Genomic DNA, 288,358 nt, shown 5'->3' with positions numbered 1-288,358 from the left:
AGAACTGAAGGTCAAGCCTTAAAGCTGAATTTAAGAAAGTTAATTTCAGCTTGGTTTCTGCTTCCTTAGAAAGCTGCCTTAGCTGATTTTTCCTCCCAAGTAAAGTTGTAAAGTTCGTATTTTTGGTTTGTTTGTTTCTGCTTCCCTTTCTGACACTGAAGGAAATTTGAGAAGAAATCATGGCAAGTTCAAGAAGAGAGGAAAATATTTCTGTCTGGACTGGAAAACCATGGATTCTTTGAAATTGCTAGCAACAAGTCAGCAAATCCAGAAGCCTGGGAAAGAGCAGCAGTTTTACAATTTCTGAGCAGCTCTGACTATCCCTGGCAGTCAGCACTGCTCTCAAACCAGCTGAGGATGGAGAATAGAGTGACAGTCCAAGAACCTTTGGCCATGCCATTCCTCTCAAGATGGTTATGACCCACCAGCAAAGTGAAGATGAAGTATTCCAAAATGTCATGAACAAACAGCACACAGAGCTCTCTAAAGTGCTGGTATCATCACCTCAGAGCCCAGGTGAAAAAAAGAAAGGGAACAAACCAGCTGTATAAAACCTTCCTTGGCAATCCTACACAATGCACTGCTAACTGTGATGTGAAGTGACTCCTGAAATGTGCACTGGTAAAAACTGAATCTTCAAAATATGCTGTATTATTCACTGTTAAAAGTAAGACCTACCTGGAGAAAAACTAATTTCATTGGTGCCAGAACTCAGCAATGGAAATTAAATGGATGTCCCTGCATTGATCAGGATCATGTTCTTTTGTGTCTTTTCTAATGCTTTGTTTATCTTCATTTGAACAAAGTGAATTTCCACATTACACTCATTTCCATGCACCTCAGAATTGGTGGTTTTACACTGAAATTGATGGTTTTACATTTAAAACCATCTTCCAATGACAGAAAGAAAAAAAACCTGTAAGTTTGATAGAAAATTTTTTTAGTGTCTAGAATATTTAAATAAAATGGCTGCATTAGAGAAGTTGGTAAGGGGGTGCTTTCCTGGGCTCCTTGCAATGGAAAGTATCTTTTTTGGAAGAAAAGAAGGAGAAAGCAAAAAAAAAGGCATAGACAGAGATAAAGAAGACAAATAGTCATAAAGCCCAAAAAAATCTATAACTGAGCTGGCAAAACTACATGCCAAGTTTCAGCTAAAGACATCGAATTTCAGCTGACTGGTTCATCTAATTTACTGCTTTGTTTTGGACATCAGGTTAAAATGCTTCAAAGGAAAGCTGGACCAACACAGCTGTGTCCTGAATTTTCCAAGTGTGATGAGCTCAGTTTGGAGAAGGAGCTGAGTGTTTGATCTTACTGTGCACAACTTGGGTTCTCCATTTTTTTCTTCCTTATTATTTTTAAAAGGGTTAATTAACATGTACCTTATCAAGAGAATATCTTTTCAGGGCAAAGGTTTAAAAGCTCAAGGAGGACTTCAGAAAACACTGAAATGAGGATTTGTGCTTAAGGGTGAAATTCAGACCGTGACCAGGTGCTGTGTGAGTCTGGCCTTGGAGAGCAACCAGATTGCCTGGTTGCCCAGAGGAATCTGAACACCACCTCCAGATGTGGCTGCAGAAATCTCCCCATTGATGTTTAGGCACCCACATGTGTTTGTGAGGGTCACAGCACTGAGCTGAGGGAGCTCCCCTCCTCCTGGGGCAGCAGCACTGGCCCAGCAGCCCAGCCCTGCTCGAGGAGAGGGCCCCACTTGGGTACCACTGGAGTGTGTGGAGATTTGGGAAGCAGGAGCCCAGGCTCTTGCCTCTCTGCTGCTCATTCCTTTGTCACAGCAGCCAAGATTTTCAGCCTCCAGTGTCACACCCAAGCCATTTTCAGCCTCCAGTGACTCCTGTCTGTGACTCCAGCACAGGTTGGGCATTGCATCCTCAGTCCACCCCCAAGAGCAGAGCACAAAGGCAAATGAAGTTGCTCATCCAATGATGCTCTCTGTGGGCATATGTCCTTGTGATAAACAGAAAAACCCAGCTGAAATAATTTGGAATGCTGCAGCATGACTGGAGTGCTCAGCCCCGAGGATTTCTAGTAACCAAAGAGCAAATGATGCTGCAGATGATGACTTGGATGAGCTGGCAGAGCAGTCTGTACACACTGTTGCCTAGCCACGTTTTTAAATCATTCCAGTTACCAAAATAGCCTAGAAAGTCTGCTCTGTCTTTCACCTTCCCAACATAAATAAAGGAATGAAAATGTTGGCTGGATTTAATTTGTGTCTCTCTGCTTTCTGCACATTCTTTCTGGTTCTGAATAGAGAGGGACAGTCCTCTCATCCACAGAACAGCCCCAGTTGTGAGAGCAGCTATTCAAGATTAACCAAATCTGCAGATGAAATATATTGCAGAAAGATGTCTGTTATTGTCTTTCCAGCACTATATTTTAAATCAGTTCTGGAAAGACCTGCTGGAAGGCACTTCCCTTCCCAATTTCCTCAGTATTTCTTCTTTCTGCACCCAGCCAAATGCCAGGCAGCTTTGATGCCATATTTCAGAGACCTGGCTGCATGACCACTGAGAACAGACTGGCACTACCTATAAAGGGTATTATATAGCTATGGAATGGACAATTCCTCTTTGCTCCCTCTTGGAAACCTTCTGGTCAACAAATTTCTGGTTTCTGAACAAGCAGAGTTTTGGTAGATGTAAACTGAGTGAGAATGTTATCTCTATGAATGAAACTCACTATATTATCCCTTCCAACATGAATTATTCTAATATTCTGTGTGTTTCAGTCCTCCCAAATGCCACACACACTCTCAGAAGTTTTGGTTTTACTGTTCATGGATATTGCTGAATGCCTGCTGCAAACTTTCCTTGTAGTCTTTCACTCAAAAATTGCAAATGTGGTGATTTAATCAATTCCTGAATGTCATATCCAATATATATTTTCCCACAGCTCAAATAATTCTTTCACAGCTGGATTGTTTATTTGCTTTTTTTGTCTGCTGTGTAATTTTATTGGTGCCACTTGTTGAAGAAGAGAAGCAGCAAAGGTCAAGCTTTAGCTGGAAAGCAATACAGTTTTTGAGGCACTTGTCATCATTAGGGGAAGTAATATCCAAAGAGAGAGTGAAGTGAAAATAATATTTGTATTCCAAGGTGTCTAGAATTCACAAATGCATTCAGGTGACTCTGTTTCTGTTATTCCTGCCCCTTGGGGCTGTGGTTTTCTAGTTGACAGCAGACATGAAGTAATCTGATTTACTGTGGCCTTTGCTCAGATAACCCTGCTGCTGACACAGGCAGCAAAATGTCCAACTAATCTTTTAAAGTCACTGTAACTTGACTTGGGCATAACAATTTTTGATTTTTTCCTTCCCAGATGCTGCCCTGATATGCTGAGGGCTCCAGTTAAAGCTTGATCCCTGTGCTGCTGATTCAGAGATGCTCTCAATGCTCACCACAGCTGCCACTGTCACATTAGCACTTTGGTGAGGGGCAGGGTGACACCAAACCCTCACTGTGGGGGTGATTTCCAGCAGCCCCTGGAGTTTGCTGCTCACTGGGAGACATTTCATCTCTGCCAGTGCTCTTTAGTAGGAATTTGAGCTCTTCAAAGATCCCCCACAAAGTGCTGACCTGTGAATGTGAAAAACAACAGCCACATCCATTCTGGAAACTATTGTCCTGGCTGTAGAAGGAGATTTAAGAAAATCACTGACAATAAATCCTCAGTATTTCCTTTGCCTGTTTGGTGGTATCTCCATTTCCCATTTTCCCTCATACATTTTATTCTGTGATTTATATCCCATGCAGAAGCAAAGCTTTTTAAAATATAGACCTGACAATTCCCAGCTCTTCTAAAGGGTTTGCAGTGAAATTGTTGCCTCAGTTTCTAGATAGCAGAAGATGAACAGCCATCCTTTGTAAATTAGCTCCTTTGGGGAAACATTAAGCTGGGAACCCAGAATTGAGTGCTTAAGTGCTTAAGCCACTTAAAAATATTTAGAACAGAGAGCTCACCTGACAATCTGGGAGCAGTAAAGTGCTCACAGGATTTGCATGGATGAAAGACTTTATGGTAGACTAGCACTGCATTGCCAGATTCCTGCTTGATACATAATTTAATTTGGAACTTAAAGCTGCTTAGCTTATTTGATTTTTTTTTTCATTGTGTTTATTGAGGATTGGCTCTGTGAAAATGTTCAAATGTTTTAAAATCAAAGGAAAAGAAGAATTCCAGGAGATTGAAGATGAGAGCCTGTTAACCCCTGAGATTTAGGATGACAGAGCATTGTACAGCAGACAATATCTTGCTTACAGGGTGGAGGATGTGCACTACCAAGCTGGCATGCATAAAAAATCTGACAATCAGCATGAACCACCTGGCCACACCACTGAAAGAATCTGTTTTAAGAAGTTGTGTAAATAAACTTTGATAGTTTGCATAACAACATATTCTTATCATCTCTGAAGCTGATGAGTTCAAACAGCAGGACCCAGAGATTAGCAGCAGGGGCCTTTCTTTGGAAGTGAGAATCAAATTCATCTCTTCTTTGAGCAGACTAGGACTTTTTTGCCACAATGAGAAGCTCTTGTAGACACATTACAGATCCCCGGCCCCCATTTTTTCCATGTTTATTTTTTTAGGATAAGTGGTACCTACACACTTAATTCAGGGCTTTTAATTCCTTTTTCACACTGCAGAAAGTTTCCATTAACAACACAGAAAATGTAGTGCAACCTCTTAAATATCAGCCTAAGGAAAAAAAAATCTAGAAAATGCTTTTTATGACAGAGCTATTTAAATATAATCACATATCTGTCATCATTCAAGCCTGCTTATAACAGGCTGTCAGCTCTCTTGGAGAGGGGGGGATCTCCAGTCAAAGGTTTTAAATAAGGCAGTGCAGAATTTTTTAAACTTCTATAATGGGCACCTGGGAAAGAATATAAATATTCTGGGGCAGGGCAAAGACAAGTATACTAGAAAGGAGTGTATTAGTAAGCCAGTACCAACAAGGAGAGTGCTTATTTATGGTTGAGAGGGGAGTAAACTGATATGTAATCACTGAGAACTGAGTACTCTCTTCTCCCACTGCCATAAAGGACAAGACCTGACTTGGGCTCTGTTGTGCTTTATGACAGCCTTGGTTATGCAGCCTTACATTCTTGACTAGAATATTAGTTGCATTAACTATAGGTTGTTTATTTTTTTTTAATCTTGAAAGACGTATATGTGCATGGTATATTAATTCTCTTCAGACTGTAAAAGAAATAAACCAAAGTTAGGGAATCAGGAGAAGAAATTAAGATCCTAAGATAATATCTTAAATTTTGTTGCTGAATTTCATGGGTCTTAGATGCCTCTTTCCCAAATTAATGTCATGCATTAGGTGCTTTACACTTCAAGCCCTCCATTTTACAGGAAAAGAAAAAGAGCACATAGTTTGTTCCAATGTTTTCCTTAGATACTCTATTTCCTTAATAGAAAAATCAACTGGGGGAAGGTGTGAAAGAGTTAAAAAGGCAGATTTTGTTGAAGAGCTGAGCTCAGGATTCCACACATACTGGAAATAGGCTTTGCAAGTTAGTTCTAATAAAACATCAGAAAAGAAGGTTAGCATATCAGACAGGAATTCTTCAGGATTAAAGGTAAAAATGAACCAGACCAGGCCATAAGATTTATGTATCATTGCAGAACTTCCCCAGAAAAAGGGCTTTTGACCATCCATCTGCCAGGGTGGTTCCACTGGTGCTGCAGCTGGAATGCTCCATGATTCCTCTCTGGCAGGGAGGGATCACACATCTCCATCTCAGGGCAGGGCTTTCCACCTCCTCTCACTGACCAGGAGACACAAACCTGGCAGATTGCTGCTCTCAGATATGAATGCCTTTGTTTCCTGCTGCCTGGGCTGCAGCTCTGCAGCACTGAAGGTGAAACCATCCCTTGTTCCATGAACTGCAGCAAGGTCCTGGCAGTGACAGCAGCAAGTGAGAGGTCAGCACATCTTCCTTCTCTGCTGGGAGAGGCCTCCCAGGGAAGAGTGCCCTCTCCCTGGGGCTACCAGGGCTTTGACTACTGCCTTTTCTCAGAACAAACAACCTGTGCTCCAGGCTGCCAAGAGCTTCTCCCTGCCAGAGGGAGCTGAGAGCCTGAGCCACTCTGCAGGAGCAGTGGGAGCATAGCAGCAAAGTGATGGGAATGATGGGAAGCAGCTCCTGATGCTGAGTGTGGAGAAGTGTGGAAAGAACAGCTCATACAGAAGGGAAGGTCTGTGCCTGAAGAGGCTGAATCCCTCTGCCCCAATCTTAGTCCTTCAAATGAAACCCAGGAAATTGTTTGTGACCTTCCAGATGTTCTGTGCCAAAAAGTCAGGGAGGTGTTAAGAGCAAACCTTGGTCAGTCACTCAGATCCCCACATCAGGGTAACCACCAGCAGGGCAGGGGACAGCCTGCTGGCTTTTCCAAAGCCTTGGGCTGTAGTTCTCTGGGAGTTGAACACAGCCACAAAGCTTCCCTCCCAAAGACTCTGCAAAAGTGCCCTTTGCAGCAGCCACAGTGGGAAGGCTCATCCCTTCCCTCATGTGTGGGATCTGCTGTGTTTTGGAGGAGGGCAGAGGTCACATCACTGATCAAACCCCACGTGTGATGCTCCTGTGGTTTTTATCTGTTTCAATCAATTGTCTCCTCATCCACTAGAGGAGAAAAAAAGCCAACAAATATCATGAAGGCAGATGCATCTCTAGCCAACTTCAACATTTTTTTCAGTGTGTGATTAAATATCCCTATAAAAAGCATGATAAAATCTTTGGATCCTTTAGGATTTGAACAAGGACAGACATCCAGCTCAGCTGAACTCCATGTGCCCTTCTGGAATTCCTGGACTAAGGACAAAATTCCCACAGTTCAGGAAGGTTTTTTATTTTCCTATACATTGCTTAAGCTTCAGTGGGACAAGCAATGTGAGATTTATCTACAAACAAGTAGGCAAAATCAAAACATTGGAATGATGGAAGCAGAAATTAAAATTTTGTACAAGTAACCTATTTTATTCTTCTGGCTCCCAGATCAATTTTAAAAGCTGTTTTGCTATGATTAAGCACTGCCAGAGAAATAAACCTGTCACACCAACTGCTATTACCCTTTATAATAGCACAATTCTCAGGAAAAACTCCATGGCACTGAGTGCTGTCTAAACACATGAGGAGAAGAAAGTCCCATGTCCACAGAGAGCTTACACTGAGATTTTACAACTGATGGACAAGAGCAGGCACCAAATGGCACAGCACAGCCAAGAGCCAGAGTCTGACAGCAAACAATGAGATATTATTGGTGTAGGAGTGAGTGATCTTAGTCCAGGAGAGCCTAAAAGTTGATGACATTTCAGTGTTGTAAGGAAGGCTTTGCCAGTGTTGATGAGGAAATCCTTTTGAAAAATTAAGGGAAGCCTCAGAGCTTAGCTGTGCAATATTTGCAATAATAATAATGGTGGATAATGGTGCAGAAAGATTAAAAAAACCCCAGAGAGTGGAGCTGGCATCTTGAAAACCAGTAGAATCTCACAAATAGGAAATGACCAGGCTGAGAGGCACAGTGAAATGTGTGAGGGGTCAGCATGTGACCAATACCAGCAGGGAGAGCTGGCATTCTAGAAAGTCATGTTTCAGTCACCAGCCTCTGGAGTGGGAAATCAACACCTGACAGAGGCACATTTGGGATAGGCAGGAGCAGGCCAATAGTCTGTAGCTAACAAAGTACATTGTGGAAACTGAGACTTGAGGTAGAAAAACTCAAACAAGTGTTCAGATTAGAGAGCAGAGGAAAGGTGGGAAAAAATTCTGCAAACATTCAGATGCTGTCCAAATGCAAGGATGCAGTGAGCTGTTTAAACTAAATGAACACTGAACTTCTAAGGCTTGTCTGCAATCAGAATAATAAATAATCTATAAGCAGATTAATTGTAATATTGCAAAAGATTGCCTGCAAAAGGAAAGGAGCAACATGAAGGAGTATTGAACAGATGATTAGGAGTTTTGGGTATATGACATTTTATAAAGTCAAAGGAGGATAAGATGGTGAGACACCTTTAGTAGAAAGAGACCATTCTGGAAGAGAGAGGGAGGACTCTGACTCCTCAGCTTGGGTGGTTGAGGAACTTTCTACCATCCAGAGACCAAATGTGCAAAGGCAGCAGAGAAAGAAGGGTAGCAAGCCACAGGAATTCCCACCAAAAGCTGGAGATGAGAAAGAGGTCTATCAACCAAGGACATGAAGAAGAAGCAGATGCAGGTTTGGAATAAAGAGAAGTACAGAGGCAAACAAAAATTTCAAAACTAAAAACTTTTTTGTGAACATTGAAGGCAACTGGCAGGTCAAGGAGACTGAAGATGGTTAGCAATGGATAATTAGAAACCTTGCTGGGAACAATGTCAGCATGGAGACAGCCACCTTAGTGAGATGTGGCATAGAGGTGAAGTAGAGGAAGCAGAACCTCTTGCAAATAACACATCTCATGAGAGTAAAAAGAAAAGGGAAAGGCATGTACAGGGTAGTAGCAATTGTTTTCCAATACAGGAGAAATTAAATTGCTTTTATTTTGAGAGGAAGGAGCTACAAGTAGAGAGTTACTGGGCTGCAAGCCTTGGGAGAACTAATTACAGAGATGAATGGAGAGTGAAAAGGGTCACATGACAAAAACTCAGCAGAGATTAACAAGAGGAGCACAGCAATGCAGGGATGAATGCATCTATTTGCTGCCTGAGAGTAATGTATTAACTCCACTGTCCAGTTAGAAGCAGGAAAATTTATTCCCCCTGAGGGTTCAGCCTTCATGAGGTTTACATCAGAGTCAAACTTACCAGTGAATTGAGTCCCTTCCCAAACTGAGGAGAACTCAGTGGTCTTTAATGCTGAGATGTGTTACTGAAGTGCTGTGCTGGAAGGTAATTCTAGTGGATTCTCCTCACTAATTTCCTTAGCTGACAAAACCAAAAAAAACCCAAACAAAGCCCCAACAGCAACAAAAATCAGAAAGTATGGGATTATGGAATCATAGAATGACTTGGGTAGGAAGAGACTTTCAAGATTGTCTCATTCCAGCCCCCTGCTATGGGCAGGGACACCTTCCACCAGGATGTGTCATTGCTTTCTGTGTCCTCCCAAGGTTAAAGTAGCAAGTCAGAATTGCTTTGGGATAACTTGATTTCTCCTTCTGAAAATTTCTTTGCTTGACTGCAAACATTTCTGAGTTTAAAACATACAAGTTTTCTAGGTCAGCTTGTAGGGGTTTTTTGCAAACAGCAAATTATTTCTTACCCAGAAGCACTTTAATTGTAAATACAGCTTTCCTGTGAGACTGTGAGAAGCTGAGCATGAATTAAATCCTGGTGATTTTTTTGCTTGTCACTGTACAAGGTAGTCCATAATCTTTCTGCATGTTAGGATAAGGTGGAAAACTGTCACTCTGACAGGTTCACCTGAGCAAGGCTGTTCTTGGAAAACAGATGCATGCCTGCTCTCAGCTGCCTGTAGCAAGACAGTCCCTCTTATAAAAAGCTGTGAAATTCAGGGTCCCAGAGGGTGTCAGGGTGATCAGGCCACCCCTGCATGTGAAAGACCCTGCACCAAGTGTGTAAGAAAAACATACAATCTTGTGATTACAGGTGATGCACTCACATAGACCAGAAATGGGTCTCAAAGCTGCTGACACCTCCATCCACTAACATTTGAAGAAAGGTATTATTTAAAAATCAGCAAGCTGGCTATATATTGGAAAAAGACACATTTCTATATAAAATATGCCATCCATCCTGTTTCACTTCTCTTGGCTAAGTTCTGTATTTTTTCTCTATTTCATGTACTTCCATATAATCTAAGACTCCTGCAAAGAGAATTGTTCTGTTCAGCAGCCTCAAGTAAATAAGAATTTTAATCCCCTGATGGTTTAAATTCATAACTAATCCAGTTATGATTCAGTAAATGTTTCATTTTACACTTAGCAGTGAATTTGTGAGGCAAATTTTTGTCACTGTCTGCTAGAGACTCTATTACACCCTCTGCATCTTCCTCATAAGCTCTCAGAAGTTCTGCCACATGCACGTCTGATTTGAGTCTATGATAACAACAGCACTTTATAGCACTTCCACTGCTAAGAGCATGGCAAAAATGCAAATTAAATCCATCTTCTTCACTCAACTGCATAAAGGAAAGAAAAATTTAAATGATGGGTTTCTCAGTAGCCCCCAGCAAGTTTCCTTTGGATTGAACTGCCACTTAGGCATTGATGCACCTACACATTGCTTGGTGCATTTCAATGTTGTATTTTATCCTGTGCTTCCACTTGCTGAATGTATTAAGGTTTTGAAAAAAGCTGTTCTATCTCTCACTCTTGGTGATCTCTGTGTCTCAGTATCAACCCCAGATAACTTGGGAAACATCACAGCTTTAGTCAAGTGTGTCAGTGTGCACAAGGAGGAGGAGGGAGGGCACACAGACCTTGATGAAATGACTGCTTGCGCTTGCTGCTGACACACATCAATGCTCTCATCGATGATAAATCACTGTATCAATAAAAACACCATTCAACTGCTGAGTCTGCTTTGCTCTGATTAAAACATGTCCCACTTTATGTGCTGTCATCTCAGACACAGGGTTCACTTCACTCCAGAAGCAATGTGCTGGCCCAAGCCTGCAGTCTAAAGTGGATATTAAACCTGATGTGCTGCCTTCTTGTTGGAAAATAAAGATGGTGTTAGAACAACTATTTAGTTCTCTAGGACAGTAATTGCAATGATAGCTTCAGAAATAACCCTGCAGTTCCATGGTGAATGGATTTCAAAAGTTATGCAGCACAAGGCTAAGTTTCACTAAGTATTTGGTTGTAGTGAAACAAAATTTTCATTAATATCCTTAATATTACAGCTTTGTTCAGTGTTTGGAAAATATACCCAGAATTTACAGCCTGAGCTAAGAGCTCTGAGCACTGGCATTCCCACATACTTTGCTTAAGGGAATGTCTGAGATAGTAAAATTATGGAGAGGTTTAACTAAGGGTTATGACTTGCTAATGCTTTTCCAAAAAAAGAAACAGTATGTGCTGCTCTAGCAACACTTTAGAAAGCTGCTCCTTTACACACAAAGGCTGAAATCCTCACCTCTGCTTTGACTTCTGTGCTTAAAGCAGGGGGTAGAGGAGCACAAACCCGCTCTACAAAGCTCAGTCACAGCAAGGGTGGAACTTTGCTACCCTCACTGGCATGTAAAATAGCCATCAGGTATTGTTTGAAGTTCCTGGAGGGACTGTGTGCACAAAATACCAGGGTGACAGGCAGAAAAGATAAAACAGATGGGGCAGCAGAGTCCTGAGCTTGAGCAGCCACAGGAAACCACTTCAGATGGGAAGGACAGGGCAGGGAGAGGAGCCCTGTTTAAAGCCCCATTTACTCAATCTCCAGATAAATTGCTCTTGGCAGGAGATGGCAGAGTCCCTTGCAATAACAAGAAACTATCTTGGCCCTGTCAGTGATTTTTAACATGAAAAGCTCCTTTCCCTTGCCTTTACAAACAAGCTAATTAATGGTTTCCTAGAGCAGTGGCTTTGTGACCACAGAAATCTACACCAGGCAGTGCCTCTGGGGCTCTGGCAAAATGCAGCAGCCCAGCTCAGTCCCACAAGTGCCATTAGCCATGAAAACAGCATAGATGGTTTGCATGTAGAATGTGCAGGTCTGTGCTCACACAGGATTTCTGTTCCAAGAACACTCAGAACTTGGGGGTAAAGGTGTCATTTCAGAGGTGACAACTGAAAGCCAGTCAAGGCTTAGCTTTGTGAGCTGCTCGCTAAGATGCTGAGAGATTGTGTGACCTGCCCTAAACTTGCTGAGTTTAGCTTGGCAGAAGCTTCTGATGAACTTTTTAGTAAAACAGGGAAATTACAACCGAATTTGAGTGTCTGTCAAATCTAGACTTGCTGCATCACACTTAGCTGAATATGTTGCATCTGCATGGAAATCAAAGGAAGTTAACTGAGTATTATAAGTAGTATGTATAAATATTTTAAATATTTGAATAGATGAATAAACACAAGGAATAATCTTCAGTGGGGTGGTGGGAATGACACAAATTCAACATAGTTACACTACAGTTTAGGAGACTGACCTACAGCAGACATTCCAGAATTTTTGTCACACAATGCTTTCATTAATGAGGAATCACTGTATCAATAAAAACATGATGAGCAGCACAAATAATAGATCACCTCTGCAGCCATGTTGGTGTCCATCTCCAGTTCTACTGGAGCCCATGAGAGCCTGCAATATTGCCCTGTACCCACAGGTTCTGGGTCAAAGCTGCAGAACTGTTACCTGAGTAAAACAATTATGCTTTTTAGATGCTGCTGCTAAAACACAGTTCAGCCATAATTATAATGAAACAGGCACCCACATGCTGCAAAGTGTGGCACAGTCTAACCACAGTAACAAACACTGAGTCAAGCGGAGCTCCATGCAGAAGGATCTCATCCTGTAGCTAAATTTGCTCTGGGATCTCTGCAATGAAGTGAAGGACACAATCAGGCAGCCTGTGACTCATGCAGTGCACCATTTCTAATGTCTCTTATGTGCAGAAATGAAAATAAAAGCAGATCTCTTGTTCCCAGAGCCCTGGAGGAGGGAGGCCTCACGACTCACACTGTTTTGCAGACCCCTGGTCACTGAAGGGCCGACTGACACCCACGGCTGCAGAGCCTGTGGCAAAGGGAGTGGGAAACAAACAGAACTTAATTAAAGCCTTTTATTCAAGCTGCAACCCCTCACAGCAGACACATTTCATAACTTCTAGAACTATGTTCACACAAAGATTGACAGAAAAACCCAGCCATGAAAGAAAACATAAAATTTTTTAATGTTTATTTTTCCATGAAAAAGCTTTACAAGGAGAAAGAGGCTGCACAGGAGAAAGCATACATTCTTTAATCACTGTTTATCTGTTGGTTTGATAGCCAAGGCTGACATTTCTTCTACAGTGTATTTATTTGTTCTCATAATATTACAGGACATTTACCCATTAATTAAAAAGGATCATCGTCTATGAATATTGTTAAGAACAGTTAGGCAACACTCAGTGAAGAGCTTACACAACCTGGATCAGTTGTATTTGAAGTGCTTTCATTTTAGATCTTGTCATATTTAGTAACAAAAAATGTAAACCACATTTCTAAAATATTCAGATATGTGAAAGGCTTTGCATCAAATGTAATGGAGAAACAAAGGTTTAGGATCTCAAAGAACAGGCAAAATTTTCCAATGCCTACAAAGCGACATTGAAATTCTCAAGGAAAAAAATAAGATTGCTGCCTTTCCCCTGGAGACATTAAGGTGTTAAGTGCTCAAATGTGACTTCCCTCACTAGCATTATACTGCTGGGATTCTTAGCTATCCCAGCAGCAGAACCTAAATGAAGTTACACATTTTCACAGTGACATAACCTGAGCCTTCTTCACTGCCCCTAGACACAACCCTCTGCTGTGTAAAGCTGATCTTTGCTGATCTGTAGAACAAATGAAAACAACTCCAAAACAAAGACCAACTCTCCATCCCTCAAATACCAAGAAGTGTCACCTTTGCCCCTTTAGATCAGTGCATGTTTTGCTTTCCATCTCACTTAAACCACAATTTCAGCAAGCTGTTTGAAGTCTCCCTGCCACGTTTGATCTGGAGTGTACAAAGGAGGCAACAATAACTTCAGAACTAAGCTCACAAGATGGAGAAACAACCTCATTTTGAAGTATTTTGTAAGGAGATTGACAAATGAGCACCTCAATTTCAAATAAATTCAGTAACATGATGGAGAAGGAAAATTCTTCACAGTTTCAGAATTAGCAGAATTAAATCCCTCTGAAGCTTGCAAACCATGAAGGTCAAATAGCTTATTTCAATCAGTACTCCAGTGTTTCTGTAAAGAAACACTTTCAAGTATTGTTATAAAAGGCACTGATTTTTTCCTTCAGCCATCAAGATGTAATAAACCCACAGAATTTCTATCCCATTGGGCCAAACTCCTGGCCCTAAAGGTATTTGCCACTGACCTTAGAGCACCTGGATTTCACCCAGTCACTGTTTAACAACCATCATCTTTTTCTTTATTGATTTTCTAACAAAATCACATAGATCCATCACAGTTTTAATGATACAATGATTAATGGTACATTAATGGTAATGACCAAGAGGAGAACATTTTAGTTGCTCTAATTCTATTTTAAAAGTGAAATTGGAGACTCCTGAAGTTAAGTATTCAATGGATAAAACATTTAGCAATTTGTTTCTCTGCTTTACTATCAATTAATTCTTAAAATCTGGAAACCAGATTTGGAAATATGATTCAAGCAACTCTCAGGACAGATTCCTTGAACATATGGCTCAAACCCAGTATTTCAGTTTAATCAAACCTTAGAAAATAGGATCTTTTTTTTTTAATAAATGGATGAAAAATCAAATTGGGAATTGCTGTCTTGCTTTCTATGAAGTCTGACAATGGCCAGATGGGTTGAATTTCTCAATCCTTAGTCAAAATGGGAAAGATTACAGTGTGGAATATCTCTTCTGAGGCATGTTGAGTACAGAGCATTAAGTTAAGGCAGATGTATGAACAGGTTTTCTTCAAATGGGATTTCTTTAGCTCAAAATTGTCAATGTTTCAAAGGAACTAGGCAAGACTTAAAATACTTGCAATTCTTTTGCTTAGCCCTAGAGCCTGCAATTGGACAGAGTTCCCTGGTATGCTTGAAAGCAAAGGACCACCAAAGAGGTAAACTAAGCAATATTTAATTATAGCTACACAAACATTCCTCAACTCACACCCAAGCTTCCAGCTTCTCATCTGCAGCAGGAGTGCATTACCTCACAATAATTAAATAACCTACAACATGACAGCAAATTACTTAAGAGCTAAAATGTTTAACCTAAAGTATTTAATCTCTGGCATCAAAGTTTCCTGAAAGCAAGAGCCATCAGAATCCCTGCACAGGCTACTCAAGTTTGATGGGATGTTCTGGGACAGCTGCAAAGAACTGCAGGACCTCAGTGGACAGGGCCAGAGGTAAAAGGAAAACTTCTGACAGCAGCTGCATCAGTGCAAAGCTTGATGAAGCTGACCTGAGGACATCATCTTATTCTATCTAGAATTACTTGCTGTTTACATGCCCATTCCTGAAGCAGAGGAGGGGCAAGGAGCTGGTGGAAGGAATTATCCTTCCTACTTAGATCCCTCCACAGTAACATGATATGGGCTGCATTTCACTGTGGAAACTACAGGAGGAAAGGACAGACCCAAAACCCGAACCAAAATCCCCCAAAATGGTATGACAAAGAAACTAAGATAAACTTGGGAACTCAGTCATAGGTGTGATGAGTCCTGAACAGGAATGAAACCTAATCCTAAGTGAGAGCAGTGACTTTATAAGAGTAAAAAACTATAAAATATAGATCTGCTGCTTCTAATGGAAGACAGTAATCAAATTTGGTTACATGAACATAATGGAATGTAAAACAGTAGAATGTTGTAGAATATTAGAGTATTGTTTCTAAATTAATGATCTCTTGCCGAATGCAAAAACAGACTTTGCGATTTAATTAAAAAATAACCAGGTCTCACATTTTCAAAAATTATCTCCAATTACTTGTCACCATTCCTACACTTTGTGTGCTTGGGACAGAGAAGCACCTTTAATCCCTGACAAATCAACTCCAATGAAAATTGTAATGATAAATTCTGAATGCTAAATGCTTGCTAACCTAAATCAGTAACATTAATTGATTACATGAGCAAGTGAGCTGGCAGATTTCAGTGGAGAATGACTGGGGGTGACTGATGAGCTGCTCTATGTGGAAAATTCTCCTTAGGTAGCACAAGTGCAGCCTGGAGAACACATTGTGTCACAGCACATCTCACACATTCTACAACAAAGAAACTTAATTTTGAGTTCACACTTTTGTGAGAGTGTAGCCTCAGTGTGTCTTTGAGGTAAGTCAATTAATACCAGTGATTTTAAAAAATTACAAATCTTAAGAATGTACATAAATCTCTGCTATTTTCTGCTAAACTAAACCCATTTAAAACAGGATCCATCACTCATAACTCTACAAAGTCAGACATTAAAGCTTCCATGTACATAGAAAACCTTGATAGGAATAAAATTCAAGACAATTAATGGTCAATAATGCCTCTAGCTTTGCTAAAATAAATAATCAACAATTAAAGGAACAAAAGGACATGGCCCTACATTAGAAGGAAAGTCTCTTCATTTTCATCATCCCCCTCCTCTGAGCAAGAGGTAGGGAATATATTTTTCTTGATGTTCTCTCAACAAAATACTTTTACCCACGGTTTCAGCTACAATATTTTCCTACTGAAATAAAATCAGTGCATTAAGAATATATACAATATACTGGAAGCCATATGCACTTTTTCTCAGGCTAAGCAGATAAGGCATTTACCTGATGCTATAAAACTACTTTCTCTTGCTTGGTACCACACTACCACAGCATATACAAACATTATAATGCTCTACAGGTGGAAGATATGACAGGCCAAACACAAACTGTGAAGAACTGCATCCAATAGAAAAGCTAAAAATGATGTAAGAATCTAACACAAAAAGAAATCAACTAAAAATATATGCATAAAATATGTGCCCATCAATAGATTTACATAGTCATCATCCCTACCCTTCCTTCAACAGAAGGGAGCAAACTACAGAAAGATATTACTGAATTCAAACAACATGAAAGAGCTATTAAAACAAATTATCCTCCCTCTTTGAAACCACTTTATCTTTATTTTCTAGTCTAATAAAAAATAGTATACTGCAATTGAATAAAATTACTAAAAACATCTCATGGAACTATTAATACACCCATTCAAAACCAAAAGCTGTCCCAGAAATGCAAACACTGCAACTAAAAACTTAAAATGCCACTGAACTTGTTTCCACTATACAAGTCAACTATGAGCAATACTCTTTAAAGACTTGCTATAGTCTTTTAGTGTTTTCTTAAGGTCTGCTGCAAAACCTGTAAAAGCCAGTAGAAAGTCATGTTTGGAAAAGGCCTTGATTTACAAACTTTTACTGTGAGACACAAATCTGGAAGTGCTGAGCCATTCCAATCTGCTTAGAATTTTTATATCAGAAAACATCAAAATTCTTAGTTCCCATACAAAGAGGTAGCATCAATACATCTGATTCTTTTTTTTTACAGAATAGTAACAATTCCTATTGTTCTGCATCATATTTGGAAGATACTTTCAGGTACTTAAATAAATTTCTTATAGCTTGTATATGCTATTCAGTTTGCCTGTCTGGTGAAATTTATGGCACTTGTTATTAACTGTAAGAGCAGCTTATAAACCCTGGAGGAAGAAATGGAATTAGTATACCTAAATATCATAAGCTGTAAAAAAATGTGTGCTTTTCTAATCACAAAATATTTGAATATCTGTACACTACAAGTGAAACAGAAGTAGTGACTCAGGGAATGTGCATCCTTATCCCTTGGACAAGCAAAACTTCATGTTAAACTGTAGGATTAAAGGCCAATCACAGTGAACACAGAGACTGAGCAAGGAGAGAACATTTAGATATTAAATATAACAACAATATTGCAAATAAAAATTATACACTATAGTTAAATAAAGTGAGGAATACAGTCTTTCCCCTAGAGCATTGATTGAAAGTGTCAACAACAAAACAAATTTCAAATTTTTTTTTTTAATACTGGAGTACAGGCAGAATTTGATGATATGATCCAATTGAAATAGTAAAATATGATGACACTTTAGCTGAAAATTTGAGCTGGGTTTGTTCAGCCTGGAGAAGACTGGAGAGACCTTCTAGCACCTTCCAGCACCTGAAGGAGCTTCAAGAGTTGGACAGAGACTTTAGACAAGGGCATGTAGGGATAGGACTTGGGGAATGACTTCAAACTGAAAAAGGCAGATTTGGACTGAATATTGGGAAGGAATTCTTTACTGTGAGGGTGGTCAGATGCTGGCACAGGCTGCTCAGAGAAGCTGGGATGCCAGATCCCTGAAAGTGTTCACAATCAGGCTGGGTGCAGCTCTGAGGAACCTGCTCTAGTGGAAGGTGCCCCTGTCCATGGCAGGGGGCTGGAACAAGATGATCTCTCATTCCCCTTCCAACCCAAACCATTCTATGATGGGACAAAATGAGACAAAAGATCCATCTGATGAATTCCATGTTCAAGCTAACTCTGACAGTTTGGTTCATTATTCTGAACTTCTGAACCTAATGCTCATTTTTTTCAGAGAGCAAGAGAAAATCTGCAGGCTACCTAGAAGCTGATTGAAGGTTTCCTGGCTACTATCCAAAGCTAAACAGACAAACAAGGAATTGTGAAAGACTGAGTTCTACTAAAGTGTAAAAAATAATAAATGCCCAAATCAGTTTCTTTATCTTCATCCTTCCAACAGCCTTTGCCATCTGAGAACAAAGTAGCAAAGCTTTTTCACTCTTCAAAATGGCATGTGAGAATGGAGAGGCTTACCCAAAGGAGCTGAAACAGTGAATTAGGAAAGTTGCTTAAAACCCCAACATAAGAGTAATAACATTTCAGCCCTTGCTTTGCTGACAGGCGAGATAACAACCATTTCTGGTGCCACAAAGAACTCTCAGCTAGACTGGCATTTCAATGGAAGGAAGAACCACACCACTCCCTTAAAACAAAAGCCTCTTGGGTTCATGACCAACATTTCAGTCAGCCTTTAAGTAAGAAAAAGCAATAATAACTGATAGTGGGGATTTACTGACAGGTGTCAGGAGTAATTGTTTTAGAAAAGACTATATAAAAAATTCTTTCCCTACTGCACTTTATATTATGTGTGACAGAACTATCTTTCAACTTTAAATCATCCTCTCAGAACTAATTATTATGAACAGAGCACAGGGCCTAAGCCAATTACCACTTAAGCATGATGGAAACTCTTCCAGTTCAAATAATAAACTTGCACCAACACTATTACCCTGCCCCTTCTTATCATGGCAAATTGAGGGAATTTTATTTGCAAAACATTTAACCACCAAGGGCAGAGTTTTGCAATAGAGTTTTAAAGCATCTTACTCAAAGATTAGGTTACCAATGTTCTAGCAAAAGATCAGAAGCTCTAAACATGAATGTAAATAATCCATTATCAAGTATATAATTCTGGTTCAGTGGCCACTATAACAAATCCAAGGACTAACAGTGCCTTCAAAAGACTCTGAATCAGACTTCAAGAGTGCGATATTCTTCATAATCTTACATCTCTGCAACACAGAAGTCTTCAGAATAGACTTTGCAGAGAAATAAATTCACTCCCATAAAAATGGGAGTGAATCACTGTGCTTGAAATGGATGACATTTAATTTCTGAGGTGTAGATATTCAACCATTACCTTCCACTTTCTATAAAATGTAAATTGGTATGTATCAGAAAAGCTCCAGCATGGCTTTGTGGTGGTTATTTTATATACATATGCACATTGCAGAGAGGCACATTCTTTGTTAAAAATCAGCATGAAATTCTTCTGCAGGAGTTTGAACATTTCCTTGCACAGAAAATTTCCCATGAACCTTTGTTCTTCGTGTAAGGCGGTGATGTTGAGTTAAAGCAAAATGCTCAGTTTGCATAAAACTAGAGCTGCACCTAATTTAAGGTGTATTTTCAAAATACACATGTCATAAGTGTCATTACAGAAGAATAAGCAAGATACTTTTTTGATAGACTAGAGAAAGAAACTTCCTTTTAACATTCTATTAAAATGCAGTAAGGGCATAAAAAGAATTTTTAAGTGTTAGTCCAAAATTATCTACTCTAACACTATTTACAGTGCAAAGATCTTACAGTAACATCACAAAGTAACACCAGCTCTTTCAAATGGACTCTAAAAATTGTTGCTCACTTAAGACTGGCAGACATCCAGTGTGTTCACAATTGGCAACAGAGTCTACAGTATTACAAAATTATTGCTGCTACTGTAATGTAAAGAAATGAGGTTGTGATGATAAATTTTCCTGTTAAGCTGTAGGAAAAACTACTTCATTTTACCAAGCAAATTATTTCTTATCTTTGTCATAAGCTCCAGGGAAAAACAGAGCCAAGTTATCTATCTGTACTTTCTCCCACAGAAATGTGGATAGCAAAATAAAGTGTGAAATCAGCTGGCTTTGTGTTAGTTGGTCGCAAAGGTGTGTATCAGTTCCACTTGGGCTGAGCTGCCTTGGTCAGTGCCAGTGAGCTGCAAGGGCTGGCTGAAGGAGACTCCTGCCATCATACAGGCACTGCTACCTTTGCTGCAGTAGTAGAGGCACGCTTTGATGGCCAGGGTGGCTTCAGCTGACACACAGCTCCCAGGCAACTGAAAGGGAATGACAGTTTGACAGGAAATATCCTTTATTTCTCCTGTCAGACACTGTCCTTGCAGCAACCAGGTGTTATCTGCAAAGGAAGAACAGATTTTATCATTAGGGTATTTAACACCACGTCTGAAAGCTACAGAAAACACTGATTCTACCTATAGGACAACAAGGACTTTCCACATGCAACATTAAAGGAAATTTCCTTCCTGATTATTCCAGTTGTGAACAGAAAAAAAAAAAGGAAAGTAATTTACAAATGACTTATCAGTCATTTAAAGATTGAGAGATCCACGGCTCTGCATCAGCACTATAGCTATATACAGTGTATCTTATTTAAATGCAATGGAACTGCAGTTTCTCCTATACAATCTTTAAAGGATATTAAAATTTATTCTGATATGCACAAGCAAAACTTCTTAAATTAATGGCTGGCTACCATACATTTGCATCTAATACACCAGGTAAGACACCTGCCACAAATGCATTAAACTGTAAGTAAAATGATGGCATTTCCAAACAGCAGTGCTGGTCTTACAGCCGGGTTGGTGCAATTTAGCAATGCTCAGGTTGATTGTTAGGATGAAACCTGAGTTTCATTTTGTTTAAATTTTTGGGTGTATGTGAACTAAAAACCAGTGGACACTACATACACCTAACTCATAGCATTGAGCCATAAAATAATGCAGCATGCATTAATTCAAGCAAAAAGCACTCTAGCAGTTGTTTGGCTCTTTTCAATCTTTGCACTCCAGCTGTTAAATGCTTCAACTCTAAATATTAATTATTGTGTCACAAGGTCAAACAGGAACACAGGATGGGGAGGGACGTCTTGATTCATCAGACTGAGCTCCCCTGCACTGCAGGATGTGCTGATACTTCCCATCCTAACCCATCCCACTTCCCATCCTAACCAGGGACTTTACCTTCTGCTGTGATAAACCAGGCACTGGGAGCTTCCTCATTCAGTTTTGAATCCAGAGGAAGAGTCAACTTTAATAAAAACTGAATTGTCTGGCCAGGAGCTACAGTCAGTGAAGGAAGTTCAACATTTGGTGCAGATTTAGGCAGTCTTGGCAGGTTTGCTATTTTTTCCTTTTGCACAGGCAGGTTATCTGGAACATCACATGCTTCTGGCTTCAGGATAGGCAACTATCAGCAGAAATCAAACAAAATATTTGTTTTTATTTTTATTACAAATGGGCTTTCACAACACAGTCACAGTTTCAAAGTGACATCATGGCTATTGACCTAAAACTTTCAGCGTGCAACAATACTATGACAAAATAGAAAAAGGACAAAATGTTTTCTTAAAATGAAAAAACCCTTATTAATCCAACTAAAAGCAATATTTACTATTAAAGCCATAAAAAACACAAGTACTTTATAGTAACCCTTAATTTAAAATTTTTTCAGTTGGATTACATTTGCTTTAGAAAAACTGTAAATGTATTTCCTCCTAATTCTGATATTAAACTGCATGCTTCAGTCATAAAATCCAGGATTTTAACAAATGGACATTGCACAGTAAAATAGAGGAGAATTTCCCAGAAAAGCCACCAACATGTTACATGACACGAAAATTTAAACACATATTGGAGACTGTGTATTATGAAGTGCAAGAAACATAAGAAAACATTAGGATCATTATGTCATAAATATATGTATATATGCATTTCAAAAAATCATTAAGATACAGTGGCCTAGAAGGTGGATGTGAACACGGATTTGTTTACAACCAAATAAAGCTGTATTCAATTTTGACAGTGGTTTTGATTTGACAATTTGAAAGCCCTTTATACATCTTGCTTTAAGTCACTGACCACCCAAAATCATCTCTTACAGAGTAATTAGATGGCTTGGTAATTGATTTCACTTCCTTTTTTTACAAAATGCTCATGAAATGACTTTCATGCTGAAAAACTGGGTGGTACGTTTTAATGGCTGATGTTTCTGTATTAACCTTTTCCAGAGGGTTGTCACTTTCTGTTTTCATGCAAAAGTTGTCTTTCTGAAGACTGAGGCTTTCAACAACTGTGCTAACAGGCACTGCTCATTTCCCTGACAGAACATCCTGTAGATACAACTACTGTACCCAAAGTTAGCTGTCTCATTTTTATCACACTTGCTGAAGTCTGAAATAGTAATTTAAAACACGAAACACCAATATCAGCCTGTTTAATAAGTATTACTTGCCATGGAAAGAATTTTTGTTTCCAAATCCAGCACTTTAATCTGATGATTATTTGTGTCTGCAACATACATGAGGCGGCCGTTCTCTTCAACACACAAACCTCCAGGTTCATTGAAAGCTGACTGGGTAAAGCTGGAACCAACAACATTGCCTGCTTCTCCTGTGCCTGCCAGGGTGGCACAGTTCTTCATCTTGGGATCCACAACCTTAATCTAAGATCAACAAAGACACAAAAAGCTTCTCTGAGAAAACCCAGCAGGATTCAGATGTTCTGGATTATCTCATGTCCCACATTTCCAGTAGCCAGCACTGCTTTTTGAGTACCTCAGCTACCAAGTGTCCATCCTTGATGCTGTGCTATCACTCTTTACCAAGTGACATGTCCCATCTTTCCCTCTCCCCACTCCCTCATGGACTTCACTTCTTCCTTTGGTCTTCATTCAGGGTTCCCTTCCATGATTTTGCAGGTACCTAACCCTCAGCTATAAAAGTATTCTGGAAGACTTGCTTTTGTAATGTTTGCTGCCGTTCTAGAAACATTTGCAAAACAGTGAGAGCATAACAAAATTAGCAGGCTAACTTCTAGATTATTTTCTTTTACAAATAGATGGGGTTTTTGTAAATAGCAAAAAGTTTATAATGTTTTATACAAGATCTGAAACAAAATATCATTTGCCTTAAAATTCCAACAAGGATATGGTGTTATACACCTTACTCTTCAAATCAAACAGGTTACTTCTCTTGTAATAAATGTAGTCAGTGTACAGTTAAAAACCTTCTAGACATGGATGCTTATATAACATCACATAAGAACAATCAGGCAAAACAATGTCTCTGAACCCAGAGTTCCAAGGAGGTAACCCACAATACTTCTCAAAACCTAGGTGGCTTTTCTAAGGGAAAAACAAGTCCTCTTGTCCTCTCAGTTTTATCAAACCTCAAGTATTCCTGAAAAATCCCTTCTAGCTCTTTTATTGTAATTCAGCATCTTTGGGAAGGCACACAGAAAGTCTTTAGTCTGAATTGTAAACTTGGCACTTGAATTTCACCTTCCCCAAGAGACCATCACATCAGCACAGAAGAATGTGACAGCAAAACAATGCTAAAAAGAAGGACCCAGAAGGGAAGGAAGGAAGGAAGGAAAGAAAAAGAACCTACAAAGGAACTCCTGTAATTCATTTCCTCAGCTTAACAGGACCAAGCAAAATCTGTCTATGTTACTAAAATAATTCTTTGTAGTAAAGGACCAAGCAAAATCTGTCTATGTTACTAAAATAATTCTTTGTAGTAATAAAAATTTCCAAGTCTGTATATAACAAGTTACTGTATACTTACCTTATGATTATAGGAATCTGCCACATAAAGCAGCTGTCTTTTCTTGTCCCATGTTACTCCCAAGGGATGCTGCAGCTTTGCATTTATGCCTGCTCCATCCACATCACCAAAAGCAAACAAATTCTGAAAAAAAATTTTATTTAATTAATAAATAATTAAATTGAATTTGGTTATTCAATGTGGACATGAATTTAAATGATTGTAATTAAATGGAAATTCACTGACTTTAAAAAAAATGAAGACAATTTCAAAACAAAGATACTGAAACCTGGAAGTGTGGATACTGAAACCCACACAGAAATGGAAACCACAGAAATGGAAACTCTCACATCTAAGTTATAAATATGAATCCAGCTGATTTAATGACCACACAATGCTGAATCAAATTAGTTGTTTCAAGGATAAGTGGAATAATTTGTTATCTAAGGAGCAACAGTCTGCACTACAACCTGAACATCACAACTGCCACACATTTGCATTCCAAGCAGTGAAGTTAAGAAATTGATGGCCACGGAAACTGATTTACCCTCTCACCCCAAAAGTGGTTCCTCCAGGTCAGGCTTGAGGAATATTAGTAGGGCAGTGTGGGGAAGTTTGAGGTGATTACCAATGGGTCTCTCTCTCCTCCTACAAGGTGCTTCACCGCCCCGTCCTTGAGCGAGATGGTTCTCACGGTGCTGCTCTCGCTGTCGGCCACGAACAGGCAGCTCCAGGGCTCCTCTGGGGCCAGGGAGAGCCCCGAGGGCTGGGCAAACCCTGCCTTGTGGGGGTAAGCATTGTTCCTGTTCTCCTCGTTCCCACTGCCAGCAAAGCGAAGGCAGACTCCTTTCTTTAAGTCACTAAAGGCAAAGAGGACCCAATTTCAATCATGAGTTTGAAACAGCTCAGACAAGATGCATAAACAGAAGCTACAGAACAGGCACTTGTGAGTTATTAAACCAAATGTAATGCAGCTGTGAGGAATTATTCAATTCCCTTGTGCTTTTTTATCACCTCAGCACATCATTCATTACCAGGTAACTCAGCAAATGCAAGGAAAAATAACATTCAATTATATGAATGGACCCTACCAAGCCATAGCTGTATAGCTGAAGTAGCATCTTTCATTTCATTTCACAGATGTGGGAAAAGGAGGCAGACTTTTAAGCACATTAGCCTTTAAACTAAATTATTTTCAGTTTAATTTGATTATCTCTCTCTCTGGGATTTGAAAGCTGTTTATCAAGACAAGCAGCAATTTCACATTTCTCTTAGTACAGTTGCTTACCTTCCCTTTGGTAGTTTTCCCCCTTCCAACATCAGTGCCCATATCTGGTGAATGCCTGCCATTGCTATCCATAACACATCATCTTCCTGCGTCCCTGAAACTTTCAGAAAGGGACAGAGAAAACCAGATTAAAAAAAAACCCACTTTGGAAATGTTTTATAACACTAAGAAATCATCAAACCAACTCCACTGTCTCCTCAGCCCCCTACTCATCTTCCCCATAGGGAAAAAAAAAAAAAACCACAAAAAAAAAAAAGCAGAGCAAGAGAGAGAGAGAGAATGATTTTCATCTACCAAAACTTGCTATTTTTCTTCTTTTCTTCTTGCTATTTTTTTCTCAGGGGTTTAAAAATCATGGTTTTAATATCCCTACCTGATAAAGGCAATGTTTCAAGTGAGATTTGCTGTTTGTAACATTCTACTACTGTGTCTGTTTCACATGCTATTTTTGATTCATATCAGCCAAACAAGTACCTATCTTTGCTAAGCATGGTTTTGGGGGATGAAATCTCGATTTTTTTTTTACTACACTAGTGACAAAATAAGATACTCCAAAAAAACTACAGGGAGTTGTCAACAAGTTTTAAAAGAAATAACTGTGGCAGTACCAATGTACATGTGTATAATGTAAAATTATACACAAAGGACATCATGTTTCAGGCTAAGGGTAACTGATGCTTGCCCTGGAGAGCATCAACTGCAGTTTATTCAAACGGTAAATGTGACCTGGGCATTTCCTAATTTTCCCCTGAAGTAACCACCCAATTTCCAAGTTGCTCTCCCTCAGCACCTGCAAATGTGATATCGCAAATGCAAGACTCAGACCTGTGGAACAGTGACCTTCTGATCAAGAAGTGTTCAAGCATGTGCCAAGCATCTACTTTTTTTCAACTTGAAGTATAAAACTGCTATTCAACAATCCAAATCTATAAATAACTACACAAGTCTTGCCCAGATGGTACTTCACAAAGAAAATTCTACAAGTGGAAATTGAAGAATATATTTGCACTCTGTAGCTTTAAATGTAATGCAGTAAAAAATGCATGAAGAATTGTTGTGGAAGACAATGAAAAAACTCCCAACGACCCAAAACCAAAAGAAATTTACTTATTTTAGTCTTTCCTGAAATCTTAAGGAAAAAAAGTTGACATTTAAAAACCGCATTAAAATGAGGACAGTATTATCTTTTTAGCACTGTCCCATGTAGTAATAGAGAACATCAATACATTTTTTCTAAATAAATATATTAGGTATTGGAATAACCATCAGTCACTCAATAGAAAAATACCTTTAAATTGCTTTGTATTCACATGAACTTGTAAAGCCTTGTGCATCTCATAGCTGTTCCTGAAAACAATCTGATGGATAATTCCCACCCCCCAACCAAAATAGTTTGAAGTTTCAAAATAAAAGCAAGGTTATGCAAAATGCCTGCAATAATTTCAAATCTGACAAGTTAGTCCAAAAAATGAAATAACCACCATTTCCCCAACTGACATTCTGCCATTCTTCTTCTAATTCTAAATCTTTTCTACACTACAAACCACAAGAAGGGAAAAATAGCATTCTTCTTTCTCCAGAATTCATTTCCTTAAACTGTGAGGTCTCTTCAGAACAGTACTGGTATGATTTTAACAGAGTTTTTCTTCATCATTTTCTGTTTCTTGGAAAATATACAAGTTCCCAAGACTGCTATCAAAGTAACTCTGGTGACTCTTTTCTGCACCTCCCTGTGGGCTCCATGTTTTTACATAAACTAGAGCTCTAAAACTGAAAGTCAAACTTGCAAAGTGCCTAAAGGCTTTTTCTGGATCAAAAAAGGCTTGCAAATTGAGTTGCAAAACACACATTTTATAAATTACCAGAAATGCTACCAAAGTTCCAACAATGCCAAAAACACTCTGGTATAAAAAACAAAAACAACACTTCCCTGTCCCAATCACTTTTGGATTAGAGCTCTTAGAAATGAGATTTAAATTGAGAAAAGAGATTATGAAATCATTTCACTCCTTCCTATACAGTAACTGCCCAGATTCAGGATTTTCTATTTCCATTATGCATATCTTGCACATTCAGATGTTACTATTCTAAGTACCAGAGAATGAAAACTGTTAAAATCACTGGTCTATTCAGAAAGTGAATTTTTTTATCTTGCTATGTTATGCAATTCATTCTGAGTTATCTCAGAAAGCTCTGTTAATTATTTAATATTCACTTTATCCACCAATTAAATGAAGGAGTAAGACTTGAACTGAGTACTGTTGAAAAATCTGTTCCATTCATCTATCCAGTTCTCCAATACCACAGACTAAAAATTCTCCTGTGACAGTCAGACATTGAAAAATTGAAAAGGCTTCTTACTCTAATTCTGCACCCAGCAAAATGTATGAAATATGAGAAAAAAGCATCAATATTAAATTCAAATTTTACTGGATATGTAAGATTGATAGAGAGAAGATCTCTTCTTCAACTAGAGAATAAGGCAGTAAAAATAAGTAAGAGCTCCATAACTGTCATAAATTTTAACAGAAATAGTTTCTACTGAATGGCCTTTAGAAAAAAGAGAATGGATGCAAGCATGGAAACAGCACAGGCTCTTTGTGAAATTGTGAAAAATGTGCAGAGCTTTAATAAAAAAACTACACAAACCTAGAAAATTTAAACTAATGCTACACAGCTAAGGTGTTTTATCACACAATAGTCCTCTCATAACACTTCATGTTCTGACACAAAAGGCAGAAAAACTTTTTCTTTCACAACAGAACAGTTTGAGGACATCACCACTGTTATTCTGGTACAGTTCTCAGAGGAGAATGGGGCCAGGGAGAGCCAGAATGCTAAAATTATGATAATGCAATCATTTTCATAATTCCTTATCATCCATGAATGGAAAGTATTTATTTCTAAAGAATTTATTATAAAACAACATAAGAGAAAAAGCCAATTCTGTTACATTTATTCAATTAAGCACCACATTCCAACCCATCTTGAGCTGTTTTAAAAATGCAGAGTAGTTTCTCCTTATTAGGGTATGTGCTTTCTTATCTGTGCTGTGCCTGCATCCAAGTGAGGTATGGCTTGCAAATGGGATATCCTTGTGTTATAAACATTCACTAATAGTGACCTACAGCTCTGAGTGCACAAACATTCCCCATCAGATGATGCCTCAGTTACTGTACAATGCTGCAGCTCCTGAATCTGCCCCTGCTGTGCCTCTGTGTTAAGAAGTCACAGTCCTGTCTGAACACAGGCACATCTTCAAGCAGTCAGAACACTGCTGACCATTACTGGAGAGTCAATCTGAATGCACAGAAATTACTTTGTTAGGCACCAGTCATGAGCAGTATCTGTTTGAAGGGATTCCATTCCCAGGACTACCCACACTTTCAGCCTCTCTATCTGGGACTGCATGCTTACTTCCAGTCTGGGAAATAAAAGCCTGGGAATCAAAGTTACATTTTGTGGCTGGCACCACTGACATTTTCTAAATAGACCAAAGTCTGAAAATATTATTCCTGTCTACTAATTTTATATTTGAAGAAATAAAAAGAACCAAGGAAGAAGTCTGTTGGTAAACTCATCCTCTGCAAATTCTCAAGAAGCAAAAGGGGCTATACAACACACCCTGCAGTTCACAGATAGGCACATGGACAGTGAATGCACATCTCACCTGCTCTTCAGTCAGTGGAAGTTCAGCAAATTAAATTCAAATGTGACACAAAAATAGAGAATCAGTGTTTGCCAGCGAGACACAAACAGAGAAGCTCCAAAGGAATCCTTTATCAGTGAAGCCTGGACTTTTACAAGTACACATAACCCTTTTTGGATGACTAAAAATCAATTTTCTTCTTTTTTTTTTTTTTTGCTACCTGGCACTCTTTCACATAGTGTTGCATCACCCAAATGGCACAACCCTTTATGAAACACAATGCTTCTGGAATTTTCCTCCTTAGTTAACATACCTTCCCTCTCATTAAGGGAAATCCTTGGATTTAGATACCAAGGGGGTTTCATACAGTGGAGATAATAGGGAGCTAAAAATTATGACTGTAATGAAGTACTTTTTGATTTCTTTCCCAAGTTTTCTAACTCAGGTCTTCTAACTGTAATGGCAGTAAATATTTAAAAAAAAAAAACCCAAGCAGAAGAGACAGTATTTGCAAACATGAAGAAACTAATTTGGATTATTTAGTGTTGGAATACATCACTGTAACTACAGAAGAAGCTAAGCCTGTGTGTTTTACTCATTCTTAATTAAGCACAGCAATTACACACACACACTTGAGGGTACTTCAGCACCACAGTCTCCCTTGACTTCCAATACCTGCATTCCATATTCAAAAGCACTTCCAGCCTCAAATGGTAAGAGCTAAAAAATGTGTCTCCTCCTGACCCCAGCATGCCCGGCAAAGCCTCTCTAAGACTTGCTAAGATGTGTATTTTCAGCAGTTCTGCATCTGAAATTAAGAACTGATATGCCAAGTATTCTTTAGAAATCTGATTTGTAGTTTAAGCTTCTGTATTGTGAACACAGATTTAATTAATAGAATCAGACTATAGACTGTGGAACAAAGAGAATGAGATCCATCACTCCATGTACAAATATAATACTTTTTTTATAGAAGGCAGTTTCAAGCCATGGACTTCAAAACAATTCTAAGTTTGACACCAGTTAGGATGGCAACTCTGCTAATGCAACTACTTCTTTTTTACTGCAGAAAGTAATCACTATCATTATGCATTTTGTCAAGACATAGAGAAGTACAGTTTGGAAAAGTAGTCTGTCAAACTAAATTGAGTAAGATTACTGTTGACTATTCAGTCACTACTCCCATTATATCTTTATATCAAGACTTCAGACCTTGTTATGTCACAGGCATGTTTATACAAAATATTGACATAAGTACCTCATTTCTTAAATTGTTTCTATAATGAACATGCAAAATACTAATCAATTTTGTTACTATTACTACTCAGCAATACTCATAAACCCAAAATAAGACTGGGTAAGGTCCGGCTTCACTGCAATCCTTCCCTGTAACTTCCTATTTTCTTATTTCCCTAAAGACTTTTTCACCTAAAACAATTCTTACACAGGAATAAAACCTTCACTTTACTTCACCTCTCTCTTTAATGAAGTTACTTCTTCTTTGAAATCCCAAGAATCTAAAATAAAAAAATAATGGCTATTTACAAGTAATTTAGGATCCAGTTTGAAATTCCTGGAATCTAAAATGAAAAATGATGGCTATTTACAAGTAATTTAGGATCTAATTCAACAAGAAAATAAAGACAATGCAGCTTTGTGTCACTGATGTCTCTTACCATGATTTTCTGTGGAACTGAACTTGTATAATGGCAAAGCCAAATGAGAAATCTTTGAGCTTGTAGTTTGCACAGGAAACTGCTAAAGAGATGAGCAGGCCTTTTGCATTCAAAGTAAATCCACATTGCTACATCATGAAGTCATATCATACACACAACATATCTTTGGAAGAATTCTAGCTTTGCTTTGTCCAGGAAAATGATTCCAAATTAAAGCCTGATGATAGCAAATGCAGCTCTTTTATTTTCAGCTATTACCCAGGAAAATTCCTTCCACAGGACAATGACAGCCACAGCCTCAATGACAGAATGAGACCAGATTAGAAGGAAAATGGTGACATGTAGAGGAAATCATCCCTTCAAGATACAGACAGTTCAGACATAAACACTTCATGTATGATCAGAGCTCAAGCAGGAAATGCTAATTGCTTACTGCTTAAGTGATTTTTAATTTTTTTTTTACATTATGAAAGAATCACCATGAGTAATACAGGAAAAAAAACCACATGTTTGCTCTGGAATGCAGTGGTACCAAACAACCCTCTAGCAGAAACAAAGAGAAGGATGAAAAATGTCTTAGATACTTTTGCCTTTTAAGGGCTATAAAAATTGCACCAGTATGATAAGGTACTGTACTTTCATTTAAATCCTATTTACATAATACTTAAATTGATGCAAAAAATTCCAACAAATTTACTGAAAGCATGGTCAATAGTGTACTTGGGGAGTTTCTATAAATAGATTCCAATCATGCAGTTTAAGACCAGATTTTGGAATGTGAAACACATGGTTATGTCACCAAGCTCAGGTCATTGTCCTGCTCCTTCCAGCAAGAATGCAGCTATCAAGAACATTTCATGCTCAAATCAACTGTGCATTAAAGTATCGCTTGCTTTCAACACCCACTAAATAAAAATAGAAGGGCACAACAGAGAAAGCTAAAAAAGCACACACTAAATTTGTAATGTATTTTTAAGCTGCTGTCCCTCCCCTTCTACTTCCCACACAATCTATATCAATGCAAATTTCAGCACCAACTTCAGCAAAGCCAGAATTTAATCCATGGAGTTCATTCAAGAATTTTAACTGGAGGGTAAAACACAAGCTCAGTGGCCACAACTAAAGAAATAAAAAAGATGACAAGGAAGAATACACTGTCAGAATCCTACCATCTGTTTTGTCTCTATTAACTCCCCTGCCTCAAATGGAGACATTTGTGCCAAATTTGGTTTAAATGGTGTTTCACACTCACTTCATCTCTGTCTCAGATTTCAGCATTTGTATAGAACAGGGCAACAAAAGCCTACTTAGGAAAATACTATGTGGATACTTAAAAGAATGCTACATAGCATCAGTTCTGAATATTAACTTATTCATGTCCTCAAAGTTTTTCTCAGTATTTTCCATTTCTCAACCACCTACCTATAAAGGTTTTAAAGAAAAAATATTTTTTTCAGTTGGTCAATACATACTCTAAACCATATATAGGAGTAAACTCAAGAAATGTCAGTGATAGAGGAAAAACCTTTCTCTTAAAAGATTGCCATCTTTCCCCTTTGAGACTTTGAAAAAGGTCAGCATAAGCTGTTTAATACTATCTAGTTCAGTACATAACTTGCTCAAACATTTCAACTTCCTTTTTCTCCTTTTCATGTTGTGGATAGCACAGCTTTGGACACTGAAAGGAAGCTCCCAGAAGTATCACTTGTTTAAAAACTATACAATCCATATTTAAATAAACAACTACAAATCTATCTTCTGAAACTGCAGTTTAAGATGCATAGAACTACGGAAAATGGGAACGTATGGTATAATTTCCCACATGCCACACCAGTTAACACAAAAATCAAACATTTAAAATTTTTAATAATGAACCTACATTTGTTGAAATGCATGTTAACTCCTACAACTTGCATAGAAAGATGTAAGCATATATAAAAAAAAGGACACTGCTGTGTGGGTGCCAACAATTTTCGAAACTCTCATAATTACTTCACCCATCCAAGTGCCTAAACAAACACTGGCAGATCAGTTTTCACATTCTGATAGCAGGGTATAAGCTTGTAGGACAGCACTCTGAGAGGCACAAAGGCACTCTATGCTATACTGCAGAGCAGCAGAAGATCCCACTATGCTCAACCAAGTTGCAACTCAACATTGCAATTTGCAACTCGACAACTCAACCTTGGCAAACCCTGCTGCATTTCTGACAAATTATTTTGATGTCTGGTAAGAAACTTAAAGAAGTCACTGCAGCTTATGACAGTAAAAAAAGCTTGCTAGACATGCACTGCAGCCCTGGTTCCTCATGCTCAGAGACAGATTCCTGTTAACATTCCATTCAATGTAACTCTCCATTTTTACAACTCTCTCCAGTTGCAGTTTTCTAAAGAATTTTAGAATCTACTGCTATTACAGTAATGTATATTTTCCCCCATTTTATCTATTAGGCTCATTACCCTCTCAAAAAAAAAGAGAAGAATTTCAATTGATTTAATCTCTGCTTAACTGACAGCTTATATTATATCTTGCAGCAATCCAAATAGCAAACTGACTAGTAGGTTCTAATTGAATATGAAAAAAACTGCATAGGTCTGAATAAAGTGCATTCAGAAGATCTGATTTCTATGCAAATGCTTATTAAAATTCAGCAGTGTTGAACAGTACAGATGACTAATCCTCTACAGGTGACTAACTCAGTAAATACTATGTTCATGTTGATAACAATTATCATATCAATTAACATTTAACAAGCAGAGCTCTCAAAACTAAAAAAAAAAAAATCATATATTTAACTACTGACAGAAGCAGAAGAAAGCATCATGAAAAATTAAAAGTAAAATTAGAGGATACTTTGAATAGTTCTGTTAGCCAGCTCAAGTTTCTGAAGCACTGATCAGTTATTAGTTCCCTCTGTTGATCTGTGAAACAGCTCTGCAATAGCATCCCACAGGGATCAGCTTTCTGGTTCAAGATCTCGTGAAAATGACACCATCCAGCCACACAAGTCTCCTGGCTCACAGAAGGAAAATCAGATTGTACAAAATTCAGTAAAACTCGTGCCTGCATTAGCAGCAGCCCACATGTAGTGAGGTTCTCTTTCAGGTGCTTCTCCTTGCCCTTCCAAGTAGGATTCCTTATGCTTAACACTGTATGGGTTAGCCTGTAAGGGTCTATGCTTAGACTGTAAGGGTTGCTGACCAGACCTTTGAAAAAAGGTGCATTTTGCTGTACAAGATATGTTAATAGAAGTGTTAAATCTGGAAACACATCCCAATCCTCACTCAGGTAGCCAAGGCTGCAGGTTGTACTCTGTCTATACTGACAATGTATCTGTACCAGAAGACTCTACACTATGAGCATTTCTGAAGCAGTTTCATGAACCTGTTGGACCAAGGCCAGAGGAGGCCACTAGGATGATTTGAGAGCTGGAGCAACACCTCTTCTATGGAGACAGGCTGAGAGAGTTGAGTTGTTCAGCCTGGAGAAGACTGTGAGGAGACCTTAGAGCACCTTCCAGTACATAAAGGGGCTGAACAAGAACTGAAGAGGGACTTTTGATAAGGGCATGCAGTGACAGGACAAGGGGAAATGGCTTCAAACTGACAGAGGGCAGATTTACATTAGAAATTAGGAAGCAATTCTTGACTGTAAGGATGGTGAGGAATTGGCACTGGTTGCCTAGGAAAGCTGTGCATGCCCCATCCCTAGAATTGTTCATGACCAGGCTGGATGATTCTTTGAGCAACCTGGTCTAGTGGAAGATGTCCCCGTCCATGGCAGGAAAAATGGTCTTTAAAGTCCCCTCTAACCCAAACCATTCTGTGATTCTAAGTTCCCTCACACTTCAGTGTATTTTTCTCCCTCATAACTGACACAAGATTTTAACAAATGCTTCCACATCACCAAAGTGTTACTAAACTTGCAAAGCACCTCTAATATCAAGATATTAGAGATAAATCATGCTCCTTCCCCATCACATTCTTCTGCCAATAAAAGAAACTCCAATACTGGAAATCAATATTTCATGTCTGAAATACCAACCTAAGGGTTTGATGCCACATCAAAGCATTGTTCTGGCATTGCTCATAAACTGGCATCTGCAACTTCTATATTAGACTAAAATGGAAACATGAGAAAGCCGTGCTTCAACTCCCAGTCAGTAATAGCTGAAAGCATGGCAGCTATGAGATACCAGGCTCAGGTGTGTGTTAAGTGAACTGGAAAAGAAAACTACTTAAGTCCTCAGAAGGTGATTCTTGCATCCTATTATGCAAAGATTTATTTTACCTTCTGATACTTGCATGGTTTGTGCTCAGGTATTCCTCTCCTGTCTGACTGACTCTGATCTTGAGCCTAATGATTTTATGTTACCTAAACAGGAATAAACAGAGGTCCCCAATAAAATTATTTTTATTTCCTAAACTCAAATATTTACAAGTGTTCGAGCATGTCTGTATAGTCAAGGAAAGGAACTTTTGGACAATACTTACTTCCTGTAAAATCAATGATCACTTCTTAATGATCCTGGCTTAAGGCACTGGCCTAAAACCAGCAATCATTATTTCCTTCTGTGTTTGGATCCAGTAACTACATAACTCAATACAAAAGAATTTTTCTTCCATCAAGTAATATTTCAGGATCCAAAGCACAGCTGCAGTTACCATTTGCAATAGAAACTATTGTGTTTGACAGCAAATCTTTACTTCTTCTGAGTAAAGATTAATAACAAAACAGGAAAACATTTAGCAAACAGTCACACACGTAAATATGAGTGTTAAAGCTCAACTGATACAGTACTTGAACTTCCAAAGACCACATCCCACGGAGAGCTGATGGGCTGCTCTTCTCCCTTTGCTCCACCTTCCTTATCAACACCTTGTACCCCAATGCCTGCTACAGTGGTCACCACCTGCAACTCCAGGTCAATCTGTGTGAAGCAAAATGACACATTAAATGAACATATGAAATTAACTTGACCAAAGTTACAGATAATTTGAGATAGATATAAAAATCAGAGAAATCCTAACAAATATCAGGCATGTGGGGTTTTTTTAGGGAAATAATTAATTTTACCACAATGCTTGCTGATGGACAGGGAATATGGGGGTGGGAAAGCAGCAGGCAGTATGAAAAACACATACTTGGAACTCTATTCCATGTGCAACAAAAATTAACACTGCTCTGTCAGCATTTGCTCAACAGCTGTAGAAGAAATCATCACCAATTTCTGGGTAAATAGATAAACAATGGATGTGGTTTTTAAATTCAAAATTCCTATAGGAATATGACATAATTCACATACTGTAACAGTATTTCCCATCTCCATATAAAATAATCTGTACAAAGGCACCTCAGATACATTAAGAGTGCACCTCCTCTGATCACAAATGGGATATTGGTGAGGACCCGAGTCCAAGATCTTCTGAGATGCACACAATACTTCCAATAATAAGACAGTATATTGCATCACCAAACTTTCCTTCTGATTATACTAAAGTTGACCTAATCTAATGTAAGATCCAATTCCTACATGCTAAAACTTTGCAAGTGTTTCATCAAAAAGAATATACTTGCAGCCAATTCCGGGTACTTACCTGCATTTGAGAGACCCAAACAGCCAAGGGAAGTTTGGATATTCACTGCACCATAGCACTACAATAACTGTAGATAAGAATCTGATACTACTGGAAGTGAAACAAAACCAGTTTTTGCTTCCAGTACTAAAAATAGATGTTTCTCAAAACAGGAAAGTAAGAGAGACTAAGGGAAAAAAAAACAAACTAAAACAAAAACTGTTATGCTATAAAGGTGGAGACCACCTCATCTGCATTTGAAAGGAAGCACAAAAGTGTATGTAGCCCTTAAAAAACCCCTGCACAACAGTGTTTCTTTATTAGATAGTGGACCACATTTCTTTTCTGATCTTATTGGAAGAGTAATTCATGTGGCGTAAATTTTCACCTGTGTAAGTAGAATACGGTATAAGAGATTAAACTTTGAATTTCCTTATGGAAAATTTACCTTTCTAATTAGGTGATTTTCTGTGTCAGCTACATAAATAACATTATCTTTTATAGCGATTCCTTGTGGTGAGTTGAAAGCTGCTTCTGAAAATCCTCCATCTCTCCTTCCACTGTTTGGACCTATAAATAAAACACAGCAAACTCAAAAGTAATTTTTGAAAAAAGTCACCTTAAAAATAAAGTGCATACATACCAGGAGAAGTACATATTCCAGGAGCTGCTTTCACAGCACCTTGTACATTTTATATCATTAGTATTTGGTGTAGTTTCATTTTAGTGCTATGTAATCAAAATAGCCTGGTGCTATTAAGCTCTGAACTCATTCTGTACAAGTTCTCTGCTTTTTTTAAGCTCATATTTTAAAGAGAGGTCTTATTAGGGTTCTAAATTGTTCTAGAGGACTCCTAATAGGGCTCTAAATTGCACTAAAGGACAACAGCAACAATGGAAGACAAAAATAAAAAACAACAGGGTTTTTTTTTATTCTTGACTACATCAAAGCAAGTCAGCAGGAAAAAAAAATTCCAAAGCTCAACTCCATATCATTGGTTTAGATTCTGATGTAATCACAAATTAAACTAATATCTGATTAGCAACATTTTCTCATTAAGAAAACTAATTAGGGAAAAGATGACATGGAACTAATTACACAGAAGAACACTAAGAATGATGGAGTGGCATTCTTCTGCATACAACAGTCAGGAAATAGAAAGGAACATAACAGTCTGAAGGTAAGCACTGTACTTCAGAGGAGGTAGCATTTAAAGTGCATTAGCAGGATGTGTCAGCAGAAGACATTTAGGTATGAGTTACGTGTGTACCATGATTTATGATGCAAATAACAATTCCAACCTTTGTGCATGCCCACATTTATTACTGCATTATCAACTTCATTACATTCTTTTCTGCCCACTGAATCATTTAACTGAGTCACTGAAACACACAAACTTTTACAACCTCCTGTCAGAAATCAATTTAGACCCTATCAGACACACAGGACTGAAGTACTGGTGTGTCAGATTCCAGCAGCTCCCCTTGGAAGTGTGAGGGTGGTGAACATTCCCAGGGAAGGGAATAGCACACAATGCCACAGGAAGGAAGGTACCAGTCTGGAGCTTAGGACACTCCTGAATTCCTGTTTAATGACTGTCCCAGAGCACTAAAGGGTAGCTTGTAGGCAGAGACTTCTTTTCACATATCAAGCAGAAACCAAATTCTCTCATATTTGTTGTAAGAAATTCTGTTTGCATATCCTACAGGAGAAAGGTATTTAGGCTAATGCCTTAATGATAAATCAGGTTAACTTGGACAAATAGCCTGTCTAGACAATGCAGTGTTACTTCAAATAGCAAGAGAATTTTTCTTCCTTTCTTTAAACAGAAGAGTATTTTTATGAGATTTGTAGGATCCTGCCCTGGGGTAGGCATTAGTCAATTCCAGACTAATATAGGACACATCAGCACAAAGGTCCTGATTCTGAGACACAAACAAACCACTGTTTTCAATAATCCGAGGATTCAACCGCTTCCTAAATCTATTTTGGTCGCCCTAACAGTTACATCCTTGCTGCACTAAGATGTAACTGACCATTTTAATAGGTTTAAAAAAAGAGCAATTTCATTTGTGAAACAGAAAAGCATACAAAGTGTGCGCAAATTGTCTTCATTTGCTTGTAAAGCACATTGTTATTCACAAAAGCAGCTATGGATGTCAGTTTTTTAAAGCTGAAATGTAACTTATATAAACTTTTTAACAAGTGTAACTAAATTTAAAATATTTTCACTATTTTCACAACTTGTTTATACATTATCATCTCAGATTTGATGAGAAGGTCTTTTTATATGTACTAAGGCAACTGCATTCTCAGGTGCCTGTGTACCAACTGGAATGCCACTGTTCTTAGTAATTCTCCTCTGCTTTTGAAACCAGAGGAGATCCTAAACAGGAATGTTCTGCCATTGAAAAAACTCAATAACCAAACAAAAAACATGAAAAACCTCTTCTCTCAACACCACCACAACTCAAAATTCACTTCTATTGGAAAGGGAGGCATTACAGTCTCTGGTCTTTTCCCTACCTTGCTGCTTGATGCAGATGTATATCCTTTACACCTAAAACCATTTGCAATTCCTTCACAGGAATACAAAATGAATTTTGTAATTCATATTAGACATCACATGAAAACATGAACTTTAGTCAATGAAGCAATGAAAAAGTTAGGCATCTCTGACAATTGCATTAACAGTCTCCCACTGGTGGTCTTACACCACATCTCCCCAAATCGAGTAAAAGTGATTTTAGTACAAAACAAAATTCTGGCAAAGCTTACGAACTGCCAGGTCCTGTAGGAAAAGAATCAGCCCAGGAGGCACAGCAAACATCCTCTACTCCTCCTACTGCATCATTTACTACTGTAATTGCTATAATAAACTTACATATATGTCCTTACCTCCAATAGTGTGTAGAATTTGTCCATTTTTACGAGTAACCAAAATCCTGTGATGCCCAGTGTCTGCTATGACCAACCTTCCTCCTGAATCATCTACAGTCACTTTGCCAGGAAACAGCAGAGGAGAAGGGGGGAGGGAGTCTCTGTACAGCTTTATTCCAATGTTGTTGTCTTTGATTTGTCCTCTTTCCTTGTAGAACTTCAGTGTTATAGAAGTAAATAAAAACAATTTCTCTCTGTGTCCCTCTCCAACAAGAGAAAACAGCATATTTCCACGAGGCCCAAGAATGACCAGAGTTGGCCAGCAGGACACTTCCAGCTCGTGCCACAGTGTTGCATCTGCATCATTTACTACAGGGTGAACAATATTGTATCTCAGAACAGCACTTTTAATGTTATCCAGAACTTTTTCATTTGGGAATTTCGCTGAATGGACACCAACAATAACAAGACCATCTGCAAAGAAAAATGAAGTTGCGCCACTGAAATGCATTTGAATAATAATAAAAAAAAAGAAAAAATGAATGACAGTTCTCTCAATCTGACTGACTGCTTCCCAGAAAGAGAGAAGATTTGAACTAAGAAAAAGCAATTACATCTCAGTAGGAATATAGATAGTTATGTATTGAAAATACTGAAATTTAGAAATAACTATTAGATAAAATTACCAAATTTTGGACCATTACTTCCCTGGCTGGCTGACATGAATTGTTCTCAGTTCGTGAACCTCTATATACTAAACTAGAAAATACTTTCAAAATAATTGTGGGTAAATTGTAGCTGTTCAACTGATACTTTGGGGTTTTTTAAAGATACTTAGGACACCTCTTTGTCTTCTGATTCCTGTACACAACCATAATGTTTCAGAAAATTCTTTTTCACAGTTAACTGGATGCCACAAAAATAACACCAAATCTCGGAATTACAGAATTACCTGGACATAACTACTTCTAGATAAACATTTAAAGATATAATGAATAGGCCTCCAAAATCAATACAGAATTCTCTATGTTGAATGAAAATGGCAGCACTGACAACTATGACAAAACAACAAACAACACTCATTACAAACAAGGCAGGCTTCATATAACAATTTCACAATTAAAAATTTAAAAATTCACTATAACTGATACAGTCTTATCAACTCCATTGGAACAAAATGTTGCAGTATCAGACAGCTGAAGTTGTGCAATCATTAACTGCTGAAATCCAAAAAGCAGGTCAAAGATTTTAATTGTGAAGGGATCGGCACCTGAACTTGTATCTGTCCTTCAAAAGCATCATTAAAGCTAGAAATACAATTCTATAGTCAACACCTGAACAGCACAAGTAAGGTACAACATTCCCTCATGAGGAAAACTCCTGTGGAAATGATGGATGCAATGCTCAGAAATAACAATATACACTCAATTTAAAACACTTTCTTTGAAGGATTATAGCAGAGCACAACACTGGATTTATGCCAAGCTATTTCTGAATATTAAAAAGTACTTCCTCTTATAGAAGTAATTTCTGGACTGCTGATAACATGAACTGAATATGCACTGGGGTTTAAAATAACTTTCTGAATGCCACTTGAAACACAGAAATAGCACCAGTGAAGATAGCAGTGAGAGCATATCAGATAAAGATGCTGGGAGACATTCAATCCGATGGAAAGCAGTCTTCACTTTGAAACAGATATCCTGAACTTCCAGACAATAGAGCTATGGCACATGTGCTATAACATTTACAATGATTTAGGATCACCCTAACATTATAGCCTCCTCTGCTAAACTTCTCCTCTCTGGTGATCACACAGCTGAAGACTCAACATGCTCCATATAAGGGCATTTGAACCACATTAAAACAAATCATCAGAGTATGTATGTACGGAGTATGTATGTACAAAACGTACATCAACTAGATCAAGGTTTGTTCTTATAACTAAGAAAAAATAGGTAATACACCTTCAAGTATCCAAACAAGAGATTGACTATCCAAATGCATTACGAGACAGATGCTTTGCTTTGTTCTTCCAATTTTTATCTTTCTCAACCTTCTGAAGTCAACAACTCTCCTGTCTCCTTTCTCCTAGTAATTAGTAAATCTCATTTGCCTTGAATGAAAAGATGCACACTGATATAAGACCATGTACTGAAAAATTCTTCCATGGTTAAAAAACACACCACCCTTACTGCCTTGTATGTTTATACATATTACTGTAATGTTAAAATTTAGATACGTAGCACAGCAAAGAGATTAAGTAATCCTGAAAGGGTTGACAATCATGACATTAAAACAGCAGAAAAGAACCAAAAGGGAGATCTACAGTGAAAAAAACCCAATGTTTTTTTTTTTTTTTTTTTTTTTTGTTTGAACTATCAAGCACCTTAATCTCTTCCTGAATCCAACTACTAACCTCCGTTTCCTAATGCCTTTAATTTAAGATTAATGTTCCACACACTTGTTCTTCTTTCCTTTCACCTCCACTTTCACCCTAAGCATCTCTTTTCTCACTCCAGTTTCTAGAGGAACAGGATAGCTGAAATCCAGAGAAAACTTACAGGGCTAGTTCAAATACAAAAACCCTTTATCAAGGGGTTATGACAGAAGTTTAATACAAGTCAAAGGAAAAAATATGTCACCAAGTGGACCTTTAGCTCAGAGTGCTGCAGCCTCTTCTACACCAGTATAAAGATATTCAAGCACTTTTGGGAGAAAGCTTGTGGGGAAAGGTTGTTAAAATGAGTATTTTGTTATCACCTGATTTAACACATAGGCGTTAAAAACCAGATTAAGGATATGACAGCTACATTACTACACTCACAGTATACTATAAAATAGTTATCATTTAAAGGTATTATTCATTTTATGCCAATATAAACTTCCAAAATCTGTATCTAGACCTTCCCTACATGTCTGATCCACAACAGTCCACTTATCATCTGCCATTCACCTTCCACTTAAACGGACGCCCTCCAAAAAATGCCATGAAGGTTTTTTCTTATAAGACAAAGTTCCTATTGCTTGAAACAGTACACTGCATCTCAAATTTCTCCAAAACAAACATCTAAGCTATCTAAGGTAGAAAAATTAGTTAGAATCTTCTGCAAAGTACTGAGTAACCTATCTAAAGCACTAAGTAAATTTAAAATATACTGCAATTTCTTTCTCTAGGGAAAAAGGTAACACATGAAAATAAATACTGCCAAAATTAAAACCAATCTAAAACAGGAATGGAGAATCAAATATTATAATGTTATTTACTACATATATATTGTATTTAATACCATATATCAGAACTGAAAGTAACACTGTTCTTCATCTCCATGTTCAGCCAATTAAAATGTCCAGATAAGTGAGTAGCTGACACACTGTGCAGGACTACAGCTTATCTCTGACAAGCCATCATGACAAGACACTGCATTCTAAACAGAAATTACCCTTCATTTTTATTCAGTCAGAGTGAGAGACTGATCTCATTTCAGATGTGACTTTAAAGACCATAATTCCCTCTCTAGAATAAAGGGCTATTAATGGTATACAACATGATGCCAATACCAAAAAAATCTACATCAACCTTACATATTTTGTTATTTCAGTTCCAATGGAAAAAAAAAATAATCTACATCCTATTCTACCACCTGTCTATATCCACTCTATCACCTTTACTATATTCTTCTCAGAACTGGTTCCTCATTGAAGGAAAGAAAGTTACCTACTTGTATTAATTTTGAGCCTGTATCTCACATTCTTAAGTAGCTTTTTGAAAGTCACCTTATTTATAGAGATATCAGATTTGGGCTTTAAGCACATATCCTGTTTGCCTAACTACACAGACACAACAGACACTTTATTTAACCCATTTAAAAATGTGATGGAAGTACACACTGTCACCTTTTTTAGGCTACTTAAAAGATTAGAAGACATTTTTAGACACCCCTGAAATACTGCCAGCAGTTTAGTAACCAGCAACAAAGTGACTCAGCTCCTCAGCCTGCAACAGTGCCAGGAAATTCTATTCTGAGGCAGCCAAAGCACTTTTACCTTTATCAGAGTACTGGTGCTCTAAGGCATGGAGGTCAGGCAGCAGGTGCAAGCAATTGATGCAGCAGTAAGTGAAGAAATCCAACACCACAACTTTTCCACAAAGGTCTTTGTGAAGAGAAATAGGACCTTCAGTGTTTAACCATTGCAGATCTGGAATTCAGAGAACAGCAACAGCCAGTTAGGGGAAGGGCAGGGAAAGGCACCAACACTACACAATGTTCATGGTACTTTTAACCTAAAAACCAAAATAAAAAAATTTAAAAAAAAAGAAAGAAAGAAAAAAATGATGTAGAAAAGCAAACAAAAATCTTTTATTTATACAACTCATCCTTATGTTCTGCAATTCTTCATAATTAATAAATGAAAATATTATCAATAAGATTCACTGTAATATAAAAGTGTAGTTTGTATTTTTATATAGGCACTTTTTAATTGAAAGAACATGTAAGCCTCAGATCAAATTTCATACATTTTAAAACATGATCTACATGATTCAATTCCCAACAATGCCATTTAGGTAACAATCAATTATTTAAAACTCACATAAAGGTGACTAAAAGTTTAAAAGTGTTAAACTTTAATGATTTTTTCCAACAGTTTTGTAAAGAACTGATTTTAGAGATCACTGGGATATTCTTGTGCTTATAACTTTGATCTTGATTTTCAAAGGTATCAATTAATTCTGTCACATGGGAAGAATGACAACTTTTTCAGACACACACAAGAGTACTCCTGTCATTTATTTTAAACACTTGACATGAGACATGAAAACATCATTTTCTCCTCTGACCCCATTAGAGGTATCAAGATAAGGAATAAATATCCTAGAATGTGGCCTGACAGTGTTACCTCTTAGTATTTCTGAAAATTATCGAGGGAAATGACAGTTATAATAAAATGCAAAGCTAACTAGTTTTTGAACTTTCACTTTGACAGTTTCAGAAAATAAGTTCTTACAGCTGCAGAAGCTATTCCTACTCAAGTCAGCAGGAGGCTTGTTTTGTGTTTCATTAAAAGGAGGACTGTTCTCTATCTCCATATATTTACAAACATAAATGGATGCACATACATTTAGCTTTGGTGAGAATAATGAGAATAATTCAAGTATATGCATTATTCCCACAGGATAGGCACTTTGCTGTTCACTTTTCAAAAGAAAATGGTAATTTATGTATTTTACAGAATTTCTCCCTTTTCATTAGAATTAAAATACCTTTCATATATATTGGCCATTTCTTTGAGCTGTTTTTAGAGGAGAAAATAAGCCTTGACAGAACACTGAAACAATACTAATGGCAAAACTTAAAATTCAGTTCAGGGCCCCAAATCTAGAGAGAGAGAGCATTCCTTTTGCTCCACAGGTTAAAATCTGTAATTCATTCCCATGATATGTGTGATTTTAACCGTGCAGTTCACCTCCTGAGCTCTGTCTTGCAGCGTGATGTGAGCTCCCACAGCCGCAGGGAGCCTCTCAAAGGTTAAAAAGACCCTGAGCAGGACTTGCAAGATCTTACAAGGCTTAACCTTTGATTTCCCCCTTGCCACAAGCAGAGACAGGAATTTGTGAGAGGGGCAAACCACCGCAGCAGGATGAGTGACATCTCCAACACAGTTTGTATTACCCGGGGCACGAAAACTGACAAGCGCTGGGGCTCAGTTATGGAGCAGAGCTGGGGAACATCCTCAGGGATGTTCCGGGAAACCAGAGAGCTCAGAGAACGCAGGGAAAGTTAGTAAGCTTCTCACTATGACCACAGGCGACAGATATAAATACACAGTACAGATGGGAACAGATTTAGAAGAGAGGCTTTACAGAACGTGTTTTTCCAGCCAGTGCCACATAGAAGATGTTTAAAGGGGTTCTTTTGCCTTGCCCTCCGCTCCTGGCGCTACCAGGAGTGAAATTTCCTGTAGTTCAAGTGCCATTTAAACAGCGGCTCAGGGGCCGGCCCTGCCCGGTCTCGCAGGCAGCGGCACCTCCAGGTAAACCCCACACGGGGAGGGCCGGGGCTCCGCCGCCTCTGCCGGGGAGACCCCCCGGCCCCGCCCGGGCCGCGCCACCCACCTCCGCCGAGCTCGGGCACCGTCAGGTCCCGCTCGCGGCTGTCCATTTTCTTCAGGTACTGGTAGACCAGGTTCTCCTTCTCCTGGGCAGTGTCGGCGTCGAGCAGCGCATACTCGAGCTGTGTCTGGGCGGGCAGCAGCCCCGCCAGCCCGCCCGCCGCCATCGCCTCACCCGGGCGCTGTTTACCGGCCTGGCGCTTCACCGCCGCACATTCGGCACCGCCCGCGGCGCCAGCGCGGAAAACCGCGACTGAAGTAGAAAATAAAGCACAAAGTACAGACACGCAATAACTCGTCTGTCTTAAAACCGGAACTCCTCACTTATTCCGTGTTTTTACGTATCCTTGGTATCCACAGCAGCACATTCCCAGAGGGAGCCCACGGTGGAGATTCCCGCCCAGCAGATTCAACACAGCCCGTGTTTCCCGCCCTGCTGCTTCACCGTTTTTAACATGCAAAAATTGAGCAGCACCGGAAAAAGTCGAAACCAGGCTCCGTTACTTTAAACGGGGGGATTTGGGGCTTTTTGGGGAGCATACTATGGGAGAAGCGGAGAAGTTGAGCGACGGCCGCTGTGACGAACCTGCGGAAGCGAATGCGCGGCCACGGCGGGAAACGGCCGAGGAGGCGCCACCCGCGGGACCGGCGGGAGCCGGGACATCCCAGGGAACATCCCGGGACATTCGGGAGCACCGGGACATCCCAGGGAACATCTCGGGACATTCGGGAGCGTCGGGACATACCACAGAGCAACCCGGACACTCCGGGGCACCGAGACATCCCAGAGAGCACCCCGGGCGCTCGGAGGTACTGGGACGCACCGTGGAGCAGCACAGGGACCCTCTGGAGGAGCATGACAGGGCACTCCGGGGGGACACGCCGGAGGAGCATCCCGGGACAGCCCGATGATGATCCCGTAGCTGAATTCTTCCTCGTTTTGTTTTAAAATTCCTGCCCCCACCGAGGCCGGGTGGAGCTGACGATGCTGGGGGCGAGCTGAAGGCAATGGCTCACCCTGGAAGGCCTTGCAGAGTCGGGCCCTGTGTGACAGAAGAAATTGCAAATCTAGTAGGAGAGGCTCATTGAATTATTTTTGGGATAGGATCCACCATGCTCCTGTCCCATCAGGGACTCCTGCTTGGTTTGTGGGCCAGTGTTGCTTTTTTAACATGGGCTTCTGGAGCTTTTCCTCAGATAGTGAAGAGTGGAGAGAAGAGAAAATATATTAGTGGGAGGAAAGGCAGGTTTGTGAACTGTTGCTTAAAAGAAAGGGGAATATTTAATGTGTTGACATGTCTGAAGATGCTTTATTGGAAGAGGACATTTGGGAGTACAAATCCATTAGGAAGCGAAAACATCAGAGTAACTCACAGAGCATCTCCACTCCTGTGCAGGAAGTAAGTGTTGGCAAAGGCAGGCCAAAAAGAAAGAGAAATAGGAAAAATAAATCTACAGAAAAAACTGGTACACCTCAGAAATCCAAGCAGAGCTCACAGGCAGGTCAGGAGGTGGATGAATGTAAAGAAGACAGTAGTGTGCACTCCCAGGACAGTGTGGGTAGCCTGGCAGAACAGAGCTCACAAAATGCAAAGCCTGTTCACGATGGATTCTGTCCCAGCTGCCAGATGCCCTTCTCTTTGCTATTGGTCCAGACACCTCAGTGGCACGTCTATGAATGTTTGGAAACTCCAGGACCCATCGAGAAAGGTATGAATAGAGTAAGAGAAAAGCCTTCAGAGAAAACTTACAAACTTCTCACGAAATGTTGTTGTAAACCTCGTTTTTATATTCAGCTCAAAATCTGAAATGGTAGTTGGTATGATTTTTATCATGTTTTATTGTGTTGTTACTGATCAGTCCTATTTTGCTTCTTTGTGAAAAACGTGGAAATCTGACATGAAAATCTCATTTCCGAATCTAATCTCAAAACTCTGAGAAAGTTTCATGGCTGTTTATAAAGTTTTAGTGTTTCATTCAACAAACTGAAGGTGCATATTTAAAATAATGAAACCTGTTACAGTGACAGTGTCAGAAAACTTTCAGGCACAAGGGTGCTACTTTTCACATGAAGCTTCTGTCTCCTTAGGTATAGATTTTATTATCTTGTATTCATGTTGATACATGATTTGTTCAGTTGTCTGTAGATATTTGGAAGCTGAAATAAGCTAATTTACTTGAAATGTTCGCTTGTGGTTTAGAAATTTTAAATAGAAATAGAGACTAACATTCCTGTATCGTAAGACAACTGTTTTCTTTTGAGCTCTGTACAAGAAGAATATAACTGACACATTCCAAATTCTAGTTTCATGGGGAAATACCACAGCTAAACAGATTTAGGTATCCAATTTATATTCTTAATACACCTCATAACTTTTGTAAAACAGAAAGCATACAGTCTGGAAACCTAAGTAAAGGCTGTTTTAGGTAATGCAACCAACTTTTTCTATTTTGACAACCTTCCTTGAGTTTCTTCTTCAGAACACTGACATGTAAGTCCTTTCATGCTGATTTTGGCAGTGCTTTTAATTTAAGGCAGGTGTTTTAACACCTCATTTCTCTCTTACTCCCATAATTAACAGGTGAAAAGTCCTTCTGGTGGGTTTATGCATTCGCTTTAAAAGCCTGAGAAGTTAGGTTGGCAAATTGTCAGTGGGAAAGGCCTAGGAAAGAGCTGTTTATTCTTCCCCTAGCATTTCAACACTGAATGTTTTCTTCATATAGGTAAATGCACAATGATTTTTCTTTTTTTTCTTAGTGTGTAATATCAGACAATTTAAAATGTAATTTCAGGTTAATTCAGAATTCATATTTGGGTTATTTGTTTATTTCTTATATTTGAAGTGCACTGGCTGTTTCTCTGAGCTTGTTGTTTGAATGAGAGACAGTTCTAAACCAGAAGCCATGTGATTACTGGATCATTGAAACAGGGTCAAGTATTCTTGTTAATGGGCTGTATAATTCAGACATAGTGCTGTATGAGCAGCAGCTGTTTGGTTTTAGGCTGGAAGCTTCTCATTGCTCAGAGCAAGAGGCCTTTGTGGCTTGAAAATTACTTTTTATTTGTGCCTTCTGTCCTTCAGCATCTGTGTTTTTAAGAAAAAGCTACAAAATGTTGTGTCATGTGAGATTTTTATTTTAACTGTGCCAACTGTACTTGCAAAGGTGTCAACATTGCTCCTTTGTTTGACTCTTTCCATAGAGTGTCCTGATGGTCTGCAGTGCACCTCCACCATTCCATCCCATTACAAGCGTTACAGCCATTTTCTGCTTGCAGCAAACAGGGCAGGGGAGTACCTTGTACACCCTTTGGGAACCCCTGTGGAGATGAAGATGACACGTTCTACTGCTGCAAAGCCCAGCTGTTCCCCAAGTTATGCAGAGGAAACCTCAGGGAATGAGAAACCCTCTACTGAAATAAAGCACCACCCAGACGATGACTGTGCATCAATGGTACGGAATTCACCACAAATGAACTCTCCAAATAGAATCAGTGGAAGCACTTCCTTTTTTGCAGGTGTTGAAAAACCTCAGCAGACACTTCAGCTTCCACAGACGGCAGATAATCATTGTAAATTTGAATTTTTTGATTTTGCATCCTCTCAAGAAAGTGAAACAGGAAAACATCTGTGTGTGGAGAAAGATGCAAGTCAGCCAAGTCTGCTACAGTCAGGAGTGGATTTCAATGACTATGGAATTTCTTACTCACCACTAAGTACATTTGAGGAAAGTGAAGAAGAAGAGGAGGAAAAAGTAAAAGTATCACAGAATAAATTATTCGAAGTGCAGAACTCAGAAGAAGACTCCAATTCTGGGGCATTTAAAACATTTGATGGACTTCTCTTACAGAGGAGGCCTCAGTATGAGCATGCAAAAATGGAAAATTTCATAACTAAAAAAACCCTCTGTGGGGAAGAAAATACACTGAAGCATCTAGATCCTCAGCAAAGAGTGGTAGCCAGTGGATCCTGTTCTTCTTGTAGTTACAGGGAGGCTGAACAGCCAGAATTCATTTCCTCTGCTGCCAAAGCAGGAGCCACAGAGTCAGAAGATGCTGGTGCTTGTGCTCTGGATTCTACACACGTGAGTTTTACTGGGACATCATCACTGCTAGACAGAGAAGATGCTGGCTGTCTTCTGGCACAGAAGAGTAATGTTTTGAAGGAGCCAAGTAACATTTTAACTGGTACAGATAAAATGACTGCCAGTGCAATTGGAAAAACAGCTCACCAGGAGAGTTTGCAGACAGCAGTGGAGAAAAAAGGAAGTCTTAGTACAGCCGCTGTGTGCTTTCCCAGCCCCATCTCTTCTAAATCAGTGCCATCTCTTTCATTAGCAACTGTGAACACCAAATCCAGTCCTGCCAAAGAACTTAAACAAATGGACATTGGTGTTTTCTTTGGGTTAAAACCCAAAGCAAAGGAGGAACACAAAGGAGAGGCGTGTTTGAAGGAGAAAAAGCAGATACCAGGTGCAGTGTCTCCTAATGGAAAGAGGCCCAGACAGCAAAAAAGGAAGGCTGAGGGGTCTGTGGAAGATGTGGAAGCAGTTACAGAAAGTTCAAGTAAAAATGAAGCCATTGCAGATGTACCTTCTGCTGGCCAACGAAGGTGGAGAAAAAAATTTAAAGAATTACCTACTACAGGTGAAGAACCAAGAAAAAAACACTGCCCCTTCTACAAGAAAATACCAGGTGAGAGGTAACTTGGTTTTTCATAGAGGTTAATTTATTTTTGCTGGAGTGTTATGTTTTTTGTGCTAATTTTAGACTTCAGTATTTTACTCTTGATAACTACTTTCTTAAATTGTTTTTAAAATATATCTGGTTGATACATGCTCCTAATTCCTAAAATTAATTTTTTGCATTGCTTCAGTCGTGCCTGAAAATAGCGTTGTCAATAGCAATCATTCCTTAATACTAAGGTAAAAGAATTGAGTATGATTTTGCATTTGGGCTTCAATGATATTAAAATAAGATTTATTTAACTATAAAAACAAAGAAAGAAAACAGAGCAGAGGAGTTTAGTTAAGACAACCAAGAATTTCTCAGGGTCTCCACAAGCAATAAGGTAAAATTAAAGGATGATGGTTCAGCACCTTAAAAAGCTTTACATGGTAACACCACTAAAGTTAGTTTTGACTCTGGTACCTCTCAAACACTTGAGGGATTTTTGGTTAGGGAATTTTACTTAGATCAGACTGCTCTGGTTTTTTGACCAGAAGTTCTAGCCTCAATTAAGTGGAACTTTTTCTAGTTCTAGAAGATCTGGGAAATTTGTGTAATATTAAATGAAAAATATGAGTGCCACCAGCTGAATTAGTTCTGTGCATTGTTTGGTGGTTTTAAGAAAGTATAACCCAATGGAAAAGGACTGTTTCTCAGTATGTTTGTAATTAAAAGAAGGATTTGCAGAGAGAATGTTGTGTTCTATACATCTGTCTTTATGCAACATCTTTATACAAACACTGAAAGCATACAATGGCAAGTCAGGCACATTTCATCTCAGCAGAGAGATTTGAAAACCCCAGGTTGCTTGCTTAATAATTATGTTATCGCATGCTTTAAGAGAAATACTAAATTTAGAATAATTGAAGAATTGCAGTTTGATTGCAAAATGCATTTCTGTTAAGCTGCAGTTACCTGTTTAGTATTAAAGTATTAGTATTAGATTTCAATCTATGTGAACTTCCAAAATGCAAACTGCATACCTGTTGAATGCAGATAAATGTGTCTTGTTTGCTTAACCAGTTGCCATCTGTATAAGAGGGCAGCTGAACAACATATTTGGGAGACCTTGGAAAGTATTTGTTTGTGAGCCATTTGTGAAAATTTTATTTTGGTAAGTGAAAATCTCTTTCTGCAACTGTTGACTGATACACAAAACATGTTAATCTTTAAATGGCTCCTTCAGTTGTATGCAGAGTAACTATTACCTTTTAATTGGGAAAAAACAAGAGCTACCAAAACAAGAGCTACATCTGATTAGAAATTGGTTCTGAACTTTGCATGTTTACTGGCTGGCTTCTCTTCCCTCTTTGCTGTAGGAACTGGTTTTACAGTTGATGCCTTCCAGTATGGAGAAATTGAAGACTGCACAGCTTATTTCCTTACTCATTTTCACTCTGACCACTACAGTGGACTAACAAAAAACTTCAGGTTTCCAATCTACTGTAATAAGGTAAGGCTTTTCAAGATTACTAGATACCACCATGTCCATATGCAGCTGTACTCACTTTTGTACTGATGGAAGTAAATAGAAGATCAGCGGTTGGGGTCCTTTATTGGGTCCATGTAGTGGATATGTACAGGAGAAAGGATTTCTCACAAAAAAAAAAAAAAATGCACTTACTTTGATTTGACTGATCAAGAGGATTAGTGAAACTTCCCTCCTTAGATACCATGAAAAAAAATCAGGATTAAAAAGGATCTATAAGAGGTCACATGGACCAATCTCCTGCACAGTGTGGGTCTACCTTTAAAGTTAGATCAGACTGCAGGGAGTCTTTTGTCAGTCAAATTCTGAACACTGGCCAGATTTTACTATATCTCCTTGCAACCTGTTGCAGTGCTTACCTTTTCTGTTTGTTTTTTTTTTCCCCTAATAATACAGTTGAAATTTCTGGTTTTGCACCTTGACATTATAGCTTTGTTTGTGTGTGTGTGCATCATGAAGAATCTGGCTCCATTTTCTCTGAACTATTTCAGTGATGAAAGACTGAAATAGATTCTGCATGACCCATCTCTTTTCCACATTAAGCAAGTGGAATTATTTTAGACTGATGCTTTGTGTCCTGTACTTTGGGCTGCTGAATAGCCGCGACTACCATTAGCTGTTGTATGTCCAACCAGCTCTTCTTTACTTGTAATGTGGTAGGGCACCTTGCCTAATCAGCACATCGAGCTTGCATCATAAAAACTGCTTATGGTTCATTCTGGATATTTCCTGGAGCGCTCTGGATATTTTCTGGATGCTTCCTGGAGTGCTTTCCTGGAGCATGTCCTGTGTTGCCCTTGCAGTTGGAGTGACTGCAGTCCTCCATGATAAAGTCCAGTGAAACTTATTCACTTCTTTAAACGAAATTTTTTCCCATCTCTTCCTCTTGACTTGATAGTTTGCAACAGATCTTCTTCCTCCTTGTTTACATCCTCTCTGATTCCAATCCATAGCCTGTAGACAGGCTTTTAAAACTTTACTACCTGAAGACAGCTTTTCTCAGTTTGCTTTTTGAGACTTGAAATGCTGCAGAAAGGCTTGGTTATACCCAGGGCCTTACAGTTTCTCTCGAAGCCAGTCTGGCTTTGAGAGCTTTTGTTTCTATAATGAGCAGTGCTTCTTTCAGACTTTGTTCCTGTTTTAAATCCTGTCTGTGTTGCAGGTAACTGGCAATCTGGTGAAGAGCAAGCTCCGAGTCCAGGAGCAGTATGTCCACGTGCTGCCCATGGACACACAGTGTGTGGTCAATGGGATCAAAGTGCTGTTGCTCGATGCAAATCAGTAGGTATCACTGCATTTCTTGTGGAAAATTTCTTACAGGTAGTTAGCTTTTGAAATAGGTGAGTTATCTTCAAAAATGAAACAGGTTTTTTTGAATTTAACTTTTTTTGTGTACATTGTGTTAACCACATGTAGCTCCATAATTTCTGTTTGAGAGGTTGAATGATTTCCTAGTGGTCTGAACACTTCTTGGTTTTTGGTGTCTAGTTGGGAGCCTAGTAGATTTGATTATCAGATACATTAGGTTTCTGTAGCTTGAACAGATGATAGGGAAATCCTGAGCTTAAGAAATTTGTGGTACTTTGGATCCTGTGAGAGACATAACCTAGGTAATATTTTGAAAATTGGACTTTGAAGAAAAGGCTGTAGAAACCTGGACAAAATTTCTACTGAATTTGGTGAGAAAGGATGAGATTTTCTGTTAGATAGGCACTATGTGGTAATGCTGGATTTAAAATTCAGTAGCACCTGACTTCCAATCCTGTGCTCTTGTTCTGCCTCTTGGTACTTTTTTTTGGCCATGGGCTAGAGGAAGACTCCCTTCCCTGCAGTACATATATTGAAATGCAGGACTGTCTCACAGCTGGTTTAACATTGCTTAGAGAAGGATTTGTTTATACTTGGAGAGATAGAACTCCAAGTTAAGTTCTCTGAGAACCATCTCTAGGAATGAAGGAAGCCTTGTTGCTTATGTAATTTGTATACTTCTCATTTTTTCTGTTTGTCTCTGATTCCCTGCTCCAATTTAAAAGCTGTACATACCTTAGCTACAAAGTTCAGCTTCTCAAAGAGTTCACCGATTCTGTCCTTTTCACTTTGTTTCATGCCAGCTTTTCTTTTTTTTGAGATTTCATTTACCCTTTGCAGGTGACTGATATCTAAAATAGTCCCACTCAGGTTTTCCAGTCTTGCCCTTCAGAAAGCTTTGGCAAGCAGCTGCAGAAGGCACAATGGAGTCACTGTCACCAGTAAGGGAGTTGTATTTATAACAGGGAATTCTGGATCTGGAATAGCATTTAAAATCTGCAAATAGAATTTAAAAGAAAATGCTCCAGTAAGTCCTGCAGGAAGGAAGATGAATCTTCAGCAATACATTTCGGTTTCTCCTGAGCAAGAATGCTGCTTCTCTTTGGGTGCTGTTTCCCCTTTGAATCAAATAATAGAATGATTGCAGCTGAGACAGGATCTGTGCCATGCCTAGAAGGTGGGGCATCCCAAAAAGGCAGTTAATGTTTGATTGCTTTATTGTTGATATGGGTTTTTTGTTTCTTCTTTCCATCTCAGGTGAGAACTCGAGCTTGTGAGTGGCCATAGGATTAGCTGCAGAATTCCTTTAGAAATCAGGAATTTCTAGCTAAATTAGTCTCTGTAGCAGCTATGATCTAAAATGCTGTTCTGCACATGTTTCTACTGCTGAAGAGTGATCTCTCTCTTAAAGTAGTTTATCAGTATAGAGAGCTGACATAGTTTGTGTGGGGCTTTTTTGTTTGTTTCAGTTGTCCAGGTGCAGCAATGATCCTTTTCTACCTGCCAAGTGGGGCTGTTATTCTGCACACTGGGGACTTCAGAGCAGACCCTTCCATGGAGCGCTACCCTGCTCTGATGGGCCAGAAAGTCCAGACCCTTTACCTTGATACCACGTGAGTTGGCTGGAAATTGGTTTTTTTTCTTAATTTATTCTTTGTCTTTTCAGTTTAGTAAGGCTTTATAGGAACCAAATAGATGTAAGTATAAATGGCATTGCTGTGGTAACACTTTTTACTTCTAGTGTTGAATAAAGGAAAGATTTAATAAAAGTACATGTATGTGTAGCTTGTTCATTGGCTATGCTGTTACATTAGAGAATGAAAGTGGGTGGTGGAAAAATGCTGAAGTATTTGCTCAGGTCACCTATTATTTAGAAGTGGTATTAAATTTAGGGTGTCAAAACTCATACATTAAGGGTTCAGCTTTAAAACAGGAGGTTTATGGAGCACTAGCTTGCAGTGGATTCAACTCTATTATTAAAAGAGGTGTGAAGGAATTCAAAGGTGAAAGAATGCCAAAAGGCTGAATCAGTTTTGGGAGTTTTCATTAGACCTTCCTCTGATTCATTTATATAAAATTGGTTTTGTGTGAATGATGACTAATGCCCAGCTGCAGACTTTCATTTCTGTCCCATATGTTTCTGTGAATGAGTAATGACTTATATTATGGTTTGTGTGTATGACAAAAAATAGATATAATGATCAGGACGTGATAGAAATATCTAGCTTGCAAGAGCACTTGGTATTTATGAAGAAGAAAATGTAGAATTCAGTACCAGAAAGTGAGTAGTTGTAGAGAAAACACTGATATGCTCAGTGTGATTTTTGTTGCAACAATTTCATCTGGACACCTCAGTGTTTCTAATAGACTGCTATTATATAGAAGAGTAATGTCTTTTTCACTCCCTGAGTACATGGAGTTTTGAGGACCTTAGTGGCAATTTCAGATGTCTTTTTTCTTTTGTAGCAAAGTGATATATTTTGTTTCCCTGCCCCAGATACTGTAGCCCTGAGTACACTTTTCCTGCCCAGCAAGAAGTTATCCAGTTTGCTGTCAACATTGCCTTTGAGACTGTGACTTTAAACCCACGAACTCTAGTTGTCTGTGGCACTTACTCCATTGGAAAAGAAAAAGTTTTCTTAGGTATGTAAAAGAAAAGTAGTGGATCAAATAACTAATCTAATGTCTAATTTAGTGGCTAAGATGGCTTTCTTGAAAATATAAAGATTGTTTAGTCTGAATGTTCAGATATAGTGTAAAGAAATCAAATGTATTTAATAATCTTCCTGCTATTTATTTAAGTTTTTTAATCAATAAGTTTTAACTTTCTGAAAGAAATAGTATTCTACCATGTTTACAACCTTCCCCCCACACTGAATATACATGTGGCCAGTTTATATACTAACTGTATGAACCTCTTTAATTGATTGTGGTGAGAAAATTGCTAAGAGCAATTAAAAATAAATAAATGAGGTCTTTATGACATTTTTGCTGTTAATAATTTCAAGAAACAGCAAAGGGATGTTATTCTTAGACTAGACTTCTATTTTGAGCTTTTCCTTCCAGTTTATATAATATCTCTTTTCTGACTAAGTGAAGATCTTGTGTGCTGTGCTTCACTCAGTTACAGCACCAGGAACCAACATGATTGCCCAAATGTCTGCTTCAGAGCAATCAGATGTGAACCATTTGTGCATATTTAAAATCATCAATACAAAACTCTCACTGAAATTTAGTCTGTCTTCAATGTGGGCTGTTTGTCACATATTCCAAAACCTGCATGTTTCTGGCATCTTTGGGGTAAATACTAGTTCACTTCAGTAACATTCTACCAAACAAATGTGACTTAGAATTTATTAGGGTACTTTTCCTTGTTTTTCCAATTGTCATACAAAATTCTGCTGCTAAAATGTAGGGGACAAAGGTTTATAACACCCATTATAGGATTCTCTTCTTAATGTTAGGATACAAAGCACTGTATCCTGTTGAATATGGATTTCTTTTCTAATAGTAAAAATTGTCTTGTACAATAATCAGGACTGTCCAAAACAAGCCAAGAAAGAATTCTTACAATTTTCTTTATCTGATTTCTTCCTAATGAATCCTAAAGCAATTGCTGAAGTTCTGGGCTCAAAAGCAAGTATGTCCCGTGACAAATACAAAACCCTGCAGTGCTTGGAGTCAGCAGCTGTCAATTCCCTCATCAGTGTGGACTGGAAGGGTACCTTGCTTCATGTTCTTCCCATGATGCAAATAAATTTTAAGGTAAGTTCAGAAAATGGACTGCTGGTGAACATGCTAGTAAAATTCTCTTGGCTCTTCCCAACTTGTTTGGTGCTTTTTAACCTCTTGTCAGATCATATTTATTTAGTGGGGCTTTGACATGTAGCAATACATTGGGAATGAAATGCAATTAAACATTAATAACTTCTCCAAACACGATGTGGTACTTGTACAAGATAAGGTGAGGCTTGTTCAAAGACCAGCTCTTTGCAGGTCTTTTTGAAGTAGATTTATGTAATGACTGCCTGATCTGTCCTTTTAGCAATTAATATATTGTCACATGGAGTTCCTGTTTTCAGCCTGTCTTTTACCTGGTCCAGTGGAGGAAAAGTCTAAAAGGATTTTCTGCCTGTGAGCATCTGTTTTGAGGCAGCCTATGAAAATGGCCAACTACCAGTTCTCTAATATTTGTCACAAAAGTAAACCAGATAATTTTAAAGCATGATTTCATTTAAGTTGAGATTTGAGACACTGAGTTTTTGTTGTTCAGCATTTTTTCTCGGAATTTCTGTGTTTGGAATAGTGACTAATTCCTAGATTATTCTAGATAGACAAAATACTGAAGGGCAGTAAGGTAAAGCAGCAGGCTCTAGATTAAAGTAACCTGGAAGAAAGAAAAGAACCAGTGGCTGTTTATGCCTTACAGGCTTGGATTAATTTTCCTGTTTTGCTTCAGGCCTGCTGTGCCATCTCAAGCAAATCCTTCAGACCAAGATGGTATGTAGCTGCAGGACAAGTCGAGGTCAGAGTTGACCTAAAAAGGAGTAAAAAAGGCTATATGTTTTGGATGGAGCTGCAGGAGATGGAACTTAGTATCTTAATGCTTTAACTATTCCATGATGTTTTCCCTGGTGGAGCAGAAAATGAGTAATGGAAATATGTATGGATTTATTTTTAGTGTGTTGTGCTGTCTTAAACAGGAATTGATTTTAGTTTCTTCTGCAGATTTCTGGGTTGCTAAGTCACCTGTCCCAGCATGCATGGATACTGACACAGCTGGACTTTCAGGGGTGGAGGAACCCTCAAGGGCAGCTTTACTTCCCTGAGGGAGGCAGTTGTGTCAGGCAGGGTCTCACCTCTGAAATCAGGAGGCTCTTGACAAATCTCCAGTGTGACAAAGGCCATGCCTGGAGCCTGAAAGGGGCCAGGAAAGATGAAAGGCACAATGATCCAGTGGGTCAGAGTCCTGGTCTGACAGCAGGTGCCCTCAGGTGTGGAGCTGAGTGCTGATGTGTCCATGGGAGCTGGGCATGCTGGGGACACTTCAGAGTACCAATGAGGCTGCACTAGAGGAGTGCTTGGGTGGGATGTACTGTCAGTAAAATGTGGAGAATTTTAAATGCTGTTTATCTTACTTTTGGATTTGAGATATATTAAGAAAATATTAAAAAAAAAAAACCAAAAAAAACAAATCCAGAGTTGTGGTACTTCACTGCAGTATTTGGTTTTACCCTTGTAAAATGCAGGGATTGCTGTATGTACTGACAAATGGCTGTTCTTGAATAAGCCAGATGAGTTTAAATGGTGTTCGGGCTGGTGGTAAATAAAATATTTAATCATGTTTGAGTCTTTTCCTATCTTATGGAATCTGTTTGTGTACACTGCTGACTTTAGTGACACTCTGAATATCAGGCTGTCATGGTGATTGAAGGAGGTTGGTGTAGCAGTGAAATACATTTTCCATTCAAAAGGGTGAAGGTTTAGAAGAGTGTTGGATAAAGCAATAAATGAAGAAATTGGAGTGTGTTTAAAATGGACTTGTTATGAGCAAACACAGCAGCCATTTGTTTTGGGGAAAGAGGCCATCTTTTCCGAAATGCATGCATGGTTCTTTTGCAACAAACAATTTTTTTGCAACTCAAAAATTGAGGCTTCTGCCTAACTTGACTATGTGGTGGAAACTTTCCTTGGAACTGAGTTCTGTGGGTCTGTGAATCTTTCATGTTGTTTAACTCAGCAAAGTCTTGTTCTGGCATTGAGGTGAGACTTTCAGAAGTGAAAGTGATTGAAATGCACAGATAATTTTTTTATAAGCTTGAAATTACATTCCTAATGTGACTGTTGCACACTTGATTTATAACAAAACTCAAAAGCAGATTGGCATTGTTAATATAATAATCATTGCATTTGAAGTACTATATTTAGATTTCATTAGAACAAGGGGAGAAAATATGTGAATAATTACCTTAATCTATGTTAATGCTCCCAAAATGAAGTGTGAAGGAGAATTAGACTGCTACAGTTATACCTTTAATCAAGTGAGAACTGAACATTCACAGTGTATTCAAACTCACAGCAGTGAGCCATAATTCCTGTTGCTGAATTAAATGTCTTCTGTGGTAGAGTTTTTAAAAGTGCTTTTATGTACCTGCTTTGATGGATTCTGTATGTTGCTACTGGTCATTATACTGAAGGTGTTGCTAAATGTGGCAACTTTCTGCTGCCCTGTTTTAGAGTTCTCAAGTGTCTGACAGGTTAGATAATTTTCTATCACAGACCATCTATCTCCTTCTACCCTCCTTTTTAATCAGCCTTTATTTTGTATTCCTCTCTCTCCTGCTAATATAAAGTTTGATTTTGAGTTCTGTAACCTTGTAGGGCTTTCAGATTAGGAATTTGCCTGTAAGAATTTATACAGGGCACATGAAATTGATTTTCTCTTTTTAACTTGAAGCAATACTGACTTTGCTTTATGCAGGCATGGGATTGTACATACTTAGAAATTTTTCAAGGTAATTTCCTTTTTAGAGTGAGAAGATGGGAGGTGGTTTCCTTCTGGTCTTGGAGAGGTGGTAAAACATGGTTTAGTGCTCAGAGCAATACTTAGCTCGTGCACTGGCTTGCTGTAAGTTTTTTGGGTAGATTAATTAAATCTGGTTACTTGTGGGCATAAGCAGGTGTCAAAACCTCTGTTATAATTTTGCACTGAAGCAGCATTTCTCCATCTTCTATCTCCACTCAGCTGCTGACCTCTAGTTTAGAGGAGGAAATGAATGATTTGTGGAGCAAGATTTATAAGAAGGTGTGATTATTCCTTATATGTTCTAATCTGTAATGCATAGCTGTTCATATGTGCCTAATTCAGATGAAGAAATTGAGATCCTAAGGGACAAAATGTCAATATTTGTCATTAATCATTTCAGGGTAGATACTCATTAAAATAAAAAAACACCAGCACATGAAAATAAAATGTAGTCTGAATCCTCTCCATCATGAAATGGCCAACCTTTAGTCTAATTAGCTCTTTAATGGGATTAAGTATATGTTCTTTTTTTTTTTTTCCACAGTGCTTGCAAGATCACTTGAATAAGTTTTCTGAGAATTTTGATCAAATTCTGGCTTTCAAACCTACGGGGTGGACCTACTCTGATTCATGCCTTTCTCTGGAGGATATCAAGCCCCAGACAAGAGGAAAAATCACTATATATGGTATAAGAGTGGCAAAGATTCAGTGCATTTGGCTTTATGTGGATGCTTTTCCTATTTTTATTCTGGAAACTTCCACTGATTTTGTAACTGCTGCTTTTTCTGGTGCTTTCATTGAGAAACTGAACAGGTCTCTTCAGGAGGGGTCTGTGAAATGAGTAATTGAGAACACCATAAATGCAGATTTTTACATACATCTTGCACCTGTCATTGTCATGCAAATAAAGACGTTCACCTGATACAGGTAGAGACTTCAGGGATGGAGTCTTGGCCTGACTGATGCTGGTGGCAGTGTAGTTCCAGAGCCAAGATTCCATTCTGTCTTACTTGTTTCTGAGAGAATGTGTCCTCTTCGCAGTTCTTATTGGTGGGTTGAGCTAAAACCCTTAACATTCCTTTAACCAGGTCACTGATGTTGCTTAGCTTGTGCTGATGAATGACTTGGTGACTTAATGCAAGGTAATTTTTCTAGAAGGGAAAATTGGAGGTAGGGAGGTAGTTTTACCTTAGCTATAAACTTTAGATCCCAAATAGGAATTAAAAAAAACCTTTTATCTAAAGTATTTCTTAGCTGGAAGGCTTGGAGGAAGCTCAGTGGCCTGACAGATGGCTGTGATTTGTTTTCATTTCAGGGATTCCTTACAGTGAACACAGCAGTTACCTGGAAATGAAGCGTTTTGTTCAGTGGTTGAAGCCACAGAAAATCATCCCCACTGTCAATGTTGGTGACTGGAGAGACAGAAGCTTGATGGAAATGCATTTTAGAGACTGGATGACCGAGGGCAATAGGCATAAATAAATATAAAGAAGAATGTATATTTCAAAGGAATTGGACTGGAATGGGGATTGGGTTCCTGTGAGTTTTATTTATCTCCCTTTTCCATGAAGCTTTCTTTAGGGAGGACTAAACTGCCATTCTTTGAAGAAAGATAAATTTGGGAAAAGAAAAAAAAGGCACTTTGCTTTCTTGTGTATCTACTACTTTTTGTTTCCCCATAACATACCATTTTTGCAAGTTCATATTTTAGGTTATTTTTATCTTACTCATTTTCCCCTGTTCTTAATTTTCCTCAGGTTGTGGAGATGCTCAGATGTGTAATGCTGGGGATTCAACAGTCTCCAGGATAATTTCTGAAAATAAGTTATTGTAATAAATGAGACGATACTAAGCCTATGTCACATGCTGTCAACTCAGGCTTCGGAGAAGCTCATTTCATGAGGCAGAACTGACTATGGTGATTTAAATATTGTTTAAAAAACTTAACTTGTGAGAGAGTATTGACTTAGGCTCCTGCAGCATATGTATGTACTTTAGACAATTGTTTACGAAGACACTTCTACATTCTGCTCAAGATTTGCCTTTTTTTTAAGTGATCTTTTTTAAAATAAAGAGTATGTCTTATACCTATGTGTTCTTTGTGAGCAAAATGCACTTTATTTCAGTGCCAGAGTTGCTAACCTGAACAATCTGTCTGCACTGTCTTTGGTCAATGTGCTGTGTATGTTTGTAGGGCCAGTTGTCAGCAGGTGTTCAAAGCACAGAAGTGGTTCCTCGCCATGCAATCTCCATTGGGGTTTGCAGGGTTGTTTATATACAGGTTTGTCACCTGAATTCTGGAAAAGCAAGAAAGGTAAATTTCACTTTGCATTTTTTGCCCTGATTCCTACCAGATCATCCAGTGCTGCTTTTTTTTTTTTTTGCATCTGCCTGGTGTTTATGTACTGAAGTATGTGGGTGCATGCAGGCACAGTAGTAAAATTTTAATCACTAAAATAAAAACTGTTCCAAAGTTCCAGGGTAGAATCACATGTAAGAAGTCATTCCCCAGCCCCTCAGAGTGGCTTGTCTGGAATCCTCAATGCTATTTTATGTTGTAAAAATATTTTTTTAATGATCAGTGCAAGTATAAACAGATCCTTGTCTTTGAGTGATGAGCTCTGTAATGTGAAGTCGCTTGTTTTATTTGTTTTGTGAGAGAAATAACTGAGGAACTGATGGCAAAAAGATGCTTTGTACTAAGAGAATTGTGACTGAGTATTTCACTGACATAAGGCATTGTTAAATGCTTCAGTTTAATTTAAGCATTTAAAGGAATCTGAAGTTTGTTTTACATCATGCATCATGCTAGCTGGCTGTCACAAGAACTGGTAACTGTCTTGGACTGGAGTGCTCATTCCTAGGATTCCACTCCTTTTTGAGGTGTGTGAAGTATCTTTTATGGCTTTTGCAAGTACAAAACCTGAATGAATGCATTGTACAAATCAGAGCAAATTTGGGGATTCTATTTGGCAGGCAATTGTTTTTACCAGTTGAATTGTTAAGGAATTATGCATGGGGTTTTTTTGCCTTCAGGGCCTTTTTGCTAATTTTTGCATGGAGTGTGAGAAGCTGGACTCTGCACCCCAGAGTCAAATCTTGGTCACAACTCGGACGTCTTCTTGCTTTCATAGTTGCATTTTCAAGAATGACTGTTCCTACAGAGAATGAGTGTGTGTGGTGGGGGGGCTCCCACTGGGCTGATGCTGTTTCTGCTTTTGCAGATCCCTCAGTTTGTGCCACTGGTAACTCTGAACCCAAACAATTCAACTTTCAGTGCAGCCTGATGTGTGTGAGGCACCTGTTACCTCTGTGTGGCTCTTCACCTCCTGCTATCAGTTTCTAGCTTGTTACTCAGAATTAATGGTTAGGTCTTTTTCTTTTAAAAGCAAACTGATTTCTGAAACTAACCCCAGGAATGGTGTATCTTGGAAGAAACTGGCACTGGCATCTGCTGGACTGACCCAGTGAATCCTGCCCTGATGGGGAGCAGGTGGTCACAGGCTCATTTCAGTCAGCGTAGCAGAAGGTCTTTAGTGCTGGAGGCTTTTTCCAGTTCCCTGTTCGGCTGTAGGTATTCCTGCATTGGCCCACTGGTTTGTATTTGCACTTCCACCAGCTGGTTTTTGTGTGTAGATGAATTCTGCAGCACTTCATCCACCTTCATGGTAGGAGATCTCCATCTTACCTACTTACTTAGCCTCCATTTTATGGAAAAAATGTTTTTCCAGTATCCAATCTCAGGAATAAATTATTTTTGTTCTCTTTATTATAAAGAAGATTAATAACAGGATTAGGTTGAGTGGGAGGACGTACAAACAGATGTGGAAAACTAAATATAACTAAGAAGAATTTTGTGGGAAGAAGTGTGACAAGACTTTTCCTCTTGTCTTGGTGGTTCCAAGGGACATCTCTCTGATCTCAGCAGTTTAAGTCCTTTGGGGAGTGCAGCCCTGGCATAAACCAAGTTTCAGTGTTATTGTACAGATGTCATTAATTAGGACTTTGATTCTAGCTCTGCTTTTCCTAATGAAGAATTGGATTTTTTTTCAGTCTTTGGGTAGTGCTGGCATTAGAGATGGATGAATTAAAGTATTTATTTGGTTGAGTGAGGGGATTCTGACTACAGCAAAGGGCCACCTTTTCACAGTCAGTGCAGGGGACTTAGACCTCTGTGGTGCCATAGAAACATTAGACCAAGCCCCCTGGACAGGGGCATGGAGGAGTCAGCCTGTACTGACACAAACACCACCAGATTTCACTAAAGCAAGATGGGCTGTGAACATCCCAGAGGTTCTTCCTGTTGGTCTGGGGCTGACAGGCTCAGGGCAGGAGGCACAGCCACTGACAAGGGCAGCTGTAGCACTTGCTTGATTGGCTTCCAAAGCCAGCCCCTCTGAAGGATCACTTTGTATTTCCCATCAGGACTCCTGCTCTGATTACATATCACCCCTATAGGCAGATAAATGAGCTAAAAGCAACTGTTAGAGAAGGGTAGCAGGAGGAGAGAGGGGAGATGAGGAGAGCAGCTCCTGGCTGTGCTGGCTCTGGCACTGGGTTTCATGCTGGCTGTGATAAATGAAAGCACCCACGGCCTGTGGCCACCACTGGGGAGGCTGCTGGGAAGGCACATGTGAAATATTGCAGAATAAAAGCATTGGGGCAGCTAAAGGGAATTTCAAGGTGCTGGTATTTCTCTAAACCTTGATGTGAAATAACAATTGATAGCAGCTTGGAGTGGAGAAAGAACTGGGATGCCATTGGCATGGTTAAAGGATATTGCTCTTATTTGTTCAAACCTGTCTGCTCTTATGAGCTTTGTAAAGGTTGTGAGGATAAATTGTCATTTAAGTTTGTTTTCTTTTTTAAGGAAGTGTGACTTCAGATACATCCTTCATGCAATTAGGGATCGATTTTGACTGAACATGAATTTTCAATTTCAATGCTTTGGGGGGATTGTGGGAGAGTTTTTCCATGTCAGGGTAAAGATGCAGTTATTGCTTTGATGTGTTTTCTCTGTCTGAATAACTTTTGTTGACTTTTCTTTGGTAGAGAAAAAAAAAAAAGCAGTAGGTGAGTTTGGAGAACAAGAGAATGCTGCCCAAACATTTCCATCCTCCCTTGGCTACAGAAAACCAGCTGCTTCTTATTTTAGAACCAAAACAAATAAGATCATTACTTTTAAGGGTGGGTTACATAAATCCTTTTGTGTTAAGAATTTATAGGGAAATGATGCAATTTGAAATTTTATTCAATAGCTACTATTCCAAACCAAGTGTATTTGCAAAAATTCAGTATTAATGTTTGTGAACCACACAGTATTAGTGGGAATTCTGACTGGCATGAATGAAGTTCACAGGAAATACTGAAAGCTTGTCAGTACCAATATTAAAAATTGAAGGTCTTGTACTTAAGTTTCACATTGTGGTACAGATTATAAAAGTGCATTTAGAGTGCTGAATTTAATGTTCTCTCCAGCAGTGCAGAGAAAAGCTAGGATATCTCAGCCTCTGACAGAAATGAAGGGATAAAACAGTCTGTCACTGTTTGCAGAGGAGGAAAACAGCACAGGAGAGCTGACTGCTGCCTGCCCACTGCATCCAACCAGCTCTACCTGCTGTCTGCAGGCAGGAGGGTTGGTGGAGGAGCTGCAGCCCACAAGGATAGAGCCCTGCACTGCCTGGCCACCTCTTCTCTTTCTCCTTTCTACTCTGGACCTTTACCCACTGTTGTACAATGGCACCTTGTTATCAAATCTCCAGCAAATACTCTGGCAGAGAAAAGGCTTTTCCACTCTGTCACATCTGGTCTGGTATCTCAGAGCAGATAGACACTTGTTTGTGCCAGTTTCCAATATGTCCTTATATAAACCAAGCAGTTTTTAAAACCTCTAAGCTTTCCCATTTGGGCATTTCAGTTCAACTTTGCTCACCTTTCCTTCTGTACGTTGTCTTGCTTAGAGATGGAGGAAGAAGAAAGTTCACCACCTCAGGGAAAAAGAGATAGAAGCAGTGTCCTGGAGGAGAAGGTGACACGAGGACACAAATGCCAGCAGCAGTGACTTTGGAGCCCAGTTCAGCAAGACCAGGGCTGGCTGGTGCTGCCTCCCACCCCTCCTACTTGTCCACCACAATCTTCCTTCCTGCAGAAGCCATGATTTCAGTGATCTCTGTTGTAAGAAGCAAAGTTGATTTTTTTTTTCTTCTGGCTCCAGTCGTTTGTCAGCTCCTGGCAGAGACCTCCCCAAATACAGCACTGCCAGCAGCAGGGTCTGACCCACTTCTCAGCTCCTGCTTCAGAGAAGAGATGGATTGGAGCATTTATCTCAGCAGGGCTTCTTCAATCAGAGAAAGGCAGGCTAGATTTCTCTTGTTACTGAGACCTTGTTATTTACTTGGCTCTCAGCCCTGCTCTTGGTCACATCTATTGCCTGAACAAGGGAGGTAAAGCTGAAATTTTGTTATTTGTGCTGCTACCCAGCGACCAGCTGAGGAACTGAGCTCTGCAGCACAGCAGGCGCCTGGTTTTCCACTAACACCTTCATGGTCCCAGCCCAGCCCATTCCTTGGAGCTCATCTGTGGGGCCAGCAGCCAGGCAGGGGCCATTGGCACCCACAGAATGGCTGGGGCATGGACTGACAGCCTGGGGGGCAGTGGGTCATGGCAGGGCTCTTATGGACTATGAATGCCTTCCAGGGCATGACAAACATTTCAGTAGTGGGTGAAGGTTCCTGATTTTCTGCCATATAAGCCCAAAGTATTCAGTATTTGACCAAGGAGTGGCAGGGAGAGGGGTGATTGCAGCAGGACAGTGGTGCAGTTAGTGACAGCTCATTAGGAAATGATTAACTCCCCAAGTGCCCTAGCAGATCAGTGGGGTGGGGGGCAGCAGGGGTGTCCCCTGGGCTCATTGGGCAAAGGATGACTCAGAACATGGGAAAAGTCAGGCTGAGGACAGCAGGGTGGGAGGCAAGCAGGGAATGGCTCTGGAGCTGCTGTCAGGGGGAGCTGGGGCTCTGCATCCTCCCTGCCCACAGCAGCACCACCAGCAAAACCCCACCACTCCAGCTAGAGCGACTCAGGGCAATGTTGTCATTCTGAACATTTCTAAACCTCCCTGCTGGGCACCATTCCCTGACAGTGTTGTGGCTTTGACCCTCCTGGAGGAGCAGGGCAGGAACCTGCCATGAACTCCTGCTCCTGAAAGCTTCAGTTCGAGCTGCTCTGTGAGGGCTCTGAAAGGGGCAGTGCAGGAACTCCAATGGGCCTCATTCCCCCTTTTTTCACACCAAACACAGCCAGAGGGACAGCTAACATCACCTGGTGCTGCCACAGCCCACTGACACCTGTGGGTCACTGGTGTGGGTCCCCTTCAGGGATGACAGCAGTGGCCACCCCCCTGCAGGCACAGACACCCTCCTGTCCCCTGGCTGCAGTGCCAAAACACCCCTGCACTGTTCCCAGCCTTGTGATCATCAGCATGTGTGCCACTGGCAGAGCTTAAAAAGACAAATGGATGGAGAGGTCCCAGGGTGACCAGAGCACTGTGCAGGGGATGTTTCATCCAGGTGCCAGAGAGACTGGACACATATTTACTCTGGGTTATTTCAATGTTTTAGCTGACCTTGAGGGAAGGTGCTACTTACAGCCACTTGTCTGATGCTGGGAAATAACCTGAAGCAGACTTTAAAAAAAAAAAAAAAAAACACAAAAAACCAAGTATAACAAAAATGTACTTACAGCAGAGAACTCCTCTTTTCCCATCTTTGATATATTTTTTTCCCCATCCACAGTCCCACTTGCTGTTTATAGTTGTTCCTCATGACTGAGTTTTCCTTCCTCTTTGTTCACCCCCCTCCCCAGCTACTTTTCCACTACTGGGGATTCCTCAGAAATGTTAGGCTGCCAGAATTCATATTTATTCTTAGAAACTGGAGCACAAGGGCAATTGCTTGGAAGTAAAGTGACATCTGTGAAGAATGACTTTGGACATTGAATAAAATAGAAGAGGGGCAAATTGGAGGACAGAAGGCCAGAATTCCTGTAGGGCATGTACTTTCAGGACATTTAGCATACAAAAGAGGTTATTTTGGCAAAAAGTTTATTGGTGTAGAATATGTGACTGATCAGTAGATGCTGCTGAGGACCAACTACTCAGATACATTGGCTTCTCCTGGTTAAAAAAATTGGGCAACCCTCCTCACTGAAGGAGGTAGTATCCTTCCAACAGCCTTATAAACCATGGCTTTATGCTGTGTTTTATAGGCACAGACAGAAACAGAAACAGATTTCTTGGGAAAACTTACAGAGGCAGGAAATAAAAAAAGGATGTTGCTCAGTGATGTCCCTACTGATGAACATCACAAACATCCAACATTTTAAAAGGAGATTATCACCACTGATAGCCATGATCTTAATGCTCCCACCAATGCTTGATTTCATCCTCCACTGCTGGGTTATAAACAAAACAAATTCCCAGGCACAGATCAACTCAGGATGAAGAACTGAACATGGCCAGACACTTGCTGTGGCAAGACCAGCCCTGCTGCCACCAGAGCAGCTTGGTGCCCCCCAAAGGGCTGGTCCTGCTGTAAGATGGAGCCACCAAGGAGCTGTCAGCAGCAAGCACAGGGCTCCTGCCCACTGAGGGTCCTCACAGTGAAGGAATGGCTTCATTTAAAGTGATTTTCCTGAATGAAAGATTTGCATCAACCTTGTCTGGCTTCTCCACTTCTTTAAATGATGCAATAAATTAGAAGGGGGTAAGGGGCCAAAAGGAACATTCAAAATTCCAGTGGCATTTCTAGGAACTGCCTGGCATGCCCCAAGTTCTTCGCAATGACTTGTTGGCCAGCCTGCAGGAGGGAAGTGGCTGGCTATGGAAGAAGTGCTCATCCCTGGGAAACAAACCAAAAAAGCCCTTGGAGCACCTTAGATTTCCCTGTCATCTCCAGAGACCCAAGGCAGACAGTCAGTCTATGCACTTTCCAGCCCCTGCTCTGACCAAGGGAGCACCAGCAGGGAAACACCTTTGTAAATATCAGTGTGTCCCCTAAAGGACCTGAAATGCTGGAGGAATCCACGTGGCTGAGAAGATTTCCACAGTCCCTGCTGTGCAGCTTTCCATGAGCAGCACAGGTGATGTGAGCCAGTTCCTTGCAGGGCAGTGGGAACATCACCCTACCTTTCCTCAGGACAGAGTGCCTGGAGGGACTCAGGTGGGCCAGTTCCTGCAGGACATCAAGGATGGCTTCTCCCCTGGCATGGAACCAGCACATCAGCATCTCCCCAGGGAGCACAGGGCATTGATGAGCCCACCTCATCCCTGTGACATACAGGTCTGATGGAGGCTTTTCCAGGAATTTTCTGGGAGCTAAAGCAACTCCTGGTATAGAATGTGGTGCTGGAGATTCCATTCATGGTAAGAGACAGCACAATACAAATGTATCTGAAACCACTCCTTAAATTTTACTGAGTGTGTGTGAGGAAATGGCTCTCCTGAGGCCACCAGAAAATCTGGGGCAAAACACAGATTAAGCACCTGGTGTCCCCAGCTCACCACAGATCCACTCTCTGCAGTGTGCAGGGTATCATCACTGTCCTTTACTGCAGCTGCTCCTCTTTGCATCCCTCTGCAGAAATTCCAGCCCCCACTGAAGTATGCCTGGTTGTTATTTAGACATCCCTGTTAAACATGTAGGTATTTATTTAGATATCCCTATCACATATACAGACATCCCTCCAATCCCCCAGGCTGGAGGGACTCTTAAAAAGAGAATTAAGCATTACACAGAGCTTGTCTCTGTCTCACTTCAGGGTGGACACTGCACAAATACCCTTCCCTGGCTGGACTCATTCTCCTGCAGGACCTGTGCTCTCTTGGTCACCTGATGACTCCAAGTTCTCAGGAGTGCTGCCCTTGGCAGGAAGAGTGGAGGTTGTGTGCTCTGGTTTGTGCTTTCTGTTCAAAGGGCTTTTTATTTTCCTTGGCTTCAATGTCCTCACATCAATATAGAGACTTCCCTTACCACGACTTTATCTCTCTTCCAGGACTTGCTTTTCTCCTGGGCAATTGCCATCTTCCTAGCTAGGTGCTGGAGTAGAAAGAGCATGATTCAAGTTTGGGAATCCACGGGGAAATAATAGCAGCCACTAATGAGTGAGAGCAGCATAGGAACCTGCCACAAATTAACAGCCAGGGAAACAACCCAAATTTTTATTTAAGTGTAGTTTTTTTTTATAATGGGCTGTTAAGTGACTCAGCTGCCGATTACTGGGAAGTTACAGGTAATCTTTGCAGGACAAGGAGGGGCCATGACGGAGAAAATGAGGTTTTTTGCAGCACACAATGTGTTGTAAAGTGCTAGGACATTTATTAATCATATGTGGGCAGACAACTTCACACATCCTACCAGAATTTACTGTACCAATGTAATTTCCACATTGAATCTCTGTAAGTGTTATGAATCAGCCAATATGTGACATTAATTATCTGCATTTAGCATTGTGCAAACTGACATAATGATCAATAATGGAGTATCACATTATGGAGTAACTGTTTACTGAAGCACAGAAGTAATCCCCCAGTTCTCTAAAATATTCTGGAATCATTCTGTACATGCTATATCTAACCAAATCCTGGTTTTGTCCAAAAGTGACATTCTTCCATGGCTGAGAGGTGCAGCAGGCAGTGCTCAACATCTGCTGCAGCAGCAAGTTCCACGGAGGTGGCTCTTCTCCCACCACCAAGGGGGATCTTCTTCACTAATTCACCTCTTTGGAGAAATGTTTCCTAAAGTTCTAGGAAATCGCTTCATGGCTTTTTGAATTTCATCAAAAAGAAATCCAAAGAATTTGAATTCTTTGAATTCAATTTGATTTTAATTTCGATTTCTCACCTCCTCTGTTCATCCATAACTGGAAACACAAAGTATTTACCATTTTCAGGAACTGTTTCAAACAATGATGGAAGAATGAAGTATGTTTGGTCTAAGAAAAAGAGAAGGGAGAATAGGTAGAAAAAATATCTTCCATAATGAAGATTTCTGTGCAGACAGTGACAATCCAAATGTTCCCTATGCCCACTGAAAATAGGGCAAGAAAAAATCCTGTTAATTTTCTGAAAAAAAAAATGTCTAGGATAAATATTAGAAAATAATTTTCTGATTTTACAGAGAGATGAGTCTTGGAACAACACAGAAAATTTGGGCTTTCCTTTTCCAAAGTTCAGAAGAGCTGAGGCAAACTTTGGCCAGGAAAGACTGAGGACAACATCCTCAGTAGATGCTCTTGAAGTAGGTGATCTCTGATTTTAGGATTCAGGCCATGAGGACTGTCCTAGCAGACTGGCAGAGTTCCAGGGCTGGAAGAAGCCCTGGACAGTGATAGCCAGCCATCCCATCCCTCAGGGGCTCCTTTGGCAGAAATGGATCTGCTGTGCTCAAAGCAGCAGAGCAAAGGACTCCCATAGCAGCTTTGGAGCAGAGCTCCCAAGGAATGTGTTTTCCATTTTCAGCCTCTGTAGTTCCAGAACTGGGAGTTCCCTCTGTATTTATGCAGAATTCAGCACAAAGAGGCCTTTGAACACCACTGAAACAGAAAAATCAAAATGTGATCCTTTCCACCTTGAGAAACAAGCAAGTCCCAAACACTCTTATCTCAAAGGCAGAAGTGACAGGCTGTGGAAACATTCAGTCTGGAAATTAATCTTTTTAACAGGAGCTGAGTCTGAATAGATTATATACATATTTGTGTTTGCCTGTTTTGAGTTACATGATGCTGTTTTCATCTTCAGCTGAATAAAATTTTATAACAATTTTTTTTAAAACTCCAGCAAATTTTTCATATTTCCTGCTGAAGTAAGTTGCACCAATGCTGATTTTTAGTGATTGTAGTTCTTAACCTCAGTAGCCAGCTTGGTCTTATTCTGTTGGAGGCTGGATAAATACCTCCTTTGAGCTAAATTCACCTTAATCAAAGCTTATATAGATCTCTTAATATCAGTGATCCTGTGCCTGCTAAACCCAGTAGTTATTTTGGTCGTGTCTGGCAAGATAAAATGATCAGTCCTCAAACCCAGTGATTCTGTCTGTTGCCACACCACTGTATATTGCCACTATCTATTTTACAGCAGTATGGGTGTGTAAAAATTCCCACACAAAGTGTCCATGCTCATGCAGGGCACAGGAATGTGTTCTGCCATGTCACACCACGGTGCTGTAAGCAACAGAGGTCACTCTAGGACAGGACAAAACTCCCTTCTGGCATCCACTGGAGCTCTCCTGATGGCAGTTCCTTATCAATTTCCTTCTGGTATGCTATCAGCTGAAAATTGGTCATGTTTCTATGGTAGCAATGCGAGGAAGGCATATCCACAAATAAATATTTACAGGAAACATCCTTGCTTGTGAAACAAATGAGCACTTGCTCTGGAAATCCTGCTGCACCAGTGACATCCCTGTGGTACTGCTTGGTAGCACCAAAACATTCTCTGTGAGAAACAGTGAGCTCTGTTTGCATTGGGGTGAGAGCAATGCCTTCGGATACATCATTCCTCTCTGGGGTTTTCCAGCTGTCTTTACTTTTCACAGAGCAGGCCAGCCCTTCCCTCTCCCAAATCCATTCATTCCTTTTTCACTTAGGGCTTATCTTGGCTGTCAATGAACCCAAAGGGGCTCCAGACACATTCCTTCTCCAACCAGCTCTTCTTCCTGTCATGCCTTGGATGTATTTTTGTGGCACTAAAGGAACCTGAATCACTGCACAACATTTTATACTCCAGCCTTTCCTCCAACACTGCAGCTCTTGGCTCACTTGACCCTTTTGTATCTAAGGAGAATCCAGGGAAAACACAGCTTTAGTCCAAATGCTGGTTCTTTGCCCACCTCTAAGTGATTAGGAGTTCACTACTCAATCATTGTAGCAAAGAGGTGAGCAGAGGCACAAATCAGTATTTTCTGCTGAAATGAAAAGTAGACACAGCGTAAAGGTCACCTAAATTATCTGACCCTCAGTTTCTTCCATGTAACAGAAATACATGGCAGCATGAAATATAAGCCAAATACATGCCATTCCTGCCACAAAATAAGTTATTAGGACATAAATCAAAATCCACATTCTCCATTTTTTGTACTTCAGCAACAAAAGATGTCTGGCAGCTCAGGAAGATGATTATCTCTACATACATCACCTTCTCCTCCCTGATCTTTTCCCTTCAGTTTTGGCACTTACTTAATCACTGAGGTCTTTTTTTTTATTCAGGAACATGAGCAGCCTTTAGCATGGAAGGTATCTGAATGTGGAATCCTACATACAGTAAGTTTCACCTTTAAAAAGAACAAAAAAAGGGACATTTTTATAGCTTGTTATATCTGCTAATATTTGTGCAACTATCTAACTTGTGTTTGAACTAGCTAAATAAAAATTCTCCATTAAGAGAGATGAGTATTTTTTTTTCCTTGCTGATACTGGATTTGCTTTCTTCAGATGGCAATAGCATCTCATGACCTCAACCTTCTCAGCAGAATTCAAATATGAATGTGTTTGGAAATGGGTCATGAACCTGAATACTGAAATATGAGTTCAGAAACATGTTGTGGATCACAGTTGGGCTAAAGAACATCTTAGAAACGTCCCATGTTCTTCAAAAAAAACAGTCTCACACAAGGAGATGTGTAGTGCTTGATAAGCAATAGGACACAGGAGTCCAGGGCTCTGCCCTCAATACCCAAACCACTATAACCACACATCCACTGGTTTATTTATTTGGGAAATAAACCATCCAATGGTTTATTTCCCAAAACCTGCAATTTATATGCATTAGGCAAAAAATCCCAAGTAACTCCAGTTTATGGCTGCCCAGTAACATCTCATGGTGTTGCTCAAACTCTTCCTCAAACTCTGCAGTGCTGGCTGGCCTTGTGTTCCCCACACAGCTCAGGAATACAAGACACCACATCAGAATGATGCTGAGGAGATGCTCCGTTCTGGAGTTGTTCATGCCAAACTTAGACCAGAGTAAACTGGTTTGAATTGAGCCTCTTGAAATGAAAAAGAGGGAACTGCTTTCTCATTTGGCTCATACCTCTGAGTCAAGGTTAGCCAAGCTTACCTCCTTTCTCGTGGACCTGCTGATGAAGAAGTAAGCCTCCTCCACACCCTGGGGCTGCAGATCATTCACAGCCACCACGTGGTCTCCGTGGTTAAACAAACAGCCCAGCCTGAGAGGACCAGCCCACTGTGAGATGCTGTGGAGGGCAGAGAACAAAGGAAACACAGAGGATGTCCTGTATCACTGCACTTTCTGGACAGGACTGCATTCATGGGGCTGCCCTCTGGAAATGACACACTCATTCAATGACTTTGTACATTTTTGATCTGGTTCTGGTTGAAACCATCACTAATTATTCCACAGCATGCTGGATTCTTCTTTACAACAGCATTTGAAATACAAACTCAAGTACAAAGAGAATTGGAGGGAGCAGAAGGAGTCACTGAAGTGCCAGCAAGCACTGCCCCTGCCCTGATCTGCCCTGCCAAAACTGCACATGGGTGTCTGCTGCTGAACACTTCTGTGCCTGACACTTATTCCCATCTCACAGGCACTGCCACAAGACATCCAGACTTACCATATTCGTCCTGCTGCTTCAGTAAGTTTGAGGTAATTGTTAATATCAACCAGGGGTACGAAAATATCCAGTTTCTGCAGCTGCATCTCATCTGTAACTTGACTGTGAGAGAAAAACATCAGAGACCACAGAATCATAGAACAGCTCAAATTGGAAGGGACCCATAAGGATTATTGAGTCCAACTCCCTGCTCCTTGCAGACTCCCTAAAACTAACTGCTGTGACTGAAAGCATGACTAAAGTGCCTCTGGAATGCTGACAGGCTTGGCAAGATGAAACCCATGAACATGTCTGTCTCCTCTGCTACCAGCTGGAGAAGACACTTACCTGAGCAGTATGGACAAGTGAACCACTGAGAGGGGTAATGAGTTTTGCCTTCTCTGGAGGGCTGGCTGCAGGCTGGTGCTGCTTTCTGGGAATTTTGTGCCTTTGTCTGCTTCCAAGTCTCTTGGACATGCACTGTTGCTCTGGCATTTGGGAGGGGATGGGAGCCCATCACGTCTGCATGTGAGCTGGCATGTCTCATCCAGCAGCTTACTAAAGAGGAATGATGATAAAAAATGAAGGGGTTTGACATTTCCAGGCACTCTTGCTGTGTTTGAAGCTGGATCAAGCAGCCCTCAATAAAGCAAAGGATAACAAGTTCTTGTAGAATATCCAGTGGACAAAATAAAATCCAAATAAAATAAACAGCCCTTCTAAAAATGGACCATAAATCTCAAAATAAAGGTTTTCAGTATGCAAAAACTATTAAGCCTGGAAACATTTCAGCTACAGCATGCCTTGACAAAGAAACTGAGTACAGATTGTTGGCCTTGGCAGTACTGGGTTCTGCAGGGATGTAAAGCTGTCCCTTGGGAGATGTGACAACTCAGAACTACTTGAAATCATTTTGGTTTTATTTGATAAGCCTTATATTGCCTGGAGCTGACTCCCCATTGTGCCCCAAACAAGACTGGGGTTAGTAGCAAAAGCTGCTCTTGGTAGATTTTAACTCAGATGGCATAACCTTGTGAGGTTTTTTATAGTTATTCCCTCTGGGGGGGTTCCAAAGACACAGACAAGCTTGATTTAATCTATTGGGATTGTCTGGTCAGTGGGTCTGCATTTCCAGTTGCCTCAACCATGTAGCCTAAGATCTGACTGTCTGTAGGTGTCAGGCCACAGCTAACAGCTACTGACCCCTCCTCTGGCTCAGGAGGAGCTTTACCCTGCAGACACAATTCTCTTCAGTATTCAGTGCTGTATTGTGGACGTTGTAAATTTTCCTTGTGGCCCTAGAACTGTGACACAAAAGTTCAGGTCATTCTTTGTGACACTGTACCTTCAAAACACACAGCATCAGAGCTGCTCTTTGGATGGCAAAATGAAAGTGAGGATGTGTCCTAACCCACACAATTTGTTCATGAAAAGTTGGGAGCTGATGCCCAAACCTTTCTCTTTGAACCTCTAGATAACTCTGCCTGCTTTGGAGAGCACCTGTCTGAAAGGCTGTTGGAGTTTGGCTGCAGTGACTCAGCAAAGTGGTGAGCTGTTGTCATGAAAACCCAGGAAAAGTGTGAGTCAACAAAAGGTGCTGCATTGCATAGTCAGAGCTTGTGTAAGTGCAGGAGTCTGCAGTGTGAGCTTAAATTTCATGTGGATGAGTGTGAATTTGACTTCAGTGTTCCCATGAATGTTCCCATGAACTTTGTGAACTCAGACCCAACAAGGACTCATTCAAACAAGATCTTGTTATGCAAATACCAGAGATGTCAGCTCTATCTCTATTGCTGTGCCACACCTCATTTCCAAAACCCTGATGAAGTTGTTACTTACAGTGATTTCATTGACATATAAATGTTCTCCTTTACTGGGCTGTTCTGCACTGGCTTCTCTTGCACAGGGACATCAGTCTCAGCTGTAGGGTCAGGCTTTGATACTTCAGCAGTGCACTGGCAGAAACACACAGCAATATGAGACATTAATGTCATTGCCCTGCCTACAGAAGTAACCCCCATTCATCTCCTTATTTTGTTCAGTGCTCGTGCTGTTTCAACATATTGGCTAATATGGCCTGGGTTTCCTCAAATAAGTCAATTCCCAGAAACTGGGAGCCAGAAAGGTGCTTGAAACTTAATAGTTAATGCTGGGATTATTGGCACTGCCAGACTGGGATATGACCAGCTATATTCTGAAGTACTACCACCAAAAAAAACCCATAAAAATTGTTGCCTTTTAAATTAAGCAGGCTGAAAAAGGAGACTTGTACTTTGAGTATGCTTGACTTAGAGCACTTAGATTATATGGCCACATCACCATTGCTGATGTCCTTCAGTCAAATGTACAGTCTGTGACTTCTGCAGAAAACTGACCACTTCTCCTGACCACTTATCTTCTCCTGAAATTAGCCTCCCAAACTGGGTGTCAAAATTTGTATAAAATTAACATCATGACTTCTCCTGCTGCCTTGTTTCACACTGAAATGCTGGTACCAAAGTGTACTGCAGTGTTTTAAAAGTGCTGCTTTTATGCAGCTTACTGGTTTTTCAACAAAATTACATTTCAAAATACATAAAACTAATGTACTGTTACATTCTCTAAATGAAGCTTCCAATTTCAGAAAAAAACCAACCCTACCCCATTATACAATAGGCAAAAGCCATTAACAAAGAAACAGTCAGTTTGGGGAATTTCAACAAAATCAGCAATGTTTTTGTCAAAATGCCACTTTGCACCAGGAAGATCCTTTGAATGAGTCTAGTGTATTTTTTTTCTTGTTTAAATGAAAGCTCTATTACCTAGTGCTTTATCTATGTATTCCTTTTGCAAGGTACAAGTGGTTCCTCCTACCAGTTCCTCTTTGGCTCATTAAATGTCTCCTGTGTCCTTGGAGCTGTTAGCAGGGCAGCAGAACTCACAGCTGATAAACTACCTTAGCTAAAACATTGCTGGGAGTTTGGTAATAATCTTCTTCTTCATCCTTTTTGATGTTTTCCTCTGGATCTGACAATGGCAGGTTTTCCTCACTTCTTCCCAGAATTTTATCCTGCTGAAAGAATGGGTTTGTACTTAACAGGCTCAGTTATACAGAATAACATGCATTTTCCCTTTTTGTGCAGAAGTAACAGAATCAGCAAATATTCACAGAAAACATGGCAAGATACATCCTGTTTGCATGAGTGACAATTGCTTAACAAAGAGTTTTCAAGAGCTGGGCCTGGATGAGGGAACCACTAATAAAAAGCAAAACACATCAGATGCTTGAAATGGGGATTCACACTGCTAAAAGGAAGTAAATACAAGGGATTAATTAGGAAGTCAGTGGTCTGCATGTCACTGAGCAGAGAATATGTCCAGAGATGTTAGCAGATGTTAAACTTATGAGGCAAGAGAAATATTTTTATCCAATGAACAAACGCTGTTGTTTCTTGATCTCTATACAGCAAGGTTATTTATTTTTCACACATGCCAAAACAGAAACATGAGCTTTGTGCTATTCCCTCTGCTTCAGGCTAAAAAGCCAAAATCCAAATTCCTTATCTTCTAACCCTCATGGTCAGCCTGTCCCAGCCTGAACAGCTGCATATAATACCTGCTCTCTGAGGCATTGGAAGTATGAGAGGAATTAATGAATAAGACAGAAAAGGTATGCACAAGGAAGAGACACAAAGAAATTCTTGACATACACCCAGAGCAGGACTGGTTAAAATCAGACCAAGGGTTTCAACTCAGTGCATTTCAGAGCTCAGACTCACAACTGAATTACTGCAACTTTATAAAGTACTGTGCATCAGCTGAGCTATGCTGACTGCCCATGGCATTGCCATTGCAATATTCACTTCTTTCCTCTAAATGTAGCTGTATTATCTCATACTTGCTGTCAGCCTACATACAGGGATGGTGATGGCAGCATGTGATTTAGCACCCTGTTAGCTGTGATAGCAGAACAGACTCTTTGCCCTGTATCTCAGCCACTCCAGGTCAGAGTTCAATGCATAAGCTGCCAATAAAGATGGGTTTGAGCTGCAGAGGGGAGTGCAGGAGCCTTGGTTGTGCCTTCTGTCCTCTTGACTCTGCTGCAAAGGCAGCAATCCATGGCAGAGGAAAACTGCTGCAGGCACTGGTTCAGGGAACACAGGTCAGAACACTTAGCCACTAATACAAGATAACATTCATCTCTTTATCTTCCCAAATCCCTCCTGCTAGATATGGAAGTGAAATTACTTGAAGACATATTAATGCTGACAGAAGGTCAGTTCTGAGACGTGCCTCAATTTAACAAGTTCTTGTTCTGTAATTTAGTGACACTGACTCGATTGCTACTGGCAAAGGCTGAAGAAATAAACCATTTAGGAACAACTGTGGCACAGCTGAGAAATGGGCAGGGAGGGACAAATCCTGAACCAGTGCAAATGCAGAGCTTTCTTTATCAAGTTTACAAGAGCTGCCACAAGTTGCAGTTGCTGCACAGAAGCTCTGGGGCTCTGATTCCAAAACCCCTGAACACAGGTATTTCAAGCAAGTTTTAGGAGATCATTTTCAGTGGTAAACAAGAAAACAGACTAAATATTTAGGAAACTTTCATAGTGGAAATCAACTCAATGTGCTAGGAAAGAAGGTGGATTATTGTAGTCACAGACACCCAGGTGAGATAAAAGCCAATTCACTTCTTCAGATGGAACAAGACAAGAGCTGTTTGATCTGTTCTGCTCACCAGGCTTGGGAAAACTCCTCTTGGTGAGTCACACTGAGCCTGATGGGGGCCAGGATCTGAATAAGGCCTGTTCTTGTCTTCTGTAGAACCATTCTCCTGTATAAAAAGGAAAAAAGTTGACTCCTCATAAAGATACACTGGAGGTGCCTGACCCACATTCAGCTTCCTCACAGAGCTTTGTGACTGCAGAAACTCAGCAATTCCTTGGCTGCTATTTCACCCTGACACTGGACTGCAATTGCTGTAGGACAGCAGCAATGCTTTCCCTCCCTTCTATTTAAATATTGAGGGGAAAGTCAGTAAGGCAGAGAGCAATTGGATCTGAACTCTCCTCTAAGCTTTACAGCCTAAAAAGAGAGACAGAAATAAAAGCACAATCCCAAATCAGGAGGAATGTGGCTAGCAGCTGCCAAAACAATCATCACATGCCTGTGCCAAGGCATGTCAAAGCAAATCTTCAGGAGTTTACTTAATGTTTGCTAAAATTTGCCAGTCAGTTGAGACAACCAGTGAGGATTGTCTCTCATTGCCTTCACTTACATGCAGACTTGCCTCTAAAGCATTTCCCTTGTGGGGACTCTGGTGTTCCACCCAGGTCCTACTCAGGAACCCCACCAGAAGAGTCCACCCAGACACCCACTGCAGAAACTCGGAACAACTTTTGATGGAGAAAAACCAGCTGTGCAAAAGAAATGTCGCAGTCATGCCTAGGCACAGACTCATTATGAAGGACAGTTAATTTGTTTACCTTCTGGTAGCTCTGCCTGTCTGGAAAGCTGGCCATATCTACAGAACTCAAGAGCAGTGGCAAAGAGGAGGTCCGGCTTCTGACTTCTGGGTTTGGAAGATCTTGGTTCTAGAAACAAGGGAAAAGCAGTAGAAGAAAACAGGCACCTGTTGGGTGTGGGCTAAAATGTACTGACACATCTCACCAAAGCAAATTTTATTTCTAATGGCTCAGAGGCATTGTCTGCATGGCATTTTTCAGGCAGACATAAATTTGCCCTGCTTGCATTTTGAGCTGTGTGGGAGCTGCAGGGATGTGAGGACTTAGTGCTGAGTCTAAACTGAGGGGCCTGGCTGGCTGACAAGGTGCAGAAACTTGGGCCTGAGCTTGAACTACCAGGGCTTCCAGCTGATTCATAACATTGCCAGACTGATGCAAAACAACATGTAAATATACCTGAAATGCACCCCCTAAGTATAACACACAAGTTTTCACTCTGATGCATCACAGGTGTGGTTCACTGCAGCATAATATAAATCTTCCCTCATTTCCATATAGCTTACTCTCCAAAGAGATTTCTTCAATGTGAAATCAATCCCAGTGCAGACGGACTGTGCAAAGCCTGCTTGATGCATAAAGCCAGGCTACAGGATTTAGATGAAAATGAATTTCTGAATAACCAAGGTCAGAGGCAACTTGCAAGGCAAAGATCAGGAAAATTCCTTTGCACAGGTTTGTAATGAAAAAGAGAAAGACCTTTTCTTTTTTTCCTGAAATAAAGTACAGTAACATGTCACCTGAGGGCAGCATCCCCTTCTTTTGTCCTCCCTGCAGACTGAAGATATCAGAGTGACCCAGTCGTCTATTTCCTGCCTGAAGTTGGAACAAGAGGAGTGAAAATTTACTCACAGGTAACACACAAGGGCAATTCTTTTGCCCACCTACTTCTTCCTATGGGGCCCAAATTAAAAAATTCCTGAGATCAAGGGGAAAAGCCCTGCACATTTTCAGGAATGAGCGCTTGTGTGGTCATAACCAGATGGGAAAGTCTGACTCAGAGAGCTAACAAGGCTTGGGAGTGCATTTGGGCCACCAGGATGAGAAACAAGCCATGAAAGGGCTGTTGAAGCTGTTTCTCATGTTTGCAGTGGATTTAGTTGGATTAATTCTGGAATGCTTCCCAGGGAGCGTGGGCTGTGAGAGCCGCGCCCCAGGGGGAGGCATTGGGTGCCACGCTCAAGCAGCACCCAGGTATGTGTTTTTCTTCTTATCAGTATTTCACACATCAGCTGCTCTTCTGCAAAAAGGCCAAAATTCCCCCTGATGTGCTCGTGACTGGGACACTGAAGAGGAGATGCTGGGAACCAGCAGTACAGGAGCACTGTGACAAACGTCCTGCTCCCTCACCCAACTGAGCTTTGGCTGGTCACCTCCACAGAAACAGCTCCTGCCCCTCTTCAGGACTCAATTCCAGCCTGAAAAAGCACAGACTGCACCCCCCTGCTGCAGCAAAAGCCCCAGCCAGAACTTTGGGGATCTGTTTTCCTTCAGGAGAAGTTTTGCCTTCACTCTGCATCCCTTGATTAATAACCTAGATTTCAGGCAATATCGTGGTTTATCCATGAGGAGCAGAACCTTCTCTACCTCCCAGGAGCTGCTGGGTGAGAAGGCAAAGGTCTCTGCTCTTTCTTGTCCCCTGACAGCACAGTTTGAAATGGCACTGCCACCCCCCTGCCATCCCTGTGCTCCCTCTGCTGTGACTGGGTGGCTGCAGGGAAGGAGAGCTCACCTGCCTGGACCTGCCAAAAATTAACCCAGTTATGAGCAAGGGGAGGCAATGCCACAGAAAAAAGCTGTTTTCCACTGGACCAGGCAGCTGAATCACCTCATCCCAGAGCTGGGCCATCAGCAGCTGAGACACAGAAGGGAAGGGAGTGGCTGTGAAGGAGCAGGGCCCTTCCTTGGGGCACAGCTTCATGCTTCACTGTGTTAACAGCACTGCTCACTGCCTTTGCACATCCTGCTACGCCCACCTGCTGTCCCCAACGAGGTAGTAACGCCTGCTTCCAGTGCTGATGGACATCACCTGCTCAGGAAGGCATTTAAACATCTTCCTCACCGTTTCCATGACTTCAGCATCACTTATGCCAACTTGAATACTTATGATTCTGTGAAGATAACCATAGGAAACATGCTATATAACTCTACACAGTTACATACAAATACACACACACACATATCTGTGCATGTCCATATTTTAATCTGAGCACAGCTTAATATGAAGAGATCTGCAAGGGGAAAGTTCAATATTTTTCCACAGAAAAAAATTGCTCAAAAAATAAATGCACACATTCAAAAGAGGTGGTCTTTCAACAAAGTCTCCAGGCAAAATATATGAAATTAACTTTTCCAAAGTGCCCAGACTATGGATCCTCATTTCTGGAAAAGGGGCTTTTGGTTTAATTCAGAATCTTGAAAAGAAACAACAGTGAGAAAAATTTCTTGTGGAAGTTTTTTAACCACTATAAAACAACAGATTTGATTTAAAACTAATTGTATATTAATAGTGTTTTAATGGAGGGGAAGAAGAACAGAAGTACTCTTAATGGATTCTTGAAGCACTACTTCCATTAACTTCCAAGAAGCCAAATTAATAAAAGTAATAACAACAATAATTATGGTAATAATGTAACCACAGACCACTGAGCAAGCTGCAATATTTTTGAAAGCTTCACAATGTAAATCCTTTTAATGGAAGAAGCAACAACAGCCATGTGGTGAGTGACCTCCTTGCCTAACAACTCCAGGAGCCTGGAGTATTGCCCTCTAGATCTGACAGGAAATATTTACCTTTCCCATTACATTTTCAGTTTCCCTTGCACATATTTCATACCACCCATGGCATGGTAAAGGGTGCCAGCCCAAAGGCAGTGACACTCAGTCCTGCTGCAGTAGGCATGTGCTGGCAGAAGGGAAACAACCAACCCAAATTTCTTGGCAGAATAGGAGGCAGTGAGCAACCATAATCAGCCCAAAGGGTTATGAGAAAGTCAGGAGACCTTTGCACAAACCTGCAAAGCACTTTGTGAGGCTGCAAGCTGGCAAAGGGTGTGTGCCACAGCTGAGAGTGGCACAGCCTGTCCTGACTGACATGTGAGTGACAGCAGGGCACTGTCCTGCCAGGTGAAATGTGTCCTACTGCAGGAACACAGCCTGTGGCATCGTGGAGCCAAGCCAGGTATCCCCCTGGCAGAGACAGCACAATCACTCACACACTAGTAAATCACAATAAAGCAATTCAGGATTTTCACTTTTACATATATCATAGCTGCAGCAAAGCCTAAAACCCATGGGACTCTTTTGTGGAGTTCACTGGGTTTGAATCAAGAGCCCAATCCTGAATTGTTCAGTCAGGAACAAGTGCCTGTGCAATCAGTGGCCACTGAAGAGGGCTGACACATGACTCAAAATCAAAAATATGATGCATTTGAGCCACATACTGATCAACAGCTATGGAGCCTTTCACGTGTTGGCCTTTTAGGTACTTCAGGATGTAATTCCCTGTGCTGGACTTGGACAGGACAAACAGACGCCTCTTCCAGGAATTCTGCCAAAGAAAAAGCAATTTGTGCCTCATTAAAATTCAGGAGAGCAGATAAGAGGGATTGCTGAAAAATGACTAATCTGTGCTAGTATACCTGTGAGCTGAAAAGTTGAAGAGGTGGTGATTTGATGAGGAATCCGTGCTTGCAGACTCCACCTTCAGGGCAAAATGTATTTTGAATTCTCACTAATCAAAGAGAAATGAACAGCACCATTACTTAACTTGCTGTCAATTAATCTCTTTAAAAAGACCTGTTTGAACTGGAAATTGTTGCTCAGCACTGGGTTTCTGTGCTTAAATGGCCATAAAACAAACACAAATCAAGGCTAAAATATAAAAAATATAGAGCCAGGCCCTGCTTCCCTGATGTTAATGCTGACAACTGGCCCAAACTGCAAACTAATGGCAGTGAAAATGTAGGGGCTCAGAAGATATCACAAGCTGCTGCCTTAGTTAATTGATCTTATTTAACTTTTGGGGTCTGGTCTCATTTAGCTTTATAATTAGAGATCTGAAATGCACCCCTCAAGAAATTCATAGATGGCATTCAGGCAAGGATAGATCATCTCACAGCTTTACCACTGACAAAGTTTAGTACAAGAAATTTTGTACCTGCAGAATTTCTTTTACTTGTAGAAGCCATCCTGATTGTTTCTTCCACCCAGATAACAAAAAGAGCAAAAATGTTGAAGCTAATTCCTTTCAGTTTCCTTGCTGCAGAGCAGCATTTCACTGCACACACAACTGCTGTTGAGAAAGTAACAAAAATTTTACAAGGGTTAATTTTCATACTGATGATCAAAATGAATAAAATAGCCATAATAACTATTTATTTAAATATATTCATAAATAATTTATATAATATTAAATCATACACTATATGCTACATTTGTTATTTTATAATACAATCACAAAATTACAAATAACAAATATTACCCACTTTTATAGGCAAAAAGATGATTTGCCTAGAAGTGATGAGGGCTGCCAAGAGAACTTCATTTGGCCCTTTCTTTTGCACCAGTCACAACACCTGTAACCTAGGAATGCTGCCTCCATGTGTGGTTCTGACACTGCTTTGCCAGGATGATCAGTCCTGCACAAAACCGGCATAACTTGGCCTAAAGAGTTTAAAATATATGTAGAAAATACATTTGTAATACTATAGCAATTTTAATAATTTGCAAGTTTGTCGTATTAATACCTTTAATTAATGCCTTTTCAAAAGATTCCTTTTGCCTTACCTCAAAACTCTCCTTCCCTGTAAAATCAGATCTGGGCTGGAAGTTGTTGTACCTCCCAGGAGGTTACACAGACCCCCTTGTGCCACCTGAAGCCACAGAGCCTCTCCTGGGAAAATCAGAAGGATTTCAAGTGCTGTTCTCTGGCTCTTTACTGAGAGCCCTGGCTGCACTGAGAGATTTAGGGGTTTTCCTCTGTTTCTCTTTCTTCAGTGATTTACACCAGTAAGCAAACATGGTCCAGTCAGGAGTAGGGTGGTCAGGAATAGGGTGGGTTTCGCATGGAATTTTACCCTGAGACACAACTAAACCTATAGACTTGAATTCCTCCCGTTCCAGGATGTAAAAGGGATCGACCCACTGCAAGCTTAGGTCCATCAGAGGTTTCTGCACATTTCTGTCTGTATTTTTTCCAGTTTTTTTTTTTTCAGGGAAACCTTTGCAATTTTTGCCTTTTGGGAAGAAAGATTTGTTGTACAAACGCCTTGATAAACTGTTATGAAATTTTCTTCTAGGGTTTTCATCTGTTGCCTACCAGAAAAATAAAAGGACAAAAAAGCAATTTCCAAAACTAAAAATGACTGTACACCAAGTCAATAGCAGGGGCACACCTGGGGTTGCAATGAAAGGCAATGTATTGTTCTGTTCAGTGTGACTGACAGTCACCTCTACTGGCAAACGATGCAATTACTACAAAACAATGTTCCAAGAGTCTCTGACAGGATCAAAGTCTCTTCTGGATGTCAGTAAAAGTCAAGATTTGCATGTAGGAAGACAAGCAGCCGTGAGATTTGTTGTGCCATCTCACTCTGCCTTTTGGGAAAAAGTTTTTAATTGTTACATCTAATTGTCTTCTCAGCTGAAAGCAACATGTAAACAGGTTATGTCTAATTCAAAACAGAAAATGCCAATTCCATGATAATACCCCCTCAGATTTTTGTATGCCAGGCATTAAGGGATTTGATTGCTTCAAACCTTTTGAAATGCAATGAGACATTTCAGTCAAAACGCAAAGAAAACGCCTCAAATCATGATGATGAAAGCTGTTCTAAAACTTCAAAAATATCCAAGATAAGGAAAACAAACTGAGTTAATACTTACAAGCAAAATGTCTTCATGGTGAAGAAGGTTATGAGAGAAATACACCTTCAGGTAAATCCAGACCCCCTGTACTGCCTCCTGCAGCAGAACACGACGTGTTCTTGCCCTGCATTGGGACTGCCCTCTTATAGTCCTGGTATAAACACCTGAAACATGACCCACAAGGAAATTCCTGTTCCTGCATGGGAAGTAACTAAAGACTGCTCTGGAAAGGGGAAATCCACAAGATTAATATTCACTTAGAAGCAATGAAAAATATGCACATTTGACGCAGTGGTAAATGTCTCCCACACAGAAGAAAAGCCTGGAGACAGCCTGGTTTTGTTGGTTCAGCTTTCTCAACAGTCCCTTCATTTCCCAGGCTGTTTCTAAAGCACAATATCCACCCATGGCTGCAATACAAAGCAGCAGTAAGAACCCTAAAAGATCATAAAAGTACCCTAAGTTGAAGCCAATTTCAGATTTAAACAGCATTTAGTTGAACATACAATGGTGGAGCAGGATTTCCTATGCTGCCTATGTCATGACAAAGTAATTTCAGTGTTAATCTTGGCTGAAAGTGAATTTTTGGGATTCTCTCCAGAAACATTCAGTGTATCAATAATGGAAGTGGATTTACACACTAAACCAACTGGCTAATCCTGCAGATGGCAAGGGAATTGCTTTCCAATAGAAAATAGTTGTAAATTTGATCAGAGAAAAAAGCTAAAACACCCTGCAGCTTTTAAATCACTACTCAGCAATCTGGTTCTGCTGGAGTGAAAGGGTCAAGGTCATCTTGCAGAGATCCTGGTCCTGACTCAAGGACTTCTGTCTTTCACTTCTTCTCTAAGATAATCTTTCCATGTTCCTTTCCTCTCTGGCAGTGTATTCAGGTATTTTATGCTGATCTTTCTGTATCTCACATATTGGAACTGGCCTGAAGTTCTGGAGACAGGACAGTATTGTTCACAGAAATTAAAAAACAGGCTAGATAAATAAACACTAATGAACTAAAATAAATAAACTAGCAAATAAACACTAATGAACTACAAAGACATGAAAGAGCCTCTAGAGAACTAACAAATACTGAAATGTTGGCTGGCCATGGTTCCAGAAAATAGGTTAAGATGGAGCTTTTTTTGGCAGAAGCAGCAGGGAGAACACTGCTACAGCACTGCACAATTTACTGTACAAAGGGCAAGATGAAGCAGTGGTGGAACATGGGATTTCCAATAAAATCCTTCCAGTAACTTTGGGTTACTCCAAAAGAGGATGTGGCCTGTCCAATCCAAGTCACCCAATGCCAAATTGCTTTTCTAATCTGCCTTTCCCCTGACACTGTAAACCTCCTCCTGAAAAGATGACAGAGACCACCTGCACTCTTCAAAGAGAAAGGGACTGGGATATATCTTGGTTGGTTTTTACCAGATGGAGTGACAAACATCAGATATGCAAAAGAAATTTAAGAAAAAAGGTCTTTATTGATGTAATGCTCAATATTTCCATAAATCATCATTTATTTAATTCAAACAACTGTAAATTTGACTTATGAAAAAAATAGATGTCTCACTATGTCACAGTATTTGTAAGAAAATAAACTTAACAATTTGCTAACTTGGTTTTATTTTCTCAGAAGATTGCAAAGAGCATAGAGTACATTAACTGGGAAAAGGGTAAACAACTAATTCTTCATCAGTTTAACCAAATCATTAAACTTACTTTTTTTGACCTAGCTACCAACTAAAGGAAATATAAAAAGTAGAAATATAAAGATCACCAACAAAACTCTAAAACACAAAATCAAGATCGTACAGTAACTAAGAAGGCACTTCTGGTTTTGATTCAAGTAACCATTTCCAGTTTTGGCAAAACTCCTCACAACTAGAAGTTAAATCTAAACATACATTTGTCATTGGAACATACAATTCTACCTTTTCAACATTAATTTTTAATGTTTTAAAGCCTTGTCATTAACTTTTGAATCAACAAGCAGACATTTTTATTTCTGCAAGCAGAAGAACTGCAATATCACTGTTTCAGGTTGTTCTCTCAGTCAATTGTCATTTGCAAGGCAAAATATCTTTACAAAGGCACTTTAATGTGGTTCCATCCAAGTAAAATTTGCCAATCTTTTACAGAGATTTTAATTTTGATTGTTCTATTTGTTACATTTCTATACTGTTCAGGCAAATAAAAAATATTGATTTTTTTATACATTCATCTTATTCTAGAATGATGACTAAGTAAACTGACTTCCAGATTGAGCACAGAGCAACCATTAGCCTTCATGAATAATGCTCATTAAAGGAAAATTAATATATTAGACTAAGAAAGACCCTTTTAAATAGCTATAAACTGTTTTATTACTAGACATACCCATAATATGATGGTCTTTGGAAATTTCCAAGGAGGTTATGGTTCCATGAGCCAGCAGTAAACGAGAAGGAGTATCAAGATTTTTTTTTGTTTTTATTCTTAATGTACAATCTGCTTTCTGGGAAAAAGCTTTATGGGTCAGGTAGCTCACTCATAACATCTTCAGGAGCCATAAATCATGACAGCTACACCAAGAGAAACCAAGACACAATAATTAGTGGTAGCTGTCAGGCTGGCCCACAGCTGCTTTAAAATGTTGCATACTGTCCATCCATCAGACACCCCATCCTGTACAACATAAAAAAATCTCGTGTTCCCACATTCCTGCTATTAAAAATGTGTTACTCCTGTCCACACCCACATCTCCACCCCAAAGCACAGCCTGGGCTTTCAGCAGGTGCTGCAGCAAGGTGCCCTGTCAGAAGTAGAGCTCCTTGGTGAGCATGGAGACCACGCAGGGGATCTGCTTCTTCTCGCTGAAGCGCGGATCGTCCGACTGCGACTCGAAGTTGGTGGCCACCACGTAGTTGACCCGAGTGAGGATCTGCATGATCTCCAGCTGCTTCCCATGCTCGTTCAGCACAGAGCACAAAGACTGCACAAACCAGGAGCCTCTGCCAGGATTCCTCCAGGAGTAATAACCTGACAGGAAAGACGAGGGAGAAAATACAGGGAGTTGGTTTTGCTCTTTTGTGTGGAAGATTCTGGGCAAAGATTGGCAATGCTCACGCTGAAACCTGAACTCTTAACTGCTGTGTTACACATCCTGCTTCATTAAAGCTGAGAATAATGCACATTAACTCTCCAAACCTCACACTGCTTAAGTGCCATTCTACATTTTGGCATTAGGGAATCTGCAGGAAGTAAAATTAGAGGTTTCCTTTCTGAGAATAAGTATTGTGCTGTAACTATTCCTCCTCCTGCCTTCATCACACCAGGACATGGAAGGGCAGGATTCCCAGAACACAGGGAATCCTTTGGCCTTTGCTATCTGTAATTTCCCTTTTCCTCTGCAGCCAGTGTAGAAGGGGTGGATACCCAATGTACACCGAGACTTTGTGTTTTATCCATCAGTGCACAATGCATCATCGGGGGGGGTCCAGCTCCAATCCAGTCAGTATGGATGGTGAGTTTTCAGGCTTCCAACCCCATCTTGACCTTCTTTTCCTTACCTGGCACAGTGGAATAAGCAAACAGAAAATCTGCTTCTACTGGGATTTTGTATCTTGGGTTGGCATCTGTCTCCAGGGTGTCATTGGCAGGTCCAGAGTCAGTTTGTATGCCTTCATCAAATTCAGAGCCTCTGCAGGCCTGAAAGCAGAGAATATAAATAGCATGTTTCCAGTAAGCAGAAACAATTAGTATTCATCAAAGTTTTTTATTGGATTCAGTTCAAGCAGCACTTTGAATATATTAAAAGCAGAGATGCAATTTGGGGGATATCTAATTGTTCAGTGACAAAGTTACAGCTTACCCTTTGAAAAATATACATCCTGTAAGTAGAGGGAGGCAAAGGTGTTGAGGCTGTGCATCTCAGCTGTCTGTCAACAAGTGCCACATAAGCACTGGCTTATTCTAACCATGATTAATTTTACCAGTCTAGAGTCATTCTCAGCACCCAGTTATTATAAAATGCTGTGTGCAGTGTGACTTCTGGACAATTTCTTGACAGTGGACTCTGCAGGTGGAGACTCTACATTGTGGACAATGTGGTCTAGTGTTTGACCACCCACTACAAGTATATTGTGTTTTTAATACTTTTCCATTTATCTCTTTGATTCTTAATTTTCTCTAAATCATGGGTTTAGCTAAAGGGCACACTGGGACAATGGTCCTGGTGGGTAATTTTCAGCACTTGATCAGCAGCTCTGACTGACAGCTCTTGCAAAAGAACAAGTCTGACTGGCTTATATAAGATGGCTGATTGCCTTTATTAAGATAATTTTAAAGTCTATAAAGTAAACATTTCAAAAGTGTAATTAGAAGAAACATCATTTTAGTAGTATGAAGAGTCTAAAAAAGCTTTCACTTGGAGGATGAGGATTAATTGATGGGATAGCCTAGGGAAAACCATATCTGCTGCAACTCTTGTATGTAAATAATACTATGTACTATGTAAAAAAAAAGAGAATTCAGACCCATGATATGTCAGTTAATGCTGTTTGAAACAGCTGTCTTTAAAAGTTTAACTAATGCAATTAATACATTAACTAATAATTGTCTTAACTAGTACAATTAATTACATGTTCACTTTAAAATCCAATATAAACTTTTAGGCTACTGAGGGAAAGAAAAGTGCTTCTTTAAGCAGTAATTTGTAGAGGCAGCCTTAATTCAGAGACCTGGACAGTATTATTCCCATTGAAAATCATGCACTGTCCTTAGATCTGCACAAAAGTGAGTTTGTCTTTCTGCTTTGAAGCCCACATATTACCAAGAAAAACCATGTAGAAAATTACAATGATAACATTTTTTACACCTGCGAGTCTCATATATAAATTATCTTTTAAAAACAAACAATAATTTGACCCATAGACAGCTTCTCTCAACACATTTTTTTCACAAACCTCCAGCAACATCCAGTAAGTCAAGGTACAGGGTTTTTCTAGGGCAGATAACCAACAGAGCATGTTTTCCCTGCTGCAGCAGTAGGACACTGTATTTACCTTAGGGCTATTACCTGAATGAAAAACAGTTTGGGTTTGCCTATAAGGCTTTTGCACTTGTCTCCTCTGAACAGTGCAGTCAGACTCTTGATAGCCATGGGTCCATCTGTGCCATAGATGAGCCCCTCTTCCCCATGGCTGAGGAGGATACAGGCAAAGCAGGCAGCATCACTGTGGTTCTCCTCAGCAGCTGCAAGGCAAACACTTCTGAGTCAAAAGGAAGACACATTTTAAATGTGAATTATATTTAGCAAGCACATTTTTCTGAGGCTAAATCAACACTGGGCATGAGAAGGAGTGGATCACCTTTTACAATGTGGTGAGTACCTGGAGTACAGGGATGCATCCTTCACTGGACTCTGAGTTTAGCCCCCTGGAATCAACACCTGAACTCCTTATCTAACAGGAAGGCTCTTCACCTAGTACACAGGACAAGTGCTTCACAAGAACAGCATGCATTTCTGCTGGGGGATGAGGTGGGAAATTAAGCCCAGTCCATTCAGAAAAAAAATCCTTTAATACATAAAACTGTATGTGTGGGGCCTAAGCAATCTGCTCTACTTTAACCTGCAGTGAGCAGGAAGTAGAATCAGTGACTTCCAAGGGTCTGTTCCCCCCCAAATTATTCTGTGATTCTGAATTTCTACCTTTCTTCAGTAATTTTTCCATATCATCACGGCTTCGGTCATGGTGGATATCAACCTCAAAGCCCAAGTTCTTAAAGCTCTTTGCAAGATCTCCAGCATCTTTGTCGGTGCCATTGCGTGTGCCCATTCCTGCCAGAAAACAAGGAACATGGTTGAATGCACATTACACAACTCAAAGTGATTCACGTGTTCAAAGGCAAATGTTTAAGTTTATCATTGATAAAATTAAACAATGTCTCAGTGACATGTTTTTAAAACAATCCTCTAGCAGCATTGAGAACAAATAGTGAGATTTTAAAAATAAGGCAATGTTCAGTGTTAACCCATATCTTATCCTGAAAAATGCTGGCTTGCCCCCAGCACCTTGCAACACAGGAGCTCTAAGGATGATCCAGCTCCTTTTGGTTATGCAGTACAACACAAAGCACCCCACTGAAAACCTGCTGAAAAGTGTCCCTATTATACCCAGTAAAAGGAACTGATACAGAATCTTTGGGGAAAACAACTTACTGTGTTTGCCAAGTGTACAGGAAAAATCCTACAAACCTGATTATTGTCTACCTTGAAGCCTCATGTGCTCTGGAAAGGTAAATGCAGGAGTGTGAACAGAGCACACCTACAGCTATTAGCTTTTGTAGCTCATGGCTGCAGCTCAGGGACAGCGAATTTATAACATGGGTTGCAGATGCCAAAGTTCAAATTTTAACAACATAGTTTTAAACTCTGGAACAAAGGTTTAGTTTGAAAGTGGTACAGCAAGGAGACATGGTGTTGGAGACATACACTGAAAAGATGTTGAAAAGAGCCACTGTAGCATAAGTGTTAGATAATAGAAAAAGTTTCAGGAACAACTATTTATGAAAAAAGATAAAAACATTCATTACAATTCCATGTCCTAAAAAGAGAACATTTATTGATTAAAGAATGTATAAAAATTCTATGGTCTGTAATGAGTATCATCAAAGAAAGAACATTACCTGTTTTGTCTTCAAAATTTTTGTTGTTTATAATAATACATTTGCCAACTTTCTTGTAATCCATACTATACTGGAATGTGGGTGTAACAATTCGGTATTGATTACTGAGAGAGGGCTTTGGCTGCTCTTCTTCTCCATTCTTCCTTTTTCTAGGGGAACCAAATGAAATTATTGTTAGTGACCAGTCACATGCATGGCCTATTTACCGTAATCCAAACCACTCGTGCAGCCCTGCCCAACGTTTCTCCTTCTCCAATATTTGTTTTCTTCATTTACATTTTGGACTGAGGCATAAAGACCTCGTGATTTCCTGAAGTGATTATTGTGTGGATGGGTTCTGATGAGGTGAAACAACTCTGGAGTGAACTGCAGCCAACAGCAGGACACAGATCCTGACCCAGAGATAAAACAAATGGCCTGCACGACGTGAGGCTGGCAGCAACCTTTTGCAAACTGTTTCTGGACATATTTTACTTTTACTGTAAGTAATTAATATAAAAACAGACACATCTCCCTCAGCAGCCATTCCAGGAACATGAAGATATGCAGTTTACCCAACTGTGTGATTTGTCTACTGTACCACCATCATCCCCAAATTTTGTGCAGATTAAGACTAAGAAGTAGGTAGTTTCTACTGAAAAAGGTTATAGATGTGAATAAGTCATGTGTTAATTTGGTCTGCCAAACAGCAGTCTGAACCTATGCAAAGACCCAAGCACATTTCAATGTAATCACTGATACCTGAACTTACTCAAATAAAACCTAAGAAAAAACAAATCAAACTATTATAATAATGATATTAATGGGTTATATTAATAAATCTTGTCTGGTTTTATGACTGTGTACTGGTATTTTTGCCATGTACAGGAGTCTTACACTGGATTAGGGAGAGATGCCAAGGGATAGCACAGACATTACTCACAGATTTAATCTAAATAAAGTATGAATCCCACATCAGTTACAGCCAGCATGCACACCTGATGTACAAGCATGAGGAACTCAGCAGTACTTGCTTTTACAGGTGGACTTTTAGGTCCAAGCAGGTGGCTTCAGGTATGGTTAAGATTTCCTCAAGCAAAACTGAAGCCAGTAAGAGCCTATAAGGAGTCTGATTCAATCCCAGAATTATAAACAGCTTTGGAGCCCACTTAAAAACAGTGCTCAGGAAAGGGCAGAAGAAGTTATTGGCACCTCTCTTATTTGCTCCAGCATGCAGCTTCCAATAGTATTTAGTGCTGATGTCTGAGAGGAAAACATAAACTACTTTCACAGCACAAAGAACTGTACAATAAGCTTGGTTATAACATTAAATTTTTCCTATAAACTCAATTAATTTAAGTACTTTCACTATTCTCATCCTGACATCTTCCTAAAGAAATATTAATTTATTTGCTTCAATAATAACCTGTAGACATGAGATTGCTATGAATTGATTAAATGTTGTTTAGGTTTACCTGCCTGATTTAACAATGGTTGTCTTTTAGCTTAAAGTGTCCTCTATTTTATTACTAAAGGACAAGACCAATTGGAATCTATAATAAACCTTCTTTAAATGATTCATCATGTATAAATGCTACTGCAATTCAATTTCAAAACAGCTTCTTATCTTTGAGTGCTGCCACATTCTATTATAAAGGGCCAAATTAAATAGCTGCACCTGGCAGGCTTCCATTACACTCTTTTCACATGTGACCATCTTAATATCATGTCCTCTTTTAGACTTCCCTTAGAGACTGAAAAACAAGATACTGAACCGTATCTACTCGAGGATTATGTCTGGAAATACAGGGAGTTTTTCTGACAAATTGCAAGTATGGATATTATCCCTGCATATGCTTCTTGAGGGCTCTGGAAGCAATAATTAAATATGCCTTGCCTCAAGAAAAAGTCTTAACCAATTCTTCACTAATTCTTTTAAAGTGAAAAGCTGTATGATGCTGATATTACATTTGATTTTCGAAGCAAGTTTGGATTCTTGTTTTAACCTAAAATTCCTCCATCACCAGACAGTTCTTTGTGAAAGAGAGAAAAAGAAATTTCAGAACAACAAATAAACCACTCAGGTCCATGAAGAGGCATCTCCTCAGCCCACAGGTTCCATTTCTACAGATTTATCTGGCTTCAGTGATTTCCTGAAAAAGTCATTCAAACAACAGTGGCTGTTACAGACAACAGGATCTTTCCAAGGGGATTTCAGAAATGCACACATTTCTGTTTATGTCCAACCTATGAACACTCAGGGATGGACCCATTTGAGCAGTTACAAGTTTGCACTGTCTGCTCTTCTCAAATGCTGGAAGTGACCTAATCCAGCCCAGAAATGAGGCAGCCCCATCACCCCCCAAAAAGCCCCCCCGAGAACAGCAGCAAGGGTTACGTGGCACAGCAATGCAGCCACACAACTTCCCTGAAACCACCTCACTCCCAAGTGCAATAGCTTGCACTCATTCATGCAGAAATGCTCGTGAGCTTAAGGGATGTAATTCCTGCTGCTGGAATTCTCAGGAGCAGCCAGAAGTTCTGTGCCAGCCAATGGCAAAGGCCACAGACAAGCCCTGGCAGCTCAACTCCCCATTCCCTTCCACTGTGGTTTTACTCTCATGATTCCTCCCAAGCTGAACAGGTTAATGAGATCCCCAAAAACCCACAGCATGGTCACACCTATCACTTCCTTACTGGCAGACAATAAAATGTTCCAGAAATCTTTTGGCATCGGTCCCAGCTGAATAAATAAGGGAGCAAAGGCTGTGGGTTCCACTGAGCCTGGACCTGACAAGATTCAGGTTCCTGTGCCAACACAGCTCAGTATGGGAACTGGACTACACTGACAGTACAATGTCCAACATTTCAGACCTAACAAGCTAAATCAGACCTTGCAATGATAACTAATGAAGTTATCAATAAGTAATAATCAGGCCTTAAGGGAAATCTCCTCCTGTTCTTACAAAGATTTCTAATTACTGTATTCTCCAAAAGGGTTTCCACAAATTAGCTATATGCTGTTATAAAATGTTTTAAACTATGTGACCTCTGCTTTCTTTTTGCTTCTCTGACATCTAGTGTCTTTAATTTCCCTCTTTTGGGATTCAAACTTGCCTGGACTAAACAGAAAGTTGAATTTCATGACTGTTCACTCCTTCTTCAGGTCTTAATTACAGCTGTGCCATTATTCCTCACACCAATAACAGTCACTGATCCTTCCCTTTTACAAAAATATTCACCCCATTATTGCCATTCGTGTATTTCATGTTTTCTTCCTTTGGTCAAAAGTTCAGAAAAACTGAAACTGCACTCTGGCACTCTCACATAGCTTGCACATTTTCACCCTCACTGTGTCTCCAAATCCAGGCCTCAGCCTTGCCAACTGCATATTTGGGAATGTGATTTCATCAAGTCTAGACTCAGTCAGTATCAACCCTGAGAAAATCATTATTATCAACTTCTCACTTTTCAAATATAAAACTAAAGTTATCTATTCTATTTATCATTTTGTTACTGAACTTTGAAATAGTAGTTAAGTGTTTTATCAGCATGAGAGGCCAAAGTTCTGCCAAAATCAATGGAGATACCTCTCTTGCACAAACAGTGGACAAGATCATAGAAAGGATGCCACTTATCACAACAAACCTTCTTTTCTCTTATTCTTGGAATAAAATATTGTTTCAATATGGTTCAAGATTTAAGCATAAAAATATCACCAACAACATTTAACTATACCTGAAGATTATTTAGAAAAAATAAAGCAGTGTCTCTTAGCAGCTGTGATTGTGTCTCCTTTGACTTCCTTTCTACTGGCACCTTCCTCAGCCCCTGCTGCTGCCATATATCAGTGTGACACACCAACATATTGAGAATCCATGTGCAGGACAAAGGCTTCCTTGAGCATTGTCTTTATTCACCTAATATTCATCAACTCCTCTGCCTGGCTATTTAAGCGACCTTTTCCAGGGAGAGTTGTTCAAAATAAACTCTAAAAATGGTATTACAGAGGAATATCTGGGTTTTTAAAAAAGATACAGTCTCCTTCTCTCCCAGCAAAATCAGGGCCTTTTGTTGTACTGAAAAAGTAAGCAGATAAAAAAATTCTACAATTCTATACTATTTAATTTAAGGGAGCTGACATTCAGAGTTGGGTGGAAAAGGCCACACTAATTCCATTCACTTCTATTTGAAGTAAACCCACAAAAAGAAAGAACTGTGTCTTACTCTGCTCTATGCAGTTCAGTAAACTTTGCCTTTCCTTGATAAGGAATATCTCAAAACATTGAGAGTTTTACTCTGGATTCCTTCTTTTATACAATGTGCAATATAATTTTTGAATAACTGATAACGTGTTTCCAATAAAAAGAAAATCTGCCCTTGAAAACATGGTGTCTTTGCAAAACACATCACTTCAGGACACCTTCTGGAGTCCAAATGCTTTTCTGGCACTGGTGAATAGTTTTATTCTAGTTCCTGTCACATTCTCACATTCTGTTGAGTCTGGGCAGGATTAGAGCAGTGGACAGTACAAACATTCTCAGGTAATCCACTGACACCCACCAAATCTTTCATACACCTGAGTGTTGTGGGATGCAAGGTGTCTTAAGTTGCAATGCTTTTTAATCTATTACAAACCAGAGATGTTTCCCTTAGGACTTTTGACATTTGGGGACTCTATAGAGGCTTCATTGGAATAAGTTTCCCATTAAGTGCATGGGAAAATGCATTAGTTCTGAGGCCTCTAAAGAAACTTACCAGCCTATATTGCTGATTTATTTTTATGCACTTTGTGTAGCTGTGTTGCCCTCTCTGCCTAAAAACTCCCACTCTCCTTCCACTGCTGCATGCACAATATAAATTATGTTTGTGACTGCTGCTCATCACAAATGCTGTTTGCTCTCCTGGGGAAAAATCCTGGACTGGACTTATTTATTTAAAAAGGCAGTGAAAGGATAGGAGAAAACAATGAAAATGCAAATATAATTGTGTTTGAATTCACAAGGCATCACTAAGCTATGTGCAGTAAAACTGAGCGTGCTGGAGATCAATTTAGATTTATTCATTAGAAAAAACTGATCAGGAAACAGAATTTATAAACTACCCAAAGCAATGTTCAATATTTTGTTCTATGTTTCCTTAGCCTCAATGATTAGTGGTCTAAGGTGGGGTCCATAATTCATACTTTTGATGCTTTCTGATGATCATGCATTAGGATCTCCTAGTCCTACATAAACTTCTCTTCAAACTACCAGCTTTAATACTTTTATTCAGCTTTAATACCTTTATCCAGTCTAATTTCATGTATTTAATATACCTCTAATTACTGTACACTCTCCCCACTTTGAATTTTTTTTTATCTTGAACCCTGTGGGCAATATCAAGCAAAAACCACTTGTTAAACCTGACTAGAGCTTTTTAGATCTTGAGCTCTCTAAGCCACACTCCTTGATCTTTGTCAGATCTGCTTTGGTAGTGTCACAGAGATTTAGAACTGCATGCAAATAACATATTATCCTGTTGCCTTTTCCCATTAATACTGCATCAGGTTGGCAGAACAGCAGCATTTCTGGACAAGAACAATGTGTCACTACTTGAATTGTCTTTCATAAAAATGAATATTCCTTTACTGTTAAAAATCAGAAAGCATAAATTACATGGGATATACACTAAACCAAATACTAAAACTGTATTACAGTGAATTTGAAAGTGCAAACTCAGGCTTGCAAATTATTTGGATTGAGAGAACTGAAAGAAAAAGCTTAATAGCTGAAACAGAAGTCTGCTGAGGAAAAAGGGGCAGTGCTAAGTGTATAGGTGGAAGTTCAAGTAAGCATTGCATACTTTCAATTTCCCTATCAGCAAACATTGTCAAAGAACTGCTGACTTTCACAGATGAGCACCAACAAAATCATCAGTCTTTAGAAGGTTATTTTAAAATATATTCCGGATAGATGTCAAAAGAAAACTGAAAAAAAATTTGTAATATTAAACTCAGGATATTTTCCACACAATAGCAAATCTTCATTTAGCACAGAGAAAAAATGATCCTACAAAACTGCACACAGAAGTTTCCCAAAAAGCATTTAAACATTATTTCACCTACATTGCTTACCATGGCACACAGATGTCTTACACAAAAGGCATGAAAACTGACAGCTGCAATTTAGAATAGCAAACATAAACACAATACCACACACAAAAAAACAGTGTTCCTAGATTTCTGCTCCCTGTCAGGATCTTGTTTCATCTGTTAAAGAAAGTAAAAATTTCAGTGAAACATGCTAAGCTGATAATACTGGAGTCTGAAGTTCATATTTATTGATGATATAGGAAGTCTGTGCTGCCCTTGCCTATTTATATATTGCTTTGCTGAAATGTCTGAACTTTGAAAGTTTGGGAATGGGTGGAATAAAGGGGAATGGCCAGTGTGGCTCATGGAACACCACAGCCCCAAGGACTGCTCAGGCAATAAAATATTGACTGTAAATGCTCTCAAGAACGGGGCCATAGGAATTATTCAGCCTGCAGTATCTTTTTGAACTGCTCATTAGTTCATGACTTCTTAAGGGCATCTCTGGAATCAGACTGTCAGCTGACTAAACAAAGCCAGTTTGAAAGCCAACAGAGGCAAAGCCTTTCCTTTGAATTAACCTGAAGTTAGGAACCTACTAGGACAGTACCTCTTGTTCATCTGGAAACTCGTGTCACAGGCCCTTCAAATAATGGTAAACACAGTAATTTTGAACAGAAAATATTGCTGTAGCAGTATCAAAAGAAAGGAGTTAGGTAAACAATGTGATTATTTCCTTGAACTTATCAAGATAATACTAGAGCTGGGAATGACTTAGGCTATTATTAAAAAAATTCTTTCCAAGACTGGACTGAGTTCATTCATCCAAAAAAAAAAAAAAGTCATACTAAAAAAGTACTTCTATTCTTGATATGACACATGAAAGAGTACTATAACAGATTTCACAGAAAATTTGCAAAATAAACTGATTCAATTTACTTAAAGAAATCCTGGCATTTCCCTAAATTTCTTAATACCACATCCAAGAGTACAACACAGAATTAAATATATATATTAAGACCATATGCTAGCTATGCTCTGCCCAATTAACTTGATGAAAGGTATTAAACAAACCAAAATGAGTTGTGCTTCTGCTGTTGAGTAACTTTGGGAAAGTAACTCCCTATTTCTTGGTCTCAGTTCTTCCATCACAAAATGAAGTCTACACAAAAATATTTCACAAAGCAATTGCAGGTCACGTGGCTGTAGGGAGGGGAAGGGTAGTACAAATCCTGATGCCCCATGTCCCAAACAACTGAGCCCATCTCAGGGGCAATCCTGGGCCCTGTGCTCCAGCAAGGAGCTTGGACCAGATGAGCCACTGTGGTCCCTTCCAACCTGACCCACTCTGGGATTCTGTCCAGTAATAATTTTAAACTAGAACATTTCCCAAATTCATGTTTTGTCCATCTGTGCAATGGCTGTGTCTAGAGTGTGTGGGTTAGCTTCCTGACAGGTGCCTCCTGGAAAGAAAATGCATGGAACAAACCATCCTTACTGTAAAGTCATTGCTTACATTCTTATTTTAAATATCCACTATGAGGGTTTACAGTGGATCTCAGTCAAAAAAAAATTCCTAACTTTGCTTATTACCCATTAGTTTCCTTGAAGAGAGAACAATGCTATTGCCTGTATGACTATTTACCAGCAATTGAAACACTGAATACATTTTCAATACCTCATTCTAAGACATTTTTCAGACCCCAGGCTACTCTTGTAGCTTTTTTGTCCCATTTTAGCTTCAGATCTATCTCCAATTAGGAGAGAGAATCTTCCCTAAAAGCCTGTAAAACTGAGAAACTCCAGTTGTCCAAGACAACTCACAATAAAATACAAGGGTTGAGCTGTTTGAAAGAACAAGCCTCAGACTACAACTTCTGGCATACTCTGTAAATGTCTTTTGAAGTTCTGATAGTTCATCTAAATATGCCTTCCTGTCTTTTTAAGTACGTGTTAGTGATGGCCTTAACTAATTCAAATCAAAACCACAACTGCAATTTAATTTATTATACATAAATGAAGCAGACCAAGTGCATTGGGACTAAGCCAGCTGCACTTTGGACAAGAAGTTTCAACAGACAAATGTCTAATATTGTTCACATTTCACAACAGTTAAAGAAAGAAAAAACTAAAAGGAAAGAAACAGGTAGCAGTGCCCTAGTTTTGTGCACTTAATATTTTAGGGATCACTTACAACCCACATGACAATTTTGTGGTGTGATGCCTGCAAAACGGAGTTCCAAACTCTCAATCATCACTCTGTAATTGAGATTCAGCTTCCCAATTAGCTGCATGATATCTGCCATGCAGGCCTCACAATATTGTGCAACATAATAGCCAAAAAACATTCAAAAGGTAAATTTTTACAAATAAAGAATTTTGCTTGCTGAAAGGCTTTCTGCTCTTTTCTAGAAAACCTGCACATCCACACCTTCCACGGGTGTTCTGGAAACTGAAATCTTGCATGATCATACCCTAGGCACTACAATGTACACAGGGAACTGACAATTATATGCAAAAAAGAGATGAAAGTTCTTTTACCTTTCATAGGTAAAAAAAGATGAAAGTTCTATTACCTTTCATAGGTACTCAGAGAAATTAACAGGTACATTTGGATTGCTTGGAAAATGACTCAAAATAAAGCAAACCCTCCAAACACTAATGCTCAGAGAACTCTCTAGCAAGGATTAGCAATTGCAAAATGCCAGTGGAGGTAGGATTAGCTAAACTGAACTGTTTTAGGGTATAAACTCATGATTTTTCCAAACAGGCACCAGAGAAGGAAGGAGCTGATAACATTCTACAGTACCTTGGCTCATCATCAAACGGTACTCCACACTGCATCTGCAAACAGCTTCAGCCTGTCCTCAGGAGCAAGTCTGGTGTTCCCTGGCAATGCTGGGAGCCCACCATGCTGGGGTTGCACTGCAGAGAGAGCAGGATGCTCTGTGAGCTCAGGCCCAGCTGTGTCAGCGCTGGGTCGCGCTGGACTGTTCTGCTCTGTGGGGCCATTCAAAGCCCGAGCCATCACCCGGCCAGCTGAGCTCATGCAGCCCCAGCTACCTCTGCTGACCAGCAGAAAACACCCTCCCATCACTCATTCTACCTCTGCTCCTCTGGAAGAGCACAGGAAAATAGGTTTTGAGATGGAGGTGGGACAGCAGACTTCACCTGGTGATCTGTGCCTTCTGTCAAACCTGATCCATCCCTGCTGCAGTATTTACACAGTGAATGTTTCTAGAACAATAATGCAAATTAACATGCATAGTTTACAAAGTCTGTCTATACTTTAACTAATACAAGTTCCTCCACATTTACCCTCCAACAGGGTTTATTATAAATTTGGCTTAAATTTGTTTGGATTGCTCTGAAAGCTTAAATGTCACACTACAAAATAGCTGTCCTCCAAATTCTGTATGATCCAGCCCAGAGTTGGTTGTAATGAAGGAAATAAATTACTACACTAATTACAAAAAGTAATTAGCATACTTGACTGTGATTAGCTCATATACAGTTCCTGGATAACCCAGTGTTTGCTGTACTTCACATTAAAAAGGCTCCAAGGAGACTGGAAACAAATATTGACTGTGAATCAATGAGTTCTTGTAATACAGACGAAATACTATTTCAAGGTACTTGGGCTTTTCCTATGAGGTAAATGCAGTAAGCATCCAAGGGAAAGTACAAGCACTGGCCACAGTTTCCACCCATTGTTAAATACTCCTGCAGTGTTCTCCAGAAGCTGAGCTCCAGATCTAACAAAAATTGCTGTAACAAAACAACAACAAAGCCTCCAAAACACAGACACACACACATTCACATATACACAAAAAAACCTCACCAAACTCCCCAAACAAACACCAAAACAAACCAAAACCACCTCTGACTTTAAAAAGAGTAATAAAAATGAAACATCTCTGTTTTCTTTGTTACAATTTCTTAATTATCTTTGTAGGAAGTTTTCCAGACTCTTAATTACTTCTGAAATTTTATGTTTGGTGCTTTCAGGTGAACACAAACAATTGATATTTACCTTGTGCTAAGCAGAAAAAGCAAACTCCAAACAAAATTAAAATGATATTGTGACAGATTTTGGAGCTGTGAGAGTAGAAGGAAAGATCATCACCCATGTACAGGACAAACTAAGGCCCACAGGGACTTCCTTAGAGACATTAAGGAAACATGAGGCTGAAACAGGACGTCAGCTCAGACATTTGAGCTGCAGCCCAGAACATAACTTCAGATAATGATTCATCAGCTGTTAGTTGCTTTAAAGTAGCTTGCTATTTTTAGTCCATCTAAGGATAAAAGAGATACTTTTCTTAGCAATATTTATTTTGAAAGGCCTATTATATTCTGACACTGAAAAATGTGTAACAGAATGGACAACTCTGGAGAACATATGGATCTGCATCAGTGTGAAGCTGTTCTCCATAAAAGCTCTACCTGAAAAGCAGCTTCTTTTACAAATCAATATAAAATAAGCTGTTGGTAATCCCCATACAGGCATTTATGGGCTGGACTTGATGATCCTTGTGGGTCTCTTCCAATTCAGAATGAATGTGATGCTGTGAAAAGTGGATGGAAAATAGATCCCCAAAAGACAGAGGAACAACAGAAAAGCTTAACTGAAAGAAAGACAACTTTCTGAACCTGTTACAACTCCAGACCTGAGGTTCAGCCGAGGATGAATCTCAAAAATGAATATTTATTCTTTGAAGGACAAGGTTATTTATGTTGAGAAATATGGCTGTACTGAGACAAGGGTCATGAAGTTAAAACAGAAAGCCTTTGGTAACATCTTTGCTTCCTCACTTTGATGTCCTACAACCCAAATAAACACTGTACACATGAAAAGAAAAGGTATGAAACCCATGAATCTTTTTCATCTAAATACTAATTTACAAACCTGGTAGATATCTTAACTATGTAACGATCACAACCATTGAACTACAGAAGGTGAGATGCACACTGGCATTTCCAAGTCTCAAACTTTAAAGTGGTGTGACTTGACAGGAAAAAATATCTTACAGATATTTTGGATTTGCAGTGTTAAACAGCTAAAATATTCTTGGTGACTACATGCCCCACAAAAGGAATGAAATTTCTCAGTGGGGTTTTCTAACAATCCATTTATGTGTCTGCACTGAGGGCTTGTACACACTTTTATTTGTAACTAAGTATTTGTAAAGATTTTTGAATAGATATTTAAACTGTGTTTTCTGTTTCCAGATGAGAAGGGGAATATTGACAATAAAACAAGACAGTAGGGCTGGAGCAGATAAAAGTAACCAGATGACAAATGGTTCTATACAATTAAATTAGATTAAAACTGGTGCCTAGATACTGCTAAAAACAAAACTCTTCTGCACTGCTCCTTCAGTGAAACCCACAAACAGTCAGGATTTTTGACAGTGTAAATGCAAGTCTACCAAGCCTTGGGAATTTCTGGATGCAGCTTTAAAAAAACCCCAACTTTATTAGGATTAAGAGAAATCTTAGCTCTACTTAACACAGTGCAATTTTATTCCATTTCATGTTACATTAAATTTCCTGGATGCTAAAATGCATTTGCTGCTATCAAGCTCCCTAATGGAGGTCCCCAATAAAACACAAAAATACCAAATTAAGGTATTAAATCATTCTGTGGAGAAGCAAGACTATATTTAAATCCTTGAAAGTGTAAAAGGAGCACACATAGCATAGTAAAAAACCCCAAACTCGTACAGGAAAGATTCTATTAGTTAGCTAAAAAAATAAAACACACATTTGAAATCCTTAGCTGAATCTTTATTTAAAGATAAAAAAACTTTAAACTTGTTTTAACCTTTATTTTGGTGCACAGCCTTGCCAGAATGTGCAAGGCTGTACAACAGAAATGTGCCTGTGCACCATTTGCTTTCTGGAACAAAACTTTCTGCTCAACTGCAGCACAGCCCATTTTTTGCTCTTTTTGGAGTACACAAAATTAATCCCCTCCTGCCATCTAGTGGATAAATAAAAACCCACCTGGCACATTCAATACAAAATTTCTTCCAGCTCTTTTCCCCACTGGACAGTTTTTCTCACCAACGTTAGCACTTTTCCAGAGAAGGAAATATGTAGAAGATAATGCCCCTAAATTGTTGAGATGACAGAAGAATCTGCCCATCCTGGCTTGTTCTGAGCCTCGTGGCCTCCTTGGTACAGCAGCCCCACAGACTTCTCAGAGAGAAATATCTGTAGTGAGTAAGATTTTAATTTACTTCTAGTTGCTGCTGTGACAGGGCAGACCTCCAGTCACAGCCAGAGAGAGGCAAAGTGGAGCTGGGAAGCTACTGGAAACAGCTGGTCTTTCTGCACAGCTTTCAACTTGGCTTCTCTCTGCCCTGTTCTCACAAATTAAAATTAATGTGCTTATGCAACATCACAAGTTCCTTGTTTTCCTATTGAACTTATGTTAGGCCATAGGTCGTGAAATGCAGTGAAGAATTTCACTGAGAGAACTGCACAATGGTAAAGACTGGGTGGATAAAACAAATAAAAAGGGACAATAAAATCATAGTCACTCTAAAGCTTTCTGAACACCTTATTAAGATCTATTTCTTCATGCTGCCAAAATGAAGCTTTGCAATCAATCAGAGAGCCCCACTGGTCCAAGTACAAGTACATCTAGCCTGGTATCTGGTACTGACTGGGAATGAAGAAAGCAAGCGAAAGAAATTGGATACAGAATATATTCTCACAGAGATGTGACTTAGCAACATCTTCACCAAGGATGTTAACATCTGGGATTTACTTCCACACATACATCTAATCTCTTCTGAATTCACCTAAAGCCTTGACACCTGCATATCCCCTGACATCCTGCACTATGTTAAAATTACACCTTAACACTTGCGTTAAACCTACTGCATGAACTTTTCATCGCATGTCTCCAAAATTCCCTGCGAGGCACAAAGAGTGATCATTCTCTCTTCACTTTCTCCTTTAACACAACCATCATTTAGATCAGATCCCATTTTCTTTATCCTCCCACATTCCTCCCCTATCTTCCTTCAGAACAAAGACTTTTAGTTTCTGTAGGACAAATGCCTTAATTGTCCAGCACCTCATTCCTCTCTAAGAAATCACTACTTTCTTCAAGAAACTCTGTTGGATTTCTAAAAAGTATTTTTTCCTACAAAATCTAAGTTGAATTCTCACAATTACCTCATACTTAATCTTGTAATTTTTTACTTCTAAAGAAAAATGTTGCAAATTGTATCTTCAAGGAGCTCCCAAAAGATGAATGCCTAAAACTGATGATTTGCCAAATTACTTGAAAAATTTCTTATTGAAAAAGTCATAGAAATGCTGATTATTGCCTTTTCTTTGGCAATTATTAACTCTGAGTTGCATAATTTAGTAATAGTATTAGCATATCACCTCTTATAAAAAAGACCAAATCAAATATCAAAACACACATTTTATAAAGTTGAAAAGAAACCTTTGAAAAAAATATTTTACAAGATTTGGAAACAAATGTTACATTTTTTTATTTTTTTTAAATTAATAATACACATACACATCATGAAACATATTTGAGGAATGATAAAATATGACAGAGAAAATACAGTGATTTGCTTAACAGCACATCAAAAGTCTTCAAAGACTCTTCACTTGTCTCACAAATTTGTTTTCCCTATTAAACTCAGAATAAACAGCAAAATTAAAAGTACATTAGCCATGTACTCTCTGAATTACACTGCTCACTTTAATGTAAATTTCCAATATTAAAAAAATCAAAACCTCTCTGTAAATGCATTAGACTTTGCATCAAATATCTCTTGCAAAATCTCACTAAATCCAATGTGAAGCAGCCATTTGCTGACATTCAACAGTATTTCTAAACTTTGCATGTTCATTTTTCATCTTTTGCATTTCCAATCACATTTATCCGGTGTTTTCAGGAGTACAGAGGAGCAGTAAATAGCCCTTGCTTCCCACTGCTTTAATGAAAGCAAGCTTATGCTTCAGTGAGACTGCTATGCTTTAAAATGAAAGGCTTTTAATGTGTTCTGTGAGGGGTTACATCTCTAGACTTGGTGAGGCTTCTTTGTGCTACAACCTAGATGGCACATCCAGGCTTTAAAGTAACTTAGACAGTCAGCAGGGATTCCAGTGATGCTGGAGATTAGCTGAGCTGAGTGCAGTAAAATAGATAATTAATGGCATATTCAATTCCCAGCCCCACCAAAGGTCAGTGTTTAAGATGTGGGACTGTAATTGATGCTAAATGAACTTGGTGGTCTCTTAGCTGCCAAATAAAACTTATGGGAGATATTATAAGTTTCCCTATAGAGGATATTACAAAGAAATGCTTTAAGGTACAGACAAGACACATGAAATTCATACAACATAAACCATCTTTCCATCCAGACCATCAATAACATTGTGGACATGGCAAACTGAACACCAAATCAAGCCTTTTTATGTTTTTTTGTTTAAAGGGTACCATGGCAGCTGATACAACAACAAAAACAGGAACTTACCTTCCAAAAAGTGAGAACCTGCTGCTTCTGTCTGGCCTTGCATCAACTGCATCACACCCATTTTCATCATCTCCCTCTCCAGCAGGGAGATCACCATGCTGATCCTCTGACATCTACAAATGAAAGTACAAGAATGTAAGTGGTTCCTCAGTAAGCACTGACATTTTAGAAATACTTCTGTGAACCAGATTGTTTATGGTCTGGCTTACAGAAGATACATGTGAGGGTTTTAGTCAGTTTTATTGTACAATACTTCCTGAAGAGAGTGGCTAGAGATTTCTGGTCCTGAGTTGCTGTGGCATTGCACACGTTCAGCCATCTCTGTCTTCTTGTGTCAGTTACCAAAAGGAACTTGTCTGACATCACTCTCAAAAATGCAGATTACAGCAAAATCAAAATTTATTCTATGGTGAAAGATCACAGAATCATAGAATACAATCATAAAGTAGAAGCAGAATATTCTGAGTTGTAAGGGATTCCCTGGGATCATCAAAGTCCAACACCTGGCCTACACGGGGTAGTCCCAAGTACCCTGCCATGTGCCCAAGCGAGCTGTCCCCATCACACAAGTAATTCCCAGATATTTTCCCATGGTCTGGAAGGAAGCATGTTGGGATGAAAGCAAGGGCTCCTGCGTTTTCATTTGCATATACATAGTCAGACTGTAAGTGAAAGAGTCCTGTGCGTTTCCTACGGGTGGGTTTAATTTCATCACTAAGCACTGGGCAAACCCCAGCAGAACGATCCGCGCCAGCTCGGCGAGAGACGCGCGGGGCACACGCGGGACCTGCGCTCAGGGTGGGATGCACGGAAACCTCTGGTCTCTGCTTCCAGACTTTCATCAGGAAATTAGCACTGATTCCTGCGCCTTTCCCATAGTTAGGCAGATTAAATTTTCTTTTATCACCCATTTACTGAGAAGAGCACACGTTTAAATAGAAAACCACCCCGGACACTTGGCAGCAGCAGCAGCAGCTCAGAGCCCACCAGTGGCTCCATGGCTGCACAGCCCCACCAGGGAGAAGGGCACTGGCAGAGCTTTGGGCGCTCTCCCAGAGTAAGAGCAGCTCCCCAGGCCGGGTCTAGCCTCGGCTTTGGCAAACACACCCACACACCCACACAAAGAGCAAGCGGAGCGCGCAGGCCGCGGTGCCGGGGAGCGGCGCGGGACGCAGCGAGGAACGGGCACCGAGGGGGGAAAGCAGGGCAGGGGGCCGGGCAGCGGGCCCGGGGGCGCCAGGGGCAGGGGAAGGGCCGGGAAGGGCCCGGGGCTTGCCTTGGTGCAGGGTCCGGCCGCGCGGGAGCGAAAGCGAAACTTAAAGCAAGACTTAAAGCGAAAGAGGCAGGCGGTGCTCCCGGGGCGGCGCCGGGGCGGGGCGGCTCCCCTGGCGTGTCCCCATCCGTATCCCTGACCCTTGTCCCGTCCCCATCCCTGACCTTTGTTCCCATTCCCATCCCTGTCCCGTCCCCATCCCTGTCCCATCCCCATCTCTGACACTTGCTCCCGTTCCCATCCCTGACCCTTTTCCCATCCCCATCCCTGACCCTTGTCCCCATCCCTGTCCCTGTCCCTGTCCCTGTCCCGGTCCCCTTCTATTCCCCCGGCAGAGGGTCTCTGGCGCAGCCCCCGGGCCCTCCTCGCTCCCCAGGCAATGACAGCCACATCACAGCGAAACCGAAATTACCACTTTTTAATGGCTGTGCTCCGGCACACCCCCGCCAAAGAAGAGTCGAAAGTTTCATGGTGACACGAGGTTGTCTAGATCTAAGGAAATTTTCCCCCTTATATAAACTTCAGTGGCATTTCCTTATCCTCCCAATTATTGTGCGTGTTGCATCTCTGCTAATTACGGTATCCCACTGTGCAGCCCTAGCATCAGGCCCAGCGGTCCAGTACATGGACTGAAGATTGGCACAGTCTTGCTAATTACTCCTGGATGCAGGCTCCAATCCTGCAAAATCATACACCTACCCAGCGGTGCGTGGTGTTTAACATTCACTACCTGAAGAGATTTACATCAAAGAGACATTTTTCAGTGTAACTGCCTCCTAATTGGCACAAAACACAGGCATGGTAACAAACAGGCTTTTGCTCCCTGGCAGGTCAGTGCCTCCATGTGATGGAGGAGCTCTTGCCGTGTGCCTGCACGCTGCTGCTGGGACTGCTCCCTGCTCCCTGGGATTGTGCCTGTGGCTCCTGGCTGGATGCATAGCCAAAGTTTTCTCCTGAAAATCAAACTAACAGAATCCCGTGGTTCCTCTCAAGCCATCTGTTAGCTGCTTCTTTTCGAGAGAACAGCATCACTTCCAAATCCATAATGGATCACCATGGACAGCAGGGACACTGGAAATGTATAGATCATTATATAGAGGTCAAATGTATAGATGGAGAGGAGAGGAGAGGAGAGGAGAGGAGAGGAGAGGAGAGGAGAGGAGAGGAGAGGAGAGGCGATGAGGAGAGGAGAGGAGAGGAGAGGAGAGGAGAGGAGAGGAGAGGAGAGGAGAGGAGAGGAGGAGGAGAGGAGAGGAGAGGAGAGGAGAGGAGAGGAGAGGAGAGGAGAGGAGAGGAGAGGAGAGGAGAGGAGGAGGAGAGGAGAGGAGAGGAGAGGAGAGGAGAGGAGGAGGAGAGGAGAGGAGAGGAGAGGAGAGGAGAGGAGAGGAGAGGAGAGGAGAGGAGAGGAGAGGAGAGGAGACTCTCTTACTTTATCTAACTCTGTTAGAACCATTTGCAAAATACCTGCACTCTTAGGTTTTTCTGACACTGGCAACTTGGGGAAAGTGTAAGCATAAACTTTTTAATCATGAAATATAAACAGTTGTTGGTTGATTTCCAAAACAGCAAAAATATAAAAAATAACCATATAAGTTTGTAAGGTTCCTTAGAAGTTTTATTCAAGTCTTGGGAGATATTGGTGTTGATAAATCTTTTCCAGTTTTCTTTCAATATTTTTCCAAGCTGGATTTCCTAAGGCCCTGAGCCCAGGTAACTAATTAACCACAGCATTCAGAGAAGGTGAACATAGACAAGCCTGGTTGAGTGCTTGAAATTTTACAGGCAGCTTTTGCCAGTGGATAAAACTCCCACTTTGTGTAGTGAACCAGCAGCTTTGGGAATTTTTTGCAAACAGAGAGAAGATGGGGTTGCCATAATTTGTGATGTCTGGCTTCCGGTTCTTCATGTGGTTGGAAGGGCACAGCTACAGTTCAGGAGTGACAGAGGAGGTGACCCTGACTTGATTGTCTCTTGAGAGGTTACTTTGTGTAACTAATATGTGCTTTTTTACAATCAGATTGAGGATGCAGACATGCTTCAAGTTTTCTGTGCAGTTAATTCAAGGAATTTAAGGAGGCTGGAGAGGTAACAATGTTTCTTCCCACTAATTTGCACTTTCAAGGTACTGTCTCCTTGTACTTTACGTGTAACCACAGTGCTTTTAAACCACATTGATTAAGGTTCTACTGTTAAGTAAAGCCTTTTAAGATTTTCATTGATATCAAAGAGCCTTTATGAGGCCTTACTAAAGGAGGAAAAAAGCCACAATGAGCTTTTAACTGAAGAGAAAATGTCTTGCTAAGATTTGTCAAGATAACAAACTTGCACTGGTTTTGTGATTTAATTCCTTGCATGATCAAAATGCAGCATGTACTTTGTAATGAGACCATTCAATGTTTACTTTTTAATAAACTCCCTTTTTTGTTCGCAACTCGGCTTTAATCCAGGGTGGTGAAGAACAAGGCAGTTTTGGGGTCCTCAGAAATGGGAAAATCTCTAAGAGACTCCAGCAGAACTGGTGCACAATGGATGTGAGGGAAGTAGTGTGGCTGGGAAACACAGTAGCTGTAGAAGACATTGTGTCCTACCACACTTCTCCTCTTGAACATGCTGTGACCTGGGAGAAGCAGGAGAACGTGGAAAATGCATTTGCTGACTCCCAGCCAAGCTGGTAGTATCTGTCACTGTGAAAAGAGAAAAACAGGCTTTGTATGGCCAGAAATGAACTGTGAAATAAAGGGCTTTGTCTGTTCCTTCCTCTTGGAAGGACCATGCAGTCTCATTGCCTTCAGGGATGTCTATGTGCTCTGTGGGTACACTGTGCATGGGGACAGCATGGTGATCCATGCTGGAGTCCTCTCTAGGTGACTCCTGGATTAATTATTTCTTTTGTAATTGCCAAGTCTTCGTGGTTTTGTGTGGTTCAGGGATGTCCTGCTTTCACCAGCTCTCTGAACTCGTTGCAGAAGGGTCTTAAGCAGTGCAGGGACAGGAGCAGGTCATGCACCCTTATTCTTGCTGAAGTGTGAGACAAGGGCTCCCACATGGCTTCAGACAGCATGGAGACCACCAGGACTGTCCAGAAAATATACAGTAGGGTGACTCTTGGAGTAGGTGAACACAAAGAGGCAACAACTGGTAGTGTGCCAAGTGAGGAGGAGACAGCCTGGCCACTGTGACCCTAACACAGGTCACTTGCATAAACAGAATGGCAATCTGGGACAAGATGCAAAGCTGAGTGAGAGGGGAACTGGAAGACTTCCAAACGACTTTGGTCCACAGGTGTGAGTGAGATAAATATTATTGTGATGTAATATTATTGTCAACATAAATCTCTCTTGATCCCAAAAAGAATAACATAAGGTAACTCAGCAGTTATTTTAGTATAAGAAATTATGTTCTGGGGACATTTTTTAAAAAATGAAAATGCTTCTCTTTATATACTGATATTAGTTACTTTGAAAGGCCTTAAGTGTTTTCAGGACTTAGTGCCACTGCTCTTTAGATTAGAGACTCTATTTTCAGCACACCAGTTGCTGACAGGACATTGTGCCAGTACATTGTCAGCATTCAGTAAAAGTAGCAATTATAAGTTAGGCAGAACTGCATATCTCAATAGAGAGATGAATAGGAGGCTCTCTAAGCATACCTAGAAGGTTTAGACAGAAACTATTTTGATGGAGTTGTTTGCAATTTATAGAAAAGGGAAGTGCTTAGCAATATCCCAGGACTGCTGCAGGCAGTGGGGCAGACGCAGAGATGACTAAGTAGACTTTTACTCAGATTGAGATAACTCTGAGCTGTGTCCCACGGTTATGGAGCCCTGCAGCTGGAGGTGTTATGATTAGGTAAGATGTAAATCTTAAATCCTGACCATTTGTAGCTGGTAGAATTTAATAGCTTCTTTTGTTCAGAGCAGACTTCACAACCCTAATAGCTTGCTTGAATCCTAATATCAGACATTCCTTATCATTTTTTGGTGAAGGAAGTTTTATATTCTGATTATTGCAGTCTACTCTTGGTGAACACTGTTAAATAGCTGCTTTGTTCATTCTATTAAAAAGTAAATGGTTCCTTTCTGAAGTTTTTCCTGTAGGAGATAGAAGTTTGGATTTGTACCCATCATGTTTAGAACTCTTTGAGATAAGAGGCTCTGCCTGTTTCACAGCGCATCCTCCTACACCTGGAGATGGAGTGACAGGTGAATGGAACAGAAAGATATGAGAAAAGAGTGTGCTGAGATAATATACAAGGTGAAACTGAGCTGGCACCAAGGGAAAAAATTATTGACTTGTCTGGGACAATGGCAGTGAACTTCTACATCCCCCCAAGGGCCAGGAATCTTCAAACCCATCTCTGGCCTGCATCTCTGGTGGTACCTCCTTCTGCTCTGAGGCTGCTCCAAATACAAAATGCTCCCCCATGAGGTCACTTGTTTATCAGGGTGAGGAGGAACTAATGGTAAATGCTGCAGCTTTCTCTTCATCCTGGACTTATGACTGCAAAACTGAAATACAAAATGATCAGGCTCTAACATTCACATGGACGTGATTCGTTTCTGTGAGTTCATTCTTCTATTTAGAGAAAGATATTGCTGCCCTCCCTTCTGCACTGACACAGTTGCCAAAATAACCACTCTTACTAACTGGCAGCTTTAAAAGCCAGCCTGCAGCTGACTTTGAAACAGAAGGTCAGCAAAGGGAGCAACAGACTTCAATTCAGAGCTTTAATGGGAGCCATTGACCACAGCAAAAGGCCTTGACTGGAGTGTCTAGAGTGTGCTTTGCACAGGCCAAAAAGTCACTTTCATACTCTTTGAACCTTTTGTATAAACCTATATATTTTTCACTCTGTGGATTTCAAGATGAATGTGCAGCCGTGTGCTAGATGTGGCTATGGGGTTTACCCTGCTGAGAAGATTAACTGTATAGATCAGGTCAGTTCTCTTTCTTTATCATTTTGGACTATAATAAATGTACAGATTGGCACTTCTAACACTGCGCAAATCTCTCGGTTCCAAAAGTTCTTTGCTCATAACTGGGTCCAGAACTAAAATGAGTTAATAACATGTATATATTTTAAGAAAAAAAATAGTCAGATTCATTAAATGAAGGGTAAGGATCAATAGTGAGATTTTAAACTTAGCAGAATAATAATGAAATACAAATTGTGTCTGTTTGGTTTCTCTTTTATGGTGTGTCCAGACGTGGCATAAAGCCTGTTTTCACTGTGAAGTATGCAAGATGATGTTAACTGTAAACAACTTTGTTAGCCATGAGAAAAAGCCTTACTGTCAAGCGTAAGTGCATTTCCTTTTTTCCCTTCCATTTTTTTTTTTTTAAGCAAAGGTTTAATTTGGCTAATCATTTTATTATAATGGAAGATCAGCATTTGGACTCAGTCTGTCCCGTGTGTGATGTGAAATTAGGTATTGTTGGTGCCTTCATGCGTATCTTTGGATTTATGTGAGTCATAAATGGTGGGAAACTCTTTTTGCCACACCTAAAGCTTCCTCATTTGGCCAGTGTGTTAAAAGATACCAAATCAAGTTCCATTTCAGGGTTGTGGGAAGAAAATAAAACCAACCACAAAATTCAGTGCTTTCCAAATCAGTGTTTAAGAGTTAACAAGTCTGAGCTAATCATAAGGAAAATGTATAAAATGCAGATTTTGGAGTTGGTTTGTTCTAGGAAGTTTTTATTTTATAATGATCAATTCCTGTCAAATTTGTCAGCAGAAAAAGGAGAGATGACAGTTGTTTTTTATTCTATTATTCTCTTTTGTTATTAGAAACACAGCATTGATATGATGATCATTAAAATTAATTTTGCTCCAGGCACCTACTCCCTACAATAATAACTTGAATGTAATCTAAGATCTCTGAGTGAGTGGGGGAAAAGATCTGTATAGGGGGTGGAGGCTGGTATTGTGGTTTTGAGTGCTCAAAGAGAACCTTTCTGGTGGGCTGTCTGGTACATTCCTAATATCCTTTTACTCTTTCCCTTTTCTAGGCACAATCCAAAAAACAATGCATTCACGAGTGTATTTGAAACACCAATAAATATGAATGCAAAAAAACTGTCAGATGTGGTAAGTGAGGTAAGAAGCTTGAGGGTCAAATGTGTTTGTTCTACATTTGGATAACATATTGATAACATCTCTTGTTTTGTAAGTATAAATATGTGCTTTTTACTTACCTTCCTGTGTATGATTCAAACCTCAGCTGGGTTTCAGTCATAATTTTTTTCAATGTGATTACTCATGTGAAAGCAATCCTAGATTTGGATTTCCTCCTCCTCTCAGAAGGAAAAACTGATTGGAGCTGCTCACCTGTATATCTGATAATCTATAGGGAAGCACAGTTCACCTAAACTGCCCAGAGCTGTGCAGACTTGGTGACTAAGCAGGGTTTCACAACCTCTGGAAGCAAGAACAACCATCTTGCTTTGTGATCTCATCAGAAACTGCTATGAAACATCAGATAAATATAACCAGGTGGAACGCAGGCAGAAGTTCCCATAATCATTTTGTCGAGTATTTCCGCCCGACCTGAGGTGGGAAAGCAGCAGGTCCGGGCAGCTTGGCAGGGTTTTACTGGAGGTGTTTTTTGGGGATGGAGGAGCATCCCCCCAGCGGGCTCTGCCCTGCCCCGTCCGGCCGCCAGGGCCGCTCCAGCCCGCCGGCATTCCCAGGGCCAGCCCCGCAGTGATTCCCTCCGGACACATCATCCTCAAACCTGCACGGCTGCATCATCCTCAAACCTGCACTGCTAGGGGTCAGGTGAAATAAAAAATACAGGGACGCCCAATAATCGATGGCTGCCTCACTCCTCTGCCTGATGCTGTTTTCTTGAATGGCACGTCTTTCTATATCCTAAAATAACATTACTTGTGAATATATTTCACAGGCAAAGCAGTGTGTTTTGATGCGACTAGCCAGGAGTAAAATTAACAGAGAAAGTTGTATTTCTTGGATGATGGCATGCTGAATTCATTCAGATGTCCTGTATTAGCTGTAAAACCTTGATGCACGAGTAGCCTTTGTCAGACACTATAATTTATCATTTTGCGCAGCATTCTTATGCCTCAGTTTTTGCAGTATCATGGGCTGTAACTATTTCAGCACTGACTATCTCACTTCTTTAAACTGTGTGTGACAGATCTGCTCAGGAATGAGTTTGGGATTACTGCAGGTTCTATTTCTGGTTTAGGCAGTGATATGAGACTGATACTTCCAGTGCATGTGAGTACACAAGCCACAGAAATTATAGCTCAAAGATCACTTTCCCTTGTTTTACACACCTTAAACACCTTCTGTCCTTTTCAATCACATAATGAGGTTGTGTTCCAGAGAGAAAACTGCTAAGGGTAGTAAAGGAGCTGATTCTGCAGTACCTGCTTAAAGAGAGTACTTCTGTAAAAAATTTGAGAGCAGGAAAATTTTTCTCTAGTAAATGCATAAAATAATGATAACTTGGGAAAAGGTTTTTCTTGCTACTATGGAAGTTTTTTCTTTTTAATATTGAAGTTTATTTCTGATGATGCAGAAAATAGAATCTTTGTTCAATCCCACATGATGTTCTAACCTAAGTCTTATGTTGAGACATCAGCTGGAATGCAGAGATGAAAATTAGGTCTCTCTATACAGAATTTCTGTGTTAGCAGGCAAATCATTCAGCTCTCTGCACCTCTGTGCCTTATTTATAAATGGGAATAATGGTACATGTGCTCAGTAACATTTCTGTCCAGTCAGTTTAAATTCTCTGGGTTTTTACTTCTGAAGAGTGAGTTGTATAACAGATCTGTGATTTCAGTTGGATTTCTTCTACATGCTATCATGATAAAAGTAGCACTAAGAACATAATGACCCAGGACTAAATATAGTAGTTTTTAGTGTTTACATATGCAAAGTTAGGATATGACACTTTGTGGACACTGTGCAGGGAAATAGGAGAGTATTTTAATATTGCTTACTTGGTAATAGTTTTTTCATCTAAAGCATTGACACATCCTGTTTTAAATTTCTGAGGGATTTCAATTCTCATAGATTATTTCTCCCAAAAGTATTATCTAAATATCAAACTGTTCTTTCAGAATGTCATGCCAGGTCTCAGGTGTAATATGCTGCTCCTTTTCAGATGTGCAGCTCCCATACTGGCAGAAATCTTAGGGAGAAGTTGGATGTGGACTAGGAAGCAGAGTTTTGGCCTTGAGGCTAAATGCAATCATCACCTTGCCTCTCTTCTTATTCTTCTCCAAAGGGGGTGTGTGTTAGTATGCTCTAACAAACTACTAAAATGAGTCATCATCTTTTCTTTTTAGATAAAATATCGAGAAGAGAGTGAACAAATCAAATCAGTCTTTCAGTGGGATGCAAGGTCCAGAGAAATTGAAAGTGTCTATAAAGCCCAACAATTGGCTACCCAGGTAAGAAATATCCCTGGGGTCTCCCAGCCAGCAGCCTGCAGGACACCAAGGATTGGCCCTGGCTGTCCTGATTGTCAGGGGTTTAACCATGACATTTCAATGCTAAAAAAAAAAAAAAGCCTTTGCTTCTCATTTGTCTAAGCTTTTCAGGACAAGATAGCTCAACTGTAGGTTAGGATAGAATAATCAGAAGGTGAGGAAGGAAGAGTGTGTCTATAGTCAGCTGCTGGGGCTGCTGCAGGTACAGCCACAGTCTATGTGTCTTCTCTCTACTGGCACTGGAGCTTCACAGCAGGAGATCTGATTCCCAGGGGGTGTTATTTGAGTTTCACTCCAGGATCCTAGATCCTGTCATCTTGATGTCAGTTCTTGCTGTACGAGTTCTGCCTTGGCACTCTGAAGGGATGTGGAATGTAGGCCTTGTGCTGCACAATTTCACTTCCACAGCACTGTGTGCTTCCTTTTTTTTTTTTTTTTTCTGTCAGATCAGCTGTTTGAGTGCTAAAGCCAGGGTGAAGATAGGTAGTTATTTAGTTCCTGTTTTGTAGAATGCTTACTATGCTGCCTATGAGGAAGGAAAATCGTGGTACCCAGGAACGATCCCAGATCCTGAGATGGTCAAGATAACACAGGCTCAGAAGGCTCTGACTGATGTAAGTGGACTGATGTTTGGCTTTTTTTTCGTGGTCTGTCATATTCTGAAGACTTACAAATGCATCAAAGTCAGTCTCTAGTAAGAAGTCACCTCCAGGCTTTGCAGGAAGGATATCTGGAGGGTCTGTCTGTTAAGATGTTGCCAAAGGAGAGACTAACGTGTATTTCTGTCAATAACAATATTTAGCCATGTAAGGGATTAAATTCACATTAGAGTTCTGTTGCCATCACACATTTATATATTTATGTAGCTCAGAAGCACTCCAGCTGCTGAGAAAACTGCTCTAGGAGGCAGTGCTCTTTCTCTCACTAGAGCAAGACTCACGATGGAAAATGTGTCATATTTTCCACAGACCAGACTTTTCACTGACTGAATTTCCATGACTGATGAAAATCACTTCTAAATTATGACTGTGTCCATACAATGGGTTAGTGACCTAATCAGCATAGGCAATTAACAGTGGATAATTGATACAAATGAGAAATGTTTTGTGTTGTATGTAGGAAATAGCTGTAACTAACAAACTTACAATGTGGAAGTTCTTTAATTTATTTTCTTTTCAGTATAGTGATATATACCTTTAGGAAGCAGGCATGAAAAGAAGAATCACATTAAACTACAGGGGATTCTTCTCTGATAAACAAATTTATCTTCTAGTCTCAATATACAGAAGAATTTGAGCCACGAAGAGGCAAAGGCAGCTTCCCTGCTATGATCACTCCAGGTTACCAGGTCGCTAAGAGAGCCAGCCAGCTAAGCAGCAATGTAAGTCACAGGGTTTGAAATTATATTTTACACTTCTGAATTTGGAGAATCCTGGGTTCAGGCCATTCACTTGAGATGTTAGATTGTACTGTGAATATTTGTTACACTGTTACAAAGTGAGAAAATGTTAACATGATGCAGAAAACAAGGTTAATAAAATACTTGGCCTGGGAAGACAATCATATAGAATAAGTGACCATGTAGACATTTCCTGGAAAATGTAGCAACTTTTGCATAATTTCTCACAACCTGAAAAAGATTGTGACTCGCACTGAAATGTTAATAAAATTCATTACTTTTGCTTTCCCATTATGGCTGTATTCATCAAATTGTTTACATTGGACATTTTTCACTTTATTATTTGAAAATTAAATATCTGTAAGATTGAAATTAATTCACATACAAATTACTTTAATTTATGCACAGAAAATTGCTTGTTTATTTAAGAGAAATTCACATGAAAAAGATAAGTAAAAATAAATACCATAAAAATGGTTTTAAAGTATTGTATTGTTTTGTGCAGATACTATCTACAATGTCATTGCAGTGTGATCTTGGGACATCAATGACTATTCTCATGGTATTTTAATCAAATGTATGGCTCACATAAATCAAGTAAAATTTTTAATAACTAGGTCAATTTCTGCCTGTTTTTGGTATTCACTTTAGGGAAATTGTACCTTAAATAAGAGGATAGCTTGACTGTGAAGTGTAGAGAGTGTCATGACTGCTGTTGCTCATTTTCTCTTGAAGCCTTCTGATAGGAAATGTACTTTTGCTGCTTATTGGGTGTAATACGGAAATATATTTTCCTCTTCAGGTGGAATATAAGCGTGGGCATGAAGAGAGAGTTTCCAAGTTCACCTCTGTTGTAGACACTCCAGATATACTTCATGCAAAGGCTGGAGCACATCTTGCAAGTGATGTAAGTAACACAGAATAGATTGATCTGGTTTTGGCTCTGCAAGTGGTTCCTAGGGTATTTATAAATTACTTGAAAATATCAACACAAATAAAAGTAAAAAAATCAATATATTAAAGGCAGATTTGTATTACCATTAAGCATATAATACTTTCAGCTGAAAAGACCACATTCAATTTGGGGCCATTTCAGGCTGTCAGAACAGGAGCTGGGGAGCCAGTCTGTTCTATATCCAGGAACTGGCTGCCATGCAGAGTAAGGAAAGAACCTGCCTGACTGCAATGTAAATAGAGCAGGATCTTGCAGACACCGTAAGTATTTTCTTTAAACAACTCTCTTCATCCTGCACCCTGAACAAGACAAAGGGGCCATGCAGAAGCTGTGTGATTGTGTAGTTAAAGACCAAATTGCAAAGATTCAGACTTCATGGTTCATCTTCCTTTTGGCAGGTGACAGCCATGGAGCACCTGACTTTGCAACTTTGAGGATTGATTAGGTGTGCAATCAAGACATGTTTGCTCTAATTGCTCCTGAACTGTCTTGATTTTTACAGTTGAAATACACAGAAGACTTTGAAGAACGGAAGGGAAAAGGCAGCTTTCCTGCTATGATCACTCCAGCTTATCAAATAGCCAAGAGAGCAAATGAATTAGCCAGTGATGTAAGTGTCCAAAGAAAAGTCTCTTTTGGGAAAGAAAATATTAAAGTGTCACAAAAATTCTGAATTAAAACATTTACTGGTAGAAATTCCATGAGCATGACGTACTGATCTTTACTGGCTTTCTTTTCCTTTCCAAACATAACAAAATCACAACACCCCTGAACTCTTTATAAGCACCATAAAAGGACATCAGTGTTCCTTCAAAATGTGCAGTTACTTGTGCTTTGTTATTGGAAACTGAAAGAAAAGCTCTTTTTGTTGGAGAAGGTATCATATGGAAGAACACATAACTCAAAGGAAGTGAATTTAAAACATTGTTAAGAGTCATTGAGGTAAATAAGAGATCCGTAATTTTGAAGGTAAAAGCGCCTGACTCTAAAACAATTAGATGTTTTTATTTGCCTTTGATCTGTGGAAAACCCTTCACTTTTGTCAGCAAACACAAGTGGTGATTAAAGGGCAGCATCAGGTTACAGACATTGTTTTGACTTCAGCTGATGTAGTGCAAATCCTGGTCTAAACTTGAAGGTTGATTGCCTAAAATTCCCTATATTACTGGGGATAAAGCATCTTTCAGAAACAAACACATTTATTGATGGTGTTCAGGTGAACCTGTGGTACAAAAGTGCTCTGTGGTAAGCATGAGTTTGCATTACAATCAGTTCTATTTTTTTTAACTGCTGGAGCATCAGGGAGTAGCCACTGTCAAGCAGGTGGTGCTGAACACTTTGACCCAATGGTCTGGGTTGAAATGGCAAGTCCCGTGCTCCTAGTGCAGTGCATTATTAAGTACACCACTAGTTCTGTTTTTATATCTTCAAGTGGCAAATTTGGCTTGTGCAGGTTGGTGGCAATGAGAATTTTGACAATCCTTTACTGACAACAAGAGCATGCCTTTGGTTGTTATTTATTGTGCAGCATCTGTGAAGCAGACTAAACTCACCTGGATTATTCATTTCCTTTTTCTCCTGTTAGGTGAAGTATCATCAAAGATATGAAAAAGAGATCAAGGGAAAAGCCAGCCATACAGCTGGAACAGATGTTGCTTTTGCAAGAGAAAATGCAGATCAATATGGACAGGTATGCAGCATCCAAGGGATATCCATGCTGGTGTAGATCACTAGCACAGCTGATTGCTCAAGGCTTCAGAAGCTGGGGACACCTGTATTCACTTTGTTTTCCTGCGTGAGAAAACAAAGTCTCAAGGAACAGGATGGTGTGCAAACAGCACTGTGCTCCTGAAGTGTAATGTGTCTGTCACTGGCACCTGAAGGTGTGACTGCAAGGTGGCTGCCCTGTCACTGCATGACCCTTATGGCAGGGCCATTGCTCGAGACTGACCTTGGCAAATTTGTCTGCATTTCTATTGTGGGGTGTTCTGTATCACACTGAAATGTGTTTACTCCAGGAAATTTTCCCACTCCATGAATAAGGAAATTCAGTCAGGAGGAAAGCTAAAGGGTTGTGAGATGGTAGAAAGCTGGCAGATAGTTAGGTGCCTTTTCCTTGTGGGTAGTTTCAGAAAGCTTAGGAGTTTTGCAGCTCTAAAAATGTGTGAACAACACTGAATCTCTTAGATACACAATCTCTAAGATTTCACCTCCTCTACAAAAGGGGAATTATAAACATGACAAGCTGTAGTTCTGTATTTGTGGAACCAGATAGGCTTTAGTTCTGTTTTATCCATGGCATTCGTTTTGCTTATATTTCATTTTTAAGGGAATATAATTGGCTTTGTGGTTGTCCAAAATGCACCCAGGTTCCAACTAGGTTAGGGGAATAGCACAGCTATATAGAACTGAATGCAGCTAAATGGAGTTTGAAAGGAATTGAATAGTGGTGTTGTATAAAGAAAACTAAATGGTTAATCTCAGGGGTTTTTGTCCTGCTCCTCAGTAGGTCCATATACTTTGGAGAAATGAAGGAACAGGGGCTGTATTTTCCTAAAACCTTTGGTATTTTACATTTCTTCACTTCTTCTGTTGAAATCTACATTTAGTATTCTGTGGAAAGCAAACCATCTTTGAAGAATATGGGTTTAGAATTGTAGCAGTGAAGCCTTCAATTACTTCTGTCTTTTGAACTGCTACAAGTTTTAATAGGAATAAACAAATAAAATGAATTTGAAAAAGCACTAATTACATTTCCAAGCATTAGAATGCTTCTGTTTTAGAATTAATTTAAGTTTTCTTTCTTTGAAAGTGTCTTTGAAACTTCAGTCATGGACTTCAAATTCGATTTGAGTTTTAATCTTTATAGATTGGACACTGATATTATTAGTCAAATGACACAGAGGCACTGAAATTAATGAATCTTTCTGAGTAAATTGTGACTTAACATGGGTAAAGAGATTAGATTTCTAACTGTTGAGATCATTAACAATGAATTGAGTGTGCATCAGACAGATATATATAGATATACATATATGTACATGCATATTTATATATATAACATGAGACAATTTAAGAAATCTTACTGTAAAATTCCTGTGCTGAACATCTGTTTTGTTCATGTTTAAAAACTTTAAGATAGGCTAAAATAGTTTTCTGGAACTTTGAATATATGCACAATATTAGAAATTATATTAAAATGTATTTAAGAAAGTTAGAAGCAAAAGGCAGGTTTGTCTGGAGAATTCAAACTCATTAATGGTATTTTAAGAAGCTAGCTCAGCTGATTATTCAATATATTTTATTTTTTTTTTTCTGTGCCTGTTTATAGAATAATTTAATGCCATTGTAACTGTTGTTCACCAATGTGCATCATAATGTCCACAAATTTGTGGTGTGACCTATTTTAAAATATGACTTTGATGGTGCCCAAAATGACCAACAATGGATGGTTTTGCACTGAGAACACACAAAAGAGATATCCCAGATATTTGTAGCCATTCCTATCTGTGCTCTCCATGGCATTCTTGACATGCATTCTATTCATGGCACATTCTATTTGCCTCTTTACTACAAAAGATTTACAAAAATATTGCAGAGAAGACACATTACACTTCATCTCACTTGTTTGTATTCTTGTTTGTACTTCATTTTCTCCCCAGATCTTGCTATAGAAGGCTTTGAGATTATAATTGTCCATTACATTAGAAAAAAATCTCCAGTATTTTGCTGTTAAACTATCTAAATGGCTTTCAAGTTGTCAGATATTTACACATAAACTTATCTATAGATTAATTTAAGGGTGCTACTTCCACAACAATTGGGGTTTTTTTAATCAGACAAATGGAATTTTGTGATTTTGGTCACTGAGGAGTTTGGCATTTTGATATCTAGGTATCTCTGCTTCATTTATTAATCCCTCTTCAAAATGTATCACTGCACTAGTGAACTATAATTTTTGGTCAATTATGATGTGAAAAATGACCATGGAAAGATCAAACAGCTCTTGTAACACCACAAAGGAAGGCCGATCCTATGTTAAACTTGTTAACTTTAAACCATTAAAGTTTAAAGTGAAAAGTTGAAAGTTTAAGTTAGCCTGGCTAACCAAGCCATTAGCTATTTTTATAAAATTCCAGGAAAACATGTATTGACAAACAGAGAGGCAAGCAGATATCATCTCTGTGAGAAATGAGGTAGAGCAGAAAGGTGTATGTCCTTGTACACTTGAATGCCATCTTTACCACAGCTTACAGCCACCTAAATTTCTCTTGGAATGCAGCACAGGTAGCTTCAGAGGCTTAGGTAATTTAACAGGTCCATTTATTCTTATATTTTGGTCATTTTTTCATGAAAAAAAATCATTGAAGCCATGAACCTTCCTACTAACAAGGACTGTGGGACTTTGTAAAATAACCCATGGCCCCACCTGCTCATGTGTGGTGACTAAACAGTCTGAATTTTCTTCAGGGATATATGGAAGAGTTTGAGGAACGCAGAGGGAAAGGAAGCTTTCCTGCTATGATCACTCCAGCTTATCAAAATGCCAAGAAAGCAAATGAATTGGCAAGTGATGTAAGTATGAAACCTGAATCAATACAGTTCATAAACAATTAAAACCAGCAGTTTGTCAGAGCAGTGCCTGGGAGGAGGATGCTAAAACTGCACTTGAGAAGTAAACAAAAGTGACATTTTGCTGCATTGCTGGGAACTGGATGGCTCAGGGGATTAATAATATCCATTAATAGAAGGGGGCACAGCTCCAACTTGCATGAGGGAGGAGATGGATGTAGCAACTAATGGGGATCCCTACTGTTAGGTTAGCCCTCCTGGCAAATCTGCACCTGTATTATTAATGAAACCTTCAACTGCCTTAATCATCCTGTGGACTACTGTGGTATTCCCAGTAGTGAATAAATGGAGGATGAATGAACTGTACTGGTTTTGATATTTTGATGTATCATGCCTCCAGCACAAAGCAAGTCATATGGAGGAAAAGAAGCAGAGAGTGTGACACTGTCACTTGACAAAAGTGAGCTTATTTCTGGGATGTGGTTTTTGGTTTTGGGTGGTAAACTAAAGAATTGGCAAAGAGGTGAGGTGTGTGATTCCTGCATCCAGCCCATCCATTAGAGGGCCTCAGCCCTATATGGGGAGACCATTTCTGGCAGGGACAAAACAATGGGTCACTCTGTGGGTCAGTGCCCTGTGGCTGCTCTGAAGGGCTCCTGTGAGTGACAACTTTGTGGTGTGGATGCCTGTCCCCGATGGGGCTGCCTGGGCTGATGAGCTCCGTCTGTTCTGGGGAGATAACAGATGGTGCAGCCTTTCAGCTTGTGTTAGTGTGGGCTAGACACCAGCAGCAAACTGCAGTGAAAGGATCAGTCATGTTCTGTTACCTGAGCTTATCACTGAGAGGACATTAAACACCTCAAATCCTCTGTGACCAATCCCAGTTTGATGACAAACTCAGGGATCCCCTGTTTAAATGGGAAATATTTAACCTTCCCAGATAAAGATCACAGTAAAATGCTAATGGTCAGTTGTTTCCTCATTAATTTATCATACATAGAGGGAAGAGGAGGATTGCTTCATGGAAGTAACATTTGCACACTACAGTACTTACCAACTTACAGTACCTAGTTTTAAAGCCTGATGAAATGTGTGCAGACTTGGAAAATAAAAAAAAAACCCAAGCCACTTTGCATTGTAATTCATGTAAAATAATTTATAAAAGGCCAAGTACTACCTCTCTTCACCCATCCAAGTCCAATTTATGTCAAAAACCTGATGTCTAAATTTAATTTAGAAATCCCTTACTTAAATCTTGATTTTGTAGAGAAATATAATTCCCTTAAACCCACTAAAGGTACAAAAGGATACAGCTTTTTTAAAAAGCTGATTTCTACAAAAGGAAAAGTTTGCAGTCTGCTTGATGACTATCAGTAATCCTCTGGCTAAAATTAAGTACTGGGGATTAACTTCATTAATAGAAGAGCACACAAGTTCCAGCCAAGAATCTGCTAGAAATCTGTTCAAGCTATGAACAACAACCACTGCTGATCAGTCTGTGTCAAAAATGTATAAAAAATGCTATCTAGTAAAATGAGAGGGACTGTGAAGGGCTCTGGGGTTTTATTTGGGTTATTCAAGGTAGTAAATACAGTGTTTCAGCTTGGCAAGTTCCATTTACTTATCAAAGCAAGCACAGGGAAGATATTATCCTGACTCACAAAGCCAGTCTAAACAGTAAGGATGAAAAGGTGCACAACTATTTTATAATTCTCCCTACTTCTTTTCAGATAAAATACAAGAAAGATCTTTCCAAGATGAAAGGTGCAGCTCACTTTCACTCCCTAACAGCTGAAGACAACTTGGTCCTTAAACAAGCCCAAAGTGTTAACAAGCTTGTCAGTGAGGTAAGGGCTTGAATTGATCTCTTAACAAGTTTGGGAGCAGCTCATACAAACATCTGTGTTTGATGAGTAAGGATTGCAAGTTTAAAAAAAAAAGCTGTTGTTCTTACTGCATTGTACACAACAAAAATAATCTGTGTGTAGCACAGCAACTGGAGAGAAAAGCTCAAGAACAGATCTTTAGGTGCAGCCTTCTGGCCCTTCCAATCATCTCTATGAAAGAATGGGAAATTAACCCCAGGAGAGTGATTCTAGTTCTGACCATGTGAAGAATTGAAATCTGAAAAAAAAACCCACCCCAAACCTGAATTGTGCTTTTAATATGATGTTAAGATATAAAGCTTTAGGATGAATTTGGTGTGCAGCTTAGAGTGTCTCAGAGGGTATTCTAATAATCAAAAAATAAGAACAGAGATAAAATTTAAACCATTCTGGTTATGCAGATTTCTGTTTTCTTCCATCCTGTGAAAGACTGCAAGTCACTGATAATTGATTCTTTTTCTGCATGATAAGGGAAGATTGCAAGAGAATTCTCAGTAGATTCTGAATTATTAATTTATTTATAGTGTCATATCAGCTATAAAACTATTAATAAATGTGAGTTTCTAGAACTTCCCCATGGCACTTTAAAATTTACACTCTTGAGATGTCAAAATATAAAACCTTCAATAATGAAAAACCCCTGGAAGTAGGGCTGGAAGGGGCCTCCTGGGCCAATGATTCCTGGTTCCTGCTGCTTCAACACAGCACTGTGTAATCCTCCTATTCCAATTCCTAGCCTACATTTATTCCTGTCCACTTTATTACCACTGTGTTTTGTGCTAATGTTGTCCTTTAGTTTAAAAAGTTCTTCTCCCTGCATGGTTACTTTTCTGAGGGGTTTACAAATACATCATTTTCTTCTCTCTGCCTTTGATTTCCACAGCTAAGCAAGCTGAGTTCTTCTCATCTCTCAGTCTTTCACTGCAGCTGTTACAGGCTCAGTTCCTTAAACAGGAATGACTGTGAGAGTACAAAAGCTCTTGCTGAGGTCTTGCTGGAATTTGGTACATGGCACATTTGTACATGTTCATTTGCTGCATGCTCACCTTAGAATTTCTCTGTATATCATTGTTTTTGTTAATAGTTTCCCTCCTGTCACTGTCATGTATAGTTTGCAGAGGATGAAATTGCATTTCTTTTGCCTATAAAATGAGAACTGAGTATATGAATATTCTCTTCATAATTATTTTCATCATATGCCATCTGATGAACACCATGTGTCAAAATCTCTGAGCAGTGGGTCTGCCTAATAAAAAGTGTGTGAAGGAACTTGATAGAGGAGATTAAGGTTTTACCACAGCTTCCCATTGTGCATTTTTGTCACTAAGGTGGAGTACAAGAAGGATCTTGGAAACCACAAAGGCTACAGCATGAACTACTGTGACACTCCACAATTCAAGAATATGAGCAAGATCTCAAAATTCACCAGTGATGTAAGTTTTCAGTACCTGGTGTGTGGCTTGCTTGCCCTGGTAGCTGCTGGAATCTCAGGTCATCTGTGAGTGTGTGCTTCATTTAAATGTGTGCTGGAAATGTGATTACAACTCATTTTAGTCTGTTTCTGTACAACAGTTATACTAGTGTGTCCTGATGTATAGCTGGGGCTCATTTAAATTAGGATTATGAAAATAACTATTATGTTGTTTGGAAGAAAGTCACTTACCAGGTACTGCTGATCTAGAGAAGTAGCAGAGTTGTTACTCTGGTCTGCCATAATTATTACTTATTTCACTGTGCATGCCTATCTCCTGACTGGACAGGCAGGCAGAAGATCTTCACCAGAGTTCATGCCAGAGAGGAACTGTGTGAAAATTATCAGTGTTAATAGTTAAACCTCTTGTTCCTCATGAAATACAATTTTGTTTCATGCTGCCTCTTACCATTCTCTAAAATCCCAGAGGAGTAAATATTTTTCCATACAGTTGAGGTGGCTGAATGATCAATTTTGCTTGTCAAATCCCCCACTCTGGGATTGCTGAAAGATGCACCAAAACAACCCAAATTTGTTCATTTCTTAATGTACAAATACTGTCTCACTGGGAGTTTGTTCTAGTATTTGTTTCTGATGAAACACAGATGTATCTTCTTTATGTGGCATTTAGGTGGGATGAAGAGCAGGTAAATGATATCTGGTAGTAAAAGAAACTCACTGAGGGTTTTAGCTTTTATTTTTTAAAACACCATGGCTGCTGTGGACTAATGAGTTCCTGTGTTGGAGCAGCACTAGTAGACCAGAGTTATAACAATTTTTCTCCCTGCTGTAAAATATGGAAACTCTTAAAAGCTGAAACTCTTCAGTAGAAAAGCTGAATATATTTTCTCAGAGTATTTTTATCTCTTTTTTTGGTACAGCTTAAATACAAAGAAACCTACCAGAATGAGATGAAAGGTCACTATGTGGGTATTGGCATGGACAAGAGGATGCTCCATGCCATGAAAGTTGGCAGCTTGGCAAGCAATGTGAGTCCCTTTTAATCACACTTGTGTGCTTGTGGCCTCCTTGTCTTTCAGTTTTTCCAGAATTAAGTTGATAGAAAACTTTAGATCATACGGCACTGGGAATCTGATGGATTGATGTGTTGAGAAGAGGGGAAATTCTGGAAACCCTTTTGTACTGTTTTATGGCTCACTGTGTGGAAGAAGTTAAAATAAGAAATTTCAGTGATCTGGCAACATACTGAGATCCTTCAGTTTTCTTTGACATCAGTAGGATGCTGAAGGTTGTTTGCCACCACCCCCAGGGTCAGACCTTTGCTGGAAAAAACAGTCTTTAATGAAGATTTCTGGATTCCAATTTAATTTACTGGGTTAGTCAAGAAGCTATTTCATTACATACCATTCCTTCAAGTACATTATTTACAAATCTGTAAGAAGCTTGAGAACTAAGCAGAAAGATAAAAGAGATGTGTCATAGGTGGAAGTTAAGTTAATGCTCCCACTGTTGGCATTGGATTAATTGAGAAGCTGAAAAAGAATCAATTAGTGGCTAAACTATGCAAATAATTTCATTTTCTTTGTCACTCATGACATTGAACTTACTTTGTTTCTTGCATTTAATATTAATATTATTGTTTCTCCTTTCCTCTTGACTGATAATTATTCAAACAAATGACAGCTGAAAAAAAAAGACTGATTTTTTTGTTCTCCTTGTGTTTCAGATAGCCTATAAGTCTGATTACAAACATGATGGTGTTGACTACAATTATCCAGCTACTCTCACTCCTTCATACCAGACAACAAGAAAGTTGGTCCCTTTGAAAGATGTAAATAATTTTATAGTTTTGTTTTTGTTTTTTTTCCCCCTGTGGCTCACATAGCTCATCATCTCTCTGTAGGAGAGACTGTGATAGATTGCCTGTGTCAAAAGATGATTTAATGACAGGAGCCAACAGCCACTGCTAACAAAGTTAGAGCAAAGAAAGAGCAGTGCCAAGAGGTCTCAGAGCAGTGGAAAGTGCTGCCCTGTCCTGTTGTTGGTGTCAGTTCAGCACGGAGTGTAGAGTGATGTGAAATCAGCACTTCTGCCCTATCCCAGCTCTGGGCTGCAAAAGTCTCACCCCCCCTGGGGCAGCTTCAGCAGCAGCATCAAGCACTGAAAGCACAGGGAGACTAAATCAGCCTCTGTGAATCCTTGTGAATTCCCTGGGGATTGGTGCTCCCCTTTGGAGGGGAATGGGCTGGTCAAGAACCTTCCTCCAGCCTGTGGCTCTGAGAGAGGAGCCCCTGGGCCCCTGACTGTGGGAAGGGAAAGTATGATGCCTTCACTTCTCACAAGCATTAAAAGCTTGACTGATCTCCTGTACCACTGGCATCTCACCCTGTGCCCCAGTCAGGAGCACAGACACCAGGCACTGCTTAGAAAATCAGCAGAAGAGAGCAGCAGCTCTGCAGGGCATTTCTGACTTCCTAAGGCATGTACACCCTGTCTCTGCACTGGAATTGCAAAAAACCAGGAGCAGTATGCTTTAGAGAGGTCATAAACATTATGTGAGATTTGTCTGGGCCTAAACACTCTTCCAAGACATGGATGGTAGCATGAAGAGCTAGAATTGGGAGCCCTGATGCTTTTGAGGAAGTATTGGGTATACTTCAACTCTAAGATCAACTCTTCCCTCTACAGCAGCAATTTCAGCTTTGCCTTTGTAGAAGCTGAAAACAGTAAAATTCAGTGTTTGATTGCTTATTGTGTGAGAGAGCTGTGCTCTTAAAGAGTTCAAGGTAAGCATAAGTTCATGTCCAAAATGTAAAAAACATTTCAGCAATTCTAGTGGCTCTACAATTGACAGTCAGCATCAGGGTTTGAAACACACAATTCCACTGGCCACAGAGACTCACTTGCTCCAGTCCTGATGTAGGATTTTGAATTAGTCCCAGGACTTGTGCACTCCCAAACAACCAACATGCTTACTCTGAACTCTTTTAGGAATACACCTCTCTCATACACTAAGCATCACAAGTAGCAATAAATGCACAGTTTCAGTTAAAAAGAAATTATCCTTTTCCATGGAATTAAAATTCTCTCTGTCTCTGAGGAAGCAAATGCACTGTTTTAAGTACCTTAATCACTTTGGACCTTTGAGATAATTCAGGTCTTTTTCCCTAGCTTTTATCATTCTGGCAGAATGAGGAAGTTTATGTGAGGATATGGGAGATAAGAAGGTTTGCATTGAAATAGTTTCAGTAACTCAAAGTCTCCAGAAATATGCTCCACTTTACTGGAAAGAAGTGTTCTTAAGAAACTAGTTTTAAACAATGTGATTTGCAGTGTTTGCAAAGTGGTGATTAACTGCACTGAATATTAATAAGGGCCTACAGAGAATAATAATTGTGTTTTGTAGTATAGCAATGAGTTCTTTTGCAGCAACAGGTTTGAAATAAAGCATCATGTGATTTTTTTTAATCATGCATAATTTGGGGCTTTAAAATATTTATTTTATAAGTTATTGTTTTTGCTACCATATTAATGTGTTAGTAATTTAATGGGCTCCAGTCCACTTGTTAGCTGACATTAAAATGACTTTTTTTGTACTATAAGTATGTATTTTTCTTTTCTCAGCATCCACAGAAAATTCTGACCACACAGGGAAATTCTGTGGTTAATTTATTACATTAAAACTCAGTAAAGACCAAGTAAAAGAGAATTCTATGCTCTACCCAGTGGTACACTGGACAGAGCTCTTCATAGACAGTTACAATAGTTCTTGTCTGCAAGAGATAAAAATGGACTAAATGGTGATTAAGAAAATGAGTTTTATAGCAATGATTTGCAGCTGGTTCTGCATCTTTGTGAGAAAATGTGGGTTTGACAGGAAGGGATTTTAAGTGAAGTAATTTTCAGAGTGGGATAAAACCTGTGACCTCAGACAGGGAAACTTTCAGAGCACTAACTCAGATCTCATCCAAGAGATCCTGCCATTTTCCCTCAGCTCTATTTATTATGGTTTTAGTAATGTTTTATCCAGAGTATTAGTCAGAAAAACTTCATCTATTCAATCTCTCATTTTCCAGTCTGACCATTTCTTCCTTTACTAAATCTTTTTAAAATTTTGTTTTAAATTAGGTGAACTACAGGCAAAGCATAGACAAGCTGAAGTACAGTTCTGTGGCCAGCACTCCACAGATTGCACAAGCCAAAATAAATGCACAGCAGCTCAGTGATGTAAGTTATCCCATCGTTAGCCCCTGTTGTTTATTAGAATGATGAGATAATTTAATTTCATAGCATTTGTAGTCTTACGTGTTTTATTCTTGACAGTTCTTCAGCAGATGCATAGCCAAACCAAGAATACATATTGAATAAAATCACTTTACAAAATGTGGCAAGCACACCAGTTGATTTGTCTCCACTTTTAAGAGTTGTATCAATGTGCTTTTTTAAGATATTATTTTCTATGTATTTATTAAGGCAAGGTTTCAAATTATATCTTTTGTACTTAAAGATAATCAGTGACTCTTTTATTGATAGAATAAATTTCTGCTGCCTACTGCTTAGGTAAAAGTTAGCCTTATTGCCTTCATACTTGTATTACAAACTCCTATGAGTGTATTTGTAATTTATGGCACCAATAACTTGAAATTTGACAGCAATCATTCTTTTCAACATACACAGGTGAACTACCGAGCCCAGTATGAGAAGACAAAATCAAATTACACTCTACCTCAGGATGTACCACTGTTAGTGAAAGCCAAAGCCAATGCTGAGTTATACAGTGAGGTGAGTCAAACCCTGGGGAAATACTGCCATTCATGATGCTGTTAATAGACTGAAATTAATATAAAGATGATGACACACTTTCTGGAAGCATTTAGCATTTATCATTTGGCTTTGTACTAAACAACATGAAATATGGTGCCCAGAATAGACAGAGATCCAATTTCAAGGGCAGTGAAACCTCTAAACTTCTTTTACAAGATATTTTCTGATGATCTAAATTTCTTTAAATCAGTAAATCAGTATTCACTCTACAAAATTAACTGCTTCTGAGGTGAAATTTGTATGAAGAACCAACATTTGCACTGCTCTAGTAATTCAAAATCCACTGAAGTCAATGGAAAGAAACAGTGACTTAGCCAACTTGGATCAAGCCCACTGCTGGGCTTGATTAGGAGCAGGATAAATATAAACATGCAAAAAGCCAAATCCAGCAGCTGGGGCTTCCTGAAAACCTTCTACCTTCATTATGTGCATGCAGAGTATGGATGAAGGCATACTTGATCTTGATTTAATGGAATTTCAAACGGAATCTTGAAAAAGAGCTTAAAAACTATTACTTAAAAAAATTCCACCAACTTTCAGAAGTTAAGGATGTGATTTTTGTGCATGTCACTGGTGTTTGTGAGAGAGTGTGGCTCATGAGTGTGCTTCTGAAGACGATCTTGTGACCATGAGGGATGCTGCTCTGACCTCTGCTTCACCCTGTGTGGTCTCAGGGCACACCAGCTGGGTTCCTTTTGAATGCATGAGAGACATGTAAAGAACTGCACCTTCAGATTCAGTGTGTGGGACTTGACTGGTTACAGTTTGGGGATGGGAAAGAGAAATCCTGAAATGAATGGAGTGTTGTGTGGGTCTCAGCACGAGCTGTTCTGCATATGGATCAGCTCCTATAGATCTGTACTAATTTCATAGGTAGACATAAGCAGAGGCAATTTTGAAAAACCCCCCCTCCTCCATATCTGTCTGAAATTGAGAATTTTTGCTGGATGTTCTGGGACATCAAGTGGCTGTGAACTGCAGGAATAAAATTTCGACTCAATCCTAGACAATTAATTCACTCAAAATGACAATGAACTGTGATTTAAGAAGGCCCCAGTTTGTGGACTGAGCATATTTATGCTTCTGTTTTTCTCTGAGTCATTTCCATGTTTGTTTGAAAACCCTGTGTTTGTGTTAGTGACATGTTGCTGTCTTTCCTTTCTCAGGTTAAGTACAAAGAAGGCTGGGAGAAGAGTAAGGGCCGGGGCTTTGAAATGAAACTGGATTCTCTGCCTTTGCTTGCTGCCAAAGCTTCAAGGGATCTTGCCAGTGATGTATGTTACATTTAGTAACCTGGAATTATTCTTTTATATAAGTAGCTGTAGCACAGGGAAATAAAGCATAGCTCACTTCACCTGGATTTTTAAATCCTGCATTTGGCTGTCCATTTTTCCCAATGGATAATGAGCAGTTGGAAACTTTCTCAGATTCTGCTGGGAAATTTCACTCTCCAAAAATTAATTTTTTAAAATCGTGAAGATTAGTGTGAAGATTCAGAGTGAAGCAGAATTTACATAATAAACCCATAGTGAAATTCAGTGTTTGGAATTGTTTAGAGCCTCAAAAATAGTATTATCATCTACTACAAGGGGAATGCATATTTCTTTAGTCTGCTTCCTTAACATAAACACATATATATGAAAAAAAATGCCAAACAAAAGCTTTCTAAACAACTTATATCAAGATTTTTAACCTGTACAGAGGCAGAAAAGAGAGTTACTTTTTCTGCAGCTGGAAAGTGTTCAGCAGTGGTGGAGAGTCTAAAATCCCATCTCATTAAAAAAATCAAGTCTTGAATTCCTTGCTTGGATTGATTTCTTATTTTTTCTTCTGCCAGATAACTTAGCTAATCAGAAGAATTAAAGTTTATAAGCACGTTCACCTCAGAGGGCTGAGCCTTAAAGAATGAGGTTTAAGATCTCATACTTGAGAGTGATCTTGCATCTTTGGAATTTCTGAGAAAATCTGGGAAATTTGAAATGACAATGAGAGAATCAGACTAAGCTCTCCTAAATTTTGACCATCCAAATCACCAGTTAAAAATGTATTGCTTATTTCATGGGTAATTGGAAATAGTCTTAGATTTACACTTGGTTTTTTTACAGATTAAATATAAAGAAGAATATGAAAAAACAAAAGGAAAAGCAACTGAAACCAAGGATTCAAGACTTTTGCACTCTCTGAAGGTGGCTAAGATGAGTAGTGAGGTAAATTATTTTTATTACTCAAAAGGTATTTTTCATAATTACGAAGCTTTCAGCAACACTGTGTGATCTACCACTGTTACTGCTCTCACTGTAAGAAATTCTTGAAAGCATTTAACAAAAATTAGTTTCCTTCACCATCTGTTAATCTGCAATGATTGCACAGCAGCAGATTTTGGGCCATGGTGCTTTTATTTTGGGGCAGAAAAATAACATCCAGTTAAAACCTCAATATGAATGAAATACCATCATATTAAAACCTCAATATAAACACTTCTACACAGAGCTTTCAAGTCTGTAAGGCTATGTTTAAGATTTACTATAATAGAGAAAATATCTCTAGAATTTAGAAAATTTACTCTGGCATCTGTTTTGTCCCTTCTGGGGCCTGATTTCTACATGTGTTTGGGGTTTTTTGTTTTTTTTTTTTGTGTAATCTGCATAAGGACCAAACAAGAGGGGTGACTTGAGACAGCTTTGTAATATGTGATACAGACAATCTATTTTCACTCCTATGTCTAGATTGCCTACAAAAAAGGTTTTGAGGAGAGCAAGGCCCATTTCCATCTGCCCATGGATATGATAAACCTGAGGCACGCCAAGAAGGCTCAGGCACTGGCCAGTGACTTGGATTACAGAACAAGACTCCATGAGTACACTGTGCTTCCAGAGGATATGAGGACCAAGTGGGCAAAGAAGGCCTATGATCTCCAGAGTGATGTAAGATGATGTTCTCCCAGCCTAACTGTTAAAAACAGCACAAGACACTGTAACTTTTCCCATTTGATGGTAATTCTTGTTTCATATGAATGCTGTCTGATTGTGTTACGGGTTTTAAAAATGTCTTTGCAATGGCTTTGAAACTGGAACGGGTGCACATGTTCACTTGCAGACATTATTCTCATGTTCTCTGTGCCAATAAATGTAATTTCCTCTGCAGCTCCAATATAGGGCAGATCTGACATGGATGAAAGGAGCTGGATGTATCACAGAAGGAAGTCTTAATATCCAACAAGCCAAAAAGGCAGGAGATTTAGTCAGTGAGGTAAGCAAAGATCTCAGGCTTCTGTCTGTTGTTTGTTCAAAGGTTCATGCACACTTATTCCATTACACTATGTGGAGTAGGTAAGGGATTCCTAACAAGGAATATCTGAGAAATGGAAAAAGTGATGGACATAATTTAGTAATTCTATACTTTAAAAGATCCTGGTTTAGAGATTAAAATTACCTTTTCCCTTTATATAATTATCAAAATAATCTGTGAGATAGACACCCCTGTATTTGTGCTTCCTCTTTTCATTCTCCTGTCCATGTTGCAGATCAGCATTGAATTTCCATTGAGTTTCATGTGCTGCATGAAGTACAAAATGGCTTTAAGGAGCAGTATTGAAAAATTAGATATTTGTTAGCCATATTTGAAAATTTCCTTGCTCCTTGGCAAGCAGGGGCTGGGACTTCACTGCAAGCTTCAGCTTTTCCTGCTTTTCATTGCTTTTGCTTTATTAACTCATGGCTCTGCCCTGCCATTAACCTTATGGAAGTAAACCTCCTCAGCTTCTTAGCTATGGTTGAGCAGCCTCACTAGTGATAGGAAAACTAGAGAACAGAAAGAAGAATAAATTAGGGGAAGTTTGACAAGAAGGATAAAATCCCACTTAGTTCTGGAAGGAGGAGCAGAAGGCTGGCGATCAGACTCTCTGACACCTTGGGTCTCTGACATCCTCTCACTACTCCTCTAAGGGGAAAAAATACGTCTTAGAAACAAAAGAAGAGCAGCAACTTCAGATCTGGTGTCTTGCCACTGACATCTGCTTCTGGGGTGTGCTGTAGTAATAATCACTTCCACAAATATTTAATCCATAATGATCTGCCTTCTCATCCCAGCGCTGTGCAAGGCCACGAGACGGCTGCCAGTCACCTGACCTGGAGACTGGTGGATATTGTTTTAGAGATCTCTTCTGCCATACCAAGCCTGGTGTTTTGTCATTTCCTTGCAGGATGTCACTACATTGTGTTCCATGCAAGGTGACAAAACATGCTGTTTTTAATCTGCCGCCCTCCCTTCCAGGATTCTGAAATAAAGCGATGAGCACCTCTTTGAAGTGCTGCATGCTTTTTTAACTTCTGTTTTGTGTTCCCCTAGCAGAGACAGAGTGTAAACTGATCTGTTCACCCATCAGTTCAAACAGAAGAATTTCTCTCCTGAAATGCCAGATAATGAAAAAAACTGCATTTACAGCCTTTCTGGGTGGAATGCCCCACTTCATGACTGAACTGGTAGAATAAGAATTCAGTTAGAGGATACAAGAAGAGTTTGCTTGGTCTCCCCGGTCACATTGTGGTCATGAAACAGAGTCCTGCATTTCCTTGTACCATCTCAAGGAAAGAAAGGATGCTTAGCTTGCTCTCAAATGAGTGGTACAAAAGGTTGAAGCAAAGACATTAATTTAAACCAGGCCTGTTCTAAAGCCTTATAAAGTCAAAGTTTTCCATTCACTTCCGTGAATCTTTCAGATGTAAAACAAAATGTAAAATGGAATGAAACTATGGACAGTCTTATGGACCAAACTGAAAATATTAGTCTCTATGCACATTTGTCCAATCAAATAGATTTTATATAAGTAGTGGCACCAGAAGATGAATAAAAACCAATATTTTTTCCCATATCTGAGACTTGAGCCTAGTGGAGGCCTCTCATAGCTGTTCATCCCAGAAAGGCTTGACTGCAATGTCAATGCCTAGCTCTGCTTTGAAAAGAGGAAGATTTTGAGAGGATGGGGAAGATTTTGAATTCGAGTTGCTTTCAGGACTCTGAAACTGCTTGCTCTAATTTAATTATCATCTTAATAATTTAAAAATATCTCAGTAACATATGTTCAGTGGTTTGAACCACACATGCATGTGCTTGAGAAGCGTCTTGTAAGGAAATGAGATAGTAACACGGACTGTGTGGCTTATCAGCTTTATTGGGGCCTGATTTAAGTCATGTCCAGGTTGAAAGCCACTCACTGGTTGTTGTGCAACCCAGGTCCTGTAAGGTATGTAGACAGCACATCTGGCACCAAAGGTCTCCATGCCTGCAGTGTCAGCAGCAGTGCATTTGGCACACACTTCTGCACTGCCCTCCTCACCTCAAAATACCAGCAGTAGGTAGTACTTGGAAGCTTAGTTCATTCCTGTGCTAAAGCTGTCTTGGGAATTTACAGGGCACTTCTGGCTCTATCACTCATGCATTTTTAAGAAGTGATACCTTTTTCTGGGGGAGGGCAAGTACTGTAGAAAATTTTGTGTAACTTGCTTTAATTTGCTGTAGAAAAAGTACAGGCAGAAGGCTGATGCTCTGAAGTTCACCAGTGTGGCTGACAGTTCTCAGATCAAGCACGCCAAGAAAAGCCAGGAACTTCAAAGTGATGTGAGTCCTTGACTGAATTTGTCTCTTTGCAAGCAGCTTAGGCATAATGTGGTCATTCCTGACACATGTACACCAGTGTGATGGTAAGAGAGCCCCCAGTCAGGAAGCCTTTCAATATATAAAGTTTCTTCAGATTAATTCTAGGGGGTTTTATTTGTTTATTTGATTAATTCTCTCCTTGAATTCTTTGAACTAGAACAACAGCAACAAAAATCAAGCACCATTGGGAGTCTCTTGTGTGCTTATCTCTTATGTGCTGGACAAGCTGCCTTTCTGTGTGTGCTGAAAACAGAACAGTAACCATAGATTTTGAGCTTTATAGTAGGGACGTCTTTTTCTGTGGGATGTAAGAAATGGAATACTATGTGAATGGGACATATTTTCATAGTTTTCCACAGCTCCTCCAAGAACTTCATGGGCTAAAACAGAGAAGTTAATTTCTCTGCTGTTGTAGCCCTGGGATATAAAATGGGGGTGTTTTCTACTCAGATCATAAAAAATCCTTGATGTTTTCAATCAAAGTTGTAATGTAAGTCCCCACTGGAGTATTGTGTCAGCAATTACATTTAGGTCACAAATGTTCTCTGCAGATTCGATTGCTAGTGTTCTTCATTTCATGCCTAGAATTCTCTGTTTCTGTGTCCTATTAACAAGAAGTAGCTGCAGTTTAACACTGGGTGAAATGTGTTCTTGCATGCATTTTTTATAGAATATGAATTGCTGTCAGATTTATACCTAGATAAGTAGCTAACTTTGGGAAAGAAAGTGTCCTCATATATGTGCTGTTTCACAACTTCCTTGAAATTTAACTGTGAGTAGTTTAGTCAACCTGACTCTGGTGGTCAGTTTTTAACTCCATATTTAACACAAAAGTTCAAGATGCTAAAGAATAACTTTCCCAAATAAGTTAACCCTTACAAATCCTTGGATATTTGGGGTGTTTTAACCACTATTCCTTCAACATGAAGCATGGAGTACTGCTTGTTGACCCTGCTTTGCTTCCTGTGGACAGGTTGCCTACAGGTCAGGGAAAGAGCAGTTTCTTCATCGGTACACCATCAGCAAAGATGACCCTGTCTTCATGCTGGCCAAAGCAAATGCTGCCAATATCAGTGAGGTACCGTGTGATTCCCTCACTCCTGTGAATAGTTACAGCTGCTGTGAAATAATTGCTCTCTATGTAAAAGTTATGTTCATTCTCAGAGAAGTTCCTCATGTTTTAGATATAAAAACTTGAAGTTTAATTCCATGCTCCTAATAAACAGTGGTCACATCTGCTGTTCTGAAGACTTGCCACTTGTAGAGTTTGAAGCTGTGCATGTTTCACATGCTTCCAGGCAAGTGGCACACTGACAGTCCCACTGGAACCAGTGAGATATTGGGGTTGCAGTAACTGCAGTTACAGAATTTTTAAGGGAAGACACCAGGTTCTGATCTGTAGCCATACTGTTTCTGGGCATGGAGTGCAGGAGGGACTCATTACTTGAGAGCTTTCACTGTGACTATAGAAGGAATAGAAAGGATTGATAATAATAAAGAAACTGTGCTGTTGTCATCTCTTTAGAAACTCTACAGGAGTAGCTGGGAGAAACAGAAGGAAAAAGGATTTGTGCTTCGTTTGGATGCTTTGTCATTCTTGACAGCTAAGGCAAAGAGGGATCTGGCAAGTGATGTGAGTATGGTCTCCATCAGCCTCCTTTTTCTCAGGACAGCTGACAGTCCAGGTTGCTGCTAGTGCTGGGGATGTGTCACATATGCCTCAGTGCCCTGAGCCACCCTCACTCGATTCATGCTAAGGAGCGATGGAGGAGTTGTCTGGGTGATTGGCATTCTGTAATTAGTCAGAAGGGTTGCTCTGAGCAATTCTGAGCTTTTCCCCACATGCTGACTGTGTTTTCCTATTCTCATTTTGACCCGAGGGTGAATTTTAGAACTCAAAATGAAGTGGAAATCTCCTGAGAAACATCATAACTTAATACATCTCTGCCTGGCCAGAAAATTCCTTAAAGAACCTTCTGACCTCTGTGCCTGAAGAATGTTGTTTTTCCTAGAGAGAACCAAAAAGAAAATATTTCTTACAGGTTTTTGTGAACATATTATTATCAAGAAAGGGCTTATTCTTTAGAGACACTAATTTCTAAGGCATTCCAGTTCTCTTTTGCAAATGATCTTTTTTCTTGCTTGTAGTGAGGACCAGCATGCCATACCACTGGCAGACCATTGCTTTACTCCCAGCAGAGCTGTCAGTTTGGCAGCTTAAATCATTAACTCTTGGTCTGTTTTCTTCTCCACAGGTTAAATATAAGGAGGGTTATGAGAAGATGAAGGGTAAGCTCATTGGAGTAAAAGCTGTGGAGGAGGATTCGCAGATGGCTCATTCCCTGCAGATGTCAAAGCTGCAGAGTGATCTGGAGTACAAGAAAGCCTTTGAGGGCACCAAGAGTCAGTTCCAGATCCCCATGGATATGGTTAACCTTGTTCATGCCAAAAAGGCTCAGAATCTGGCCACAGATATAGGATACAAGACGTCTCTCCATCAGTACACAGCCCTGCCTACCGACAGGAGAGTGGCATGGGCCAAGTGGGCCTACGGATTGCAGAGTGATGTAAGTCCAGAGCTTCCCCTCTTTCATCCCTCTCTCACCCTGACCATTCTCAGCCCCACTTAGGGCTGACTTTTTTCGGATGTTTATGCTTGTAATGCCATGACATCTTTATGCACATTATTTTTCAGCTAATAAACAGTGAATATTAACAGTAAATATTAGCCACTTATTTCCTCAAAAGGTGTATTTAAGTTATGCAGTGTTTCTGAGGAGGGTTATAACTCCGTTTATGAGCATGGCTTCTTCAAAGCCTACTTCAAATGCTAATAAAACACTGGGATCCCTATATGATATACATTTATTTTTGTTTCCTAATGTGCAGGGAGGTTAAATATTGTATGGTGATAAAACTGGTGATAAAATTCCGTATGGAGACCACATGTAACCATCAGATGAACTGCCTGATACTGTAAACAGTTAAGTTAAACTTTCCATTCTGAGGTTGTAAGTCAGAACTTTTCAAGGAGACTGAGATAGAAATGTGTACAGGCCTTGTTGAGGTATGGCTGCTGAAACCTTTGTGACATCCTTGAGAAATCTGACTTACAGCCAAGCATTTGAAATGCAGTCCTGCTTGCAGGAGAGATTTTGAGAGGAAAGTGAAAACTGCTCCTGTGCTCTCTTCCTTAAAGAAGGAAGGAAATGCATGGAAAAACAAACAAACCAAAATGCTTTCCCTCCAGTAAAAAAAAAGAGTATGCTTTGGGAAATGCTAAGTGTCACTTTCTTTTTATTGGAAGTCATGGATGATCTTTTAAAGAGTGCTCCATATGCAATAAAACTGAAATTAGAGTAAAAATTGCAAACAAAAGTAAGGTGTAACCACTTTTTAAAATTATCTTGCAAGGCATATTGCACAAGTGCTGGTGAGTCCTTATGCTTCTACTTCCTTCTGTGTATTTTTGCTTTCCTTGCAACTGTACAATAGTGAATAAAACAAAAGCAGGCACTAATTTGAGTTCATTGTTGTTCTGGAGATGTCTGAATCCTTTAATGGCATTTTAAGTCTATGAACAGCAACAATAGGACATTTTCTTTTCTTTGTCAGAACCGATACAGAGCAGATTTGAACTGGATGAAAGGAGCTGGATGGATAGCCACTGGGTCATTAAATGTGGAACAGGCTAAGAAGGCAGGAGAACTCATTAGTGAGGTGAGATTTCATGACAGCATGTAACAGAATTTGCTGCATAATGCGTGCAAAATGTCTGTATAAAATTAAAATAATTTCCACTCAAAGGGGAAAGAAGAAGGCATACCACATGAAAGCCCTCAAAACCCGGGATAGGACTGGTAATTAGAGGGAAACCAGATACCAAACACATGCCAGTAGGAGTCCATATAGCCTTTGCAAAAACAAAGTAGGTGACAAATGATATTATGAATAATAATGGCAATCAAACAGTGCTCAATTGCTACCCACTAGCCTACCTTTTTAATGAACCAAAACAAGAGAGATGATGAAAAGATGGAGCCATTGGACCCAGAGCCTCCTTTTGTAACAGATACACATTTCCTTCTTCCTTGTGTTTCATATATATTCATGCTAGCTATTGAAATTCATATAGATATCTCTGTCTATAGCTATCTATCAGCCCAAGTAGTTTTCATCTTTATTTCTCCCTATAACCAATACCACTTACAGGAGAAGTCAGACTCTAGAACACTTTGTGCCTGTCCCATAAGGCCTTCAAATGAAGTTCTGGTGGAAATGTTTAAAAGGTTCATAGCATTCTGTTTCTGTTATTTCAGAGGTAGTCCTGCTGACCAAATCTGTTGCTGTAAGAGATTGAATCCTGTGATTTTGCAACAACTATGATGCAGGAATCATGTGTCCATTTAATCTGTGATGTGTCAGAAAAATACAGTCATCCTTTCACAACTGACTGATTACTAACACTTTTTTTTTTCTCTCCATGTAATCATCCACTGTGAAGAAGGATGATATTATAGACACAATAAATTAGATCCTCAGCTAGTGTCAAACAAGGTAGCTTTATAAAAGCTGCTACAGTAATGCCAGCTGGAATTGTAACTGTGGGTCTGTATAGGTATTCCATTTGGGTGTTTCAGTAGTAAAAACTGCTGAGTAGAAATTTGACTCCCTAGGTTGTTAATCTCAACCTTTTTGTGAGTACTAAGTAATGTTAAGTTGCTATGAGCCTTGTCCTTTCATACATGTAGTGACCAGTCCTTCTAATCCTGATAAAAACAATTGCCAGGATATAATCTCTAGCAATTTTTTGCAGAGATGTTCTGGTCAACTCTGCTTTGTCTCCAAATTTGATTAAGACAAAGCATAAACCATTTTGTTCCCTGTTAAACTCAGTAAGATTGCTCAGTTCTAAGATATTACTTTTGGAAACCAAAACAGTACGTATAAGTTTATAATACTTTAAAGTGTTTGTGTGTTTTACATTGGTATTTTTAGTCTTCGAAGGGTCAAGATGCTTCAAATAAGGTTCTGTGGGTCACAGCTCAGTTTAAAGAAAATGACAAGCCATGAGTTTATCTCAGGCATTTGGAAAATTTACTATGGGCTATTTGTAGAAGTGATAAAGGTATTGATGGATTTAAGACAACCGCTGCAGGAAGGGAAGCTTTTAGTGATTTGGCCAAATGGAAAAATTGTCATTTTTCCACTGAACTTCCTACACCTAAATTATATATATATAACAAGACCAAGAAGCTCTCAGAAGCTACTATGAGTCCTTAACAGCGAGCAAAATTAATATAATTATCTAGAAGATATTGCATAACAATTAGGTACTGTGTCAAGGACTGCACAGATTTGCTGCAGGTTTAAGGAGGTAGCCTAAACACCTAACCAATAAGTTAAATAGTTGCCATTATTAACACACTGCAATTGTCTATCATTTCTTGCTTAAAGGAACTGGAAATTAAAAATGCAATTGGTCATACTCTATTTGAAGTATTGTAGAAAAGATTTTAAAATCCTGAGTTCTGGAGTATTAAGGCAAGCAGAACCTGATTTTGAAATATTTTTCTTATATTTAAGGACTAATTGGCAAAAGGTTATTGTTGAATTGAAACAAATATTAATCTGAAGGTACCTAGGACATAAAGATGAGGAAAGAGGAATAATAATTATGTTCACAAATTCACTCTAATCTCCAGCAACCTATGATTTTTCTCTTTCAAATAGCATGAAAGAGCAGCACAAAATTCACAGCTTTGATCTTTTTCTGCTCAACAGAAGAAGTACCGTCAGCATCCATATGCTTTGAAGTTTACCAGTATTAAAGACACTCCTGAGATGATCCAGGCTAGAATTAGTTATAACCAGGCTGTGGATGTAAGTTATAATGTATATACATTATGATTATAAGAGTGGTATCCTCTTTGAACGACCTGATTGAAGCACTGGCTTTCTCTCTCTTTCTTTCTCTGAGATTATCCTTTGCAACCATGAAACTTCTGTATTCTGGTGTGGTGCATCCCACAAAGAGCATGTTTCTAACTTGGATTGGGAAGAGATCCCATGGAAGTGAATGGGATTTTCATACAGAAAGCACTTTCTGTCCCATTTATTTTCAGAAGTAAAATTTAGGAGTAAGACTGACCTTTGACGTTTAAAGAATTTTGGCCTTCTGATATTCATTAAGGAAGAACATGTTTGGGGTTCTTTCCCCTTTTCAAACAGATCTTTCAAATTTCAGTTTCTGCATATTCTTTGGAAACAAAACGTAAGGCAGCATGACAAGGAAGGAAAAATAAATTATTTCAAGCTGTCATCCTGCTGAGAGAGAAATCCAGGAAGGGAAACCTTAAAGGGAAGAATTGAGGCTGTTTGGTGTTTAAACATGTTTATTTTTAATAGAAGAGCGATTTAAAAATATTGTAGACTTAACTGGGATAATACAGAAGTGAATAATAAGCAAAAGTCACTCAAAAAAGACAAGTTTCAAACATGAGAGAATGTTTTATTTTGAAAATAGATATTTTTAAAGTGAAGGAGAAGATGAAAGACTTTGTGTAAAACACATGCTATTGTAATACTTTTGGTGTCTGTGCCTTTGGTTTAATTAATAAGATCCAAAAGGCTTACATCTCAGGCAGGATAAATATAAGTAATTTTGTTTCACTGAGCCACAGTCAAAATCAGTCTGGTGCTCTACTTCTTCACACATGGAATTCTCATTAATTTTGCTCTTATGGAGCTGCAATAAAAGTGGGCCCAGCTGCTAAAAAAGTGTCAGACAGGTGAAATGGAGGAGTCCATTCTAATCTAGAGGGTCTCAAACTCTCCTGCAGAAATAACAGGGAAAGGCAAGTCAGGTGCTCCAGACATGGGTCATATCTAAGGCCAAGGAAAGGTGTCTGTCTGTACCCATCTGAGAGTTATAGTGTCAAGGAAAGAAGAAAACTAGGCTAGCAAAGAAAAGTAATATAAAAAGAACTCTGCATAGCCACTGCAGGGGAAGTTCCAGTTCCAGTTAATTGCATAGAACTCCTCTTATATGTCTGCAGACATCTGAAAGTTTTCTGGTCCTGGGCCAGCTCTGTGCTAGTCCTCCAAGGGTTGATGTGAGTGGCGTACACAGACCCCTCTTCTGTGATGGGATAAATCACCCTCTGAGGTGTTGGAATCTCTTCCCATTGGCTATTGGGCACCCCTTTGCAATTAACCCTGGAGATAAATTTGAAGTAATTGCACAAATAATTAGCATCCTATTTATCTGCTAAAATTGAACACCTTTGGAGAGGTGTTTGGGGGTCTTCAACTCCCTGTATTTCTGTGGGATTTCAAAGTGTTGGTGGGCTACTCATTGCTGCACGCCCTTTATTATTCTTCTCCCCACCTACATGTGTTAGAAGTTGTATCAAATTGATATTCAAATATCTGAATTTTCATATACATTGATTTACACACTCAAAACTTCAAGGAGCTCCTCTCTAGCATACTCTAGCTGATAAGTGTATCAGAGCCCAAATCCTTTTGAATCCATTTTGACTGATACAATTACCTGTATTTATTAATGCCTCTGCTGCTTTTCTGTAGTGTTTGCTTTCCATAAACTTAATTGTTAATGTTTTTGTTTGAACTAATGATTGAATATTTAGAGAGTACTTGCTACTGAAATTCATCTCTTTTTGCAGAGGCTGTACAAGGAGCATGGAGAGAGTATAAAGCATCAGTATACACCAACAACAGATCTTCCTGAAATCCTGCAGGCCAAATTAAATGCTATGAATATCAGTGAGGTATAAACCTTATCTTTGATATTTTAAAGGAAAGTGGAAATGTTGATAATGCTTCACTGTTTGTCCTAAATAGGAAATTATACTAGATTTCTTTAATTTCCCCCATATATGATCATTCTATTGTCTAAATATTTCTGAAGTAATGTGGGAAATCAAACTTCTTACCCAACTTCACCTACACTAGAAAGATTAAGAATGATCAAATAAATAGTCTTTTCTAATGGACATTTTTCTTGCAATAGTTCCTGTTGTGCTTTAATAGTTTCATTTGTGTTTGCCCTCTGCATTAGACTAGAATGAAACTCATCTGGTAACATTTCTAGGGTTTCAATAATGCTGTGATGCCAACCCTCTGAACAGCAACTCTTCTTTATTTCTGTTCCATATTTCCTAGACTCGTTACAAGGAGTCCTGGAGAAGGATGAGAGATGGTGGCTACCAGCTGAAATTGGATGCCATCCCCTTCCAGGCAGCAAAGGCTTCGGGTGAAATCATAAGTGATGTACGTGAACCTACTGCTGACACTGTCCAGTAGGACGTGCCAGTCACTCCAGACTGCATCTGCCCTGCTGAATGACTTTTCATGGGAACAGCATGTCCAGCCAGCTCTGCATCTGGGAGACATCTGGCCTCAGACTAGTTAGTGTTGCTTTTGGAGGTGCAGGCACAGTGAGGTGTTGTTGGTGAATAAGGAAAGGCAGGTTTGTCAAAGCAAAGCTGAGCAGTTTACCTGCTGCAGTGACTGCACAGTCACAGGGATTGCAGTTGGGCGAGGTCTTCCTAGAACTCACTAAATCTTTATTCAGATTTATTATCATACTGAATATTGTCAAAATTGACTATCTTATGAAAGCCCTTTTATTCAGGTATTAACAGCTGGACTAATACTTCTCTTTATTCCTATCCACATTTCTCATCTTACTTCCTTTTTAGCACAAATATAAAGAGGCCTTTCAGAAAATGAAAGGGCAGATGGCTGGCTCATGTGGCCTGGATGGTGACATTCATATTGCTCATTCAGTCCGAGCAACATCTCTGCAGAGTGATGTAAGTACAAGGAAGGAGATGGGGGCATTCCTGAATTGGTTTCCTAACTGGGAGTAGTTCCTCAAGGAAGATGCACTTAGCTGTGGACTAACTGTAGAATGGCCTACTAATTTAAAACCCAGGGCTTTCTGTCCCACTTTCCAGATATATTAATATAATTGTGATATTCTTGCTATTCTTCTATGTTCTTTACACTAACATTAATTTGGCAGTAAAAGAAGCCTGTGTTCTAGCACACTTCCCTGCTTCATAGCACTGCTGCCTATCACAGGATATTTTACTCTGTGAAAGCATCACTCAGAAGCAAGTCTAATTGAGAATAAGCACTGGCCTTTGTACAGAAGTAAATGAAATTACTTATTCAGTGTTGATTTTCAATTTATTGTTTTTCTGAAAGACCAAAGGATGAATGAGTTTATGCAAATTCAAGTTGGACTTTTTTGATTGGGGAATGGTTCCCACCTGGTCTTGACATGAGCTAAGAATGACATCATTTGTTGTTTGCTATAAGAATTGTAACTTCAGTGCATTTTGAAGACTGTGGCTTGATCCAGAAAGCAGCAAAATATATGGGTGTGTGTTCATGGTTCTCAGAAGTGCTGGTCTTGTAGAGATGGCAGGCTTAGACAAACAGCTAGTAGAAAGTGTTTGAAGAATTCATCCATCTGTCAGGTGTTATAAGTTATTTGATGACCTCAATAATTTTGGATAGTTATTATCCTGATGAACAGCCCGAACATCTCAAATTTGCATAATCTGATTGGGAAATGTCATGTGAAAAAAGTTCTTTGAAGATTTCTGCACCTTTCTTCACTTGGACAGAGACGAGAAGTGAAAAATACTAACCCAGCACTAAATATTAGTCTAGAATTACGAAACTAAACTGGCCAAATCAACAAATATTTTCACCTGAGGGTTTTTTCCTAATTCTAATATAAATAAGGTTGCTTGCATGTTTTACTCAGGCAGTAGCTGCCTCTTTTTGTGGCACATTTAAAAAATGCAGTAAATTAGGACTTGTCTTGCCAGTTTGCTTTATTTTATAGGTTCAATGTATCAAGCTGTAACAAATAAATAATCTCAGTTTAATATAATATAGATGGCTACTTTTTGATGAAGTTTAGGCTGCCACATATTCTAATTATGATTATTGATCTTTCACAGTATGGTTAAACAAGTTAGGCAACTTGTTTTAAAAAGAATAATTTATACTGCAAAATGGAAGAAATACGAGGAACGTCTCTTCTGATCAAAACCTGAATTTTAATTACTTTGCTGTGATATCTATGTGATCTGTTTCTCACTTGACAGGTGAAATATAAGCAAGGTTTTGAGGACACAAAGTCTCACTTCCACCTGCCTCTGGATATGATGCCCTTGGTGCATGCCAGGAGGGCGCAGTCGCTGGTCAGTGAGCAGGAGTACAGGCAGCTGCTCCACCAGTACACGGCCCTGGCTGACGACGTGAGGCTGCGCTGCGCCCAGAACGCCTACAGGCTGCAGAGTGAGGTGACTGCAGAGTGTCACAGGGGTGCTTCCTGTTGGTTCTGGTGCAAAACAGTTCTGCTCCAACTCGTGACAGCTGGCAGCAAGTGTTTGAGCAGAGCTGAGGGATAAGCAATGGCTGTTCCCCCTTGATTACGTGGAGGAACGAGACATTTGTCTTACTGCGCAGTGAACAATGTGTAGTAGAGATACTACTAGAGTATCTAGTAGAAACTAGAGGATAAAGTCTAGTAGGAACTAGAGAAACTAGAGATAAAGCCTAGTGGTCTTTGATGTTTGGGTAGAGAAGGGTTTGCAAGTGAGGATGATTGGACAGTTGGTAAAAATACCCATTTTAATGCAAACCCTTTACCAACTGGTGTTTACTACTTGGTTTGGGTCTGGGTGAAATTTCATGTGTACTTCCACAAGAAAGATTGGATTTGTAAGACACTTATAAGCTCTGGCCCAAGGCACATCCATTAAAATTCTAAGTATGAGCTTTATTCCCTACATAGTCTTGAGTTAAATTAACTAAATATTGCCTTACAAATCTGCAGGCAGAGCCTTGAGCAAAGGGCTTTTCATAGATGACATTGCCCCTGCAGACCTCAGGAGGGGCTGTATCTTAAAAACCTACCTGGCCACAAAATGCTACTATATATCACTGTAACATATCAGCCAACAGACTTAGAGATGACAGGATGTGTCCAAACAAGTGTAATCCTAATTTGGGTGAAATGCACATAATCAGAGATTCTGAGGTAGGTTTCCATCCATCCTACTCCTCATCCTTCTCATTATGAAATGAAATAATATTCTTGTGATGTATTTATCAGGAACCTATTGGTAACTTTTTAAAAACTAATATTTACAGGGAGTCACCGCTCGGTTTGGTGGTCTGGAAAATATTTTAATGATGTGTATGCAATGGTTCAGTGCTATTTTTCCTTAGTGTTCCTTGCTTATATTATGACCATTCAGAACTGTTAAAAATCAAGGCTAGTTTTTCTGCAGTTTCTTCTACTTAAAAGAGAAAAGAAAAAAACCTTATTTTCTTATGTTTTTATGAACTGGTCTTATTTTATGTATATTTATAAATCAATAATATCTACCTGTGATTTATGTATTATATATGAAGAAAATTCATGTACCTAAAAAAGGTTTTTTCAAGGTTACAAATGGAAGACAGAAGTTGAAGCAGCATTTGGTGTTCATGAGGCTCAGTAGTCCTCAGAATCTTACATCTGTGCTGTAGATCTGCCAGGGCTGTGTTCACACAGACACATTCATAAACACAAGATCTTAGGGCAATGTGTACAAACTCTCTGTGGTAGATACTAATTTTAATGGAGTCATTGCATATTTTTGGGTGAATAAATATAGGACATCTCAAATGCAAACTCGTAATTACTTCTGCTTGGTTTTCCTTAGAATTTATATCGCTCTGACATGAACTTTATGCGAGGCATTGGATGTATTACCCCAGGGGCCCTGGAGATTGAAGGGAAGAAGAAAGCTTCTGAACTCATCAGCGAGGTAACAAAAGAGGGGTTTGATTTCTCCACTACGAACAAGAGTTTGCCAGATGTCTTTCTATTAGACTGGGCTGGCAAAGTGACTCACTGGATAATGCCAGACTCCCTCCCCTTGCGTTTGATCATTCCGCTCGTGTCCTAACTGCAGATGGGTGAACCTGATGGAGTTTTAGGCTTTGCAAACTTTGCTAACTTATTTTGCAAGTCTTTTCTCCCGTGTTTCAGACCCAGGAGATATTTTATTTTATGTTATTTATTTAGGAATTTAAATGGGCTTTTTCAACTGAAAGTAAAGCTGTGCCTATCTGTAATAAGTACCTTGTACTATTTCTCCAAAATTAGAATGAGCTTTGCAGTGCCCAGAGTATTACGGGGTCCTCATCTCTACTTCTGTTTTACAGTCAGTCTGTTTTTCACTTGCTGCTTTTGTGTGCTGTTGTTTTTCTCCCTCTGTAACTGGACTTCTATTTCATCGGTCATGCTCTCTTCATACAGTCTCTCATAGTTTCAAATCCTGCATCTCTTGCCTGTATTCACATAGATATGAAATGAGGAAAAGTAGGAGGTGTGTTCTAGGGAACAAGTGTCTGCTTGCAGTGATCTTGCAGTTGTTTTGTTCACAATTCTGACACCGGGCCACAGGCCAGGTGAAACCTTTTTATCTCACAAAAAAATCCAGTGGGTTTGTGAGCTTCTTCTCTCTCTGGACTGGATTGCCTTTGCTGTAATTCCACTACCCTGGGTTAATGACACCAAGGGATGAAATAATCTCGTTACTGTTTTCAGCATATTCAGCACGGCAGCACTTTTCTTTCATGTCTTATTCCTTATTTACTTTTCATTTTCTCTGTGAAACTTGAATGTACCTAACTCAGAATAGCAAAAGGTAAATTAGTCTAAGGATCAATAGACAAACTAGAGTTTTAAGCAGAAGAAGCAGTGGAATTCCACTAGAATTGGAAAACATCCCTTATCTGACAAGGCAATTTACTTATTCTGCTCATTTTTCTTTGTGTGTGAACTCAGAGTAAATATCGTCAGCAGCCACATTCCTTCAAGTACACATCGGTGACAGACTCTCCTGGCCTCCTTCATGCAAAATTCAGCAATATGATTGCTAATGAGGTAGGCTCTCCCAACGTGCTTTTCAAAATGCAGCAAGCTGGGGATGGAGAACTGGCAAAGAGACAAAACAAAATGCATAAAAAAAGTAAAAGCATCACTGATTTCTGCTTTTTCACTGTTAGATCACTTTTTTCCCCAAAAAACATTTAATTTCATTTTCAATTCAATCTCTTTCAAAAAGCTCACATAGTAACCACATAACAGAGTTCCATTATCAAGATTTTTGCATGAAACAGAGACTCAAAAACCAGGACTGTGGGGTATTCTAGAGGGAGCTCATTTGCATAGTATGATCCACTTTTGAGGGCTTCTCAAAGAGCCTTTTCTTTTTTAGAAAAGAATCACTGTTCTAAACTCTGAAAAACAAGACAAAACCTATAGAAAAATTATCAAAATCATATATAACAGCTTGAAGAAAAAATTAAAGCTAGAAAATATGCCCAGTCTACCAGAAATACTTGCCTTTTTGCTTCACACACAGTCATGATGCCCTTAGAATTCTTAGGTCTACTTTTGCCTTGCTGGGAATGTAACAATTCAAGGCTGAGAATGTAGTGGTTTGGCATCATCATATATTTATTAAAATTAGTTTAAATGTCCTTTATGCCCAGCAAAAGCCCTATATCTTTATGCCCAGAAAAAAACTTTGCAATTTCAATGATATTCTCAGCTATTTTCAATGATGGCTGACTACAATTGTCACAATCATTAACAACTTAAGTACTGCTGTTGCATTATTGAAACAAGAGAGAAAATTAATTTCAGTTGTCTCTTTGATCTCTATGCTAGCGCCTGTATAAAGCAGCAGGAGAGGACAGTCGGCATCACTACACACCAACACTGGGTCTGCCAGAGTTTACACGGGCAAGAATAAATGCAGCCAACCTCAGTGATGTAAGAATTTGTTCTGTATTTCTTACAACTTATTTCAGATGCAGGATGAATTGTGCAGTGGCAAGGAAGATGAATAAGTAGATGAAATTTGAGGTCTATTCTATTTATGCTTTCCTTGATTTGATTATAATCAAATTAAATCTTCATTAGCATATATACGGTTGTGAGTAAATTAAATCTACATAAAGAACGAGACATGTTCTGTCTGAGTTAGTAGGATTTCCCAAAGATAATTTAAAAAAAATTCCTTTGATTATAAAGAATGAGACTGTAACACAGAATAACAAATGAAAGATGGTTCCTTTGTTTGTTCCTTTGTGCATTTAAAAGTAAAGCAGCAGTCTACATGTGCCTTTCCTACTTTAGGCAAAATACAGAGAATCTTGGCATAATCTACGTGCTCAAGGCTACAAGCTGACAATGGAAGCACTCCCGTTCCAGACTGCCAGGGCCTCCAGAGAAATTGCCAGTGATGTGAGTTGAATGATTCAACCTCCCTTCTTGCCTAATTTCTGTTAACTTCATGTAAAACAATGTCTAAAGCAGATTTTACTGAATTAAAGCAACTCCATAACCATGTGAGACAAGTGTGAGACAGAATATATTACTTATGAATGAGATTCTTTGTGTGAATTAGGAAAAAAAGAAGAGGAAAAATTGCTGCTAATCGGGAACCAGGCCAGGTTAAACATCTTCCAGTGGGAAATTGCAAATGAATTAAAGTATTTGCCAACAGAAAGAAAAGGGATTCTGCTCATTTTCAGGCTGTTGGCTCCTCATATCATAAAGTGCCTAGTAACTTTGTGCACTCTGTTTAGAGCTGACTTTTGGAACTACTTAGTATTTCCAAATTGAAATGAAGTCAGAAAAAGCTGAGGGTTCTTTGAATCTCCAAAAAATCAGGAGTTCCCTGTCTGGTTAGGAAGTAAAAATCAGTTTTAATTCCTGTAAATATGTATCCCCTTAACTTCTAAAATAGAAGAAAAAAGTCATCTTATCCTTATAAATATCCTATCATTTGGATTGTTGTATACAAAACACACAGACATGGTGGTACCCATTTCTCAGAAGGCCTAAGTTCATCCCTCCTTCACAAGATATTTAATAAATTCTAGGAAGATGGAAACAGTCTTCATTTTGTGTAGTACTTAGTTGCATACTTTATCTCTTATGTGATAAAATATGAATATGTTTCACACGTGTTTCTTTAATGAAGCAACCATTTCTAATTGTAATTTATAATATATACTTAACCATATTTTGCAGAGTGCTTTTTGTTACAGCTTCAGATCTGCTCTAGAGAGTACAAGTCCATAATAGAATTACATCCACTTACAACAGATCTGAATTTGGCCCTTCATCTTGGAAGCACTTTATAAACATTAGATGCTGTAATTTAATCCCCACAACTCTCTTGTGTGGTAGATAAGTGTTATTATCCCATTTCAACTACATTATGAACTCTTCAGGGCCCAGGCCTTCCCTTTAAAGTTCTAAGCACCCTGTTGATGCTGTATAAATAAGCATTATCATCATCATCACTATTTCACAGAGAGGATAAATGCAAGATCACAGGGAGAGTCATAGTCTCAGCTAAGATGAGAATGAGGGGTTGCTGGTTCTTATTCTTTCCAGGAAAACTGAATTTACTCTTTAAAATAGCTGTGTGGCATTTGCAAATCTGAAGGCTACAGAGTGCACGGTGTTTTGCTTTTGTATAGATTTCTTTTTCTTCTGTCTTTTGTTTGTTTTCCTCACATTCTCATTCTCTATTCTGATGGGAATCGAATTCTTAGAGAGATAATAAAAGTACATGATTTGAGGTTAAACATGATCAGTGTTTTGGGCATATTCAGAAAACACAATGAGATGCACTTAACTTAAATGTTGCAGCTCTGGTAGTATCTGAATTTGAGAGCAATGAGATATTCAAACAATTGCTTTCTACTGCTACATACTGGTTTTACAGAAAACGTAGATGTTTTAGTAATTTATTCTAAGTTATTTGGAATAGCTGGTCTAAGTTGGCACATTTTCACTTTTATCCTTTTTCTAAATTTTTTAGTACCAATATAAACACAATTTTGTGATGGAGAGAGGAAAATGCATTGGTGCCAGAAGCGTTCTGGATGACGCCAGGTTACTGCACTGCTTGCATGCTGCCAAATTACAGAGTGAACAAGAGTACAAGAAGGGATCCCAAGACATGTGGTCTCAGTTTCATCTGCCCATGGACATGGTCAATCTTGTCCATGCCAGGAAAGCCCAAGCTTTAGCAAGTGATCAAGATTACAGAAAGAGACTCCATGAATTTACAGCGCTTCCTGAAGACATGAAGATGAAGTGGGCCAAAAGAGCCCACATGCTGCAGAGTGAGGTAAAATCTTTCTTTTGGACCCTACCAGCCTCAGTAGGTAGGATGCACCAGTAGCTCAGGCTACTCCTACATCCCTGAGAGGGACAGGATAGGATGTGAGGGAGAACCTCAGCGCTTGGCTCTCTCCTTTAGAACCCCGAGTCAGGAGACCAGACAAATGGTGATGATGGTTTTGCCTGATACCCACGCTGCCTAGTAGAGTAATGCACAGCACACATGAGTTAGGTGATCGTCATGTCCTTTGTACATATAGGGGAGAACAAAAATGAAATTTGGATGATTGGATTAAAGTCACACAGTGAGACACCATGACTCTGAATTCAGGATTGTTTGGATTGTGGGCACTTTGCTAACTTTCACTTTTTATTGGCTCTGCTTGATTTTCTTTAATAGATTAGGAGCTAAAAGCAAGCCTTTAATGTGAGTAAAGAAAGAGTAATGTGTCCTCCTAAAAATGGGGTTAACGAGGAACCACGAACCAGATAAAATAATTAGTATTCCTGACTTGTACTCACCTCATAAAATTATTTCAAAAGAGGTTCTTTTACGCCCAGTACAAACAGGTTATTACTTACTGCTTTGAGTCATACTAATTCACTCGTGGGGCCTTCTCTTGTAACTTGCATATGATACATAATTTAATTCCTGGTGGAACGAACAAATGCAAACAGTTTGGCTTTACGATCTGATATGTGCATGGCAAATGAAAAATCTCAAAATGTGAATATGAACCAGGGAGTTTTTTAAAAAACCTTAATAGCTGTGGATACAAAACTGATAGTTAACGATTTTCATTTTTAACAGCATCGCTATAAATCAGACCTGAACTTCATGAAAGGAGTTGGTTGGATGGCTCTGAGATCTCCACAGATAGAAAGTGTAAAGAAGGCTGGAGAGCTCATCAGTGAGGTAACTGATAAATCTTTCATGGGATAGCAAGTCTGTAGGAATTGTTTACCATCAAGGCTCCTCGTTACATGACACTTACGAATGTAGCTTATCATTTCCTTTTGATGTGGGAGCCTGTTTATACAAGGTGTAAGTTACCAAGAGGCAGTATGGGAGACGCAAGTCCACTGTGTGACACCTGCTGAATATTTTCCATTCCAAATGAAACACAGGAGTATAGGCAAAACATGTAGCAATAAATAAATGCAGGAAACTCCATTATGAAATTCTAAGCAGGTGGTTATGGAAGTGTAGAAAGATACAGCACTGACAACCACCATGAAGGGGCATTTGCCTGCTCAGTATCATGCATTAATGGAGAAAAATTATGAGCTGTCAAAAGCGTAGTGTTCAAAAGCTTTTTGCATGTCAATTTTGGTGGGAAGTCTTTTGTGCACACACACACATAGACACACTCACAAAAAAGTTCTGTGCCTGACACAAAGGCATCCCCAGTCCCTAGCTGAAAGAGCAACTGAGACTAAAGCAGAACAGCGGCTTCAGGAAAGTGTCTTTTATGTTTTACCCCAGTTATCACACTCCTGGAATTGTCATATATCATTAACAGAAACATCTCCTGTTTTTTTTTCCTTTGTTTGTTTTTGTTGCCTCCTGCCCCTCTCAGATAAAGTACCGTCAGAAGCCAGAAAGTCTGAAGTTCACTGCTGTGGCTGACTCTCCGAGTTTGATTCATGCCAAAAACAGCTACCTCCAGTGCAATGACGTAGGTTTCATTCTAATGTATAAGTGACCTTAACTTTTGCTGTACCATAATGCTTAAAAGAATTGATCTTGACATTGCTTCCAGTATCACCTGCATTCAATGACTTTTGGCCCCACAGAGGCTGTACAAGGCTGGAGGTTCTGAAGACAGGCACAGGTACACCCTGCCTCCCGATCATCCGGATTTCATCCGAGCCCGCCAGAATGCACTCTACATCAGTGATGTGAGTAAACCTTCTCCTTTGGGAAGCTGGATTGGTAAACTTCTTTGGGAATAAAAACTTTCATGTATGTAGAAGCCAATTCTCTGAGCCTGACCAGAACTAAAAGAAGCCAGAGGCAGTGAACAGCCAACATGTTGCTAAGTTTGGGCTGGAGGAGTCGGGTAAAGTCTGCTAATTTTTCTTTTGAGCATTCATTTAATTTTCTAGGGCAGTAAGCTATTATTAAGGGTTTCAAACCTTCATTATAGAAATGATTAGTTACAAATGAAAATCTTTTTGGTTTTCTTTGGGTGAGGGAGGAGGGAGAAGCCTCTTTCCTAGACTATGTATTCTACCTTTCTGAAGCTGTAACACTGTGTTGAAATGATCCCTTAGGCGTAGTTGTCATAAATCTGGATGTAACTGAATCAGGGAGTGGAATTAGTTTAAAGAGAATTTGTTTCCACATTATCTCATACAGAGGAATTCAGTCTATTCCTGATGTCATGTTCCCTGACTAAATAGCTGTTGTCTTTACCTGTAGGGTCAGAATAACCTTAGTTTGCTAGGAGCTTTGAGATAGGTGAAAGAAACAAGTAGAAATTACATTTTGAAGCAATACAGGAAAATGTAAAAAGTCAAATAATATGTGCAAGGATTGCACACAAATGAAAGGTCATCCCTGTTAGCAGGGTGTACAGTGATGCTTACATTGCTTCTGCCCTGGCTGTCTTGCAGGATTTCTGGCATCTAAATTTACTTTCAAATTTATTACCACCTAGCAGCACAGCCACCAGTGAAAGAGAAGATTGTCTTAAAATGTGGAGTGGATTTTGTGTTCCTTTTCCTATGGCCACAAACCCCAGGAGGGGTGAATCAAAGACTTACAGAAAGCAAATGAATAAAATCAGAAGGGGAAAGCTGAAAGTGTCAGCTAAGATACCATGGCTGTGTAGTAGGACCTGCAGACTGGAAGCTATTTTAAGAAAGCTACTAATGGAAGAAGAACCAAATCTAGAGCAACTTCTCTTCAGGATATAAATGTGATTCACATCCTCAAAGTCACATTAGAACCGGCTGTTATTCCACATGAGTTAATGAAGCCACATGTGGCTGGGGATAGAGATGAGGATCATTTGAAAAGCTTGAAATAACTGGTATTGAAATTAGGATGCCAGGAAACCCAAGACACTGTGAGTGGATGCATCAAAAGAGAGAATAAGGGCAATATCAATGCAATATTGATGTGACTGATGCATCACGGTTTCTAATAGAAATTAAATCACATCAAAAACAACCACATTCAAGTACAAAAGGAAACCCTGGTGGCACTTTTCAGATGAGGCATTTTATCATTATGGTGAATAGAAAAGAAGTTGAAGTGCTATAGAACTGGATCAAAACCTTGGAGATAGTACTGATGACTCTTGATACAAATAAGCCCAGTAGGATAAAACATTTATTATTGCAGTTATGGGACTGCGTTTAAGAAACTGCAGGGGGAAATGACTTTTTTGTTCTTTTCTTTTCAACACAGAAATTGTATAAAACATCCTGGGAACAGACAAGGGCATCTGGCTATGATTTTAGGATTGACGCCATCCCATTCCAGACAGCAAAGGCTTCAAGAGAGATTGCTAGTGATGTAAGAATTGTTCTGCTTCAAACACCTCCCAACCCTCTTCCCAAGCCACCCCATCCTGCAAAAATGGGTGAAGTCTGACATGAGTGAACATTATTCTGATATGGAAAATTGGTGATCCAATGAAACAAAGTGCTAGTTAAGTGCAACGATTTCCAGCTAAAGTCTGTCATTAGTAATGTCCAATACCAGGCTGTTCTGTCTTATGTCCCAAGAGTTTTTCTTGGGAAGAAAACATATTATGATTTTATCAAATAATATAGGTACTAGGCTATGAATAGTTAAAGCATGGTCTAGGATAAAGTGGGTTATCTTTGAACACAGAAGACCACAGCTGGCAAGAAAGCTAAAAATGGAGGAGCTTCATTGGTTGAGCTCTGTATTGTGTGTACCCAAGAGTGCAACAGTAGGAGGATCTCTGATTACTTTTGAGAGATGAGCATTTTGGGCCCCCTAAGTCTTTCCACTCCTTTAAAAATGAGCACAAAAGTAATTCTTCTAAAGTGTCTTGTTAGATTAGGAGATGTGGTTTGATATCAAACAAACCCTTGGTCTTTGTGCACTACAGGAAACATGATTGATAGCCAGGGGAAGATAAGTTATTTCATAACAGAATTTGAAGGTAATTTGAATGTGAAAATGAGATTTTTCCTCTGTACTTCCTGCAGTACAAATACAGAGAAGCCTTCCTGAGAGACAGAGGCCAGCAGATTGGATTCCTCAGTGCAAATGACGATCCCAAAATCAGACATGTCCTCAGAGTGGGGAAACTCCAGAGCGATCTCCAGTACAGGAGTGATTATGCCCTAAACATGGCACAGTTCCAGAGTCACCTCAACCAGCCAGGATTCCTCCATGCCAAGAGAAGCCAGCAGCTTGCAAGCAATGTTAACTACAGGCAGCCCTTGCACCAATACACTTGTGACCCTGAGCAGCTAAATGTGAAACATGCAAAGCAGGCCTACAAGCTGCAGAGTGACGTAAGTGTGGCTGAGTGACATGGTCCTTCCCTGGGCTGGGGGCTGTCTGTGCAATCTCCTTTGCTAACCTTACCTGCTAACAAAATCACCTTGAAAGAATCACAGTCTGCTTGCTAAAAAGGAATAATTTGTTTATTATTGACTCTGCTACTCCTTTATATGCTCTCTGTTGAATACCCAGGGTGTGTGATTTGGTTAGAGCTCAACAAAATAATACATCCTGGTGCACGTTTCATTCTCTCAGATAAAATACAAGTCTGACTTGAACTGGCTCAGAGGCATTGGCTGGACTCCCCCAGGCTCTCACAAAGTTGAAATGGCAAGAAGAGCTGCTGAGCTGGCATACCTTCGGGAAATGGGATTGCTGCAGCCTTCTTCTCAGTACAGACCTGGAGCTGTAAGTATAGCAAACCATCCTTCTCACAAAGCCCAACAGCTCTGCTCCTTAACCTGCACACATCCTGTCTAATGTTTCTGAATGCTTCCTGGAGTCTACAGTTCTCCGTACTGTCTGAACAGGATATGTGCACTTCCCTCATGAAGCTTTGTGCCTTAGTGTACATCTTAATTTGAAAGAACCATTGAAGGGAATTCAGCAGTGTCATGTCAGGATGTGTTTCCCCCAACCTGTGGATGATGTCAGATCTCCAAGTGTCCTAGTACCTCTGAGGAAAGCAGAAGCAGAGGCAGAAGGGACTCCCCATGGAACTCTCATCCTCTTTTCCTAATTTCATCAGGAACCATGTGTTGCCATGTAATTCAGTGTTGCCCTGTAATCTCCTACCAGCCATATTGACAGGCAGAGTGTAGTCTCCTGACAGATAATACGTGATGTGGGAGGCTTTGTGCAAAGGGGCAATGCTCCAGCCTCCTCTGCCTCTGTCCAGCTTAAGGTTAAAGATATTACAAGAAGGGATCTTCCAGGCTTTCCTTCTGTCACAGGGATAACTCCCAGTCTTCAATGTCCCAGCACAAGAGAGCAGAAATCCATACAGGAATCTTGTAGCCCTTACAGTTAAGAACCATTCAGCTACAATAAAAGAGAAGCACTGCACTTCAAATGCTTTGATCATTTAATTGTTAACTTTGGTAAGAAGTCAAACAATTATCCAGACCAAGAGAAACAGTACATATCCATGATTTACATTCCCATCTGTAAAGTTACTCAGGAAATAAGTGAAAACTATGGTTGAGTAATGGAGGCAGTGGGAGCTACTGTTACTGATAGTAGTAGCAGTATATTCATGAGTCAGAGGTATGATGATGACCTGATGGTCCCAGGGAAACCTACAGGTGTGCAATCCATGTGGAACTCAGATGTTTGTTGGTTTGCTTCCTATTTCAAAATAGAAACTAGGAGTTGAGCACATTTTGTCCTTTGGTATGTGAGGTATCTAACTTATATGAACAGGTCCATTTTTTGCACTTCTCCACAGCAGAAATTCGCTCTGTGCAGAACAGTGATTTAGATTTTCCTCTTTTTTTTTTTGCCAGTTGTGTAATTTTGAATATGAAAAACTGTTAAAGAATAATGGTTAAAGCCCTCCTCTATCCACTGGCTGATTTCACAATTTTTTGGGTTGTGATTTTTCAGGACCAGTTGGAGACAGAAGGATCTCAGCAAGTTGGAGTCAATCCTGATGCTTCAGAAATTCTGCAAGTCAAGAGAAGGCAAATGCAGCTTTATCAGAAGTAAACAGAAACATGACATAACATAAATAGATTTTCATCTTGTCCTGCAAATTCAGCAGCTTTTCCAGTTTTCTGGGAAACACAATAGATGGCTTTTAAGAATTTTTGTTTTAAAAGGCAACCAGAATATTGCAATTTATAACTGATAATTTTATTTTTGTGTGGATACTTTATGAGTTATCACTGAATGTATCACAGATTCTGCTATTAATTTAAAGCTGTAAATGAAATTAGTACTAGAAGACTGCAGGCTCAGCTTTGTACCATGGAAGGTAGAAATGAAATAATTTACAATGAATAAATCAGGTGAATCTTGTTCCATGTTTGTAATTTTTGGAGATTTTTATGTTTCTGGAATATTTGCACCATTGACCTAAGAGAGTACAAAAGCACAATTCAGGTGGTTTAAGAAATGAACAAGTCAAGGGCCAGTGGGAGAAAAGTTATCACTGACTGGCCAAAGGCAGGTCTTCTAGCAGACATCAGGGAATCTGTTCTAGACTATCAGGATGTATTCAGGTCACAATCACTTCAGTTTTTTTCAAACCTTCCAAAGTAAAATATGAGAATTCCTCTTTGTAGTAGGGGTAGCTATTGACAGATTAGGTAGCTGCTTAGAGAAGGTTGTAAACCCTGGAATTCAAGTGAGAGTGACATCACTATTTTAAGAAACTGACTCTTCACAAACAAGTCTATTCTTTATATCCTGATTTAATACCAATCCCTTGTTTTTCAAATTTTTGTGCAGAATCATTGGGCAAAGGTCACACAATTTGACACGTACATCTTATGAGAACTCTCAAATTATCCTATGGCTTTAGACAGATTTGTTTTAATAGCATTTAGTACTACTAGCTCTCACTGTTTAAGTACATATAAACCATTGTAGATCTGAAGCATAACTTGTAATTATTCTCTAGTCAGGAATAAAGTAGTACTGAAAATTTGTTTGGTTTTTCAGTCTGAAATGCATCACTAATAAAATTTGTAGTTATTTACCCACAAAAGTGCTTTTAAAAATAATTGTCCTGCTTGATCCTCTCTCCTCAGGAAATTCCAATGGCTGCAATCTTGCAAACTCAGTCACATGGTGATTCTTATGTGTATGAAAAATGGTACTGGCTTTAAGAGCACACACACCAATAGCTTTGAGGTGTCAGGGTTCAATGAGGGCAGAAAAAACACACCTTAGGAGCATGAGGGGAAGAGGAAATATCTGGCAGCAGCTGAGCTGGGAGAATTTTCATGGCTTGAAAAGCAGATCTAGAAACATGATATCAGGGCCTTTCATTGTTTGGGGAAGAAATGGAGTAGCTTTACTTTCTGATCTGTTCAGATAAAAAATGTGGGCTTATTTCAAAGCCCACAACAGAAAAACTGTCACTGACATTCTAGCTAACACTCTTAAGGCTATTTTCAAGATGGCCATGAAGGATGCCCCATGTAGGCCATGAGAAAATATCAGCAATATTTTTTGTCAAAGATGAGGCATTTAAGGAATGAATAAAACCAGTAAAACTCCCAATCTTACCATTTGTCATTCCAAAGCTCTCTCCTACTGACGTGACCTTGATGAATACTGAATTACAGCATTAATCCAATTGGCGAAATTTGTCACCTGGGTATAAACTCCTGGCTTGTCTTTTAACCCATATCCCTCACCCCAGCTCACAAGGCCATATACGTAGTAGGAGCCATTTGCTACACAAGTCAGTGGGCCTCCAGAGTCTCCCTGAGGAAGGAAAGCACACATATTCAAAGCATGAAGCAAAATAGTATCCAAAATCAGAATGCTTCACTCTCATCACAAGAATTTGAAGTTGTAATGACCGTTTTTTCCTGACAGATGTACCACCAGATGCTGCTTAGCCCCTAAGTGGACTTGCAGTTCTGTGACCAGGTCAAATGATACCAGACTTTTTGGCTGTAAGTTTTAATTTTTTTCCAGTCTGTGACATAAATCTGACAAGGTCAGATTTATGAAATTTCCCAGGCATGAAAGTACCAGGAATTCGGAGCCTGAACTCAGAAAGATAAAGATGGGATCCCTGGCGTTAATGAAAATTTAAGCTGTCTCACACGCCTCAAAATAGCCTTATTCTGAGTTGGTTACTTGCATGGGTTTTTTTTATTTCTGATTTCTATTGCAAAATATGTTTTACAGTGGTAATTTGCACCTTAGGAAGTGTTGTTCAAACTGTTTCCTACCTTTCAATGGTATAAGTATGAACTTGTTTCACATTTGTGTTAGCTGTAATGAAAAGAAACATCAATACTGACTCCCTGCAAGTCTTAGCTCTGATAGTGAAAATCAGATTAGAATTGGCTGTCGAGGTAGAGGCCATAACAAAATTGAGGGGGAAAAAAAGAGCAAGTTTTCAGGTTATTATGACAAACTACCTCAGAAGTCTCTTGATTCCACAGATCTGCCTGTAGGTGACAGTGGCAATATTAGCTCTAAGGATGTACAGCTCAAAGAGTACTGCAGATAGGCTGTTGAAATACACAGATGTGAAAACAGATACATATGCTACACATTGCCAAAGTTCTGCACAGCCTGACTCTTAACATAAAAAAAAATTAGTGTTCAAATACAGAAAAAGCAACAGACCTGACAAGAATCGACTCCAGGTTTCCGAAGATTTCCTGCACAGAACATGCTGTCATCCAGTTTGTCATTATGTAGTTTGGGTTCATTGCATTTCTTCTGTGAAATCAGCCTGACATTGGCATCTAACAGCTGATTGGATGGGTCACCTATGGGATGTGTGCCAAAAAAATGGAGTCACTTTCTTCCCATTCCTGTCATAATTTGTCTTTTATTCAAAATACAAGATTGCTTGGCAAACAAATGGGATGGGGGAAGAGGGGGGGGGGGATGATGCATGTCCTAGCCTGGGAAGGAAAGAACTATCTGGCTGAAATGATAAATTTCCAATGAGCTGGAGCCTGAAGTTTCACTTGGGACAAAGTTGTTGTCTATATGAAAGTTAAGTCAGGTATTCAAAATTTGGTTCCAATCAGCTCTCTCAGTGTAATCCTGCTTTTCCAAGGTGCTGGTTGTCTGCAGCTCCCAAAGGTCCCCATGGGACTTTGAGCTGCTCAGCACTTCTTAGACTGATTCTGTTAGATGCTTTAACATGCAAGCTAATGAAACAGATGAAAACTGAAAATCATACAATATTTAAGGGCAGTGATTAATTACAGTGAATCTAAAGACATAACTTGACATCTAAAGGCAATAGCCTTAGTTTCAAAGTACTACATCTGTAGATAATTAAAGGTGGTTTATAAGTTTGGTTCTGCTTGAGTTTCAGGAAATATTCAATTTCTGCAGTGATTTCCTGAAATGCTAATAATAGCTCTGCTCAAAGAAGGAGCCATTTAGTTTAGAACATGTACAGGGTACTTGATATTCTTTGTTGGAGGGAAAAAACCCATAAAATCCCCTTTATTCTTTTTAAGAGAGACTTTATTTGAAACTTAAAAAAAAAATGTCCATTAAATTCTGTTGGTGCATTCTGATCAAATGAACACACTTGTCTCTTGTGGACTTCAATGGGAGTTATGTGAAGGGAGAATTCAGTCCCATGGATCGTATCAGGCTGTATCAGTCACTAAGCACTAGGACACCCACTGCAGCCTCAGTGACTGGTTTTCCTTCTGCTGCTTCACAGCAACACATCAATCAGAACAGGAGAAAATGCATTTTTCAGAAAATTGCCATTATCTTTTTTTAAGCATAATAATGCCTTCCCTTAGGATTTACCGTGGGCAAGAATGGTTTTTGGATAGAGCTGGTTGAACTTGAAAAGCTTGGGTATTTTTTTATTTTTCAGTACACCTGAAGGTCCAGATGCTGCTTCCAAAAAGCTAAAGCTTTATCTGACCCAATGGGCTGGAAAACCATGTGAAAATTCCTATCTTTCTTGCTGCTGTCTTGAAACAGACAAGCTATGTGATAGTCTCTCTTGATACTTCCTTGCTTCAGCTGGCTTCAGATGAAACCATGACATGGAGAGTCGGATGGCAGGCTAAAAAATGACCAGGCATCTTATCAAAACTCTAACAGGTTTGGTTGATTTAGCAGTTAGAGATTTCTGCTAATGAGAAATTTGCATTGCATGTTTTAGCTGAATTTATTTTTTAATTCCATGTCTTGATTTCACCAGTGCCTAGGTCCTCATTTGGGTCTGGCAATTGCTACTGAAAGTAGCAGCCCACCTTGCCACTTGAGTACCCACCAAAATCCAGTTAGCCCACAAGTACCTGTCTCTGTGTCGCCCCATCCAGCAATGAAGCAGGAAGTCCCAGCAGGAAGGAAGAAATCTGGGATACATGCTGTTTTCACATACTTTGTTTCCACTGCACAGTAACCATCAATGGGCTGCAGTTTAAGTAGTGCTGGAGATAAACAATAACAAAAAGCATTTAGAGCTAATTTTGATTCCTAACTATTGTTAGCAGTTGTTACCATGCATAAACCCAACATCCCATTTGCCCCCCTATGCCGGACCTGTTCCCATTGTTTGGCTTGTCCTGAGCAGTGACTTCTGCCTGCCCATCACAATTTACATACCAAGATTCAAACGGGTCTAGGTCAAAATTTGGCCTGATTATTTCCAGAGCATAGTATCAATGAGAATTTTACATTCACTTTGGTGGGAGAGAGGCACTTCAAACAACAAAGGGTGGAGGTGAGCCATGTGAGTATCAAATAAAGGATTTACCAATATCATTGTATAGGGCACGACCCGTCTCCTCTCTGTATTTGCCATGTAAAATTACTTCCACTGCATCAAATATTTGCTCATGATCCTCTTTCTTCTCAAGGTTTTGCTTGCCAAGGGCTACTTGGATCTTTGTTTTTAGGTTTCTGGGGAAAAAACAGTCATTTATATACAGACATTTTTGTCAGTGGTGGTGCACTTTTAGTAACAGGAACTCAAGGTATTTCTTCGTGTTGTAAAGTTTGGCCAGAAGATTTCCTAAAATCATTATAGGAAGGCTTAGATAGGAAAGTAGTGATGTAAGGAAAATGCACGTTCTCTTAACTTGTTGCAATCATGAAATAAAGTGATTTAAAGCTGCATGTACATGATTTTTTTCGTGTTTTAAGGCAGAGTAGCAGTGTGGACACAGTCTATTACTGTGGCAGTGATGACAAGGGGAAGCTCATGTAGCCATGGCAGTAAAGTTGCTTGCCATTGTCAGAGCATATTTAAAATTATATGTGTTGAAATTATTTCCAGTGTGTAATTTACCTGTTTCCTAGGGTGGTAGATTCCAACTGATTCAATACAAATGTTGGAGGAAATGTAGTATTCTAAGCTAGCTGATGCAGAAAAAAATTAAAGCTATGCACATATTTTGACTGTTTTGAAGAACTTAATTCTGATGTAATAGGTGATGTTGCTTATGGCATCCCAATATCTCCTAAGGTTTGCATAGAGGTCTTCTTTCAAACATTGCAAAATCTTCCTACTTTCCTCCTTTTTTCCTCTCACACAACTTTTTTAGCTCATTTTATTTGAGTGGGGCCTAAGTTTGTTATTTCAGCAAGCACCATTTTCAAGTATAACAACATTTTTAGGCATGTATTAATTTTTTTCTGTCCAGATATGTTTTCCTTTCAATTTGACTCCCAGCAATCATTTTGAAAATAATTTGGATACCAAGCTGCCTTTACTAGCCATCCTGATTTTTATGCATCTGTCTACCCTAATGATAGGACATGCACTTACTCAAGGCAGTGTGCAGCAGTAAGAACCCAGCATGATTTAATTAGCACTCCACCACAGAAATGTTCATTCCCAGCTGGAGTCTGTCTCTGCAGAGATGCCATCCAGGGATGTTTTCCAGGTGTAGCCTTGGATCCACCATAGATCTTCTGGAGTGTCCTACGAACTTCTGGTTGTCCACATGTTTGGAATATTTCAGGGGGGTCTGTAGGGGGTTCTGTTGGAGTCTCTTCAGCTGCATTGGAAGAGACAGCACATGTAAAATGCAGAGTTAATATCAGACTGGAAGAGTTAGGCAGCAGGGAGTCACCTGCTGCTCTAGACCACCTACGTGCTGCCAAATCACTTGCTTCTCATTCTTTACCTGAGCAGAGTGAAACATCACAGTATTCCCAATCCACTTCGTTATTTTTCCTGATGTAGCACCAGGGTTTTTCATCCTCATCAGGATTCCTGAAGGGAACAATTGAGAGAATCAGCCAGCAGGAATGGGGAAATCTCCATGAAACTATTGAAGGAGCTGAGGATTCTTAGGGAGAAGGTTCATGTTCCCATATGGGAGGTGAACAAAGATATTATTTCATAAGATTGACAAAGAAGAGGCCTGAGCGAGGCATACAGTACTGCCATATTACTATTCCCTATCTTAGCCATAAGAAAAATGTATGACTGGTTCAAAACAAAGAGGACAGCTTCTGAAAGCCTACCAGCATGGTTAGAGAAGGTATCTCTAACATTCTGGTGTTTTGTGAGCAGGCAGTGTCTAAAAAGATGTGGGATCTTAACCATTAGTTTTTCAAATTCATGAGCACTTTGTCCTCAAGGATCTCTTTGATACAGACCTCTACAGCTGCTTCTTCAAAATATTACCTGCAGAAGTTGTGTTCACCAATGCCATGGGAGTCAGCATCCTCCATAAAGGCATTAAAAGGATGGTCCAAGAGATGGTGGGAATTCCAGTGCAGGCAGGTCCTGCCATTTTCTGCTTGGTTCACTCTACCTCTATAAGTAGAGGAGTCCTCTTCATAACAATCATTTGGTCCTGTGGAAAGACAATGCTCTTATGAAAATGACTTTTGTGTTGTTCCTTGCTCAAAGTGGTTCCTATTTCTTCCTTAGCTTCCTTGTCCTACATTCATTTTATGGAGAATCAGAAATACCTACTGGGCCAAGTAATTATGTTCCTTATTGTACACAAGCCAGAAATTAGAATAATATCCCAACATCTGTCCATCTTCTACCTTGATTGACTTCAAATGTCACCCATCAGAAGCAGTCCCTTCAGCCTGGGGAGTCACAGGCAACTGGGCAGGCATCTTCACTACATCAGATTTTGAAGGTTTAAGGAAATCAAGACATTTCTTCCCTTTTTAATGTGCAACCTCTGAGGACCTCTGGGCCTCACTAACCATGTACCAGTGGGACCTTGCCAAAGTACACTTAGAAAACACCAAGATGGGAACTTTTTCAAGCCCCTTTGCCAGCAGTAGCTGCAGAAGTCAGCTTCTTCCTCTGACCCTCTCTCCAAGGTCCCTGGAACCCCAGTGTAGTCAGGTTCTTGGAGCAGTGACAGGAAGTCACCACAAGATGCTACAGGAATAGCATCAGGTAGTCTGGCTGCAGGGGGAAGCCAGTCCCTGGCTCCCTGGAGGTTCACCCTCAGGGGCTGTGACATACCGATCTCGCAGAATCTCCCTCTGAAAGGTTCAGGGCACTTGCAGGTGAATTTTGATCTGTATCTGTTCCTTATGCAGGTGCCTCCATTTTTGCAAGGGTTTGGGCTGCATTGTTTGGATGCTGTCAATGTGGAAAACACAGAACGGCCTTGTCAATGTGCTGAACACTGCACAGACACTCACATGCCCAGTTAAAACTGGGGAGAGCTCCCACTCATCCTGTTGGCTTTGAGTTCTCATGAAATCTTGTAAAACACATATCTCTGGGGGTTTTACCAGTGACTGAACCACCACCCTGCAAATCAAGCATAACTCATCACTGGCCAGTGATGGATGGGAGCTGCAGCATTACTAGGGCAGGACCACCCTCTGCAGTGGGTGATTTCCCACTGCAGACTGGCCATGGTGCTGTCCCCACCACAATTTGTGCCCAGCTGAGTGCTCACCGCGCTGGCAGGAGGGTCTCTTGTAGGGAGGCTTGCAGCTGCACTTGAAATAGGGTGGGGTTAATATAATCAGGCAGTCACCAAAGTGGCAGTTCTTCTCCAGACACATGTTCTCCACTGTGGAAAACACACATAAGGTACATCATCAGCATTTGTGTGTGGAAAGGAGCTGTGCCCTTGCAGGGATCATGAGAAGATGCCTTCCCTTGATGCTCTAAGGAAGCTTTCATTTGGCAGATGTGGACTTGGGATCTCACTTCTTGTTCACAGCATCTGTGGCAAAAACCTGTGGTACCAATGAGCAGCTCCCCATTGCCCACCTTGCAGGGCATAGAGGAGCACTCTCTGCACTCCTGAAGTTTATTTCACTGGATGCTCTTTAGACAGACTTTGGCCTGGACGAGGTCCTAAGTATGGACATGACTGCTCTGGGCTGTCAGAACACCCAGCTCAGCAAACAGCAGGTTTATAAAGTTGCAACAGTAGCATTACCTGTCAAAATGAGGAGTGTAGGTTAGCATAAGAGCCATTACCTTTTTCACATGTAGTCCCACCGTATGGCTTGGGGCACTGACAGCTGAAGTCACTTCCCCTGGCTTCACAGGTACCACCATTCTTGCAGGGATTGGAGTAGCATGAGTCTGCAGGAGTAAGGATGGAGATCTTTCAGCATCTCAACCTTTATCACCTGCTTTTTCTTCTTGCATTTTGTGGTTGCCAGAGTCTGTCTTCCTGGGCACAGCATCCTGTGTAACAAGTGCTGTGCTTGTGCATCAACTCAGCACCCACAGGAGCGGTATGAGCTGCTGCAGAGTTTATTCCAAGCTGCAGTGGCTCATAGCTTTGGCTCTGGAGATCCTCTACTCCCCTTGCCCTGTTACAGAGTTCTGATGGGGCAAGTCCCTTCCTTTGATCAGAGATAGATTTGTCTCTGTGGCATTGCCTCTGGCTGTCTCCCTTCATGCACCGAGCCTGGAGTGATGTGGATTTGGCAATGTCCTGTTTGTAACATAGCATTAAATCTCCCCTGGAAAAGCCATCCACTACCATTAGACTCTACTATACTTCTGGGTGGCTCTTGCCTCAAGGGAGCTGGCACCTGCTGAAAGTCACTTGTGTGCTGCTCCTAACACTGTGTTCAACATCTCCACTGCAGCCCAGGCTGCCAGGAGCAATTGGTACTAGAGACAGCCCCAAGTCAGCTCTGCTCCTTTGTACCAGGGGATAACTTGGAGAGTGTTACAGGCAACTTCCCTGCCTCTCCTTTTGAGTCCCCTGAACAATCTCTAGGATCCTTTCCTGTTCTCCTGAAGTTTGGCAAAACAAAAAGTGAAAAGGAAATAAAACCTCTGCAATTGATAAAAGAAGAAAAAAAAAAAAGAAGAAGAAACCTGCTCTACATTTGGTTCCTAGCATAAATACAGAACATATATCCCATGAAAACAGCAATTACATCTTACAGTGTTTATAGACAAATAAGCCTGTGCTTTTTTGTAGTAGCAATCAGAAATGTTCTGCATGATCAGAATCCACCCTGTGAAACCCGGAGATAAAACACAGGATCCTTACAAGAGAAATACAAAGAAGAACACTGCAAACAATTCTCCTAACTCATCCCTTTGATGCAGGCATTTTGAGAGCAGGCTGGCAGCCAGGCCTGCCACACTCATGCTTCAAGCACAGGGTTGGGATTTTACCCCTTCCTTGCCTTTCTGCCCACCCTTGACAGGTACCTCTCATGTAATCGAAGTCACCTAAAGATGTCTCCATCCAGCTAAATTCCTCCGAGAGCTCCTGCTGGAGGTTGGTGTCCTGCTTTGCTTCTGTATAGTAGTAGTTCTCATAGTCATCAGTCTCATCTGCAGGGAGGGGTGAGAAGAGAGTGAAAGAAGAGAGGATTAAAACTGGAACAGGAATTAAAACTGGAAGGAGACAAGTTGTGAAAGAAGTTATTACTGAGATGGAGAGTACTTTTCCCTTTCAGATGATTTGGGATGTCAGTGGGTTTAGTGACCTTCTTGAGGACCAAAGATGATGTTCAGCTCTTCCTTGGCATAGGCAGAGCTCACCTAGTGCTCAGCATGGCCCCAGTGCTGCCCTCGAGGGTGCTCCTGAGGGGCACAGGGGCTCTGGCTGCCCAGCTGGCTCCTGTGGTGACAGCCAGCATGCCCCAGAGGGAATGCAGGCCAGGGCTCTCCAGACAAAGGCATAAGAAGTGTGGCACCACAGGCAGGGTAGATGATGAGGCTGGTAATAGCACAAAAAGAGATTTAGGCTCCTATAAGAAAAAGGGATTTTCTTTGTCCAACTGCTTTGATGACCATCACCACGTCTGCAGAGAATGAGGCAGGGCCCTCCCTAGCACAGGGGCCCTGCTGTGTGCGGGCAGAGAGAGTCCCATCCCGAGAGCAATTGAGGGAACAGAGGGCTCGAGGCACCTGCACGACTTTGTGACTTCTCACACACAAAGCAGCCTTGGAGCAGCGAGGGTCAGGCCCTGCAGCCATGGGCTGCCTGAGGAGCCCCTCCCTGCTGTGCCAGCCCGTGGCCTACAGGGGCCGCGGCCCTGACGGGGCCCGCGGGGAGCGCGGCCCTCCCGGCCACACGGGCGGCGTTGGATTAAAGTGCACTGGCAGCTCCTGCCACAGGTACAGCTCTTGCCAGTGGAAGCCACTCCAGTGTTTCAAAGACAAGCTATGCTAATGAGCAAAGCTAAGCTAAGTAGAGACATTTTAAAAAGCTCTCCCCTAGGGCCGGACCGATGGCCCCATGGATAATGCTCTGCCTTGAACTGATTATCGACTGCATTATCTTAGTTTTCTCTCCTCATTCATTCACTTGCAGCCTTTATCTTTATTCTTTCTTTGCTTCTGAAAAAAAGAAAGAAATTCGACGTTTGTACAATGGGTGTTTTATATTTCATATTAAAATAGAACTGTCTTTTTTTCTTCTCCTTTTTTTTTTTCCTACATGCCAACTCTCGTTTCTCACCAAGAAAAAAAAAAAATAGAGGAAAGTTTCACCTCATTTATTGCTATGTCAAGTCAAGACTCCTTTTCCTCAGCTCATTATTTCCACAGGAGCTGAGTCTCGACTATGTGCAAGTGTTGCAGAAGTGTACGCCTTGCTGAGGAACAGAAGGATCTTGCTGAAAGATAAGGACATTGTCTACACTGAAAAAAATTAAAATTAATGTGATGTAGTTAAGGAAGAAAAACAAAAAGGAAGTTTTGCCTGAAATGCAGCCTCCAAGTTCACTTTGTTGGAGAGGAGATTTTGCAAACGACTTGAGGTTGAGGGAACTGTCTGAAGTAGTCTGATTTTGTATCCCCTGTTTATTTTCAGAATCTTAGAGGGGCATGCTGGCTTTTATTCCACAGATGCTGTCTGAAGGATGGGGTATCCTTTTTTATGGAAAAATATACCTGCCTAAAGTTATGAAGGATGAACAGGGGAGCGATGGTTGCGAGAGGTGGACTGCAAACATGCCAGCATGCATTACAGAGGACTCTCCTGAGTCAACAGAGGAAAAATTAGTGCTCTGAATGAGCACAAATAGCTAAGCTATTGTAGAATCATCTACCCTGTTTTTTAAGCCAACTGTTCTGTGTGTGTTGTTAAGAAATGACACTGCCATCACTTGATTTTTGTTTGGCATGATTTCTCAGCAACAGATTAATCATTTATTAAGAACACTTATGTAATTACTTGACAGGTTATGAACGACTTTTAAGTTCAGCTCTTCTGTAAACAAGATGGCCAATATGTAATTCACGAGGTTTGGGGGCACAATCCCTCATGTGCATAGGTGGGGCACTTTTGGAAGAGTCTATAGCACATCTGCTGAATTTGGCACCCAGCAGACCTTGAAGAGGGAAGCTTCAGGTAGAGAGGGCTGAGGTAAAGGAGGCAATCCTGAGCAATGCCCTTAAGGGCTGGCAATTATAATTTCAAGACATTTAATGCGCAAGGCATGGAGTTCAGGGTGCATGTGGAAAGGGCTCAGAAGACATCAGCAGAGCCTTTTGGGTACCTGTCCCCCATGTGGATATGGGAGTCAGGAAGCTGAGGTTCTGGCTGGGAGATTAGCTAAGGTGATGTAAGAGTGCAACAGATCTGAGAAATGACCAGTATCCCTGCTTTCCCCATTGCTATCCCTCTTCATGAAACTGAGAAACAGACATAGCTCCTACAGGTCACATGAGTGATATTTCCCATCTCCCAGCCGCTCCATGTCATCTCCAGCTGCATGAAGCAGTGAAAAACAAAGACCAGAAAACCCTCACTGGGGCATATGATATCAAACTAAGAGATGTCTTCTTATTTATCACTGTTTTGACACTAAGTAACTATTTGGCTTCCACATCTCTTATTTAAGAAGTGCTCCCATTCCAAATTTTTAAATTATTCATAACAAGCCATAGGTTTAGTAAAGCAAAAACAACACTTTTTTTTATCTGAGCACATAATTAAAGCACAAAGTCTGATACACTGGTTGATTTAAACATATTACTAAATCAGAGTGTTCGTTCTTTGTAAGTGCTGGAAAACCTTAACATGCTTAAAAAAGCAGTGATCTGACATTTGTCACTGAAATGTGACTATTACATGAAATTAAATTAGACATCCTGCATGCAAATTTTCAAAGAATAACTTTCCTCTGTGTAGTACAAAAAAATCCCCCCATAATTGATAGACAGAGATTGACTTTTAAAGCTTCAAATCAGCTTTGAGGTCTGGGTGATCTTTTAAACTGTGCAAGCTTTCATCTGCAGTTTTTCACATTGCCAAGAACTGTCAATCAAGCAATGGATTTCTGATCAATATCCCCTTGTTCATTAGCTGACACGGGCTCTCTGTTACGGAGAGAACAGATATCCCGATGCCGACAGTCACACTGGTTTCAAAACCTTCCCCGGATCAAGTGATGACTAATGTTCCAAGTGGGAAAGTGATGCATTAGGATGCCATCGGGTGACCTGAATTGCAAGGTAACTTTGTTGGACTGCAGTTGTCAAGATGAGTGATGTGCAGAGTTAAAGCCTATTGCCAACACACATCAAGAGTGCCAGAAAGTACCCAGCATTTATTCAAGCTCTCTGAACCTCTGGAGACTGACTGAAATCTGGCCTAATTTAAGCAGGATGAATTTTCCTACCACCCTCCTAAACACTTTTTGTCCCCAGCTCTGAGATTATTGCAGCGTTATTTTTATGAGGCTGAAATCCTGACTGTATTTTAAATAATGAGATATTCCCCATTTACTTCTGCAGAGATGGGACCTCACACTATTTCCTCCCTTCCAAGCAGGCTGTGGCTGGGAGTAGCTGCAGCTTCAGAAAGAAGGGAGACCAGCTAACAACAAAGCCAGAAAGCCTTTCAAATAGTTTTGTGGCTGTTACTTAAAAGCAGTTTTGCAGCACTTTTTTCCTCAGAGGGATGGATGCAGGGTGAAGGGGAATAGTGATGGCTGAAGGAGAGGAAACTTTAAGGGGGATGGGGAGTAGAAGATTGTAGGAACAGTGCGGGGCACAGATGTAAGGACCATACACCATAAGGCAGGGAATGAGTTAAAAAATTGTTAAAGGGATAAGCCACCATCAAAAGGCAGATCAACCAGTTTGCACAAGGCTGTGTAAACCCTGAATCAAGTGCATGACTGTGGCCAAATATTTGCAGAACCCAAATACTGAGCTCAGACATGATTTGGAAATTTGTTTTCTACACACATGTTATTAGAACAGCAACATTGATTTGGACACTGCTCTATGAGCGATAAGATTTCTGATTTGAACTGAAAGCCCAAATACCACTGGAATAAACAAGAATGCAGATGAATAATGAGTGCATACTAAAATCTACCATATTTTTTTTCAGGAAAATCAGAAAAATTATTGTAATATTTAATTAGATACGCATTATAAACTCAGGTCTAACAGCCACTGAAATCAAGAGAAGAAAGAAAAGGGCTTACCTGCAAAAATACCAAACTTATCAATAAAACCATAATCTTCTACATGGACCATGCAGGCTGTGAAAGGATATACAAATCCTCACACATCCTACACATCCTCACACAATGTTCATCACAGCTTTTCCCTTATCAACATCTTAATGCAACCCAGCCTTTAACGATTTTTACTTGCATGGGCTTGTTTCTGAATCTTCTAGCACTTGGGACAAAGCCTTGCAGAGATAAATTCCACAGTTAGTTGCATGCTGCAAGGGAAAGTCAGCCTTCATTTATTTAACCTTCAGTTTTGATCCCTAGTTATGCTCTTTGCTCATCTTTCTGTGAGGTTTTCAACCCAGCACAATCACCTCTCCTCCAGACCATGGGCCACTGTGTCACTCACGAGTCCCCAAAGCATATGAAGGCTGAGAGTGGCAGAAAAGTCATGATTTGGGACAGGATTGAGAGTTTCAGGTGTGGTCCAGGAGAACCCTATGGTCAGCTGCATGTTGGTACTGCTGCTGTACCTCTGGTTTTTTTTCCAGTGTGTCAGACACACTCCTGGCTGGGACAGCAGCATTGTCTCCACACAGCACATTTGGAAGCCTGAAAGCACTCACCATATTCTTGTCCAAAGTCATACAAATTTTCTGCTTGATAACAGACCATATTTTAAGCACAGCAAGGTGCTCCATGAGGTTAAAATAATTCAGCACTGGGCACTAGTGAGGGGTCTTGATGAACCAGCAAGCCTCTCAGTTTTTTAGCAGGCAGAAGTTGAATCGAAGAAACTGAAACCACTTACCTTCCATCGTGTTGACCCAGAAGGAAGACTGGGAAGCCTGCACGAGATTAAAAAGGTCAGAGAGTCATTTTCTGGATAAAACAGAAGCCAGCACAGAGTTTTGCTTACAGTGCAAAGTTCTGTTTGCCCCTAGTGCTGGACACCCAGATAAGGCTGTCGTCGTTCCCTGTCCACCCCGCTATGGAGCTAACTGACCTAGATTTTTAGAGCTCTTTGAAAAGGGTAACAAAATGTCAATAACCCATGGGAGAGGTCTGGTTTTTCCAAGAATACTGCCTAAGCTGCTGGGCTGGTTGGTTTTGGGACAAACATGACCTGAATGAGTTAAGTTGTCTCTTTGCTTACGAGATGGTAGCACACTGACTATTTGTCCAACTTCTCTGAGACGCTGACTGAGGCCACACTCCAGCTGGCTGCCAAAGCTAGAGGCTGGGAGGTGCCTGGGCATGGCAGAGTGGATGTTGGGCAGTGCAGCATGGCCCAGGACCTTACACCTGGTGCACCCAGTGAGACCTGGATCCCTGAGCTGGAAGGCTGTCAACAGTCTTTGGATGTAGGAGAATATTTCTGGCACTCTCCAGGAGGAAATGCCATGTGTCCCACCTCCAGCGTGGGGCTCCAGCCTTTCCTGTTTGGCTCATGATCAAGGGCAAGCAACAAAAAGGAACAAAAGAAGAAGGAAAACAGCACTTAGCCTTTGAAGAGTATGAGTGAGTTTTGTCTGAAAGGAAAGGCACTGACTCTACACCAGGACACATCCCCAGCGTGATAATTTCCATTTGCTTTCCCTCTTGCTCTAAATCCTAGCTGAGGACAGGATTACCTGCCTGCAGTGAGGATACACATGCTAACAGTGGGTGTGAAGGAGATTTGAAGCTGCTATTCTTCATCCCTCGCAGAATTTCAGGGAGTAAAATGTATTTTCAAACTATTTAACACACATAGTAAAGACAGCATTCATACACATGCAATTATTATAAAGACAGCATACATACACATGCACCTATGCATTGCTACAGGTACAATTAACTGTAAACATATGCCCTGTTTAGTCACACATTATATATAGAAGAAAGTCATTCTCAGATAATGCTGGTTGAGACTAAGAACAAATGAATAAGAAGCAATGAATAAGAAACATGACAAAATAAAAAACTCAGAATTCACATTTGTGAATATTTTCTGGAATATATAAATGAGCTTTTGCTTCAGGCACCTTTGCATCCCTCTTGTGTTTGAGCCAGGGAGAACAGAAACTCCGGTTCTCCCCTTCCCCACTGACTTAAATGAGAGCAACGTCCCCTGAACCACTCAGCAGAGCCCCTTCCCAGGTGCATTTGAGTGAGCCACACACATACAGAACTAAATCCTTTGCAGCTGGAAAGGCACACATCCTCACACAATTGCCCCTCCTGAATAAGTGCGGAGATGATGGTAAATGAGAAGGCTGTAAAAGCTCTGTCCTTGGTGTATATGTTTCTTGAGTGCAGGTACAGCATTCGTCAGATCCTTTGCCAGACCCCAATGGAGGCCACATAAAGCAAAGGTCTAATTGCTCAATTTACAATTAGTGGTAGTGTTCATCCATAAACACAGCCCAAAACAAACCCTGCAAGTGTACTCCTCTCTTTTGGAGGAAGAGATGAAACAAAGAACAAGGAAGCAGCACTGGGAGCTGGATGATGCAAAAAACATTTCATCTCGCTCTCTAGCTCTCTGTGCCACCCTGCTGTGGTGTTTGCCTTATGGGGTTGGCTCTGAAAGTTTTGACTGAGTTTGCCCCTGCACTGGGGGCAGCCCTTGGCACTCCAGGGAATGCTGGAGGGTTTCAGCCCAGGCTGAGTGAAGTGCAACAGGCTGTTCTGTGCCTCAGTTTCCCCAGCTGTAGGGTGGAGAGGACAGTCTCACAATGCTCCTACCCCAAGGAAATAGGAAAGATGAGAGATGCAGCATTGTGCTACACTACTTTCTTTCCCAGGCTATTCACCTGCTGCTCTGTCCAAACATGGGTAGAGCTGACCACAGAAAGGCAGCTACCCTTAACTCCCTCTTGCAATAAATAAAGTGGTGCCCTCAACAATGTGCAGGTTTACAGTATCACCCTTCAGAACAGGCAATGGCTTGGTGGCTAGTGACTGAGTCTCAGATTTTGATTCCTGCTTTTGGATGAAAGCCTCTGTCTGCTGCCACAATACAAATATTATTGGGAACAAAGACTTCTGGAGCACTCAGCATAGAGTCCAGGAGTTGAACACAATATTTACTGAAAGGCTCCTGCATCTCCTTTTGTGCTGCAGCTCTCCCTCCTCGTGTGCCTGTCACAAGCTGCAGCAGCAGAGCCACAGGGGACAAAACCTGTGGCTGACAAAACCTGCAGAGCTGACTTCTCAGCATGGAGAGTTTTCTCCTCTGTCCTGGGGTCCCCTGGACCACTCACCATCCCACACTGATTTTGAAGCAATTTCACCCCTGCTAGCCAGGAGAGGGCCAAGTTTTAGCTTTTTGACTCATGGCCTGAAGCTTGCCATGGTGATGTGCAACGGAGGAGGAGGAGGAAGAGCTCACTCCTTCCCTTCGATGTGCTGGAGCTCTCCCCTTCATCGCCTCCAGGAGAGGATGTGGGATGCAGGATGGGGGATGCAGGATGTTAGAGATGGATACAGAAGAAAGCTGTCAGGAGGGGTGCACAGGGTGGGGGTCCATGAGGGGGCTGCAGGAGGAAGGCAGGCAGGGGCAGAGAAGGCAGTGCCGTATTGCTCGTGGCCAGCAGAGGAGGATCTTGTCCTTCCGACGAGGTGCAACACTAAGCCCAAGGAGGAGCAGGATTTGAACAAAAGGAAGGGGGGCAGGGGGAGAAGAAATTAGACCGTGGGCTGGTTTTACCAAACGGTCTCCTTGCTGCAGCTCGACACCTATACTTTGTGTGCTGTCTCAAGAGGGAATAAAATCACTGGATTCTGTTCATAGCAGTTCTGCAGTGATGAGGGACAGAACTGGAAGAATTTGCTGAGAGCAATTTTAAATTTTACTACTTCAGGCTGATAAAAAAGAAACCCTACAAAAAAAAAAAAACCCACAAAAAACCCCACAAAAAACCAAAAAACCAACCAACACCCAAAGAAACCTAAAAAAACCACCAACAAATAAAAAATACCCCAAACAGTAAAAAGAATAAAAAGCCAGGAGGGACATTTCACATGGGTAAAGTGCACTGCTTACTATGGAATCAACCACATATAAAGGTCTCCTAGAAAAAAATTGTGAAATTCAAAGTATCCTAATTTCACCTGACCTTTGTTGTATTTTGTTGCTGTAATGATTAGCACTTCACTAAAAGTTCATTCCTTCAAAGAACCTTCAAAATTATGCTAAATATATTTTATACTAATTACATTGCACATACATGATACATGCAATTTTTCCACTTCAACTCCTTAAGAAAGAGAGACTAATGAAATATAATAGATTGAAACAGGAATGACAGAACCATGTGCTTTCTTTATCTCAGGATGGAATCCTATGGCTCTTTCTCAGACAAAAATGTCCAGTTAATCTCTAGCAATTCTTTCTGAGTAAACCCAAGAAGATCTGGCCCCAAATTCAAGGGAAATTATTTACGGCTGCCAAGACCATTCTGCAATTGAACTCTTTATTGTGTCTTGGGTCCATTGCTACCTCTTATTGCAATAAAAATGAATCACTAAAACACAAAAGCAGGTGGAGAAGAAGAGCAAAAAGGTGACAACTCAGGGTTATGCTGTGAATTTACATGTGTACAAAACAGACCTCCAAAGAAAACAATGTAATCGCTCAAGCTTGCATGACAGAGTAGCAAGAGAGACAAAAATTAGCTCTATACACACACAGACACTGCAACAAAGCACTACAGGAATTCCAGTATTAAACTGCATTGGTAGGAATTGGCTTATTCACTCAATTGCATTAGGTCCTGCAAATTCTCCTGCAACTTGTCATGAAGTGGCCTCTGTGGCAGAAAAACAAAGATTATGCTTTTGCTTGCTCATTTGTGCAGTCACATCTTTGCAACCAAGAAGGAGGTGGGATGGGTTGAACTGGAGAATGAAGATGGATGTTTGATCAACTTCCATCCACAAGTGACGCAAGCCATGAAGGAGCCATGAGGGCAGACACAGCTACTGCCTTCTCGTAGTGAACCCCTTGATCCTGCTGACAGCTCTCAGTAGGAACCTTTGTCTGGGCTGCTTGCCAGAGGAGGAGGGAATCGACAGTTCTGATGCTCTTACAATCGGCCAGATTTTTGCCTGCAACCATCTTGGGTAGTGACAGTCTTTGAACTTCAAGGGAAAGTGGCTTTTCCAGCAATGACATTGTTTTTCTCAGCCAAGGCCATGGTTGCAGGATAATGAAAGCAGGGCATATTATCATCTGGAGCACACATGCAACACATGTTGCGTTTTTAGCCTGGGAAACCATTCTCTGAAAGGATTCCACCAAAACCTCTGAGTGCTTTACTTCTAACAAGACATCTCCTGCCTCCACACTGAACTGCAATTTGTGCACCAGAGTAAATGGTGTGTTCCTTATCAACCAGTCCCAGAGCACCCAGAGAAGTTCACACTTAAAATCTTTATTTTGCTGATTATTTAGTGGTGAACCTTTCCCATGGTAGCTCCTGATACAAAACCCACAGGGATCAAAAAAAAAGCAAGACCCTTTAGAGGCACCGCTGAAACCAGCTTGGTCCTCTGCTCAGGAGTTACCTGCTCCTGTTTTCCAAGAGATCAAAGTTTCCAAATTAATCTTTGCTCTGTAAGTGGTGGCCTGGTAGCAGCTGGATGTTTTCAAAGCTGACTGGTGATTGAAGTGCACTCATGCTCCCAGGTGAAAAATGGGGTCAGCCTTGGATGCCACAGCACAGGGAAGCTACAAAATGTGTTTCAGGGGGCTGCAGGAGCCAGCTAGTCACACTAACAGAGTGCCTGTTGCACTTTGCCTGCTATCAAACACTCCTGCAGCCAGTCCTGGGAATGCAGGTTATACTGCTAGACTTAAAGCTTATGCAAAGTCATTAAGTCCCTTTAGTTACACGGGATATCAACTTGCATGCTGCAGGGCATAAGCTGATTGCCTTGGGGGGTCAGCGAGGAACGCTTCCCTCTCTGAGAGCACGGTGCAAAATTAGCTGGGAGCGCTCCCAGGGCTTTGTTGCTTTCCTGCTGCATCAGGCAAATTTAGGAGAGCACTGCAGAAGGGCATTACACCTGATGGGCCACAAATCCAGGAGGGCTTGGCAGCATTAGCTTCTCTTCACAGTGATCAGCACAGTGGAGCGTGAATCCCTGTGTGTGCGGAGCAGCCCTGCAGTGAGGATGAGGGAAGCAGCAGTAGAAGTTTACAACAGGAATGGATCCCTTGGGGGTGACAAAAACATGTTAGACAGAGTTGAGTTTGGAACACCCTAAAATGTTTGTCTCCAAGCACCCGAGGCAAGGAAAGACCTGCACTGCTGGCAACAGCATCCTGCTTTCTGTGGGCCAAGAGCTCTCCATAGGCCCTCATGATAAGGGTTTCTTTTTTTACAATTGTTTGATCTTAACGTGATACTTTTATCCTTCCCTTTCCACTACTAAGTGCACTTGGTTATTGAATTGGGCAAGGCTTGTGATTTCAAAACACTTGCCATCACAACTAAGTGGATATCAATTTTTTGAAGTCCCAAAATATTTAGTGAAGAGCCACCTCTGCTACTCTGACTCTTGCAAGTCTTCCTCCCCGCTGCCAGGGATGGTGAGTTTGCAGGGATATCTGATACAAGGAAAGGGCCTGAGCTGAACACCTGTAGATTTAAAAATAACTTTTTTCCTACAAACATGTGCTGAATCACTTTAGAGCACTATTAAGAGGGAGCTGCAGCCTGGTGTATGGAAAGAGCTGTCACTGGAGTGTTGTGGGATCCAACCTTCTATTGTCCTGTCCCAGATTTCTCTAGCCCAACTCAGCACAACATTTAAACATGTCATTTAAATCTGAATGCATTCCAGAAAAGTTGCTTCAATACAAGTCTGGATAATTTAGGATAGACTCAGTAGCAGAAGAGTTATTTGGCTTTCTCTTTGAATTAATAAATTAATTAAGGAATACTTAACAATACAGTACCTTGATGGCAGGCACATTTCTACTACAGTATCTTGCTGAGAAAAAGAGAAATTAAAAGCAGGGGTAAAAAACCCCAACCCCAGAAGACCTGCCATGTCTGTAGACAATCTATGGGGCAGTTGCATCACATATCCTAAACTAAAGGACCAAATTCAGTGCTCTCCATGCAGCTTTATGCCTTTTATGGAAATAGTATGCATTCATGCAGATGGGATCAGTTTCTTTTCAGGTAGTATGAAAGAACTGAATGAAAATTTTTGTCTTAGGATTCCTCTCCAAACCTGCCAGATCCATGAATGTCCAAGTATTTTTTTGTTATATTTTAGCTGACTCAGCATGAACTACTGCTTAAACCCATGTTTGATATCTGCTATATTTCACCAATAATATTTGTTAATCATCCTATTACTTCTAAAACCAGATTCAGATAAAAATGATAGTTAGTTCTAGAAAAGGATGAAAATATGAATTTAAGCGTAGTTTCAGCAGAGTGCATCTATTTTCTTTTCATTCAAGCTATTTCAGTGCAACTTTTTCTTCAGGATAAATCATTAAGACAAATATATCCTCTCATAACTTGTTTGTCATGCAATGGTCACATCATGGCAACTCATTCCCTCTTTTTTTATCTGGGATCCATGCCAAGTGCTAAGCCAGAAAACCTTGTTATATTAATTATGAAGAAAAAGCATGTTTTATTAAAAACTAGCCTGCTGAATATTCTGTCGTGCTGCTTTTCAGTGACAGCAGAATTGCTTTTGCATTTTAGCAATTTTAATGAATTTTCAGGGGCAGGGGGAGATATGCTCTACATTTTCCATAGCAATTTTTAAAGCAAAGTCAGATTAGGACTGTCAAAGCATTGAACCAATCTAACACTTAGGACTCATTAGAAAAAATTTGGTCAAAACTTCATGTTGTCTAAGACTGGCCCCACATCTTCCTAACTGAGCATGAATTAACACTGCCCAATTCACGATGAGCTTATTTATATTAGATGGGGTTCCCACAAAGTGTGTAAAACTGGCATTTAAGTACCCTAGAGCTGATCCCCTCAGTAAGAGGCTACATGCATACTGGACCAAGTGTGGCATGGGTCCTGGTTTATTAACTAGTCTACTGAGTTGTGAAAATCACTGATCTCAAATCCCAGACTTCTTAAAAAAAAATCTATGCTACATTAAACACCTTCACTATATATTTTTTCCAAATAATTCAATTTAAACATGTCAACATCTGAATTTTTGCAATGTATTTCAGTAAATATGAACCTGTACACATAGGAAAAGTCACTAAGAAAGCAGATGTTTTAAAGAACCTCAGATTCCTTCATGAGAAAATCTACTTGATTGCTTGAAAGAACAAAAGAATTTTTTTTAACACTGACTTTTAACTTTCCTTTGATTACAAGTCATTCTTCCAGTCTTCTTTAAAAAGGAGATGAATAGATGTAGGAAAGTATATCAAGCTCTGCCAGAGCAGAGCTCTGGTCACCCCTAGCTGTGTTGCATACTTTGCCATTAACCTTCCTCCCATGTTAGCAACAACGATAATTCAGTCATTCAAAACATATGGCTGGGGGAATTTCTACCTTTTACAGAATAGTTTGCAAAGCTGCCAAGGCAGGACCTACCTGACCTGCTTAATCACATATTTTGTCCCTTCAGAATGAACACTAGAAATAAGGAAGAAAGTTTTTATGTTGAGGGAGGTGAGTCGGTGGCACAGGTTGCCCAGGGATGGTGGATGCCCCATCCATGGAAATACCCAAGGCCAGGCTGGATGGAGCTCTGAGTCACCTGCTCTAGTGGAAGATGTCCCTGTCCATGGCAAGGGGGTTGGAACAAGATGATCTTTAAGGTGCCTTCTAACCCAAATCATTCTATGATTTTAAGATGAGTTGCCCACGCTGCAGACCAGTGTGTTGGAGAATTTCTTATTGCCCAGGACCAGAAGAGGGGCCATGCTCCCCACCACAGACTACTGGGAGTAGTCACTGTACACAGAAGAGCCATTCCTTAACACTGTAGATATCTGCTTCAAAAAAACCCATGGGGCTTCCCTCTTATGTTGCAATACCTTGATCACCTCAGTGGCCTGAAATGAAGATACAGCTGGGACACAGAAAGAAAAGGAGAATAAAAAACATACTCACGCCCAGACATGTAGTCCCTAGGAGAATAACCAGTGGAACAACCTGAAGCGTCAAAGAACTGTTAACCATCCTTGGTTTTTTCCTTGAAATTAGCTTTTTCTTCTTGTCTATGATTTTTCAGATGAGTCACAGTCTTTTGAGGTCAAGATAATTCAGTGCAAATAATTAACCGTGCTTCAAATATTGTTTAATGTTCAACAGATTGACCTGATCAAATAAATGCATCCTGTCCAGATAATCACTGCATTGACCAGTGGCAAATGTTTCAAATCAGTAAGTAACAAGGATGGGAACAGTATAAATTAATAATAAAAACAAGCATTTACCTTGTATTAGAATTATCTTTCAACTATTGTTTTCAATTGAAAAAAAAGTATGAATCATACTTACTTCCATCTCACCTGAAAAAGAGTGAGATCCTGTTACATAATATATGATTTTTAAAAGCATCAAAGTGCTTTATTTGATTATTTTCTAAATTTCAGGCATGAATCAGAGTTCATGTTCTTGAGTTTTTTTTCCACTAATGTCGGAACCAGGATTTATTATTTTTTTTAAATTAAAAAAATCTTAATTCTCGAATAACCTTTATTCTCCTGAGGCTGAAGCATTTGTAACAACAGTAGCAACTCAGGAAATCAGAGAATTACTGCAAGAATAAATAACCCCCTGTTGCAGAAATACTGACAAACTTTTGCTGATCAGATATTGTTTGCGCTGCATGTTACAAAAACAAATGAAGTGACTATTCTTTCTCCAAGACAGTTTAGAACCTGAAAAGGAAGAAAGTGATAGAAATAGTGTCCACATGTTGAAATATGAGGAAGAAAACATTGAAATCACAAGGGCTTCAAAATTTCCCATCTTGAATGTGATTTTGTGGTGAAAAAACAGTTGTGATTACAGTGACAGGTGCTGAAATTTGGATGCCAGAGAACCTTGTTTCTGATGATTCCTCACTCTGGAGCATGAACATTCCTAAGGGAGACTTCATATAAAAAAAATTACACAAAGAATTTTGGTATCCTGACTATGCCACATGTGAATACCTTAAGCAGCTGCCTACAAGCAATATGTGTTTGAGTCAGTATGTTGGTGGCCAGCCACAAATACAAGTTTATGAAATTCCAGATTCTTTAACTAGTTAGAAAGACAGCAAGATAAAAGGAGTTAGATAACACATGACTTTATGTAATGTGTCCTTGAGTAAGCTGATTTGCACTGAATTTTAATAGAGCCCTGATTCATCAAATCTCAAACAGAATTAAGGTATGGACTGGATCCTAATAACATCATGCTTTATATCCATGAAAGATAAATTAAAGGATGCAAAACTGCTATTGACAAACATTGATTATATGTACTTTGATGGACTTTGAAGTTGTGCCAGATGCGTCTTATCAGCCTCCGAAGTTTTCTTTTAAATCTCATTGCATAAGGCTTTTACTTTTTAATTATTTTTTTCCTCAGCCTCTTTGATCAAGAAAAAATGTAGATCATATTTGTGTGATGCTATTTCCTATGCATTTTATTTAGATATGCCCTTGTGCACAGCTCATGATATGTAAAAAAATGTTACATGGCACCTAGTGATCTTACCCTGTTATCCTGGGAGCTATTTAATACTTAATTGACCTTCTCAAGCTGCTGAGTGTAATCTTGCCATGTGCAGAGAGCTAGCACAATGCTCATGGTCCTTTTATACCACACAAATCTACACAATGAGGTGCAAGACAAAAGGTTGTTGGTCTCTCTTTGTTGCCAGAAGGATTTTGACCAGTGAGAATGTCCACTGGATCCATTTTAATTCTGCCCCCTGACAGTGGCAAAGTGGTCCTCATGTCAGACCAAATGGGAAAGTAAACCTCCCTGCAACTCCTTCTGATTTTAGGAGATGGACTGAAGTTTATACAATAAGTTTAAACAAGTGGAAATCTTTCTTTCACATTCCTATATACAGGAATATTTTGCCAGTAGGGAGCTTCAAGAAACTGAAAAGAGTTTTTGGAACCATTCTGACATTTCAAAGTTGTGAGCCCACATGCACATCTTGCTTTCCTTGTCCATTGCCAGCCCCTCTGGGCATGGGAATGCATAAAATATATTGGTGTGCAGAGCAAAAGGCTTCAAGGGTGGTGCAGGACTCAGGTACAGGTGGGTTTTTTTTGTGGGAATTGACTGTTCCCTAGTCTCCAAGCCCATCCTAGTGATCATGGCTTGCACATCAAACATGAAGCATTTCTCTGTGAAAATTTAGGTGTCTTCCAACAATAAACATGGAGGGGAAAAAAAGATAAAAACCATTGAATGCTTTTAAATTGAGAATAAATAGATGAAAACAAAAGTTTGAAGATCTGGATCAGGACTATGGTGGGCTGGGGGTTTTCTGCATCACCGTTGATACCACCTTGAACAAATAATTTCTCTAAATACTCCTTCATTCCCAGCACAAGAGTGTGGCTAGTAACTTCTTTACTTTCACTATGTCCTGACTGTTTAGATAATAAACTCTTCTGGCTCACTATTTTTTCCTGTGTTAATGAGCAGCTCCAGGCAAAAGACATACCCTGTCCTAGCTGTGATGTCTACTATAAAGGAAGGAAAGAATAACCAACCTAAAAGACTGTAGTCTCAAATGATTTATTTGGAATTACTACTGAGTATTATAGTCTATAATGCTTGAGCAGCTTTGGTTGCCAGAATAAACAGCAGAAACATTACTTTGTCCTTTTTTTTTCCCTTAAAATGGGAATTTCCACTGAAAAAATATTACTCTTGGATATTTTTCTGCCACTGTACAGATCACTTGAATTCTGATATTGGAAAGCATTTCAAACCCTTCCTGGCTGATAACTCTTCTCCATCCTCCAACACAAATGAATATTCTGTGCTGAATCTACCCCTGTGTGTCTGGTGCATGTGGATTATTATGCTGCTAGACACACTAACTGCAGATCTAGTTATTAACACCAGAATAAACAAATCACCACAGCTGTGAGAGAAGAGAGAAAATTCCAAAGATAAAAGCAAGATGAAAATATTTACTATATAAATCTAACAAAAGCAGAACTTCTAGAAATATTTGCTGGCATCAGCCCACAGGAGCACAAGCCATGCCCTTCAAGGGTAAGAACATCTTTCTTCAGAGTCAACAGCAATGCCATGGAATATTCATGGATGTTCTAACTTTGGTCTTTTAGACTGCTACCATTTTGTGGCTTTCTTTAATTAACCTAATAACTCAAAAGCCCTACTCATGTTCATGCTTCCTCTTTAGTGTTCCCTCCACTTTCATTAAAAGCCCTTCCCAAACTGCAGGTGAAAATGAGAAATCAGAAGCCCTATTATTCTTCTTCATACAGGACTGGAGTTGAGAGAGAGTATAGGGAATTGACTTTTAATATAAAATCTGGAAAGTGGAGGAGGGGTATTCTTTATGAGAAATTCATTTTGGTGCAGAAAGCCAGCATGAGGTCTAGACATCCCTTAAATCAACATTTAAAGTGTTGTGGTTGCATTTTGCTTCATAATTCTCTCTAGCAGCACATTCCCAGTGATGGTTTCAATTCTTGGGCTCAGATCAAAAGCACAGTTAAAAATGTCAAGACAATCAAACAAGCAAAAAACAGAACGAGTGCAGGCAGCAGAAAGTTCTGTTGGACATGTAAGAGGGCTCTTCCCTTGTCCATCCTGCTGTAATTCAGAAGTAACTCATCAAGGGCTTTATGCTAGCTCAAAGCTGGTGCAAAAAGCTGAGCTTGTTGGAGAGAGAGGCAATCCCACCCCAGGGATGCACACCAGGACCAGCAGCCTCTGTCTGGCACTGATTTGGTGCCAAAGTCTTCCTCTGAAGGTGCATAAACACCACCTTGAAGAACAACCTGCCATGGTGGAGCTTTGTCCATGTGGTCAGTCAAAGACTGACAGATGCCCAACTAAAAGATTTTCTGTCCTCTTCTGGCCTCTTGGGTGTTCTTTTAAATCTCTCCTAGAAGAGCTCCAGATATTCTTGTTAGTTGTGCTGCTTTCTGAGCCCATTTCTGTATCTTGGAGCTGCCTGCTAAAAGCATTAAAATTGTAAAGTGGTGGATGAAGGAAGACAGTTTTGCTTTCAAGTTGAAAAACATGCATCAAAGCCCCTGTAGTAAATTTACAGAGTATTAAAAACAAACAAAAATCTGACCGTAGGGTAACATCATTTTAGGAAAGATGCGATGGCCTACCTCAAAGTCTGCATTTAATGTGCACAGCACTCACTTAACCTGCCTAGGCTATAAATCCCAGGGGTCAAATTCTGTCCAACCATCCTAAAACAGAGATATTTTTAGACTGCAAAGGTAGAGCAAATATAGTGTCTCTGCTCCAGTTACCAAACACCTCCTCCACAGGCCCCATTGGTCATTCTCCAGACAAAGTTGAGAGCAGGAACATTAATCTGAGGGAACTCGTACAAGTAACGATGTAATAAAATATGACCCCATGCTATTTTGCATGCATTAGAGGCAAACACAAATTGGAAAACACCTGAGTTTAAAAAAATCCCAAGACATGCCTCCAAAATACATTATTAAATAATAATTACTGCATTTTTAAAAACGATTTTTCTTCCCATTTGCTGTAGTGTTATTACTTTAAAGAGGACTCACAAATTTTTCATAGAGTCATCATTTTTTTCAGGAAAGGAATCCAACAGGTTTATACAGTAATACACATACTAAATATCTGTGAATTCTTCAGCAGAATAATTTAATGTACTGTTCAATGAATTGCCTGAATGACTGAAATAACAGAGACAAGTAACTTCAGGTGCAAAGATGCACAAGTGTCATGAGCACAGCTATGCAGTTCTGACAGAGCCAAAGAATTTTCAGTGAGAACTATACAAATATTTCATTCTCCTAAAATGTTTAGATTTCCTTCTGCAGCACACTAAACAAGTATATCAATCAGATTTTAAATTTTGTATATATTGTCTGATGGTCATTAGTATATATGGATAGAATTATTCCTCTCAATGGCCAGCTGGAAGGCTGTACATGGTGGGAGACCCGGCCTTAGCTTCTTGCTCTCCTTGTGGAGGTGGTGACATAAATAGCCTTATGTCATATTTATCTTGGTTTCATGTTCAACTTGGCCAGCCTGGTGTGATAAGCACGTCTAATTTTGTTGAGCATAAAGATGTTGATTAATTTCAAGCTCAGCTTCCCCAGGTTACAATTCCTCCTTTTGTTCCCTTATCTCAGACCTATACTTTGACCTGTATTTTCTTTCTAAAAAGCTTTTTTTCTGTAGACACTGATTCAGTATTCAAGCTCATTTTTAACATAGTTGGAGCTAAATAAGTTTTTTGTAATTTAAGATTCTGAAACTTGTAACAGAAACAGCACAGCATGGTTTGCACTTTTCTCCATGTAGCAGTGCAACCACAAGTAAAACTCAACATGGCTTTTATCAGACTTTCTTGGATGAGAAAGTTGTCTCTAAAGCAGCAATGCCAAATGTGAACAGCAGATCAATAACTGCAGGGGTAATAGTTTGTAAGATAGTCACTGGAATTGTGAGCAGATCCTAAGGGATTTTGTGTCCTCTTTTCACCTAATTTATCTTTACCTTACTCTGAAAGCTTCATCCACTGTTCTTTCCCCTAGTTCACTGCATTCAGCACAGTTTGCCTTCTTCCCTCTGGTCCTCTTTACCAGCCTTTTTTTGACCAAGGAGCTATCAAATATCTTTTCTTACCTTTCCCAGTCTCCAATTCCTGTTGTCATTACAATCAAACCTTGCTGGCTTTAAAGATACACTGATGGAAGGTACAAAGAGCCAGACCTGGTGGAAGTGATAGAAGCAAGGTGTTTGCAGCCCAGTGGATCTCTGTGCCCACAGCATCAGCACAACCTTCAAAGGGCCAGACTGGGAATGGACAGACCCAGCACCATGAAAAATCAGAGTCTGGGGTTCATAAAGGGAAATGCAGACAGGGTCCAGTGAGGCTTCTCTTGTTAACTGCCAACAACTGTATTAGCTCACTGGAAAGTCACTGTGGTTTCCTCACTCCAGACTCCTCAAAGGCTCAAAAGTTGAGCATTTTTAAGGTTGAGAAAATTTTATATGAGCCTACCATGACAATGTTTCATGATAGCAGCTGTCAAGTTCCTCCTTTCCTAACCCTTGGTAATAACATGAACATCCTGGTTGACAATCTCCCTGTAAAGCATCATAGTCTTCCAGCAAGAAGGAAGGAGGCAAGAGTCACTATGTTCCTATGAAATACTTCACAAGAAGGATATCAGTGAATTCTTTTGGCTGTTGTTAAAAAGAACCTTTTGAGAAAAAGTTTATGTTTTGTGTGTAAAGCAGCCCTTCTCATATAGTAGGTTTAGATGGCCCCTAAGCTTTCACTGCAAATTTGGAATGTGGAGGTGCTGGTATGGCTGGCAGCACGTATCAGTGTTTACATTAAAAGTAATTACAGTGATGTTATAATTCCTAAGCAAGGCATTGAAAAACTGAATAATTTATTGTTAAAACTAATGCAAATGTGCTCCAAAGTGGAACTGATTCCTGAACAGCTGATCTCAGCTTTTTAGTGACATGTTGAAGACAGCAAAGCAATATGGTTACATTATTTTAAAGTCTGTGGTCTGTTATAACAATATATGATTTTAAAAACCTGTATTTATTTCCCCTTTTCTCTTTACCATGATGCCTCCTTAGCACAAAGGTTTCTCCTGTCTGACATCCTCACTTGTGCACCTGAGTGGGACCCCAAAAACCAAAGCAAACACCCTCCTTGAGGGAAGGATCTTTCACACCATGTACAGAATACTTTGGAAAAGAAGCTTTCAGGCAGGAAATGAATCTGGAAAACCACTTTCCCTGGTCCCTGAAGCTGGTCCTGAACAGATTTCCCATGGGGGAGCTGCCCAGTTCCTGGCATTGCATCCATCAAGGGCGCCTGACAGACAGATGCTGCACATAAATTCCCTTTGGTCTGGATATTTGTGGGTCCATCCTTCCAGGAACCTGCCCCATATACTGGCTGCTCAAGTAAATTCCAGAGGAAAGAAAAAGCATGTCTGAAGTTACCCCTTCCCCTTCCTTCTCTGCCCTTCCCTCCCAAAAAGGATACACCACCCCTCCATGGCCCATATTTCCAAACTTTTTGCTTCTTTGGGTGATTTTCATACTCTGAAACAGCATCATTGAATTTTGCTTAGTTAAGGCAAGACGGCTCATGTCAGAAAATGTTTGCTAGATTTGGTCTCATTTTGTAACATTTCCCCTCAAAGGATGATTCAATGATGCATCTTAGAATCAGATTCCAGAGAGGGAACTAAAAGAAACATCAATAAAAAAAGAAACTGTGAGGAAACTAAATATAGAACAGGCCAATATGAATTAAACAGCATCCTAGAAATCTTCACACAATAATTGATTTGCTCATTTGTACTTCTTTCTATTCTTTAATCTTTCAGCAGGGCTTCAATCCTCCCCCCATTGCTTTTTTAATATTCTCTGTTCATCTGTTGTCTACAATATTGTTTCTGATCTCTCTCATCCCATCAATCATCTATAAAAAGAGACTAGTCCACACACTCTGGTCTCCAATCCTAATGACTGTAAAGAACTAATCACCTAAACTGAGTGATGTTCATTGTTGTAAGTGTCTCTTTGATTTATTAAACATCTCTGTATAAATTCCTGCATGTTTTGCAAGTTGTTTCCTAGAACCTGTATGAAGGCACTTTGAAATCCTAAAACTGTCTGCTTATGGGGTTTTCAGTTCACCTAATAAAGGGATTCTAGTCATGAAAAATGAGCTTTTACTTAACTGAAAGGAGCACTCAATTCCAAATTCAGGTCAGAGCCTCAGTTTGAGCTTCCCCTGAATATACAGCAAACTTACAAAGGCCGCTCATATACACTTTATATTAATTTGAAAATACTGTGTGCATTGCTTTGGGATGTCTGCCTGCTGATGGAGAGCCACAGACACTATGGAAATGCTCCTAATGATGGCATTTTCCATGGCTGTCACTTTCACATGCTGTTGCAAGCTCCTCAGTTGATCAAGTGGACTTCCAATCTGATTAATTAAAGCTTAAGAACTGAATATGTTCACAACCTGTCTTTGTCAAAGCAACATTTTCAGCACTGTGCCATTGGTGTGGGGCTGCCCCACGCAGTGACAGGGTGGGATTCCAGTGCTGAATCTGGGCCATTGTGACCACACACTGATGGTGAGGCCACTCAATACCCACCAAGGGATCTGGGTGTCACCAAGGTTGGGGGATTCTCAAAAGGGTGTGAGATCCAGGTTTTGGGAGCTGCCTCCCCATCTAACCTGGTCTCACTTGAAAGGAAAAGAGATACTAAGGACAGAGCAGAATTCAAAATGAGCAAGGTAAGTCTGGAGATTGTGTGAGGCTTTTGAAAGAACCCAACATGATGTTCTTGTGAGCTAATGGCCAAAAATGGGAACTAGACAAAGCATTCAGCGGGCACAGCTGTTGGTAGAACCACACTCAGCGGACATCAGTCAAAACAGAGGACCAGTTTCACCAAAAAACCCTCTCTGTGCTTTTCATGCTTTTTCCCCAGCACCTTAGGGTACAGAACTAGAAAGAATAGATACAAAGTGTTTGAATGAGGCCACTCTGGAAAGGATTCTTTGCCAAGGAGAAATCCACTCCCCTTTCTCATGCTGGATTTGCACAGAATATCGAGTCCCTGCTAAAAATAAATCCATAATGTTCACCCCAGTCTTTACAGCAGTCCCTGGCTAATGAACCAGCCACCATTACAGGCGGGTGAGCTTCAGGCATTGATTGCCTTAGTGCCTCATACTAAGTAAAAAGGATGTTAATAATCTTATTATTACAGAAACATCATGGAAACTCATAAATATAGATTCAATAGTTAACATCACAAATCTGTGAAAACCCTTTTTTCAGCACAGTATGAGCAGAGTTATGCCGTTAGAAAAAAGAAGTGGGAAAAACTATGTATAAATTATTCTATAGATTTACCCACTTTTTATGTTTGCAAAAGTGTTCTAATACCTTGCAGATTTTGTATTTTGTAACCATGAGCAAAACAGTCTCCTTTAGCCCTCTGGTAAGGGAGCCAGGCTGGTAAATCCTGGTTTGGTATACATAGCTCATATAGGTTTCCTTTTCACTGTCAGTTCATCAGATCAAGTGCTCCTCTTAGAATAAGATTTTGTTTCCTTGCATTCCATTTATCATTCCAAATTTGCTTTCTGCCTATATCTCAGGATCTCAAGCAAACATCAGTGTTCTGTGATTGCAGTTTTCACCTGGAGTGGCCACAGAAAGTGATTAGCTTCCCCACAAGTGCCCAGGCTCCGAAAGGGCTGCAACATAAAAACCCAGCAGAAGAGGGATATTTTCTCTAGATTTTTTTTTTTTTAAGTAAATGTGATGATTATTTTTTTGGGGAAAAATTATCTTCTATCCCTAAATAACTGAAAAACAAATAGAGATAAAGGAGATTTAGATTTCTGTTCAAGAAAATATTTGAGGATCTAATTAGTGAAGTTTATACTGTTCCCATTATGTGTACTCTTATGTATATAATTGCTGTAAAAAGATATTTCTATTAATATTAGGTGAGAGCACTCCGTTACCCTGTTACAAGAACTTGAATAAATAATAGCCATCTGCAACACTGATGTCAGCATCTTTATCACAGGTGCTGATTTGGACTAGATGATTTCCAAGCTCTCAGGAAGGAGAGACTCATTTCTATTCTGAGAAGCTCCCACACGGGGGACTGTCACACAAATGGACAGAGATTAGGGACAACCAAAAATTTCCACCTGTGTGAAATCCCTGCACCACAGAAAGGCTTGCAGGGAGAAATGGTTTTAAAGAGCTTCAAAAGTAAAATGCAGGCAGGGAAGTGGCTTTGCATTGTGAGGAAAAGATCACCAACAGGAGAGCTGAAAGCTCACAGAGAATTTAGTCCCCAAGCAAGTTTAACAAAAATGTTTGCTTAGAGTCCTATCACACCATTCTGCAGTTGGATCACTTAAACTAATCATATCCTTAAAATATTTACTGATGATGGACACAGCCTACAAATTTAGTAGCACTGGTTTTACTGAGAAATGATCTGCGATTTTTCTCTGCACAATAATACTGGCAATTTCAAATCTGTTATCTCACAACCTACCAAAATCTTAATTTTTTTTATCTCTTGTCAAACAAATGCTTTCCAAATCTATGTGGGATAAATACAATGATGATTTAATGTGTTTTACAATCCACTGAGATTTAAATATATCAGCTCACCTAGAAATGGATATTATATATTTTACAGCCCTGGCTTGGGAGAAAATCCTACATCTTGAAGAAAAGAAACAAAGACCTTTTTTTTCTGATTTGAGTGTGTTGTTTGAGTTTTATTTTCTTTTCTTTTGTTTTTCCCTGAAAGCTGGTTGCTGCTTGAGAGGCACCAAGCAGTAAAGAAGACAGAAAGCAGTTAGTCTTGCTGGAGGTGAACTGTAGGGTTAGAGGGCAGGAGAGGAGGTCAGAGGTATATATGATCAATACAATATTGCACAGGAATTGCCACAGAGGACACCTCATGCCTACTTTGTGTGAGCACTTATAAATACCTGTCTGTATTGCCAATGCCTGGCTCAGCTGAAAAAGGTTCTGTATCTTTGACGTGAGGCAAGAAGATCTCCATCCCCGCAGTTCTACTGAGATTACTCAGCTGTGAACAGATAACTCGATACAAAGAAGAGGAAGAAAAAGCAAGGAAAAAAGTAGAAGCAGACAATTTCATAGAGCCCAAACCAGACAAGACTCTCTCTGATGACCAAGGGAAAAGCTTTGATAAACGGTAGGGCAGCTCCTCAAATCCAGGTCTCTGAAAGTGGGGGTGGAACACTGCAGGAAATAATATGAGAGTCCCTGCTGTGGGAGTCAAGGGAGACAGGGAAAATAGTTCAGGTAATAAAAAAAATGTTAATATTACAAGAGTGGAATGCATCTGAGTATAATTCCAGACTTTTAAGTTCGGTTTTCAAATCTTGGAGAAAGAAAGAGGCAGCCTGCTGCCATCTCACTAGTTTGTCACATTGGGTTTAAGGTGTAGAATAAATCAAAACTTTTTTTTTTTTTTTGGGAACATGGTACAAAGAAATGCATTAATAATACATGAAAAAATCTTCATCACGTTGGTGTGCATCAGTGGAAACACTATTTTAAAGAAACTATGAGCAACACATGAAAAGATTTGACCTAGGTTTCACTTCTGATGTGCCAGGGTGGGGGCAAGGTGAGCATTCCTCTTACCTACTGATGTGCTACATCTGTGACTTCCTACTTGGGTAGAGAAGTTGGGTTTCCAAAGCAGGGATGATTTTTTTTTCCCCTACAAGCAAGCAAGGAAGTTTGAATCCTCTGAGCCATCCCCTCTAAGTGTGTTCAAGAGGAACAGAGAGAGAAATAAAACAAAACCTCCCAGTTAGCTGGTAGCTGCCATGCCTTTTCTTCCTCTGCATACTGAATGTTTAAATGTCTAAAGGCTCTGATGTTTGCTGAGAACAGCAGTGGTATTTGTGCTCAGCTTGGCACTAGTGCGGACATGGGACACATGCCTACATCCTGTGCCCTTCTAAATGCTTGTGATTTCCTTCCCTTTTGCTTCCAGATACACACTTTAAAAAAAAATTAAAAGTATACAATTTCTATTTATGGAAGAGCATAGCTGCAACAAATATTTGTTCCTAAGCTAGCTGAATCTATCAGCAGTCACAGTGTGGGAAAGATCAAAGGGAAGACAAGACAAACACAAAAATGTTATTTGTGATTTGGATTGTGGTAGCGTCCAAATGCTCCACACAAAAATGGGACCTCCTGCAGTCTATGCTGTACAGGAAAAAAGTGGAATTTTCTTGTCTTCTGAATCACCAGGCACCTCAATAAGCAAATTTAACACAAGGAGGATGAAAACAGATTATTCTGTTAGTGACCAGAATGAGGAAATGCTCATTTTGCCAGGGCATCTCTGATTAAGTTGGTTTGCAAGAGCTGTAGGCACCCTTTCCACAGCTGGTGACATGATGGCAAGAGATAAGAGGGTTCCACCACCTCTGTGAGGCTCTCTGTCCAAGAGGGAACCCTTTGGAGCCTTTGTGCTTCAGGAGTGCAAGAGCTTTGGTCCCAACAGCTCTCCCAGGAGCTCCCTGTCCTCTCAGAGCTGGTCAAACACTGTCAGACCAGACAATTTCCTGCACTTAGTGGCCACTTGGTGGACAGGGAGCATGAACAATGGATGTGACTGTGCTGCCCCACTGACAATCTTGCCCCAGTCTCCAACACTTGCTGGAGGACACCTCAGTTGTGCCTGGACAAGCAGAGAGGGAAGGTGAGTGCTCTGTATCCAGCTCTGCACTTCCTGCCAAGTGGGGGAGACCCATCTGACAGCCCTCGCAGGGCTCTTGCATGCATTTCATTCCTCTCTCCCAACACATGGCCACTCCACCACCCTCCTCGACCCAGATGTTCAGGAGAAGAGTGTGAGAAAGGGGGAATTCACTGCTCCAGCAGACAGTCATTGCTCTCCCTATATATGCCTTCAGCCTGTTGTCACCATCTTCATTTGCAGTTTTGTGAACTACTTTTAACTTATTTAATAGACTCCCACAATAGGAAAAAAGGCCCTAAGGAAAGAGAATAAAAGTTGTTACTTTGCTAAGACCTTGCCTGGCAAATTTCAACTCAAAAACCCCAGAGAATGCAGAAGAGATTAATGAAAATGCTGAGAATCACCATAATAATTCCAACTACCAGCACCAGTGTCAGCAGGCTCAGCAGGGCCTGTCATTAGAAAGCCCCCTTTTAAATGGGTGTCCCTCCTATTAGTTAAATTATCTACACTGCAGCGAAGAATATTCCAAGGTGACAGAAACCGAAACAGTACAGGCTGCTAAAAATGAAAATCAGATAATTGCTCATAAATTACTTCTGGGGTCTTTCAAGATCTTTCGGTCTTGCTGACTGAAAGGCAAGTCATTTGGAATGCAATAATTAAAATAAAAGCTGCAACATACAGGAAATGTGGTTGGAAGGAAGATATTAAGAGATGCATTGTACCTACATAAATTATCATCTGGTTTTTGATAGCATCCTGAATTCATTCTCATTCTCCTTAAAAAGCAAGTAGACATGAGAACCTTGACATGGAGAGCACCTCTGGCTCTGGTCCCCAGTCTCTTCCCTGGATCGTCACACATATTCCAGCCAGGGATAAAAAGGAATATTGGATATTACTGTCCTTTCTCACACTTTTCCCCCAGTGCTGCCTCTGTGTAATGCTCAGTGACACCCACCCCTGACACTGGGGACCAGCAGATCTTCAAGGGTGCCCCAGCAGTCCTCAGATCCCCTTGTGACTTCAGCCCCTTCAGAGAATGGGCACAGCCCTGCTCATATGCACTGAAGGGAAACCCCCAAATTTCCTCCCCTGGGATGGGATCTCAAGACTTAACCCAGAAATATTTTAAACAGGTGGCCTTTTCTCCTAATTTGCCACATCTGAGGGTAAAATTAATGTCACTTGGTGTTCAGCAGAGCCATCCCTGTATTAGTTTTTTCCAGTAGTTTTAGATGAAAGTTGCTGAGAGACGCAAGGGGTGCTGTGATGAGCTGAAGGTCAAGACATCATCACCTCTTCAGCTGTATTCTCTCTTCATTTTCTGATCATCCCACACAGCTACCAACTGTTTGGAAGAGGATAGCCAAGGAACTCCAGAAAATGTCTGTTAAAAATCCATTTGACACTCATTTACTGCTGACCACGTTTGGTCTAAAAACATTAAGAAACTGTTTCACCCCTCTTGGCATTTATTGGACTACATGGAGATATTTTTTCAGACTTTACTTGCTATTTTTTTTAAAGCCAGACTGTGTTTTGTTAGTTGCCCAGAGGATTTCATGCATGGGGTACTCTATAAATAAGACTTATTATTCCCCAGTGACAAATGCAGCTTCTTTCTCAAAAGTTCCATAATAGCTCCTGTGGGACAAACAGGAGTTTTCTGATGGTGTTAAGTTTCACAATTAAAGAGACACCTCCTGCTATAAGAGGGATAGATAACCAGTTTTTAAACCACCATTTAATTGCTGAAGACAGCAAATCTTCTGCCCATGAGTTACAGCTGGGTAGTGAGAAGGGGATGACATCAGTCACCAACTATGATTCTCTGAAGTTCCCCAGGGAAAAAAATATTTGGTTCCCCCAATCCAATTTATATCTTGGAGGAGGTAGGGGAAGCTGTAAAACCGACCAGGCTAGCATAACAGGCTGGTGCTGTTATCCTGATCTCAGCAAGGCCAAGGACTGTACAAGCAGCTGAAATTCCCTGTGGAGTTCAAGATAAGGCAGGAGAAATTCTGCAGGACGACCACTGCAGCATGGACAACACTGTTTCTGGGAGGGAAAATACAGGACTTCTATCTTCAGGGCTGCTTCTCTGCACTTTTTGCCAAAAATAAATTAACCCCATGAACACAGAACAAATGTACATATATTACAGGGCTCCTTTCATGAATAAAGGATGCCAGGTCACCTAACTTCCATCCAAATAAGTGGCACAGGAAGGGAGAGAGGAGAAGTGAAGGTAATTTGATGTTACAGCAAGGAGGAGACAGAGGTTTGCACATAGCTGAATCATCCAACAACGCAATCTGCCAGAAAACAGCAAATATCCCACAACTTCATGTGATTTTCATCAATCTGTCCCCTGTCCTAACACTGCTGGAATGTTCTATAGCAGGATCTCAGAGATGTGTCACAGCAGAGGCATTGCAGCCTCCTGGCACAACCCCTTCCAGCACTGATCTCCTGCAAGGCTGGACCTCAGCACAGAGGAAAGGGATGGTTTTTCCAGTTATGACATCACTTCCTCACAGATAATGCTTTTCCCCAGTCCCATCACCTAAACCTCCCTTAATGACTGGTGGTTTAGTGCATGTTCAGAATTTCCATTACAGTGAGTCTTTACCATTCTTCCTGCTTTTTAGGCTCAGGAAATGCTTTGTGTAGGATTCAGGGCATGCAGGTGGGAGTGTTCCTGCAGCCTGATCTTTCTATGATCTGTAATTCTCAGTGGCCATGGTTTCACCTTTATCTGGAAACTTATAGGAAAAATCTCTTTTGGAACCTGATGAGAAAATGAGAAAAAGCCTGATTAAACAACTGCCTATCATCTTCTGGCATGGTTATCCCTCAGTGAATGCCTGAAATCAGCAGTCAAGAACAAATAAAGAGCTCACACTCCTATTTGATCACTAGATCTCAGTGTTACACTGAAATGAAGCCAGTTATCCTGAGTGGCACCTGAGTCTTTTGGAGTTGGACACAAAAGGCACCGTGGATCTGGTGCTCAGAGGCACCACAGAGGTGCCTGTCTGCAACACCTGGGCTCCTCTTACTCATGTTTGGGGGTCAGAGTTGCTATGTTGAGGGGACAGGGCTCCCAGCTGAATGCATTGAGGTGGGCTGTGTGCTGGCAGTATGTATGAAGTATGTGTGTGCAGCCAGGAGACCAGATTTATTTGTAAATAAATAAATAAATTTAAAAAAGTTATTCTAAAGGGAGAGAGGTTAGCAAAACTGTCCACTGGGCTAAAATATTAAGCAAACCATTTCCAACCTCCATGAAGTAATAGATTTCTAATGCTGCTTACTCAGGACTTCTAGAAGGCTGCTGTACTCACAGGAGGGTGCTTTCTTTGCTTATTTTATGCATCAGTTTCATGCAGAATGTTTGTTGCCTTCTGTGGGTGAAAACCATATATTTTCTGATGGAGATTGCTTACTTCAAGGAAAAATTAAATGTAGATCTTCAGCCTTGAGAACATTAACTTTTTGTGCAATTTAGATAACAAATCACAAAATCATAGAATCATAAATACCAAGATGGAAGGGGACATTAAGGACTTGGTCCAACCTTGCTTGGCAAAAGCACAGTCTAGGCAACATGCCCCTGCACCCTTTCCAGCTGAATCTTAAAGTGCCCCAACATCGGGGAATCCAAATGTAAAACCATTCAAATTTTCCTCAGGAAATTATTGAGAAATTTCTTCAAGCTGGAGCAGATACATCCTCAAAAAAGACTGTGGAAATGTGTTGACATTGAGCGTGACCTCAAATCTTGATACCTGAACAGGTATTAGACCAGGTCTAAGCATTCCATCCAAGTGCCTTTTTTTAGTGGTAGACCTTTATGTTGTTCTCTCTCTCCTTGGCCATAATTTTTTTTTCTTCCACCAAGAGCAGGATTTCTGCCTTTCCAGATAACCATCCAGCCACCTAGACCTCTGTATCTGAGACAGATGTACTGTCTGTCCCAGTGAAACTGGGACTGCTTGGACAGCTCTGCTACAAGGTGTTCCTATGTTTTTTGATCTACCCTGCCTTTGCCCAACTTATCAGGACTCACCTCTGCACCTGAATGAACTGGATCATATTTTTGGTGAAGAAACAGGGAGGATAGAGGAATGAGGAATGCTGTGCTGGCTGACAGAGGAACGAAGGAATAGAGGGAAGAGGGAGGGAGTCAAGCTGCCAAATGCAGCTGCAGCGTGTGACATTGGGACAGACAGCACAGAGGGGACAAGTACACATGGATGGAGCAAATTCTGCAGTTTGTTTACTCTGCAGTGATGAAAGAGAAAGGTCAGTTTCTATACACCCTGGCTCATAGGCTGGCATATACGATTCATATATATGTATTTAAAGTCTTCTATATCTCTCTGGCTCAGGCTGCCACTCATTTCTAGTCTTCTAACAAGCAGGCTTTTGAACAGCATTCACGCTCACTTTTTAAGTTTCCAAAGAAGCATCTCTGGCTGTAGAGGCTGCTGCTAATGAGAGATGAGGCAGTGAGGAGACAGCACTACTCCAGGTCGTCTCTGTGTTGTGCCATCCTGTGCTGTGTGAGCAGATGACAGCCATGCTCTGCCCTGCTCTGGCTGCACCATATGGGTCAGGGTCTGTGTTAGCACACAAGTAACCATTAACCTGGCCTTTGCTACCGCCTTCCAAAAACATCTCTGAGTATTCACCTTTTGTTCTGACTGTAACAGTTGTGTTCAAGAAAATGTCAGTGAGCAACAAGATAGGGTTCACTAGGACAGGAATCACAGAAAAGCAAAATTGTGGCAACACAGAATTCACCCCAGTCCAGGCAAATAAAGAAACTCCCTCTCACTGCCTTTTCTGTGCAAAGGGAGCTGGATTTCAGCTCACAGTCACAGCAAGGGGCTGCAGCCACCACGTCCCTCAGCTCTTCCCACCACTGGGCACACACCTGACATCTGTGTGGCAGCAGCTGCAGCTTTCTGTGATCTGTAGTGGGAACACCTGAAATGGGTGCTCAACATCTCATAGCCCTTGGTCCTTTGGGATTTTAGTCACAAAGCAGATGAGTAACTCCTCTCTCCACACCTTTACACTCAATGCTAGAGGCACTTGAAATACTAAAGACTGAAAATAAGGTATCCTAGTTTGTACTGAAAGGTACCATTTAATGGTTCACAAAATACAAGATTGAGAACTGTGTGTGCACACTTTTATGTTAATATTGTAGCAGAGCTGCCTGACCAGATGTGTTGGATGGTCCCAGTAGAAGTTTCGCTGGCTCCTGTGACCCCACCTGCTTCCTTCCACCCCTTTCAAAGACCAGATAAATTTCTTATTAACATGGCTGGAAAGTTGGGAAAGTAGGCAGAAATGGCAGCTATCTCCATGAGCTGCCTCATTCCACTGACACATAATTTCCAACCAGTAAGAACCTCACAGAAACACAGAGAGTCATGGTGCCTCCTCTCCTCCTTTTTTCTTTTTATTTTTTTTTTTTTTTTTTTTTGCAGAAACATCTTTAGAAGAAACTTCCCCACACTTGGAACATCAGTTCAGTATCAGCAGAAGATAAAACCAGTGATTCAACAACATCTTAATGGAAGACTCCCACACCTTTGGAGGGCAGCAGAGGAAAAACTCAGACCTGCTATGGCTTCGATTTGCTATGTCCCTGAAAAGAAAAAATTATGTCTACATAGTCTTACAGAGACACAAAAAATAGAAGAAGGAAATATGACTCTTGCTCACTTAAATTTTTTTAAAACCTACAAGCGCTCTCCACCAGCTGTCTCTTTCTCAGCACAAGGCTTCAGGGGCTGGGCAGAGCACTGCTTGGTGAAATGGATATACTAAACATTGAGCAAAACCCCTTCTCATTTACAGCTCTCCTACTTCAGCAGAATTACATCAGGGATCTGTTCCATCCGTGGTACAGAGCTGTGCAATTCATACACCCTCCTCTGCCTTAAAATTCCCAAGCTGCACTGTGCAAGGAAGGAAGCAATAAAAGACATGGTGCACAGACAAGGCTTAGTCTGCACTCAAGCTCTGATGCTGTAAAAAATGCCTGGCTGAAACAAAGATCTAAGTTCCACATCATTTATTTAACTTTCAAACATCATATCCTAGGTTTTACAGTGATGGGCACTACAGAAAACACAATGAGAAATAGATGGGTAATTACAGTGGTGGTTTTGACTTTTACCATCATCTAAAACTGTAGTAAAGTCAGAAGACACAGGTTTATGCTTCTTGAGATACGTGTTTAAATCAAGTTATGTCATAAGTGATCTGAATGTAATGGTCACAGCTTGACTCCTCACCAGCCTTAGAGAAGTGACTGAGTTTCAGAATTAGGCACAATTTTCTGTATCAGAGCACGTGTACTGCACAGTTTGGTACAAATCAGCGTGACTGGCAGCACACTCAGGACTAGGAGAAAAGAAGAAACTTAATTTCTGAGAGAAAGTTGTGATGTGTGAGGGAAGCTCCCTGGGCAGCTGCCCACGAGCTGGCTGCTCCTGAGCCTGCAAACCCCTATGCCTGCTGCAGCTTGAGAGAGGCACTGCTCGGGCTGGGGGGAGAGCAAGGGGCAGGAAGAAGCTGCTGGTGGGGAAAAAAAAAAATAAATGTTATGAGAACAAAACAGACATGAAAGATGTTTTTAATGTCACGTATGTATAGATCACAGGGGAACTTTGAAATGCTCGATTAGGTATTGAAGTAGCCATCACACAGCCCACAACCCCTGACCGTTCCAGAAGCCCCATGCAGGCAGGTACCGCTCGGGCTGCAGCATCCTTTGATGTCCAGCTACGCGACAGGAGCGTGAGTCACCGCGCGGCGAGGGACCGGACACGGGGTCAGCGCCGAGCATCCCGCCGGCTGCGGGCTCGCCCGGGGCAGCTCCCCGGCCAGGCTCGTCCCCGCAGCGCGGGTGGCCCCGGCTCCGCAGGGCTGTGACCCGGGCCACACGGACCTGCGGGGGGGACTGCCCACGGGAACGCTGCAAGGCGGCGATGTCCCCAGGGCTGCCGGAGGGTGCAGGTGCGGCCAAAAGGCGCGGCGGGGCGCGGGGCCGTCCGTGGGTGGCAGTGTCCCCGCGTGCGGCCGCCTGTCCCCCGTGTCCCCGCGGCGCGGGCCACGAGAGGGCAGTGACACACAGCCGAAGGGATGGAGCGCGCCCGCTCCTGCGCCGAGCCGGGCTCCGGCTGTGCCGCCGCCTTCCCTCTCATTACAGCTTTGGATAAAATTCCAGAACAAAGGAGCAACGCAAGGATATGCTCATTGCGGCGCCTTCCAAGTGTCCCTTACCGGGTGTGAAACAAAACCGGGGCGGGTAAATACCCGACAAGGAAACGCTTTGTGCGCCGGGAGCTCGTAAGATGAAATGAGACTTTCTGTTGCGGTTGTTTGTCAGGCTAAAATAATAATTGTATCGAAATTCATTTTTAATTAAACTGTTCGGTGTGCTCGGGGTATCTACATTGGCATGTATGGAGTGCCCGTCATTGCTGTATCCGTGGGCTTTATCTGCACAATCAGTTAAGCTTAGTATATTTTAATTGAAATTCTTTCAGTCTTTCAGCTGTTACGTCCCCCTTCAGATTATCATTCATATTATAGCTGCATTTCATGCTTATCCTATTCTGAGTGATCAAAAGGATCGTTCTGCCACTATATTTAATGCTTCCCTCACTTTCGCAATCACTTTTTATTATAAACTCTTGCTGTTATGAGGGAATTTGGTGCAAATCAGTTCACACCTTTTTGTTAGCTATAAACCAGATGTAAGAAACCCCAGCATTAAAAACACGCAGAAGTGAATGACTGTCATTCTTAAAAACAGAAAATATGTCACTAAGATAATATGAAATATTTTAAAATGTAACTGGAATATGCAAGATGTAAGTCCTGAAATAATTTTAGCAAAATATGCCCCTAAAATTTCCAGGCAACAACCAAAATTCAAAAAAGGAATGAAAAGAGAGCCTGTTTCTGTCCTGTTTTTACACAACACATTTTATTTTACTTAATGTAAATAAGTCTCTTTTAAAATTTTTGTTGAACATTCTTAGCTTATCTTACTGTGAGAAAAAAAAAAGGAAAAAGAAAACTAGGAGATTTACAGGTTTCTTGTATGAAAGAAAAATGTTAAAATTAAAATAATTTAAGGAAGAGAGATCTTGATTTGCATTTCTCCAATAAATCAAAATATTAACTTAGTTTAAAAAAAAATCTCCAGACAGTTGTATCAGTTAATACTCTCTTAGGATTGCATTTTTTTTATTGAAACCCCTGAAAATGTGTTTTTTAACCTCTCTTTGATATTTTTTGTCTCTCACCTCACCAGTAAGGCACTATTTTCAGTTTAAGTCTTGGTGCTGAAAGATGCGATCCTGAGCAGCCCGCATTCCCAACCTCTGTTAGAAACAAAAGAGACAGGATGCAGAGGGAAGCTCAGAGAAAGGAACAGCACTGGAGTTTGGTTTTACTTCAATGGTAAGCATGACATAAGTGAGAAGAATTAGTGTGAGTCCAGTTTTGGAGGACAGCAGTCCACATCCAGCGCTGACAAGGGAGAGGACTTAACCTAATGGTTTGTTTCCACACCTCACAGCCACCAGCCTCAGTAACATCCACCACAGTCCTCCTGAACGAGACATTTATTGCAGTTTCTGAGAGCTAAATTCTTACCAGTCATGCTATCATCATTCTGGCACTCAGTGTGGACCTGCACCTTCCATTAGGAGCTGCAAGGGCCCTGGGAGTGAAGCTGTGCTGAGCAACCCATGGTCACCTGCTCAACAAGATTACAGGGAACTTTGCCATTTGTATGTCAACATTTGGACCTCAGGAATTTTTATCTAAATCCAGATAATTTATGTGAGTCTGTCTATTCCAGCATGGCAAAGGAAAATAAAACCAACTTTCTCCAAGAATATGTATTGCCTGGTGATTATTTCCTAAGGAAAAAGCAGGTTTTCCTCTCTTGTGCTAAATTTCAGAAAGCTTGTACCTAGGGACACCTTTTCATGACTTACACATAGTCTCTGCCAAATTTTTATTGTGCTTCCAAACAATTGATTTGCATCCATGATGTGTCTTAAAATATAGAAGAAATACTTAAACAGATGTGGAAAATACTTGCATATATCATAGCTTATATTCTACATGCATATATTCTTATATAAGCTCATATATTCATATAGAAGCTTATACTCTGTATTCTATTCCATATATCACAGCTGTATATATTCTATATGATTCTATTATATATCTGTATGTGTATGCATGCATGGAAATTCTGCATACAGCCGAGGGGGAACAGCACACTGGAAATGCACCCCAGTTTAGTTTAGTAAATTCCTGGTTGTACTAAGGGGAGTAGAAGACTTGTCGGGCTCCTGGGCAGATGACCGGTCTGCAGCACGCTCTGTGTTTTCCAGCTGCAAATCTCCCATGGCCCATCAAGCCTTTGCAAATATCTCCTATTGTTCCGAGCAGCATCTCGCGGTGCAGGGAGCGCTGATCTCCGGAGCGATCCCCTCCCGGCAGACAGCCCAGCCAGGCAATCCTGACATCGGCACCCGCACCTGCCCGCTCCTCTCTCCTGCAGCCCTGGCACACCACGGAGCAATCTCCTGCCCTGGAGCAAACGCCAGCCCAGCAGTGCTCCAGACAAACTCTCCTTCGTGGTGGGGGGGGGGAGCAGAAAAATATCTTTTCAAATTCGGTTTCCTCCCTCACGTTCTTTTTTTTTTTTTTTTTTTTTCCCCACTCTTTTAAATGTCAGACTCCTACACAGTTTCTTTGAAAGTTTGAACAGTTAGTTAGATCAGTCTGGAAGCAAAACAAACCACAGCACATTTCACCTTTTGGAGAACTTTCCAGGAGACAACATGCATTTCAGAGCAGTGACGATTCAGTGCTTAGCTCTCTGGGGTTGGGGCGTAGACCTAAAAATTCAAAACATTTTTTTGTACATCTGTGTTGAATCAGGGCTTATTTCTGATTGAGGTGACTGAATTTTTTATTATTAAATTATTTTCTAAATTGATCACTTGTATTTAGGAACATCAGATGGAAATGTACTTCTGCTCTAACATTGTTCACTCTGCTTAGGATCCAAGTTGACTGGGTTGGAAGGTTTCTGATTTTTCCTTCAGCTGTGTTTTGCCCGAGGTACAGCCCATGACAACAGAGCTTAGCTCTTTGACCTACTTGTGGCAATTTCTTTCACTGTGCATGAAAGAATGAGCATCACTGGGAGATGCTCAGGCTGCTGCTCTTTCCCTTATCTTGGTGCTTGATGGGAAGTTCATCTCCTCTTGTGGGAGGCTGGATGCTGAAGCATCTCAGGCTGATGGTAAAGGAGGAATGGCTGAGATAGGCTTCCCAGGCAATAAAGTGCTATGGGTGATACCGTCTGATTTTGAATCCTGAGCTTTGAAGGGGAGTTTCTTCTACTCTATCTTGCACTGAGAACTTTGCCAGAACAGTGAGATCACCACATGAGTACTGGCAAAAGTAATGGATGCAGTGCAGTCACCCCCAGCACACTTTGTGGAGGGTCCATAAGCAGCCAAACACACCCAAAAAAAGGGCATAAATAAAAGGAGACAGAGGAGGGAAGCAGGTTTGAATCTTTACTGCACCTGGTAACAAGAGTAGCTTGTGTTTCCCTGTCCTCCTCCCCCCAGAGCAGCATCGGTCTGGAGCTGAACTAGCTCCAGTGGTCTACCAAAATCATCTCTGGTGAGCCCTGGTTTTGTGTGTGTGTCATCACTCTGGCAGCATCAGCCAGGAGGGCCCTGACATTTTGGGGGTGCACAGGTGGACCCTGTTGTGCTACAGAAAGAGACCTAATGAGCAGCAGTGGATCTGAAGGGCCCAGATAATGATGCAAGGCTGAGGCAGACAAGGCTGCTGGCTTGCACATCATACAGGCTCTGGGAAGTGCACAGCATGATGCTCCAAGCACAGTTTTCTAACTGCTAAATGTGGGTTAGCCTGTTTATACCATATCCAGAAGCCAGCAGGACTCTGTCCAGGCAGCAGACAGGGCAGCAGGCTTACACAGTCCACATCAGGAAAGAGAGAGGGCAGTAACCATTTGTCCAGGGGAGTGCATAGGGCAGAAAAAGGTTCTGCCTCCCAAGACAAATGAAACCACTCCATTTATAACTAAAGAGGGCTCAGCAGTGATTTGGGTTGGCCAGGACTTGTCACTGAATGATGTGATTCCCATTCCCCTGGACCAGGGCTGCCACAGCAGCTGGCTGAGAAAGCAGGGTGGGGTACCAGGAGCACCACTGCCCCTCTGTGGGACCCTCACAGGGTGGCTCTGGCTGAACTTTGGGACACATTTTTTTAGACGTGCTATGCCGAGGTGAATTGTGCTCATACCAAGTTTCAACAGCTCAGTTCATGGCTGGGCAGCTGAGGGCAGCATGCTTGAGAGAAAAGCTGCCTTCTGGCAGAGCCACTCGGGCTGCCTGGGATGCTGGGAGTGTGGGAGATGCGTGACAGGGACGTAAATCACATCTGCACAACACTGGTGATCATGATATACCACAAGCCATCTCTGGCAGCTCTGTTTGCCTGGAGATGGCAGCTGAGTCCACCTCCACAGTATTTTCAGACTGTTTCATGTCTGCTGTTTGTATGCACTGAGGTAATGATGAATTGTAATTAATTTTTTTTAAGGAATGCATGATAAACCTTAACAACCTCCGAAATACTGGGATTTCTCTATCTGGGACCATCGTATTTACCTACCCCACGTCAAACTTTATCCCCCATCATCATCCATCAGGCAAGAGGAACAAGGACACCCTTTTTGTAGCCCCCAAGCCTAATTCTGTGACATCCTAATATGTTGCCTTAACTCCTAGCTCTCCAACCAGAACCCCCTCAGCTCTGAATTAAAGAGATGACAGAAGCACTAAAAGGAAGGTTCCTTCAGTAATGACTGTGACTTCAGAATAAGTGCTCTCTTCTCAATATTAGCAACACAGAAACACTCTTGTTACCCAGCTCAACTCTGTGTACAGTCTGTGTATAACCTTTTAAACAGCTTTTGCTGTAAAACACAAGTCTGTGTTTGCTGTAACAGAAGCGTTTCATTCCTCACAGTAGAATAAAAGGGTTTGCTGAAAGAGAAAGGGCATTCCAAGTCCCTGCTTTGTGCTCTGAATTCTTTTCCAACATCTTCCTTTTAATACATCGCAAAAGGGGGGAGAGAAGAAAAAAAAAATACACATTTAAAAAGAAAAAAAGTGTTTTAGAGTGTTTTCCCAAGAAATATCACACGCTGAATTGAAACACCTTATCTACAAGGAGGTCCTGGTGGCAAGTGTAGAAGCAACACAGGAAAAAAATCAATACAGCCTGCAGAGATTAAAAACATACTGGAAAAACATAAGGAAAATGTAACAATTAATGCCAGTTGTACATATAATACGTGAAAACAAAGCGCAGAGGCATTAGTCTCTACACACAGATCTATTGGATAGGTAATGCTTTTATCTCAACTTGAAAATGGAAGCTTTATTAGACTGCTTCCCATCAGGAGGCATCATACCAAGAGCAGTGTAAGGCTCTAACTAGCTGAAAGCCTCTTCCCCCCACACCTTCCATCCCAATCACTTTGCATACCCGTGAAATTCAAATGGCTCAACCTCAGACTGAGGTGGTGTCAAACCAGGGTTCAGATTTGCCAGCCTGCTTGAAACCACCCACTCCCCCTCCAGTGGAAGACATGAAGCAGCTGACCAAGATGCCTTGCAATAGGTGGGAGTTTTTTGTCTGCAACTTAAAAAGCCCCTCCAGGATGCTGCAGCTAAAGATTGTTTTATCAATGCATTGTACCATGCTGTAGCAGCTGTTAATATATGACTGACTTGAATAAAATGTCCTACACAAGTTTCAGCTGTGGGGGGTTTTGTAATTAGTGTGCTCAGGCACAAAAATCAGGAAGATATTTAAGGTGTTGCCTGTGAATGATTCCTCAAAGCTCCCTCCAGCAGCTTTTCATTCATACAATAATTAGACCCAATTTTATCATTTTACCCAGTATCTTGAGTGTAAACCCCAAGAAAAGGCATTAAATAGCTCTTTCTTCTAATGTTAAAATACACTCCTAATGTTAAAATACATCTTGATGTCTAAGTAGAATACTTGCATCCTCAGTTTTCTGGATCAGGAACAATAAAGAGGAAAATCCCCATTCCCATAACACTTACCATAATGTAAATTTCAATAAAACTGCACAAGACTCACAGCAGGACTATAGATAAGAGTAAGTATCAGATAGGTGACAATCCTGGAAAAATACCATTTTGCCCTACCTTCTGCTGCCTTCACATCAAAATAAATCAAGTTTTACAAGGCTACTTTTAAACCCCAGAAACCATAAGTGAACTTATGGTTTACTCATCCCCTTTCTGACACCAGCAAGTAGAGAGGTAGGTACAGGGTCACACAAGTCTTGGTGGGTTGGACACCTAATGCTACTTCAAGGCAGTAAAAGAGCCAAGCTGACTAAACCATCTGAGAAGGAACTTTAAGGACTATGAGACCAAAAAGCACACAGGCCTCTAGCTGATGTTTTGCACAATTTACATCCAAATACTCCCACCATACTCAGCATTGCACGGAGGTCAGCAACGTAGCAGCCTCTTTAATGGAAGTCTGTGCTAGACAGACACAAACAGGAGCAGGCAAAGAGAGAGATTTCATGGAGCTGGGAGCTCTGTTTCACACAGATTTCATAAATGGCTCTCAGAGCTAAGCTTGCTTTTTGTGGCAGGGGCACCTCCTGCTTTGGCCAGGCTCCCATTTTAGCATCGTATAAATCCAAAGGGATAAAGAACATACTTGGGCACTGGTGTTCCCACTACAGACAGGCTGCCTGCCAGCATGGATAAACAAAAGTACTTTTCATTTATTAGTTACTAGTTTTCATTCAAACTCCCAGAGTGCCGATTCTTTTACTTTGGACCACATCCCATGCTTCCACTGAAGCCAGTTTAAGATTCTCCTGACCACATTGAGGGCAGATTCATTTGGAAATCATTTGAAAGGCTCAGCTCTGCCATTCTCACACAAGGTGTAAAGCAACATCAACAGGTAACTCCTGAAAATGACTTTGCACAAGCCAAATTTGCAAGGGTTTAATGAGCCTTGGATAAGACCGAGAGCTTTTTTTCAGTAATGCTGTCCACTCTCAGCAATAAGTAATAAACATTCCCAACACCCCATGAGGCAAGAAGTCAGAGCTGGGCCTACTTTAAGACATATAAACTGCAGAAAAGCTATTAAGGCTTCATAGCAAGCCAATGATCCAGCCAATGCTTGGAGTGCAGAAAGTCCTGGCTTTTAATGCACATTTGAACCTGTTAGTGCTAGGGTTCAACTTTTTCCTGTCAGTCGTCTTGAGTGTTTACTAAATCCAGATGGCCTGAGGAAATAAATGAGATTAAAAAGAGTCTGTTTCATTCTCACACTTCCCAAAGCCCTCTGCAAAAGTATTGTGTTGCTACAGATAACACATGTACCTGCAGGCATCGGTGCAACTGTTACAGACGTGCTGGGGACTCCTTTTACCTCGTCCTCAGCAGAGCTTAACAGCCTTTAACACTTCCACACCCATAGAGAAAAGGAACAAGGCATTCTGCTTTTGTTCCTATTGAAAAAATGCTGTTTATTCTCTGTTTTTCCAAACTGTGAAACATTTTCACGGGCCCCTCCACAAATCCTCGGTGGCATTTCCAGAATGGGAAGGGTGGGGGGATCCTAATGTCTTTGGGAGAACCAGGAAGGACCTACATGGGCAATGGGCTCTGTAGGGATGGAGAGGCAGCAAGTGGAAGCACTTGAGGTCTGAGAATCCCCACCCACACCAGAGGCAAAACCCCATGGGTTTGGTAGGTCTAGAACTAAAGAAAAAGGCAGAGAGGGCAAAATCCTTGACATGTGAATGGCTGTTATGAAAGAGGAATGAGTAAGAACCCTCTGTGCTCCACAGAGACATAAAGATATGTTGAGTCTGGGCCACCAGCCCCCTGGAGCAGCAGAAAGCTGCAGTGTGCCCTTGATGGAGCTGTTGGGGAAGATATCAGAAAGGATTTAGGGGTTGCTCAATCTCATCTCAGCGAGGAAGAAGGATTAAACAGGCTCCTGAGGCTGCACCACAAAGGATGTACTGGGATGAAATGAGTCCAGCTGCCCTTTATATGGGGTGCAGCAGGAGAGATGGGGGTCTTTGCAGCCCCAGTCTGTTACCAACAGCTGGCCATGCTCCACACTGGCCCACAGGGGAATGACATTCAGCAGAGAGCTGACCACACTGGATTGAGCACTGCTGTGCTTCAGGGAACAGCAGAATGGGATGCATAAACACCAGGAGGCACCCAGGGTGCTGGAAGATTGAGGAAGATGATGCATTCAACTAATTTCACCTCTCACGTGGTGTTTGTGGGCACGGGCTGGACAACGTCATATTTATATGAAAGATTGGGGAGATCTTGATTTTTCACTTTTAATAGCTAGTCTTTACCAGTAAATCCTTCTCAGATCTCCTTACCTATGACTCTCATCCTTCTTCATTTTAATCTGATGAAACATTTCTCTTTGTGTAAGAAAAAGGCATCAGGTGGAGAGTTTCGTCGAGGATGAGAGGAGGGAATCGTGCTTGGGGTAAGGGGTTGTGGCTCGGGGAAGCCCAGATCACTGCTACCAGAGACTGGGATGGGTCTCCTGCTTGCTCCCCACTTCAGCTCTCTGCCTGCAAGTCAAAGATAACAGAGCTCTTTTCTTTCAGCCATTTGTCTGGGAAGATTTGGGGTTACTACACATCCAGCAAGAGGTGGCCCAGGCCTCAGCGGAGATGCCGGCACTTTACCATTGTACAAACAATAGCACCTCTGAGAAGCAAGCCCTTGCTTTGTATATTTACTTCGTTTCTTGTTCAAGCTTTGTAAGGGAACCAAGGCACTTAGGCTGGTTACTAAAATAAAGAAGTGCTATAAAAAGAGATCAGCTCTTGCAAGGAAACCCAAGCTGCAGAAACATGAACAAAGATCCATTGAAAGGCAGTGTTAAATAAATACAAATTAATTTTGCATAGTTCCAAAGTCCTTCAGTCAATAAACGCCCATTCTCATTATTATTCAATAACATTTAGCTAATATATTTGGATTTGCAAGGCAAACATTTTCAAACATTTTTCTAAATTAGCACAAATCTTCTGCTTCGTCTTTTCTTCATCTACTGTCAGCGGAGCAAATAATCAGAGAACAAATAGTACTCTGCTTATAAATTCCTCTTGCCAAAGACTCGACCTCTAGAGACTTGACTTCACATTTGCTTTTCTGTAGAATTTAACAAAATTAGTCAAGCGCGATTTGTTGCATGTTTGTCTTTTTTCAAAAGCTCAGAAATGTCTAGCTCCGGTGATTAAAGGAAGAAGGGAGATTTTACTAATAATGTTTAAGTGGAAGGATATTAGAATGCAAGAAATATTTATTAACATCCACCTGTAGGTAAATGTTTATAAAATTTCATCTTCTGTCAAGGTTGAGGTCGTTCCCACTTACTGCCACAAAGTCAAAAAATAGGGAACCAATCCTCAGATACCACTGCATCTTCCTGGCTGGGCTGTGGGTAGGATAGGCCAAATATTAAATTTCATCACAGGATAATGCACAGAGCACCTGCATGATATGGCCCTACCCTGAGGCACAGAGAAGCCGAGATGATTAGGTATTATCAAAAGCTCATCCTTTCCCCTCTTTCTCATTAGAGCCAGAGGAATGTTCTCTGGCTGAACCATTTGCTGAGTTGGGTGCAAGAAGGAGGCATCTGCATTTCAATAGGGTGCTTGTCAAGGCTGACAGCAACTGGAGAGCTACTTATTATAAGGCTGTGTACTCCAGTTGCCACAGCCCTACAGTGTGTCTCTTTTTTACTGCCAGTGCACTCTCCTGTCATTTGGAGGCCTTAAAGCATGTGAGTCCCCTCATATGGGCTCCAACACCTCAGGAAAGGAGGAGCAACAGAGGCCAGGCCCAGCTTCTTGAACATGCTTCTACCTTCATTTTTATGAATCAGGCTTTCTGGTCTTGAATGATAATAAATGGAGGATTTGGAGATCAAAGGTAATTTGATTTCTGAAAGAGAGCTGTGATCCGTGATAAACATGTTACCTGGGTTCGTTTCAAGTCAGCAACATCAGGGAAGTTATACAGTTATTGCACTGTTGCTTCCCCTGTGAAAACAAGAAAAAGTCAGAAACTGGCAGTCCTGCTGTGCTCACTTAGGAGGGGCTTGTCCAGCTACCACACACTGGCCAGAGCCAGCAGAGAAATGAGTAGGACATTTGGGAAGAACCCTGACTGTCAACATTCAGCAGACACTTAACAAGCCAAAGAACTATTTGGTTCAATGGAACAGAAGAGATTTTTTGTGTAGAAAATTCTCACCTGTTACAGATCTGGCCTTCTATACCCTGTGCTCATGGTCCTATCAGGAGCTGTGTATAATAATAACCATTACTCCCCAAACCAACTAGGCTGACATTTGCAACCATGCCAGCTTTAATGTGCCACATCTAAACCAAACAAGATTCAGCCACTCTTTTGGCATTTCCAAAAGAGAAGGCTACCATGGGAGCATAGTTAGCCTCTTTTTTGTCAGCCTTTGACCTGGTGCTAAAAGGAGCTCCTCTGAAGTCTGATGACACCCTGTATGACTGAACCCTCTGAATCTCACTGGAACTGGAATCAGCACAATGGACAACACCACTGTTCACCATCAGATTAGAGCCCAGGGGGATCATATTCCATTTTTCTCTATGAAAAATGCTTCATTCAAACCAGCATTAATACTTGCATTGGCTGAAACCAGTGTCTGAAAACGGTGTCCAAGCCAATATACTACAGTCAGTTGCTCTCTGCCTCAGAGAATAATAAAATGAGCTAATAAAATCTCCTCTGGAGCTTGATCTTAGGACCAATCACTTTGTACCAGCTGCATCACTAATGTCTGTCTTCATTTCCATTTCTTCCATTTTCCCATATACTCATCTCTTACTTTCTTATGCCCTGCATTTCCTCCTACCTCCTCTTTTTTGTGTTACTTTTCCATCACCACCTTTCAACATTCAGCTTATTGTCTTCCAGTTCCACTTGGGGAAAAATTAAAGTTCATGAACAACATGCCCACAGGCTCCTTCAAATATGGCTTATCTCAAGTGGTCCATTTACCCCTCGGCCATAAAGCAATACCTTGAGAAACACAGCAAGTACATTCTCTGAAAGATATATGAGGCAAGAATAGAGATACTGCCTCCTTAGTGCATGTGCACATTTATGGGCAATAAACTCAGCAGGGAAGGCTGTCCTGTGGGCAAGTTCACCAAGGCAGGGCAAACATGGCAATCAGCTTTGCTTTTTGCACTTTTTCCCTTCCTATGCCTGACTAATGTCCTTGGACTGCACAGCTTTTCAATAGTGATATCTGTAGGTAACTATTTCACCATTCCTTCCTTTGACATTCACCCTTCTTTCTTTATAGAAGAATTTTTAGTTTCCCAAAATTTTAAAAAGAAACAACCCCTCCCCTTTTCAAAACACGTGGGGAAAAGAGATTTTTTTGTTCTTTTCACTAGGCAGTGCTGAGGAGCTAAAGGGGCAAACAGCTGGGGTCAGCATTACCCAGGTTGTAACAACGAAAAATATGTCTTTTTACACTCTGAGACATGCATATTTTCTGAGCAGACTTCTGCATTGAAGAAACAAACTATGGAAGCACCTGCTCTTGTGCTTTTCAGAGAAGTTCAGACCTACATAGCCATTGTAATCAGTTCCCTAAAACCACCAATATGTAAAAAACATTATTCTGAAAGACAGAGCAAAAGACTCACTTGCACAGTGAAATGGCTCTTCCTGACACTTATAATGAGTCAAGACAAGGTAGCTGAACTCCATTTCACACTCTTCAAACGCATGAGTTCTTGGAGCAGTGCAGCTGGGCTTCCAGGCACCACAGCTTGTGTCATTCCCAGGACCAGCAGTGTCCCTGCATGCTGGTACACCCAGAAGGTGAAAAACAAATATGGGAGGTGCATGGTGGCTCCCTTGATACAGTGTGATACTGGAAAAAGTTATTATAAGAAAAGATAAGCAACAGGCATCTTGTAATCATCCAACAATCAAATCCCTCATTGCACACAGGGCCTTTTCAAACACATCTGGATGTCTCTGAGACACCACTGGTGGGCTCTCCTTTTGGAAGTCTGGAATTCAACAGATGCCATGCTCTAAAACAAAGGTGCAGGTTGGCCAGGTTACCTTTTGCTGGGTTAAGACCTGAAGAGTTGGGTCTCCCAGAAAATCCATCAACCTCCCTCTGTGCACACTCCAGAAAGGGCAGCCCTGCCAAGCACATCCCTTCTGGCCTTCCCAGATCTTCTGATGCTCAAGCCGTCGTTGGCTTCAATGGATGGAAACACACAACAACTCCTGGCTAAAAAGCACACCTGAACACAGTTGAAATGTTCAAAAATGTTTCAATGACTTCTGCAGCTGGAAGCTTAATTCACAGTAGTGCTTTCAAAAACTTCACCCTGTGTTTCAGGTAAATTTAAAAGATATTGGATCTAGTTGTAATCAAAACCAAAACTTTGGAACTGGGTCTATTTCCACTGGCCTCAGCAGGACCTGGATCAGCCTGACATTTATGTTTAAAATAATGTATTTGAGAGCCTGCACTAAGTGAGCCTGTTCTAAATATTACCTCTATCATTGTTTATATGGAATTACTGTCCACCTGTAACTCCACTGAGCATTCATATATGACCAAAACAGCCACTCCTTTGTGATTCCAGCTGTCAAACTCCTCATGGCAGCTAGAGGTACCTCTCAACCTAAGTGACAGCTGTAGATGACTCAGAAAAGATTGAACTATTATAAATGTTTTTCTTTCAAGGATGAAAATCATTTGTCCTCACTCTTCTAAACACAAGCCTTTTAGTTTTGGGTAAGATTTTTTTTGTTTGTGGGGTATTTTTTTTAATGCCACAGTTGGCTTTCTTCATTCTTATGAAAAAAAAAAAAAATAAAAAAACCAAGACAAAATAACCTGCTGCAAACTTCATCAAGTATGAAAAACACCAGAGGCTTAGTTAGCTGCTCACAAGGAGTTAAACTTGCTGGGAGTAATTACTAAGCACCTTCCAAAGTAAACAAATACAAAAAATAAAGAAAAAATTGTCTTTCTTAATCTACTGTGTTATCACTATGTTTGCCCAGAAAGCTTCTGTTATTTTGATAATATGAAAAATAATTTCTTTGTCCTTATGGACAAAAAGTGTTTTTCAGCTCATTGTACACTGGAAAAATCTTGACTGTAAGGTGCTTTGTAATTTAGTTCTGATATACACCTTGGCTAACAGGTGTAATTAAAAACCCATTACAATCATCCAACAAGCAAATCAGAGCAGTCCCGAGAGAAGCTGAGCTGTGAGAGCCTCTATTTATAAAATCATATTTAATGTAGTCTTATCTCTACACTGAAAAAAACATCTGTTTAACATACTGTAAACAAAAATATTAACGTTCCCTGGCCTTTTTGTCAGAATGACTTATGACGGGATCTGCCACATATGCAATTAAGGTGTAGCAGAACTGCCCAATTTCTAAGGAAACAACTACAAAAACATTGTATGCTTGCTCCTGGTTGATACTTTCAACTCAGGAGTGAGAAAACAAGGACTGACACAGGGGGAGCTGGGGGGTTTTAAGAGAGGATTGGTCAACAATGTGCAGCCTCTTTGTTTTTTATGTCTCAGCCCAGGCGTAATTGAGGTGGCAACAATCTTTTTTCCTGTGATTTTTGTCTTCAGATTGCAGGAGAAATGCACGTTGCCTCAAGTGTTAATGAGCTCGAATTAAAAATAAACCAAAGACAAAAAAAGCACAAACAAACCACCACCAGCACCACAACAGAGTAATAAGCACATTTGCATAATCCACTCTCTCCCATGCATTTAGAGATAACCTCATCTTATATCCAGAAGATGAGTTGCAGAGTGTGCTACCACGAGGATAAAAATGGGAATATAAGCACTTTATGGTTTAAAAAGTTCAATTAAAAAAAACACAATGAGACCAACAGAAATTGGCCATCAACCATTGTCAGTGTCATTCAGGGAAAGTCAGCCATGGAGTCAAATCTTTTCCACTGCCCCTGTGAAATCAAGCCCCCCACCAATACAGTCAATCTAGAACTGGTGGAGAGACAGTAAACTGAGTGCCAGGATCAGGATGGACATCTGTGCTCAGAGGCTGCTCTCCCTGGGAGCAGGACACCTCCAAACAACACCACAGCATGGCAAAACCCAAAGTGTCCCACTTAACAGTGGGAAACCCACCAGCATCAGCAATGGTGCTGCATAGTGAGAGTTCCTGGGGAGCTTCATGGACCAGCTTGAGATATCACACCTGAATCCTTGTATGTATCAAACACCAGAACTAGGACAAGAGCTGGGAATGCTCTGAGCAGGTGGAGTCTGGAGCTCAGCCCTGCACATGCAGTCACAGGCAGGGCTAGATGGAGCTCTGCTGGGAACCTGGGCACCCTGAATCACCCACTGCTTTATGCCAGCCTGGGCCAGCTGCCATCCAAGCCTGGTACGTGGGCCTTTCTTCCAGCTTGTGTGTACCGATTATCATCCTCTTGCTTCATTTTTGTCTCTGTTGTTTCACTGAGTCCCATTACAACTACACTGCTAGAATAAATCAGCTTCTCTTCAGGGATAAAGCTCTATTTCTCTAGTTTATTGTGGCCAGGCTTTTACAAGAGTGGATATTAAATGGATCGATAATTATGTTTTTGAAGAAACAGATAATTGCCTGTAATTAAATGTTGATAAAGCATGTGATGCAGATGAGCAGCATCCCAAGAACCTGAGGAAATTAGATCAGAAAATTTTTCACAGCAAGGACAAGGAACTGAACCATCCTACACTGCCTGATTTGTTTACTTCCACTTTTCACTTGGAGAAAGCATCAGGTTGTCTATATGGTTTCTACTTTCTGGAGACAGGTTTTTATTTTTGGTATATTAAGATGCCAATATGTAAATGGAGAGCCTAATATGCAAAATCCAGAAGCAAACAATCAGATGGCACTTCTGGTTCCTTCAGAAGTGCCCACATATGGTGTATGGATAGAGCACACTATTGCTTGCCTGGGCAAAAAGGTGTCCTTGAACTCCAGGTTTCAATGTCATGAAATGCTGTGATAAATAACTGGAATGGGAAAAGAAAACCAACACAGTCTGAGGCAGCAACATGCACAGGCTCCCTAGAAAAATGTCCAACTGTCTCATGGCCCAAACCTGGAGGCAGTAGGTATTGCTGTGCTATCAAAACTCTTCATGACCAAACCCTTGCTACGCGCACTCCAAGACATGGCCAAAACTCTGCGCCTGCTGAAGTCAATGAATAATTTCTGACACACAAAATGGCAGCAGGATCCCATCCTGTGTGACAAAGCTGTTCTACTGGTCCCATGTGCAGGTATGTGTGGTTAACTTTCAACATCTGCTCTTGTTGTGAGCTGGTGCAGGGGGTATTTTGATTCAGACAGAAGTGATTGATAATTATTGTCCCCAGAGGTATCATGGCTGAGGCACCTACAGCAGCAGAATTGCCTGCTGCGTGTTCATTTCCAAGTGGATAAGTTGATAAACAGATGGTATGTGGCTTGCTTGGGATTACATTATTATAGTTAACAGCAAAATGTACCTGGTTAAGAGAAATCACAGGACAATCCAGTTTTCAAGTGCTGTTTTTCCTTTGAAAACACTTCCAACTGACTCCAGCCGCATAGCTGAGCCATTTCTCCGCTCTTCTCAATAGCACAGTTGAGTAAAAAGGGAAGGATTTCCTCTGATGTTCACTTGAGCCAGAAAACCAAAACAACCTCAGAGTTGAATTTACCACTCTTCCATAACCACCACGTATCAGAAGGGACTGTCTGAGATCACAACCGACACACAAAGAAATTAATTTGGTGTTGACACTTCACAGTGCTTTGAGATTGTAAATCAGAGGCTGCTTGGCAGGTAACAAACACCACCTTCCTTAAACACAAGAACACAGCAGCTGAGGAGACTTTCTGAGTCATCAGGCACAGTCCCCCACTATCATGGATTGCAGCAGCTAATATCCCTGTTCCCTTAATAACCCTCATTATCACAGCAGCTTAGCATCTGGCAAAGTACACAACGCTGGCACTGTATCCCCACAATGATCTGAGCCTGTGTGTGTGCTAAGAGGGAAGAGATATGATTTGTACATTTTGATAGACCTGTGAACTTCTGAAAACAGACAACAGTCGCTTAGAGCCCTATGGAAACCTGGGCAGGAAAGATCTTTGAAATACTTCTCAGACAAAAACAGATACAAAGCAAATTATTCTATCCCACTATATATCTGGAAGGATCACATTATATTTAGGCAACACATTCCTTCCATGCAAAAGTTTAGTCCCAGACATTAAAAAGAACAAATGAATCTTTCTAGTTTTAAAAAGTCTACTGTAGCAGCTTAGACAGGCACACAGCAGAGTCAAGTGAAGTGTGCATTCCCTGTGATAATAAATCTCATAACGGAAATCAAAGCCAAGTTGAACTGCCTGTTAGGCATTAAGTGTGTCCCAAACTGCTCATCTTGCTAAACCTTCATAATAAAATAACATTACAGTCTCTATAATTACATGGTGCAACGATGCCACAGGAGTAAAGCCTAAAGAAAGCTTAATTTTCCAGGCTTTGCAACAAGTGTGAATTGGTGTGGGGCTTAAAAGACATCCACAGCCTGGACCCAAGCCTAGGTGCAAATAGGACTGCCATATGTGACATAGACCAGGCAAATGGTGTGAGTTCATGTTCAGAGTTGCCAAGCAAGCACCAGGAAGGGACGCTCCCAAAGCCCCCAGGATTTATTGGAGCTGCCTGTTGCTCCTACAGTGCTGTTTCTGACACATCTGAACACAGGGACCTGGAAAGGTTTGGAGATTTTTTGCACTGCTGCTTCTGACAAACCATCAAACAGTGGCAGCTAAAACAAGGAAACAAGGAAAGCTGTCAAAAATGCAAATAGTACTTTATAATAGTAACCTCCATTCCTGTGGAGAAAGGTTGTCCATGCTCAACAGCTTCAGCTCAAAGCAAACCATCCCCTGGAAGGGCCCCTCTTTGCAGGGTCTGCAGAGGCACCCTGGAAGACCTTGGGTGAGATTCACAGCTTTCAGATTGTTAAAGTTTGGTTCAATCAGTCCTCCTGCTCAGCTTTTCCACTACCTTCTCATGGAACTTGTAACCCATGGGATACTGCACTGTTGTGAAGTCAACAGAAAATGACGAAATATCATCCAAAAGTTCATGGAACAAATTGTTTGGGAGCAAGTACAGCCAGAAGTACTAAAATGATAATTTCAATATCTTACTAAAAGAACATTCTGGGGATTATGACAACATTTAGTTTTTCTTCTTTTGGTGACCTGAAATATTTCATTTTGAATCAAGCTGTGCCAAAACCAAAAAAAAAAAAAGATCAGTGTTATACTAAGCTGAAATAAAATGACTTATTTAGACTCTGCAGAGAGAGCCAGAATTTAGACGAAAAGCAAGATTTATTTCAATCACTTTGATTTTGTAATATGATCACCTTCCCATTAAAATTATCTTCAGATTTCTGTCAAGCCCTGTGACTGTGTGACATATTGGCATTTTAAATAATTCTGCAGATTTTTGGTTATATTATACTCATGGATCAGAGGTGTCCCTCGATCTGCTCCAGAGTTGCATCAGCAAGAAGGAAGTATTAGTAGCTATTTATAAATATGTAAGGGCCATAAGGGTCACATAAATAGCAGTGGGGACTGAAGAGGTGGTGGCTCTCCTACAAAACTCTACCCAGTACCAGGCACTCAGTGGAAGGTCAGTCATGGGGTCCCCTGTGGGATGTGGGAGCTGCATCCAGGTGTCTGCACAGTGTCCTCACAAACTCCAGCTGGTCTGGAGAAACTACTCATTACAACATCTCTATAAATGCTTTTGTATAATAGGATGATTCTCTCTACAGACTTCCTGCATACACTCTTCCCTTACCCACTCCTCAGATGCTTTTGGCAAACACCAGTGAAAACAGACTCTTGAGGTGTGGGGTTAATTGTTCTCCTTTTTCTGTACACATAAATATTGTGCAGACTGAGAATTGCTATTTCCAGAAATACACAAATCAAGTAAAAGTTTCATATCCCCAACTCATGGATAATTTCAGAGCCTGAATCATCTGGTTTGCAGCAATTAAAACAAAGGGCGCTTGTTCTAATGCATTGTTTTCACACCAGAAAGCCCAGTCTGCCTTCAGCTGTCTTTACCAACTAGGAATTCAAGAAGAAAGCAGCTATTAAAGTTTTCTCTACCCAGTTTAAATGTGGCACAACACACATTCCTAGCCAACTTTTCAGACTAAACATCTTAGTAAATTCTTCCTGACAATAGTTAGTGACAAGCATGTCAAAACCAACAAACTCAGTCACACACAAGGCTTATCAATAATTTAGGCTTTTCCCCCCACGAGAGACTGTGTGTTTTGCAATAATGAAATATATGATTTTAAAAATAAATAATAGGCTGTTGTCAGGCCGATTGTAGCTAGAAGTTATGAATTTGATTGATTGAACATTTGAGTTCATTCTCTCTAGCAAGATCAAAGCAAAACTCTTCCATTTGCCCAAGGCCACTTGCAATTTATTTAGAGATTGTGTTCATATCCCAGCAGGTAGCAATATTGGACTGAGGTACACAGAAAATCAGCTCTTTGAGGTTTTTTCTGAGTCCAAGGGATGCAACAAATGAGATTTTTTTTAGTTCATTAAATCATTAACCACTTAATCACTAAAAAACACAACATCAGTTACATTTTCCCTTAGCTAGGCATAACAAGGAAGCAGTCATGGTATCGAAAACCTGTTTTAACATTGATGCCTTTGTCAAATATGACTAGACTGTAGTTTTTATTTGTATGGTTATTTTCTCCCTCCCCCTTTTTGTTTTAATTATCATGGCAGAAGATAATGACACCCAAAAGGGACAGGAAAATGAATAGCAACGGCAAATCCTTTTAAGAGCAACATGGAAAATAACACACCTGCATGAAAGCACACAGAATATGTTTGTACAGCAGATATTGCAAGCACCCTAGTGCAAAGGAGCTCCAAACAAATCAGCCCAGACTAATGTGAAACCTTCAGCCACCCTGAGACACAGCCAAGATCAGCTCCCCAGACAGCACTCACATGCTGACTGTAGAGCTTTGCAAGGCTCTCTCGCCAAAAAAAGAGCCATTCTTTAGCTGTCCTGTATTTGTCCTACATAAGATTTGGGGATTAGCAGCGTTCAAAGGAACACAACCCAAACCAAAGCGCTCAGGGTCAGTGCATGCAGCCCACAGCAGCAGCAGCTCGCTGGCAGCGATGCGCTCGCACGCGGAGCAGCAGCAGCGTGGGCACGGTGGGGCTGCAGCAGCCAGCACACACTGCAAGATAAGGATGGGCTGGGAGCAGGGAAGGACTTCCAGGGATCCACCTCAGAACGTGACAAGGGGTTTGCAGGAAGCACAGCAGGTCGAAGCTGGGCGGTCAGAGGCTGGAGAGGATGGCCAGAACGGCGTGGCCAGGGTGCCTGGCTCCAGTGTGGAAATCGTGGCTGTCTTGTGCCAGTGGGCAAGACCTGTGTCTCCCAGTCAAGAGGATGAAAGACATCTCTTGGTCTGATGACAGCTTGGATGAGGTCTAGATTTAAGGCTCTGGTTAAGTGCAGCTTCAAGGGGCGTTGTCTCCACTGGTGAAAGCTTGGACTGGGAGCTGACCCATCCATCCACAGGTCAATGAGCAGCAGTGGTAGGGTCTTCTCCTGAGGGGTTGGCACTATCTTGCTGAAAAGCAAAGGCAATGGGCATCTTGTACTTTCTCTGCAAGAGTGCTCCTTGGATCTCTGAACCCCAGCTAACAGAAGCAGAAACCAGGAATAAGGGATCCAAGAGCTTTGAGAAAAAAAAATTAAACTATTAAAGCTCTACTTGAACAAGTTATCTCACAGTAAGAGCTGGGAACGGAACTAAACAGTCCCAATCCTCCTGTTCCTAGTTCTCCTGCTCATTAAGGAGAATTAAGTTGTTCCAGTTGTGGAAAAGCACAATTAGAAGCACAATTAGACCCAGTAATACTTGTTGCAGATGTGCTGTTCCATACTGGGGGAAAACATGGCACTGAGGGTTGTCAGAGAAATGTGACAGCTCTCATCTGCTCATGTTATCTGAAAAAGAGGGAGAGAAGGAAAAGCTGAGCAAACACAGTATCAGAGGGGTTTCTCACATATAACACCTTCAGTCTAAGCATGGAGTTAAAGAATAAAGAGTGAGTTTTTTCTCAAAAAACCCTAGATTTAATTGAATTTTCCCATAAGAGACCAGTACCATAAGTGGCCAACAGTCCAGCTAGGTAACTCTTCAAGACAGACAAACAAGACATTTACCAAAGAACACACAGGCTGTACCCAAAGTACAGCTCTTTACAGTGATCACCAGTCACTAGAGGGCATTTATGTCCATGAAGATGTCAGACCCAATTTTTTCACCACAGATATGATTAGTTAATGAGGCTTGACTGTTCCTAGAGTTCAGCTAAACAGCTGAACATGATCATGGGCATGCAAACACAGAAGCACAATCAGCAGAGTTCTTCACAGATTTTCAGAAATGTTGACTGTGAGTTACAAGATCGAGCCCAGTTCATTTACTTTGTGGTACAACCTGAAGGACAGAAAAACCAAAGAGCTTCAGGGTCCCAAGGTAGAATTAGCAAAGACTCAGGTCCCTCAGGATGGAGGGATAAGAGCAAAGATTCAATTTTCTTCCAAAAGTGACCTGAAGGATAGCCAGATTCTCATTCAGAAACAGAAGAATGGAAATAGTATTTTGTATCTCAACAGGCCCAAAATGTCAAGAATGGAAATAGTATTTTGTATCTCAACAGGCCCAAAATGTCAATCTGGGCATCTCCTCAGGTAGGAACTTAATCAGGAGCTTACATGTATGTTTCCTGGTGTCGTGACTTGGATATAAATACTTCCTGTACAAATCAGATTTTATTTAATAAGAAACTAGAAAGATAAAGCTGCAGGTTATCCAAATCAAAGCTGAAAAACTGCCTTGAATACCATAAAGGAGACATGAGAGAAACATGCCAAAGTTATTACTTTTTAAAATTTTATTTCTACTACATCCAATCATAAAGATTTTTTTCATAAATGCTAGTGCCCAGGTGAATAAGGTAAGAAAAGAAATCAAACTAGACCACTGGTACTCTCTAGAACTTATGAAGAAACTAGTTATGTTTAGAATAATTGATGGAAAGCTGGATAATAACATTATTTTGCCATCAAAACCCTTTTCTCTAAACACTGTCTACCCACCATTGAGATAGACCCGTTTGGTTCTAAATACTTTTCTGATTTCAGTGGCAGACTGCCAAAAGGTGTGAAACACAGGCTGATCTTCCCTGCTAACACAGAAAGTGAATTGAGTATGGTAAGTCAGAGCCTAAGACACAGAACTGCAGGGATTATTTCAGAAAGTGAGCCTTAAGTTTATGGGCAGGGCAGGTGTTATCCTTTAAAGAGAGGAAAACTATTAACTTGGCCTCACAGAAAGTGATGGAGTGGCTGAGAACATTGCTATGGAAAACTCCAGCATTTTTGCCTTTTGTTCTGGAGGTACAATTGTTTAGGTTAACAGAAACATTAGAAAAAATGTTCTGAATATACCAGCAGTCTTGAATCAATGGTTTGAATTAGCTTTCACTTTTCTCAAACTTGCTCATCTGTTATTTGTTCAACCATGACTAAATATTCCATGTAGGGAGAAAAAAAATTAACCACTGAGTACTGGAGCAAATCTGAGTTAAAACCCTTCAAAATGACTTGCTAGTTCATGAACAAAATAATTATAGTCATGCCAAAGGCAAAGGATCAACACCATTGTGGTCCTGCTAGTCTAAAAATACAAGCAAGACAGAAGCAGTAAGGGAGAAATGACCTTATATAAAGGCAAGTAGCTTTGCCTCTCCTTCCATGCTCTAGGCACAATTATCAAAGTGCATGCAGCCCTTGCTTACATCCACTTTGATATCTGTGGCTAGAGCATGGAAGATAAAGTTCACCTTTTGTACAGGTGATGACAAAACATGAGATAGATTAACACCAATAGTTCAGATTTCACCAGCCTTCTAACTAGTTTACTCCCACAAACTCTGCTTCATTAAGACACAATGTGGTCTTCCCCAAATGGATATTTTTGCTCCCTTTCAAACCAGCTTTCTGTGCACCTATCCCATGGCCAAGACAAAGAAAAGAAATTTTGGGGGTTTTTTATTGTCTTTTGAAAAAAATAAAACATCCAGTGCAGAGAAGAGAAGGTTTCACCATCACCTAAAAACAGCTGAAACTACAGAAAAGCTGATCAGCATTCAGTGTCTGAGAAGGTGCAAGTGAGTGTAAAACAGAACTTAAATCAATGAGACACAACTTCAATCCAGGAAAAAATCTGCAGGCTTAAAGCCCTGGTGAAAGTTCCTGTTTCCAAAGATAATTGGAAGTTTTGTAACTGAGAAAAAAAAAAAAGTCAAATTGCACATCAATGAGGTGGAAGAAAGTTCTGGTTATCTACGTTGGCAGGGAAATGGTAATTAATGAAAATCACTCACATTCTCTGGCCACTGCCAGTAATGGCTGACAAGCTAAAATTGGCACATAATGATAGACTAAAAAATGCTGCATGTATTGGCAGCTCTTCCATTTCCTCTTGGTATCCTCCAGCTGCAGAATTTATTTTCAGTTTGTTTAGAGATTTTGGATTCCTCCACAGGTCTCTTTTTCTTGCTTTGGTACTTCAGCATGGTGGCATAGGTTCCCAAGCATTTAAGAAAATAAAAAATAGACCAGTTGTAGCTGTAGCAGGAGGTCTAATCCAGAGTAGCTGTTTGTGTTTATCATGTGGCAACAGCTGGACTTGTTTAAGCAGTCATCTTAAGCATGGTGAGAAAACTTGGAGCTGGCTCCACAAAGAAAATTGAGTCCTGGACCTGCAACTTGAAAGTTCTTAACCATCTCATGAAGGCATTAGTCCAGAGTTAAGCCTGAAGGGAACCATAACCACCTGAAAGTGTGAACCACAAAGTTCAGGGCTGAGATCATGAACCAGTGGCAAGTGCTGAGGAAAGATAAGGGAGTCCTGTGTAATATCAATAAGGTGCAGCCAGAATTTCAGGAGAATACTTCACCTGGGAACTACTGAAGCAGGAGCTTCTTACCAGGCTTGCTTGCCCTTCCCATCTTCAGACCCAGCATTTTTCCTTTTCTTGCCCCACATATCAGTATAGTTTCTTTCCATGTCACATAGGAGCTGGAGGCTCCTCCTAAGAGCACTTGCTGATGTGATAGTATGAAATTTCATTATTTGTTTCAAATCAGAGCCACAAATACAACATCCTTTAGGAAAGCTCTGTATGTGTAACAGAGCCAAATTTACCCTTTAACATCCATAAAATGCTCTGGAACATTCAGATACAAGGCTGTAGAGAAGTTGACAGTAATAATTAAAGCTGACTGCTCCTATTTCAGCTGAAGACACCCTGATCTTCAGCTCAGGCACAGAAAAGCTGACAGTCAGAGCATTCCTAGACGGGTGCTGTGCTGACTGTGAAGATGCAGCAGAGCCCACAGTGGAATTCCAGGGTTTTTCCTTGCCCCACGTTGTGCAGTGTAAAGGGAAACCAGCCACCATGCTAGTGCTGGAGAGCTGAAAGGTCAGTGACAAATCACCACGTAGGATACGGATCCTGTCTCTCCACTTCTGTTTTGTTTTCCTGAGCACGCTGAAAAGAAATCAGTGAACCTACAAATGTGCTGCTCTGACCTCTTGCATTGTTCCCTTGGGCTCAGACACCAGTGCTGCTATGAAGCAGCTCCAAGCTGGCATGGCATTGTGGCATTGACATGCAAATGAGCAAAGCCAATGAAATATCTTCCTGTCCTTAAGAATGTTTGATTTTTATATTTTAGGGGTTTTTTGGTTTTTTTTGTTTTGTTTTGTTTTGTTTTGTTCATGGTTTGGGGTTTTTTATAGGTTTTATTTACTTTTTTATGCTTTCATAGTCTCCCAGAATAACTTAGATGTATTCCTGCTTCAACTGCTACTTTTTTTTTTTCCCAGCAGACCTAGAGCCTTAGTATGTGTTTGTTTATATATACATATAAATGTGTGCAAATTCAGCTTACTTTAGGAACAGGAATATTTTAAGCATTTCAACTACAAGAAAAAGCATATGATGATTCTTTGAAATTCCTCAGTGTAAAACAACTGCAGCTGCCCCTGCCTTGCTTTAAAATCATCAGAAAATCTGAGACTTAACACCCAGCAATGATTATTCAGTTTGCATGAACTGGCAGCCTGTGCACCATCCAGGAGGAAAAAAAAAATAATACATTTCCCCTTTTTTGGCTCTTTAGGGATGAGCCAAAAACTCAACAAGTAAAACTTGACTGAAACTTTTACAGCAAAATTGTTCCAGAAATGTACTTTTTGCATAGTTTAATTGGGTTGAGATCCCCCAGAGTCAAAAGCAAGTCCCCCGACCCCTCCTAGCAGCTTTCTAAATGAAAAACACTGAAATCTTCAGGGGGCTTAACTTGTGATAAAGGTACAGGGCAGGCTTTACCCAATCTTCCAAGTGCTGAAATCCAAAGTTGTGGCTGATGTGTGAGGAGACACTGAAGTTGTGTGCACAGTTTGCTTGGAGATGCGCGTGGGGCAGCTGCACCTTTTGTGTACGGGCTACAGGAGGATGGGAACACATTCATCTGCTGTGGCTGAGTCAAAAAACTTGAGCATATTTTTTTTCCCCCTGCATTAGACATCAGGGGACATTGTTAACAATGAAAGCATTGGCAAAGCTCTTCTGCTCAAAGAGCTCACTGGTTTCAGGCGCCGTAGAGATGTAGGTTGCTGTAAAAGGTGCTGAATGCTGTTGTGTGCTCTTTCAAAGAGAAATGACATTTGTACCCTCCCAGAAGCTTGCTGAGTGCCATTTCTACTTTCTTCTACCTATTCCTCCCCTGAACTGTAACTTTTTACATTTGTTTCAATTATCAAAAGAGAAACTTGACAAACACAGTAATGAACCCCAGGCCGGGTTTCTCATGTGAACTCTCACTTCGTGCAAAGACAAGAAAGAATTTTTAGAATTTGACCAGCAAAAGGACCTCAATACTAAGACATGCATTTTAAGGTTTCTCTGTGTGTTTTTGTTGGTTTTTTCTAGTTTTGTTTTTGGTTTTTGTTTGTTTTTTTTTAATGTGGATAGCAATAGATACTAAAGCACCCAGAATAGCTGAAAATTCTAATGTTGCTTAATAATAGCATTTATTTTAACATCAGTGGTTATATATAGGATCTTGAGGTTCATGTCCAGAGGGAGGGTTTGTTTTGTTTGAACCACAGAGCTGTGGTGCAGTGGTCCAGACAGTCCTAATTTTATTTAGCCTACAAAAAAACAGGAGACAAAGTGTTTACATCTCCAAGTATCTCAATAAACCCATGGATTATTGCTAATACCAGACCTCTGTAAATCTCACTCCAGGCCCAGTATTGCCATTGATTACACTGAGGTTTTCAACAAGCTGCCAGCCCATGAATCCTCCAGAGGATGAGAACAGACAAAAATAAGTGGGTGGGGTAAAGAGGAAGGGGATGTTTCAATTCAGAGGATGCTCTACTAAGCATAAATTGGCTTGAAAGAACAGGAACATAAACAACACACCACCCTTGGCAATGAGCAAGTTAGCAAACAAAAATACCCCAGGACTTTTGTAATGGTGCCTGATAAATATCAAAATGGTCCTAGATTTCATTTGAATGTTAAAACTGAATTTGGATCTGAAAACAAAGGATAAACATATTTCTTCTGACATTTAGTGATGCCTGATGACATGCAATTTCATTGCTTTTTCTTTATGATGTAATTTTTGTAAGTGATACCAGTTGTCATCAAACGTCACAAAAGCCAGACTTGCCTCAAGTCACCAATATTTATTGTTCTCCTCCAGCAGAGCCTGGTTCGAGTTTGGCGCGCATGGCTTTAATTGTTTAACGGAAGAGTTGAGCCCAGCCTACCCTGGAACAAAACACCAGCCTGAGATGGAGCTGCTGACATGATGCTACTGAGATCTTCTGGCAGCTGGTGCAGCAAATGCCCTTTAAAGGAAAAAAAAAATACAAAGAGGGGAGAGTTGAGGGTCTAGCTGGATGCTGGGTTAGTAACAGGATACTGTTTGCTTCTGGGTCGGTCATTCCAGTCCTCCCTGGGCTGGAGCAGCCACCCCCTCCTGCCACTGCAGGGTCACTGGGCCCCCACGGAGCAGGGGCAGGTGTCCCCAGCATTCCATGTGGCATTAATTAATGCCGTGGTTCTCTGGAGAAGCCAGGAGAGAACAGTGGTAAACAGACCTGCCCTGAAGGGTGAGTTTGGTCAGACCAGTCTGAGCCCCTGCAATGCCTGCCTTCGTCAAGGAGACACATCCAGGAACACCTGGAAAGGCTTCTGCTCCTTCAGCCTCTACTTTGGACCTCAAATGCTATATATTATGGGATCATGGGGAACAAAACTAACAAAAAATCCCCCAAATCCCACACCCTCTGTTCTCTACTACTTGTTCTTCCAGTGTTTTCCAAATCTCACGTGTTAAAGGAAATCGTGGCACAACCCTCAAAGGCATTGTGAAGGAGGGACATCTTAACCCATGGACACCCAGAGTACCAGCCTCTCACAGACCTATCCTGACTGTTTATTCTCTCCTTTCAGGAGATTTCCATGTCTCCATGCCCCTCTTCTTTTGTCAAAGGGAAGAAGTTTAATTTCATGGAGGTTTCAGGTCTGACAGGAAGAAAAACTTTTGGCTACGTGCAGCCACTAAGGCAGAAAAATGAGCAGGAAAGGCCCATTTTTAAAAGAGTTGGGGACTGGAGCAGTGGAAGTTTGACAAGGAGAGGGATGCAACAAAGACAGAAAAGATGACATTTTTGGAAGAAGCGCTGTAAGCTTGAGCCTCTCTAGAGAGCTGCATAAAATTCACTGGAACAGCTAAAATCAAGGAATAAAATTCACCTGACTTGTCAGGAGAACATTGTTCACAAAACCCTGATAATCTGGCTTTTAAAGCACACAGACTAACTCACATATATGAAGGCACTTCTGATTCTTTGCTACATTTCCTTTAATTGGGTGGGATTTTTTTGGTTTTTTTTTGTTGGTTGGTTGGGGTTTTTTTTTGTTTGTTTTGTTTGTTTTGTTTTTTTTTTTGTTTTTGTGGTTGTTTTTGTTTCAGGTTTTTGGGGTGTTTTTCGGGGGGTGATTTGTTTTTCTTCTTCTTTTTTTTTTTTTTTTTTTTTTTTATTGGTCCACACAGCTGGTAGAGGGAGCTTGTACAGCTTCAGTTCACATTTGTCTTTGTGAATATTTTATGCTACTGCCCAGGATATCAGCACTAGATCACCAAACCACAGCACAGCACAGGTGCTTTACAGCTCAGATGTGCCTAGGATTAGACAGCCTAAAAATCTCATGCTGAAAAAAAAAAAAGGAAGTTAAAATTTCCAGGCTTTACTTACAGTTTTAATTGGCTTTCTAAGTCTCCTCACACGTGGCATGAGGCAAACTGCATTTTGCTCACAGGCCTGCAACACAGGGAGGTTTGGTCAGGATCTATTAAAACCTCTTTTCATCACATGCTTGACTTCCTTTAGCAGTGCTCTGAGACTCCATGGTTTTCTTTATTTGTTATTTTGCATTTATCATCCCTGGGTCCTTCATGCACATTCATTAAGGAGGTCTCACAGCATGCCTGTGAAGTGGGTTGCTACTTCTGCTCACTGCATTTCATATAGAGGAAAACCAAGCTGAGCAACAGCTTTGTGTGCCTCCAAGGGGGACCCCAGGACATGGTGAGGAGTCCAGCCCTTTAGAGGGGGCTTTTTGGAGAACATTCCCCCAGGTGCCACCTTCCTACCTGTGCTCAAGGTGCCAATGGGGCACAAATCAAACCACTGTTGCTCATTGTTCCCTCTCCACCCATCTCTGCAGCTGTAAATCCCCCTGGGGTGCAGTGGAGCAGGTTTGGGCTGACCTGCCATGGGGACCACAGGGGGGGGACTGCTGCCACCAGCCACCACTGGGAAGGACATGGGGCTGAGCCAGGATGCCCATGAGCTGCAGGGCAGGCAGTGCCTGACTCGGACATCAGCAGCCTGCTGGACTCTGCTGGTGCAGACACCTGCAGACCAGCTGCTTTCATCAGCACAGGCTGCTCTGTGCATGGGCAGGGAAGCCCAGGGAGCCAGGGAGTGGCAGTGGGGCTGCCAGGCTGTCACCTGTTTCTGCAGAGACAGGTTGCCATATCCATGTGGAGCTGAGGAGGGATGTTGGGATAATAAGAGGCCTTTACGAGAGCCTTTACTTAAAAAATTTATTTACCAATGTTGGTTTAACATTCCTTGCTTAAGAGTGCCTGGGTGTCACCAAAGACAGAGGTCTTTTCTGCTTCATGCCTGCAGGCTGGGGCTGAACAGGGATGTGTTAGTTCCAGATCCAGCACTGCTTTTCAAACTGGGTTCTGTGGGCTAATTCCCAACTGAACACTGGAAAGTTTAGTTTGTATTGGCAGATGCTGGCTCCAAAAAGGTAAACTGTGTGCCCTGCCTGTTTTAATAAAACAGACCTGACTGTATGCACGTAACTCTCCCAGCTTCTTCAGGCCCTTTCAGCTCTTTGGATGACACTGGCCAAGTGCCAGACCTCCACTGCCCAGCCAGCACGTGGATAAACCCACAGGAGAGGCTGGAGCACCTCATGATGTTGATAAAGCCAATTCTGCTGAAACGCCCAGAATTTTATCTTTAGCCAAAATATCACCGAGCTGGGCCAAAAATACCATTAGCTATTTCCATCCTTATCCCTAGTGTTTGCACAGTGGAAAAAGTGAAACATGGTGTTAGAAAAGGTTTGGGTTTTTTCATACGTAAGAAAATAATTTCTCTGGAAAAAAAAGTCATTCTTGTTGTCATATCCATCTTCTGTTTTGATGACTTGATCCTGCAGAGCTCCTGGCTCCACCTCAGTCTGTCAAGAATTACATAATGAAATGGAAAAAAAATCCCAATTTTTCTTTAACCCTAAAGCCATTGATAATATTCAGTTAGAAAGACATGGCCTTTGCAAAGACATGGCCCTGGAAAGGCACCAGATATGAGCTTGGGAGCTCCAGTGCTGGCCTGGAAATGTTACTCTGTTCAAGTCAGGCAGTGTGTGTGGAAGTGAGTGCTGTGTCCTGTCAAAAAGGATGCAGGACAGAGTCTGTAACATGAATCCAGGACCATGTGGTTCACCACTGTTCATTAATAATCTCCTTTGTTCCTTCACACAAAGGTGTGGAGCATTCCAGCTGCTGGATTCTGCGCTATCCACCCTGGACAAAATACACAGTGTAATGTTCCTGTACACTCCTTGGCCAAATAATCCCTGGCATTATTGTCAGTGGTCTGAAGAGAGAGGAAAAGGTTGTTCAAGAGAGAATTAGCAGCCACTGACCTCCATGCAAACATTTTTTTCTTGTACTTCCTTTGTCCTCTCCTATTTTGTAACAATAAGACTGTTTTAGATGGGCAGGAAAGGAGTTGTTTGGGAATGGAGGTGCTGCATTTCAGGTTGTGGGTATTTTTTTGCTTGTTTGGCTGGTTGCTTTTATTTATTTTTTTTAAGTGTATGTAGTTTCACAATTAGCCTACAGCAAAAATTAGCCCTTCATGTAGATTCACACACAAAAAACTCAGACTTTTTCCTGGGACTGTAGTAAACATTTTTAAAACAGACATAGCCTGAGGTGACGCTATTCTTGTGCTTTTGTTTAGAAAGGAAAGGATAAAAAAATTGTGAAATGGATCATTCCTGAGTGAATTAAAACTGTAAATGCCTGTTAAAAACACATTCTCCAATCATATGGGCAGATGCTGCATCCCACTATATAATAATGTCTCTGCCTGGAAAAAGGAAGGGCAATTTAATTGACAGACATTTTCAAATCCACAATAATAGACCTTACAATGAATTAGTCAGAGCTTGATGCTGTAGCCCTTTTTCTTGGCAGTAATCTTTGCTCACCAGAGCAGACTACTGGTTTCACCTTTTACCAGCACTAAACTGGGGGGAAAACAAAGAATATCCACAGATAAGTTTTTATCTTTGTTAAGGTGACACATTCTCTTCAACCATTCAAGAAATATCATCCTCTCTTATCACCCTCTCCAGGTCTTCAAGTACCTACATGGGAAGAGGTTTCTGATGGAAGAAGAGTCTTTAATCTAGCAGAAAAAGGCATAATGAGATCCAGTGATTGAAAGCTGAAGTTAGACAAATTCAAACTATCATATCTAGGAACTTGGTAGATTCCCCATCACTTTTGAAGTCTTTAAGAAGATATCCAGTCTTGATGTAAAAGATATGCTCTAGATCAAACAGAAGTTATGGGTTTGATGCGAAAATTATTGGGTGAGGTTCTGCAGTCTGTGTTATGCAGGAGGTCAGGCAAGAGAATCATAATAGTCCCTTCTGGCTTTAAAATCTGTGAAGCCCAAACACGACTTCAATAAGGAAAAAGCAAGCCACCCTGACGACCTCTTCTGCCCACAGAACTTTAATTTTGGAAACAGAAGCTGGTTAAAGCAGTTCATCAGCCTTACCTGGACTCTGCTTAGCAGACTATTCGTAACACCTCGGGATCTTTCAAAGAAAGAAATTTAAAAACAGTCTAGTTTCTCTTTAATAAAAGAAGTTGGAAAGCGCTGACTGGCTTCTCAACCAGCTATTTCTTTTCAAACTATAACAAATTTGCTTTAAATTTTCACAGCAAGACTTTTATGTTGTTTGTCATAATTGTCAACATTTATTTATTTGATACTCCTTACAACATATTCCTGGAAATGAAAAGGAATTGAACTAATTAGGTAAGATTCCTGCATTTAATAGCATTTATATAGCTGTTAGATATGGAATAAATAATGTCCTATAATCACATTATTTTTATTGCTTTCCTACTCTGTAGCTAAGTTACAAAATAACTTTCAATTTGAGTCCCAACAATACCAGCTTTCACAGTTTTATCTTGAGTCCTGATAATTTTCCTTACATTGCCAGCTCCAGGAGTCATATGAATATATGAAAATCTTGTTATTTCTTTAAAAAAAAAAAATTCTTTCACTGGGGTTGCCAGTAAAGTTTGAAAACATGATACTCATTCCTCATAAGACCTAAGCAAAGAGCTAAATAAATGAGCACCTCCAATTCCTTTTTCATCTTATAATTTTAAGGCAAATTTCCTGATTCTGTAATTTAAACATTTGAGGTTGGCAGCCACCAGGTCTTTTGAGACTTGACTTCTCCCATGGGGAAGGAAAAATCTGTCTGGGCTAGAAAAGGCCACCTCAGTTTAACTGACTAGCCTTAAAAATGCCTATTTTTCATAAACAAACAATCTAAACCAAAGACCTGGACACAGGATGAAACCTTGGACCAATCTGATGGCTTGGTTCAGACCAGGGACTTGGTGTGGCTCCTGTGACAGCACATTTCCCTCTGGTTTGGTTTGGAGGGCAGCCACTCTACTGGCCCTTTGAGCCATGATAACAATTTGGGCAAGGATGCAGCAACACACACCACAGCCCTGCTCCACTTGTGCACCACTGGCAGCATCAGCCAGATGTTTCCTCACTGTGGTCTTAAAGAAGCTAAAACCAGTTTTCGGAGACACAAAATGTTTTACTGACGTGGGGCTGCTGCCATTCTTCATGCAGCATTTGGGCAGGGGGTCAGACACCTCCACTGCTCCTGTAGGTGTCCAGGTGTGTGGGGGGCAGTGCAGGGTGTGCCCACAAAGTCCTGGGAGTCATCACTGCATGGGAAGGGGCTGTGGGAAACAGGAGAGGCTGTAGGTTGCAGGAAGGGGGGTAGTGGGACTGTCCCCACAGTGGGGCTACAGATGCTAGTGCAAGATTTAGGCTGTCAAACCTTTGTTTGAAAGGGAACAGCAGCAAGGTGGACAGAAACTCGGGGCTGAAACACCTTCAGTGCCATGTGAACCTGCCCACACTGGCAGCAGCAGGGCCTCCAAATGAGCTGTGGTGCAGAAGGAATGTGAAAAATGGGAATAAATGTAAAAGCCTCCTTAAAATCTCCAGTCCTTGAAGAGGCACGGACACCCTGCCAGCTCTCCAGCTCTTTTCTGTTGTCATCTCACTCCAAACTGTCACAAGATGTCAGTGTTTTCAGATACTCCTGCTATGGCTGAGCAAACAGCCTCTCCACACTGCCTGGCTGTCTTTCAATGGCATAAAATTCATCCATAAAATTGAGCCATAAGGTTCTCAGCAGAGTGGCAGCACGACAAAGAAACTTGGTGTAGGAACCACATCAGCCTCTGGCAGTGGGATCAACGTGCACTTGCAGTTCACCCTTGTCCCCGGGGTAGCTGAAAGGCACCTGGCTGCCCAAGCTGAGGTGGTGATGCTTATGAGGATACTGAGTTTAATACAGCCCCGGTTTTGAACCAGATCTTTTTTTACATCTCCTTGAAAAATTCTTTTAGAGTGTTCTGGAATGTGAAGTGTGGTTTAGCTGGTAAATTCCTTAATCCTGCATGACACTCCAGTCTCAATGTCCTCTGGTGGGCAGTACAAAATCCTGTCTATTGGCATTTTCCAAGATCCTTTTGCATCCAAAGACCTTAATCCACAACCCTCTCTTCACCCATATATACATAGAAGGATTTTCAGGGACCAATGTCATCCACACTTCCCAGAAAAAACAGCATATGAAATTTCTTATCCCCTAGTGACCCTGCTTCTTTGAGGCATGGGAGTTATAAAAAATGGTGGTTTGTGTTGAGAGCCCTGGGCTTTGCTCTCCCAGTGAGTTGTTATTTCTATGAATGTTAAAAATCCACTTTTAAATTTTAAGAGGAACACCTTAATACAAAAGGCATCCACAATTACAGAGCTATCTTCAATGCCCCTATAAAACCAACACATGGGTTATGAAATCAGAGTGGGATCCTACTTTGGAAGCCTTGAATTACCTTTTTAAAGATTCACTCATCATTTAAATAAGAATATTCCACTAGGCAACAGAGAGACCACCAGCTGGATAACACTAATGTCCCCTTGTCACACCAGACCTTCCTGGCAGTATTCAGTGATCCCTGCAATGGGGACAAATGGTGCTGTATAAGAATTTTTTTCCTATCTTCTTCATGGGAGCTTTGTCCTTTTCCAGACCTAGAGTTTGTTTGTTTGTTTGTTTGTTTTTTAATTATACCTTTGTGGAGACTGCCTGTGATAATTAGCATAATTTCAGATGGGGATGGGGAAAAAACGGGAGGGGGAAAAAACACCTGGTCCCATTGCATAGAAAACTCCTAGGAAACATGAACAGGTTACAGTAATGTTTGCAGCTCAAACAGACCCATCTGAGTCGAGCCTTTTGTGTAATACCAAGGTGTTTATTTCAGAGAGATGCTCTAGGTAGGCTGTCTCTGTATGAGACAGCTGATTTATGCCGCGATTGTTTGCCACCAGCGGTCCTGCTGCCTCGCAAGCCACACCCTTTGCTGCCATCCCGAGGTTTGGATTTGATTTCCCTTGAGAAAGAAGCTTCTGTTCACATTCCCATCCACCTGTGTTGCCTCAATACAGCATTCTATGTTTCCTGCTTTTTTTACCCTCCCCTCCCCACCCCTGCGAATTTGCTCTCATTGAGTGGCATGAAGAAAAATAAAAATAAAAAAAAAGACCACCTCCTACTAAGAGGACTAAGACCTGGGGAGCCAGCGAAGAGGAGAGGCCGTTGCCTCTAAAGTTCAGAAATGAAAAAAAAATGACTTGTTCTTTTGAGCTCGCTGTTCCCTGATGTGACACTGTGATCAGTATCAAATGCTTGGTGGCAAGGATTTTTGTCAAGCTTTCCCAGCTAAAATAGATTTAACCTACCAGTTGCTCTTTGTGGGTTTAACAATGTGTGTGACAATAAAGGGCTGCTGCCGCTGCATTGTTAACACATGAATAGTCCCGGTTCTCTGTATTTACTATTGTGCACTGCAGATTTCCAGGAAGGAGTGTTTGGCTCTGGCTATTGATACGTGTCCTGTTTTGCAGAAGGAGCTGAATCAGGCCCTCAGTGATTAGGTGATGTGAAGGGGCAGTTGGGATTTAATTGAAATTAAGGAAAGCACCCCATTGCCTTTGAACTGCTCTCTGGGCTTTCTCCCCTGCTTGGAGATGGTCTGCCTGGGTTCCACACTTTGCTGTCACTGCCTTTGCACGTGAGGAGTTCACCCTGAGGGCAGGAAACTTGCAAAATGCCAAAATCAAGGAAGAAACATATTCTTGATAGCAGCTTGTAGTTTGTTCTTGGGTAGGGCTGGCCAGCAGTGCTATGGACAAGAGGAAGAGGCGAGGAGAAAGAAACTGATATGCTCTGCTCCTCCAGGAAAAGCACTGTCAGACAGGTCTGAATGAGAGGGAAGCTTCAAGAACCCCCAGGGATACTTCTGGTGACTCCTGTGCACGTAATTTTTTCTCCTTTTATGTTACACCATGAGCACCCAGCTGGGACTGGGCTACCTGGGTTGGAGAAGGATGGTGAAGGCAGGAGAGCTGGGTGGGATGAAGGAGGATGCTGGCAGCATCCCCCATCAGTCATGGGGGTCACTGATTCCTGCACAATGGTGGAGGTGTGTTCCCACAACTGTGCCCTTCTTCATTCACCTGAAATACCCTCACAGCCTCCACAGGGCAAGGGAATTGCCTGTAAACCCTGGCCAGCCCCATGAATGTCCCCTCAGGAGCAAACCTCAGCAACACCTTTTCTCCATCCAGCTCAAGGGAGCCCTTGTGGGCAGTGGGAGCCACATCTGGCTCTCCTCTGGATGGCAAGAGCCAGATGCAGCCTCAGGTGACCCAGAGTCACCCCTGGGCAGGAAAGGAAAGTTGCACTCAGGTGCTGAGAAAAAAGAAGGAAAATCCCCAAAGGGTGAAACATCTCTCCATCCTGGAAGTGATCTTTGCCGGCGTTACTCTCGGTTTCATTTCCGTAACAATCAGCCACTTATTATTAAATCAGTGCTGCTGGGGAAATGGAGTTAAATTAAGGGAGATCAGAGGCAGGAACGGAAGCAATGTCTATATAAATATCTGCCTATATTATATAGAGTACTGTAGTTAATCAATCCTGAGAACAAAGGGCTTGGCTTGAACCAAGGAACAGCCCCAGCCAAGTGAAGGAGCCCTGCTGTGGTGAGCAAGCAAACAGCGCTATCGACCAGGAAAATGTTTATAAAGACTTCTCTCCCACTGAAGGAGTTGAAAAACAAGGGTTTTCAGCCTCTGGGGCAAGCACTGGTCCCCTGGCTCTTTGGGCAAGTGCTCCTCTGAAGGTTAGCTAGCACAGGAGCCAGATGAGGGGACAGCAGCTTCTCTTAACTGAGGCAAAAATCGTATTGATTATACGTTCAATAAAAGGTCAAAACTCCCTTTGAGGGTCACCACAGTTTCAGTAAAGCTCTCCCCAGCCCCAGCTCCTCTCCCTGTCTGCAGAGTGTTTCGTGCCAGTCTCTCCAGGTGGACACCTGGGGTAAAAGTGAGCTGCAAATGAGCTAATCATCATTAATGCGTCGGTAGAACCTACCAGCCTGACATCCCTCCTAATGGCTGACAAATGTCAGGGTGACTTGTATGCTTTTTTTGTTAATTGAATTGGTTAATTAGGTCCCAGAGGCCTGGCTGCTAATTGTGAGCTGCAGTGGAATATGGGTTTTTAAAAAAATGCCACAACAACAAAAAAAACAAAAACCCCCATAAAATCCAATGCAAGGAAGTTAAAACAAAAGGGAGAGATGGGGGGGAAATAACACCCCCCCCTCAGTCACTCACTCACTCACATGCACACACAAAACCTCCTTTGTGTTCTTTACAATCTGTACAGTTACCTTCGCTTAATTTCTGACCTGCCACATGCTACTGCCTTCTTGATGTGTTTTTAAAAGGAGGGTTAGAGAAATTCCAAATCTGCCTTTTTTGACGAGAGCATCTGCTCAGTCAGAAACACAGTCATTAATTTTCTGCCAATTAGCAAAAAGAAAAAGAGAGAGAGAGAGAGAGGGAAAAAAAAAAAAAAGAAGAGGGGAAAAAACCCCTCCAGATTTGCATCTTAATTTGTTACTTTGTAAAGATGTTGGTTTTTTTAAAAGTTAAATACTCCCTCCGGTTTGCCAGCCATAGAAAGTGAAGAGATGATAGCAACTTCCCACCAAGAAAAGGCAATTAATCATTATATTTTGCACTTCTGTAGCAGCTTTCATCCCCTGATCTCAAAGCGCTTTGTGAAATTATTGTATTAAGTCTCCTGCCAAGCCCCGGTGAGGGTGGCAGTGTACCAGCAAACTCCTTGGGGCCAAGGTGGTCTTAATCTGCGTCTGCTGAAATGTGCCAAGGACACTAATAAACTTTATAGGAAATAATTACTAGTTTACCTGTTTCAGTGAGGGTTAAGCAGAGGCTCACGGAGCACTTGGGGGCTTCCTGGAGCAATACAAGCTAGAGCTGGAGGGGACATCTTGAACCACCTTCCTCCTGTCTCAGCATTCCCACTCCTTTATTAACAGCCTCAACTGGCAGCTACAGGCAGAGAGATCCCTGGCACTGTAGGCATTAAAAGTATTAGAGCTAGAACTGTTCAGGAACTGCCTTCTTCTCTGTGCAGAATACTCCACAGACCATGAACATCACATCCACTCTGGTCTGAAACAAAAAACTTGGGAATTCAACCATTTCCTTCCAAGCAAAAGTTGAAAAACTAATACCCAATCACTTGAAACATCTTTTCATAAATGGCATCACTTTGCAGCAGGTCTCAGCCTTGAAAACTTCTCTGCTCCTTCCCACCTTGCCAAAAGAAATTTATTTTGTTACAAAAATCAAAGCTATTTCTTCTGCATGAATGAAATGAGGGTATTGCTCTTCATGAAATTTGCATTGTTTTCTAATCAGATGCTTCCCTCCATAACTGATTTGTGCAATTTTAAAGTAACATGTCAAAATCCATACTTTTCTCCAGAAAAGGAAAAAAGGTCTTAATTATCATCGAATGATGATTGCTCGTACAATAGTCTTTTCCTGACCTGGTACTGATGCAGGAAACTTATCTGTTAGCCTATTTCCATGTCTGTTTTGGATTTCTGGGTATTTTTCTTCCTTCACATAAGAGAGACATGCCAGTGACTCAGAAAACGGGAACCCAGGTGGTTGATCCCTGGTGCTATTCCCTGTGCAGGCTTGCTGCAGCAGCAGGAGTCAGTCTGCCTCAGTTTCCCCGTTCCCCAGGGGAACTGGATGGTGCCCCCAGGTGCCTCCTTGCCCAGCCAGGCACATGCCTTTACTCTGCTCTCTCTCCTCACTCCAGACTCCCACGGGCACCTCAGGGCTCTCAGGAGGGGCAATTTGTGGATGCTGGCAATGGTCTCGCAGCCCTCAGGTGAAGATAAAATACGGTGATTATCCTGCTCGCTTCCCCACCCCCCTACCTGTCGGGTAGCAAAGTTGCCTCACGAGTTAAAATAAATTGCCTCACGCTCCCCACTGAAAGCATTTTGACTTTGTCTTGAATCGCGTATTCCAGTAGTCATTATACTTCAGCTCCTTCTTCTTCTTCTTCTTAGCATATGACATACATAGCAGTTCAAAAGTTGCAGCGAGCTGCTGCCAGGTCACATTCAAAGGAAAGTATCTGGGAAGCTGGCAGCTAAAAGTATCTGATAAGTTGGCACTGTTACTGCTCAGCAGGAGGAGGGAGAAGTGAAGGAAGGAAGGGGAGGGGGAGCCAGGCATGGGGGAACAGGGAAGGGGAGAGATTCAAAGGGCTTTTGTTTCTGGATCAGATTCTTCCAGACTCTGAAACTTTTGCAGAGATGTATGTGCCAGGGATTTTTTTTTCCCCTTCTCTTCCTCCTCTCCATAGTTTAATGCATTAAAATAACCTATTAAAAGGCCTATATTTGCTTTCAAGCAGGCTCTGAAAGGCGCTCAAGATGTCACTATTAAAACCGGCGCTGTGCTTTGCAGGCGAAGGTCTGTGGTGAGGAGAATAAAGCAGAATTGATTAGCTGCTCCGACTTTGCCAGCCTCACAAAGCCTGCGGTGTGCCACAAGTTGCTAGAGAACAGATCAGCAGCTTCTAACCAGCTCGCCTGTACACAAGGGTGCGTCACTTTGAAATCCAGCTTGGCTCTGCAAAGCCTGGCTGGCCCGGCGTTCCCACAGTGTCCCCACATTTCCCACTTCCCCATGTCCTATTTTCCCCCCTTTTGTGAGTCATGCGGGAAGAGTCCAGATTAAACCATCATGGCATTGCCTCTGAACCCAGAGAACAAAATACCTTCCTCCTGGGAGGCTGTGGAGGGGGTTGGATCCGAGGAAGCCACAGGACCCCGGTGCAAACACCGAGGCCGCTGCCCCAAGAGTCTCGTTCCTGGCTACTTAATGGACAATGAATACTAGAACAAACAGACTGGAAAATGTTGGAAAATGCTGCAAATGGCCAAAAGCATAAAGCCAAGGCACAAAGGTAACGAGGGGATCGGAGCCCCTGTGCTCTGCATAAAAATGATCCACTCTGCACCTTTGAAATTAGGGGATGGTGTTCATGTCTTGCCGTGCATCAATCTGACAATCCACCCCTGAGTAGTCATTGTCATTATACCACGGGTCACATTTGTTACAACTCTATTAATGTGTATGAAGTTACTTCTAGTCTAACACTGGCCTAAGAAAATCAGGCTTAATTAGATTCTCCTTGTAATTAAATGCAATTTATTCTTATGCTTTGTGTTATGCTTCTGGCTTGCCCGTGCTATTGTCTGCTGATTATTAGAAATGTATTTATGAAAGGTGTAACAACTGTGTAAGAGCTGTGTTTTTAGCCAACATGCAATTAGCTTTGCTTGTACCAACCCCAGCACAGCAGGGCCTTGGCCCCTGAATGCAGCTGGTGTTGGGAGTACAGCACAAATAAAGAGAAGGCACAGGCAAGCCTGATCTCATTTACCTTGGTAGGTTAAGGTTATATCAGACAAATTCAGGCTGAGGCTCGGTGTTCCATGTTTAGGCCTATAACTCCTCCCAAGGAAAGCTTTACTAGCCCTTTCTAGTGATTAACTTCAGCTCTGCTTTTTCAGAGGTTTGCACATGATTAACCTGGCCTGTTAAAAACAGGGCTGCTGACTTTAACAGAGATAAGAGCAATAAAATAAGCATGCATCAGTCCCTTAGGGGCTCAAACTCTGTGCTATTCAAACCTATGCAACTCAGCAGGAAAACACCCTTTTCCCCCTTCACAATTATGCCAACAGCTAGAAGAACAGGTCCAAGGAGATACAAGGCTGCAGAAGCAGGTTCACATCAACAGCTGCTCTATTCATGCATCCCCTCACCAAAACTTCCCAGCCACTGGGTTTCATTCTTTGTTTTCAGGGAAGCATTTGCTGAATGGTTCTTCCATGCCTATTGAAGTCAATAGAGTAAATTGAAAATAATCCAATACCTTCAGTAATTTCCATTTAAACCAATGGTAAACTAGGTGCAAAGACCAAGCCAGATCTCCCTTGCTGCTACTTAAAATAGTTGTAATAGAGGGGAAACACCTTTGCAGGTGAGTTAGCTCAGGGAAAAAGAGAGTCTGAAACAGATTGTGAGAACAGTCATTTCCCCCACCACCACCTATGTTCTCAAATAACCTGATTATTCTCATTAGCGCTGCATTCGGATGGCTGCAAATGAATAAAAGAAAAGAGGGGCAGGAGCGGGTAGAAAATCCTCCATATATGAATATGATGAGGAGTTTAGGCAGCTCCCTCCCACTCCTGCTAAAAAAAGTTTTAATCTTGGCTGCTCCGTGCATATTGACTGGCTGCATATTGACACGCCACCTGCTGAGGCTGCTTCAGCTATTGATAACCAATGCCATCACGCCGAAAGTTCAAACAGCCACCGGCAGCTTTCATGTTTGTAAACAGTATTGATCTGCATAAATCAGCCTGCCATTAGACTGCTGGATTAAACAAGGACCAAGACAGAACATTTGTGAGATTAAATCCGGAAACAGTTAATTAAAAGCTGAGCAATAAACCCAAGCTGTAAACAGCAGGCAATTAATTCAGGCATCTGTAGCTGTATGTGCACAGTCCTTCGCCACGTTCCTGGCTGGGCCCCACACCCCTGTTCCCTGTCCCCCCACCTGCCACCTGTCCCCAGCACCATTCTGCCTCCTACACCCATCACCAAGACCCATGCTGGAGTGCTCCCTCACCACTCTGCTGCAGAAGGGGCCTGAAAAGGAATCTTGAAATGTAGGAACACTTTTTTGAGAGGAGGGGGAGAGGGAAGCCCTCCAGGCTTTCCTTGTGCCCAGCGTGGTTGTGTTGCAGTAGAATGTCAGGACCCAGGACATTCCTCTGGCTGCCCTGGGTGATTCGAGGCCCTGGTAAGAGGCTCAGAGACCTTGGCACGGAGTCAAAAACACCCTTGCCTTCACTTTATGTGCATGGAAAAAATTGCCAGCTTTGTGTGAGGATTTACAAGCCACAAGTGTTTGAACAGAATGATAGTTAATTTGTCACAGGGTGAAAAAGTAGAATTTGGGGGTTTTAGAATGGGGGTTCAAGAAGGAAGATGGAGGAATCTGGGCGTGTCCTCTCCTTCTCCTTCTCCTTCTCCTTCTCCTTCTCCTTCTCCTTCTCCTTCTCCTTCTCCTTCTCCTTCTCCTTCTCCTTCTCCTTCTCCTTCTCCTTCTCCTTCTCCTTCTCCTTCTCCTTCTCCTTCTCCTTCTCCTTCTCCTTCTCCTTCTCCTTCTCCTTCTCCTTCTCCTTCTCCTTCTCCTTCTCCTCCATCTTCTGCTGTGATGGTGGCACTTTTGGATTGGTTTTGAGTAGAGACAGACTGTCTAACACAGGTGATAGGTATTGGAAAATGATTGTAAATAAAGTACAGGTAGTTCTTAGTATAAAAAGTTAACACCACCCCAAGGGTGGATAGTGTGCCACAACCCGACCTGCTGGACAGATCTCATCAGGTCAGAGAAAGAATGCAATAGATAAGAGAAGATAAACAACCCTGAAAAGCAGAACTGACAAATCTCTTCTTCAGTCACCGGGCTGGGAAAGAAAAGACTTTCTAACAGCTCAGGGGTCATCTCAACCAGTGATGGCCCAGACCTGGGAGACGAGCCAGGGATTCCTCTGGCCTAAATATCTTTCCTGACACTGGCCCCCACCATGTGGCCTCAGGGTCATCACTCTGGTGCTTCACTTCAGTTTCCCCAGCTGCCATGGAGAAGATCAGGCCTGACCCTCTTCAATTCAGCCATACTTTCCAGTGACAAACAACCCATTTGATGAAACAGAAATTTCTGGCATTTACATAAAATATCCATTTTTGAGACAAGCAAACAAATCAGCCCAATGATCTCAAAAAAAAATAACCAGCAAGTTTTGAAGATTTTCAGGTTTTCACTCTTCCCTATTGATTTTCATCCCCTTCTTTCCTTCACTTCACAATGAAAAAATAAGTAAGACAAAAGAAGGAGAGAATTAAGGCTGCTTAAAGGAGGAAGGAAAAGTTCATTTAACTAAAAGCAATCAAGTAAATTTGGATAAAAATAACTGCAAAGGTTATTTTTAATTCTCCCTTGAAAAGTTTCCCACATTTTCGAACCAGATCTGTTAGTTACATGTCCTCAATCCATGCCTTATAGAATTACAGTTAAGTTGGTTTCATTACAGATGATTTAATGGTTATTTTACACTGCATGTGGAGAACTTGGAGGCTCTCAAAACAGTGCAGTGTGACTGAGGCTATAACTCTGTGGGATTTATAGGGTCATACCCCTCACTACATTCAAGAAGGATGTGCATTCCCCTACCAACTTTGCTTTCAGAAGTGAGGAATTAGGGCACAAAAATGTTATGGAAAACCAGAAAACGAAGTCAGACCTCTCAAAACCTTGTCCAACACCATGACCAATGAGCTATCACTAGCAGCAAGCAGTGTGAACTGTCAGCAGATCTGCACTAGCCCCAGGGGCTGTTCTGCTGGGCTTTTCCTGTCCTGATGCTTCCTACACAGTCTCATGCTGATTTTATAGAGGGGAATTGAATCCTGTTATTTGTAGATGGGCAGATGAATGTTTCTTACAGGGGCTGGCTATAGTCCTACAAATGGTCCCAGTGGGTTGCAGCTGACAGAAACACCTTCCTTCTCCAAAGGTGGATTTGTGATGGCACCAAAGCCAAGGCTTCATCCAACTCTGGCTCCAGGAACACAGTGTGCTCTGCCAGGTGAAACGCCTGTATCTTAGAACCCCTCACCCATTTTCCAGGTGTAATCCAAAGCACTGCAAACTACTCCCATTGTGGTTTTACATTTACATAATTTTCTCTCTCTCAGGAAGAGAGCAAGAAAAAATACCTAATGAGCAGCCCTTGAAATTAAATGCCTGTTACTCATCTTTCTGCAATGGTGTTCTGAGATCATGTCCCAAGTCCTCAGCTCTGGACCATGGCAAGAAAATAGTAGACAAAATATTTTTTTGGTAGGGATTTCAGTTGCCTATCAAGTGTATAGGCAAATAACACACAAAAAGAAGATTGCACAGAAGATGGGTGAGAGCTATTTCTTTGATACTCAGCATCAGGAATTGGTATCATCACATGAGTAGTTTTAAAATGGTGAACAGGCTTCAAGGGCATAGGGGCGTTATTTGTATAATAAATGTAAGATTTTCCCAGCCTGCAGAAATCACCCCACTTTAGTAAGCAATGCCTGTGCTACCAGCATCTCACCAGGTTTCATGAAAGGGACAAAAACCAAGTCAACCCAACCCAAAAACCAGGAAAAAACCAAACCAAACCAAACCAAAACAAACAAACCAACTGAAAAAATCCTTTATTTTGAAAAGTTTTAAGTTGCTAACTGCAAAAAAGCCAGCTTGCAGCACAATGCCAGGATGCTTCATTGGTATAGTGGAAGAACTCTGAGGAGGAAAGAGAGAAATGGTGCTGTGAAAAGCACAATGATTCTGCTGGGGAAACTGGCAATGACTTCAACATTTTGAATACAAGTTTTGCTGCTAATGCTAGTTTGTGTAATGTCAGAGCTGCTGCCCTAAACCTCTGGGTATCAGCACATATGTTCAGCATGGGCAGCAGGACCCCCAGGGGACACTGTCACAAGGTACAGTGCTCTGGAGCAGTGGCAAATAAAGAGTAAAAACCACATTTTACTTTTCTTACCATTTGAATTTGGTCTTTTTGATTTCCCCATTTTCAGGAAAGCAAGTGGAGTCCTTATCAATCCTTCCCCACAGTGACTCAGAGACTCAGTGGTGGGAGCAGGCTGGTCAGTACAAAGGATGTGTCTGTTCCGCTCCCTGCTCCCCAGAGATCAAAGCTCCCCTGGAAGAACCTGGCTGGAAGTCAGAGGTTCAGCCAGCAGGGACTCCTTCCTTCAGTCAGCCCCCTGGAGGGTGTGTCCAGGCCATGTGAGCTATTTGTTTAATGGACAGGAACCCACGTGCTGGGAAATTAACTTTTACAAGTGGATGTGTTGACAAATGTGGTACAAATTGCTGCTGTCAGCAGTGACCTGTTCCTCCTTCCTGGCCCTGCCCAAGGCCTTCAGCTAAAGGGAGAAGACAGTCAGAGCTGTGTCTGAGATCTAATAAGCCTCAGCCAGTCACTGGCTTTGCTTTTGGCATCCCTGACACGAGCAGCACTTGGGAAATGCAAATATAATGCTAAATCATTACATGATTTCAAAATGACCTCTGGAAGTCCCCAAACCAGTGACAAGACCTGGCACTGCTCTGGATGGTCAGAAGGACACTGTGCTGGGCAGGAGGGGAAGGTGTAGGGGCTCAGCAAGGCACAGACCTTTCTCCCTCCTCATCCCATCCCCAGGTGCTGTGACCACACACTAAGCAAGAGCCTTGTTCCTTTGACACGTCTCCACTTCACTTAGGGTTGAAGACCACGTAGAATTCAGAATCAAGAGTAGCAGGGGGCAGCACAGCCTTTGAAGACCCTTCTACTTGGCCTCCCTCCAAGGTTTTATTGCTTTTTATTACCTCATGATGTTATTACTGGTATTTAATGATATTATTTTGGCACTATAGTTGCATGTCAGACATCTGTCCTGAACCAGAACCCGACTGTATTAGATGCTGTACAACTCCAGGGGAAAAATAAATGCAGTGCTTGTCCCCAAAGCTCACAGCCTAAACACAGTTCAGCATTACAGCCTTTCCCCTTCATTCAGAGCCTTGTTTTGATCCTCCTGGATTCAGCTTAAAAATTCAGGTGCAAGGACTGTTTTTTTCTTATAGGATCTCAAGTACTACCAGTGATGACCAGGAATGTTTTTGGAACATGTTTCTGGAATTACGAGGCTGCTGCCTGCAATGTGCAATGGAGCTCAGCCTGGATTCAGCCACGTGCACCCACAGCAGAGCAGGACCTCTGAAATCAATAGGTGTTCTTACCTGGGTAGGGTCAGGCCCAGGATAAGATAATTCAGGGAAATTTCAGACACCAGGTATTGGAGAGGACAGCAGAGAGTTAAGGATGCTGCTGCTCCCCAAAGGCCACGAGTAAATGAATTCCTCTCCAGCTGGAGACTCTTATAAATGGCCTTCAATCCAAAGAACCAGGTCTGTTTAAATTACAATGTATGTGTCACAGTATGTAAGAACCTGCTCAAATCATATGGAAATAACTATTCCTGGAACACCCAGGTCTCCTGACATCACTTCCTTGAGAAATAGATCCAATTAATTCCACTGAGAGACCAAAAAATGGATGGGGGGAAGGAGGAAAGGAAAAGAAAAGCTCTGTCAGTGGAAGGTCAGAAATGTCTGCAGGTGGAGACTCTCTCTTTTTCTTTTCTTTTTTTTTTTTTCTTCTTTTTTTTTTCCTTTTCCCTTTTTAATATTTTTTTCCTCAGAATTGTTTCAACTCTTCAGCATAGAGGAAGGAAGGATGGCCTGGTGGATAAAGGCAGAGGAACTGTTGACAGTTCAGAGTTGGCCCCTGTTCCACTCTGCTGCAGACATCCTGTGCAACCCTGAGCAAGTCATCACCTCCCAGTGCCCTTCCTCCTCCCCTCCAAAATGGTTTTAAAACCATGTTTGCTTGTTTCTGGGAAGGATGCTTGGCTTGGGGCTTCTTCCTCTCAAAGTTTGGAAGGGTCTTGCAGAGAGGGGAGGGAAAAAGCACCAGGATCCAAATTGCCAGCCAGCAAATGTTGGGAGCTGCCTTGTGCCCTGCGAGGGAAGCAGAGCTGAGGAGTTGAGCTCTTTCTTTCAACCCCACATCCTGATGTTCAGCCTGATCCAGGGTGCTTGAGAGCAGAGGCAATGCAATGTGACTTTGCTTTTGGTAGATGTGTTCAGCAAGATAAAAGATGGATTGAGACGAAATATGTTCAGCAAAAACTATATGCCTGAGCAGCACCAGGGCACAAAACTTTCTGAGCAAGGCAGGATTCTGTGTTACCTCTCCACAAAGTAAATACTACCATATGTGCATTAAAAGGCTCCTATTATTTACAGAGTGCTGACATGCAACCCCCTGAAAGAGTTAGTATTTTGTTAGGTAAACGTTTTACCCTCTGAGCATTTTCCTCTCCTCCCTCTCCCCTCCCCCTCACCCAATAACTTACAGATGTTAGAACAATAAATTGAATGAATAGTTTCCCACACTGGAATGCCTGCATGCTGAAGAATGCAGAAATGATTTCTGGCCAGTTTCTGACACTGATCTACAACTACACTGCATATATTCTGTTGCTCTTGTATCAAGTCTTGAGCTGCTCCCTGCCAAGAATTAAGTGCTTGTTCCATAAACCTGGTGTAGATTATCACTTAGCTGTATAGATGTATCTAATAGAATTAAATAGTTTGGCTCCTGACCAGTAACAGATGTGCTACATATAATGCAATAATAATGAGACTGAAAGCACCATGTTATGCCAAGGGAACATTGTGAGATATCTCACATTTCTTCTGTTGCTCAGTCAAAGCTCTGTGAAAAATAAATTGAAAGTCCCATATTTATACGACAAAACAAGCTTTGGCTTTCCTTCTTTTTTCATTTTAATCTTACAATGGGTTTGTTATCCAGTCCATGCACAAAGACGAGCAAGGGGTCAGCTTTCGTTTCGATGGAGCAATGGATTTGCTTTACCACAGTTTTATTTTTCACTGAAGTTCTCCTGTAACTTAAATGGTTATAATAAAATAAGGTTGAACCAAGACATAACTATCTGCCTGGGACATGTGAGCCCATATAATTTGATCCATTGGGGACAGAATGGGCTGGGTAGGAGGAAGGAGGGCTCAGCTGTACACATAACCTGACCTTTATTTTCTAAAATAAAACTCAAAAAAAAATTAACAAGTCAGATCATAATCCTGGGATGAACTGTATGGTTCTTACAAAGCACCCGAGTTATTTCGGATTTCTATTGCAGTGGAGGTTTTGGGCACTCCAGCAATGAGGTTTTTCCAGTCTTCTGCAGGGAAGAGAAGGGAGGAAATGCCCTGGAGGCCAATGCCCACGTGGAAAGCCTTGCCAGCAGAGAGCAGAGGGGCCACATCCACCTTCCCACACCGCCACTGCCTCACTTCAGGTCACAGCAGAGGCTCAAAGATGAGCAGTGGCACGCATGGCAGGGACGTGACCTGGCCACCAGCTGAAATGAACCCACATTGTCCACCACAGCTTTTGATCAGCTCTGCACACACCTGGTGGCAGGGCTGGGGGAAGAAACTGCCCCGCCTGAAGCTGCGACAGGGCGGGTGGAGGACATCTCTGGAAGGTGCAGAGAAGGTGCCAAAACAAGCTATTGCTGAATGCTGGCGAAGGGGCTGTGTTGTTTTTGTTCTTCAAGTGTGGGCATGGTTAATGAGGAAGTTGTGAAGGGAAGCGAATTCCCCGAGTGCCTGACAGTTCCAGCCTTCCTTGACCCGTGTCGGTCTGGGTACAGACGGAGTGGAGCACAGAGACTGCACTGCACGGGCAGCCCAGGTTACAGATGAATATCAGGGCTCCAAGATGTTATTGTTAGATCTATCAGCTGTCTTTGATGCCCTGAGGTATTGTTGAGCTGCTTTTGATCCTCGGCAAGAATAGATGGGACTGTGCTCTGCTCACTTTTCCCTTAGCTTTCAGAGAGATCTCAGAAGGTAATTTTGGATAACTGCCCCAGTTTATTGACCTTCAGGGAACACTGCCTGATGTTCCATCAGTAATGTACACAAAAACAGTGGGGGTGATTAATGAATTGATACTTTTTTGGTAATTCTCTTGGACAGACAGAGCTATTATTAGCATTGGACAAGCGCCTCTGATTATATATATTCTGTGACCATCCATTTAAATGCAACATGGCAAGGCCAGGCTGTCATGGCGCTATTCAGACAAAAACCAGTCCCTTCAGCTTCAGTGGGAAGACCACAGAGGAGAATGTTAAGAGGTCTGGTGCTGTAACAGAGAGGAGCTGGCCCCTTGGGAGAAGAAGTTGAGTTCCTGCTAGAGCCTGCATTCAAGCCCTGGAGACGATGATCCAGGTGAACAGATGTGACTGCTCCTTCTCCCTGCTCTTCCCCTTTGAAGGAAAGCACTCTGGGTGACAGAAACATGACTGTATCAGCTTTTTAAAGAAACAGTTATAGAAAATTCAAGCAAAACTGGATCCCCAGAGTTATGACTGACAGCAACAGTGTGGCCAGGGCCATGATACTCCACCACATGCCTGATTAAAGTGAAACCACCCTACTTGATTTTTCAGGATCAAATGGCTGTAATGCGTTATACAGACCAAGAACCAATAATCTGTGATGAGAAATTCTGTACCAGGCATCAGGCTCAAACTGTGCTTACAGATAGTTCCACGGGACAAGAAGCAGCATCAGCAACAAAATTTGGTAAATAAATTATACACCCAGCTCCATTAAAAGCAAAAGAAAGGGATAGAAAATAGCCATCTGGCAAACAAGGAAAAGCTCAAGACAATTATCCTCCTTACTGTACATCATTCTTGCAATCATACTCAGGGAGAATGTGACAGTTGATTAAAACTAATTGGAGGTTAAATTAAATCATAATTAGCATTAATCAATAGCAGTGTTGGCATTCCAGTGCATCCCTCCTTTAGGCAATTCACCTCCAATCCCCCACACTCCATTAAGGCTGGTGACCTGCGGGCCCAGCATGTGCTCCTGCCATCAGTAAGGAAGCAAGTCCCAGCAGCACTGACCTGCAGGGCTGGAGGGAAGAGAGCATTCCAGGGAGAGGCAGCCCTGCCAGGGCCGGGGATGGTGCTGCACCTCTCCCCTCTCCTGCAGCCAACATCAAAGGCTGGGGTGCCCTCAGATGATGGAGGCTGGTAACGACAGCCCAGTGCCCTCCTGCTCTCAAACAGCACATCACAAAGAGCCTTGCCTTTAGCATGTTTTTGCTAAGGATGCTCGTTTCTCTTCCTCTCTCCATTTATCTTTTTTTTTTTTTTTTTTTTTTTTTTTTTTTTTTTTTTTTCTTTTTGTGTTATATCATTGTGTGGCCCAAGAAATAGCAATGGAATAGCACAAGGAATAGCCATGACTGTACAAGCCCCAGTGAGACAGTGCTGCCTCCTCTCAAAGGGCTGGGTGAGCTGGAAGCCTGGGGGGCTTTCTCCAGGGGTGTCATGTGCAGACACAAGGGTCAGTGAAATTTTTGCTCTGTTCTCAATGTTAAGTCCTAATTTGTGGATGTGTTTAAGGGGAGAGGAAGAGCCATTTTATCATCTGCCCTGAACTGTGGTTCAGCTTGAATGAATGATGTGCAAGCACCTTCTAAGAGCACTTGAACAGCACCTGTATGCCTGTGTGCTCAGTGCCCTGCACACATCCATCAGCTCTCCAGAGCTGCCATAGATGGTGGAGACTCCCAGTCTGAGGCAGGAGGATTTAGGACCAGCCACACCCACCTCCTATCCAAGAGCTGCCAGTTTCCACTGCAGTGTTGAAAATAAATTCTTCTCGCGTGGCTTTGAGCAAGGATTTGTCTAAACACTGTCAACATTTTGATGCCAAATTAGAACAGTTCTTGGGAGGCTCTTTGGCCTCTCCTGCTTCCCCAGGTGTCTCCAGTTCAGACCCTGGCAGCACAAGGTTGTGCTGAGTGGACACTTGCAGGAAAATGAAAGAGGAAAATGCATAAATGCTGCTCACATCTCACCCAGTGCTTTGGGGTGAGCAAAGGGAAAGGAAGGACAACTGATTCCTCTGACTTTCCATGACTTGTCCCTGCCAGGAACAACAGGCCATGCAGAGCACCCAGAGAATATCTCCACTATCAGTTGCCTTTGTTTTCTCACATAAGCAATGAACAAGGAACATTTATTTGAAGTCAACTAACTTCTTGTCTCCATCCCCAAAGCAAGGGAACCAGGAGAATGAAAGAAAAACTTGCCTGCCTTTTGAAGTTTCATCAGCACAGCTCACAGAAATCTAGTCTCCTACCCAGTGTAAGAGATGCCAATATCAGCATTTTTATGCTACTTCTAGGGAATTTTGTTGATTTCACACTGCAAAACTTTTCTTTGAGGTGTTTGCCAATCCACATGATTTAAGGTGGGAGAAATTCCCAATTTTAGTTGACGCCACAATGCTGTGAGAAATCCTGATGCCACTCAGTAATGGAAATGCAATCCTGCTGGTAAGGGTGGCTCATTCCTGCACTTTCAGTCCTTGCATATCTGCCAGCTGCCCAACTTTCCTGTGGACTCCCACATGGCCCTGTCCTTGGGGAGTCACCCAAAAGCACTGCACACATGACTCTGCCATGGTTTTGGGGACCATCTGTTGGGAATGGATATGCTCTGTCATCAGAATGCTGTTGCCTGTAAAATACCACCTACCCTAGGTGGAATTGCCAGTGCAATGGTCCTCAATTTTAGCTTTTTGGTGCACATTAAGACATTTATGGCTGTAACCCTTGGCTGTAACCCTTGTCCTCTCCTTGTGTCATGCACACTGTTGCTCAGCCTCTCCCAAATGACAGCCATAAACTTTCATTTTCTGGTGTGTTGTGAAAGAAAACAGATGTTGGAATTCATCTCTAGGCAGCACACCTTGGCAAACTCTTCCCAAGGCCTGGAGGAACCAATTCTACTCCAAAAGCTGGGGATCTACTTCATCACACAGCAGTCCTCGAACCAGTAAGTCACCTGCTGAGAACAGACTTACCAGCTCCAGTAAAGTCCTGTGTTACACACCCAGCTTCCAGTTCAGAGCTGAGCTGCTCAGGGTGCACACAGCAAGTGCCAATTTCTCTGCAAAAGGCTAAAGAGACACCAACCCAATCTTCTCTGCTCCATCAGCATGAAAAGGAAGGGGCTGTGCAAGTAACAAGATATTTAGATTGCACCCAAGATAATGGGAAGGGGACAAAGAGAAACGTCTCTCCAGCCTAGAGGAAAACATGGCTTTCTTTGCACTGACCACACACATCAAGCATCTTTGATCAGGGGAAAAGCAGGTGGTAAAAGACAGCATATAAAAAGCTTGGTCATGCCTAACACGTCCCTTTCCAGATCAATACACACTTGTGAAGATATAATCTTCCTGCTGTAATGCTGACAGGTTAATGACAGCATGAGTTACCCACTATCTAAATGCCTGAGTTAGATTAACCCCCGACAGACTTAACTGCCTGTGTGTGCAGCTCCAGAGCCTGTCATCACAACACCCTCACCTGTGACTTTCCTGCCTTTTGCTTATTAAACCATCCTGCTGCAGGCCCTCACCTTCCCCTGTCTGTGCAATGATGGGTGTTGAGGGTGGCCAGGGAATCTCTCCATCTCCCCTGAGCTGCAGCCTGGGCAGGTCTGTCTGCAAGATGAGTGTCTCCAGCAGGGACACTGCCAGTGTAGGCAGACCCCTGGGTGAGAAGGACCCTCTTTGTCATGGGGAGGATTGGAAAAGTGGAGCTATCTACTCTGTCAGAGCATCTGAGAAGTGAAATAAGGAGCAGAGACCTGATCCTATAATCTCCCCAGCATGTGGCTCTTGTAAATTTGAGTAGATATTCTATTTTAAAAATAAAGAATCAAATTTCTGTCTGTGTATTTTACTGGGTTCAGGTTTTAAGTGTAATTCAGTCCTTCCCTGGCCCCATCCCCCCCTCCCAAAAAAATACAGACAGCATGCTGCAACATTCAGTGGGTTGGAAGAGGAATGAGACCTGGCTGGGCAGCATCCCCAGGATCCTGCCCTGGCTTTGGCCCAGAATTTGCAAAGTGGATTACTACAGCACATAGCTGGGGTCAGGATCCAGTAGCATTTGCAATGAGTGGTCTGCACTGTTGCTGGCTTGGGACTCAGAGGATTTAGGCTCTAATCCTGCTTCTGGTCTTGACCTCCTGGATAATGTGGGAGAGAAAAGCAGAAGATGCAAAGATTTAACAAGGTAATTGAAATCTATTGGTTTAAATCTCATCAGAATAGCCCTGCCACACTCCCATCAGCTGCCAGAGTAATGTCACTGTTAACTTCCAAATTACCTCATGTGCTCCATTTATAAAGCAGAGACAAGTGCAGAGAGTGCCTGGCTGGGCCTGAGTGTGTCCCTTGCACTCTTACACCCCAAAAAAGACAAAGAGGGCAAGTTGGGATGAGCAGGGTGCAAACATCTGCCTCGCCTGCCTGCTGTGTTTGGGCTGGAAAGCTCTCACACTCTTGCCTGGGAATATTGGTAGTTCAACATGTAACTGAATTAGTGGTGGGAGAAAACAAATCCCATGTGACTGAGCCTTCTGACAGAAGCAGCTTTGATGTCCTTCTGCTCAGGCTCTGCTTCTGAGCCCAGCCACCCCCCACCTGCACCCCACCCCACCCTGTCAATAAACTGTTTGTTTAGCCTTGCACAGATTATTCATTTCTTGGCACGCAGCTCTCAGCTCCAAAGAATTAACATTTGGATTGTATTTGCTGGCTAGTAAAGTACCAGCAATACAGCTGGGATTCGTTGCACAAACTATTTTGATGGGGGAAATCAATGACAAACTGAGAAGAGGAGGATCAAACAATAAACCCTTTTGCAATCCTTGTTTGAAAACATCATGTTGGTGATATTCGGAGTTTCTAAAAGTGGGATGGGTGGCAAATAAGGTGTGGCAACCTTCTTCCAGATCATCTTGCTGACTCCCACATGCAACAAACTGACCCCAGCCCGATCCTAAAATAGATTAGTCACAGAATATTTAATTTAAAACCCAAGCTCACAAGGTTTTTTTTCCCTACAGAAGAGGAGAATCTCTGAATGTTTATTGCTGTTTTGCTGGAATTTATTTTTTGGTCAGAGAGGGATTTGAAAACAAAATACATTTCCTGTTGGAGGCCAAGGGCTGTGAGCTGCAAGGAGAAGCATAGCCTTTGGCTTGCTTCAGCAGTAAATAATCACTTGTGTTCCAAGAAGTCATTCACATTGGCAAGGGATCCCAGCACCTGCAGATAGAAGTGCCCGGGGCAAGTCCAAGCACTTCATTTAGACTGTCCCTTATTAGGATCAATCAGACCCCATTCCTTGTAGCCACAGGAAATTCTAGGCTTAACACACATGCCTTTTAAAATTAAAAAGGTGGAGAGATGTGCAGTTAAAGACACAGAAAAAGATACAGGAACAGAGGAGTGTTTTTCTATGTTTGCATGAGAAACTTTCTTTTTTACTCTCCCTGTAAATTGTAAGCACACAAAACCTTCATCTTATCAGTATTTTGAGCCTTGGAGAAGTCTAGTAGTTTTCCTTCATCCCCATTCTACCTGCCTGTTTTTTGCAGAGAGAATATTTTATATCTTCATCTTCCTAATATTTTTTCTGTTGAACTTTTGATGCTGCACAAGTTAGCCCTTTTGGCAAGTTCTCAGTAAAAAGTACAAGTGGTGTCAGAGCCCACCAGGCAGCATGTTTGACCGTAACTTTCTGGTGAAAGGCTAACACAGCAGGACTATTCTTTTCTGGGGAAAAAACAGTTAAAAACCAAATAGTTAAAAACCAACCATCAAAACAAAACAAAACAAAAAACAAACAAAAAACCCCCAGCTGAAATCCTTTGTATCTCAAACTACAGCAGTACACTGACAGACTTCTCTTCAGGATCAGGACCTGACAAAAGTCTGTGAGATGTGTGTGGATTACTGCACGAGCAGGGTTGGGGGTCACATCTGGCTGTGCTCAGGATACTCTCCCACTTCCTCACATCCTAACAGAATTCAGTTTCACACAATGTATTTCCTAGCCCAGGTGTCACAAAACAACAAGTGCTGGCAGCAGTCACTTTGGGCTCTGCTATTGCTCCTTCTAATTTCTAAGCTGTTGCCAGAAGAGACAGTATTTTTTAAGGCAATAGAGTGAATTGTTTGCATGAAAAGCCCTGGAGCTTTCACCACTGCAAGTCTGAACCATCTTCCTCTCCTGACCACAGTGCTGCAGAGTCCAAACTGGGTGTGGGCTGCTCTCTGTCACAGATGGAGCCCTGACTAGCCCAGAAGCTTCTGCTCTGGCTGTGCCAGGGACACTTGGTGCATCCTGGTGCTATTTTTACCAGACTAGGAACACTGAGTTCAGGCTCACTCTGGCACCAGCCAAAGAGGAGCTGGCAACACCTCTGGGAATGTGACTCAAAGTACCTACCTCAGCATTGTGGTGTCCCTGAGAACCAAAATAACCATGGATGTAGGAGCATCCCAGGCAGAGACAGGGAGCTGTGACTCACTGAGATCCCACAGTGTCAGGTTGCTTTGCTGTACAAAGACAGTTCACAGCACAATAAAGCAGCATCTGCTTCTCCCCACCACTCCAGAGATGCTAAAGGACTGTAGCCTGGGAACTCCAGCCTCACTTAATCTGCTGCTGGATTCTGTACTAATGCAGACCTGTCACTGCAAGTGCCTGGTTGTGCATGCACTGCACCGCAGCTAAAGTTCACTTCAGCAGGCCACTGCAGGCAATTAGTCTGGAGCAAAGCTCAACCTCCATCTGAAATGCAACAAAAACACCAGAAAGGCAGCGCTGGGTCCCACTCAGGCAGACTCCACAGGTTCCTCTTTAACCAAAGCCAGGTAAGTGGAGGCTGCCACCACCCCTGCTGCTCAGTGGGCGTCGGGGGCACTGTCCATCAAAGCAACACCTGAGGAACAGCCCTGTGTCAGCACCAGCTGCCAGGACAAGGCAAACTCTCATCCCCTGCTCAACAATACAAAGGGCTTCTTTCCTCCCCCTCCACTAAGTAAACTGTTAAAGACCATGACCCCTGGAAAACATAACAAGAGCAGAGGAATCTACAGTCGCATGTTGCAGGTCAAGGCATCGAGCGTTTCACAACCTTGTGATTCAGCTGAAAGCTCCTCTGTCTGTCTGCTCCGTGCAGAGGCAGCTCCCATCCCCACAGACACACAAACACATGGATTCACATGGTAGAGAGGGTAAATGAAGGCTCAGCTTCTGGTTTATGACCTTCCTGCCATTAAAAAGAGACAAAGACATGAACAGAAGGGCAACTTCTTCATAGAGAGCTGAAAAACATCCAGTGGGCATTTGCAACTATGGATGTACGTGTCCCATCATACAGTGCCTGAACCCAGCTTATAATGAGGTCAGTGCTAAGATTCAGTCTAAAACAGAACAGAAAGTGGACATTGTGCCATCATTTGAGATGGGATGGGGAATCTCTTGGGCTTGGGGAGCTGAGGAAAGCTGGAGCATCAGACAAAGGGGGAGCCAGGTACAAACTAAGCAGAAACGCTTGGGAGCTTCCTCCTCATTTCCATTCAAACAGTGCCACAGGGTAGGTCTGGGCTTCCCAGATGAGCCAGGCACACTCACTTTGGAGGGGATACTGGGAGTCTCAAACCCTGGGACACAGCAACCTTGCATTAGCAGAATGAACACAACACAAGGCAGCGTTCAGATGTGGGCTTTGATCTACTTCTACCAACCCTAAAAGGGAGGTTTGAGTAGAGCAACTAGTGGGAAGAAGTTAAGAGCTTTTTAATTGTTTGGGCAGGACTATTTCATTTTAATGCCTAATGAATATTTGGGATAAGGTAGTTCTGTGCTAGGCAACGACCCCCATAGGAAAACACTATCAAGAGACTTCTTTACTGACTTAGAAAGATGAGGTATTTGCAGTACTGTGAGAGCAAAAAACTGAATTGCAAATCTCCCCTTGAAGAAATAAAACCTTGTTATTTTCCTGCGCAGTGATATAAATGAACATATTTAACGTATCAATTAAAAATATGTGTATATAAAGTAAGTCCTACTCAGTGATCTTTTAGAGTTCTTCTAGAGTGCTGTTGTATGATCTTTTCAAACCATTGTGGAAGTCCTGTACTGAAATTTAATACTTAAGACATGGTTATGTCTGGATTTCAGACTAAGAGGTGGTCTTAGGTACATCTAGGTGAGGAGGGATATATTTAAAATATATTTGTATTTATAATAGTTATAGGAGTGTGCAGAGGACTAAACATGGGATTTGATGTATAGACCCAAGGATGCACAACCCAGGATGAACAGATTCCTAAAGCCAAATTAGCCAACTCCCTTTGCTGAGGCCTCTCACAACAAACACGGGCAGGCTGGCAGCAGGAGCCCATATTTTCATCCCTCTTACATCTCAAACTTCTCCAGCCAACAATTACCAGTAACAACAATTCTAGCTGCAGCCAAACAAGAGGCCACTGCTGGCATAAAGCAAAGAGGAAGCAGAGCCTGTTCTCACAATACAGAGTCTGCAGCAACATTTGCCAAAGTCCTCACAGGAAATGTGCTGGCAGCATCTCAAGGGCAGAAAACACCTCCATGTTCTGCTTCCCACCTTCCCCTGCAGGCACTTACAGACACACACAGAGCTGGAAAGAAAGAGGCAGATTTAAAGAGCACTGACAACTCCCATTTTTTTAACAGCTCTGTGTGACTCCCTAGTGCCTTGGAATATCTTTGGATACTGCTTTGGAATCCCAGAATTCAGTGAGGAGCCCACCACCTGAAAAATCACTAGAGCAAACTCAGCATTGTATCCCAGCTATGAGACCAAACTCCCTCCTCAGCGTTTGTTCAAGTTTGCCTCCAGATCCAGTTTTCCTCTAATTTCACCCCCTCCTTGCCCCAAGCCTTTTAACATGAGATGTAACCCAAAACCCAACAGAAGAACAGAGAGCCAGAAGCAAACTTCTAGATGGTGAGAGGTGTCATATTTGATTTTTCCAGCTAACAGGAAAGTGAAATATTTAACGCTGCCTTTCAGATCCTTTTCTCTGTTTCTCTGCCTTTATAAAACACTGCTGCATGGGGAAGAGGCCAAAAGAAGAAAATCGATTGTCTTTCTCAGTGCAGAGACCTTTTCAAAAATGGTGCCCTGTTCTGCAGGAGCCCAAATGTTTTTTTCAAATGCTTCTGGCAGAAGAGCACGGAATCCTTCCAGGACTGTGCTTTATCTGGTGAGATGGCTGTCTGTGGAGTTGAGGCAGGGAAGGCTGCTGTTAAAGTTTCTATTTTTCTTTCCCTTTCTGTGACTTTTCAACAAGAAGAATAGCTAAGGGGAAAAAAAAAAAAAAAAGAAGAAGAAACAAAATACTGCTTCAAAACAAAAAGCAAGAACATTGCTGTAATGCAATCATGGGGCTCCTGCTCTACAACTTTCTGGAGGTCTTCCTCTTCCAGGTCACTTTGGACTGCAGTTGGAAGTACCTCTATGAATCTTTGGAGAGTTTTGGAGCAACAGGTATTTTTCCTCCCTATAAAAAAGAATTAACTTGTCTCTTCTTTAAATTGCCTAAGCAATTTAAGAAAAAAAATCTGAGAAGGATGTTTCTGGCAAAAAGAAACAAGCAAGGTCTGTCACAGGCCCTTGGCTGCACAGTGATAGTTCTACCATAATAAATAACACATTTCTGGTTTTATGGTTAGGTATTTTCAAGGCAATTCAGGTGATTTCATTTTACTGTCAACACAGGCTACAGCTGCAGCCTAAGGATCAATTTTAGGTCAATCCAGGGCAGTCTGCCACCAAAAGAGGCAATCCTGCCCTCACTCCTGCAGTTTTCCTCAAGAATGGTCTGATGCCAGTAAAAAAGTCCAATCCTCCAGGAGAAATTACTGCTTTCTGATGGATCACAAGCTGCAGGACAGTGTTATATTTTGCCCCTGCAGTTGTGCCCATGGAGCTGCTGCAGGTGGGTGGCCCTGAGGCCATGGGCTGCCAGGGGACTTGTCACCTGCTGTGGGATGACATGGCAGAGAGATGCTCGTTGGGCATCTGCACTGCAGATTGTGTCTGTGAGCTCTGAGATTTGTAGCTTAAATTGCTGACGTGTCTTTAAACATCCTTTTGTCAGCCTTAGAGATTTTATTTGGTGGTGGTCTTCATTTATAGGGCAGGCTAGCAGTGGTGTGGGACTCAAGTGTGGAGAGAAAAGAAGAGCAAGGGGAAGCTCTTCCAGCTCCAAAAGATTCTCCTCTTTGGTTTAGGGTGAACAGAGGTCAATGTGAGTCTTTCTCTGGATTTCAGGGAGCTTTGGATCAAGCCCAAGGTGCCTCATTATCCCATGACAGAATAAAGACACATACTCATTTTAATGAGTGAAAACTATTCTTTCTCTCCAGTGAATGGCTGAGATCTGAACACAGCTGCTATTTTGCTCTGTGCACTTAATCACTTCTGATTCTTAAGTATTGAAACAGTGACATGCATTCCCCTCGCCAAACATGGGACCTTTCTCCATTATTGTGCCATGAGAAGAATATAGTAATTCATGCTGTATTTATTTTTTAGCTTTATTATTGTTGGGACTCCTTTCACTTCAGGCTGAAAAAGCAGGCAACTGGGGCAGAGAGGAATGCTGATGTTATATCAAAATATGAAATTTCTGAGAATGGGAGATCCCCGAAAGTTCTGGAGTACTCAAGCACCTCTTCACCAGCTCTTGGGCAGGAAATGCAGGAATGGTTTTATGTGAACTAACAAACAGATATGGCAAAAATAATCCACTTTTTATTAATTCTTAGGTTGTGGTAGGTTTTTCTCTAAGGATAAGTTTCTGGCAGAAGGGGCTGTGCAGAGGAGCCTTCATCCTCCTCCTCGCTCTGGCATGTGCCAGGGATTTGACAGCATCTGCCTGATAATTCTTAATATCCCACTGCAAGACAGGAGTGTGGCAACTGTAAAGCATTTAGGAGAGATAAACAGGAGTGATCAGAGACCTGGGGAACAGAAGAAATGAGGAGAGACAGAAAGAATGAAGCGTTTTCCGTCTAGAGAAGAGGAAGTTTACAGGAGACAGCCACAGAAAAATAAGGCTAAGGGGGATCTTTGGAGGTCATTCAATCCATTCCTCTCCCCTGAATTAATCTCAGCAATATCTAAATCACTGCTGATAGACATTGCTTTGACCTGTTCATAGGGATCTCCAGTGGTGCACAGTCTACAAGCTCCCAAGGCATCCTGCTTTACTGCTTCTTGAGTGACTCTACTAAAGAATTTTCTTATCAGCTGATTTTGAATCATTCTTTCTTCAGTTTAAGGCCTATCACCTTATCAGCCATTGTCAATTCCTAAACAAAATCAGACTTTCATTTCTGTTCACCACTCCTGTCTAAAAGGAAATAAGATTACATGTTTTTTTCCTTGACAAACCCTCACTGGCTGTTATTCTTCTTCTTTTCCCAGATGCATCCAAACAACTAAATTGCTTGATATTTGCTGGAGCTGAAAATAGAGATGAGCTGGTATGTAATTCCCATGTTCCTCTGTTTCCCCTTCTTCTGTATGAAGATAGGTTTGCCCTTTTCCAGTTTTCTGGTATCTTACTTAGCTTTTCCTGGCTTCTCAAAGGTAACCACAGGTATCTAAGATCTTTTCAGTCCACTTTCAAAATATTCTAGGATGAAGATCATCAGGTTCAGCCAATTATAAAACATGAAGCTTATCTAATTTTCTCACTTCTTTCGTTATTCTGTGCTGAACTCCCATCCTTTTTCAATTAATTTTCCAATACTGTTGGCTTCCTGCTCTCAACTGATCTTTTAAATGAACACTGATACAAAAAAAGGCTTTAAACACTCCACCCCCTTGGTATCACCTGGCGATACCTTTCTCTTTTCATCTTATGATAAATGTATTTGTAGAACAATTTCTTGGTACTCACTCTTCATATATGTAAAAGAGCTCTGCAAAGAGAAAAGGAACATGCTATTCCTCTCAGCCACCAAGGGCAGGACAAGAAATAATGATCTTCAAGTGAAGGCTAGACATTAGGAAAAGTATTTAACCTGTTAAAAGGGAAAAGACTAGGAATGCATTATCTTGGGAGCTTGCTAAACCATTTCATATCATAGGCAGTCTTTAAGCACAGGTTACACAATTAATATTTAGCCTTTTCCAGTCTGTGAACTCCTAACATTGCACCTCACAGGGCTTCACATACAGCTGGTATAGCCCAGTGTTAATGGGATTTCTCATGTTTAGATTTGCCTGAGACACTCCCCCACACGCACCTCCTCCTAGAAATGCTCTACAGAAAAGCAAGGATCTGTGGGTTGCACTTCAGGAATCCATGGATTAGATAAACTTTTGTCAGGAACTGGGTCAGGGGCTCCTGCCTGTCTGCTTTTCTACAATTCAGTGATCCCAAAAATCCCACGTACTATAGCTGCATCATTTGTGATGTCTCAGAAGTGAAACAAATGTTGTTTGCAGTTTCATTGGTTCCCTTCACTGAACAGAAGCTCTGAAATGGACTTTACTTTTTAAAAAACTTGGTAATAATTGTTTTACCTGCCTTATAGCCCAACTAATTGGTGACTATCAAGGTCCAGCCTATTACACTCACTTTATAGTGCTGCACGTCATGGAATGATGCTGTAGCAGAGCAGAGACAGATCTTCTGAGCTAGCTTCTCATCCTCCAATCTCCAGATACTTTTCTTTAAATCTCATCCTTTTATATAACTGCACTGATGTTTGGATAATTTGCATATGTAAATCTGAACTAGAGGGAAACCCTCATGGCTACTGCAGAGAGGCGCCTGTTAAACGCTGCAAATTGAAACGCTTTCCTCCCCAAGCTAAAATAAAAAGTGCCCTGGAGGGTAAATTTCTGAAGGGTTTGTGACTAACCTGATTAGTCACTCTAAATTGTGATAGATGGAAGGAAAAAGCAGTCGTCACACAAGGAGGAAATTCCAATAGAAGAGTAAATTTAAGGATGACAGTGATGATAAATTCTTACAAGCCTTAGAAAAGATCAGCCTTTTGTGCACTTCTCATAAGGAGCATTGAGTGCTCACTGTATAATGGGCTGCGGTGTGGGTAACTGTGGGAATGGGGTGGTGATTGGTTTTGAAAAGAAAAAGAACACCTCAAGTACAGGTTATTCTGCATTTATTTTAAGGTACCTGTAACTAAATTATTAAGAACTCCCTTTCCTTGCTCTTCCTGAGCTGGAGATTGCTGGGCCCAGAGGATGTGCTGCAAGAAGGGATAGTGTTCAGATTAAATAATTTCAGATTAAAGCCAGGTATACATTTTTATTTATCAGTATTGGGAAAACTCAGCAAAGTTTCTGCTTCATTTTGTCACTAATAACTTCTAAATATAAGTCAGATGTTTTCTAGTGGATGTCTTCTATTTGCAGCAGGAACTGGATCTGTGAAGAACAGAGAAGACTGAACAGTGAACTCTTTTAGGTTGATTATTGCTTCATGCTTTCTTCCTTACTGAAATAAATAAAACATTTTCATCTTAAAACCCATCTAAGAAGGCAACCAGTTTTCTGTTCCACTCTGAACAAAATTTATCCTCTGGAAGTGGTTTAACAGACATGGAAGAAAGGAAAATAAAATATATCCCCTCCTCTGTCCAGAAATGCATTTGTTTAGCTGGCTGAAAAGTAAAGGGAAAACACCAATACATTTCATTGACTTTTTTCCTGCGTTTTAAATTTTCAAATATTGCTAAAAGTTAACAATTCCAGCCATTTCTCAGATCAATATCACACGGTGAATACAAGGGTCTGATATTGCTGGTGTTGATAGCAATCAATTCGTTTGGGACACATACTGAAAAACTGCATGAAGAATTGATCTATTCTGTTTTAGCAATTAATTTAGTTGCTTCAGCATTTAAATTCTGTCCAGTATATGCACATTAATAGCACCTAGGAGCTTCAGTCATGGGACAGAAGATTACACATTACAAAAAGGGCAGCCCATGAGCCTGCCTGGCTGTCACTCAAATTGGCACCAACCCTTAATGGGTCTGGCTAGTTCCTGGCTGTGAATTATGTGACCTTTCAGCCAGAGAAAGTCTGAAACTTTCTTCAGTCACGAGTCTTTCCTCAACAGTTGGACTCTGTATCTCTAGTAATGTGGTCATTTCTAACCAGTGAGGTCAGAAGTAGTGACTTCTCCCATCCATGACAATGAGTTTTATTTTGAGCAAGCCATGGTTTCTTTTGGGGGGACGTGAACATTTCAAAATGTAGAAGTGAAATTGTAGCAAGGTCATAAATAAATGATGCTGTTCCAGGGCTTGAGTTTGGTGTTTCCCAGTACCTGAATACCTCAACCACCTGCTGTTCTCTCAATTGCTTTTTTTCCCTGTTTTGGGAAAAAACCATAAGTTTCTGTACCAAAACCTGCTAAGTGTTGTCAACACACAAAAGTTGTGGACACTTGTCATTACGAGCAAAATACTTCAAGCACCTCTTTGGAGATCAGGACCACCACTACACAACAAGGGTTCCCTATTATCTTGCTGACTTAGTCTGAAGCAGGAAGCAGATCAAATCTCAAAAGAAAAGCCTGGTTTTGTGAGATTTCAAGCCAAAAAATGCATTTTTAAGAGGTGTGTGTGCGCACTCAGTTCCATTTTCTGATATGCTCACCACAATTCCAACCATTGGTTGGATAAACTGACAACTCTAAAGGATTCCTTCAACTAAGCCTGGCTCTTGGTTAGAGGGGATAAGTGCTCTGTTCCTGCTACTGCATGTACATTTTTGAACAGAGAATTAAAACATCATGAGTTTCACTCCATCCAAGATTTGGCACAATCCCTGCAGAGCAGTAGATTAAATCAGGATTTCCCAGACTTCCGGCTAGATGCTTCCTTCTCTAATAAAAGCTTTTTTAAATTTGTTTATTGCTTTAGCTCATTTCCACAGAGAAAATGATGCTTTTGTCTAACCATGAATCTTTCAGGACTGCAGTCTGAGGATTCTATCTATACACTTGATAGACTATAGGAGAGAATTTTCTCATGTTTTCTGTGATAACATTCAACACAAACTATAAAACAGGATCCATGGGATTTCATCTGTGTTTCAAGGACTTACTCTATGTGTCCTTTCCCAAGAATAATTCCCACTTAGGTGAAAAAAAATTTAGCAAGAAAACAAATGACAACCAATGACATCTTGATTTATGTGAGAACTGACTTATCAGATACAGGGGTGGGCATCCAAGGTAAAACCTCACTGCAGATGTTATCTGTAGAAATGTGTATAGACATGGTGCTCTACACTAAAGGAGATGTCAGTGAAGCTTCAAATACCTGTGCAGCAGCAAAAGACCTGGATTTTGGCTGAATTTCTGTTGTCTCCACTGGTCTGCAAATGACTTTGTCCATCTTTGTGTGTGGAGTGGTGGTGGTGGTGATTACTCTTTGCAGCAAACACTCTGAGGCGTGGCACATCTAGTCATAATATAAATTATTTCCTCATCTAGTTAGATGTCCCATAACTCCAAGAGCATGATAAAGTTTATCATGCAGTCACATAGAGTCATGTGGAGTTTCATTCCTGATGAAAGCAGTGCCAGGCACAGTGGGAGGCATCACTGCAGCTCCTCATGCACATGACTGGTTTCTAAATTAACTGTGACCACTCTGGAAGATGACCAGGGCATCACTGCACAAAGCTAAGTGGAAACTTCTGCTCCCTGTACAGGAGAGAGAATAAAATACATTCTTTACAAATACAGGCCCTGAATTCTTAACACGACAAAGTTGTCAACTGGACATTTCAGGTGTTTCAGGCTTGCTGGATTAGCAACCATGTTTTTTTAATCACGGAATACCCCTCTAAACTTTCATGCATCTTTTCTGAACTATGAAACATCCTCCTCCCACAAGAGTAGAGCATGGATTGAACATGATGGCAGATAAAATAGCAGCAATCATGTATTTGGTTAAGTGCCCACGATATCCCCATCTGTGCTCAAAAGTCAGAATCTTGCTTTTGCTAAATGCCTTGATTCCAACATGTTTGTAAGCCATTCCCTGGCAGATAACTGGGCATGGAGAGGGAGGATTGCTGCATATGCTGACCACAGCAGTTCCCTCCATCAGCCCTAAGACCTCTGCATAGATCTTTGACAAAAAATTCATGTTCCTTACTGGGTGTGTAAAAGACATGATACATCCTTGAACAGCACTTTGTTATAACAACATGTCACAAGAGCTAATATTGCCTTTAGCAGTGCATGCATTAGAAGTATGATAGTTATGATAGTATGATAGATATGCTAAGTGATTTTTTTAATAGACCTTGTTAAACATGTTAGCTTCAGAGACCTCAAGCTATCTATCACTAGAGCAAGTCTTTTTTTTTTTTTTTTTTGTCTTTCTAGGGCTTAGCAGAGTGAACTAATTTTTTCCTGTAGATTTTCTGTACACATTTATTTTCAATAATACCAGGCCCTCTAAAAGGATGTCCTCCCCACAAACCTCCTCTGTGTGGCAGTAGGAACTCCCAAAAACATCACCTGCACTTGTAACTGCAATAAGCCATGAGGGGAGATGGAACAATGAATGGAGTGTGCCAACTTAATTAGGGAAACTAAACCCAGGAAAGGAACAGAACAGTTCAGAAAGGTAGGAGTTTGCCAGCAGCTGGAACAATTGAAAGCCTGAGGAAAATGCAGTCTGCTTTCCATCTTGTGGATGAATGCCACCTCCTCCTTTCCCACTCATGTCTTGGTTTAAAGACTCCTTTAATGTTTATTAAGAGCACACCACTCTACCAAGGTTGCAGCTCACCTCTATATGGATCAGCCCAGACTGGGAATATGCCTGTCCTCCCCACTGCCAGAGCTGGCAGTGTTGCTGGAAGCATGGTGGGGTGAGTGAAATTGTATTTACACTGAGTTTTACAGCTAAATTCAGCACTGAATTCCAGTGTGGACAAGTTCTGACACAATAGAAGAGGGGAGGAGGTAGCCAAGAAGTTCAGGATACTTCTTCCCAAGGGACAGCTACACTGGTGGTGTCTAGGGCAAATCAGCCCCTAAGGTATAGGATTTCTGGCTTTTCTAGAAATAAGCCAAAGCAAAGGGTTTAGAAACAGAAGTGAGAACATCCTTTAAATCAAATAGCCTGGATTCCAGTACAAAAGGTCAGAAAAGAGGGTTTACTTCTGGTCCCTGGAACTGACAAAATACCCTGAAACTATATAGTGAAAGGAGAGGAAAAGATACAGTTTGCCACTACTGCTGACACACAATTAACATAAAATAAGGAACTTGTTTGGTGTTGGTTTGCAGTGATCCATCCCCACCGACACAATGAGAGCTAATGAACTAAATCTGAAAGCATCAGCATAAGATTTTGACAAATGCATTGTTTGCCTATTGAGAGGGTGGAAAATTATTATAAATGACAAGCTGGGCTTGTTTTCAGGCATGGACACTCCAGGAGCAGTGGCATTATGGCCTCAGTTGGCTGTTCTCTGTGTAAATGATTTCACACTTCTGCTACTGAATCAATTGGGTGTTTCTCCATTTAAGAATTGCCAAAATAAAATATCTCCTGCTCCACAGTCAAGGCATGTTCTTGGCTCCCAGGGAGGAAGCACGGTTTAAACACGCCTGGATTTTTTATTTTAAAGTGAAGTGTTGGTCACAATGTAGTGCACTCTCACTGTTCAAGATTTCTGGGGACATTGAAAATTTTAAGCAATTATTAGCAAACATGGTAGAAACACAGAATACTGTACTAAAAAGTTGAATAAAAACTCATATTTCATGCCTTTTTTTTACTGGAAGGAAAGAGAAGATGTATATTTAAATATTTTAGCTATGAAAAGTCCGGACACCAAACTAAGGTGAAGGTTCTGGTAAAAACTACAGATCATATAATAGTCAAAGGTAATTTAAATTCTGATATCTCCTATTCCAGCATTTCTCTCAAAGAAGATAATGACCTACATAGACATCTCACAACCTTACTGTGCTCCTTGTTTCTCTGGTCTGCCAGTTCTTGGGCAGAAACTCTGTAACAGTTAAAATTCCCCAGTGAGGTAGAAAATGTTATAGAAAGAGCAGGAATGAGAGGAGTTTTGGCTGATTTACTGCTCCCCATTGCTCAGTTCTGCACACATCTGTGCCATTATAAACATAATGAATAATAAATCCAAGCTCATTTTTAGGGCTGCATCCATTGCAAGTATAAATACACAAAGGCAAAGGATTTCTCCTTGGAAAAGGAGAGGGAAAGTCAGCGAGAGGGAGTTTTATGTAATTCTTATGAGACTTAATGAAGCCCTGAAGATGAAACAATTTCCATTTTGCCTTCATGGGAGCAGACTGAAGCGAAACGGTACCTTTCATTCCTCTTTACAGAAGGAGGTTCAGAGCACCAGCAGGTGGGCAGGTTTAAATCAGCACAGTGCAAACCTCGCAAAGCCTGGTGTCTGGGCTCAGTGCAGGGACCCACATGAAGTTTGGATGCCCTGAACTGCCTATCATGAAGCAAGGAGGTGTCCTACATGCTTGGCCAACCTCCAGGCTCCCAGGGGCTGGGTTCTGGTGTGGGGACGCCTCTGGGTTGTGTTGACTCAGCCAAGCCAACCTACAGCTTTAACCCCAGGCATGGTGTTGTTGCATGTGTGGTCTCAAATCACACTGCTTAATAAGGTTATTAGCATTATTCTTCTTGCAAGGAAGCAGAGCAAAGACCCAAGAAGAAGAGATCCACTTTTCCTGCACCCCAGTCCAGATTTCTGCTCAATTCCTCTGCCCATGGATTTCCCATCACTGGCAACTCTTTCCATCTGTTTATCAAGGACACTTGTCACTGCAACTACTCTTCCCTAATTTCTCACCAGGGAATGCATTTCCAAAAGTTCTGCACCTGTTTGCTCAGGGTTAGGTTAAACAGAAACAGGCAGGGCTTTACTGTCTGTTGTACAGGGGGAGGAGGGTGTTTGGAATCCACGTGATGTTAAAGAGATCCAATGCTAGCTCCCAAATGCTCATGCACCCTTGGAGATGCACCTCTAAAAATATCTTCCTAAGCAGTCATGCACTCTGCAAGCCACAGGTGAAGCAGGCCTGGAGAAAAGGTGTGCTGATCCTTCCTCCAGCAGTCCCTCTAAATCAGGATGCTGAGTTGCATAAGGAACATCCTTCTTCACACTTGTGACCTGGCACTCTGTGTTCCTGGCAAGCCCAGGTTTCTCCCTGAACCAGCACACAACAACACCCAACAGGCAAACTAAGAAACACTGGCTTTGCTTAGCTTTAGGCAGTGCAAATCCAAACAAAGTTACTAGTATGTCATTTGGGGAAGAATTGGGAAAATAACCTACTAAAACAGTTTTTCAGGACATTTGCACATTCCAGGAATCCAGTGAGGTTGAAATGAGTTTTCCTCCTCCCTGCAGGGTGTTCTCAGAGCACTGGTGTCACCCAAAAGAGCAGAGGTGGAAACCTCTTGGCTTGACCCTCAGGCATAATCCTATAGTCCCCAGGCCAAACTCTATCCTGACAAAGATAAAATGGAGGGAAGAATTTTTTCCTACAAACCTCAGGCTGTTTCTGACCATTGTCTATTGTCTCAGGTTATGACACAGAGTCCATTTTCTTACCCCCTCTCTCAGCCATGCAAATCAGGCAAAGCAGAGCGCACAATGGAACTCCAGCATCTTTTCAGATCAGCGGTTCTGAGCCCCCTTGAGAAATCCATAAAGGCCCTCCCTGGAGTATTTAGCAGATAATGCTCCCTCTTTCTGCCTGTGGTGTTTTGAAAAGTGTGGCCCATAAAATGTGTCTGACATTGTACAGCAAGCCCAGCTTCCCCGCGAGCGCCGCGGCCTCCGCGGCACCAACACGGTTCCCATTGTCAGCCCTGACTTGCTGAATGCAGCCAGGCCAGGGGAGATTTCTATGCCTTGCACAGCAACAGCACATGACTTGGAAGGGAACTTCTCAAGGAAAGTACATTTGATCAGTCATAAAAACCTTCCCGGAGATGCATGCTGAACTCTGTGTGTGTATTACAGCTGGCACTGTTAACACCTATTGCTAAGCTTGCGTGAGATTTTCCCACACAAGACCTGGTTTGGTTGCTTATAACCTACTTGGTCAGGCTTTAACGGTTTGGACTGATTTTTTTTCCATGCAGAATAGTTGCTTCAGGAAGAATATATATTGGAAATTTCTGCCAAGACAGATTGGTCTTTTTTCAGAGCGAGTTTACAGGGAAATACATTATTTTTGCCCCTGTTAAATCTTACAAAGATTTTATTGAAGAAATGGTTTTTTACCTCATTGCTTTGGTATTTGTAGGGAAGGTTTCTGTACTAGAGATATTATTGTTAACCCTCTCTTCCTCCCTGTTATACTTGGGTCAAACTGGGAGCTTACTAAAAAAGAGCCATTTCTTCAGACGTGCTAGAGATAGGCAAAGGGTATCACAGAGGTTGCACAGGATTTTAACTATAAATATGTCAGCTGAGATGTTCTTGCACACTAAAACAGAGAGCTGGGGAGCACAAAGTCCCTCTTGCTGCTGCCCAAGCAAGGACAGTGCCCAAAGAAGAGATGGAGTTTTGGGAAGAAGAAATCCTCCTCTGAGATGGAGTGTATCCACCTCCAGACACAACACCTGCCCTCACCCACCCCCAGTTCTCAAACGGAGCACACAGGAGCGTAAGACGAGCTCGGGAGGGTCAGAGGCAGCCTTCCTTCCACCTCCCATCCATTACTTTGCCTCCCCCCTATCTCAAGTCCATAACCTCTATCAGCAATGGAACGAATTGCATGAGAAAGTGCAGGGGGTGGCAGGAACATCTGGGCCACATACTGCACATGCCACTGCGAGTTAACCTCTCACGCGCCGTGCCGTCGGATGCTGTGCACGTCAGGGACACAGCTGTGCTTCACACGCACAGCTCCGCGGGCAGCACCCACCTCGGGCTGCAGAGGAGAGCAGGAAAGAGAGAGAAAAGGAAGAAGAACATGGGGATGGGAGATGGGAGATGGGAGGAAGGCAAGGAAGGCATGATGGATCTTTTTGGCTGAGGGGCGGTGCATGACAGCCAAGCAATGCAACAAATCCTTGGAGAAACACCCCCTGCACCAGCAATGCTCTGCATGAGCCAGATTTGGTTTAAATGGAGACAAAAGGGGCAAATCCCAGTGGAAAATGGGAAGGAGGGAAGGGAAGGTGCAAAGGGAAAGAGACTCTCAGAGCACTGAGTTTTTGCAGGCTCTCCTCGACCCAGATAATCAGCAGAGCTCAAGCTGACAGCAGGGGATTTAAACACTTATAGGGGGAGCTCAGCTGGGTGTCTCAAGGGAAAAAGGGTTGGGAAATGCAGTTCTGTAGAAAAGACAGAGAGAGAGAAAAGAGCTGTTAAGTAGTGAGAGAGACATCTGCAGCATAGCTGTTCATTTTGGTTACACTCTGCTCTGAGCTGGCAATGGGAATGCATGAGAAAACACCTTCAGCATCCTGAGTCTTTTGAGAAGACACAAAGGAAAGGGCCCAGGCAGAAAGTCAAGTCAAACTGGCATCAGCAGCCCCTGTCCTGGGCTGATCTTATGTACTAGAGATGCCACCTTGCAGGAAAGGACCTCCCAAGTTCTGCAAACTGATTAAAGACGCTTCCCACAGGCCAGTGTCCCTGTTTTAGTCTTCCATACTCCTATGGGCCCACACAGAGAGGTAAAATCCAGAGCACAGTGCCTGAGGAGGAACTCTAAAACAAGCCACTTGTGAAATCAGTTCACTAGGATGAAAAATGGTCCCACTTCCAGGCCCCATCTAATGAGAGGCCCTTCGGTGGCAGTGCTCTATGATACAAGTCATGTAAATTTGGACAGTTGAATGATTGTTTACTTAGAGATGAGATTAATGTCCTAATTGATTAACAGGCATACAGAGCTGTTCTAAGCAAACAAGCATATCTGCAAGGAAGAGAAAATACTTGCAGAGCTCTGAAGGCTGTTTACCCCCTGAAACTGCACCCGGGGTAAAAGGAAATTCTCTGTTCTCTTGGTAGCAATGGCAACGAGGGATTTTCATCCTGCTCCTTCCTGCCTTGCCCACTACCACTTATATTCTGTTGAGTATCCTCTAATCTCTTCTGGAATAATTTCCTTTGCAAAAATCTATGGGGTTGAAGAATAGGTTAAAAACAGAGACATCCATCTTAGGACATTTTTTCAAACAACACTTTCTATTTCAGAAACATTTCAGGTTTTAGGCTCAGTCTTTTAAAACTGTCTATCAGTTGGAACATATTAAAAGATTTTTAGATATTTTATTGCCTCTTTAAGCATATCTTTAAAAGTATATGCCCTTAGAAGAAGACAGGTTTATATATGGCATTTAGGATCCACGATGCAAGTGGATCCAGATATGGGATTCTTCTCACATTTCTTTGCTTCAACAATAATATACAGCTCACATATGCTCTAAAGACAAACTCTGCAGAAGCACTAGACAAAAAGAGCATCAGAAGAATTTACACACACACATGCACAGTTAATTTCCTGCTTGTAAAGCAAATAAATGCTTTATTGCTTGTCCTTTCTCTAGGTCAAATTACTCCACAATGCTCATTAAAACTGACTTTTTCTACCCAGGGTGTTTTAAGGGAGCACAACAAAAGGGCATGGTGACCACTGTCTGTTAGAGAATGACAGAAGCATTTGGAAACAGCAGCTGAGATTTGCAGTAGGGTTGCTGTGCACACACAGGCTAGGGCATCCCAAACTCTTCCAGTGCTGCCATGGGGCAGGATTGGAGCCTGCACGAGGTGGGAGGTTTCTCTCTGCCCCTGCAGCCTGCTTCCTGGGGAGGGTGTGTGCCTCACCCTCAGGGCTCGTGGAACAGTAAATGTGACCTACAGTGCTGTTCTTTAAAGGCACGTTTATAAAGCACAAATTTGCCTAAATGCTTTTGCAAACAAGACTTCCACCTGCCCAAAGTGCCACGGATCAGGCCTCACTCTTGTCCCAACACCAGCTGTGACCTGGCCCAGCCTTTGCTGGCTACCTGTTGGGCTCAGTCACTCACTACCACTGCAAATGTGTTTTGCCTGTCAGTGGGGTCAGCCAGTTTTTGTGCCACAAGAAGGGAAGTAATCCATTTAACAAAAGCAACACGTTTTTATAGCTTCTGGAAACACTTCTGTTGCAAAAACAATAAGGTGAAGGAGCAGGAAGGGGCAGTCCTAAGACATTTTTCAAACAATGGGCCTTTTCTTTTAATAGGTGTTTATAGAACCCCAATCTTTCAACACTGTGTGTCCCAAAATATATTAAAATGCATTGCATGCATCTAGTTAGGATTTTTATTTTCTACTTGTTTAAGTGATTTACACTGGTGCCTATTGATGCAATGTGAGTGCATCAGGTGCAGACTCCATTTCCCATTCCCCAAAGGCCAAGGCACTGCTCTTCCCTGCTCTGTTCCTTTTCAAGGACTAGGTTAGGTTGGGTTGGCAATGTCATGCAGATTACCTTCTTGATTTAAGAATTATTTTATATTATAATTACTGGGGCAATATGTCCCTTGACCCTGGTGTCCATGTAAGGTTTCTCCTGGCTTTTCCCCACGTGGGCATGACAGCATCCACACAAGGAGTGAGCAGGAGACAAAGTGTATAATGCCAAATAGTTTAAACCAGATTAAACTCATATTGCCCAATCCTACAATAAAGGATTACCACTATTCCTCTCACCACTGACTCTAAAACCCTTTATTCTAAAACTGCACAGTCTGGGGTAGGAGATTTGGAACAACACACTCTTATTTTGGGATCTAAGAGCACACACACAAGGAATTAATTCGTCAGTAGTTAATCTGGAATGATGTCATGTGTGGACAACTCCCATTTCCAAGACTGTGACAAATATGGGGGAGAAGAGACTGTGAAGTGTCTTTAATTCCTTTTTCCTCCTACCCCCTGTATCCTGCAGCAGCTCTATCCCACCCTTCACGCCAGTGAAGGGGAGTTTTAACAAGAGCTGCTCCCTCCAGTGCCTGATGAGCTCTGCAAAAAGGACAAACCACACTGCCTGGCAGTCTGGGGGCGAGGAGGAGGAGGGCTAATGGGGGGGTCTTGCAGGAAAAAGTGAGTGGGGAGGTTGGAGGGCAGCCTTTGCAAGAGGCTTGCTCAGGGGCCACTTTCCCTCCCTGGGGCGGGAATGCTCCAGGGAGGGCTCCAGAGACACCAAGGGCTGCCTCTGGCTCTGCAGGTGGGTGGTGTTTGGAGACACAGCCCCTCAAAGGGCCACCTGGAGCAAGCAGTTGTTAAAGGGAAAGTTTTCTCCAGTGTCTGAAGCACGCTGGGCTCCTCTGCTCCTGGGTGGTGGTGCTTGGGTGACTGGTTCTATTCCTCTCCTTCTCCCGGTGCTTTGGGAGAGCCCCAGGAAGAACAAAATTGCTGGTGTGGAGGAAGGCTCTATCTCTACAAGCCAGGGGGTGTTCAGTGCCCAGCCACCTACCTCCCTGAAAGGGAAGGCTGCTCATACAATGGGGACCTAACAAACTGCATCTGTTTTGTCTTAGTCTGAAGCGTTCCTTTCTGGTGCTAACTGGGAACAATTTAGCTGGAATTTCCAACTGAAGTGAGCTTTTTCAGTTTCTATATTGACAACTTAAGTTCTTCTCAGGCAGGGGATCTGCCGTGTGTTTTACAAATAGGCCAAACCAAATCTCAGTGTTTTTACAAGTTTTTACTCAGACCAAATCTATTTTTCTGAAGTACTGTTCTTTTACTCAAACATGGATTTCAATGCATTGTCACAGAGGGTGCCCAGTAGCAGCCTCTGCTGCAGGAATTTGGATTTCAATCAGCTTGAAGAGATTGAGGACGTAGGTAAAGGAAAAGTCCTGAAAAATACTTTGAGAGGAAATTGTTTAGATGCATCTGCAGTTATGTGCAACACAGCCTACACAAAGAGCAGAACTTCTACTTCCATTTAGATAAGAATAACCAGACTAAAGGTTCAGCACTGTGTCCAATAGGGAGTCTCATGCCCTGGGGAAGCATGCAAGTAACAGAAATTATAGGATTTCTCCTATAATTTCTCCTAGCCTTCCTCTCTAGTCTTTTCTAGCAGTGTCTGATTGTGGCATGTCTATGCACTGGATCCTTCTCCTGAAATGTCATTATCTCATCCTCTTTTCCTACCCACCTCACCTCACCACACCCTGCAGCAGATGCTTGTGCACCCTACAGCATGGCCCACCACCCATCAAAGCACCTTTCCATCCCAAATCCCAGGGACCCTCAGGGCTGCATTGCAGGGAACTAGCTGGGATGGAGCAGAGGGAAAACCCCTCTGAATATTGTTTATTCCTGTCACCTCAGGAGAGGCACAAACACTGCAGAACAGCACATCTTCTTAAAGCCTCTCTACAGAATCAGTGAGAGAACACTGGCCTTGGAGATTGAGGCAAAATGTGTGTTAAAAATTATAGCCACTTGGCTTATGGACGTAAGTTCAATAAACTTCTTTAAAATTAGGCAAGCCAGTAAGCTTTGGCAGATGGGTGGCTAAGAATATGAGCCAATTTGTTTGTGACAAACATGGCATGGACACAGCAAAAGGAAGCCATGCTGGCAGCTGGGATCTGTGATGCTTCAGGATGGGTAAAGAAGGGGTATAGCAGTCTTGTGAAAATAAATATGCCAAAGAAATAGAGGTGCTTGGGGACAGGTGACTTAAAAAAATAATGCGAGCATAGAAGTAAAGATAAAAGCTCCTGCACAGCAGAGGAACAAAAGGAAAAAATTGACTACAGAGATAGGAGGAGTAAAGAGGAAGGGGGAGGAAGATCTTCCATAAACTGATTCATAAAACCTTGGAGGTCCCTCATGGCACCAAGCCTGCGGATGCAAATCTAATCTTCCTCCTTGTGCAGGACCTGATGACACTCTAAAAAGTCTTTGTTCATTAAGGATCCCTTTGCTCAGGACTTTGTAATGCTATTCCTCAAAAAGAGAGAAACCAAATATCTTGAACTGCTTCCTTCTCCCTGCTCAGCAGTGTTTATCTGTTCATGTAAATATCCTTATTGATGATCTGGATGAGGGGATTGAGTGTCCCCTCAGCAGGTTTGAAGACAACACCCAGCTGGGTGGTAGTGTTGATCTGCTGGAAGACTGGAAAGCTCTGCAGAGGGATCTGGACAGGCTGGATCGATGGGATTAGGACATTGAACCCCACATGTGTGGGATTCAGCATGGCCAAGTGCTGGGTCCTGCACTTGGGACACCACAAGAAAGCACTGCAGGCTGGGGGCAGTGTCTGGAAAGGGGCTCACCGGAAAAGGGCCTGGGTCAAGAGTGGTTGAACAAGAGCCAGATGTGCCCAGGTGTTCAAAAGGCACGTGGATGTGGCACTTAGGGACATGGTTCAGTAGTGCTGGGTTAATGGTTGGACTCGATCCTGTTAAAGATCCTTTGCCACCTAAATGATTCTGTGCTTCTGTGGACCTTGCATTTCTTTCCTCCCTATTTCCAGGCTGCCTTTGCTACACAAGGAACGTGGCTGCTGCTCTGCCACTGCCCTCTCTGCCTTCAGTGCAGATTGTTTGCAGTTGGGATCTCTGCTTGAAGCCAGTGGGCCTGAAGGGTCATGTTCCCCTCAAGTCTTGCACTGGGACCTCACTCCAATGAATTCTGCAGCTGTGCCAGAGAGTCCCAGGCTCCTGCCTAATTCACTACCCACATGTGCAGGGAGAAAAAAAGAACTACTTCCCCTTGCCAAAAAATTAAATAAGTTGTAGGCATCAATCACTCCCTAACATGCACATTTTTATTCTCAAACAGCTTCATTTAGAGTGTTTTAATATAGAACAGCCTGACAGAAACAATGCCTCCTAAATAGCTGTATGGGACTCTTTAGTCAATAGTACATACAGTAAATATTTATTATAACGTAACACAGGTTCTGTTTGTTTCTGCTTGTTTTTGCTTTTTATACTTTGCATTTGATGTGAGTGGGAGACACACCAAATATTGTAAATATTTATAAAGTATTCAGATTTGATATTATTTGCTCAGGTACAAATGGCTCCAGTTACTAGACTGTCACAAATGAGAAAACCACAAATACAGAGCAACACTGAATGAAAACACAGTGGAAACATGACATAACCACATCTACGGACTGCAGTAAACATTCCTCGCAAGAAGGAACTAAATAAAGGTGCAAATACCTTTTTAAAGAGCTGTTTTGGCAGATATTTTAGAGACATCAGCTTGGTGACAAGGGTTTTGTTCCCCACCTTCTTTAAGTGTCACTAAAATATCTTATGTCTAACCTTACATGCAATTAGCTTTTGGCTGTTTTGTTTCTAAAGAAAACCTCACCCTGGAGAGCGTAGATAGATGGATGAGGTGGGGTTCTTTTTCTAAGACATTCAGTCTTGCTTTACAAAATAAACACCCCTTTAGATAAGTTACCTGAGGAGCATTGAATTTGTTTGGTTTTCCTTTTTTTTGGTTTTTTTTTTTGTATAAGACAGATGATCCAGAGGGTCACGGACCTGCCGTCATTCCCTGCTCAGTTGTGGGGACACTACCAGACTATTAGTCAACACGTTATGGTTACCTCAGTGACTCAGTCCATCTCTGATGCCTCTAAATCTTTCACCATTTCAGGCTGGGGATGAATCAGAGGACCTGGCACTAAGCTGTCTTGCCCAACAGCAGTTTGGCCATGCCAGGAGAGTTCCCTCTGCCATGTCTTTGGAGCCAGCCCAGCACTGTTGCCTCCTGGCCTCCCCAGCTTCCCAAAACTGGGCTCCAACCCTGCTGACCCCAGCAAAGATGAGGCCCCCGCTGGTCATCGTGTGACAGGACACAGCAGGTTCACATGGGTGTTTTACACCCTGCTCTGGCTGGGGGGATTCCCACTGTTGTGGTCCTGGTTCCCCAATCCATCACAATTAATTTTGTCTACAGTTTTCAATCAACCATGATTCCGAAGGATTTTTCTAAGGCTGGTTGGTTTGAGTCATAACTAAAGATCTGAACTTCAGACAAAATTTCTGGCTGGTTTGTGTTTTATCCTGAGCTATTTCCCCAGTGCTAGTTTGTCTTTTGTACTTGCACAATCAATAATTTTCCTCACTGATCATACTTGGTATATCATTTATTTCCGTTAAATAACCCCTCTGGATAAAGCATGATGAAGTAAATACCAGAGACAAACACAGAAAACATCTGGAATATGTTTTTCTCTCCAGCCAATTCATCATTTCAAAATGTACTGTAGGCTGAACTGGTAGCTCAAACAAGACTAGGTATTGATAATATGTTTCTGCCATTTTTGTTATTATTCTTTATTATAATAAAGTTCTGGTTTTCCCTTCACTGGAAACTCTTCTCTCGTTTTATGGTTTTCCCATAGTGTAGTAACAGAAATGTATTATTGGCATGGCCTGTAGTTCAAGGTCTTTGACATTTCTTTTTCCAAATGTATCCCTTACAAGGGCCAAAGAAGAAGTTAATAAAAGCATTAAAACCACCTGTGAATGGTCATTTAAATGCCACATTTAAATTAATGACAAGTAATCTACACCTTCAAAAAATCCTGACTGACATGTAGGTTTGCTTTCTCCCCTTCCAAACTATGGGCTAAGTACTAAAAATAAAGTGAAATAACATTCAGGTGCTAAATAGATTATGACTCACAGCTGGAGGCAAAGAAATTGTAACTTTATGCCAATTACACTAATTTAATTGGGTGTTAAAAAAATCCTGTGTTCCCAACAGTAGTAGCCAAGGCAAGGTTGTAGACATCTAACGGGTAAGGAAGCCATCTCTAATTTTTTTCGTTTTGTTTTGTTTTAAAAGGTCCTTCTGGTGCTGGTAGAAAGGCCTGTGCAGACAGGAATTTCTTCCTGTGAAATTAGTTCACAACAATAATGTTTGTGTAGGCAGCAGCGATCCCTTCATGGGGGAGTGAACCCACAGCTGTCTGACACTGCTACTGCTGTGGGTGGAGGCTCTGTGCTAGAAGAGGAGGGGTCAGGACACCCCAAGTTTATCCCTTCCACCCCCCAGGTCTGCCATGCTAAAACCAGACCCTGAGATGAAGAACAAGGGCTGTGTGCCAGGCTTTGCCACCTTTGGGCACAGGGACATTGATGCTTTCTTTTCCTGCTCAGAAAATGAGGATGATGACCCTGAGCAGGGTCCCAGCACCCAAAGCAGGCATGTACTCATCCCCATATCCCATCCCATCCCATCTCATAGAGTCTACAGCAGGTGATGAGCCTTTTCAAAGCCCCAAAAGGGGCTGTGAGGACCTTTAAACCCACCCAGCGTGGAGGCACTCTGTGGTGGTGTGGGCAGAACCAGCAGCACGTGGCCCCGCTGGCCTGGGAAGCCAGAGAGCAGAGAGCTGAAGGCAGGATGCAATCTCCTGCTGGGTGGAAGAAAAGGGAATTACTTCCTCCCTGGGAATACCCTCCTGAGGCTTTTTCCTTCCCCTTTGGTAAAGATAAAAGAAACACGGTCCACCCCCTGTGCTGAAGAGCTCCCATTCCTCCCCAGCCTTCTTCTCCTTCTGCTCAGCCTCCCGAAACAAGGAGCCACTGGCAAGAGGAGTCAATAAGTAAATAGCAAAGGCTGGGGAGAGGGGCACTGTGCTTGTGCTGAGCACCTGGAGCAAGGCTGCTGGAGGGATCAGCCAGCAGCCACGACAGCAGCCCACAAGGATACAGCTCCAGGTCCAGCACCCCTCCTTGCTGAGCACCTCTCCATCACAAGACATCACCTGGAGAGCCCCCACAAGCATCACCTGCCTTGGACTTGAAGGGGAGTGTGTTTAAGGGATTTCCTATCAAAACATAATAAGCAAAGGCTGCTCTGGCCACACACATAATGAGTTTGGCACCAGGGGAGTGTGTTTCTCTTTGCCTTTGGTTCCTGCAGATTGAGGCTCCTCATGGCCCGATGAGCATGGCTGTGCCTGTGCCTCGTAGCCACAGTGTCCTGTTAAATAGCCTCCTCTCTGTGATCTGCACATCCAAGGGGAGCCTTCTCTCACCAGCCGAAGTTGCAGCCTTGTGTTGTGACAATTTCCATTGTTCCAGATGCTTCTCCTTCAGCTTGGGATTGGGCTGCAGTGAGAGGGAACAGCCTGAAACACATTAATTCTTCAGAATATAAAAAGCAGCCATCAAACTTTCTGTATCGCTTTCTAAGGGGAATAAATAGCTTCAGGGCCAAACATTTTTAAAACCTGAGATTAAGAATTTTTATCACTTTACAATAGTAATAAAAATAATAGTAATATTTTTAAAAAGCAACAACAACAAAACCTCAAAACCATCATACAGCTAATGCAGAGACTCTGCTAACAAATTATGTATAAAGAAGCTGTCAGTGCAGGAGCAGAATGATGGAAATGAAAGCTCGTGGAGAGCCGTGCATCCCTCGGTCCCGGCGCGGCGGGGCCGGGCGGCGGCGGGGCCGGGGACGGAAGGTGGCAGTGCAGCCTAACGAGAGCCGGGCGCGTCCGTCTGCAAGAGCACCGCGCTTATCGTTTGTTTATCATTCCCGAGGTACAGGGCTAACAAGTTTAACCATTAAAAAAAAAAAAAGAAACCCACCTCTTTAGGTTTGGCCGTTGTTTGTTGTTTGGTTTTTTTTTTTGTTTGTTTGTTTGGTTTTTTTTTTTGTCTTTTGTTGCCTTTTTTTGGTTGCGTGTTTTTGTGTTTTTTGTGTATTTTTTTAAATGCGCAGATCAAGCTAAAATTAAGGGGAAAGCAGGCGAATCATTTAAGAAAACAAGAGGGAGAAATACAAATCGAGATGTGGTCTGGTTTATGCACGCACACAAAACCTAAACAAACATGAGAGCTTTTGTCGAGGCGAGCAGAAAATCTAAGAATTACAATGTACTGTCACAGTCACTCACACATCTCTATGCATTCGGTATTTTTTCTGAACAACGATCAGAAAAAAATGTTTTAAAAATATTTCCCATAGGCTACATTCATATTGATAAATTCCTTTCAGATTTGTCTTTATTTTCAAACCTTATTCTACATTTTCCCCCAAATACTTTGTTACAGCATCCTTATCTTTTCTTTCACAAATAAGGGACAGTAGACATTCAGGGTAATGAAGAAAAACACTCTTGACTCCGTTTACTTCCCACCGAGAGCCAATTGAATACACGACCCACCAGAAAAGAATGATTTTTCATTAGTTTTCAACTTCCTAAGGCTGAAATAACTTCAGTGTGGAAAAAAAAAAAAAAATCCCTACCCTTCCCAAAAAACAGAACAAATGAAGTCCAGCTCTTGCTTTGTGTTTGGTTTGCAGCATTCAAAATTCATAAAAACAGCTTTAAAAAAAAAATAAAAAAAAGGAGGGACATTAACTTTCTAAACTTAAAAGCATATATCTATTTTATAATTATTTTCCCACATTTTCCATTGTTTGATATATTAGATATCATGAGGATAATAATTTAGGGCCTGATCCCATTAGTCTTTCCTCAGAGAAATACTATTCTTCAACATCTTTTTTTTTTTTCCCTGGATCTGAGGTATTTACCAGGTGGAGTATTTCAGGGACAGGGTAGTTGGGGTCAGAGCCAGCATCCCTTGAGCACTGAGCCCACTGAGTTGGGGGGTCCCTGATTCCAGCTGAGCATTTTGAGGTGGGTTCTGCACTCCCTGCTCACACAAGGCTCCCTCAGAGATGCTGTGGTTTCCTTTGCAGCATCCAGGGCCTGGGAAAAGGGGACAGACTCTGACTTGGGACCAGTGCTGGAGTGAGCATTCCCAGCTTTCCTGACCTGCCTCAGGAGCTGGATCCCAGTCTCTAAAAAATACACAGCACAGCTTAGTATTTAAGATACCCTCCAGATCATTTAAAAATAAAAGGGGAATGTATTAAACATAGCTTTTTAAGGCAAATTATAAGCTTACATAAAAATGCTTCACACAGTGGGGAAAAAAAAAAAAAAAGAGAAAGGTCTTAAATTTTCCGAAGCTTAAAATAAGTTGATTCTGCTTTAGAAATTGCACCCTTTTGGCTGAGGATGTTGTTTGTTTGTTTTAGGCTTTTTTACACAGTTTTGTGGAAATATACAGGCTGCAGAAGGGAGGAGAAAACATCAAGAAATGTGTGTGCGGTGGAGGGGGAAGGGAAGACTGACAATAAAATAGATCTGCTAAATGCATATTCTTCTATTTATGTATTTGATAATGAGACAGAAATGCCCTTGGCACTCCGTAAACAACAGCTCCACAGCCAGGAGGGAAGGGCAGAATAATGCATAGCTACGTTTCAAGTCATAAACTATTTCAAGAGCTATTAGCATGCCAGCCTGTTAGATTATTGGGGATTTTAATTTTATTTTAAGCTAATGTTTACCATTCTTAAGCAATTTTGCTGTCTTACCTAATTGCTGTTTTTGCAGGTCTACAGAAGATCGTTACTTGTGAAGCTCCTCTCCAAGAGAAGTTCCTGAGAAGGAATAGATGATTTAAGTCTAATACCCATAAGAAAATTTTTAGCTTTGTATCAATACAGGAAGATATTTATATAAATGTTTTTTATAATATAAGGCTAAAATTAGGGGTTATTCACCACAACAAGTTGGCAACGCAATTCAGAGCACCATAACTTTCAGAAAAGGAGATAGGAGAAGTTCACATTCATAATAAAAATAGATTTTTTTTTCCTTTGCTTTTAAAGATGCTTTTTGCATTTTCAAACAACATTCCCTCATGATAACAAAATGTGTGTGTGTGTGATGTTTGCAGTGTCGGATGGTATAGCTATTGTATGATTTAAAATTAAGCAATGTAATTACCATTTGGCAACCGATATTTAAAGCTGTAGCAACTATTTCTTCAGATATTATTTAGACTGTATTTAAAAATACAAATTAAAGCTATATTTTTCCTGTACCTTTATTTCAACACCTTGGACCTGAAGTGCTTCTTTCTTTCCTTTTTCTTTTTTTGTTTTTTTTTTTTACTATTTCTGTTTAAGAAAGTTTGGTTTGTGATATCCTGAATACCAAGCTTTTCTACAGCTGTTCAAGAATCCTGCTGCACTGAGATGGTGAGTGGAGAGCTGCAGGACAAGGTGGAATATCTTCAATTGGATTTTATTACTGAGTTTGTTCCTGTGTTCTGATCACTGGATATGGAGATGGGAGCTGGGGATGACTGGTAATCGTTTGGAATTAAGGTTTCTTCAGTCATCCGATTCAGGGTGTTTAACAGTTTCTAAAATTAACACCAACAACGATAAAAAAACACTCATTTGTATTACAAGATGCATATAGGCATCTGATTTCTTTGAAAGGAGCTCATTACCAAAATTTACCCCAGCTTTTTCTTGGTCCTCTGTTTATTCCAATAATTAACCAAGTCATCATTATCTGTTAGATACAATGAATTTTTCTAGGATTATGGGTATGTAGAATTGTATATATTTGGTTTTAGAACCAAATCTATTGTAGGGAGAAAAGTAGGATACGGAATTTCTCCTTGTAGCTGCAATTCTTTTCTGAAGCTCAGGCTACAGAAAACAAAGGCATTATATTTCCATGAGTCTACTACAGCCAAACTAGGAATCAGAAAGGCATTTTACTTCAAACTATCTGCATTAATTTTGAAATTGCTTTTCAACTGGATGTGTAGAAATGCCCATTCTTCTATTTTCTTGGTAAGTATTATGCTTATTTAACTCATCAGGGTTTTTTCTCTCTCTCTCTCTCTTTTTAATAAAATACCATTTTTCTCATTCATTTCTGAGCCGTTTAATTTTGTTAAAATAAGAGAATATAAATCCTCCACTGCAGTGAGAGGCAGAACTTTTCCTGCCCTGTTCCTGGTGCCGTTTCAATCTATAAAGTGTATCAATAAGCAGAGGAAAGCCAGCAGAGAGACAGTCCCCGGCAGCAAAGGCAGCGCTCCGACCCTGCCTCGCTCCCCGGTGCGCGCGCAGGCTCCAGCACAACTCCCCAAGCTAAAACCACATTTCTTCCAGTGCCCGTCTCACATGGTAATTTGGGATAGAAAAACACTGCTAAAAACATCTCATTAAGGGCTGAGAGGGAAACAATTTTTATAAGGGGTACAAAAAAAGACAATAAAAGGGACATTCTTACAATTCTTCTAGATGCCTGAAGACAGAGACATTTTTGTTTTATTTTCTTAAGCTTTTCCCCAATGTTCAGAATTTTTCCAGCCCAAGCAAGAGATTTTATTTCTATTTTATCTTTTTACTGCCTCATTGTGCCTGTAAATGTTGACTTTCAGGGATTTCATAATAGTAAAAGTATCAGCCAGAGACATCAGCGCTGTAGAAGTTCTGCAAATGGTGGAATAAAATCTTCTGATGCAGACATTAAAATCAAGCAAGTTAAATTATGTCAAGCAATGTCACTTGCATGCCAACTTACCTAATGGGAAATACTCAGTGCACTCGCACTGCAAAGATCTCAGCTCAAGAACTTCTCTTGCTGACTGCAGTGAGAAATAACCAACACTGAGGAATTTGTAAGAGCAGTATCTCCTCTCTCTACTGATAGCTAGCCACATGTATGCCAGGGTGGCACGAAGCATTGTTATCTTGTAAAACACCACGGAGCTATCAGCTTTTCAGCGGGTGTGTGAATCATAAGGCTGCCTTAGCATGAATGCATTTAATTGTGTGAAGAGGGTATTTCCCAGCATTTGCTTAAACCTTCGAGAAACAGCTTTGCTTGTCAATTGTCACTCAAGTTTGTACTGGAACAAACAGGGAGCAGAAGCACAAGAGAGGAGTGTTCTGGGAAAGGGTCTGGGGGTAGGTTCAACTGTAAAACTCCAGAAGAATGCTGGGAGTGTTTTCTTGTGGTTTAATTTCTCATTCCCCAAGCTGCTCTACTTGTTTTAAGTTGTTGATCTCAGGCTGGAGGCAAAGCAAGCCCGTGAGCCATGGGTGGAAAGAAGGAGTTCCTCCTGGTCAACCAATACGACATCACAGCCTGGCCAGATTTTGGGGCCAGGCTGCTCTGCTGGGGCCAAAAGAGTTGGAATTTTGTGGCAATGGACCCTGCTGGGGCCAAAAGAGGTGGATTTTTGTGGCAATGGACCCTGCTGGGTCACTGTGGGGTGTCCATGGCACACACAGCCCTACAAGGTGGGCATGTACAGCCAACTTTCTCAGGGGACTTTGGCAGCGTGCATGACCCCTTGCTGCTCTTCTCACCCCCAGAGCCATCAGAAGGACAACACACGGACCCATGTCACCCCCAGCAGGACTTGTCCCTCTGCAGGGATACTGTGTTGATGGGTCAGGACACGGCAAAGCCCAGCCCAGAGGCCATCCTTGCTGCCCCTTACCCAGGCAGTGGCTGCATGTCGAGCCAGGAAAGAGAAACGTGGGCTCCTGCAGCCGCTGCCTCACATGTGCCAAATGAGAGATGCTTTTCCCCTTTTCATTACACGGGTTTCTTAATAAAAACTGAAAGAGCTTTTTTTTCAGAAAATGAACCCCAGGGGCCCAATCAGGGAAATACATTAACCTTTCAACTGTCAGCCCCCCCCTCCCTTGAAATTAAGCAATACCAGCCCTTGAAACGGCTAAATTACCTTCTTATTTTTTAATTGTGTAATGATGGTCCAACAAAAAAAGGAGCAACTCAGGACTAGTAAATATTCAATGAAGAAATTTATTGTAGTTCTTATAAAGGGAATACCCACAGCTTTCTTCACATGGACTTAAATCAGGCAGAAACTGGAGCGATAGGCATAAAATGAAATAACGGATGCACTATTTCTAGTGGGATTTACATCACCATTTGGTCTAATTATTCCTGATATTTCACCCATCATATTAGAAGCTTCTTCAGGGAAAGAAATAACAGTTTGTCTCCTTGAGAACAAAGAACAAAGTGTCTCTTTGCTCTCAAGAAACTCAGCTATCATTATGAAGAGAAAGAATCTGTCCATTATCAAGAAATCCCACTAGAAATCTTGAATATCTTACCAAATAATTCCTGAGCACACTAAAAATACCAGCAAATGAGAGAGGGAGAAACTATGGGACCTTGGAAAATAAATAAATAAAGGAGGCATCATGGATGCTCCACAACCCACTCTTTTTTTTTTTTTTCTCACAGAATGATATTAATCCAATAACCAAACTGTGCCTGGCATGTACAGTTAATCTAAGCAGGACAGCCACCACCCCTTTATATTCCTTGTTCAGCAAGGCACACTTTCAGCTCTATCTGTGGTCCTGGATTAAGTGGTGGGAATGCATTTGCATACATTTGCACGGTGAGTAATTCACCATGAGTGATTATGTTCAGGACCCACTTCCAGAACGTGTGAACTTTTTGAGATTAGATTTCATGAGGACTGGATGGTAAACTTTAGGAGGAATTTAATACAGACCTAGGACCATGCACAGCTTTCAGGAAAGTAATTTCTTAGGACATAGGTAAGAGTTCTTTGTTCTGGGTCTTGTATTTAATACTGCAGCATCCAGTAAAAAAGCATTTTAAATGAGCACATGGAGCCGTGGGGTTCAGGTGCACTAATTTGACAACTTCCTAAACAGGATCTTGCTGGGTCAACTTGTGAACTGGGAATATCCCCGGGTCTGAGAGAAAGAGCAAGCGTTTCCCAGCATCCTGCCGTGATCCTGCACCTCTATAGGCAGTTGCACTTTGAAAAATGAAAGAAAATAAAACCTCAGCATGCAGAGATAAGAGGGCTGAAAATATCGGCTTCGTGAAGAAAATATTTTGCCTTTTTCCTAAAATACAGGAACTTCTCCAAGTCTTTCCAAAGCTCTTTTCCAGTCCCTAAACACAGACAAATTCTGCTCAGTCACTGCCAAAGGGGATATTGAATGTATTTGACCTTGTATTTAGATGTTGTTTAACTACATTCAGCTTTATTGCTTGTGAAAATCATTGGTCCTTGAAAATAGAGTTCTTAAGTTTAGCAGCAGTGGCACAATTTATACTGGTATATGGTAGTCAACATCTGGGAAACTCCAGCAGTAAATCAGGGTGAAGTGTGCAACTGCAGATCTCTGGTTCAGCATGTGGGAATGGGGTTCTGCCTCAGGAAGGAGTTTCATGGCAACAGGCTGTTATGTTATATTATGTTATGTTATATGTTATGTTATATGTTATGTTATATGTTATATTATATGTTGTGTTGTGTTATGTTATTATGTTATGTAGAATTGGATACTCCCTCAGATAGTTTGCACAGTTCTTGCTGAAATCAGAAACAAATCTGCTCCAAACTGTGAGAGAAAATAGCATGGAGTTTGGATGTGGACTTTCTGTGGTTACTGTGGTCCTATAAAGCATCTGTAAAGGATTGAGTATCTCAAGGAATTATCTGCCTTTGCCTTCTATTGAAAACAATTGCAAGTGGGATGCATGCCCTAAATTGTGATGTTAGTGAAAGCTGAGCATAGTCCCAGATTGCAAAATCAGGCCAGAATGATGAAAACATTTGTAGATGTGCTACCCTTTTATTTTCTTTGGCATGCTCTTAGTAACCTCTGACCTTTTCTTTCCCCATGTAAAGCTGGTCTTTGTTTGAATGGAAACACAATGTGAAAATGATGACAAAGGGATTTTTGAAACAAATACAATAGCAAAAAAAACAAAGGCAAATGAACTTTCACTGAAATCTAGTACCCCATCAAACTCTTATAAGTGTATAAAAAGAGCAAGTTTCAGGATAATGAGATAATTTTTTCTAAGAAAAATGATAGACTGAGAAATATAACTATACTTGCATGTGATGTAGAGGAGCAATGCCAGTCTGTGGTGGTTTTGTTCTGGAAGCAATGGAGCACCCCCAGGCTAAGCTGTGTCTCTGGCAAGTGGTGTCACTGCCACCAAGAAACTCTTATTGGATTGATAAATGTGAATGTAAATTATCAATAGGCCAGGAGAGCTGCTGTGTTAAGAAGCTGCTGTGGTTTAACCCCATAGAGCAACTCAGTGCCATGCAACCACTCATTCCTCTCCAAGTGGGATGGGGGAGAGAAACAGTAAAGTAAATATTAGAAAACTTGTTGAGATAAAGAAGTTTAACAGAGAAAGCAAGAGCCACATAAAAGTGAAGCACAACAAGGAATTTGTTTCCTATTTCCAGTGGTCAGGCATTCACCATGCTCAGGAGAGCAGGGCTCCATCACACCTAAGGTTTCTGGGGAAGAAAAGCTCCATCACTCCCAGCAACCCCTCTTCCTTCTTCTCCCCCCAGCTTTACATACTGAGCATAACACCATATGGTCTGGACTACCCCTGTGGTCAGTTGGGGTCAGCTGTCCTGGCTGTGTCCCCTTCAGCTCCTTGTTAACCCTCGGGCACATTGGTGGGGTGGGTGAGGAGCAGAAATGCCTTGGCTCTGTGTAGGCACTGCTCAGCAGTAACAGCAACATCTCTGTGTCATCAACACTCTTTCCAGGACAAATCCAAGACACAGCCCCATACCAGTTACTGTGAAGGAAATTAACTCCATCCCAGTAAAACCCAATGCTTCCTGGGATGTCTCCCAAGCTCTACCTGCAATACACACATCAAGAAGTATAGAAAGAAAATTCCTCCCAATTGAGTTATGACAGCTTTAGAAGAAGGAGAATTGAAGTGATCACAACTAATTTGAGGTACAGGACATCATCCTATGGGAAGCAAGAGATTGGTGGCATTTCCAATAGTGCTCCTCTGGGCACTTCCCACTAGGAAATATCATGATTCTTCAGTTTATAGTTTCTGCTCCAAAGCCTGGCTCTCTGTAACCCCTCTCTCATTCTGCTTTCACCCTCACCTCCCCAGTCTACCTATTTTTAAGGGAGCAGACAAAATGACATTGCTTTCTCATTCCTCTTCTAGAAAGATTCCCTTGCCAAAAAGTGTTTTTGAAAATCACCTGGATCAACAGGATCCGTTTAGCTCATGTTCCTCTCTTGAGCATAAAATGTGTTTAGCCAGACGTTAAAATTTGAGGAACTCCCTTGCTTGATGATACAGTTCCTTGGAGGGAAGGCACAGAACATGTTAAGGTCCTTGTCAGCTGGTGGCTGGGGGTTTCTGCACTTGGTGAATATGATCAGAGTTCATTGATGTGTCTGAATCACCAACAGTTTGAGCAGCCTCCATGTTCTGTTTCAAATGCTTTATGTGCTAGATGAGCCTGTCT

At 41.1% G+C, this 288,358-nt stretch overlaps 6 protein-coding genes across 7 annotated transcripts; 2 read left to right on the top strand and 4 right to left on the bottom strand.

Annotated features, from left to right (window-relative positions):
• Positions 1-12,849: 12,849 nt before the first annotated feature.
• On the bottom strand, positions 12,850-45,425 carry NHLRC2 (NHL repeat containing 2). Its single transcript, XM_009087172.4, has 11 exons — positions 45,059-45,425; positions 42,991-43,143; positions 38,962-39,417; positions 36,511-36,632; positions 35,287-35,416; positions 25,162-25,261; positions 24,502-24,733; positions 23,895-24,017; positions 22,562-22,771; positions 21,292-21,517; positions 12,850-20,447 (listed from the first exon to the last, which is right to left on the bottom strand). Exons 1-11 carry the CDS (start codon positions 45,219-45,221, stop codon positions 20,182-20,184), a joined length of 2,181 nt encoding a protein of 726 aa, XP_009085420.1. The 5' UTR covers positions 45,222-45,425; the 3' UTR covers positions 12,850-20,181.
• A 243-nt stretch (positions 45,426-45,668) lies between these two features.
• Positions 45,669-61,190, top strand: DCLRE1A (DNA cross-link repair 1A). Its single transcript, XM_009087173.4, has 9 exons — positions 45,669-46,764; positions 48,257-49,747; positions 51,100-51,233; positions 52,432-52,550; positions 54,047-54,190; positions 55,075-55,220; positions 56,188-56,342; positions 59,648-59,789; positions 60,419-61,190. Exons 1-9 carry the CDS (start codon positions 46,350-46,352, stop codon positions 60,583-60,585), a joined length of 2,913 nt encoding a protein of 970 aa, XP_009085421.1. The 5' UTR covers positions 45,669-46,349; the 3' UTR covers positions 60,586-61,190.
• Positions 61,191-72,270: 11,080 nt separating this feature from the next.
• PLEKHS1 (pleckstrin homology domain containing S1) lies at positions 72,271-83,400 on the bottom strand. Its single transcript, XM_050976528.1, has 13 exons — positions 83,370-83,400; positions 82,852-82,943; positions 82,654-82,760; positions 81,187-81,321; positions 79,951-80,026; positions 79,175-79,282; positions 78,427-78,522; positions 76,645-76,761; positions 75,549-75,664; positions 74,058-74,267; positions 73,731-73,832; positions 73,214-73,349; positions 72,271-72,428 (listed from the first exon to the last, which is right to left on the bottom strand). Exons 1-13 carry the CDS (start codon positions 83,398-83,400, stop codon positions 72,360-72,362), a joined length of 1,395 nt encoding a protein of 464 aa, XP_050832485.1. The 3' UTR covers positions 72,271-72,359.
• Positions 83,401-86,539: 3,139 nt separating this feature from the next.
• Positions 86,540-107,813, bottom strand: CASP7 (caspase 7). Its single transcript, XM_009087176.4, has 7 exons — positions 107,586-107,813; positions 106,310-106,422; positions 91,745-91,893; positions 90,768-90,896; positions 90,135-90,310; positions 88,627-88,765; positions 86,540-88,096 (listed from the first exon to the last, which is right to left on the bottom strand). Exons 1-7 carry the CDS (start codon positions 107,796-107,798, stop codon positions 87,873-87,875), a joined length of 1,143 nt encoding a protein of 380 aa, XP_009085424.2. The 5' UTR covers positions 107,799-107,813; the 3' UTR covers positions 86,540-87,872.
• A 4,456-nt stretch (positions 107,814-112,269) lies between these two features.
• On the top strand, positions 112,270-159,533 carry NRAP (nebulin related anchoring protein). Its single transcript, XM_009087178.4, has 42 exons — positions 112,270-112,518; positions 112,787-112,881; positions 113,594-113,681; positions 115,904-116,008; positions 116,557-116,661; positions 117,321-117,428; positions 118,249-118,353; positions 118,904-119,011; positions 119,987-120,091; positions 122,872-122,976; positions 124,704-124,820; positions 126,188-126,292; positions 127,212-127,319; positions 128,018-128,122; positions 130,420-130,518; positions 130,969-131,073; positions 132,282-132,389; positions 133,221-133,322; positions 133,842-134,039; positions 134,260-134,364; positions 136,633-136,731; positions 137,744-137,848; positions 138,296-138,403; positions 139,026-139,337; positions 140,386-140,490; positions 142,555-142,653; positions 144,459-144,563; positions 144,958-145,065; positions 145,497-145,610; positions 146,922-147,119; positions 148,530-148,634; positions 149,660-149,758; positions 150,548-150,652; positions 151,019-151,126; positions 152,718-153,029; positions 153,834-153,938; positions 154,603-154,701; positions 154,820-154,924; positions 156,441-156,548; positions 157,214-157,525; positions 157,770-157,922; positions 159,120-159,533. The coding sequence occupies exons 1-42, from the start codon at positions 112,447-112,449 to the stop codon at positions 159,219-159,221; spliced, it is 5,214 nt and encodes a 1,737-aa protein (XP_009085426.2). The 5' UTR covers positions 112,270-112,446; the 3' UTR covers positions 159,222-159,533.
• HABP2 (hyaluronan binding protein 2) lies at positions 158,581-182,283 on the bottom strand. 2 transcript variants are annotated; one of them, XM_030241380.2, is made up of 14 exons: positions 182,132-182,283; positions 173,839-173,875; positions 168,814-168,939; positions 167,614-167,721; positions 167,081-167,197; positions 166,636-166,755; positions 165,829-166,000; positions 165,323-165,411; positions 164,962-165,193; positions 163,948-164,093; positions 163,487-163,621; positions 161,829-161,974; positions 160,749-160,949; positions 158,581-159,179 (listed from the first exon to the last, which is right to left on the bottom strand). In XM_030241380.2, exons 1-13 carry the CDS (start codon positions 182,198-182,200, stop codon positions 160,773-160,775), a joined length of 1,674 nt encoding a protein of 557 aa, XP_030097240.2. In that variant the 5' UTR covers positions 182,201-182,283; the 3' UTR covers positions 158,581-159,179; positions 160,749-160,772. The 2 variants fall into 2 exon arrangements, with proteins under 2 accessions (XP_030097240.2, XP_030097241.2); XM_030241381.2 differs by lacking the exon at positions 167,081-167,197.
• Between the last annotated feature and the right edge of the window lie 106,075 nt (positions 182,284-288,358).

The sequence above is a fragment of the Serinus canaria genome, chromosome 6 (assembly GCF_022539315.1).
Source record: "Serinus canaria isolate serCan28SL12 chromosome 6, serCan2020, whole genome shotgun sequence".
Lineage (NCBI taxonomy): Eukaryota > Metazoa > Chordata > Aves > Passeriformes > Fringillidae > Serinus > Serinus canaria.
The sequence above is the reverse complement of the archived record's forward strand: the minus strand, read 5'-3'. Positions and strand labels throughout refer to the sequence as shown.

Coding starts and splice junctions, on each gene's coding strand:
- NHLRC2 (XM_009087172.4), bottom strand. CDS start 45,221: ATGGCGGCGGGCGGGCTGGCGGGGCTGCTGCCCGCCCAGACACAGCTC. Junction 35,417..36,510: donor AAAATCACCTAATTAGAAAG/GTAAATTTTCCA, acceptor TGCTTCACACAG/ATTGACCTGGAGTTGCAGGT. Junction 21,518..22,561: donor AAACAAAAATTCTTTCCATG/GCAAGTAATACT, acceptor TTCTGCTGATAG/TTGCCTATCCTGAAGCCAGA.
- DCLRE1A (XM_009087173.4), top strand. CDS start 46,350: ATGTCTGAAGATGCTTTATTGGAAGAGGACATTTGGGAGTACAAATCC. Junction 55,221..56,187: donor AAAAGAAAAAGTTTTCTTAG/GTATGTAAAAGA, acceptor TGAATCCTAAAG/CAATTGCTGAAGTTCTGGGC. Junction 56,343..59,647: donor TGATGCAAATAAATTTTAAG/GTAAGTTCAGAA, acceptor TTTTTTCCACAG/TGCTTGCAAGATCACTTGAA.
- PLEKHS1 (XM_050976528.1), bottom strand. CDS start 83,400: ATGGCTTCTACAAGTAAAAGAAATTCTGCAG. Junction 79,283..79,950: donor GAAGGGGATGCTGCCCTCAG/GTGACATGTTAC, acceptor CCTTGTTTCTAG/AACCAAGATCTTCCAAACCC. Junction 76,762..78,426: donor GAGGAGTTTTCCCAAGCCTG/GTGAGCAGAACA, acceptor CCATTCTTTCAG/CAGGATAAAATTCTGGGAAG.
- CASP7 (XM_009087176.4), bottom strand. CDS start 107,798: ATGGGGATGGGACAGGGATGGGGACGGGACAGGGATGGGAATGGGAAC. Junction 90,897..91,744: donor AAATTTTGAAGACAAAACAG/GTAATGTTCTTT, acceptor GTTTTCTGGCAG/GAATGGGCACACGCAATGGC. Junction 88,097..88,626: donor TGCTTATTCCACTGTGCCAG/GTAAGGAAAAGA, acceptor CTTTCCTGTCAG/GTTATTACTCCTGGAGGAAT.
- NRAP (XM_009087178.4), top strand. CDS start 112,447: ATGAATGTGCAGCCGTGTGCTAGATGTGGCTATGGGGTTTACCCTGCT. Junction 112,882..113,593: donor AAAAAGCCTTACTGTCAAGC/GTAAGTGCATTT, acceptor TCCCTTTTCTAG/GCACAATCCAAAAAACAATG. Junction 116,009..116,556: donor CCCAACAATTGGCTACCCAG/GTAAGAAATATC, acceptor CCTGTTTTGTAG/AATGCTTACTATGCTGCCTA.
- HABP2 (XM_030241380.2), bottom strand. CDS start 182,200: ATGGTTAACAGTTCTTTGACGCTTCAGGTTGTTCCACTGGTTATTCTC. Junction 167,198..167,613: donor TGGGACTACATGTGAAAAAG/GTAATGGCTCTT, acceptor TGTTTTCCACAG/TGGAGAACATGTGTCTGGAG. Junction 163,622..163,947: donor TGCCCTATACAATGATATTG/GTAAATCCTTTA, acceptor GTTTATCTCCAG/CACTACTTAAACTGCAGCCC.